The sequence below is a fragment of the Aquarana catesbeiana genome, linkage group LG03 (assembly GCF_042186555.1).
Source record: "Aquarana catesbeiana isolate 2022-GZ linkage group LG03, ASM4218655v1, whole genome shotgun sequence".
NCBI lineage: Eukaryota > Metazoa > Chordata > Amphibia > Anura > Ranidae > Aquarana > Aquarana catesbeiana.
In genome coordinates, this window is record NC_133326.1 from 319,393,705 (window position 1) to 319,682,062 (window position 288,358).

The 288,358-nt window shown below is 43.1% G+C and overlaps 2 protein-coding genes and 1 non-coding gene across 5 annotated transcripts in view; 2 read left to right on the top strand and 1 right to left on the bottom strand.

Annotated features, from left to right (window-relative positions):
- Positions 1-13,156, top strand: part of CCDC87 (coiled-coil domain containing 87) — a 111,502-nt gene extending 98,346 nt beyond the window's left edge. The window contains exon 21 of the mRNA XM_073620397.1: positions 12,623-13,156. Within this exon, the coding sequence (XP_073476498.1) occupies positions 12,623-12,760 (138 nt within the window). The 3' untranslated portion in view covers positions 12,761-13,156. The remainder of the gene's footprint in view (positions 1-12,622) is intronic.
- A 19,880-nt stretch (positions 13,157-33,036) lies between these two features.
- Positions 33,037-202,654, top strand: APAF1 (apoptotic peptidase activating factor 1). Of its 3 annotated transcripts, none has more exons than XM_073620399.1 (27): positions 33,037-33,178; positions 74,208-74,425; positions 75,862-76,051; positions 85,041-85,238; positions 86,278-86,461; positions 87,114-87,226; positions 87,490-87,621; positions 91,468-91,706; positions 99,737-99,904; positions 102,676-102,807; positions 103,371-103,484; positions 111,589-111,773; positions 112,159-112,285; positions 117,019-117,144; positions 141,383-141,514; positions 150,639-150,764; positions 162,413-162,562; positions 162,751-162,882; positions 163,719-163,844; positions 167,446-167,574; positions 170,419-170,544; positions 174,440-174,565; positions 175,972-176,091; positions 177,755-177,880; positions 179,860-179,985; positions 181,283-181,408; positions 200,167-202,654. In XM_073620399.1, the coding sequence occupies exons 2-27, from the start codon at positions 74,288-74,290 to the stop codon at positions 200,311-200,313; spliced, it is 3,738 nt and encodes a 1,245-aa protein (XP_073476500.1). In that variant the 5' UTR covers positions 33,037-33,178; positions 74,208-74,287; the 3' UTR covers positions 200,314-202,654. The 3 variants fall into 3 exon arrangements, 2 of the variants coding, with proteins under 2 accessions (XP_073476500.1, XP_073476499.1); XM_073620398.1 differs by lacking the exon at positions 33,037-33,178 and adding an exon at positions 33,339-33,462; XR_012242871.1 differs by lacking the exons at positions 33,037-33,178; positions 112,159-112,285; positions 117,019-117,144; ... (11 more) ...; positions 181,283-181,408; positions 200,167-202,654 and adding an exon at positions 33,339-33,462 and having other exon boundaries at positions 102,676-102,811.
- Positions 143,826-144,022, bottom strand: LOC141135974 (U2 spliceosomal RNA). The gene has a single exon (XR_012243657.1). It is a non-coding gene; the product is annotated as a U2 spliceosomal RNA (small nuclear RNA).
- Positions 202,655-288,358: the final 85,704 nt, after the last annotated feature.

Genomic DNA, 288,358 nt, shown 5'->3' on the forward strand with positions numbered 1-288,358 from the left:
TTGGTGGATGGCAACACAGGTCTGTACTTCAGGTTGGTGGATGTCAACACAGGTCTGTACTTCAGGTTAGTGGATGGCAAAACAGGTCTGTACTTCAGGTTAGTGGATGGCAACACAGGTCTGTACTTCAGGTTAGTGAATGGCAACACAGGTCTGTACTTCAGGTTAGTGGATGGCAACACAGGTCTGTACTTCAGGTTAGTGGATGGCAACACAGGTCTGTACATCAGGTTGGTGGATGTCAACACAGGTCTGTACTTCAGGTTAGTGGATGGCAAAACAGGTCTGTACTTCAGGTTAGTGGATGGCAACACAGGTCTGTACTTCAGGTTGGTGGATGGCAACACAGGTCTGTACTTCAGGTTAGTGGATGGCAACACAGGTCTGTACTTCAGGTTAGGGGATGGGAAAACAGGTCTGTACTTCAGGTTAGTGGATGGCAACACAGGTCTGTACTTCAGGTTAGTGGATGGCAACACAGGTCTGTACTTCAGGTTGGTGGATGGCAACACAGGTCTGTACTTCAGGTTGGTGGATGGCAACACAGGTCTGTACTTCAGGTTAGTGGATGGGAAAACAGGTCTGTACTTCAGGTTAGTGGATGTCAACACAGGTCTGTACATCAGGTTAGTGGATGGCAACACAGGTCTGTACTTCAGGTTGGTGAATGGCAACACAGGTCTGTACTTCAGGTTAGTGAATGGCAACACAGGTCTGTACTTCAGGTTGGTGGATGGCAACACAGGTCTGTACATCAGGTTGGTGGATGGCAACACAGGTCTGTACTTCAGGTTGGTGGATGTCAACACAGGTCTGTACTTCAGGTTAGTGGATGGCAACACAGGTCTGTACATCAGGTTGGTGGATGTCAACACAGGTCTGTACTTCAGGTTGGTGGATGTCAACACAGGTCTGTACTTCAGGTTAGTGGATGGCAACACAGGTCTGTACTTCAGGTTAGTGGATGGCAACACAGGTCTGTACTTCAGGTTGGTGGATGGCAACACAGGTCTGTACTTCAGGTTAGTGGATGGCAACACAGGTCTGTACATCAGGTTGGTGGATGGCAACACAGGTCTGTACTTCAGGTTGGTAGATGTCAACACAGGTCTGTACTTCAGGTTAGTGGATGGCAACACAGGTCTGTACTTCAGGTTGGTGGATGTCAACACAGGTCTGTACATCAGGTTGGTGGATGGCAACACAGGTCTGTACTTCAGGTTGGTGGATGTCAACACAGGTCTGTACTTCAGGTTAGTGGATGGCAACACAGGTCTGTACATCAGGTTGGTGGATGTCAACACAGGTCTGTACTTCAGGTTGGTGGATGTCAACACAGGTCTGTACTTCAGGTTAGTGGATGGCAACACAGGTCTGTACTTCAGGTTGGTGGATGGCAACACAGGTCTGTACTTCAGGTTAGTGTATGGCAACACAGGTCTGTACTTCAGGTTGGTGGATGTCAACACAGGTCTGTACTTCAGGTTGGTGGATGTCAACACAGGTCTGTACTTCAGGTTGGTGGATGGCAGCACAGGTCTGTACTTCAGGTTAGTGGATGGGAAAACAGGTCTGTACTTCAGGTTAGTGGATGGCAACACAGGTCTGTACATCAGGTTAGTGGATGTCAACACAGGTCTGTACATCAGGTTAGTGGATGGCAACACAGGTCTGTACTTCAGGTTGGTGAATGGCAACACAGGTCTGTACTTCAGGTTAGTGAATGGCAACACAGGTCTGTACTTCAGGTTGGTGGATGGCAACACAGGTCTCTACATCAGGTTGGTGGATGGCAACACAGGTCTGTACTTCAGGTTGGTGGATGTCAACACAGGTCTGTACTTCAGGTTAGTGGATGGCAACACAGGTCTGTACATCAGGTTGGTGGATGTCAACACAGGTCTGTACTTCAGGTTGGTGGATGTCAACACAGGTCTGTACTTCAGGTTAGTGGATGGCAACACAGGTCTGTACTTCAGGTTAGTGGATGGCAACACAGGTCTGTACTTCAGGTTGGTGGATGGCAACACAGGTCTGTACTTCAGGTTAGTGGATGGCAACACAGGTCTGTACATCAGGTTGGTGGATGGCAACACAGGTCTGTACTTCAGGTTGGTGGATGTCAACACAGGTCTGTACTTCAGGTTAGTGGGTGGCAACACAGGTCTGTACTTCAGGTTGGTGGATGGCAACACAGGTCTGTACTTCAGGTTAGTGAATGGCAACACAGGTCTGTACTTCAGGTTGGTGGATGGCAACACAGGTCTGTACATCAGGTTGGTGGATGGCAACACAGGTCTGTACTTCAGGTTGGTGGATGGCAACACATGTCTGTACATCAGGTTGGTGGATGGCAACACAGGTCTGTACTTCAGGTTGGTGGATGTCAACACAGGTCTGTACTTCAGGTTAGTGGATGGCAACACAGGTCTGTACATCAGGTTGGTGGATGTCAACACAGGTCTGTACTTCAGGTTGGTGGATGTCAACACAGGTCTGTACTTCAGGTTAGTGGATGGCAACACAGGTCTGTACTTCAGGTTAGTGGATGGCAACACAGGTCTGTACTTCAGGTTGGTGGATGGCAACACAGGTCTGTACTTCAGGTTAGTGGATGGCAACACAGGTCTGTACATCAGGTTGGTGGATGGCAACACAGGTCTGTACTTCAGGTTGGTAGATGTCAACACAGGTCTGTACTTCAGGTTAGTGGATGTCAACACAGGTCTGTACTTCAGGTTGGTGGATGGCAGCACAGGTCTGTACTTCAGGTTAGTGGATGGGAAAACAGGTCTGTACTTCAGGTTAGTGGATGGCAACACAGGTCTGTACATCAGGTTAGTGGATGTCAACACAGGTCTGTACATCAGGTTAGTGGATGGCAACACAGGTCTGTACTTCAGGTTGGTGAATGGCAACACAGGTCTGTACTTCAGGTTAGTGAATGGCAACACAGGTCTGTACTTCAGGTTGGTGGATGGCAACACAGGTCTGTACATCAGGTTGGTGGATGGCAACACAGGTCTGTACTTCAGGTTGGTGGATGTCAACACAGGTCTGTACTTCAGGTTAGTGGATGGCAACACAGGTCTGTACATCAGGTTGGTGGATGTCAACACAGGTCTGTACTTCAGGTTGGTGGATGTCAACACAGGTCTGTACTTCAGGTTAGTGGATGGCAACACAGGTCTGTACTTCAGGTTAGTGGATGGCAACACAGGTCTGTACTTCAGGTTGGTGGATGGCAACACAGGTCTGTACTTCAGGTTAGTGGATGGCAACACAGGTCTGTACATCAGGTTGGTGGATGGCAACACAGCTCTGTACTTCAGGTTGGTGGATGTCAACACAGGTCTGTACTTCAGGTTAGTGGGTGGCAACACAGGTCTGTACTTCAGGTTAGTGGATGGCAACACAGGTCTGTACTTCAGGTTAGTGAATGGCAACACAGGTCTGTACTTCAGGTTGGTGGATGGCAACACAGGTCTGTACTTCAGGTTGGTGGATGGCAACACAGGTCTGTACATCAGGTTGGTGGATGGCAACACAGGTCTGTACTTCAGGTTGGTGGATGGCAACACAGGTCTGTACATCAGGTTGGTGGATGGCAACACAGGTCTGTACTTCAGGTTGGTGGATGTCAACACAGGTCTGTACTTCAGGTTAGTGGATGGCAACACAGGTCTGTACATCAGGTTGGTGGATGTCAACACAGGTCTGTACTTCAGGTTGGTGGATGTCAACACAGGTCTGTACTTCAGGTTAGTGGATGGCAACACAGGTCTGTACTTCAGGTTAGTGGATGGCAAGACAGGTCTGTACTTCAGGTTGGTGGATGGCAACACAGGTCTGTACTTCAGGTTAGTGGATGGCAACACAGGTCTGTACATCAGGTTGGTGGATGGCAACACAGGTCTGTACTTCAGGTTGGTAGATGTCAACACAGGTCTGTACTTCAGGTTAGTGGATGGCAACACAGGTCTGTACTTCAGGTTGGTGGATGGCAACACAGGTCTGTACATCAGGTTGGTGGATGGCAACACAGGTCTGTACTTCAGGTTGGTGGATGTCAACACAGGTCTGTACTTCAGGTTAGTGGATGGCAACACAGGTCTGTACATCAGGTTGGTGGATGTCAACACAGGTCTGTACTTCAGGTTGGTGGATGTCAACACAGGTCTGTACTTCAGGTTAGTGGATGGCAACACAGGTCTGTACTTCAGGTTGGTGGATGGCAACACAGGTCTGTACTTCAGGTTAGTGTATGGCAACACAGGTCTGTACTTCAGGTTGGTGGATGTCAACACAGGTCTGTACTTCAGGTTGGTGGATGTCAACACAGGTCTGTACTTCAGGTTGGTGGATGGCAGCACAGGTCTGTACTTCAGGTTAGTGGATGGGAAAACAGGTCTGTACTTCAGGTTAGTGGATGGCAACACAGGTCTGTACATCAGGTTAGTGGATGTCAACACAGGTCTGTACATCAGGTTAGTGGATGGCAACACAGGTCTGTACTTCAGGTTGGTGAATGGCAACACAGGTCTGTACTTCAGGTTAGTGAATGGCAACACAGGTCTGTACTTCAGGTTGGTGGATGGCAAAACAGGTCTGTACATCAGGTTGGTGGATGGCAACACAGGTCTGTACTTCAGGTTGGTGGATGTCAACACAGGTCTGTACTTCAGGTTAGTGGATGGCAACACAGGTCTGTACATCAGGTTGGTGGATGGCAACACAGGTCTGTACTTCAGGTTGGTAGATGTCAACACAGGTCTGTACTTCAGGTTAGTGGATGGCAACACAGGTCTGTACTTCAGGTTGGTGGATGGCAACACAGGTCTGTACATCAGGTTGGTGGATGGCAACACAGGTCTGTACTTCAGGTTGGTGGATGTCAACACAGGTCTGTACTTCAGGTTAGTGGATGGCAACACAGGTCTGTACATCAGGTTGGTGGATGTCAACACAGGTCTGTACTTCAGGTTGGTGGATGTCAACACAGGTCTGTACTTCAGGTTAGTGGATGGCAACACAGGTCTGTACTTCAGGTTGGTGGATGGCAACACAGGTCTGTACTTCAGGTTAGTGTATGGCAACACAGGTCTGTACTTCAGGTTGGTGGATGTCAACACAGGTCTGTACTTCAGGTTGGTGGATGTCAACACAGGTCTGTACTTCAGGTTGGTGGATGGCAGCACAGGTCTGTACTTCAGGTTAGTGGATGGGAAAACAGGTCTGTACTTCAGGTTAGTGGATGGCAACACAGGTCTGTACATCAGGTTAGTGGATGTCAACACAGGTCTGTACATCAGGTTAGTGGATGGCAACACAGGTCTGTACTTCAGGTTGGTGAATGGCAACACAGGTCTGTACTTCAGGTTAGTGAATGGCAACACAGGTCTGTACTTCAGGTTGGTGGATGGCAACACAGGTCTGTACATCAGGTTGGTGGATGGCAACACAGGTCTGTACTTCAGGTTGGTGGATGTCAACACAGGTCTGTACTTCAGGTTAGTGGATGGCAACACAGGTCTGTACATCAGGTTGGTGGATGTCAACACAGGTCTGTACTTCAGGTTGGTGGATGTCAACACAGGTCTGTACTTCAGGTTAGTGGATGGCAACACAGGTCTGTACTTCAGGTTAGTGGATGGCAACACAGGTCTGTACTTCAGGTTGGTGGATGGCAACACAGGTCTGTACATCAGGTTAGTGGATGGCAACACAGGTCTGTACATCAGGTTGGTGGATGGCAACACAGGTCTGTACTTCAGGTTGGTGGATGGCAACACAGGTCTGTACATCAGGTTGGTGGATGGCAACACAGGTCTGTACTTCAGGTTGGTAGATGTCAGCACAGGTCTGTACTTCAGGTTGGTGGATGTCAACACAGGTCTGTACTTCAGGTTGGTGGATGTCAACACAGGTCTGTACTTCAGGTTGGTGGATGGCAACACAGGTCTGTACTTCAGGTTGGTGGATGTCAAAACAGGTCTGTACTTCAGGTTAGTGGATGGCAACACAGGTCTGTACTTCAGGTTAGTGGATGGCAACACAGGTCTGTACTTCAGGTTGGTGGATGGCAACACAGGTCTGTACTTCAGGTTGGTGGATGGCAACACAGGTCTGTACATCAGGTTGGTGGATGGCAACACAGGTCTGTACTTCAGGTTGGTGGATGTCAACACAGGTCTGTACTTCAGGTTAGTGGATGGCAACACAGGTCTGCACTTCAGGTTAGTGGATGGCAACACAGGTCTGTACTTCAGGTTGGTGGATGGCAACACAGGTCTGTACATCAGGTTGGTGGATGGCAACACAGGTCTGTACTTCAGGTTAGTGGATGGCAACACAGGTCTGTACATCAGGTTGGTGGATGGCAACACAGGTCTGTACCTCAGGTTGGTGGATGTCAACACAGGTCTGTACTTCAAGTTAGTGGATGGCAACGCAGGTCTGTACTTCAGGTTAGTGGATGACAACACAGGTCTGTACTTCAGGTTGGTGGATGGCAACACAGGTCTGTACTTCAGGTTGGTGGATGGCAACACAGGTCTGTACTTCAGGTTAGTGAATGGCAACACAGGTCTGTACATCAGGTTAGTGGATGGCAACACAGGTCTGTACTTCAGGTTAGTGGATGGCAACACAGGTCTGTACTTCAGGTTAGTGGATGGCAACACAGGTCTGTACATCAGGTTAGTGGATGGCAACACAGGTCTGTACTTCAGGTTAGTGGATGGCAACACAGGTCTGTACTTCAGGTTAGTGGATGGCAACACAGGTCTGTACTTCAGGTTAGTGGATGGCAACACAGGTCTGTACATCAGGTTAGTGGATGGCAACACAGGTCTGTACATCAGGTTAGTGGATGTCAACACAGGTCTGTACATCAGGTTAGTGGATGTCAACACAGGTCTGTACATCAGGTTAGTGGATGGCAACACAGGTCTGTACATCAGGTTAGTGGATGGCAACACAGGTCTGTACTTCAGGTTAGTGGATGGCAACACAGGTCTGTACTTCAGGTTAGTGGATGGCAACACAGGTCTGTACATCAGGTTAGTGGATGGCAACACAGGTCTGTACATCAGGTTAGTGGATGTCAACACAGGTCTGTACATCAGGTTAGTGGATGTCAACACAGGTCTGTACATCAGGTTAGTGGATGTCAACACAGGTCTGTACTTCAGGTTAGTGGATGGCAACACAGGTCTGTACTTCAGGTTGGTGGATGTCAACACAGGTCTGTACTTCAGGTTGGTGGATGTCAACACAGGTCTGTACATAAGGTTGATGGATGACAACACAGGTCTGTACTTCAGGTTGGTGGATGGCAACACAGGTCTGTACTTCAGGTTGGTGGATGTCAACACAGGTCTGTACATAAGGTTGATGGATGACAACACAGGTCTGTACTTCAGGTTGGTGGATGACAACACAGGTCTGTACATAAGGTTGATGGATGACAACACAGGTCTGTACTTCAGGTTGGTGGATGGCAACACATGTCTGTACATCAGGTTGGTGGATGGCAACACAGGTCTGTACTTCAGGTTGGTGGATGTCAACACAGGTCTGTACTTCAGGTTAGTGGATGGCAACACAGGTCTGTACATCAGGTTGGTGGATGTCAACACAGGTCTGTACTTCAGGTTGGTGGATGTCAACACAGGTCTGTACTTCAGGTTAGTGGATGGCAACACAGGTCTGTACTTCAGGTTGGTGGATGGCAACACAGGTCTGTACTTCAGGTTAGTGGATGGCAACACAGGTCTGTACATCAGGTTGGTGGATGGCAACACAGGTCTGTACTTCAGGTTGGTAGATGTCAACACAGGTCTGTACTTCAGGTTAGTGGATGTCAACACAGGTCTGTACTTCAGGTTGGTGGATGGCAGCACAGGTCTGTACTTCAGGTTAGTGGATGGGAAAACAGGTCTGTACTTCAGGTTAGTGGATGGCAACACAGGTCTGTACATCAGGTTAGTGGATGTCAACACAGGTCTGTACATCAGGTTAGTGGATGGCAACACAGGTCTGTACTTCAGGTTGGTGAATGGCAACACAGGTCTGTACTTCAGGTTAGTGAATGGCAACACAGGTCTGTACTTCAGGTTGGTGGATGGCAACACAGGTCTGTACATCAGGTTGGTGGATGGCAACACAGGTCTGTACTTCAGGTTGGTGGATGTCAACACAGGTCTGTACTTCAGGTTAGTGGATGGCAACACAGGTCTGTACATCAGGTTGGTGGATGTCAACACAGGTCTGTACTTCAGGTTGGTGGATGTCAACACAGGTCTGTACTTCAGGTTAGTGGATGGCAACACAGGTCTGTACTTCAGGTTAGTGGATGGCAACACAGGTCTGTACTTCAGGTTGGTGGATGGCAACACAGGTCTGTACTTCAGGTTAGTGGATGGCAACACAGGTCTGTACATCAGGTTGGTGGATGGCAACACAGGTCTGTACTTCAGGTTGGTGGATGTCAACACAGGTCTGTACTTCAGGTTAGTGGGTGGCAACACAGGTCTGTACTTCAGGTTAGTGGATGGCAACACAGGTCTGTACTTCAGGTTAGTGAATGGCAACACAGGTCTGTACTTCAGGTTGGTGGATGGCAACACAGGTCTGTACTTCAGGTTGGTGGATGGCAACACAGGTCTGTACATCAGGTTGGTGGATGGCAACACAGGTCTGTACTTCAGGTTGGTGGATGGCAACACAGGTCTGTACATCAGGTTGGTGGATGGCAACACAGGTCTGTACTTCAGGTTGGTGGATGTCAACACAGGTCTGTACTTCAGGTTAGTGGATGGCAACACAGGTCTGTACATCAGGTTGGTGGATGTCAACACAGGTCTGTACTTCAGGTTGGTGGATGTCAACACAGGTCTGTACTTCAGGTTAGTGGATGGCAACACAGGTCTGTACTTCAGGTTAGTGGATGGCAACACAGGTCTGTACTTCAGGTTGGTGGATGGCAACACAGGTCTGTACTTCAGGTTAGTGGATGGCAACACAGGTCTGTACATCAGGTTGGTGGATGGCAACACAGGTCTGTACTTCAGGTTGGTAGATGTCAACACAGGTCTGTACTTCAGGTTAGTGGATGGCAACACAGGTCTGTACTTCAGGTTGGTGGATGGCAACACAGGTCTGTACATCAGGTTGGTGGATGGCAACACAGGTCTGTACTTCAGGTTGGTGGATGTCAACACAGGTCTGTACTTCAGGTTAGTGGATGGCAACACAGGTCTGTACATCAGGTTGGTGGATGTCAACACAGGTCTGTACTTCAGGTTGGTGGATGTCAACACAGGTCTGTACTTCAGGTTAGTGGATGGCAACACAGGTCTGTACTTCAGGTTGGTGGATGGCAACACAGGTCTGTACTTCAGGTTAGTGTATGGCAACACAGGTCTGTACTTCAGGTTGGTGGATGTCAACACAGGTCTGTACTTCAGGTTGGTGGATGTCAACACAGGTCTGTACTTCAGGTTGGTGGATGGCAGCACAGGTCTGTACTTCAGGTTAGTGGATGGGAAAACAGGTCTGTACTTCAGGTTAGTGGATGGCAACACAGGTCTGTACATCAGGTTAGTGGATGTCAACACAGGTCTGTACATCAGGTTAGTGGATGGCAACACAGGTCTGTACTTCAGGTTAGTGAATGGCAACACAGGTCTGTACTTCAGGTTAGTGAATGGCAACACAGGTCTGTACTTCAGGTTGGTGGATGGCAACACAGGTCTGTACATCAGGTTGGTGGATGGCAACACAGGTCTGTACTTCAGGTTGGTGGATGTCAACACAGGTCTGTACTTCAGGTTAGTGGATGGCAACACAGGTCTGTACATCAGGTTGGTGGATGTCAACACAGGTCTGTACTTCAGGTTGGTGGATGTCAACACAGGTCTGTACTTCAGGTTAGTGGATGGCAACACAGGTCTGTACTTCAGGTTGGTGGATGGCAACACAGGTCTGTACTTCAGGTTAGTGTATGGCAACACAGGTCTGTACTTCAGGTTGGTGGATGTCAACACAGGTCTGTACTTCAGGTTGGTGGATGTCAACACAGGTCTGTACTTCAGGTTGGTGGATGGCAGCACAGGTCTGTACTTCAGGTTAGTGGATGGGAAAACAGGTCTGTACTTCAGGTTAGTGGATGGCAACACAGGTCTGTACATCAGGTTAGTGGATGTCAACACAGGTCTGTACATCAGGTTAGTGGATGGCAACACAGGTCTGTACTTCAGGTTGGTGAATGGCAACACAGGTCTGTACTTCAGGTTAGTGAATGGCAACACAGGTCTGTACTTCAGGTTGGTGGATGGCAACACAGGTCTGTACATCAGGTTGGTGGATGGCAACACAGGTCTGTACTTCAGGTTGGTGGATGTCAACACAGGTCTGTACTTCAGGTTAGTGGATGGCAACACAGGTCTGTACATCAGGTTGGTGGATGTCAACACAGGTCTGTACTTCAGGTTGGTGGATGTCAACACAGGTCTGTACTTCAGGTTAGTGGATGGCAACACAGGTCTGTACTTCAGGTTAGTGGATGGCAACACAGGTCTGTACTTCAGGTTGGTGGATGTCAACACAGGTCTGTACTTCAGGTTAGTGGGTGGCAACACAGGTCTGTACTTCAGGTTGGTGGATGGCAACACAGGTCTGTACTTCAGGTTAGTGAATGGCAACACAGGTCTGTACTTCAGGTTGGTGGATGGCAACACAGGTCTGTACTTCAGGTTGGTGGATGGCAACACAGGTCTGTACATCAGGTTGGTGGATGGCAACACAGGTCTGTACTTCAGGTTGGTAGATGTCAGCACAGGTCTGTACTTCAGGTTGGTGGATGTCAACACAGGTCTGTACTTCAGGTTGGTGGATGTCAACACAGGTCTGTACTTCAGGTTGGTGGATGGCAACACAGGTCTGTACTTCAGGTTGGTGGATGTCAAAACAGGTCTGTACTTCAGGTTAGTGGATGGCAACACAGGTCTGTACTTCAGGTTAGTGGATGGCAACACAGGTCTGTACTTCAGGTTGGTGGATGGCAACACAGGTCTGTACTTCAGGTTGGTGGATGGCAACACAGGTCTGTACATCAGGTTGGTGGATGGCAACACAGGTCTGTACTTCAGGTTGGTGGATGTCAACACAGGTCTGTACTTCAGGTTAGTGGATGGCAACACAGGTCTGCACTTCAGGTTAGTGGATGGCAACACAGGTCTGTACTTCAGGTTGGTGGATGGCAACACAGGTCTGTACATCAGGTTGGTGGATGGCAACACAGGTCTGTACTTCAGGTTAGTGGATGGCAACACAGGTCTGTACATCAGGTTGGTGGATGGCAACACAGGTCTGTACCTCAGGTTGGTGGATGTCAACACAGGTCTGTACTTCAAGTTAGTGGATGGCAACGCAGGTCTGTACTTCAGGTTAGTGGATGACAACACAGGTCTGTACTTCAGGTTGGTGGATGGCAACACAGGTCTGTACTTCAGGTTGGTGGATGGCAACACAGGTCTGTACTTCAGGTTAGTGAATGGCAACACAGGTCTGTACATCAGGTTAGTGGATGGCAACACAGGTCTGTACTTCAGGTTAGTGGATGGCAACACAGGTCTGTACTTCAGGTTAGTGGATGGCAACACAGGTCTGTACATCAGGTTAGTGGATGGCAACACAGGTCTGTACTTCAGGTTAGTGGATGGCAACACAGGTCTGTACTTCAGGTTAGTGGATGGCAACACAGGTCTGTACTTCAGGTTAGTGGATGGCAACACAGGTCTGTACATCAGGTTAGTGGATGGCAACACAGGTCTGTACATCAGGTTAGTGGATGTCAACACAGGTCTGTACATCAGGTTAGTGGATGTCAACACAGGTCTGTACATCAGGTTAGTGGATGGCAACACAGGTCTGTACATCAGGTTAGTGGATGGCAACACAGGTCTGTACTTCAGGTTAGTGGATGGCAACACAGGTCTGTACTTCAGGTTAGTGGATGGCAACACAGGTCTGTACATCAGGTTAGTGGATGTCAACACAGGTCTGTACATCAGGTTAGTGGATGTCAACACAGGTCTGTACATCAGGTTAGTGGATGTCAACACAGGTCTGTACTTCAGGTTAGTGGATGGCAACACAGGTCTGTACTTCAGGTTGGTGGATGTCAACACAGGTCTGTACTTCAGGTTGGTGGATGTCAACACAGGTCTGTACATAAGGTTGATGGATGACAACACAGGTCTGTACATAAGGTTGATGGATGACAACACAGGTCTGTACTTCAGGTTGGTGGATGGCAACACAGGTCTGTACTTCAGGTTGGTGGATGTCAACACAGGTCTGTACATAAGGTTGATGGATGACAACACAGGTCTGTACTTCAGGTTGGTGGATGACAACACAGGTCTGTACATCAGGTTACATTTTAATGTGAGACCTTGTGCTGGCGAACAGAGGTCCACAGACAGCTGCTTACTGCCCTCAAACTCCACACAGAAGTGCAATCTTCATGCCCATATAAGAACAGCCTCAAATCCACCAGCCCTAATTACAAATACTGGAGCTAATTGCTAACAATCAATATTCTTACCTATTGCAGGGCAGGCCGTACACTGAAAAAATGAAGTGGGACAAAACAGAGATGCTTTACTGGCTGCAGCAAGATCGTCGCAAATCTTTAATAGAAATGGATACTAAAAAAGAAAGTATGCTTGTACAGCTTGATCCTCTAAATTAAGTTAATACAGAATTTTGTAATTATAAACATTTCAGCTGCAATTATTTTCCTAAATAAAGAGAATGATACGCAAAACAACTGTCACTAATATGAACCGTATTTCTCAATACATACAGTTTATTATGGGTCATGCTTGTCACCTCATGGAACCCCGTCTCTGTCTCAGAGATGGTATTCAAAACATCTTGGTCAGCTGAAGTCATTGGAAAAATCCATGAACAGAAGTATTTCACTGCATGTTTACATGTTACATGACACAGTTATAGACATGTGCGGAACGAAAACATTTGTTTAGTTTTTTTTCGTTTCGATTCCTTCATTTTCGTAAATTAGTTTAGTTAAATTTGTTTAATTTGTTTTCAGGATTCGTATTGTTTATTAGTTTTCGAATCGATTCAAAGTTTTCAAATCAATTTCAAATAGTTTTCGAATTCGAATAGTTTTCCATTTTCCAAAAATAGAATAGAAAATAAAGGAATAGAATAGAAAAAAATTATTTATTTTTTACTATTTTATTCCTTTATTTTCTATTCTATTTTATTCTCTTTGGAAATCGAAAAGTTTTCGAATTTGAAAACTATTCGAATAGTTTTTGAATTTGAATATGAAAACTATTCGAATTCGAAAACGATTTGAATTTCATCTGAATTCGAATTTCCTTATTTCGGATTCATTTAAATTCAGTACTATTTTAATTCAAAAATTCGGATACATCCGAATTTCCGAAAAACGAAAATTCGTCTGAAACGAACTGCACATGTCTAAACAGTTATGATTCCCAAATATATCACAAGTAATAATAATGTAAAGTGTACCCATATACGTTTTAAAAATTCATACATATCATAGCTTAGAGTGAGTGTAAAGTTTTATTTATTTTTTTAAATAACAAACATAACAACAACATATTATACTTATCTGCTCTGTGCAATGGTTTTGAACAGAGCAGCCTGGGTTCCTCCTCTCATAGGTCCCTCGCCAGTGATGTGGACTCCTTCTCTACTGCATGTGCTACCATAGGAAGCCATCGTTTTTCAGCAGGTACCTGCTCCCACTTCCGCTCTAACGGCCTAGGCGATCAGGGAAGAAGCCACCCCCCCCGGCCGCAAAACCTTTCGACATGTCACAGGTCCCAAAAGGCAGAGGGACCGTTCACAAAGCGCAGTGCTGCTTGTGCATGCACAGTGGGAATCCAGATGTGAAGCCGTAGGGAATCACAGCCAGCTTCCCTTAGTAAACATGCCGGCACAGAGGACACGAAGACCAGTGAATAACCGGCCCAGGTGAGGAAGACGCTGGATCCATGGACAGGTGAGGGACCTTGTTTTTCATAAGTCAGCGGCTACAGTATTTGTAATTGCTGACTTTTGTTTTTGTTTTTTTGTTTTTTAAGACTGAAGATTCTCTTGAAGGATTATAAGGGGTAATATAATTTTCTATTTTTTCACAATAAAACACATTCATTTTTTTAAAGATGATATTTATTGGATTTTGCATAAAGTATTCAATAATAAACAGTTCTTGTACAGCCAAGATGCCTTCATTTGTTCATTGGTACATTGTTATTTTACAGCAAGAAGCAGTAATATAAAATACTCATGGCTTGTACAGTATATAGTACTTTTGGTAAGGGACATAAGAGGTTTACAAAGGGTTAGGATTGATTCATGAAAAGCCTTCATCCCTTATACTCAAGTCAGGAACAGTATGGGTTGAGTGAAGCCAGGGGGCCCATATTTTTTCAAAATGATGAGGTTTATTTAAAACACAAGAATCTTAATGTATAAAAGTGTGTATAAATGTGTATTTCAAGTACAAATCCCAATTTTCTATGTGACTGATTCTCATCTATGCATTGCAGTTTAGTGTGTTTTTAAAGAAGGCTATAAGGGCCCATTTGCATCTAAATATGTCGGTTACCACTTGCGTTGTAAAGCACACATAGGTATGAAATTGCTCTTAAACTTACATCTGCGAGTGGTCAAGAAACTAGTTTAGGTTAACTACCTCTTGACTCCACATTATAAATCTGCATTTGTAACTACTGTACATTATTATTATACAGGATTTATATAGCGCCAACAGTTTACGTAACAGTTTATGTATCATGGAGAAACATCCTGTTTCTCCTTGATAAATCTGCAATATGCAGATATTAAAGGGGTTGTAAAGGTTTGTGTTTTTTCACCTTAATGCATCCTATGCATTAAGGTGAAAAAACACCTGTCAGTGACCAGCCCCGCAGTTTTACTTACCTGAACCCTAAAACTTATCCCATGGGGACGTGCCGTCTCTCTGTTAGGGGGTTCTCGGCTGTTGATTGGATAGATTGATAGCAGCGGAGCCATTGGCTCCCGCTGCTGTCAATCAAATCCAATGACGCGGCCGCAGGGGGGCGGGGTCGAGTCCTGCATTCGGCGTCAATGGGCGCCAAATGCTGGACTCGGGAGCACGCCCACAAAGTAACCCCCCGGGAGAGCGCCTCTCCCAGGGGGTTATCTGATGTGGGGAGGAGCCGGGAGAGCCGCCGAGGGACCCCAGAAGAGCAGGCTCGGGGCCACTCTGTGGGCAAAACAAGCTGAACAGTGGAGGTAGGTATGATATGTTTGTTATTTAAAAAAAAAAAATGAACCTTTAGTGTCACTTTAAGATGAGAAAATAGACTTTGAAGCTTCCCTATGGGGAGTCAGAAACCGGGTTATTGAAGTGTATAATGCTTGAGAGTTCCAATAGGGTTCATGATCTAGTTTTAGGACAATTATACTGTTGCGAGTAATAAAATAGTAGCCAACTGTGCCATATGCTTTGGAATTTTTCATCTTGGTCATAACAGGATTTATTTAGGTCCTCCAAGTCACATGTTTTTAGTTCTAGACACCAATAAGGGTATTTGGCTGCTTCCAGAATTTCAGGATTGGCAATGATCTGTATGAGTACAGATTTTCTATATGGGGATGGGTCCGTGTTATTTGGATGTAGAAGGAAGTAGATAGGGTTGTCCGAAGATTGTATATCAGTTATGTACTGCTAGGGAAGAGAGATTGTCAAATGAGGCTAATGTTCAGGCCTTAGTAGTGTCCCTTCAGACCTGGATCATCTCCAGTATGAGCTGGTGTCTGGGGAAATTTTGTGGAGTTTTCCTGGGATATGATACAAAAGAGATAAAAATTTGCATCTGGATTCTTGATCTAGTGGAGATCAAAGTCTTATGTGTGAGAAATAACATTTTGTCTCATTGCTAATCTCTAAATTGGAGTTTGTTCTCCTAAACGTGGTAAAAGAGGGGGTCAGACAGTTATTTGTGTGGAGCCATTTTTAAATTTGAGAGAGTAGGCAATGGGGAACAGCGACGTACAGAAAAAAAAACTGCTCCAGCAGTTGAATGAGCTTAAAGTCAGGTTCCCATTTAAAAAAAAAAAAAAATTAAAAGTCAGCAGCTACAAATACTGCAGCTGCTGACTTTTAATTGGACACTTACCTGTCCCAGGGTCCAGCGATGCGGGGGATCGAAGCCCCGCTCGTTCCCCCCTCCACTCAGCGGCACCGGCATTTTAACTGTGGGTGCCTGGCTGTGGCTTCACAGCCGGGCACCCACTGTGCATGCGCGAGCTGCCTTGCGCGCCGTCACTGCCCCATAATCATTTGGGACCGGTCACATGTCCCAGATGATTGGCAAGAGGGAGGGGGGAGAGGCGATCTCCCTTCCTGCGCCGAGGAAAGTGATGTCACCAGCCCAGGCACAGAAGGAGGCAGACTACGAGGGACCCCCTAGCAACAGCCATTCAGAGGTGAGTAAAAAAAAAAATTTTCTCCAAATGTTTTTTTTTTATTTTTTTTAAGCACATTACTAATTTTTTTGGGGGGGGGGGGGTTGGAACTCCACTTTAACAATCAGTCTTTTATGGTTGAATATTATTTTTTCAGAGAATGCATAGAATATTACAAAATGCACAGTGGGTATAGGTTAAAACAATAACCAACAAACCCCTACAAACAGAATAAGGTGGGGGGAACGACACATACATCAGGTCAGAATAATGCACGGGGAAAAAAAATAGATAAAGAAAGAATATTGCAACGTATAACAATGAGAAAAATCCATAGAATGTCAAAGACATAATTTAAGACACATAAAACCCCCGACATAAAGATCAAGCTGAGTTATGCGATCAAAAGAGTCCCACATGCGGGGCAGCTAGAGAGAAATGGGACCATCATATACCATTCATATTTTAAATATGAGCCTGCTACATTACAAATAAAGAAGGAGAAAAGATAGAAAGGAAAAGCAGAAAAGAGTGGAGAAGAGAAATAAGCAAGAAAAATAAGGAAGATAAATGGGTGTGTCTAGAGCAATCCCGAGAGTGCAATCAACAGGCATAACGAATCCAACTGGAAGGGGGGCTAAAAAGGTATGCCCCGCCTGGTGTCATGCATCTCGCATTCATCCCCTAAATGAGTCAGCATAATCAGTCTTTTAGAGGTATTGGGGTTTATTTACTAAAACTGAAGAATGAAAAATCTGGTGCAACTCTGCATAGAAACCAATCAGCTTCCAGCTTTTATTGTTAACGCTTAATTGAACAAGCTGAAGTTAGAAGCTTGATTGGCTACCATGCATAGATGCACCATGCATAGATGCACCAGATTTTGCACTCTCAAATTTTAGTAGATCAACTTCATTTGATTGATAAAGTGCGTGGTCTGGAGGTAGCCATATGGATCAAGTTCTTGGCATCCAGAGGATTTGGAAATGTGAAGGGAAAGTCTTATTGCATTAATGTGATAGGTGACCTCATTGATCAATAGGGTGTTGAGAAGGCAACATCCCGTTTTCTTACATAAACTCTTGTTAATGTTTTTTTTTATCATATTCCCAAGATTTACTTTAATACTGCCAACCACTTACTAATTATGTTTTATTGTTTTGACTACTTTAAATTGATAAAAGTTCAGATGTGACTTACACTTTGTACTTTTGTCTCATGAAATAAGACAGTAGCAGAGTTAGGACACACACTTACATGTATGACCTATTTCCTTTTGTGGCACAAATGATCTTGGGTAATTTAGCCTTCAACTGCGATTATGATTCACACATCCACAGGTTTTTCCTTCTTACTTGACATAAATCATGTGCAACTGTTCATATCCAATAGAAATTTCATGAGGGCTTAGAACAATGTATAATGGCAAAAGCAGCTTATTTGTCCAAGATATTGTCAACTTGAATGAATAGTTATATTTTTAGGTACATTCATTCATACTTTTAATTTTCCCTATTCTTTTGAAAGTATGGACATTTATAAGCCCCTCAAGGACTAAACCAATTAAGCGGTGGAAATTTAACAGGTAAAATGTTAGGAATGACATCTTAAAATAGCTTAAAATAGTATCTATATGTTTTTCGACTTTAGTTCCCATGGTAACATAGTGCCTTGCAGGGATTAAGCCATATTTACTGTTAGCTCTTCTGAAAACAGTTCAGGAGGTTGCATTCAACCTGTCAGCTGGTGTTTGTCAGAGACCCTGGGGGTTTAACTCCATCATAAACAAATGTTAATGGATAAAATCTACATTAATTGCTGCTGAGTGAAATTCTTTGGGGAATGGTAACATTCGGAAGAGATATTGAACATGCTGCTATCCTACCCAGTTTATCGACCCAGATAAAATATATGTACTCTGAAAAAGTATTAGTGTTTGACACATACAACTGTTTATTGGTCACACAATAGATGCATGTTTTTTTTTTTTATTTTGCTACCTAACATTGATAGGCTGGTTTAACTTTAAACTGAGCTTTTTGCAAAATAGCATAGAGGTAAGTGCACAGATGCCTGAGTTACATAGTTACATAATTACATAGTAGGTGAGGTCGAAAAAAGACACAAGTCCAACATATGTGTGTGACTATATGTCAGTATTACATTGTATATCCCTGTATGTTGTGATCGTTCAAGTGCTTATCCAATAGTTTCTTGAAAGTATCGATGCTCCCCGCTGAGACCACCGCCTGTGGAAGGGAATTCCACATCCTTGCCGCTCTTACAGTAAAGAACACTCTACGTAGTTTAAGGTTAAACCTCTTTTCTTCTAATTTTAATGAGTGGCCACGTGTCTTGTTAAACTCCCTTCCGCAAAAAAGTTTTATCCCTATTGTGGGGTCACCAGTACGGTATTTGTAAATTGAAATCATATCACCTCTCAAGCGTCTCTCCTCCAGAGAGAATAAATTCAGTGCTCGCAACCTTTCCTCATAACTAATATGCTCCAGACCCTTTATTAGCTTTGTTGCCCTTCTTTGTACATCCTTCCTGAGGACTGGTGCCCAGAACTGGACAGCATACTGTAGGTGCGGCCGTACCAGTCTTGTAGAGTGGGAGAATTATCATTTTATCACTGGAATTAATCCCCTTTTTAATGCATGTCAATTATATGTTTGCTTTGTTAGCAGCAGCTTGGCATTGCATGCCATTGCTGAGCCTATCATCTACTAAGACCCCCAGGTCCTTTTCCAACCTAGATTCCCCCACAGCTTCTCCCCCCAGTGTATAGGTTGCATTCATATTTTTGCCACCCAAATGCATTATTTTACATTTTTCTGCATTGAACCTCATTTGCCATGTAGTTGCCCACCCCATTAATTTGTTCAGATCTTTTTGCGAGGTTTCTACATCCTGCGGAGAAGTTATTGCCATGCTTAGCTTAGTATTATCCGCAAATACAGAGATTGAACTGTTTACCCCATCCTCCAGGTCGTTTATGAACAAATTAAACAGGATTGGTCCCAGCACAGAACCCTGGGGGACCCCACTACCCACCTCTGACCATTCCGAGTACTTCCCATTTACCACCACCCTCTGAACTCATCCTTGTAGCCTGTTTTCAATCCATGTATTCACCCTATGGTCCATGCCAACAGACCTTATTTTGTACAGTAAACATTTATGGGGAACTGTGTCAAATGCTTTTGCAAAATCCAGATACACCACGTCTACGGGTCTTCCTTTATCTAGATGGTAACTCACCTCCGCATAGAAGGTTAATAATGGTTTGGCAAGAACGATTCTTCATGAATCCACGCTGATTACTGCTAATGATACTGTTCTCATTACTAAAATCTTGTATATAGTCCCTTATCATCCCCTCCAAGATTTTACATACTATTGATGTTAGGCTAGCTGGTCTGTAATTCCCAGGGATGCATTTTGGGCCCTTTTTAAATATTGGTGCTACATTGGCTTTTCTCCAATCAGCTGGTACCATTCCAGTGAGTAGACTGTCAGTAAAAATTAGGAACAATGGTCTGGCAATTCCTTGACTGAGTTTCCTAAGTACTCTCGGGTGCAAGCCATCTGGTCCCGGTGATTTATTAATGTTAAGTTTCCCAAGTCTAATTTTAATTCTATCCTCTGTTAACCATGGAGGTGCTTCCTTTCCTGTGAAGTGTCATGAGGATAAACACTGCAGTTTTGGTTACTGAAGCTCTCCGATTCCCTCGTGAAGACCAAGGAGAAGAAAAAAATTCAATACCTTTGCCATCTCCCCATCCTTTGTAACCAGATGTCCTTTCTCATTCTTTATGGGGCCATTATGGTCTGTCCTCCCTTTTTTACTGTTTATGTACTGTGACAGTACAGATCCCTGTCCTAGTGATTGTCGCCCAGGATTCTCAAATAGGCAGGTTGAGAAGCTCCAGGAGGATTATTTATTTTGGAGGAAACTGTTTTATCAGTTTCCTCTGTGGTTTGTAAAATCCAGTTTGGGACCTGGAGCCTGGAGATTTCATAGCGATCTGGGTGGGATGGAATCTCCAATCCTGGGACCGGGTTTTGGGAACAGCCAGGAGTCTGGCTTGTTGATTGTACAGGTGGGTCCTGGGCTTATAGCAGAGCCAGGACCAGAGTTCTGGGCTCCACCCTCTGGGAACAGCCAGGAGTCTGGCTTGTTGATTGTACAGGTGGGTCCTGGGCTTATAGCAGAGCCAGGACCAGAGTTCTGGGCTCCACCCTCCCAAGGAGTCCAGGTGTGCAAGGGAGAAGTGTGCATGCCTGCATAGTTCTGTCTGTCAGCAGACAGAGGGTCCAAGCCTGTGGGCTGGAACAGCAAGGAAGCTGGAAAAGAGCGCTGAGGTACAGGAACTCTGTTATAAAACCAAGAGGCCTGAAGCAAAGCCTGAGCAGCAGAGCTGACCAGAGAGCCAGGTGGCTTGGTATTTTTGTTTATTACTACATTACTGCTGTGAAGTTGAAACCCCTGCGTGGGAATTCTGGATGGACATTTTCTTTCTTTAATAAAAGTGGGCCTACAAGCCCTTAAACGGCATATCTGACGTGGACTCTGCTCACTGGTAAGCTCTACACTGAGCTAGACATTCCCCAATGTCACAGTACTTAAAGAATTTATTGGGATTTTTTTTGCTCTCCTCCGCTATGTGTCTTTCATGTTCTATAAGGCTACAATCACATCAAGTTTCATGTTCTATCTTGGCCGTCCTTATTGCACCCTTACATTTCTTGTTGCATTCTTTATAAAGTCTGAATGCTGATGAGTTGCATTCACTATGTGTGTAACATGCATTTTCGATACATTCACATAGACAAAAGCGACTTGGAAACATCTTTTAAGGGCAAGAGTAGAGGCAGATTTCAGATTAGATCACTCTGTGCTTTCCTTTTCTTGTCACAAATACGGTAAACAGAATGTACAGTCTTTTCGGTTTCCTTGCTGTTTGTCTTTTTTATTTTGTGGGCCCAGCCCCTTAACATCTACAGTGCATTGAAAAAGTATTCATACCCCGTGAAATTTTCCACATTTTGTCATGTTACAACCAAAAACGTAAATGTATTTTATTGGAATTTTATGTGATAGACCAACACAAAGTGGCACCTAATTGTGAAGTGAAAGGAAAATGATAAATGGGTTTCAACATTTTTTACAAATAAATTTGTGAAAAGTGTGACATGCATTTATATTCAGCCCCCCTGAGTCAATACTTTGTAAAACCACCATTCATTGCAATTACAGCTGCAAATATTTTTGGGGATGTCTCTACCAGCTTTGCACATCTAGAGTGAAATTTTTGTCCATTCTTCTTTGCAAAATAGCTCAAGCTCTGTCAGATTGGATGGAGATCTGTGAACAGCAATTCTCAATTGGATTTAGGTCTGGGCTTTGACTGGGCCATTTTAACACATGAATATGCTTTGATCTAAACCATTCCATTGTAGCTCTAGCGTCCAGCTGGAAGGTGATCCTCCACCCCAGTCTCAAGCCTTTGCAGACTCTAACAAGTTTTCTTCTAAGATTGCTCTGTATTTGGCTCCATCCATCTTCCCATCAACTCTGACCAGCTTCCCTGTCCCTGCTGAAGAAAAGCATCCCTACAACATGATGCTGCCACCTCCATGTTTCACGGTGGGGATGGTGTGTTCAGGGTGATGTGCAGTGTTAGTTTTCCGCCACACATAGCGTTTTGCTTTTAAGTCATAAAGTTCCATTTTGGTTTCATCTGACCAGAGCACCTTCTTCCACATGTTTGCTGTGCCCCCACATGGCTTCTCACAAACTGCAAAATGGGACTTCTTATAGCTTTCCTCTTGCCACTCTTCCATAAAGACCAGATTTGTTGAGTGCATGGCTAATAGTTGTCTTGTAGACAGACCCGAGCTGTGGATCTCTGCAGCTCCTCCAGAGTTACCATGGGCCTTGTGGCTGCTTCTCTGATTAATGCTCTCCTTGCCCAGCCTGTCAGTTTAGGTGGACAGCCATGTCTTGGTAGGCTATCAGTTGTGCCATACTCTTTCCATTTTCGGATGAAGGATTGAACAGTGCTCCGTGAGATGTTCAAAACGTGGGATATTTTTTTATTGCCTAACCCTGCTTTAAACTTCTCCACAACTCTGGCCTTCATGATGATGTTTGTTCACTAAGGTTCTCTAATAAACCTCTGAGCTCTTCACAGAACAGCTGTATTTATACTGAGATTAAATTACACACAGGTGGATTCTATTCACTATTTAGGTGACTTCTGAAGGCAATTGGTTCCACTAGATTTTAGTTAGGGGTATCAGAGTAAAGGGGGCTGAATACAAATGCACGCCACACTTTCAGATATTTATTTGTAAAAAAATTTTGAAAACCATTGATCCTTTTCCTTCCACTTCACAATTATGTGTGTTGGTCTATCACATAAAATCCCAATAAAGTACATTTATGTTTTTGGTTGTGACATGACAAAATGTGAAAAAAATTCAAGGAGTATAAATAATTTTCAAGGCACTGTATACCAGACTCTCATCCAGGATATGGTCTGGTATACAGTAGATGAAGGAAGTTCCCAGCCGCATAGTTTACAAACAGAACGAAATGGCTAAATGTCAAATAGCAGCTATTTAACCACTTCAATACCGGGCCAATTCTGACACTTTGCTCCTACATGTAAAAATCATCATTTTTTTGCTAGAAAATTACATAGAACCCCCAAACATTATATATGTTTTTTTAGCAAAGACCCTAGAGAATACAATGGCGGTTGTTGCAACTTTTTATCTCACACAGTATTTGCGCAGGAATTTTTCGAACGCGTTTTTTTGGGGAAAAAAACTGTTTTGTGTTTAAAAAAAAAAAACAAAACAGTAAAGTTAGCCCAATGTTTTTGCATTTTGTGAAAGATGAAGTTACGCCGAGTAAAAACCTAACATGTCACGCTTCAAAATTGCACACGCTCGTGGAATGGCGCCAATGTTCGGTACTTAAAAATCCCCATAGGCGACGCTTGAAATTTTTTACTGGTTACATGTTTTGAGTTACAGAGGAGGTCTGGGGCCAAAATGATTGCTCTCGCTCCAACGTTCGCGGCGATACCTCACATGTATGGTTTGAACACCGTTTTCATATGTAGGCGGGACTTACGTATGCGTTCGCTTCTGCGTGCGAGCACACGGGGACAGCGGCGCTTTAAAAATTTTTTTTTTTTTATTGTTAATTATATTTTATTTTTTTTATTTTGACACTTTTTTGAAAAAAAAAAAAATTGATCACTTTTATTCCTATTACAAGGAATGTAAACATCCCTTGTAATAGCAATATGACATGTCAGGTGTTCTTAATAGTGAGATATGGGGTCAATAAGTCCCCATATCTCACCACTAGGCTGGGAAGCCTGAAATAAAAAAAAAAAATAAAACGATCGCCGCTTCCTAGCCGAAGCGGCGCCGTTTTTTTGAATGGAGAGGCCGGGCGTGACGTCATAACATCGCGCCCGGCCTCCGACGATCATAGAGACTCCGGGGACCATCTGGTCCGCCGGAAATCTCTATGATCTACATCCGGCGCCGGCGGATCCACTCTCCGCCTCACCGATCGTAACGGTGAGTCGGAGCAAGCACCGGAGAGCCGCGGGAGGGGGGGGGACGTCCCCTCTCGCCTCCCATAGGAACGATCAAGCGGTGGAACGGCCGCTATGATGGTTCCTATGGTGTAGAGATTCGCCGGCTGAAACCGGCAATATCTGAATGATGTCTGTAACTACAGGCATCATTCAGATATACCCGCCCAAAGCCCAGGACGTCATATGACGTCCGTGGGCTGGAAGTGGTTAAACTGCATTTTCTTCTTTGTAAATGTCAGTTTTACTGTAGTACATTGTATACACTGTACAGGTGCGCCACTTCACAGGACGGTAAGGGACAACCCCCAAGCATGTGATTTAAAGGAATCTTGTATTTTTACTGTTTGACCTTAAACATTTGTACATATCTCCCAGGGCAGAGCCCAGCTCCCCATGCCCATTATTAAGTTGGGGAGTCCTGTGCATTATTTGCAACAATAAAACAACCCAATATGGGTCAATTTGTATTTTTTTTTTTTTCTTCGAAAATGTCACAGTACAGCCTAAAGATGTGCAACATTTTTTTTTTTATTTCCCTAGATCAGTGCCCAGCCCACTGTTCCCTTTGTTTGTCCTTGCCTATTAGCCTTTTAAGTGGCTAGAATTGATAATAATATTTCTGCTCCCATTGATTTCAGTGGGGTTTACATTCATGTGTATCCTTAGTGAGGAGGCTGAGCAGTTAATGTTTACCATAAATAACCCTGTCTGTGCTGTGCTGGCAGATCTCTTTATCAGTTGTCGATTTCAAAACTGTCTGCTTTAATAAAGGGTGGAAGATCTCAGGGCTTGGGTTCTGTATTGTATGGTAATGAGAGTAAACTCAGCCTGTCCCCACTTTGTCCCTCCATTTTCACTTATAAACTGCTCAGTAGCTTGCAGTTTGTTCAAAGTCCAGCCAAAGAAAAAAAAAACACTAAAAAGATAAGAAATATTTAAAAATATGTTTTTAGGTATGTTATGAGATTAGGAAAACGTAACAAACATTTAGTGAAGTTTTCCCCAAACTGACAGCAAAAGTTGAACTGTACATAAATGCACATGTGTCAAACACAAGGCCCGCAGGTCGAATCCGGTCAGCCAGGCCATTTCATGCCCTCCTACCTCTCCTTCAGACCCCCTTCGTCTCTGCACGCACCTTGTTTCAGCAGTTGGCGGCAGAGAGGAGGAAAAAAACTCCTTCTCTAGACCCTTCACTTTTTGCTACCCAGCTCCAACCCCAGCTTATTCCCAGCAGCAACATGAGCTAAGGGGTGCACTGTGATGTAAGGGAGGGTGGGGACTCTTGACTTCTGATGGTGGTGGGGGATTTTGACATTTGATGTAAGGGGGGGGGGAATCTAGTCTTACAGACACAACTGGCCCTTTGAGGGCAACCACAGTGCTGATGCAACCCGCAATGAAATGGAGTTTGAGGCTCCGTTCACATATGCTGCAGCTGCGATTCGCAGCAGGGGGGTCCCTGTTCACCAATTCTGATGTGAATCAGATCTGAATTTTTGCCTGAATTCGCACCTAAATCAGACCAGAAGACACACAAGACCCTTTTTAAATGCAGACCGTGGCCACCCCAGAGCTGTGTAAACCGGCATCATTGAGAGTCAGTCATAATCTCCTGTCATGCAAATTGGATGCGGAGAAACTCACAGCCAATTTGCATATGTGTGAACCTGACCTGATACCCCTGCTTTAAAGCCTCTTGCACATGGGCATCTGAGCCCGTGCAAAGTACATTTTGGCAAATTTGCACCGCCCGAAAAGCCCAGGTGCTCTGTACATCTGCCCATAGACATAAAAGGCTGTGCATGGCTGTACTTGGGTATATAACAGTGCTTGCATAAACACAAGTATGGCATAAGGGCATATACAAAAATTTAAATATTTTCTATATTTTTTTTGCTTCCACCTGTAGGCTATACCTGTAGGCTATACACAAGCACCAGCATATACCCGAGAACAGTACCGCACAGTCATTCACGTACAATGTATATGGGCAGCTGTACGCAGCACCTGGGCTATCCAGGCAAGGGAAATACAACAGAATTTACATTGCTCAGGCTCAGATGACTTCCGTGCAAGAGATCTTAAGCTAGCTACATAATCTCCAATTTTAGTAGATAGTAACATTATCCAGTGTGACTGCTGGTGACCATTGCACACCATCATTTGTAGCTGCACAGGAAAAAAGTTTACCCAGCTACAGAAGCACTTTTCTAGACAGCCACAAATCACCAGGGATATTTGAAGCTGATACACATCTCCGCTACAAAGTTGCTGGTGTGACACATCTTTTTAAAGAACAACTATACCTTCAGTACAAGTTGTCCTTTAGGGCCTGTTCACACCATAGAAACACAAACCAGGGGGCTGTATTCATTAAGACCCCTTTCACACTGGGGCAGGGGCGGCGTCAGCGGGAAAATGGCATTATTTTTAGTGTCGATTTACCGTCATTTTTCAGCCGCTAGCGGGGCGGTTTTACCCCCTTGCTAGCGGCCGAGAAAGGGTTAAAACCACCGCAAAGCACTGCTGCAGCAGCACTATACCAGCGGTATAGCCGCGCTGCCCCATTGATTCCAAAGGGCAGGAGCGGTGAAGGAGCAGTGTATACACTGCTCCTTTACCGCTCCAAAGATGCTGCTAGCAGGATTTTTTTTACCGTCCTGCCAGCGTACCGCTCCAGTGTGAAAGTCCTCTGGACTTTCACATTGGAAACACAGCAACGGCTCTTTCAGGGCGCTTTGCAGGCGCTATTTTTAGCACTGTAGCACCTGCAAAGCGCCCCAGTGTGAAAGGGGTCTAAAGGATAACTTGTACCAAAGGTACAGTTCTCCATTAGGCTCAAAGCACTAAGCTGTAATGCATGTTTCATTGGTCATAATGCTCATTATTGTTACCCACATGACTGTTTTTTTTCGCTCTAGCTTATAAAAAGAACAGTCATTATGGCAAATAACAATCATTACAGGTTAGTGAACTAAGGTTTGTTAAGCAGTGGGAAAGGTTAAATATACGTCATACCTATAGAGCAGCATTAAAGTGAATCTGTGCCTAGATCATGTACACCACATATGTCAAACACAAGGCCCTTAGGTCGGTTCATGTGGACCTCCACCTCTCCTGCAGCTGCAGCACCCTCCTCATCTTCACCCCCACCTTGTCTCAGCAACAGTGGCAGCCGGTCCACAAAGGGCGCAGGGGTGCAGCACCCCCATCCCGCACAATCTGCCCATGTGTGTGGCGTGCACTGTGCGGGGCACCAGACCAACAGGTCTCTACAAGATCCGTTACCCCCTCACAGGCACGTGACCAGAGCCTGAGGCCCTAATTGGCCTGTTTCATGTTGTCCACGAAGCGCAGAGCACTGTGCCCTGAACCTTCCCACCCTGAGATACTAGCGAATCAACACTCGCCATCTGCTTCTGGTTTCCCGCCCCGGCCAATCAGGACAGGAGGCCGAAGACCCAGAACCGAGAAAGAAAACCGGGTCAACGCATAAGCTGCACCAGGGGAGCCGTGACCACTGGAGGGTTCCACCCATAGGGTGAGTGCGGACCTGGAGGGGCCCGCCCATGCCCCCCAAAATTCCTCTAGAACAAGCTGCCACTGCTCAGCAAGCAGCAGCGAAGAGGAGGACAAAATTCCTCCATATTTCAGTGCAGCCTCAGAAAGGCTTGTCTGTTTGCCCCTATCTCAAAGTCAGCAGCAGAGAGGAGGACAGAACTTCTCCTACAGATCCTATGCCTCTCTGTGCAGCAGCACCCCCTCGTCTCCGCCTCCCCTGGTCTCAGTATTCAGTAGACTCCGGTCCTGCAGACCCTGCACTTTCTGCTACCCAGCTCTGCCCCAGTTTCTTCCTGGCAGCTTTACTAGGTAAGGGGGGGGGGGCAGTTGAAAAAAAGGGTCGCACACCCCTGGTATCATCCACAAGCAACTTTATTGGAGACTGCTTAGACAGATTACAATTTCAGAACCATCAGAATGCTATACTGATAGTACAGCTTTTGCTATATTTCCACGCTCTGACAGCAGACCTGTGGTTCTCCTACACACAAGCTGCACTGCTTGCCCCTTCTCTTCCCTGTCTATTCACAGAATGCTTTGTATATTCTGAATGGGGTCAAAGAATACAAAGTCTTCTGTGATCAGACATGAGAAAAGGAGGGGCAGACAAAACTCAGGATGGCTACTGTGTAGAAGTCAACTATTGGAGTGCTAGAAATATAGCTGAATATGGTCACAATCCCCAGCCTCAAACTGCCCCCTCCACCTGCCTGAATCAGGGTTTTTTCTCCACACAACATTATGTTTTTTTTTTTCAGTTGGGCATGGCTGCACTTGTACTTGTACTGCACTTGTACAGCCACGTCATCCATTTCCACTTATTTGTAAATTGAAAACTACCATGGCAGAGGAACTTGTAGCAGGGACATGTGGTGAGGTCAGTGGCTGGTGAGGCACTGGCTAGTATCAGAGCCAGATACACAAAGGTTACATACGCCGCGATTGTTAGAGTGAGAGCAATAATTCTAGCACTAGACCTCCTCTGTAACTCTAAACATGTATTCTGTGAAAAAAAAAATGTAAAGCTTCGCCTATGGAGATTTCTAAGTACTGAAGTGTGGCACCATTCCACGAGTGTGCACAATTTTAAAGCGTGACATGTTAGGTATCTATTTACTTAGCATAACATCATCTTTCACATTATCTAAAAAAAAAAATCGGGTTATCTTTAGTCTTTTTTTTTATATTATATTAGAAAAAAGCGTTTGAAAAATTGCTGTGCAAATACCATGTAACATAAAAAGTTGCAACGACCACCATTTTATTCCCTAGGTTGTCTGCTACAACAATATATATAATGTTTGGGGTTTCTGAGTAATTTTCTAGCAAAAAAATGATGATTATTACATGTAGGAGAGAAGTGTCAGAATTGGCCTGGGGGGCAAGGGGTTAATTACCATAAGTAATATACAAGTAATTATTATATATTGTTTTTAAGGTAATTTACTATATTTTAAAAAACGGTACTCAAGCAGGTGGATTAACGGACAAATTACTGAAGTTTGAAGTTATAACTTCCAACCAGTAATTTCACAGTAAATAGATAAATAATAAATTATGTTATAACATATGACATAATAATATATAATTTAGCTTGACTATAACAGTACCTTTTCAACAGCAGCAGATTCTCATTCTCCCTTTAACTATGTGAGAAAAACATGGCATTGTGGATAAATCTTATACCCATAAACCCATGTATTTCCATCTAGTTAAGAGGGCGGGGCTGGAAGGGAGCATTTGTCTTTTAGACGCATGCCCCCTCTATGACACTGCAGTGAGAGGCGGGCCTCCAACGCAGCATTTTTATTGCACAGCTGGGGCTAGTGGTACTTTATCATTGGTCCAAGACTCCAAGCTGTCCATTGAGCTCAGTGCCTCTGACAAGAGGTGAGGAGTTAATGTTCATGGCAGAGCCTCACCTGCCTCCCCTGCCTGCACGTCCCTGACCTATCAGGTATCAGTGGAGCATAGGTGTGGTGATGTCACTGCACTCGTAGTCCACTGATTACTTCCTCCAGCCTTTCTAACTGCAGTTCCGTTCCTCCGTATAAACCTGGGGCTGGAGGAATAGTCTGCACATTGCTCAAATGCAACAAAATTATTAAATGCACATTTTTTTTTTTCTTTTTTCAGTATGGTTGCATGTATTTTTTTTTTGCAAAATGGTGAAATATGCCTTAAAAATAAGCCCTTATTCTTCTTTGTATCTAATGTGCAATAGAGTTCACCTTTCATAGCTTCAGCATTGTTATATACATTTATCTAAAATGAGGTTCACTTCATAGGGACTTAAAGCGGGGGTCCACCTATCTATCGTTTTTTTTTTTTTTTTTTTAGTTCATTCACAATCTTTTCTTCTCAGCATTACATACTCACATATTGTGTGTAATATGTCCGCCTGTGTCAGATTTCGTCGGAAAGAATAACTTATATTATTCACTGCAGGCGGTTTCCATCTTCATTGTGGGCATTTGAAGCCCACAAGCATTTATTTCCTGGATGTGGTGAATGCTGTGCTCCCAGCATTCACCGCTCGTTCCCGCACATGCTCAGTGGCATCCTGGGAAGCCTGAGACTAGCTCCCAGGAGTCTGGGAGAGGCTAGAAACACGCCTACTCCCACGGGAGGAGAACCAGGAAGTGCAAAGAAGAATAGAAGAATAAAAGGTAATTACGGCGATTTAAATTTTTTTAAACGGCATGTCAGCATCTAGGCAAGGAAGAGAATACATACAGATATTGTTCAAAATTTGGGTGGAACCCCGCTTTAACTCCATTTGAGTCTCTTTGTATTGGGTATGCAGAGCGCTCTCACACGATCTCTAAAATAAACTGGGGGATATTTACGAATGGCAAATCCACTTTGCACTACAAGTGTAAAGTGCACTTGAAATTGCACTTGGAAGTGCAGTCGCTGTAAATCTGAGGGGTAGATCTGAAATGATGGGAAGCTCTGCTGATTTTATTATCCAATCATGTGCAAGCTAAAATGCAGTTCTTTTATATTCCTTGCATGTCCCCTTCAGATCTACACTAACTGCACTTCCAAGTGCACTTTGCACTTGTAGTGCAAAGTGGATTTACCTTTAGTAAATAACCCCCATTGCATACTATTACCTATGCATTTCCTTATTGCCCGTACTACACCAGAAATTGGGAGAGAGAACTGAGCCATATGATTACCGCGGAAGACTGGAAGAAATACCGTATTTATCGGCGTATAACACGCGCCGGCGTATAACACGCACCCCAAGTTTAGGAGGGAATTTTAAGGAAAAAAACTTTTAGGAGGGAAGTTTAAGGAAAAAAAACTTACTTTTAAATGCCCATCAATGCAGCCTCATCAGTGTTCATCTGCAGCCTTTCCCCAGTGTCCAGTGCAGCCTTGTCAGTGCAGCTTTGCCCCAGTGCAGCCTTGTCAGTGCAGCCTTGTCCCCAGTGCAGCCTTGTCCCCAGTGCAGCCTTGTCCCCAGTGCAGCCTTGTCCCCAGTGCAGCCTTGTCCCCAGTGCAGCCTTGCCCCAGTGCAGCCTTGTCCCCAGTGCAGCTTTGCCCCAGTGCAGCCTTGTCAGTGCAGCTTTGCCCCAGTGCAGCCTTGTCCCCAGTGCAGCCTTGTCCCCAGTGCAGCCTTGTCCCCAGTGCAGCTTTGCCCCAGTGCAGCTTTGCCCCAGTGCAGCCTTGTCCCCAGTGCAGCTTTGCCCCAGTTCAGCTTTGCCCCAGTGCAGCCTTGTCCCCAGTGCAGCTTTGCCCCAGTTCAGCTTTGCCCCAGTGCAGCCTTGTCCCCAGTGGTCCGTGCAGCCTTGTCGCCGCCGACATACAAACGTTTAGTTTGTATTTTTAAACATGGCGCCGCGGAGTTCGGAGGGACTCGGGGGCGCTCGTTCAGCTGAACGAGCGCCGCCGAGGACATAGTGACTGGGCGGAGCCGAGATACACATATCCGAGGGTTCTCGGCTATTCTCGGCGCCGTTCACAGTCACGCCCAGTCCCTATGATTGACATAACACAGGTCCAATGGCGGGACTGGGCGTGACTGTGAACGGCGCCGAGAAAAGCCGAGAACCCTCGGCTATGTGTATCTCGGCTCCGCCCAGTCACTGTGTCCTCGGCGGCGCTCGTTCAGCTGAACGAGCGCCCCCGAGTCCCTCCGAACTCCGCGGCGCCATCTTTAAAAATACAAGCTATGTGAATGTCGGCGGCGATCGCTCCGACACATCACAAAATAGCGGGGATCGGCGTATAACACGCACCCACGATTTTCCCCTTATTTTAAGGGGAAAAAAGTGCGTGTTATACGCCGATAAATACGGTAATTCTTTCTAACTTTTTAATCAACTCTCTAAACATACAGGTGCATCTTTAAAAAAATAGGATATAATCAAAAAGTTAATTTATTTCACTCATTGAATTCAAAAAGTGAAACTCATATATAGATTCATTACACACAGAGTGATATATTTCAAACATTTCTTTCTTTTAATTCGAATGATTCTAGCTTACGGCTAGTGAAAACTTGTGAATCCTGGCATGTCTATTATTATTATACAGGATTCATATAGCGCCAACAGTTTGTGCAGCGCTTTACAACATGAGGGCAGACATTATAATTTAGTACAAGAGGAATCAGAGGACCCTGCTCTTTAGAGCTTACAATCTAAAAAGGAAGGGTCAATTGATACAAAAGGTAACACCTGTGGGGGGATGAGCTGATGGAGGAAGTAAAACAGAGTGTTAGTTAGAAGCTGGATAGGCTTCTTTGAAGAGAAGGTTTTTCAGGGATCAATTAGGGGACAGTCGGACAGATTGGGGAAGGGAGTTCCAAAGGATGGGAGAAGCTCTGGAGAAATCCTGGAGGCGAGCATGGGAGGAGGTGACAAGGGAGTTAGAGAGCAGGAGGTCTTGGGATGACAGCGGCTTGGTTGGTATTTTGGGACTAGGTTAGTGATGTAGCTGGGGGGCAGAGTTATGGATGGCTTTGCACGTTAAAACCTGTATAATAATAATGTCTAGCAATAGCTTAGCAAGTCATTTTCAAACTTGCAGCACACTTGCTTGCTTTCTGCGTACAGGGGCGCCTGGGGCCCTAAAATCCAGGCGTACTACCCAATAACTACAGGTACTGGAGGAAATACGCACATCTGTATAGACGTACGATTGCAGCGTGTATCGCGTGCTTTTATCACTCCCCAATCAATCTCTCGGTCATTACTGTGGCAGCCTGTGTCATTCCCGGCCATACTACTGATGGGCCGGGAATGAATGGAGGAGGCAGCAGTGTTGTTTACGTGTCACCTCGGTGGCCCCATGTCCCAGACTTGCTTTGTCACGGTGTTGTAAGTCCAGACAGAAGGGCGGGGCGCTGACCTCAGTCTGGGATATATCATAGACAATCCTGCACCCCATCCCGCACAACACATCGGCCTTCCTCCCAGCACCTCGCTCCGCCCCTCTACAGCCAGGTGAGTGACCAAGAGCCCCCAGCAGCACACAAGCTCCCGTGCACGTCCCTCATACACTGGGCTGCGGAGCATAGAGCAAACAGGGAGAGCAGGAAGTGCTGCACATTAACCCTTCTGTTGTCACACAGCAGAGCGACGTGCAGCAGGGCGGTGCTTCCTCAGATTTGGCGACCCGTCAGACGGGCAGCTTCAGGGGTTAACAGGAAGTGAGGTGCGTCAGGGGCCGCGGAGCACGCTGGGGGATGTAGTTGTTGCTATCGCGGCGGGATATGAATAGAGCTCAGGTAGGGCTCGGCTCTGTCAGAGGGGTTTCTTCTATTTGGGGCGGGGAGTGTATGAAGCATGAGGGCTGTGTGGTGGGGGTACGGAGAAGTGCTATAGGATAGACCCTGCCTGTATATAGGCCTGTGTGGCAGGAACATCTATAGGGCAATGGTGCTATAGAGAGGACCTATTGTGGCCAATTCTTTACCTGATACATGCAACTTCCTGAAAGGGAACCTGTCTTTATTGCTGACCTCCTCCTGGAGACAACGACCACTCATGTAATGGGGAGCTGGGCTCTAAACACTCCCCAGTGAGAGCTGGAAATCACTTCAGCCCCGGAAGGATTTACCCCCTTCCTGACCAGGCCATTTTTTTTTGCAGTACGGCACTGCGTCGCTTTAACCGCTTCAGCCCCGGACCATTTGGCTGGCCAAAGACCAGAGCACTTTTTGCGATTCGGCACTGCGTCCCTTTAACTGACAATTGCGCAGTCGTGCGATGTGGCTCCCAAACAAAACTGACGTCCTTTTTTTTTCCTGCAAATAGAGCTTTCTTTTGGTGGTATTTGATCACCTCTGCGGTTTTTATTTTTTGCGCTATAAACAAAAAACGTGACAATTTTGAGAAAAAAAAACACATTATTTTTTACTTTTTGCTATAATATCCCCAAAATATATATATATATATATATATATATATATATATATATAACATTTTTTTTCCCTCACTTTAGGCCGATATGTATTCTACATATTTTTGGTAAGAAAAAATTGCAGTAAGTGTATATTGATTGGTTTGAGCAAAAGCTATAGCATCTACAATATGGGATAGTTATATGGCATTTTTATTAACTTAATTTTTTTTTCTTTTTACTAGTAATGGCGGCGATCAGCGTGTGGTGTGTTTTTTTTTTTTTTTTTTTTTTTTTTTCTTTTCTTTTTTCGTGACTGCAACATTATGGCGGACACATTGGACAATTTTGACACATTTTTGGGACCATTGGCATTAATACAGTGATCAGTGCGATTAACCTCCCTGGCGGTATTCCCGAGTGTGGCTCGGGGTTAAAATTCAGTACCATTAGCGGTAACCCCGAGCCACACTCGGGATCGCATTGCAGGATCCTGGGGCGGCGTTACTTACCTTGTCCCCGGGATCCTGCGATGTCACCCGCAGTGTCCGAGGGCTCCGTCCTCCTCCGAAGCCTCTCTGTGCCAGGCTCCGTTCCCTGCGAGCGGCACGATGCACGGGGGCGGAGCCTGGCGGCAAATTCAAAAAACTGTCAAAATCATAACACATACAGTACTGTAATCTTACAGATTACAGTACTGTATGAAATGATTTCACATCCCTTTTGTCCCCAGTGCTCTGGCCCATGCCCTGCATGCAGTTTTACATGATATACACTGTTCTTTCTGCCTGGAAACTGGAGATTGTCCATAGCAACCAAAAAGTGTCCCTTTACGTCAAAAGTGGCTTTAGACCAGCTAGAAAACAGCGATAGTAAATTAGAACACTTGCAGAATTGAGCGATAGTGAATTGTGGGGAAATTTATTTTATTACTATTTTTTAAAATTTTTTTAATTATTTATTTTTATTTATTATATTATAATTTATGTTTTTGTGTTTCAAACTTTATCATACCCGGGATATCTACTAGACTCTGGTTTGGACAGGTTTAAGTGTGTTATTGTTAAGATTTACAGACCTACAATATAAAACGCCAAATTTCCATGCAAAATAATGGTACCGCTTTCAGCACCTAAAATCCGAAATAATCATACCGCCAGGGAGGTTAAAAATGCAATGATTACTGTAAAAATTTCACTGGCAGTGAAGGGGTTAAAACTAGGGGGCAGTGAAGGGGGATGTGGGCTGCACAGGGAAACTAACAGATCGCTGTTCGTACTCTGTATTAAGGATGAGCTCCGGTGTGTTTGCATGCTGAACGCTAATCACAATCAGTGAGACATTTCCCGATGTGCGGCTGCAGAGATCGGGAAATGTCTTACTGCCTGTGATTAGCACTGCGCCGTGCCGACTTCCTGGCGGGTTCAGCATGCGAACACTCCAGAGCTCATCCTTACTCTGTATGAACAGACGATCTGTCTCTTCTCCCCTCAGAGAACCCGAAACTGTGTGTTTCCACACAGTTCTGGGTTCACCGTGTGCCCCGAGCGATTGCGGGAGCCTGGCGGTGATTGAGACCGCCTGGCACTCGCAACGGCTCGGGGAGCGAGCGCACACGCCCCCCTAGTGGCCGTTTATGTTACCGTCGTAACATAACGTCGATTCGCGCAGCCGAGCCATGTTGCTGCAGTAGAACTGCGGCGGCTGGTCGGCAAGCGGTTAAGCATAGCATACAAGCTCATTGTGTAATACTTACCTGAGATTGAAGCCCTCGCTGCGGCCAGCGACATCACTCCCGGGGGTTACTTCAGGGTATCGCGGCTCCGGTGCTGTGATTGGCTGGAGCAGCGATGACGCCATGCACGCGGGAGTTTAACTGAAGCAACGGCACGTACATGCCATTGCTTCAGTGCGCATGTGCAAATACGGGGGATATCTCTTAAACCGTGCAGGTTTAGGAGATATCCTGGGTAGCTACAGGTAAGCCTTATTATAGGCTAACCTGTAGCAAAAAAGTGGTCTGTAAGGGTTTACAACCACTTTAACTGACAATTGCGCGGTCATGCAACGCTGTACCCAAACAAAATTGACTGATGTCGCCCCCCCACAAATAGAGCTTTCTTTTGGTGGTATTTGATCACTTTCGCTTTCCTTGCTGCTATATGTACACTTCCTATACACGAAGGGGACATGTCTCTGGTTAGGTGCAAGTGATTGAAAGGGTTAAAGTTCCTCCAAGAGGAAGAGATGTGTTTTGCCTCCTCTGCAAGAGAGAAGTATTTTGGATCTTTAAGTTGCGGAGTAGGATATTGGGGGAGGTTGAACTATGAGTGGGATGTCACACATTATTATGAAGGTTGAGGTGACGGGATACCCCTCCCACTTTTTTATTCTATTATACCTAGGTCCTCATGCACTTGCATATCCTCCTTTTGTTTTTTGTCATTTTGATATATTTCAGTAAGCTACATACACAGTAACTTATCCATGGTTAATATTAATTTATATAAATATTTATGTGTTATTGATTTAAAACATTTTAAGCCCAGGCTCACACTGAGGTGCGGGAATGAAGCCATGAGAGTTCAGCTGAACTCTCAGGATTTCACTCCCACATGTCAGTCCCGATTTCAGCTGCTATTTCAGAGACATCTGTGCAGGTTTCTGCTCAGATGTCAATGTAAATCGCAGCCTGAAATCGCAAAAAGTAGTACAGAAACTACTTTTTGAAGTCGGTGCAGCGCCGCACCGATTAGGACGGTGCCATTGACGGCAATTGCTGCCGATTTGACATGTCAAAATGCTCCAATGTGAACCAGGGCTTACATGAATTTTCCTTGTACGACTGTTATACCTGTTTGCCACTGATCCATGCCCATATTTGTATATCGTTTTATTATGATTTATTGGTTGTTATATATTTGTTTCAATTAATGTATGATCCATATACCAGTGGCAAATCTACAGAAATGGAAAGAGTTTTTCTTCTTCTTTTTTTCTATTTGTATACTTTTTTAAATATATGTACTGTATGCCTTCTTTCTTTTTTTGCACGGCTTATTGCAGGAACTCTAGAGGAGGGTTAATCAGCATAATCAAGCATTCACTGGGTTTAGTTGAGTATATACTATTAAGGATGAGCTCCGGCGTGTTCGCACAGCCCACGCGCAGAGCCCGCCAGAAAGTCGGCACTGCGCTAATCACAGCCAGTGAGACATTGTCCTGATGCGCGGCTGCAGAGATCGGGAAATGTCTCACTGCCTATGATCAGCCCAGCGCGGTGCCGACTTCCTGGCGGGCTCTGCACGTGGGCTGTGCGAACACCCTGGAGCTCATCCTTATATACTATTTTAGGCTGACCATACAATTTTCTTATTCAATTTCCTTTTAGATTTACCTTCAACTGTGTAGTACAAGGGCCTACCTGATTGCCACAAATTGAAAGTGTTTAGATTTGACCTCATTATGTTTTTAGTAAATCTAAAGACGATCTATAGAAGAAAATTGTATAATGTATGGCTAGCCTTATGCTGGCCATACACTATACAAAAAATCGTCCGAAATTCAGTCATTTGGCCAGTTAGCTTGTTTTTTGGCCAGTTATCGGGAACAAAATCAAAAATCGTTGGCACGTTTTTGAGCTGAAAAAACAAAGGACAAGTTTGGAAATTTTCTGCAGAACGAACGAACGATAAATTGAAAGGTTAATGTGCTTCCCGTCCGAACTGTCTGCACTAGGTATATGTAAAAAAAAAAAAAAAAAAACCTGAACAAAAAATTGATTCGTTTATGTCCACTGAATGATTTATCGGTCATTACATGATGGCACTATCATTGGCTCTCATGGCCGAATGTTCGTTTTTCGGAAATGAATTTGGCCGATTTTTCGTATAGTGTATGGCCAGCATAAGTGTTGCATTCAGTGGTGCAATTTGGATTATGATTAACCGCTTCCCGACCAGCCACAGTCAATATACTGGGGCAGGTTGGCACAGCTGTGCGAATCACCGTAGGTGTACGGCGGCCACTTTAAAGTGGTTGTAAACCCTGTACAACCACTTTTACCTACAGGTAAGCCTATATTAGGGCTTACCTGTAGGTACTGAAAATATCTCTTAAACTTGTACGGTTTAAGAGATATTTACCATATACGCTTGTGCCGATGTCATCAGCGCATGCGCACTAAAGAAAGGGCACAATCGTGCCGTTTCTATAGGGCCCTGCCGTGACCGTCGGCTCCCGCGCCGCTGGTCAGAGCTGGAATCCTTGGAGGATGGGTAAAGATGGACACTTCCACACAGTGGGGACAGCGGTCACATCGCTAGCTTCCTTTGCAGGTAAGTGCAACATAATGGGCTAGTATGCGATGCATACTAGCCCATTATGCTTTTACTTTGCAAGGGAAAAAGAGGAAGTAAAACCCATTAGGGTTTACTTTCTTTATAAGAGCGATGGGGGGCTGCGACGCCGATGCACATGGCCGGCGGACACGATGGCCACCTGCGATCGCTCCACAAAGAGCTCAGAACGGGGATCTGTATGTGGATTCTGTCAGGGGAGTAGAGAGAGATCTGCTGTTCCTAGTGATCAGGAATCGCTCTCTTGCTCTTTTTTTTTTTTTTTTTTTTTTTTTTTTTTTTTCGCTCCTTTTTTTTTTTTTTCTCCCTTCGCCTTTCAGGACAGCACCTTGGAAAGAGCGCAGCTCCACCTCCTAGACAGGAAACGCTGCGTGACAACGCCCCTTTAAAAAGCAGCTGCTTCCACCATGCCGTCAGTTTTAGTGTTTCCTCCGCCATGGTGGAAGCACTGCTTGGGGAACCAGAGGGGCTGCGCTCTCTCCAAGGAGAGGGTTTTGGCAGGACCTCCACGTTTGGGTACTCAGACCAGCCCAGCTCCCTCCCGCACGTGAGGGGGGTGCTCCGGTGTCCCTTCCTTCTCCGGCTCACAGGAGTAATGGTCTGCCGGAAGTTTTCCACCCGGAGTGTTCGGGGGGCGCGATTGTGCTCAGTAAGAACGTCCATGCCAGGCCTCTGCATGGCGGCGCCGAATCCCGGACAGCGGATGACGCCAGTTCTGGTGGGCGGAGACTTCCGGTGGGGCGTAGCAGCGATTGGTTCCTGCTGCTGGAACGCAGGAGGAAGGGGCGGGTCCTCTGGCCGGGACTTCCTTTTGTTTGGCACATGGAGCTTAGTACACAGTGCAGCAGCTGCGGATTGCACTATGGAGACAGCGGAATCGTCAGCAGCAATGGCGGATGCAGGCGCCCAGGTTCCCGGCCAGGCCCAGGTAGGAGAGGTGCGGTGACACCTCTTTCCTTTTATATCACTGGGTGTTTTATCTTTTATGTGGTTATTTCAAAACCTGCTGCTGTCTGCTATAGGGTAACAGTTTCCATTAGCAGTTCAGCAAAGGAGTGAGACTCTGGGCACTTAGGGTGTTGGCTGGAGGTACTACTTTTCTCTGAAGCCTTAGTTCTAAAGGACCTGGCTTTTTCTTGTTTCTCTGTTTCAGAAAGCTACTGCCAAATCAGAGAACAGGGAGAAAGTGCCCCTCATGCAAAAATCCTTTAAGGGACTCTTGGCCCAAACCACTGTGCAAATCCTGCATTGTGGATTTAGTAAAAGAAGAATCCTCACAAGAGTGCAAAGAGCTATTATCTTCTATGAGGAAGGAATTAGCAGAGGCCCTAGGGACAGTGCGTTCCCTTGTAAAGCGCGGCCAGAGTCGGAGGAGGAAAGGGAAAGCATTCCACCCTCAACCATTGATTCAGAGGAGGAGGAGGTGGAAGAAGAGTTAAGATCATCTAGATGTAAGCTTTCACTTGAGGAGGTGGATGAATTACTCAAGGCAATTTATACTACCCTGGAAATCCAGGAAGAAAAAGTTCAGCTGTCTGTGCATGACAAGATGTACCTGGGGCTGGAGGAAATTAAACACAGGGTGTTCCCTGTGCATAAAGTGTTAACAGACACTATCAAAAAGGAATGGAAGGATCCAGAGAAAGGACAGTTTTTTCTAAAGCCCTCAAAAGGAGGTTTCCTTTTGAGGAGAATGAGGAACTGTTGTGGAATAAAAAACCAAAGATAGACGCTGCTTTTTCTCAAGTGTCTAGAAAAACTGACTTAGCTTTTGAGGACATGGGTATTCTCAAAGATGCTATGGATAAGAGGGCAGATGGGCTACTGAAGAAAGCCTGGGACTCATCTCTAGCTAATCTTAAGCCTGCAATGGTGGCTACAGTTGTGGCTAGGAATCTGGAGTGTTGGTTAGATCAACTTAAAAATCATATTGTTGCAGGTACCTCCAGAAAAGACTTATTGGAGTCCTTCCCTACCCTGCTTAAGGCAGTAAAATATATGGCAGATGCCTCTGCAGAATCTATCAGGATGTCAGCCAGGTCCTCTGCGCTTGTTAACTCGGCAAGAAGAGCACTCTGGTTGAAGACCTGGACAGGAGTTTCAGCTTCTAAAGTAAAACTGCGGAATTCCCTTTTCAGGAGACCTGATGTTTGGGCCAGAACTGGAGACTGTCCTTGACAGGACAGCAGATAAGAAGAAAGCTTTCCCACAGAAGAAGAAAACAGTACAGCAGAGGAAAAATTTTTGTCCTTTTCGACAAGCCGATAAGGAAAAGGACCACACACAGAAGAGACCCTGGTCTTCTCAGAGAGGAAGAGGTAGAGGTGAGGTACTCTTTAGAACCCCAGAACAAACCCCTAAAAAAAAATGACCATCTAGTAGGGGGGAGACTGCAGGACTTCTTACCAATTTGGGAAAAAACAACAAAGAGCAAAGAGTCCTTTTTGTCCTGGGGTTAATCAAAAAGAGTTATCAATTGGAATTCTCACAAAGCCCCCCAAATTGGTTTTACATCACAAACCTGCCAAAGGATCGGGAAAAGGCTCTGGCCATGAAGTCTCTGTTACAGGAACTGATGCAACAGAAGGTCATTTCCCAGGTTCCGAAAGATCAAGAGGGGAAGGGGTTTTACTCCCACATTTTTCTGGTAAAAAAGCCATCAGGAAAGTTCCGCCTGATTCTCAATTTGAAGGTTCTAAATCGATCCATAAAATACAAAAAATTCAGGATGGATACGATTTTCTCAGTGAGGAACTTGCTAACCCCCAAATGTCATATGGCTTCCATCGATTTGAGAGATGCCTATCTCCATATACCAATAGCGCCCCCATCGCAAAGGTTCCTGCGTCTTGCAGTCAATCTGGGGGGGGGGGTGGGATTTGGCACCTACAGTTTTGGGCTCTGTCTTTCGGTCTTTCCTCTTCTCCCAGGGTATTCACAAAAGTGATGGCGGAATCTTTGGAGCCCCTGAGACTGAAGGGGATTTCAATAGTACCCTATTTGGACGACCTGCTACTGTTTGCAGACTCAAAGGGTCAAGTAGAGGTCAACCTACAGACAGTTCAAACACATCTAAGAGGTTTGGGATGGCTTCTCAATCTTCAGAAGTCAAACTTAATTCCATCTCAAAGGGTAAGGTTTCTGGGGTACAAAATAGACTCAATAGAACAGAGAATTTTTCTACCCCAGGAGAAAATAGAGAAGATGCAGTTGACCCTGAAAACACTTCAATCCAACGCAGAGATCTCTGTAAGACAAGCCATGTCCGCTCTGGGACTGTTGACAGCAGCAATTCCTTCGGTACAGTGGGCCAGGTTGCATGCCCGTCCTCTGCAATCGGATATTCTGATGAATTGGTCATACCAGGAACCTCTGGAGAAGAAATTCAACATGGAGGCAAGAGCAAAAAGATCACTCTGGTGGTGGAGGAACCTAGGAAACATTTCAAAAGGGCTTCCTTGGGTCTTTCCGGTAACCAGAAGGCTGATTACAGATGCCAGCGCATGGGGATGGGGAGCTCATCTGGAAGAAAAAACGATTCGGGGAGTTTGGACCAAACCAGAAGCGAGAAGATCTTCAAATTGGAGAGAGTTAAAGGCTGTTCACTTAAGCCTCCTCTCCCTCCGGGAATTTCTAGTGAATCAACATGTCCAAATATTGTCAGACAATATGACGACAGTATTATATTTAACAAAGCAAGGGGGCACAAAAAGCAAAACCCTAATGGGTCTAGCGCATCAGATCCTAAGATGGGCAGAGAACAATGTGCCCTCTCTATCAGTAGTCCATGTGAAGGGGACGGAAAACACCTTAGCAGATCTCCTCAGCAGGAAAGAAATAAGGGAAGCAGAGTGGTCTCTCAATCGGAAATTGTTTCGAATAATTCCCAAGAGTTGGGGTTATCCCCAAGTGGACCTCTTTGCAAAACAAGAAAATGCAAAAATACCAGTCTTCTTCTCTCTTCAGAGACAGGATCAAGCTCTCGGAGTAGATGCGTTAGCACACAAGTGGGACTTCCATCTGTCCTACGCTTTTCCCCTGTTTCAACTGATACCAAGGGTGTTGGCCAAATTCAGATTGGAGTCCACGGAGCTAATATTAATAGCTCCTTATTGGCCAAAAAGACCCTGGTTTTCAACCTTGATGAACCTCTCAGTGAAACCTGCTTGGAGATTACCAATCAGGACAGACCTGTTGAGTCAGGGCCAAATTCTCCATCCAGATCCAGCTTACCTCAAACTAACAGCTTGGTTTCTGAAGAACAAATCTTAAGATAGAAGGGTTTATCAGAGAAGCTTATTTCTACCCTTCTTGCAAGTAGAAAAAAAGTGACGAGAGACATTTAAAGTCTGGAAGATCTATAATTCTTGGTGTTCCAGTAAAAACTTTGATTTTCGTACCACGTTTTCAGTTTTGGAATTTCTTCAAGAGGGATTGGAGAAGGGGTTAGCAGCAAGTACACTCAAGACGCAGGTAGCTGCTTTATCAGTTTTTTTGGAAAGAACCCCGTCAGGGAAACCTTTTTAATAATCAGATTTTTTAGGGCAATGGCAAAAGTAAGGCCTAGACCTGTTGTTTTCCCAAATGGGATTTATCTTTAGTTCTTCAGGGACTAACTAAGGCACCGTTTGAACCCATAGAAGAAGCATCGTTAAGTTTCTTGACGTTAAAGACTATTTTACTGGTAGCAGTAACTTCCACACGTAGAATTAGTGAGTTACAAGCCCTTTCAATTAAGGAGCCCTTTATGAGATGTCTACAGGATAGGGTAGTCTTAAGGACGGATCCAGCTTTTCTACCAAAGGTGGCTTCAGTTTTTCACCGTACACAGGAAATCATTCTCCCTACTTTTTGTCCTTTACCTTCGGGAGCAGGAGAAGAAGCTTTCCATACCCTTGATGTCAGGAGGTGTCTGCTTAAATATCTGGAAAGAACAAAGAAAATCAGAAAGTCATCTTTGTTTTAATGGAAGGTACTCACAAAGGAGGTAAAGCTTCCAAGAGCACCCTTGGAAGATGGTTAAAGCAGGCCATTAAAGAGGCTTACAAATCTTTGTGTCTGGAACCTCCGGAAGGGGTATTACCTCATTCTACTTGAGCAGTGGCGGCATCATGGGCAGAAAGGGCCGGGGCATCTCCTGAGCAAATCTGCAAGGCTGCCACATGGTCCAGTTTTTCGACCTTCATAAGGCATTACCGCTTGGATCTACTATCAGCCTCGGACCAATCATTTGGTAGGAAGGTTTTGCAGGCAGTAGTCCCACCCTGAAGTAAGTTTCTCGGTTATCCTCTCCAAGGTGCTGTCCTGAAAGGCAAAGGGAGAAAACCTTAGTTAGACTTACCGGTGACGGTATTTCTACGAGCCTTTCAGGACAGCAGCCTACTTCCCTCCCTTGGTTATCATATGTAAAGTATAATTATAGGACCTGGTAATTGTCTGATTATATTTTCCAGCATGTCGGAGGATTTCTCGGTAACAACTGACGGCATGGTGGAAGCAGCTGCTTTTTAAAGGGGCGTTGTCACGCAGTGTTTCCTGTCTAGGAGATGTCCTGAAAGGCTCGTAGAAATACCGTCACCGGTAAGTCTAACCTAAGGTGTGTGTGTTTTTTTTTTTTTTTTTTTTTTCGCTCTCTCTCTCATATTTAACCCCTTGATCACCTCCTAGTGTTAACCTTTTCCCTGCCAGTGACATTTATACAGTAATCGGTCGGCTATTTTTAGCTCTGATCGCTGTATAAATGTCAATGGTCCCAGCAAAGTGTCCGATCTGTCTTCCGCAATGTCGCACTCCTGCTAAAAATTGCTGATCGCTGCCATTACTAGTAAAACAATAAATAAATAATAAAAATGTCATACATCTATCCCCTATTTTGTAGTTGCTATAACTTTTGAGCAAACCTATCAATATGCTCTTATTGAGATCTCTATATCTATCCATCTTGTAATATACATTTTTATTTTTTTTCCAAATATGTAGAAGAGTACATATTGGCCTAAACTGATTAAGACATTTTTTTTTTTTTTTTTTTTTTTTTTTTTTTTTTTAGATATTTATTATAGTAAAAAAAAAAAAATTTTTTGTTTTATAGTGCAAAAAATAAAAACTGCAGAGGTGATCAAATGCCACCAAAAGACAGCTCTATTTGTGGGGGGAAAAAAGGACATAAATTTTGTTTGGGTAAAGCATCGCAAGACGGCACAATTGTCAGTTAAAACGACGCAGTGCCGTATCGCAAAAAATGGCCTGGTCATTAAGGGGGGCAAAAAATCCTTCTGGTCAGAGACGTAACTAGAACCTTCAGGGCTCTGGTGCAAGAAATCATGCAGGGCCCTACGACCTGAGCCATTCCCTCCGAGCCCAAAGCCCTTCCCACTGATCCCATGAACCTTTACGGCCCACAGGGGATCCCTTTCACATGTTGTACAGTCCTTCTGTCTTGGGCTGCGCCATGGTGGCGGAAGGCCAGGGCCCAGTCTCAAGTGCGACCTTTGCAACCCTAGTTTGGCCAGTGGTGTCAGTGTGGACTGGGAATGATGTTGGTCAGTAGGGTAGTGGACATGGTCAGTAGAGCAATGGACGTTTTTTAAAATTATTTTATCGTTTTATTTTTATAGTGTTGTGTGTGTTTTTTGTTTTTGTTTTTTAATAATTTTTTACCATGTTTTTTATTTTATAATTTTTTTACAGTTTTTGATGAGTGGGAGGCAGTGGAGGGTAGTGTGGGGGGACAGCATGACCGGAGGGGGGACAGTATGGGAGGGAGCAGAGTGACAGTCAGCAGCACACTTGGAACACTACTCGCTGGGCAGTGTATTCTTTTTCACTCTGCTGTGACAGAGTTTGTGGCTTACCAGGAGCGACCTCGGGCAGGGAGCTTTTCTCCTACCATTCCGGCGGCAGGAAGCGGGAGCCAGGGCCGGGTGGGGGGGTGTGGAGTTGGGAGGCGGAGCTAGTGGTCTTGGGTACGGATAACTGCTTGCCTCTTGGCTCGATAGGAGGCCAGGGGTGGCATATAGGAGAAACAATCCTGCTCCTACAGCCGTTGAAAGACCTACAGGAGACAGGAGGAGAACAGAGGAGATCGATTCTCCTATATGCCGCCTCACCGGCCCTCCTATCCAGCCTGGTGCTAGCTGCATCCAGAGTGTAAAGACAAGAGGCAAGCAGTCTTCCGTACCTCGGACCGCTAGCTCCCGCTCCCAGCTCTGCTACCCGGACTCCGGCTCTGGCTCACACAAGTGTAGACACTCCTGACAGGGGAGCCACATGGGCCCCCTGGGGCTGGGTCGCGATTGCGACTTTTGTACCCCCTGTAGCTACGCCCCTGCTTCCGGTCCTTAAGTGGTTAAGCGAAATTGATTCGAGAAACACGTCAGTCTCATGTCTGTATCGTTGTTACCTTGATGTTTTACTTGGAATAAAGTAGAGGTCGACCGATATGGGTTTTTCTCTGGCCGATGCCGATGCCGATATTTAGAAATCGCGGTGGCCGATGGCCGATATGTGATGCCGATTTTTTTGGGCCGATATATTTGGCCGATTTTTTTTTTTCCTTTCTTTTTTCCCTTCATCTCATAAAATCTAACAGTTAGACCCCTTTCACACTGGGGCGTTTTTCAGGCGCTTTTGGGCTAAAAATAGCACCTGTAAAGTGCCTGTAAAACGGCTCCCCTGCAGTCTCAGTGTGAGATCCCGAGTGCTTTCACACTGAGGCTATGCGCTGGCAGGATGTAAAAAAAAGTCCTGCAAACGGCATCTTTGGAGCGGTGTATACTGCTGCTCCACCACTCCTGCCCATTGAAATAAATGCGCACCGCTACCGAAGCGCCTGCAAAGCGTTTTGGCAGCGGCGCTTCAGGGGCGCATTTAACCCCTTCCTCGGCCGCTAGCTGGGTTATAAGCGCCCCGCTAGCAGCCGAATAGCGCCTCTAAAATGACGGTAAAGCGCCGCTAAAACTAGCAGCGTTTTACCATCAACGCCTGCCCGCTCCAGTGTGAAAGCAGCCTTAAGTAATACAGAAATTTTTTTTCATTTAAACATTAAACAAAACAAACCTCCAATCAGTTCACTTGTATGTATAATTTAGAAAAAAAAAAAAAAAAACCCTATCTTAAATAATAAATACACAAAAACAGGTAATCAAAACTTTTGGACGAAAAAAAATGGGCTAACTTTACTGCTTATTTTTTTTTTTTAATTCATTACTGTATTTTTTTTTTTTTAAATTGCGTTTGAAAGACCGCTGCGCAAATACCGTGTGACATAAAATATTGCAACAATCACCATTTTATTCCCTAGGGTCTCTGCTAAAAAAATATATATAATGTTTGGGGGTTCTAAGTGATTTTCTAGCAGAAAATACAGGATTTTTACTTGTAAGCAACAAGTGTCAGAAAAGATTTAGTCTTTAAATGGTTAAACTGAAAACTTCTACACACGGAGTTCAGTCTATTGATAAAAAGAACCTGAAAGATACAATGTATCTTCTTATCAGACTTGGCAGGCTGCCCAGAGGAGGGGAGAATCCTCTCCACAGATAACTTCAGAAAACTTGCATTAACTTCTATTACAGAAGTCATTTGCAAGTCACGGCTGAAGTTATAATCGGCCTTTTTTATCAGCACAATCGGCCGATGCCGATTAAGTAAAAAACGCCAAATATCGGCCGATATATCGGCCGGCCGATATATCGGTCGACCTCTAGAATAAAGCTACAATATCATCTTCTACACTTTGGAGTGTGGTCAATATGTTCTCTTGGCTATCTATCCAGACCGTGGACTGGACCTGCACCTAATCAGTAGAGGAGGGATTGCTCTCACCTGGAGTGGCACAACTTTGTTTTCCTGCTAGACAGAGGTGACCCACAGTCACTCAGGGAGCACTGAGAACCAAACAATAGACAATGTTTGATCGCTCGGTTCTCAGTCTTCCACCCAGGTTCACATTAAGGACATGTTTGAAATCGTGCGAGCTCAGCTGAGCTTGCACGATTTCAAGCTGGCAATGCAGTCCGACTTTGATTTGACAAACCTCTGTGCGGGCTCATGCACAGATGTCTACTCAAATCGCCCCCGAAGTCGCCAAAAGTAGTACACAGACTACTTTTGGGAATCGGGAAAGCGCCGCGCTGATTCGGACAGTGCCATTGCCGGTAATAGCTGCCGATTTGACATGTCAAATCAGCCCAATGTGAACATGGGCTTAGAGTCGGGGGGGGGGCGCGCTGTGAACAGAAGCCATATCGGATCGATGCTGCATCCACCTAGATAAGTATAAGTCCCAAAACAACCTATTCCTGTACTTCTCTTTTAATGCATTCTCTGCATTAAGGCAAAAAACTTTCTGATTGCAGCCCCCCCCCCCCCCCCCCCCCCAGCCCTATCTTATACTTGCCTGGGCCCAATTCAAGATTGCAGCAGCTCTCTTGGCTCCCTCCCTCCTCATAGCAATTGGCTCCCGCGGCCGTCAATCATAGGGAGGGGGAGTGGAAGGATCAAGCCGAGCTGAGCTCTGTCGGTGGACACACTGGGGTTGATTTACTAAAGACAAATAGACTGTGCACTTTGCAAGAGCAATTGCACCAGAGCTTACTAAATGAGCAAAAATGCTGTTTTTTAAATTTGCCTTGCACGTGATTGGATATTCTTTGCAAAGTGAAGCTTTACCTCATTTACTAAGCTCTAGAGCGACTGCACTTTGCAAAGTGCACAGTCTATTTGCCTTTAGTAAATCAACCCCACAGAGTATGGCTTCGGATAGGTTCTGCACAAGTGCCCCCATGGCAAATGGCTTACTATGGTACTACTGCTGAACCAAATCATTTGGTAGAGGGGAGGCTTATGGTATGGGCTTGTTTTTCAGGGGATGGGCATGGACCCATAGTTCCTGTGAAGGGAACTCTTAAGCCCCATACACACTATTAGATTTTCTGCAGATTTTTGTCTTCAGATTTATCAAAACCATATAATATGAGATCAAACCTTAAGAGTTTCAATTTGTATGCAATCAGGCAGGCCCTTGCACTACATGGTGTTGGTAAATCTGAAGACAAAAATATGCAGAAAATCTAATAGTGTGTATAGGGTCTTAAGGCGTCAGCATACCAAGACATTTTAGACAATTTCATACTCCCAACCTTGTGGGAACAGTTTGGGGATGGCCTCTTCCTGTTCCAACATGACTGCGCACCAGGGCACAAAGCAAGGTCCATAAAGACATGAATGAGGGAGTTTGGAGTGGAGGAACTTGACTGGTCTGCAGGGTCCTGACCTCAACCCAATAGAACACTTTTGGGATGAATTAGAGCGGAGACTGTGAGCCAGGCCTTCTCATCCAACATCAGTGCCTGACCTCACAAATGCGCTTGTGGAAGAATGGCCAAAGATTCCCATAGACACACTCCTAAGACCCCTTTCACACTGAGGCACTTAAGCGTTAAAAAAAGCCCCTTGTAAAGCTCATGAAAACCTATTTCTATTAAAATCAACAAATGCTTTCACACTTGGGCGGTGCGCTGGTGGGGTGATGAAAAACTCCTGCAGCATCTTTTTGAAGTGCTAAAAAAAACCTTTTAAAAAGGCCCTCCCCATTGAAATGAATGGGAAGCACCTGAAAAGCGCTTCAAAATTGCTGCAAAATGATTCTTTTGAGTCATGTGACCTTCAAAAAGCCGCACTGCTAATGCCTCAAAAGCACTTAAAGCGCTTGAAAAGTGCTGCAAAAGCGTTGAAGCTGTTATAGCTGCAAAGGGTGGGCCAACTCAATATTGAACCCTACGGACTAAGACTGGGATGCCATTAAAGTTCATGTAAAGGCAGGTGTCCCAATACTTTTGGCAATATAGTGTATATATGGCTTTAAAAAGCCTTTTGTAAACAAACATCTACTAGAAGAAAAAAATACTTACCTTGGCACTGGGTTCTGAGACTTGTAGGTGGCATCAGTGATGTCACTGCACCTCCCACCTACCTCCTGAGCTAGCTGAAATCCCTCAAGACTTCATTTTCACAGGATTTTGAGCTCTCTGCTGTACAGGAAGGATGGTGATGTCCCCTGCATCTCCCAGAAGTGTCAGAGGCCAAGGCCAAGATAAGTCATTTGTACAGGTGATCTGTGGTGGTGTGTTTTTTTTTTTTTTTTTTTTTTTTTTACAGATGGCTTTTTAACTTCTTAAGGATCGGAAGGATTTTCCCCCTAATGACCAGGCCATTTTTTGCGATACGCACTATTACTTTAACTGACAATTGCACGGTCGTGCGACGCTGTACCCAAACAAAATCAACGTCTTTTCTTTTTTCCCCACAAATAGATCTTTCTTTTGGTGGCATTTGATCACCTCTGCGGTTTTTATTTTTTGCACTATAAACAAATAGCGAACATTTTTTTTACTTTTTGCTATAATACATATCCATAAAAAAATAAAACACATTTATTCATCAGTTTAGGCCGATATATGTGTTCTTTTCATATTGTTGGTAAAAAAAAAAAAAAAAAATCACAATAGGTGTATATTGATTGGTTTGCGCAACAGTTATCGTCTACAAATTATGGGATAGATTTAGGGACTTTTATATATTTTTTTTATTGTTGTTACTAGTAATGGCGGCGATCTGCGATTTTTTTTTTTTTTTAGGGACTGCAACATTGCGGCGGACAAATCTGACCCCAAATGACACTTTTTTTGGGACCAGTGACATTATTACATTGATCATTGCTATAAAAATGCAGTGATCAATGTAAAAATGACACTGGCAGGGAAGGGGTTAAAACTAAGGGGCGATCAAGGGGTTAAGTTTGTTCCCTCAGCGTGTTCTAACTGTAGGGGGATGGGATACCAGGGACATGACAGAGATTGCTGTTCTCGTTCACTGGGAACAGTAGGTCTCTGACATGTCCCCTGTCAGAACTGGGATCTGCTTGTTTACACTGACAGATCCCCGTCCTCCCTCTGTACTAGGCGATCGCAGGTCGCCGGCAGACATTGAGCGTGCCGCCGCGAGCCACAGTACAGCTACGCCGATTCATGCAGGAGAGCTGACCTGCCGCCATATAATGTCAGCGGCTGGTCGGCAAGTGGTTAAAGTGTTAGTAAAACGCACCAAAAAAAATTGGGCCTGGGTACTTTAAGTCATAATGTGCTAATATGCATCGCATACTAGCACATAGTGACACTTACCTTAAAACATAACCCTCCAGCGGCGTGCTGTCACCACTGAAGGCGCTTCCATCTTCACCCGGTCTTCCTTCGGGGTTCGCTGCTTCTGTGATATGAATGGCTGAGCCGGCGCTGATGTCCTTCCCGCCGTTTCTTCAGAGCACATGCACTGGTGACGTCACCAGCTGCATCTTAAGTTAATATCTCCTAAACAGTGCATGTTTAGGAGATATTTACTGTACCTATAGGTAAGCCTTTATTATAGGCTTTCCTATAGGTAAAAATCATCAAAGGGAGTTTACTCCAACTTTAATGCAAAACAATGGGGTTTATTTACTAAACCTGGAGAGAGCAAAATCTTACTTTTGCATAGAAACTTCCAGGTTTTATTGCCAAAGCTTAATTGAATAAGCTGATTGGCTTCTCTGCAGAAGCGAGACTGATTTCGCACTTTCCAGCTTTAGTAAATAAATCCAAAAGTGTTCTAAGAAGCAGCGTTATACGAGGCTATTAAAGTGGAACTTTAGTCAGAAAATTTAAGTCCTGCTAGATCAGTCCAGGCAGGCCCCTTTTGCAGGTATAGCTTTGTAAAACATTAAACATGAGAGCCAATATTGTTTAAAATCCAGCCATTTTTGCCACTGTGCCAAAAATCAGAGCCAGATTAGAGTCCGATCTGCTGACAGCCTAAAGATTTACTGCTGCTCGGAGGCTATGGGCTCCAGCAAGAAGAAACAGGAAAAATGTTGCAGGCAATTTACAGCATCCACACGTTTTTTGTAGCATAATTATTGTGGAATGGATGTTCCTTGCTAAAGAACATTATTTTTTTTATCAAGTTGTTATGGGTAAAGTTCTGCTCTAAGATCTCTGTTATGTGCGGAGCTGAGCTTGGGCATCCTCCAAACTCATCTCTATCCAAACATTGCAATCAAACTTTTTTACTTCAATCATCTGTGATCTGGTTATTTTCTGTAAACAAGGGGCTGTGTGGTGATGACATCAGTGCCCTCATATGGACACATACCCACATTTGGGCCTTATTCACACTTATGCATTTTTAGTGCTTTTTGCAGATTTGCACCACAGAACGTGTTTCATAGGAAACCATGTTAAATGGCCTGTAGTGCAAATCTGCAAAATGGGGGAAAAAACACCAAAAATGCATAGGGGGGAATCGGGCCTTAGTCAATGTTATTGGCATACAGCTGTCAATCAAATCCAGTAACGCAGGAATGTGGGACGGGGCCGAGTCCCGCTGTCTGTGTCAGTGGACACAGCAACGGAACTTGGAAGTAAGCCTGCATCGGTGCCCCCATGAAAAGTGGCTTTCCATTGGGGCACCCGATGAGGCGGAGCCAGGTGAGTATAACATGTTTGTTATTTTTATTGAAAAAAAAACCCTTTACACTATATATCTCTCTATAATCTATCTCTCTGTCTCTATCTCTCTATCTCTCTATCTATATATAATCTCTCTATATCTATATCTATATCTATATCGAGATAGAATATATATATATATAATCTATCTCTCTATATCTATATCTTCATTTATAGAAGTTTTAGGGAACGATGGTTTATTTCTCTATTTGCCGCTTAAGGAATCTATACTGTTAGCATTGGCCATACTGGCAGAAGGCAGGGGTGCCTATCTAACTGTTCATGTCTTATTGTTTTTTTTTCAATTCTTTTCAATTGAAAAACAATAAAAACTAAAATTTAATAATCCATTTTTTTCTCATTGCAGCCACATAACCTGTAATAACGTACAGTCAGGTCCATAAATATTGGGACATCGACACAATTCTAATCTTTTTGGCTCTATACACCACCACAATGTATTTGAAATAAAACAAACAAGATGTGCTTTAATTGCAAACTTTCAGCTTTAATTTGAGGGTATTTACATCCAAATCAGGTGAACGGTGTAGGAATCACAACAGTTTGTATATGTGCCTCCCACTTTTTAAGGGACCAAAAGTAATGGGACAATTGGCTGCTTAGCTGTTCCATGGCCAGGTGTGTGTTATACCCTCATTATTCCATTTACAAGGAGCAGATAAAAGGTCCAGAGTTAATTTCAAGTGTGCTATTGGCATTTGAAATCTGTTGCTGTCAACTCTCAATATGAGATCCAAAGAGCTGTCACTATCAGTGAAGCAAGCCATCATTAGGCTGAAAAAAACAAAACAAACCCATCAGAGAGATTGCAAAAACATTAGGTGTGGCCAAATCAACTGTTTTGGAACATCCTTAAAAAGAAAGAATGCACCGGTGAGCTCAGCAACACCAAAAGACCCGGAAGACCACAGAAAGCAACTGTGGTGGATGACCGAAGAATTCTTTCCCTGGTAAAGAAAACACCCTTCGCAACAGTTGGCCAGATCAAGCACACTCTCCAGGAGGTAGGTGTATGTGTGTCAAAGTCAACAATCAAGAGAATACTTCACCAGAGTGAATACAGGAAGGCCAGATTAGAGTTTGCCAAACAACATCTAAAAAAGCCTTCACAGTTCTGGAACAACATCCTATGGACAGATGAGACCAAGATCAACTTGTACCAGAGTGATGGGAAGAGAAGAGTATGGAGAAGGAAAGGAACTGCTCATGATCCAAAGCATACCACCTCATCAGTGAAGCATGGTGGTGGTAGTGTCATGGCATGGGCATGTATGGCTGCCAATGGAACTGGTTCTCTTGTATTTATTGATGACGTGACTGCTGACAAAAGCAGCAGGATGAATTCTGAAGTGTTTTGGGCAATATTATCTGCTCATATTCAGCAAAATGCTTCAGAACTCATTGGACGGCGCTTCACAGTGCAGATGGACAATGACCCAAAGCATACTGCGAAAGCAACCAAAGAGTTTTTTAAGGGAAAGAAATGGAATGTTATGCAATGGCCAAGTCAATCACCTGACCTGAATCCAATTTGAGCATGCATTTCACTTGCTGAAGACAAAACTGAAGGGAAAATGCCCCAAGAACAAGCAGGAACTGAACGCAGTTGCAGTAGAGGCCTGGCAGAGCATCACCAGGGATGAAACCCAGCGTCTGGTGATGTCTATGCGTTCCAGACTTCAGGCTGTAATTAACTGCAAAGGATTTGAAACCAAAAATTTAAAAGTGAAAGTTTGATGGATGATTGTTAATCTGTCCCGTTACTTTTGGTCCCTTTAAAAAGTGGGAGGCACATATACAAACTGTTGTAATTCCTACACCGTTCACCTGATTTGGATGTAAATACCCTCAAATTAAAGCTGAAAGTCTGCAGTTAAAGCACATCTTGATCATTTCATTTCAAATCCATTGTGGTGTATAGAGCCAAAAAGATTAGAATTGTGTCGATGTCTCAATATTTATGGACCTGACTGTATGTCCCATATCCTGCAGGCTGATGGTTTCTGTAGAAATAATCTGTGCAGTTATGTCTGGTCCTCTTCACAGCTTTGAACTTTTGGTTCTGTGAGGGTAATAGATTCAGGTCTGACAATGAAGTGCATTTAAGAAGGTCCTGATAGGTGCTTGCCCCTTTCTGGCTTCTCCATTAGATAAAAGTCCCTCTGTTTTCACAGAATGTATCCCATTCTTTGAATGGGAAGGAGGCAGATGAATGACAGAATCCTCTTCCTTTCTGTGTTACTGCATAGTTTTCACAGCATGTAACTTTTAGGCCTCATGCACACTGGACATTGAAATAACGTTATAAAAATGCCAGTAGCTTTGCAGTGAGTTTTTCAACGTTTCTTCAATAGCGTTTTTAGGGTTTTTCTGCGTCTTAGTGTTTTAGCTTTCTTTTTTTTGTTTTGTTTGTTTTTAATGGATCAAAAACCCTGGTTAGCGGCATTTTGGAGCGTTTATTAGAGTTTTTTGTTGTTGGAGCTTTGTTACAGCTGTAAACAGCTGAAAAACTCTTCTCGGAACCCACTAGTGTTTTTTTTTTTTTTTTGTTTTTTTTTTTTTTTTTTTTAAAGCCAAAAAATGTCTCAGCCAAAAACTGCTGATAACATGCTATGTGTGCATGGACACATAGAATAACATGATGGGGAGTTTATTGACTGTAGAAAAACGCCAAAAAAAGCTGCTGTAAAAACTTCCAAAATGTCCAGTGTGCATGAGGCCTCATCAGTGGAGAAGGGGACGGGACCTTCTTCAATAATTGATTAGCAGGTATGTCGCCAGCACACCAAGGATCTCCAAAATAAAGTCCAAATGGTTTATTAACCACTTCAGCCCTGGAAGAATTTACCCCCCTTCCTGACCAGAGCACTTTTTGCGATTTGGCACTGCGTCGCTTTCACACTGGAGCGGGCAGGTGTTGATGGTAAAATTCCCCACAAATAGAGCTTTCTTTTGGTGGTATTTGATCGCCTCTGGTTTTTATTTTTTGCGCTATAAACAAAAAAATAGCGACAATTTTGAAAAAAAACTAATTATTTTTTACTTTTTGCTATAATATCCCCAAAAATATTTTAAAAAAAGTTTTTTTCTTCAGTTTAGGCCGATACGTATTATTCTACATATTTTTGGTAAAAAAAACAAGACGCAATAAGCGTTTATTGATTGATTTGTGCAAAAGTTATAGCGTTTACAAAATAGGGGATAGTTTATTTGGCATTATGGCATTTGTTTTTTTTTTTTGTTTTTTTTTGTTTTTTGTGACTGCGAAATTATGGCGGACACATCGGACATTTTTGACACATTTTTGGTACCATTGTCATTTATACAGCAATCAGTGCTATACAAATGCACTGATTCCTGTGTAAATTACACTGGCAGTGAAGGGGTTAACCACTAGGGGGCTAGGGAGGGGTTAAGTATGTCCTGGGGAGTGTTTCTACTAGGCAGAACGGGGAGATGCTTGTTTACTTTAGCATCTCCCCGTTTGTCCTCTCTGTGAGGCAATCGGGGAGGCAAGCTATCGAGTCCGCGGGACACGCAACCCGACTCACGGAGCTCCCGGCGCACGCACAATGGCAAATTTTAAAGGGACGTACGGGTACGCCCATTTGCCCAGCCGTGCCATTCTGCTGACATACATCGGTGTGCACCGGTTGTGAAGTTTTGGAGCCATGCAGGACCCCTTGTTCAGACGTGACGACACATGCCTGAAGAATCAACCAGTATGGCTGTGATACGTTGTTGTTTTATGCTGTGATGTGATCATTTAGTAAACCCTTTGGATGTTATTTTGGAGATCCTTGGTGTGCTGGTGACCGATCTGCTAATCTGTGCTGTTTTCCGGTCTCCAGCCAGTGGTCACTGCAGCGCACATTTACCTTGCACCAATTTCCAGGAATATGTGTATTGGGAATATTTTTCTTGACTTCTTCATTGATAGACCCCCCCAAGATATTGATCCCTACAGTGACAGACGTTTAGTGATGCCTTGTCCTCTTCACAGCACTGGAGAGATGATTTCTACAGGAGTCATCAGCCAACAGGATGTAAGCCGGGGGTTAGCAACCTGTAGATCGTGATCTACCTGTAGATCACGGTCTGGGCTTGCTGACCCACCATTCTAGAGCATCCAGTGCAATGCAGAGGGGCTACTTGTAAAGTTGGAGCTATAGTAGGGAGCAAGAGCTGCATAAGTCTCCCCTGTAGCGCCGGATCCTGTCCCATGTGGAGTGATACCAACTGCACTTCATCTCTTATCCTGGCTAGTGGTGCCAGCAACAGGAAAGAAGAGATCTTCAGGTCAGTGTGGAGCAATACACTGGACATAATAGTATAGGGCTGCTTTCACACTGATGTGCTGTGGTTTAAACCCATGATTTCCGCGCAATGCATGCAATGGCAATTAGAGACAACACTGTGCCTGGTGATCTTTGACTTCTCTTATGTCGTTCAAGTAGATCTCCACCTCTTGCCTACCCCTGATGTAAGCCATACTTCATTACAGGTTAGTTATGTGCCTGTAGCAGTTGCAAAATAAAATTCAAAAAATGTTTTTGCAAAGGTAAGCAGAGTATCGGAGCAAAGGGAAAGCATAATTAAACAGATACGTTATTGTGATGCCTTTCCTTCTACTTGATTTTCAATGCAGCCAAATAAAAAATCAAAATCATATAAAAGAGCTGATTTACTTGTATTTCCTTGTATGCAGTTTTGAGATTTCCACAGCACAACCCTGTCTCTCTGCTAGGGCAGGAAATGTTACTTTTTTCTGCTGCTGTTCAAGAATTCAAGGCATGGATATTTTATTATAATTGTAAAAAACAGTATTGTAAAAAAAATTGTATAAAACAGTTAGACCCCTTTCACACTGGAGGCATTTTTCAGGCGCTTTTGGGCTAAAAATAGCGCCTGTAAAGTGCCTGCAAAACGGCTCCCCTGCAGTCTCAGTGTGAAAGCCAGAGTGCTTTCACATTGAGGCGATGCGCAGGCAGGATGTTAAAAAAAAGTCCTGCAAGCAGCATCTTTGGAACGGTGTACATCGCTCCTCCACCACTCCTGTCCATTGAAATTAATGGGCACCGCTGCCGAAGCACCTGCAAAGCGCTTCAGCAGTGGCGCTACACGGGCGCATTTAAACTCTTCAACGGCCGCTTGCTGGGTTATAAGCGCCCCGCTAGCAGCCGAATAGCGCCGCTAAAATTAGCATTTTACCGTCAACGCCTGCCCGCTCCAGTGTAAGAGCAGCCTTCAGTAATACAGACAATTTCTTACATTTAAACATTTATTAAACAAAAGAAAACTCCAATCAGTTCACTCGTATGTGTAATTTAGATTAAAAAAAAAAAAATTATATCTTAAATATTAAATACACAAAAACAGGTAATCAAAACTTTTGGACGAAAAAAATGGGCTAACTTTACTGTTTTTTAGTGTTGTGTTTTTTTTTTTTTTTTTTTTTTTAATTCATTTAGTGTATTTTTTTCCCAAAAAAACTGCGTTTGAAAGACTGCTGCGCAAATGCCACGTGACATAAAATATTGCAACAGCTGATATTTTATTCCCCAGGGTCTCTGCTAAAAAATATATATATAATGTTTTGGGGGTTCTATGTGATTTTTCTAGCAGAAAATACTGGATTTTTACTTGTAAGCAATAAGTGTCAGAAAAGATTTAGTCTTTAACTGAGACCTCCTACACATGGAGTTCAGTCCATTGATAAGTATAAACATTGTATCTCTTTGATTCTTTTATCAGCAGGCTGCCCAGATAGGTAGTCGCTCCACGGGAAGACTTAAAGTGGATGTAAACCCAATGTCATCCTTTCTAAACTACTGCCATAGGGGTTATCTATAAAGATATACATGCCTCCTGCATGTATCTTTTACCTGTCAAATGTCTCCCCTCTGTCTGTTATTAGACCTGAAAAACTGCAGATTCTGTGGGTGGGTCTGTTGTCTGGAGCTCGGTGGGTGGAGTCGTGATGTCAGTAGACTCCCCGCCCACCTCTACACTCCCCTTGTCAACATGCATTTTTTTCTCCTGTGTATTTCTTGCACTGAACTTCTGCTATGATCTCTAACATCCAGTGAAAAGACAGGAAAGTAACCACATGACTTCAGCATGCCCAATTATGCGGAGGTGTGGAACATCCAATCCTGGCAGATCAGCAGAAGAAAGGAGTGGGAGGGAATTAAAAAATAATGCATGTCTTAGGCTAGTGCAAGAGATATGTAAATCACCTGTCACTCACAGCAAGGGGGAGGATTTGACAAAGGTTTTTCTCAATTTATCAAGATTTATCTCACTGAACAATAAAAGAGGATTGCCCAGAGCTGGATTAACTCTTTGTGGCAAGACTGGGCTAAAATGATAGGAAATCTTATAATCTATATTATATATATATATATATATATATATATATATATATATATATATAAAATGTCAGGTTTACATCCACTTTAAGGCAACTTGCATTGACTTCTATTACAGAAGTCATTTGCAAGTAGCAAATCGGCCTTTTTTTATCAGCACAATCGGCCGATGCCGATTAATTAAAAAATGCCAAATATCGGCCGTCCTCTGTTTATAACAAAGTACAAAATATATGTTACTGGTACAGATGTCATATCAAGTCCAATAAATCAGTTGTACAGAATAGTTAAGTAGAGCAAGTCTTAATAAATTGTTAGAGAGTAATCTTAGAGATCTGTGAAGTATATAAAATGAACTACTCAAGTGGAAAAGTGGAAATTTGAAGAGGAAGCTCAAAACAAAATGAAAAGAAATCTACATTTCCAGCTGTTGCAGAGAGTGGCTATAGACTGGTGTGGACTACCACTCCAGCCTTTCAACAGCATATAATACGATTGTTAAAAAAAACATGCACACCATTATAGCTTAGTAACTTTTCAGCCTGTGGGATTAATACAACTAAACAAGAAGAGTAGATCAGGGAGAGATTGTGAGTGATGGCACTGTACCAAAAGAGGATACGCCCCAGGAATCCCATATTTTATTAAACATATCTGACATGGAAATGTATAGATAGGTAACTCCTAACCTCATATTGATTAGTGGTTCCAAATTAATAATAACTACTGCAGTAGGGAACAGACACAATAGATACGTTAAGCATCCTTCCAAATAACTGTTCTGCTTTATTATGACACAATTGAAGGTTTTTACACACATGATTACGTAGGTATCACATTAATATTACAATTGTACGTTTATGGTAACAAGGGGCGTTACATAGGCAGACTAATTCTAATCAGGACTCAAAAGAATGCAAACATATAATGAAAACATTATTAGTGCCGTGTGCACAGTGAGGGCAGTGTGCAATACATATAAAATACAATTATATACAGAACTTACAAATAAATGTCTCTTTACAATCCACAAGTTACCTGGCTTTAGTTTTAGATCCTTCCAAACTTTTAGGATCTGGAATTGGGGAGAAAACCCATAAATGAGTGTCAAAAACCTTAAAAGATCAGCAACGTTCTCTGTGAGATCCAAATGGAGGACTTCAGCTGCTGAGACAACATATAAGCAAGTGATCAACACGCTCCCAAACCAAATCCCATAGGGAGAGTCCAACATCCCCTTAGGGGTTTAATAAAATATAAGAAAACATTCAGGCAAGTTTTCTAGTTTCTTACTCTACTTTTTCCGCTACATTGTAGACAGTAGGGGGTGTAAAAATAAAACCTCAAAACTTCTAGTAAGGACTCTCCTATAAAAATGATTTCCTCCTGTTAATCTCTGTAGATTCTGCACTCTGTACTTACAAACTACTTCTGATTACACCTTTTTACTGTGGCCTTTGCGGTAGCATCTGCCACTGGACGATCAGAAAACATGTCCATACGGACAAAATGCATACTGGTAAGATCCTGACTTGGGCATCTGGATATCTTTTTGTAATCTCTGGAAGGGATGTTCAGCTTTTTGTAACACTTTTGGTAACAGGTAAAACAAGAAGTGGTATGTTATAAAAAACAACAGTGGAGAACCCTGGCTCTATCCCACGCTCATTTACTAAGGCAGCCATAACTTCTTGTGACTGATGACACGGTCTATGTGTCAAGCTCGAGGGAAAAGAGTGACTGGCAGACATAAATGATCACCTTTTCCAAAGTTCTGTTTCATAAGAAATTGCCCCCTGTGGACCACTTGTTCTTCTCGTTCTGGGGTCCTTAAAGTTGAATTCTTTAATCCCAGCTATACTGGTTCAGAACTAGGGTGGAATCTGTGAGTTGCACAGACCCAGCAAGTGTCCTGGGCTGTAATGCAGCATCCTCAGTCGCCTGGTCTGCTTCCATGTGTGAATTTTAATGTTAGTATGGCTACCTCAGAATCTGAAAGGCTGAAGACAGCCAAACAAATTAACTTAGCATGCGTGATTGGTTTACCTGCCAAAGTAAAAACAAACTTCTGGCCCTTCAAATGGAACCAAAAGCTCTCTATATTTCGACTATCTGTATAAATATATACACTTTTTTTTTTTATTATTATTTTTTTTTTATAGCTCACAGGCTTGCTAAAACATGGAGCTCTGCTTCTTGAGCTGGGGAAAAAGGATCCAATGACTGAATACAGAGTATCCTTCTGGGTGATAAACTGCATACTCAGTATGGGTATTGCCAACCTCAGTATAAAACCAAGATGAAATCTACAAAAAATGTAATATCTGGGTCTTCAGGGAGTGTGTCCTGCACTGGGCTCACAACAGCTGATTCCTACATCATCAATTTAACACATGTGGCTTCCTTTGTCTCCAGCCTAGGGCTGGGGAAAAAATTGATTTGAATCTTGAATCGAGTTGAGAGGTCAAATCGATTCAAATTTTCAGCAAATCGATTTTTATTTTTTTTTCACCAGGACCGGCGATGACATTGCGCCAGTCCTGAGGAGCTGCGGGCAGGCGTTTTTAGGCGAGGCCGCGGCTTCGGCCTAGTCCGCGAGGCCAGACGCCGCAGACTAGGCTGAAGCCGCGGCCTCGCCTAAAAACTCCTGCCTGCAGCTCCCCAGGACCGGCACTGGCACCTTGCCGGTCCTGAGGAGCTGCGGGTAGGAGTTTTTAGGTGAGGCCGCGGCTTCGGCCTAGTCTGCGAGGCTGGACACCGCGGCCTCGCCTAAAAACTCCTGCCCGCAGCTCCTCAGGACCGGCTCAGTGTCATCAAAAAAACAAACAAAAAAAACTCGATTTGAATCGTGAATCACTTTTTTTTTTTTTTTTTTTTTATTGGGAGAAAATCGCCCAGCTCTACTTCAGCCTCCTCCAATCGAGGCAATAAGTTGGCTGGATTCAAATGTACGCATTTTTCATTGTTAGATTTGTACATAAACAAAACAAATTCATATTTTGAACCTTTCGTTAGACATTTAGTTAGCCGTATATTTGCTTTGCAGAATGTCGGACCATTAAAAATTAAATATTTGACCAAAATAATGTCTGTAATTTTGTCTAATAGTACATTTGCATAAAGCTACAGCTCATATATATTGGGGTGAACTCTTCATTACTGGGCCCAGCTTGCATAAATGTATTACAATGGCTTGTTTTCTATCATACTGTTTGTGTCAGAACTTCAGTTTCACGTTTCAGAAAGACAACTTTTTCCTGGCAATATTATAATTTCTCATTGCTTGCTCTGTTGTTAGTTTTAGCTAGATAACACAAGTCTTTAGTTTCCATATCCGTTTTTTCCCATTTGTACACAACACATGCATATCATTCTCTCACCTTCTTTTAACTCTCTTTAATATTTCCCTGCTTTAAATTCTGCTTTCCTTATTTTGTTCTTGTATCCTTTGCATCCCCTGTATTGTAATTCCCTACTTCACATACTCTAGCTTCTATGATCAGACGGGCAGCCATAGTGCTCATCCCATCTTCCCCCTCTGACAACATATAAGTATTCTGTTTTTTAACTCTCATTTCTCTGTTTTGACTTTGCTAGTTGTAGTGCCTGACCCCAAGTTCATCCAACAACTTAACATTAAAATGTCCCTGTCTCTCTAGTGTTAATTGTCACCCTTGATCCATCCTGCTCACATAGCTGTTTTTCTAGCTGTTTACTCTGCATGATTCTTAGTCCCTGTGGACTTTGGTGGCAACCCAGTTACCCATTGTGGATCCCTGTCCACTCTAACCATTAATCTCGGGGCTCAGTATAGGCGGAACCCCACCTTCGGTTCATATACTTTATAGCGCTCCTCTTGCACTCTGCATTTTTGAGGGTCTCTTACCCTTCATTCCCTTACTTAATTTAATGCCCATAATGACTGGCCAGTCTTCTCTCTTCTCTACTTGTGCCTATACCCTCTTGCCTCTAAACTACTTTATCTAGCAGATGTGTACTACATATACCTGTGAACAGTGCTATTATTTCCCTTTCTTATATATAACACTCCGATGGACAGTAGACAATGACAACATAACATATTACCACCAATCAATACAGTTTGATTAAGGGAAGTAAAATAGGTACCCTTTGTCCTGAAAATGCCTTACCGATCAAGGAAGTCTGATAACTCAAATGTAAGCAAAAGGCTTACCTCAGCCTTGCTGATTATCAGAAATTCCCTAATCGTCTCAAGCTCCTCGTTTCGAATTCTCAGGGTCACCCATAAATCCCCTCCTAGGCAAAGCTTGCCACCTGACATGGAAATTTATAGATGGGCAACTCCTATCCTCATACTGATTAGTGGTTCCAAACTAATAACTACTGCAGTAGGGAACAGACACAAAAGATACACTCTGCATCTTTCCAAATAACTGTTCTGCTTTGTTATGACGCAATTGAAGGTTTTTATACACATGATTACGTAGGTATCACATTAATATTACAATTGTACGTTTATGGTAAAAAGGGGCGTAACATAGGCAGACTAATTCTAATCAGGACTCGAAAGAATGCAAACATGTACTGAAAACATTATTAGTGCCATGTGCACAGTGAGGGCAGTATGCAACTCATATAAAATAGGATACAATTTTATATACAGAACTTGCAAAGTACCTCTAGCTGTTGCTGTGAGGTATTCCATTTTTCTAATATTTACAATGGGGTTGAGGAATAGGGACGGGGAAGGAATCTCTGTTGCCCTCCACGCCACACGAGCTGAATTTCCGACAGAGTCCGATGGGAGCTTTTCATCGTATATTCCGACCGTGTGTATGCCCCATCGTACTTTTTCTGTTGAAAATTCAGATGGACTTAGAACCGCTCGTCTGTATGCTGTTCCGACGCACCAAAAATGACGCATGCTCTGAAGCAAGTACGAGACGTAAGCTATTGGCTACTGGCTATTGAACTTCCGTTTTCTAGTACCGTTGTACGTCACCGCGTCCTGGACGGTCGGAATTTGGTGTGACCGTGTGTATGCAAGACAGCTTGAGCAGAACTCCGTCGGAAAAACCTTCAGAGTTTATTCTGATGGCAAAACCGGTCATGTGTACAGGGCATTAGACATTTTCCTTTTACATTACACATAAGGATGTTTGAGGCCACGCCCCAAATGTTGTCCCAGACCAGTAAAGGAATAGAACACTGGAGAGCAGATTCCCATTATTTTCATGTATGAATAATAATATGTTAAGGGAGTGTCTTCAAGCAGTGTTTTGTGTATCAATGAGATCAAATGTGCTTGACTCTGGGTATAGATATATTCAACTTTTGTAGGTTTCTTTCAAAGTCAGAGAGGGCTGCATGACCGAAAATTGGAGATAGGACTAAATGGATTGTCTGCAATGTTGTAGGTATAAACAGCACCTCTGTCTGTAGCTCCTTGAAGGTGCGACATTTAGGTACCACTGGATTTACAAGATGTCGTAATTGGAAGATACGTGCTTGAACCCAGGGTTGCATGTGTACATTGGGCAGACTAGCTGGTACTTCAGGATTGAACAGCACGTTCGTTAAAGAGGAACAGGGCTATGTTAGGTTGTATTTTTCTTTGCAGATTTTCCAAACCTGAATGATAAATAACATTGAGGCAAGAAGGGCTTAGTTCAATGATCGCTGATCTTTATCCGAAAAAGCCTAAATCAAAGAACATGGGCGCAATATGGTTCCAACTCGCCCAGCACCCCTTTGCCCAAACTCCTCCAACACTTGTTTTCGTGGCTGCTTCCTCCCAGGGGACAGACTTCATACATGATGGCAGTGCTCCATCTTTTCCAGATTTTAGACAAAGTTCCCTTACCTGCCCCTTTCCTAGGGATCCTTGGTATATCCTATTGCATCTGAAGCCTCCAGGTCTCACGTGATCCCAATTGAAACTGGCTACATATGTTTTACTAGTGGCAAAACAAACCATCATGAAAGCTTGGAAACAGTTTGTTTCCTTTGCAAAAGTCTATCGCCGCATAGACACTTCTATTTTATCAATATAGCGCTTACTAGCATTTTCCTAAATACACATAAGAAGTTCCATGTCCCCAGCTAGCTATACACTGCTATAGGCATTGAAGCCCTAGATTTCTGGTCTGGGTCTTCCCTTCCCTTCCCTTCCCTTTCCTTCCTTCCTTCCTTCCTTCCTTCCTTCCTTCCTTCCTTCCTTCCTTCCTTCCTTCCTTCCTTCCTTCCTCCCCCCCTCCCTTCCTTCCTTCCTTCCTTCCTTCCTTCCTTCCTCCCCCCCCTCCCTTCCTTCCTTCCTTCCTCCCCCCCCTCCCTTCCTTCCTCCCCTCCCTCCCTTCCTTCCTCCCCTCCCTTCCTTCCTTCCTTCCTTCCTCCCCTCCCTTCCTTCCTTCCTTCCTCCCCTCCCTTCCTTCCTTCCTTCCTTCCTCCCCTCCCTTCCTTCCTTCCTTCCTCCCCTCCCTTCCTTCCTTCCTTCCTCCCCTCCCTTCCTTCCTTCCTTCCTCCCCTCCCTTCCTTCCTTCCTTCCTCCCCTCCCTTCCTTCCTTCCTCCCCTTTTTTTTCTGTTCTACTTCCCCTGACCTGGGGAGGTCCTTGTTAATATGTTTCCTGACCATCCTCTGTATGGTGGACCTGATTCTCATATTCAATCCAAGTGTGTCTCCCAGTATATAGTTAACACACAACTTGTGCCCCCCCCCCCTTTCTATTATTTTTTTTATTTGTATGGTACGTACATACATAGTTACGTTGCTCTAAGCTGGACTAATGTAACTGTGTGTAAAATACTCATGCCTTGAATTATTAACACTTACAGGTCCTGTTCCTCCCCCAGCCTGCAGCTAGATATTAAAAAAGCATAAGCAACAGACATATGATAAACACTTCTCTCTGTCACTCTGTTCTCTATTCCTATCAACATATGCCATGTTAGCACATGAACTGCCTTGGTTTCTTGTGCTGCTTCTCCCTATCCCAGCCTGGGCTCTGTTGTATAGGGGTTGCAAGAGGCTGATCCTGAGTCAAATTCAGATACACTGGTACCATTTATAGAATGCAAAACGTATTGACGTATTAACAAATGTACCAGGTCAGGTACTTATAGAATTTAAACTAGAGGATTTGTATTGCAGCCCAACTAAGCAAGTATTTTAAGTGAGAGATATCAGCCTCTATATTTTTCTCAATACAGTCAGTTTCCTTCAGTTGTATAAGGCAACCAGTGAGACCTTTAACATTTTTTTAAGCTGCATTGCAATATTAAATGCATAATTCAGTTGCTTTGAGCAGACTTTCTGTGCTGTGGGAGCATTCATATTTTCCCTTTTTATTATAATTTAACACAACAGGCATGTAGGGGCAAAAGAACAGACTAGCTTAAAAGTAACAATTATTTAGATGTATATTATTGAGTAATGCTTATTCGATTGTACAGAAGAGTTAAAGTGATTCTAAAGTTTAACCACTTCATGCTGGTTCTAAGCATTTATGTGGCCTCTCGGCGGGTGGGCCTTAACGCGAGCGTCCCCGTGTAAACAACTTGCCATGCTGAGAGCACGCTTCCTGCACGCTCCTAGTACAGTAGCCAGTGGGGATCGATAAGCTTCTAATGCATACTTTGCTATCATGCGCTTTCCGATCATGTGACCACTGTGATAGACAATAACAGCGACCACATGACTCGAATGTCCACCTCCTGGCTTTTAGAACTCTAAAGGGGCCGGGAGGCGGTCGGCATGAAGGGGTTTAATATTTTTTACCTTAATGCATTCCTTGCATTAAGGTAAAAAAGTTTAGGCATCAGTATTTCCCCCTCGCCTCCCCTTTTAACTTACCTGAGCCTTTATTTGATCCAGCGCTGTACTTGTTTGCAGCTTCTTCTTCCCTTTTTTTTTTTTTTTTTTCTTTCCCCTCACTTCCAGGTCTGACAGGCTTTGCTGAGGCCACGGGAGCCCTTGGCTCCCATTGCTGTCAATCAAAGTCAGTAATGAGGGAGCAGACGGCAGGGCTGAGTCCCACTGTCTGTGTCAATAGACGCAGACCAGTGTGGCTTGGGAGCAAGCCCATACAAGTGCCCTCATAGACAACGGTTTGCTATGGGGTCACTTGGAGGTGGGGAGGAGCCAGAAGTGCCAGTGGGGAACCCAAGAAAAGGTTTACCTGCAGCATATGACCATGTTACTAAGAAGCTGCCACTAAGTACTACAGTGCATCCGGAAAGTATTCATAGTGCTTCACTTTTTCCACATTTTGTTATGTTGCATCCTTATTCCAAAATGGATTAAATTCATTATTTTCCTCACAATTCTACAGACAATACCCCATAATGACAATGTGAAAAAAGTTTGTTTAAAATTCTTTGCTAATTTTTATAAAAAAACTAAAAAATCACATGTACATAATTATTCACAGCCTTTGCCATGGCACTTCAAAATTGAGCTCAGGTGCATCCTGTTTCCACTGATCATCTTTTTTTTTTTTTTTTTGTTTTGTTTTGTTTTTGTTTTTTTGTTTAACAAATCAGTATTACAATACAGTTAAAATCCGACATCAAATATTCCTTATTACAGTATCAGTTTGAGAAATCCATTGCGGGGGGGGGGGGGGGGGGAGGTGTCAGCTGCCCAGCAATTGCATGTAAAATATTCTTTACTTGATATGGTCAGGTGACACTCGGTGTGAGGGGGGGGTAAACCCCGGCCAAGACGGGGGGAATCCATCAGTTGGTCCCCCTCCTCTCCGGCCCCTCACTCGCTCGCATCCACCCATGCTGACCATACCTTTTCAAATTTAGCCGGGCACTGTCTACTCTCATAGGTGAGTTTGGACAGGGGCAGTACTGAATTAACCGCCTTTTGCCAGGATTTCAGTGTGGGAGGTTCGGCTGACTTCCAGTGTATCATTATCTCTCTCCTAGTGTAATAGTGAGAAGGTGATGCAGAGTTTTGCATATCTGTCCCCTTCAACCTCCCCAAAGTAGCTCAGCAGAAGCTCCATTGGTTCCTTTGGTACAAGGGTCCCCAGCAAGTCACTCAGTGTCCCTGCAACCTGTTCCCAATAGGCCTGGATTTTGGGGCAGGCCCACACCATATGCCAGAACATGCCTACTTCTGTGTGGCATCTGGGGCAAGAGGGATCTAAGTTCGGGTATATGTTAGCCATTCTATGCGGGGTGTAGTATGCCCTATGGATGAACTTCAACTGGATAAATCTATCTTTGGCTGCTATCATGGATGGGGATAAAGGTTGATATACAGTCCTCCCATCGTCTTCTCCCAGGGCTGGGATGTCCTCCCTCCATTTGTCCAGTGTGCGCGTGGGTTTGGTGCCATATGCTACCGTCAGGTATAGGTAGAGGGTGGAAAGGGGTTTTCCCATTACGATGGATATGAGCAGGCGCTCGATGGAGTCAGACTCGAGTGTCAGTGTCTCTGGGAATTGGGCCTTCATGGCATGTCTTAGTTGCCAGAATCTGAATTCTGCGGTATTGGGGAGTGAGTATGTGCGTGAAATCCGTGAAGGGCATAAGTTTCACGTCTTTCATGACATGTTTTAGGGTAGTTATCCCCCGCCCAGCCCAGTATGATGGATCCGGAATGTCATTTAAATGGAGAAGTGCGGGGTTGCCCCATAGTGAAGTGTGCAGGGACTCAGTTTGGTTTGCGATATACTGCTCTGGCCTCTTTCCATGCCCTAAGCGTCATTTTCATGGGTATTGTCAGGTCGTGTGGAGCTTTAGCTCCCCTAAATGCGAGGTTGCTCAATGCCGCATAGAACCCTAGTATAGCCGCCTCTAGTCTAACTGCCGAATTCTGTCTGGGCTGGGAGAACCACCATCTGACTGTGACCAGGACTGCCGCCCAGTAGTATATGAGGAAGTTGGGCATCGCTAAGCCTTCTGCAGAAAGAGGGGAGGTACAGTATGCAATTTGCCACTCTGGGTGGCCTCCCAGCCCATACAAACGAAGTCATTATGCCCTCGAGACGTCTGAAAAAGGGCCTAGGAATATGTGAAGGGATATTTTGGAAAAAGTATAAGAATTTTGAGACATTCTGGACATTCTGTTCTATAAATGCTCTTGTTGTGCTAGAGATTTTAATGCCCAATTATGTGAATCCATTCACCCATTTGAGAGGGGTACCCGTGTCTGATCTAGGGACGGAGGGGTGCAGCGGGAACAGAACCGACTTGTCCCAGTTTATGCGGATTCCCGAGAACCTCCCAAACTGGTCAAATAGTTCCAGAGCCCTCACCAGTGAACTGGAAGCGCCTGCAAGGTAGAGCGGGGTGTTGCCACATAGAGGGACACCTTCTCCTCTATCTCTCCCACTGTTATGCCTCTTACCCTCCCCTACGCTCGTAAGGTTTTGGCCAAGGGTTCTACTGCCAACGCAAAAAGCCCTGGTGATATAGGACACCACTGACGCGTAGCCCGTCCCAGAGGAAAACTGTCTGAAAGGCAGCCATTTGTGTGGACTTTGGCCGACGGATTAGCATACAGCATCCGCAGCCACGTCATGAACCTGGGTCCAAATCCAAACCTGGAAAGGACCCCCCCCCCCCAGAGGTAGCCCCACTCGACCGAGTCAAAGGCCTTCTCCGCATCGAGTGAGGCCACCACACCTGCCGATTCTGGACTGGCCCTGGCCATATGTGTGAAAAGTATCCTAATATTAATGTTCGTGCCCCTCCCTGGCATGAACCCCGTTTGATCCCGGTGCACCAGAGCTAGTATAACCGTGCTCAATCTGTTGGCCAGGAATTTGGCCAGCAGTTTTGCATCGACATTGATCAGTGAGATTGGGCGGTACGAGGAGCATAGAGAGGGGTCATTCCCAGGCTTAAGAATCACAACCACCACCGCCTCACTCAAGGAGCTTGGGAGTTCCTCTGTCTTATGCGCCTCCTGTAACATGGCATGTAATCTGACCACCAAATCCTCAGCGTGTTTATAAATTCAACTGGTGTACCATCAGGGCCGGGAGTCTTGCCCGATTGGAGAGTTTTTAGAGCCTTCAACAGTTCTTCTACTGAAATAGGTGCGTTGAGTGCATCGCGGTACTTTGTGGTCAGGACCGGGATGTCGATGGGGTCTAGATAGGTCAGTTCGTTCTGTGTGTATGTCGCCTTGGAGCTATAAAGGAGGTGGTAGAAGGAGACAAAGCCCTCATTAATTTTGTCAGGTGTGTAAAGAGGTGCACCATTTTAGTCCTGTATGTAAGACACACATGTCCCTCCCGCTTGTTCCCGTGACAGCCAAGCCAGCAGTTTCCCGAATCTTTCACCTTGCTCAAAGATTCGCTGGGATTGGGCTAGCATTAGTTTCTGAGTGAGGGAAATGCGCACTCGTACCACCTTGCCAGTCAGAACCTATAGTCTAACATAGTCCTGAGGGTCCCCAGTTCTAACAAACCTAGCTTCCTGCAGGCCTGCCTCTCGTTCTGCGCTAGTCAGTTCTGCACGTCTCTCTCTACGGACCTTGTCTATAATAAGCTGATATTGTCCCCTGGTGTAGGCTTTAAAGGCATCCCACACCACCAGCCGGGATGCCGAGCCGGGGTTAGTTGCCCAGTACTCCCGGAAAGATCCTTGAAACTGACCATCCACCGCCTCGTCCGACACCCAGAACCTGGAAAGCCACCATAACGTGGACTCTGGGGCTGTGGATAAGTCCATGGTCAGCAGCAGCGGTGCATGGTCAGATATGCCCCTGGGAAGTATCTTGATGTAATTTGCCCTAGGGAGGGCAGCCCTCCCCACGTAGGCCAAGTCTATCCTAGAGATGGTGCGGTGGGACGCGGAGTGACAGGTGTAGGCCCGGGTCTGAGGGTGCCTCCAACGCCACACATATGTCAGTCTGTACGTCTCCACCAATTTAGGATGCAGGTTGCTACTTGTGGACAATCTGTCCATGGTGGGGTTCGGAACCAGGTTAAAATCCACCCAAGATAAGAATATTGTCGTTGGCAAAATCAGCAATCTTTGAGGTAATCTGAGTTAGTAGAGTAAATGATGCGGGTGGAGGTAAATAGAGGCCTGCTATGACCCACCTCATTGAACCTACCTGAGCATGTATTAATACATACCTGCCCTCCGAGTCCAGCACCAGGTCCAGAAGCCGGAAGGGGATAGACTTGTGCATTAGAATGCAGACACCCCTCGCAAAATTAGAATACGTGGAATGGTAGTGATGACCAATCCAGGGCTTTTTAAGGGACATGGTTCTACTGCCCACTAAGTGGGTCTTTTGTAGAATACATATGTGTGGTTTGTGGGCCTTGATGAACTGGAATACCAGGGACCTCTTAACCGGTTCAACCCCCTGGTGTTCCAGGACAGAACGTTAAGGGACGGCATCATCAAATCATAGTGTCTGAATATTCGGAGTAAATATGTGAGACCCTATGGTGATCTTTAGCTGGACTCGGAGGAGGCATTGTAGGCAGAGATTCAGCGCTGACACCTGTAATATGTTAGTAGGAATTAGCAATTTGACTGTTACACATAACCAAACATTAAGAAGTAAAAAACAAATAACTTCCCCTATGGGGTAACTATCCCAACCCCCCAAAACTGAGGCGGGTATCCAACCCTATGCAAGTGGCAAACCCCACCCCCCCGGATTTAACTAGGGGGTCGGGGATAAGTCTGAGCGGCTCTTTCACTGCCGAGGCATACGCCATTGTATGAAATTTGTTGCTGTGACCCTGGGGTCTGAAGAAGGGAAAAGGAAAAAAGAAGAAGAAATTCTTTCAGTACAACCAATAGTCTCAGCTTCAGGAGAAATATAAAGATCCGTTGGCGCAAGTCTGATCAATATGTTCCCCGCAGACCTGAGCGGAAGGAAGTGTCCATTAATGGTTGCATAGGATAAGCAGGTCTTAGAGGGTCTCCTGGCGTAATAACATGCCAGGGGCATTAGCTTGTTCCCCCGTAGAGGGGAGGAGAACATCTCCCAGTCCTCCAGTATGCGATCCCGGTATCATGAACTTGGCACAACAGGTGCAACTGCAATCTACCTCCATGTAAGGATCACTGCCACTGGGGCCATGCTGGGAAAGGGGTGCCTGGTCTGGGCCCAGACAGGCATTATTTCCAGGGTTATGTCAAGTATGCAAGTGCAATGCCCTGGTCATCCATCTCTGGGTAGGGAGTTGAGCTAAGCAGAGGCCTCCCTGGGAGAGGTTAAGAAGCGAGTTGTCTCCCCATCTTGGACTCTCAGTCGGGAGGGGAAAAGGACATCTATAGCGGATATTGCGCGCCCTCATGGCTGCTTTGACATGGTCACACGACTTTCTGAGTTTTTGAGACCCACCGAATAATCAGGGAAAATCATCAACTTGTTGATTTGGTATTGCAGGTCTCCCAGCACCCTGGTCACCCTGAGGATCTCATCTCGGTCTCTGAAGTTTAGGAGATTTAGTATAAATGTTCGCGGGGGGCTCCTGGAGGTCCCGGTTTGGGGGGAATTCTGTTGCGCCCTTTCCACCACATAGTGGGGGGACAACCGCGCATCCGGGAGCAAGTTGCGCAACATGTTTTCCACACAGCACGTGGGATTTGCACCCTCAGAGCCCTCTGCCAGGCCCACTATGCAGAGATTATTACGTCTATTCCTATTCTCGGCGTCTTCTCGATACTCCATTGCCTTCACGTTGGTCTGTAACGTGTGCAGAGCCACGCCATGGTCACTGTATCCTCAGTATTGCTAACTCTCTGCTCCGTTTCTGTCACTCTGGTTCTAAGTTTGTCCATGTCCTGCCTCAGGAGCCCTACATCCATCTGTACTGCTTCAATCTTGGCTGTGAGGGTGGAGTGGCATGTCGCTATAGCAGCCATCACCTCTACTAACCAAGGGAGTCTGGCCTCAACCGACAACATGGGGCTTGTCTGTGAGGCTCTGTGGAGGCTGCGGGTGTCCCTGTATCCCTCCTCTGGGCCTGTGTGTGGCAGGGGACTCTCCTGTGATGATGGGAATTTTAGTTTTTTTTTTTTTTTTTTCCCTTACCAGCTGCCAATCCAGTCGTCCTGTGCCTCATTCAGCTGTCCCTGTCCCCCTGCAGGGCCTCGTGCAGTCAGGGAGCACCACGGGACTCCACATGGGGATGGCGGAGTGGGCTGAACGGCTCTATTCGCGGCGAATTTCGGACAGGTCTGGTATCGGCATGTTCTGCCTCAGATTGCCCATCGTTTGTGCTCGGGTGGCTGAAAAGGCCCCTGGGATCTGGATTACTGCCGATGGATGCCGGAGCTCTGTAAAAGGCAGCCAGCCGCTCACGTCGCCATCTGGGACACGCCCCCCACTGATAATCCTTGATGTTTCTACAACTTGATTGGAGTCCACCTGTGGTTAATTCAGTTGATTGGACATGATTTGAAAAGGCACACACCTGTCTATATAAGGTCCCACAGTTAGCAGTGCATGTCAGAGCACAAACCAAGCCATGAAGTCCAAGGAATTGTCTGTAGACCTCCGAGACCGGATCGTATTGAGTCACAGATCTGGGGAAGGGTACAGAAACCTTTCTGCAGCATTGAAGGTCCCAATGAGCACAGTGGCCTTCATCATCCATTAATGGAAGAAGTTTGGAACCACCAGGACTCTTCTTAGCGTGGGCTTCGTGGCCAGACTGAATGATTGGGGGAGAAGGGCCTTAGTCAGAGAGTTGATGAAGTACCTGATGGTCACTCTAATAAAGCTCCAGCATTATTCTATGGAGATATGGTTGTTCTTCTGGAAGATTCTCCTATCTGCAGCACTCCACCAATCAGGCCTGTATGGTAGAGTGGTCAGACGGAAGCCACTCCTCAGTAAAAGGCACATGACAACCCACCTGGAGTTTGCCAAAAGGCACCTGAAAGACTCTCAGACCATGAGAAACACAATTCTCTGGTCTGATCAAACAAAGATTGAGATCTTTGGCCTGAAGGGCAAGCGTCGTGTCTGGAGGAAACCAGGCACCGCTCATCACCTGGCTAATACCATCCTTACAGTGAAACATGGTGGTGGCAGCATCAGGCTGTGGGGATGTTTTTCAGTGGCAGGAACTGGGAGACTAGTCAGGATTGAGTTACACATGAATGCAGCAATGTACAGAGACATACATGATGAAAACCTGCTCCAGAGCACTCTTGACGTCCAGACTGGGGTGAAGGTTCATCTTCCAACAGGACAATGACCCTAAGCACACAGCCAAGATGACAAAGGCGTGGCTACCGGGCAACTCAGTGAATGTACTTGAGTGGCCCAGCCAGAGCCCAAACTTGAACCCTATTGAACACCTCTGAAGAGATCTGAAAATGGCTGTGCACCGACGCTCCCTATCCAACCTGATGGATCTTGAGAGGTCCCGCAAAGAAAAATGGGAGCAACTGCCCCAAAATAGGAGTGCCATGCTTGTATTATCATACTCTATAAAAAGATTTGAGGCTGTAATTGGTGCCAAAAGTGCTTCAACAAAGTATTGAGCAAAGACTGTGATTACGTATGTACATGTGATATATTTTTTATTTATTTATTTTTTTTATTTTATAAATTTGGAAAAATTTCAAACAAACTTCTTTCACTTTGTCATTATGGGGTATTCTTTGTAGAATATTGAGGAAAATAATTTAATCCATTTTGGAATAAGGCTGTAAAAAAATTGAAGCGCTGTGAATATTTTGCAGATGCACTGTACATTACCATGTACTGTCTGATTTTCTATCATTTTTAGCTACAACTATGTGCACTTTAGCATCTTATGGTTCTTTCATTGTGTTTTGTTTTTATTATTCCCTGTCTCAAGTAAACATATATTTGCTTTTTATGTATTTTTACAAATTTTTATTTTCCACAGGTGACTACAGTTATGGTTTACACTTGACAAGTTGATACTGATATCCTGTCACCTAAAAGCACTTAGAAATAAATGAGAAAATGGATGAAAGAGCCCGCAGCTTGCTGCTTCAAAACCGAGCAGCACTGGCAAAGGACATCAGGACTGCCTACATCATGGATCACATGATTGGTGATGAAGTCATTACACCGCAAGAGGAAGAAAAAGTGAAAAGTCAGGTAGCGTTTCATAATATTTTTTTTTTAACATTTTTACCCCAAATATCTATGTGTGGAGAATGCTTATCAATAAATCCTAAAGGAAGAGTCAAGCTGGCACGATCATCAGAGAGCGGGGATTGCCCGCTGTAACAGCTTTCATTTGAATTGCTGGGTTCCCAGCGCCTCTCACGTCACACAGTCCCGCCTTCTCGCTCTGCGCCACTCACGTCACACAGTCCCAGGCGAGGAGGAGGGACTGTGTGACGTGAGAGGTGCTGGGAACCCAGCAATTCAAATGAAAACTGTTACGGCTGGCAATCCCCTCTCTCTGATGATCGCGCCAGCTTGACTCTTCCTCTGCACAGTATGGAGAGGGATTTCTCATGAGGTTCTAGGACATTCCGGGTTCCAATTGCGGAGGGTCCCCAAGGTTCCATCCTGGTTGTCGGCGGACAACATAAGCCTGTTTGACTCACAGAACGTACGTTCTTCTGAGTTCAAACCATTTGGTAAGCCTACACCTACCTCAGTGGTGGCCTAATCACACTGGTGTTTTTAGTTTTCATCCACCATATTGGATACTTATGCGGTGATCAAGACCTGCAATCTATTCACTATATATTGTGGACTTTCAATCACTCATTGCACATTGTGGATTTTTAAGAACTTCACGGGCTTATTCATTTATTTATTTTGCACCAATTTTTAATTTTTTATTTATTATTTTTTTCTAGTTTTCAGCCACTTATATGGTATATATCACATGTGGTATTTCTATAATTTATGTATATTTGTTTAGTCACTATGGTTTGTTGATTTACCTAATTTGATTTACTAACTTTTTTTTAATTTATTTTTCTATGTCCTTGGTAGGGTTGTGTTAATCAACCCAAACACTTTAGCGCTACACGTATACACCTCTGTGATTTTAAACAAAAATATCTGTTTGTTGTGTTAGCTGCTATCATTAATCTAGGCAGCGCGGGGTACCTCTTTACATTATCAATAAATCCTAAAGGCAGAACCATGGGATGGACAGTGAAAGGAACCAATGCTTCCTTTTGTCTGTTCAAAAAAAAATCAGGATCTATAAGAAATCTAAAAGTTTCAAAACTAACTAAATGCTCTAGTAAATGTTACCTCTCCAAAGATATACAACATGCAGCACCTGGAGCTCCCAGGCGGGGAAATATGCCCAAACCTTCAAACTTATGTTGTATGGCCCCAGGCTGCTATATGCAAAACCTTTATCCTTTCTTATAATTTCCTGTGTTCCATAAACTTTCTATGTTGTGTAGTGTTGGTTACAATTTTTTTATAATAATTGTAGGAAATATCACAATTAGTATATCAGTTGTTTGTTTATTTAAAATATACCAGGTTATCAGCCCATTCCCTTTGTGTAAATACTGTTGTGTTTTTTTTTTTTGTGTGTTCTATCCTTTATCTGGTAGGTTACTCACGTTGACCGAGCCCACCGGCTGATTGATCTACTTCTCGGCAAAGACAGTCGTGCGTTTGTTTCCTTTTACAATGCTCTGCTACATGAAGGGTACAAAGACCTGGCTGCCCTTCTTAAAGGAGCTACTTCTATTGATGTGACTGGTAGTATCAAAGCTGCAGTGAGTGGTATTACATCATTTGGTGAGTGTTTTACAGCAGAAACTGGTGCTTAGTGGTGCACTATGAGGCCTCCTATGTGGCAGTCATAAGCAACTAGTATGCCAAAATTGGGGAGGATGTTTTGACATAAAAAGTTGGGGTAGTCTTTTTGTGACAATGTTTGTCTCTTCCTTTTGAGAGTTGTATGCAGAAGAAAAAGATTCATATAACAAACTAATCCACATTTTCATGTAGCAGCTGTAACTTCCTGTTAACTATCATGCACCAACAGATCATTCTTTTTCACAGTCTTATACAGGCTCTCCTGACTTAACCAGGTTCTGTTCCAGCAACCAGGTTGTTAAACGAATTGGTCGCTAAACGAGGAGCCATAAGCAATTAATATTTTAAGCATTCTGTTCTGTATTCTGAAAAAAAAGTCTAAACCCAAAACTCCAACTCGATAACATTGTTTTAATGTACAGAACACAAAAAATATAAACAACAAAAATCCTGTACTGTACAATACAATGGTGTACAGTGCCCAAAGAGCTGGTCATAAGTTCCGAGCGGTCGTTAAACGAGGAGAGTCTGTATATGGAACAGAAATTATTCAGCATGCCGGAATGGTTTTTTTTTTTTTTTTCCAGCGCTTCCACACACTGTCATTTTTGCAGGCTTGCTGACATTTATTTATAACCTCCGTGGGTGCTACCCAGCGCCACCCAGTAATGCTGGCAATCAGTGGCGGCTGGTGCTCAAAATTTTTGGAGGGGTGCAAACAAACTGAAAAAAAATACTGACCCCCCCCCCAATCAATTGCAGCCCCACTGTGCCCATCAATTGCAGCCTCACTGTGCCCATCAATTGCAGCCTCACTGTGCCCATCATATGCAGCCACTTGTGCCCATCAAATGCAGCCACTTGTGTCCATCATATGCAGCCACTGTGCACACAGACCCATACCCCCCCCCCCCGCATGTGGCTCTGACAGATGGACCCCCTGGCACTTACCGCCAGGCAGCAGCTCCTCTCAATGCACCAGAGTGGCGGCGACCTCCGCTCCAGCGTGTGTCTCCTCCGCTCCTCCTTCCTAAGCGCCAGGCATCCAATAGGGTGGCCTGGCGCTTTGGCCAATCAGGAAACAGGTCTGATGCCCTGCCTCCTGATTGGCGGGGAGGAAGGTTAGTGTGAAAATTAATTTGCTATCATCACACAATTGGGTGGGATCAGGGTGCACTCTCTGTACCCCGGGCCCACCCTATTTTGAGGCATATTAGAGCCTCCGGCTCTAATCGGGTGCTTCAAAAAGTACCACTCCCTCCCGCCCCCGCCATAGGAATCCATGCGTCCGGCATCCTGAAAGGGGCCAGGCGCATAGGTGGAGGGGCAGCACCCGTGCGCCCACAGTGCACGGGCCGCCACTGCTGGCACTTCTGAAATCTTTCTGCTTACCAAAAGTTGGTTAGCATATCGGTACCTTTTTTATGCACTCCTAATTTATCATGTATCTAACATTACAGCAATGTTCGTACAGTGTTGGTTACAAGCCATAAAACGGTCACACTGCTGTATCAAGGGTGGTGGTTTGGTATGGAAGGGTGGTGAAAATATAGTAAAACATTCTCAGAGATCTTTATATTTCAAAAAACAAGGGGAACCAATTTATGAGCTCTGTCACTTTATAGTTCTCTCATTTTTTTTTTAATTGAGTTTTTTTTTATTTTTGTAATCCTCTGTATAGAGAATTCACAGAGCACCTCAAAGGGACAGTGGAAGTGTGGTTCGTGAAACCTGTCCTGTATTATTATTATTATTATTATTATTATTATTATTATTATTATTATTATACAGGATTTATATAGCCCCAACAGTTTGAGTAGCACTTTACAACTTGAGGGTAGACCGTACAAATACAATACACTTTAATACAGTAGGAATCAGAGGGCGCTGCTCCTTAGAGCTTACAATCTAAGAGGGAAGGTCAAGAGATACAAGAGGTAATAACTGTGGGCGATGTGCTGATTGAGAAGATAAATGTACAGTTGTTAGGTGGGGGCCAGATAGGCTTCTCTGAAGAGATGAGTTTTCAGGGATCGTCTGAAAGTGGATAAAGTAGGAGAAAATCGGACAGATTGGGGTAGAGCATTCCAGAGGATGGGAAAGGCTCTGGAGAAGTCCTGAAAGGCGAGCATGGGATGAGGTGACAAGGGAGTTTGAGAGCAGGAGGTCTTTGGAGGAGCGAAGAGCATGATTAGTTTGGTATTTTGAGACTAGGTTAGAGATGTAGCTGGGGGCCAGGTTGTGGATGGCTTTGTAAGTTTTATAGTTAGCATCTTGAACTTAATTTGGTGACTGAGTGGCAGCCAATGGAGGGATTGGCAGAGGGGTATAGCAGACGCTGAGCGGTTTGTGAGGAGGATGAGCCTGGCAGCAGCGTTCATGATGGACTGAAGTGGGGATAGCCTATTTAGAGGTAAGCCAATGAGGAGGGAGTTGCAGTAGTCGAGGCAGGAGATGACCAGGGAATGGATTAGAAGCTTTTTGGTGACATTGGTTAGGAAGGGGTGTATCTTAGAGATGTTGCAGAGGTTGAGGCGGCAAATTTTGGATAGTGATAGTATGTGGGGCCGAAAGGTTAGTTCAGAGTCCAGGATTACACCTAGGACCTTGGCGTGGGGGACAAGTTGATAGTTGTTGATATTGACAGAGAAATCAGGGGCAGCGGCACCTGAGGGAGGAAATATCATGAGCTTGGTTTTGGATAAGTTGAGTTTGAGGAAGTGATGTGACAGCCAGGCTGATATGTCTGCTAGTAAGTTGGTAATGCGTGAGGAGACAGATGAAGAGAGCTGGGGGGTGGAGAGATAAATTTGGGTGTCATCAGCGTAGAGATGATATTTAAAGCCGTGGGAGGCAATCAACTGACCCAGGGAGGTGGTATAGATTGAGAAAAAGGAGAGGTCCAAGAACAGAACCTTGGGGGCCCCCAACGGAGAAGGAAGAGGAGAGGAGGAAGTAGAGTTGTACAGTAAGTGACACTGAAGGAACAGTGGGCTAGGTAGGATGAGAACCAGCGAAGAGTACAGTCACGGAGACCAAAGGAGTGGAGTTTATTGAGGAGGAGGGGGTGGTCCACTGTGTCAAAGGCAGCAGAGAGATGTAGGAGAAGTAGTACAGAATAGTGTCCACTGGTTTCAGCCGTTAGTAGGTCATTTGAGAGTTTAAGGAGAGCAGTTTCTGTGGAGTGTTGAGGGCCAAATCTGGACTGAAGGTGATCAAGAAGTTTATTCATGGTCAGATGGTCGCTTAATCAGTTGTAGACCAGTCTTTCAAGAAGTTTGGAGGAGAAGGCGAGTAAAGAGATTTGACGTAGGTAGTTAAGATTGGTGGGGTCCAGTGAGGGCTTTTTAAGTATGGGGGTGACTAGCGAATGTTTTAGAGAGTTTGGGAAGATGCCACAAGAGAGGGAGAGGTTGAAAATGTGGGTGAGCGTAGCATTTGCGAGGGAGCAGGATCCAGGGGTTCAGGTGGTTAGATGAGTGTTAGATGAAAGTTTAGAAACCTCATTAATAGTAGTAGGGTTGATTGAGGGAAGTAATGATTTTATCTGTGGACATGGGGTGTTGCATGGGGGAGGTTTTTGCGCATTGGAGATCTCCTCATGAATTGTATCAATCTTAGTTTTGAAGTGATTGCCAATCTCCTGGGCAGTGAGTGAGTTGGTGGGTGGAGGCAGTGGAGGACAGAGTAGAGTGTTGAAGGTAGAGAAGAGTTGATGTGGACTGGATGAGAAGGTGTTAATGAGTGTGATAAAGTAGGTCTGTTTGGCAGTGTGAAGGCAGGAATAGTATTTTAGGAGGGCAGATTTATATTGTGTGAAGTCTTTCTGGAACTTAGTCTTATGCCACAGACGCTCAAGAGCGCAGCTACATTTTCTGAGACTTCTTCTGTCATCTGTTTGCCAGGGTTGTAGCAGTCGGCCTAATTCTGCGTGTAGTGAGGAGGGCAAGCATGTCTAGGGAGGAAGACAGTGAGCTGTTGTATATGAAAGTGGCTAGGTTGGGGCAGGACAGGGGTGAGATTTTGTCATAGAGGTGATCAGTAGCAGAGTAGAGAAGAGAAGGGTTGAGGTGACGAAGGTTTCTACGTGTAACTGTTAGGCGGTTGGAGGGAGAGGAAGTGGAAGACAGGAAGAGAGTAAAACTAATAAGGTGGTGATCAGAGAGTGGGAGAGGACTGTTGGAAAGGTTGCACGGAGTGCACAGATAGAAGACAAGGTCAAGGGTGTTGCCGTTCTAGTGAGTAGGAGCCTGTATCCATTGCTTCAGGTCAATCGATGAGGTTAGACTGAGAAGTTTAGAAGTAATAGTAGTGTTAGTGTTAACAGGGATGTTGAAGTCACCAAGAATAATTGTGGGGATTTCAGAAAAGAGAAAGTAAGGTAGCCAGGCACAGAAGTTTTGCTACCTCTCCCTATATCTTTTATGATTCTTGCAACACAAATGTGCCAAATCATAGGGTATCTCCAAACATGACTATTTCTTCTGACAAAACCAGAGGAAGCCACAGCTCTGGGAAAGGTGTTAGTGCAGTTTTAGGGTGGGTAGATTTAGTGAAGTTAGTATAAATCTTCCAAAGGCAAGCTGAACTTCTGAGTCATGTGCTTAGAAGACATAATGTACACCCTGGCTGCTCCCTCACACTCATCTTCAAGTTCTGTAGTTAATGCTCCATCTCACCAGGCAACTCTCCAGACCACTTATTGAAACCAGTGCTCTGTGAAGCTGATGTTCAATCACAAATTTAGCATGATATAAAATCATGTAAGTGTAACACATATATTACCTCCACAGACAAATCTTGGTACACTGCTTTTCTCTCCAGAGAGACAGCACCATCTTTGCTCAGGAATAATGTAGCGATCAGCACTTACTTTAGGCCCCTTCAACATGGGGCGGATAATCTAAAAAAACAAACAGTCTTGCGAGCTACCATGTGAAAATCCAGATAATTAGAGATGATTAAAGGACAGCTGCTAGCATTGATCACGTCCCATATGGTCGTGCCAAAAAAATTTATACCAATATAATACTGTGCTATCCAAATGTAATTGTACTAAATCATATTACTGACTGCAGTTAAATAATGGTGGTGAGATATTCCATTCCTATGTAAAAAAATCTAGTGAACATAATACTGCAATCTTGTGCGATTTATAAGTTGTGATCATAAACAATTAAAAATTGCAATCTTATGCAATACCACCAATGACAACCTGTGTAGTATACACACCTCCTATATACACATGTAGCATTCATATACAATAGAGAAATATGCAACCCAGTGCGATAATTGCAGTGGCAACCTGTAATTTATATAAATCTATATAAAAGTGCATCAATATACAATAATCCAATATAGAAATAAAGTGAACCGTGTTTAAAGTGCTTTTGTGCCAAACTAATTCATGCATTAATCTGTGTCCACAGAATCGCAACATAAAGTCCATTCATAACTGTTCCATTCTTCTGGTGCTCATTGCAGATGATAAAACAGATGATATAACAGTAAAGTGCTCATGTCCACTCTTGTACTCCCCCTTTGGTGTATGCGCTCACCTTCGAGCGTGTGATCTTGCACCTAAGCTCGGTCAAAACACACTTTTAAACCACCTCTGGGTTTATGGTCAGCATTCAGATCCTTGGGTGATTGCTTGCAACAATATTCATATGGAAAACAGAGGAAACTGGATAGTGTATTACCTTTTTTAAAAATTTTATTTAAAATGACAATATTCGCTATATTAGGGTACTCACATTTAATAGGAATTCTTTCTGAGGAAGATGCAACATTTCCCCGGTATCGACACCTGTTGGGGAGGGGACAGGACGGTTTGTGAGACAGTGGAGTATTCTCAGAGCGGGAGAGAACACATCGGTACAGCGCCTTTATATTTGTCTGTCTTGTTACAGAGTGGTGCACTCATAGCACCTATTAAATGTGAGTCTCTGTCAGTACACAATCGAACAGCAGTGAAGATCGCTGTACTAACATTGGATTGTTAGTACAGCAGCTTCGACCTGAGCTGTTACTTTTTTGGGTTGAATGAAAAAAAAAAAATAGTGGTGTGTACGAAGTCTGACACTGATCAGCTCTCTGCTGCAGCCTATCAGCTTGTTACCTGCTACAAAGTTGCAATGTTGCAGTCTGATTACTGGTGGAAGAAGACTGCAGAAATGCTCCTCTCTGCCTTGACAAGTGAATTTGAATGATTTGGGTTCAAAGACTGCTTTTTAATTATTAAAAATACAGCTTTGTATATTGTGACGTTTAAGAATCCAAATACCAAAAGCCAGCAGAACTCCAGTGATGTGGTTTTAACATTTTTTTTTTAATTGTGAAATAATCAACACAAGCTGGTTATCTAGCTGACAATTTGGGACCTAGCAAGGCAACATAGTAACAATGTGCAATCTTACAAACATTTATGGGTAAACACTGCAATAATAACCAAAATATGTACTTACTAAAAATACTATTTTTAAAATCGATCTGCTGTTAGGAAATATTGCCCAAAGATTTGTATGGACTTTTCTTAATCATCGCGTATATAATAATACAATACCAAAAAACGCGCAGGGAGTAGGGAATTTTATAAAATTACAAATTTATTACAAGTCACTATTGTATCAACAAGATTAATACAATTGAAACACATGATAATGATGAGGACAGACATGAGAAACAAACAATTAGGAAGAGAAGCCCAAATCAACTGTCGGAAAGACAGAAGAAATCCAATGCTTTTCAACTAATGAGGTAGAGGTCTTCTTCAGGGAAAATGGGCTGAAGCTTTCCAGATAAATACATACTATCTCATGTGTCATATATGTTAATCGGAAAAAAATCATAGCTCAACAGATAAAAGGAAACTAGAACTCCAATACAGCGCCAGGAATATAGCAGTTCCTGGTGTCTCCAAAGAGCTCTTTAGCTCTTTGGAGACACCAGGAACTGCTATACTTATGACATTTACAATGTTTGGCTTTTGAGTGTTCAACCTCCCCCTGGATACGTGTTAAATAATCTCTGAGCACTCTTTGCTCTCAGACTTCATATGCGGCACAGCTTTGTTTGAATTTTAACGCCCATTTGCAGTGGGATCTGTTTCTGCAAAAACTTTTATGGACTAACTCCCATATAGATGGATTCATTTTACACATCTTCAAGTGATAGACTACTGTTGGGTCTCCCCTTATGATGCTCCGGCCCCTCTTTGGGAGGCAGGCTCAGATGCGCGGCGGGGGGGAGGGGGGGTTCTGATGTGGACACGGCTTAGTCTCTTTGTGCTTTGGCTATATGTCGCTGTATTGGCGTTCTAGTTTCCTTGAGCTATGATTTTTTTTTCGATTCACATATATGACACATGAGATAGTATGTATTTATCTGGAAAGCTTCAGCCCATTTTCCCTGAAGAAGACCTCTACCTCATTCGTTGAAACACATTGGATTTCTTCTGTCTTTCCGACAGTTGATTTGGGCTTCTCTTCCTAATTTATTTGTTTCTCATGTCTGTCCTCATCATTATCATGTGTTTCAATTGCATTAATCTTGTTGATACGATAGTGACTTGTAATAAATTTGTAATTTTTATAAAATACCCTACTCCCTGCGCGTTTTTGGTCCATTAAAGTCCCACTTTTTGAGGAACTTAGTTTTTACATGTTGTACTAGGGATGTGGACCTGAACTAGGTCTTTTCCAATTAGTTGACAATAACCCCTTTTTTGCAGTGTTCTCATAACATGCACAAGCTGGATTTACGCAAGGTCACAAATTTGTACAGGAAGTGCCAGACGACAGTGTACTGAACCAGAGCAGCAATTCCACAAAGTTGTGACTTTTTAATAGTGTACTGATTAGCAGGGGTATCCCCCAAAAAATACCATATTGTAACCTTGCTAAGTATACAGGTAGTACATTAAATGTCAGTGTGTTTATTTGGATAAAAGCATTTTGGGGGAGTGGAACTTGCATGCAAGGCTTGTATTCCGGGTGTCTTAATTTCAGATTTCTTGCCCTGGGATTTCTTGAGAGGTTAAAAAAGGAGAGAAATTGTTTATTATTTCTATCAAAAACAAAAAATAACAGTGTTTGGGTGGTTTGAACCATGAAAGTATGAAGAACAGTGTTGGATGAGTAAGACAGTGCAGTATGAGGTTAGAGAATTGGTACCTCCACTAAAAGCCTTTGGGTGAAAGAGAAAATAATTCTTCTAACGTTATGATTCAGTAAGGTTTTGCTTATTGAACTTAGCTTTTGGGTTAATACGAAAATTGCATTCATGTCATATATCATCATCAATATACATGGTTTCCCTTAAACAACCCTTTGCTGCATTGCATGTTCCACACTCAAAAGGGAACATTTGAATTATTCAGGATATGGACATGCTGATTTTATTTGATTTGGCACAAGATTTTATCAGTACCTATTGGCAAATTGTTTTGGACAGAGTAGAGTTAGTGCCACTTCTTCCCCTTTTTTTTTTTTTTCTCTTTTTTAACCACTTTGTTCCTCTTATGGGGAGATTTCCCTTTGCTTCCCACTTCATTGACCACTCCAACCAAGAGAGGAAGCAAAGGGAAATATAGATGCTGATAGAAACCTAACAGGTTGTAACCATTGTCCAATTGTGTGTGGGTGGGGTATATATATATATATATATATATATATATATATATATATATATATATATATATATATATATATATATATATATATATATATATATATATATATATATATATATATATATATATATATATATATATATATATATATATGTATGTTCATGTTGTAGTGACAGATTGTCACCAGGACAGAAAGCAATTTAAAATCTTCCCAGCAGGACACAGCATTAAAAAGCTTTGGCTAGAATCATATTATGACATCACTGACTTTTTAATTCATAGTGTATATACATTTTATTAAATACATATAGGTCATTGTATATTTTTTGTCTCTAGTAAAAACAGCTATGTGTGAAGGTGGAGTGCCACAGAGACCTGTCGTGTTTGTCACTCGGAAGCATCTTTTACAGAATATCCAGGACTGCTTGTACAGTTTGAGCAACGATCCTGGCTGGGTTACAGTGTATGGGATGGCAGGCTGCGGCAAGTCAGTGTTAGCGGCTGAAGCACTCCGGGACCACCAGATCCTAAATGGTAATACTGACAAATCACTTCATCAGGTTTAATTATTTTTGCTTTGTAAAGTGTATTTCTAGGCAAAACCTAGACTCCTAAAACCTGTTGGGGAAATTCACCCCTCTGCTTGTATGGATGACCAAGGTCACTGAAAAAAGTGAGAGGAGATCCAAAATTTTAGGATTATCCCTAAAAGAGAGGAGGCTAGCTGTCTTCCAATCAATGATCAGAGCTGAGAGATGCAATGGCTGTACGGATCTTCCTGCGCATCCCAGTGTTAACATCCATACAGGGACGGATGCACTGCTTTGGATAGACTAGCTTTGAAATATGGAAAAGATCCCTTCAGCCCACCCTTTTGGAATGGAAACAGCTGATTTATGCTGCCTTTCTATTGTATAACCTATACCACTAGGGGTACACCAACAATGTTTTGATAAAATATGCAGCCCTTGGATCAATTCTGCTCTTACTGCCTGACCCTGCTGGGTTTCCTGTAAACCACGATTTTCTTTTGTCCAATATATTCCTATAACTTTGACTGTGTAACAGGGTATATTATGTAATAATTGTACGATTTGTATCTTACATTTGGGACATAGACACTTAATGGTTACAAGGTGTTTGTTGTAATTGTATTGTACTTCTTCCTTCCCTTTTTGTTTTCATAAAAAAAAAAATACCAGCTTTAAAAAAAACACAGGCTGTTTGCATGCGGCTGCAGAGAACACCTGTCGCTCGCCAGCCACATAAACACAGCTCTCTACACAGATGAAGGCATCTATGTGCCTGTGTGAATGAACCTGTATAGATGATGCATACTATTTTATGTTTGAGAGCTACAGGGATTCTTTACCCATATAGAATCATTATGTTTTGTCATTAGACAATACAAATTTTCTGACAAACCCACATTTCAAAATCATTTCAGGGCAGTGAATGGTTTTAAAATTTCCAACTGATCTTCCTAGCTGAGAGAGCTGCATAATTTTTCTTTTTAGTACAGTAATTGGTTGGTTTTACTAGTAACTAGTTTCTTCCATATTCTCTTGTGCAGACTGTTTCCCAGGGGGAGTACATTGGGTTTCTATTGGGAAACAGGACAAAGCTGGACTGCTGATGAAACTGCAGAATCTCTGTACACGTCTGGATCAGGACTGCAAGTATTCACAGAGACCCCCTCTCAACATTGAGGAGGCAAGAGACCGCCTGCGATTACTCTTGAACCGCCTTTTTCCGAGGTAAATGGGGCACTTAGAATAAACAGTAACTTTTATGAAGAAGTATGAACTGTTTATAATGTTTTTGGTCTCTTCCAATATTAAAGCATATCTAAACCTACGAAAAAACTTAATATAATGCAGCTTACTAATCCTTAGAAAATGAATGCAGTCACCATATCTTTTTCTGGCATATATTTTCACCGGGTGATCCTACCGGTAACACACTGGGTGACCCTGCCAGTAAAACATTAGGTTTCTAATGCTCATTCACCATACTGTATCTATGGAGGAGCAATTCTCGCATTCAAGGACTAAAGAACACCTCTTAGGTTTTCTTCTTTATAGCAGCAGGGAGGTGTTTTTTCTTAGTCCACAGAAATAGCTGGGAGCAATGTAACTGAAAAGAGTGCACAGGAAGTCAGTTTAGAAAATTTCTGGCAGGGTCAAGTATTTTTTGCACTTATTAAATAGGTATAAGAACAGTTAACATTGTTATGTTACAGTAAGCTTTTTGATTATTTTTCCCCTTTAAACACTAAAAATAATGTCACACAACTTGGGCATTCCTTCTAGCTAAGATTTTCCAAAAGGATTAATAAAAACATATTAAAAAATATTGTCTGTTAATGGTCCTGGAAAGATGGTTAACACTTACACGTTCTTTTCGTAGAAGCCTTTTAATATTGGATGATGTTTGGGATCCCTGGGTGTTGAAGGCATTTGACATCCAAGGCCGGGTCCTCATTACAAGCAGAGACAAAAGTGTAACAGATGCTGTGTCTGGTACGTACTACGTGGACAGCCACCATTCACCTCAGGTGTTCATTGTCCTAATGATCACATTATGTAAAATGTAATAAATTGCTGTAATCTTGGGTTTTAGTGGTGGTATGATTTCTTCCACTACCACCATGCATCCACCATTGAGTGACAGTGTTGGCTTTCTTCTGCCTTTTTATAGTTTTTTCTTTATTTTATCTTTTACTAGAACATTTTATCCAGTTAAAGTCATCTTGCTTCACTGATAGAAATGTTCTCTCCCAAAGGAATAAAACGCTTTGTTCATGTGGACAGTAAACTAGAGCACAAGAAAGGCCTGGAAATCCTGTCTTGTTATGTTGATAAGCCTGTGGAAGAACTGCCAGAAGAGGCGCACCAAATCATAGAGGAATCAAAAGGTAAAACATGCTGGTTACCTGTTTCAGAATGCTGTATCTAGTGCTAGGGAAAGTCAGATCTCCAGTCAATTACATCTTTGCCATGCGCACAGCTGTCTTGAGTGCTAAAGCCCACTATACACTAACAGTTTTTTTCATTCAACCCAGCGGGTTGAACGGAAAAAAACTGAAGCTCAGGTTGGAGCTGTTGTACTAACAATCTGATGTTAGTACAACGATCTCCCCCACTGAGCTATTGTGTTCTGACAGAGGGACGACACCCCCCCCCCCCCCCGCCAGAACACTCTGGTCATTGCTCTTAGCCATTGGCTGAAAGTGCTGATCGGGAGCTGGTCGACCGCTGGTTCTCCAGCATGCTCGTCCGACAGAAGCCAGCCAAACTTCCGGCTTCTGTCGGACCAGCTCCCATACACATGGGCTGAATGTCAAAGTTTTTTTTTTTTTTCATATTGAACCGGCCAATGTCGCCACAAAGAACTTGCTTACTGATGTGTATCTCCCATCTGTGGACAGTTCATTGATTTATTTATTTATTTTTTTCATGGTTATGTATTTTCACACTTCAAAGATCTATTCACCAAGCCAGTGCCAATAACTATGGTGCTGACCTAAATTGTTGTAACCATTAGGATCTTGTCATGTTTTAATTTATTCTGTAGTCGGACTAGTAAAACTTCTAAATGGTCACCATCAGTTAATAAAACTTTGCACATCAATATTTGCCTTCTAAAATAAACCCTTTACTGAAAAACAGTCAAATTTCCCATTTTTATTTATCAAACTTTTATTCATTTAGCCATATTTAAGGGATAGAAGTGTCCTTTACCATGTGTGATAACATCGGGAGGCTTCTGCGGACAAGTATGCATGTCCTGAAAAGTTTGTAGGAGAGATTGATGCAGTGTATATATGAGAATTTTGTGGCATTCAAGGTTAAAACAAACACGGTAAGGGAGTATGAGGTGTGTCCAGAAAGTAATGCGAAAGATATTTAAAAAAAAAAGAAAATGTTATTAAAAATTTTTACAATTAAACATTGTCTTCTTCAAAGTATTCACCTTGTAAGTGTACACAACGCTCACAATTTTTCCATTCTTCATGGCATCCCTGGAAGTCTTCAAGTGGGATGGCATTCAGAGCCCTCATAGTGGCTCTCTGGACGTTATCCACACTATCAAAATGGTGCCTTTTCAAATCCTGAGTCCCGATTTCTTGAACCATTGACTTAGTAATTCTGTTTCCTCTGAAGTCATTCTAATAGTGAGCCGCCTGTCAGAAACAGAACAGGATGTGAATGCAGTGAGGTCTGTTCTCAACAGTGACCAATGGCTCACTATCAGATGGATTGCAGAGGAAACGGGAATTGCCAAGTCAATTGTTCATGAAATCGTGACTCAGGATTTGAACATGAGAGAGGACACCATTTTAGTAGTTTGGATAACGTCCAAAGAGCCACTAAACGCCATCACATTTGAAGACTTCCAGGGATGCTATGAAGAATGGAAAAATCGCTGGGAGAGTAGTGTACCCTCACAAAGTGCCTACTTTTGAAATTTTTCAAAGAAGGAATTTTTAAAATATCACATATTACTTTCTGGACACACCTCGTATAGCAATTTATACTAACCAGTAACAAGGTTTTTTTTTTTTCTTTTTTTTTTTTTTTGTCAGGTTAATTATGTAGTATTCTTTGAGACTTACATAGTCTTCTATTTAGCCATCAGGTGGAGCTTTAGCCCCCTTTCACACGGGGCTGTCCGTTTTTACTACTCTGCTTGCTCAGCGGCGATCGCTCCGTTGATCCCCGCTGAGCCGGCGGATGACAAGTCCGTCTCTGCACTCTGTGCAGGGATGAACCTGTCAGAGAGACCACTCTCCCCTGTGAGGGGGATCGGATGATTACGGACTGCCTGTCCGTTTTCATCCGATCTGCCAGACGGATGGAAAATAGGACATCAATCCGTCTGGATTTTTCCGGACATGTCACCGCTGACATCTGATGCTCCATTGAGCTGTATGGAGCGACCGTTCAGGTCCACATGTGTGAAAGGGGACTTCTTTTAACAGAAAAGATTGAAATAAAAATGTTTTTGAACCCAGAGCTCAGTAGCTGAAGCTGAAATTTTACACACAAAAGTGCATCATCCAAGGCTTCAGACAGGGAGCTATTGCTTTGATGTCTCTTTAGGAAACTCCCTAGTACTCTGGGTATCATTTAATAAGTATTTAAATATGTTTTTTTCAAAGATTTACTGTATATAGGTGGAAAACAATTATAATACATCAATTTAAAAGCTTAGACTCTTTAAAAATGAAAATGATCACAGAATCGTTGTGATTTCCCCATGCTTAATATGATAGTTACATATAGCAAACGCAATATGCGTATATAGAGAGATATGGTGGCTGCTCACCCCGGATGATATAATAAAGGAAGGTTCCCCCAAAGGGTGGGGTTTTCATGCAGCAAAATAATATAAGCAAAAATTCTGTATTATATTATATTAATAAAATGTATTCGCCTACAAAAATGTATCATTGATGTTAAAATATGAGTTCAGCAAAGGGGGTGTATACCCTAAATAAAAATTATATACATGGCATTACATGGCAAACATGTCTAAAAAGACAGCAGAAACTGATGCGTTTTGACCCATTTTGGTTGGGGTCTTCTTCAGAGGCTGAGTTTGCTGCAAGAAAAATACATTTAGCATCTCAAATGGAAGAAATGCACCCCAAAGCAGAGAATGAGGTCCCTCCCGGTGCGGCTTACAAGGAGTCACCTCATTTGGTACTCCCAGGGCCAGCCAGGAATGAGGGGAGAAAGCCAAACACCTGCGGCAGAATTTCCAGAGCATGAGTACAGGGTATATAAATCCAAGTATTACTCTTAGATTATAAGTAGTTTTATATAAAATGTTGCCTGTCAGACACCTCCACCAGAGTACGTAAAATCGTTTTAATAAAGTAGATAAATGTATGTAGCAAGGAGGAACCGTGAGGTGTAGTGAAGGAGAGAGAAACATTGGTGAGTGAGCACAATGTGAGATGTGTGGGTGCATGGGGCAAAAAGGAGTGGTGGGGGAAAGGGAAGTGGTGAGAGCGTGAAGAGAGAAAGTGAAAAGAGATGACAAAGAAAAAGGGGGGGGGTGCGAAAAGGAGGAGAGCGGGGGGGGGGGGGGAGACCTAAAAAGGAAGGAGTGTACAAAGGAAATGGATGGTGACCAAGATCCATGGGAACACAACAGATGATGGGGTGCAAGAGAAGGACAAAACCACAAAGGAAGGTGAGTGAGTCCTTGTAAGCCGCACTGGGAGGGACCTCGTTCTCTGCTTTGGGGTGCCCTGTTCTGTCGGCCCATGGGTTTGCCTGATAGTGTTCATGTAATCTTTCATCTGGGAGATCCCTTTCTGTATACCCATAGGTAAATGTATTGAGACGGCCATATTTTCTTGCGCTTGTATTGCAGCAAACTCAGCCTCTGAAGAAGACCCCAACCAAAATGGGTCGAAATGTGTCAGTTCTGTCTTTTTAGACATGTTTGCCATGTAATGCCATGTATATATTTTCATGTTGTACAATTTGCATTTAGGGTATACACCCCCTTTGCTGAACTCCATATTTTAACTTCAATGATAAATTTTTGTACGCTAATAAATTTTATTAATACAATATAATACTGAATTTTTGCTTATATTATTTTGCTGCCTGAAAACCCCACCCTTTGGGAGAACCTTCCTTTATTATGATAGTTACATATTTTATCTTAGATTATGTTCATATATGTTAGACTGGCACGTTAGAGAGGGCAACCTAGTTTTCATTGTCCTCTTGTCTTTTCACAGGCTCGCCTCTTGTTGTTTCTTTGATTGGTGCTTTGTTGCGAGAATTCCCCAATCGCTGGGCCTTCTACCTCAAACAGCTTCAAAGGAAGCAGTTTAAAAGAATTAGGAAATCTTCCTCTTATGATTATGAAGCACTAGATGAAGCCATGTCTATGAGTGTGGATAGGCTGAAAGATGATCTCAAGGAGTTCTACAATGATTTATCTGTTATAGAGAAAGATGTGAAGGTACCGACTCAGGTAAATTTGCATTTTCAACCATTGGAGTTACTGCGTATCCTTCGCAGTAAATATACTACTTAATTTCAACCTTGCAATGGAAACCTTTGTTGGATTACATTAGAAAGATTGGCAGGTCTTGGTGCTGCAGAAGACTAGAAGATGCTGTCCGTCACTTCTAAAAAGACTTCTGTCTGTTAGTGGTCACCCTTAACCTACCTAGATAACATTCAAGTGCTAAAGGAGCCTGCTAACGAAAGATTTATGTACAGTACAAACTTACACATTTGCATTGGGTCTGTCTGGGCTCTTGCCAATGCAGAATGACACCATTCCTAATGGTCCCCGTAAGGTTGAACCAGCTCCCTGTTCCACTAATTCTCTGTGGCTCAGACAGACCATTACACAAGTTATATAGTCTCAAGAATCAAATGTCACCCTTTCCTGTGAAGGCACTCCCCACTAGATCTGTAAGTCTCTCTTGGGCTCTTCGGCATCAGACTACTGTTTCTCAGATTTTCAAGGCTGCTACCTGGTCTTCTGTTTACACGTTCTGAATGTTTTACCAGTTAGAGGTTCAGGCCACATCTGCTGGATGTAAAGTCCTTCAAGTGGCTCTTTAGCTTCATGGCAGTATCTTGTTGTTTGTGGCCTGTTAGCACTTTGTTTGCTGTTGGATTGATTTAGTACTCCCTGACAGTATAAGACCTAAGTGTCCTTCAATGGATGAGGAAAAAAAAAAAAAAGATTTTTATGCTCTCCATAAAATATTTTTCTAGAAATCTTTTGAACACCAGTTTCACTTTCCTGTGTTTATGATCATCTTGGGTACTACTTTGCCACAAAACTGAGGCATGCTGGGAGTAGGACGGGTTATCCTGTGCTGGACTTTTTTGTTTGCCAGTATCCAATCCTGTAGGCAGCAGTATAACCAAAGGTGATGGACTTCCTTAATGACCCTCAGTGGACTCTAGGGAAAAGTATTTTTTGCTAAATATTATTTTCATATATGGTTTTTACTGAAGATTACTAAAATTATTTTACTTAAAGGCATTGTTCCCCTTTACCAAATAGCTGCCTGTGCAGATAAGGGACATCTGTAGATAAAAACAAGCTGTGCAGCTTTGGCATCTATTACTGCTCACCTTCACAGTAGAGAGTACTTACTCTGATTTTAAACCCCTTACGTGCACATTCTCTCCCCTGATACAGTAGCTCTGAGCGAATCGGAGGGCTCACTCCTGTGATTGAACAATGCCCTAATATAGGTGTAGGCCATTTATATACCTCATGAAGCCTGACCTGAAAACACCTAGGACATTGCTATGTGAGGCCCAGCTATTACTGTTCACCTTCACCGTCACAGGAGTGAACCCTCAGCCTCTGAGCTCAGAGCTACTGCATCAGGGGAGAGAGTGCATGTAATGGGGTTCGAATCTGAGTAAGTGCTCTCTACTGTGAAGGTGAAAAGTAATAGCTGTCAAAGCTACACAGTTTGTTTTTATCCATAGATGTTCCCTATCTGCATAAGCAGTTTTTTTGGTAAAGGTGAACTTGCCCTTTAAGAATTAAACTTGCCCAGGTTTTTGACAAGTGTTTCCTTCCTTAAACCTTGAGAATGCGCTTCTTGCCCTGTTTCTTCAGCACTCTGCTCTTCAGCAGTGGAGAATCATTTCATCGTCTTTACCTCACTGCTTGTGATGTACTGTAGTGACATTAAACTACAGTACCCTTGATTCTTTGCTCCCCACTGCCTGATGTAGGTGTTTAGGGTTGTAAGCAGGAGCAACAGGGCTGTGGAGTCTGCTCATGTCATTAACTCTGGATCGCTGTTCCTGGATGTGGGATCGCCACAGCACTCCCTCAGTGAGCGTTCATGCTGGAGTGTAAAAGCCCTGCCTCTGGCATGTTGTGCATAGTGTAAGCATTGCTGGGCTGAAAATACTGACATTGATGAGTAATGGTCTCATCAAAAGCATCCTCATTCATGCTGAGAAAGTATGGGCTTGTGCCATACCAGGTTTGTTGGGTTTACAAACTGCAATAAATAACATAGTCAAAATCCTACCGATCTATGCTTTTATTTTTAACCACCCTACACATCTGCTGTAACAGGAGTGTGGAAATAAGACTGAAAATGGAGGTTACAATGAGAATTTTTTTTATAAAACTGTGAATGTGACATTGACCAAATGCTTACTGCAGTAAATCTTCCTGTTTTTCATGTATTTTAAATTTATAATGGATGAATAACAACCTGTGAATGATTGCTTGGTAATGTATCACATTTGCTGATTTATAAATAATCCCCAATGTCTATCTGACTGCAATCTATTTGTGGGACTCAAATTGGACTTTGACCTCTCCTAGTGTAGGTGCTGTGGTGTTCACTTTGTACGTTATCTAGTAGTTTTATTTAAATGCATTATGTTTCTTGTATTTTATTGTTGGTATCAAGCTGTTGCTTAGAGGTGGTTTTTGAGTTATAGTAAATATAGTATTGATTTTTGGCAATTCATTTTTGCCTTTTAGTGGTTTATTCTACAGGGTATTCTAAGGGCGGCTTCACACTGCCCCGTTGCTCTTTTTCTAAAGCGCAGCTTACCCTGCGGTTTTTGTGTGGTCTTGCTAAGCTTTCCCATAGATTTCTACGAGGTCTTGCAGTTTTGGCGCAGTTTCAGAAAGTGCACCAAAACTTCTGCATTCTGCATGTTTGTACAGTGCCCTGAACGTGACCCATTCAAATGAATGGGGCTGCACCTCAACTGTAAGCAATGAAAGTGGTGCCATCATTTATTTTTTTTAATTTTTTTTTAGGGGTTAAAATCAAAGGCATATGACACCTCCTTGCCTTTTGTCAAACGCCCTCTAAAAAGTGATCTACAGCTGATTGATTTTCAGAGGACACTGCTAAGGGAGTTCAAAAAAGTTCCTTTTTTTTTAGCTTTTCTGCCTCCTGCAAATGTGCTTCTACCTCCCCTGGTTTTTATTTTTTCACCCTAGAGGTCAACTGCAGGTGTTGGGAGGCATCCCTCTTGCCAGGCCAGCATGTCTTGCAGATCTGAGGTTCAGGGCCCTGTGGAAAGGGTGTATGGTATTAGGTCATGATAATCTACACCCCTCCTTCCTACTTCTGTGACCCATGGCTATGTCCTCACCAGTCTCTCACGTAGGTAGGGGTTGTCTGGTATGTTCCCTTAGCTCTTAGCAGTTGAAGTCTCAGGTTCATTGGCAACGACCCCAGGAGATACTTTGGGAGAACATGGATGGGACATTACGTATTTTCCCGATGACTATTAGAGGAAAGGTTTATTTTCAGTTATCAGTCTCCTTCCCCAGGGTACCTTCATAGCAACTTTAGACATCAAAGATGCCTATCTGCATGTTCCCGTGCACCACGAGCAGCAGCCATTTTTAAGCATCACCCTAGAAGACCTGAAAGACATATTTCCAATTTCTGGAATTCTGCTTCAAGCCCAGGGGAAACTCCAAGTTCCTTTCAGGTTGATGGCAGTTCCCCTGCTCCGGAGCAAAGTCGTCCACTGATAAATCCCCATCCCCTTGATTTGGGCTCCTTCAGAGATGTGCAACATGTGGCCTGTCTGACTAAAGCAACATTTTCTGCCTCTTTGACTGATCTACACCTTAGGCAAGCACCACTTCTGGAAATGGTGGATGCCAATAGCCTTAAAAACTTTTTGGCCACTCCTCCTTCTAACTTTAGCCCTGGGCTACATCCTGAATTGCTTTGCATACTTGCACCTTCTTGCCTATATTGCCACGTGTTGGCTATGGTGGACACATTGAGACAGTGCCTTCTAATCATTGGTTAGTGTACAGAACACCAGGGATGGGTCCTGGAAGGCAGTATGTTTACCCATTTTTTTGGGTTATAGTCCCTTTAAGGGGGGTGACTTGAATACAACTTTTGAAGTATCCAGGGGCTCTCACCTATGCAGGGTAGTCCAGTTGGAGAGGACTGGATGGCAGGTCTCTCAGGATTGGCAAATCCTCATTTGTGGAACTTGGAATTCGGAGGCTTGGAAAGACTTTGGGTGGGAAAGAACCTCAAAACCTTATTACAGGGACTGTGGTACTGAAAGGTTTAACCCATCTACAGAAGAGTGCAGAAAATTTACAGGAAAGCAGGCAATTCCTATAAAGCCTTTCCCTATCCTTAATCAAGCCGATTGAACTGTATACAATGGAAAAGAAAAGGGGGGAAAAAAAAGAAAAGCGCATCTAAATGTAATATTTAATGTAAAGGACAATTGCACAAGCAAATGGTAACTCACAGAAGGAGTATATGTATAGGCTCATCGATATTATAATAATAAGGAGAATAATAATATTCGATTGATGAGCCTATACTTATACCCCGTCTGTGACTTACCATTTGTCTGTGCAGTTGTCTTTTACATTAAATAGTACACTTAGAGGCGCTTTTCTGTTTTTTCCTTTTCTCCTCCATGCATACAGAATCGGCTTCACTCTCAGAAGAGACTTGCCTTAATAAAGTGGATGTAAACCCAATTCATGAAATTTGAGCTGGGCACATATATCTGCAGTGTTTTCTTATCTCTCTTCAAAGCTCTATGTCCCGTGGCCTTCTCCTGCTCCGTTCTTCTGTTATCAGCCTGATAACTCCTGACAAGTTCTCTGATGCATGTGATCAAACCAGCCTGAATTTTGTGTCAGCATGGGTGCTATATATAGATTAGCAGACAGCTGGTCAATTCACAGCACAGCTCTGCAAGTCTCTGCCCATGAGGAGAGGGTAGTGTGCCTTTCCTCCAATCAGCTGTCTCACAGTCTATGGCAAGACTCCCCTCCCCCTGCTGGAACAGAAAGGGAACATTTTAACAGGATGTGCACTTTCTAAACAGTATATAAAGCTGAAGGCAGCAGATATACATGTAAAACTTATGTAGGGAGATTTGTTTCATCTCTTTTTGTATCATCTGAAGCTGTTCACTTCACTGGGTATATGTGAGGGTTTACAACCACTTGTTTGTTTTCCCTTCTCCCGTTTGAGTGCCTGTAGCCTGACAGGCTTTAAACTTTTATGCACTGACATTATGTGGACTGTTTATGAACATTACTGGTACTTATTGTCTATCACATCCTAATCCCGTGTGCATACATCTGTTCCCCTTGGGCTGTATATAATGACTGGCCCTACTCTGAGAGGTTATTCACTTCTACTGGCATTTTTACTACCTTGTACTCTATGGAAGAAAAATTTAAAAAGAAATGAGCTGTTCCCACCGTGGACCCAGCCATTTTTTAATCTTAATTCTATTTTTTCTATTGAGGGCATTGCAACCTTTCAGGATTCAGTTGATAGGTGTTTGGAGAGTAATTTGAAGTCCTCCCTTGCTCTGGCAGGCCCAGCTTTCTACTGTAGACCTTTCACCGTATGTCTCATATAAGATTTTTATGCTTATGAGTGGGGTCAGGACTGTCATCTGTTGCTACCTGTCATGTCTTCCCTTAAGAACTGACCTCTCTTCTGTTTCCTCACAGAACAATACCTCTATGGGACCCTGTTCCCATACAGGGGGTTCCATCTGTCTCCTCTTCCACTCAGCTGGTTGTATAATTTTTTTTCTAGAGCTTCTGCCCTTGGAAGGAGTCCCTTCTTTCCTACCTATGCCCATTTCTCCAGAGATGTCAGGGTTCTTGAGCATTCTACATCATCTAGCATCTCTTTCTCACAGAATTTTCACATTTAAAAAAAAAAAGTTATTTTTGCCAGGTGGCTGTTTTGATGCATGCTTCAGCTGCAAGGTGCTTGTGCTGTATGTTTGTGCCCATTAACTTTTTTTGTTGTTTTTCCTGTGTACCTTTTTGCTGCTGCTTTGGATATTTTTGTTGCCTTTCCCTGGAATTATTGCTTGGGGACATCCCATGGTCTCAGAATCCATTCCTCTGTCCTGTACAATTAAGGTAATCGGAATAGCTTGGAGTACAGAATAAGACCTAGGTCGTTCCCATCCTTTTTTCAGTCCTATATGCTCAAAAACTGGAGCCTAGTGGAATTGGCAAGGCTATATGGAAACATTCAGGGATGTACCCAGCAAAGCCTTTGCCAGTGTCCAATCCATCTGAAAGTTCGACATATAGCTCATGGTCTAAGAACCAATCCCCCTTTTCTGTAATCTACTCCAAGATATGACATTTACAGGTGTGTCAGAATTCTCTCCTTTTTTATTTTTTTTGGTACCTTTTTTAAAGCTCAACCTAGCTGAAGACCTTTGGACAGAAGAGAAGATGCTTTTCTCTCTGAACATGCAATGAAACCTGAGAAAGTTAGATGCACTGGCTCACGACTGAGACTTTAACCTTGCATATGTTTTCCCGCAAACCAGCCTTCAATGGAAAGTAAACAGGAATATCCGTTCTGAACAGTGCAGAGTGATCCTTGTGGAACCCCTATGGCCAAGAAGAAAATGTTTTTTCTATTTAAGCAACTGGTAGAGGAGCCATCAATAACCCTGCAGAAAGGACTGGGCCAGATCAAATGAATACAACTCTAACAAAGTGCCTTCAAAACTGGATTTATTCCAGAAAAGAGCAGATAAAAGGCTGGCTATCAGCCCCCTCCAAAGTTCAAGTGGCTGCACTATCCATATTTCTAGACAATAAATTATTCAATACATTTCTAGTCAAATGCTTCTTCAGAGCATTACTCAAACTAAAGCTCAATGCCTGATTACCTCCATGGGACACTGTCTTGGAATGACTTATAAGGCCACCCTTTAAACCTATCCAGAACATTGCAATGCTCTGGTATTGGCGCATAAATACTGTGCTGGTCCAGCCAGACCGCACTGCACACCAGTAGCAGCAGTGCAGTGGCTGGTGTGAACAAGCCTTTAATGTATGCAAAAGCATATTTTGTTACATAGATCACAATAGCGACTTCAGAAAATTATGTGCCCTATATTTTATTTCCATTGGTCCCAAAAAAGGAAGAAAAGCTTTAAAATTCGCCATGGCCCAGTGGATACATACAGATCTCAGCTTTAACTATGCATATGCAAACAAGCTTTGTTCTCTATGCATTACTGCTCACCCCACAAGAACGCTGTCAACATCCTGAGCAGAAAAAGATGGTGCTTCAGCAAACCAGATATGGAAGGCAGGCATATGATCAAACCTAAACACTTATTCATGAAACCCTATCATTCTGACTTGCTCTCCAGTCAAAATCAGGCTTTTTGGGAGGAAAGTGTTTTCAACAGTGATCACACCCTTGGTAACCTATTACATAATATCTCTAGTAAACCATCCTGGAGGGTGATTAGGGAAAACCTGACTTTTATTATCTGATAACTGTTTCCAAGAATCTTCCAGGATGGGGAGCTCCCTAGTATTGATATTACATTTTTTTCAACTTTTTTTTTTCTTGTAAATTACTGAGGCTGCTGGCTACTTATAGTCATTTTAAATACTTTCAGGCTGTATTCACGCTTCGCGTTGTGGAAACCACTTTTTTTTTTTTTTTTTTTGCGCGTTTTCTTATGCGTTTCTCAATATTTCACATAGGGCAGCCCCTTTGCACAGCAAATGTGCCAAAGAAGCTCCCTCATATTTTTAGGTGTGAAGTGTTGCACATTTTTTCAACATGCATTTGGCTCGTTTGTAGCGCATTTGCCACACAACAAAACGTGCACCTGCTAACAGCGTTTGGGGTGCCATTAACAGGCATTGCAAGTGTGATATGCGTTTCCAAAATGTGCAGCAAAATGTATGTTTCCTGTGTGTTCAGAAACAAGCTGTGTGAATGAGACCTAAGCCATGTGTTTCATGAAGGTGGGCAAAATCATCTCTCTAGTGAACAGTCCTGAAAAAGGAGTTAAATATTTTTAGTAAATCCTTTTTTCCCTGGGACTACAAATGTTTATCCCTCTATCCTCCCTTTTATACGTTATACTTTTTACATGCTTATCATAGTTGGAATTATGGGGGAATTTCGGATGGATTGTCATTATTCTGATGGAATCTCTTTCTGCACTAAATAGCTAACCACCTGACTTTACTTACAGGTTCTGTGTATCTTGTGGGACATGGAAAGTGAGGATGTAGAGGACATGCTACAGGAGTTTGTCAACAAATCATTACTATATTGTGATCGCAATGGAAGATCGTTCCTGTATTACTTGCATGATTTACAACTGGATTTTCTTACAGAGAGGAACCGGGTTCAGTTGCCTGTATGAATATGCTGCAGTAATCTTATTATCAATATTAAATAGCATTGAAAAAACACAACTATTTCTTTCTGTGTGAAGTAGTGCTTGTCATTTAAAGCTGACTCCTGGGCATTTAGGAGATCCACTATATGTACAAAGGTTTGTGGACATCTGACATTCACAGCTATATGAGCTTGTTGGCCATCCTGAAAGCACTTTTCTGGGAGTGTTGTATACATTTTTGTATGTCTGTGGGAGTTAGTGCCCATTCAGATAAAAGAGCATTTGTGTGGTCAGGTACTGGCCAGCAATCTGCATTTCAATATATTATTGCATCTCATATGTGTGTAAACAAAACTGTAAACAAATACAAAAGTGCTTAATTGCTAGTAGTGCAGTGAAAACAATATGTGCACGTATTATTTTCACAGCGCAACTAGTAATTAAGCACTTATGTATTTGTGTACTGTTTTTTACATATAGAAGGTATTTTTTGTAGCCGCAGTGACTTTTCTGTTTTATTTTTTTTAAATATATTATTAGTATTTATATGCTGGCTATTTATTTATGAGATCACTTTGTTAGGCTTGGTTCACACCTATGCAGTTTGCTTTTGATCCGTTTCTGCAGTGCTTTTTGCAGTGCACTTTGCGTTTTTTGCATACAAATTTTGCACTTTGCATTTTTGTTTTGGCCAATTTTGTTGTTGAGCTGATTAAAGAAACACAAATTGTAGTAAAATCGTGGCAAAAATGTACTACATGATTTTCTATAGCTTCTCCATTGAAGTCTTTTGAACCAAAAAAGCACCGTTTTGCTTTTAAAAAAGTCCCTGATCCTTTTCAAAAATGCAGCATCTGAAAAAAGCATAGATGTAAACGTTTCCTATAGGAAACCATGTTAAATGGACTGTAGTACGTTTCTGCAAAAAGCACTAAAGGCATAGGTGTGAACCGAGCCTTAGTGCGGAGAGGAGTCATACAAATATTGCATCTCATAGGTGCTCAATAGGGTTGGGATCATGGTGGAGAGGCTAATGAAACTGGTCAAGCCATACCTTTTTATAGACCTGACTTTGTACACATGAACACAGTCCTGCAAAAAGGCCTTTCCCAAACTGGTGCCACAGGTTTGCAAGCATCAGTTGTTTGAAATTTTTGTATGTCTGTAGCATTATCAATGCCTTTCATTGAAGACACCTGAACTCGATAATTTTGAGGTGTATGCACCAACCTTTGATCATATAGTGTATAACAGGAGATAGCTTAAGTAGCACTATTCCTAAATGTGAATTCATTTTTATTCAAATGTAAATACTCCAATACCTGTTTTTAGTGGTTTAAAATGGACTTCTGAGATTTGTGCATCAGCATATCTTGAAAAATGCAGCAGTTGATGCAGTCTACAGACTGCAGCTGCTACATCACCACTTAGGGCCTGAACATGCAGTAATCATTGTGATTGTGCCAGCTATATGGAGGATGTGGATGAGGAGATTGAGGCAAGCCAAACTGTGCTTTTGAGTGCGTCCATTGCCCACACAACGTGAGAGTAAAAGGAAGTTTTGGACCTTATACCAGGTTTACAATGTCACTCACCTATTTCTATAAACCCTGCCATTGAGACACATCACTAGCCAGCTTTCCACTGCACACTCTCTACTTCCCCTCAAAGATGGCTGCCACATGGGTCCTTTTTGTACAAAATAATATGTTTTTTTTTTTTTTTCCCTCAATAAACTTGCGTTGCATTGATGTGCATTTACATGAATTGCGTTAAAATGTATACATTTTAATGCACTGCACCAGCCTTGGTGGACACATAGAAAACATGTTTTTTTTTCTGTGTGTCCTTGTTATGAACTTCAAGTGATTGTAAAGTCTCCTCTCTCCTCCCCCCCCCCCTATAAAAATGACAAACATGTTATACTTGCCTGCCTTGTTTCAGTGGATTTGCACAGAGCAGCCCAGATCCTCCTCTTCTGTGGTCCTGGCCCCTCCCTTCTGTTCAGTGCACCCACAGCAAGCAGCTTGCTATGGGGGGCACCCGAGCTGAGTCACAGCTCCGTGTGTCCATTCAGACATGGAGCCCGGCCCCGCCCCCTCTCCCCTCTGATTGACTAGCTGACTCTGACAGCAACGGCAGCTAATGGTGCCGCTGCTGTGTCTTAGCCAATCAGGAGGGAGAATCTTGGATGGCAGAGACACTTGTGGACATCGCTGGACAGAGAGGGACCTCAGGTAAGTGATAGGGGGGCTGCTACACACAGAAGAAGATAAAAAAATCTTCTGCCTTTACAACTACTTTCATTCTTCAAGTGCAGTAAAATGCAGGTCACTACAATATATGTGAACATTGCCTTACTGACCACATGACTGCTTTTAAGACCCTCAACTTCCTAAATGGACTATTGTCATGTTGGTCAAAAATTCCGGGTGAGGGGGGGGGGTCATAAACACATGCTTCTTTGTTATTACTGTTGAGTCAGTCACCATCGAGTGTTTCTCTCAGCCATCCCGTAGCTCTGATACTAAAGGGACCATGCTTAAGGCTGGGCCTAATGTGCGGAGGAGAAATAAACATAAAAAAATCTCCCAGCTAGAGCATCTGCAAAATATTGTCTGTTGTATACAAACTTAATAGGATTTTTGTGCACCTAGGCCACTGTTTACAATATACATTGGACAAATATTGCCGACAATATATTTAGGTTGTGCATACAGTTCTGCTTTAATATTCTTTTGACTGTTCCTGAATTTCCTCCCTTTTTATTTTTTTTTTCCATTTTTCAGGCTCTCCATGCCAAACTTGTAAATCAGTATCAAAAATACTATTCTCGTAAACTTCCTACTATGGAACAAGAAGATTGTGCATACTGGTACCATTACCTAGCATACCACATGGCCCAGGCTAATATGCCTAAAGTAGGTAAATTTACAAATACATTTTAGCAGGTATACAAGGAGTCTTATTAATGGCATTAAACAATATTTTATTTCTAATGCTGAAGATGTGATAATAACTTTGGGTATTCTAGCTATTCAGTGGTCCAAATGCTAAAGAAGCCCTCTAAATTGTGTTATTTTATAAAAGACCTCCACCTACAGTATGTATTTTGATGAAAGTTCAATAAGTACTAGGGTTGTCTTGTTTTTTACACCGTACCAGTAATACCTACTTTTTATGTTTTAAGTATTGCATTAAATAGAAATACCATGAGCTCTAATAAAGTTGTGGTCTACTCCAAATTTTATTGTAAAGCTTTGTTAACAATCTTGTCCTGTCTGACATCGCAGCTAGTGTTAAAGCTAGTTAGGAATTGAATACTGTAAAAAAATAAAAAGTGATACTTCCATATTACCTAGCTACACTGTAACAAACTTTAGGTTCACATTTAAGTATCTCTGCTTTAATACTTGTCTTTATTTTTGTTGTATAATGTTAAAAGGTAAATAGTTTGTTTCAGATTGTTTTCCAATTTTTCCAGGACCTCTGTTCTCTTCTGTTTTCTCTGGACTGGTTAAAATCTAAGATGGGTTTATATGGGCCAGCACATCTCATTCATGAGTTTGTACGTTACCGGGACATTCTTGATAAGCAGGTAAAGCATTTCCAGCAAAGCCGATGATCGTAGAAGAGATCCAGACAATGCAGTAGACTGAAGAAAGTGTAGGGAATATTAACTGAATATGAAACGGCTGCAAAAGTATGTTTGTGTTTAGGCATACAGTAAATTAAGTACAGGTACATAACATTGTTATTACAAAAGGGGCATTAATGGGGTTCTGCTAATAAACTCAACCTAAAAGCTGCTCCTTTTTTACTTTTACTGGCACAACAAGCATTTATTTTGACCTAGTGTACCTAAAATATAGTTACAGTGGGGACGGAAAGTATTCAGACCCCCTTAAATTTTTCACTCTTTGTTATATTGCAGCCATTTTCTAAAATCATTTAAGTTCATTTTTTTTCTCCTCATTAATGTACACACAGCACCCCATATTGACAGAAAAACACAGAATTGTTGACATTTTTGCAGATTTATTAAAAAAACAAAACTGAAATGTCACATGGTCCTAAGTATTCAGACCCTTTGCTGTGACACTCATATATTTAACTCAGGTGCTGTCCATTTCTTCTGATCATCCTTGAGATTGTTCTACGCCTTCATTTGAGTCCAGCTGTGTTTGATTATACTGATTGGACTTGATTAGGTAAGCCACACACCTGTCTATATAAGACCTTACAGCTCACAGTATATATCAGAGCAAATGAGAATCATGAGGTCAAAGGAACTGCCTGAAGAGCTGAGAGACAGAATTGTGGCAAGGCACAGATCTGGCCAAGGTTACAAAAAAATTCTGCTACACTTAAGGTTCCTAAGAGCACAGTGGCCTCCATAAGCCTTGAATGGAAGACGTTTAGGATGACCAGAACCCTTCCTAGAGCTGGCCATCCGGCCAAACTGAGCTATCGGGGGGAGAAGAGCCTTGGTGAGAGAGGTAAAGAAGAACCCAAAGATCACTGTGGCTGAGCTCCAGAGATGCAGTCGGGAGATGGGAGGAAGTTATAGAAAGTCAACCATCACTGCAGCCCTCACCAGTCGGGGCTTTATGGCAGAGTGGCCCGACGGAAGCCTCTCCTCAGTGCAAGACACATGAAAGCCCGCATGGAGTTTGCTAAAAAAACACCTGAAGGACTCCAAGATGGTGAGAAATAAGATTCTTTGGTCTGATGAGACCAAGATAGAACTTTTTGGCCTTAATTCTAAGCGGTATGTGTGGAGAAAACCAGGCACTGCTCATCACCTATCCAATACAGTCCCAACAGTGAAGCATGGTGGTGGCAGCATCATGCTGTTGGGGTGTTTTTCAGCTGCAGGGACAGGACGCCTGGTTGCAATCGAGGGAAAGATGAATGCAGCCAAATACAGGGATATCCTGGACGAAAGCCTTCTCCAGAGTGTTCAGGACCTCAGACTGGGCCGACGGTTTACCTTCCAACAAGACAATGACCCTAAGCACACAGCTAAAATAATGGAGTGGCTTCACAACAACTCAGTGACTGTTCTTGAATGGCCCAGCCAGAGCCCTGACTTAAACCCAATTGAGCATCTCTGGAGAGACCTAAAAATGGCTGTCCACCAACGTTTACCATCCAACCTGACAGAACTGGAGAGGATCTGCAAGGAGGAATGGCAGAGGATCCCCAAATACAGGTGTGAAAAACTTGTTGCATCTTTCCCAAAAAGACTCATGGCTGTATTAGATCAAAAGGGTGCTTCTACTAAATACTGAGCAAAGGGTCTGAATACTTAGGACCATGTGATATTTCAGTTTTTCTTTTTTAATAAATCTGCAAAAATGTCAACAATTCTGTATTTTTCTGTCAATATGGGGTGCTGTGTGTACAGTAATGAAGAAAAAAATTAACTTAAATGATTTCAGCAAATGGCTGCAATATAACAGAGTGAAAAATCTAAGGGGGTCTGAATACTTTCCGTCCCCACTGTATGTTGAGAAGCTGATGCGAGCTAAATGGCAACTAAAATACTGTGAATTACAGCATTGCCTTTTAAAACAGAAGATATTTTTTTTGTTTTGTTATTGCTTTCATCACAAGTCCAAAAAACAAGTGATTTATCCCCCATTTATGACTATTGCCCAGAGTCCTGCAAACCATTTCTTGATGCTCCAGTGCCAACTCTTTCCCCAGTATACAGAGCGTTTTTTCTCAATTCGGTAAGGCTGTTTCATCACTAATTAGCTGGTTTAGTGGTTTGCTTAGCTCCACTCACTAACCAGTTCCCTTGTTTTTTTCATTTGTAGTTGAAGTTGAGCACAATTTCAGCCACTTAAGGGACTTCTATAAGAAAGAAATACTGAATTTTGATAAGTGTGTGGTTAATACATGTAATGATTGTGTTTAGTGTTTTACTGTTTTCATGGAGAAGATGCAGAGCTTACCCGTAATGTTACTTTGGGCACTAGATCCTGCTTGGCCACTCACCCTGACACGTAATGCATTGTGTTATGTTGGACGCAAGGTGCTATACAGGTCCAGGGCCGTGGTCTGCCAGCAGTGGAGCCCAATCCCAGAAGACTGCTTCAGGAGTATGCCCATCCTATGGCATGAAACTGGGATAATGCCTGGCTTGTTAAATCCTGCCAAAAGTGTGATGTCTACCATGCTAAGTACATGGTTTTGCCTTTCAAATCTGTCTGAAGGTGCTTGTTCTCCTATGCGTCACAGCCAAGGAGCGGAAGTGCTGATAGTTTAGAATTGGCACCATTTTCCCAGTGGCCTGTCACAGAGTTGCTGTGCCACATCCTCCGTGGCTTCACTGCATGTGTGTGTGCTATTTTGCTGCACTTCTCTTGGTTGGAACCTAATTTCCCTGGCTCCCACAGTACAGCGATCTCTGAACACCTCCAGGGTTCCAGGGGCGCAAGGTGGTTTGAGTGGGTAGTCTCTCGCCACAGGACTCTAGTACCCTCTGTTCAGAAAGTTGCCTCCAGTCTGACTGCCTGCCTTTGTCTGGGCACTCCGATGGCCCTTCAGCTGCGCCATCTTCCTCCTATCTAGGGTGGAGTTTTCTGCCAACATGTCTGATTTCATGGGCATGATCTGCCTCAGGAGGGGATGATCATGGGTATCCTTTTTTAGGCCGTAGATAGCAGGGGTCAAACGAGCCCCCTTCAGTCTCCCCTCCCGAGTCAGTCTCTGAATTTTGCTTCTGATACTTTGCGTGCAGAGGGGGTAGGCGAGGAGGTTCCCCATTTTATCCTAAGAAATCAGATCGGAATGAGACACCTTTGTCAGAGATGTCATCCAAGCTTAAAGGGGTTCTAAAGGCAGAAGGTTTTTTTTTTTATCTGAATGCATTCTACGCGTTCAGATAAAAAACCTTCTGTGTGCAGCCGCCCCCCTCAGCTCCCCTAATACTTATCTGAGCCCTATCGTGATCCAACGATGTTGCACAAGAGACTCTGCTGTCTGGGACTGAGACACAGTAGTGGGCCCCTTTGGCCCGCTGCTGTCAAAGTCAGTTAGCCAATTAGAAGAGAGAGGGGGAGGGGTGGAGCCACGGCTCCATGTCTGAAAGGACACACAAAGCAGCGGTTCAGCTCGGGTGCCCCCAGAGCAAACTGCTTGCTCTGGGAGCACTCGGCAGAAGGGAGGGGCCAGGAACGCCAGCGTGGGACCAGAGAAAAGGAAGATCGGGGTTTGCTTTGCGCAAAACCACTGCACAGAGCAGGTAAGTTTAACCACTTCCCGACCGGCACACGCCGATGTACGTCGGCAGAATGGCACGGCTGGGCAAATGGACTTACAGGTACGTCCATTTGAATTCCCCGGCGTGCCATTGCGTGCGCGCCGGCCGGGAGCTCCGTGAGTCAGGTCGCGCGGACTCGATCGCCGCGGGGATACCCGCGATCGCCTCATGGAGAGGACGAACGGGGAGATGCTGATGTAAACAGCATCTCCCCATTCTGCCTAGTGACAAGTGTCACTGATCACAGCTCCCTGTCATCGGTAGCTGTGATCAGCATAGTGACACACACACCCCATCCCCCTGACAGTTAGAATCACTCCCCTAGGACATACTTAACCCCTCCCCGCCCCCTAGTGGTTAACCCCTTCACTGCCAGCGTCATTTACACAGTAATCAGTGCATTTTTAATCGCACTGATCACTGTATAAATGACAATGGTTCTAAAAATGTCCGACATGTCCGCCATAACGTCGCAGTCACAATAAAAATCGCCACCATTACTAGTAAAAAAAATAAAAAAATAAAAATGCCATAAAACTATCCCCTATTTTGTAAACGCTATAACTTTTGAGCAAACCAATCAAATGCTTATTGCGATTTTTTTTTTATTTTTTTTTTTTTTTTTTTTTTTTTACCAAAAATATGTAGAAGAATACGTATCGGCCTAAACTGAGGAAAAAAAATGTGTTTTTATATATTTTGGGGGGATATTTATTATAGAAAAATGTAAAAAATAATGCGTTTTTTTTTTCAAAATTGTCACTCTTATCTTGTTTATAGCGCAAAAAATAAAAATCGCAGAGGTAATCAAATACCACCAAAGAAAGTTCTATTTGAAAAAAAGGACGTCAATTTTGTTTGTCCATGTCGCACGATTGCGCAATTGTCAGTTAAAGCGACGCAGTGCCGAATCCCAAAAAGTGCTCTGGTCAGGAAGGGGGTAAAATCTTCCGGAGCTGAAGCGGTTAACATGTTAGGTTTTTTTTTTTCTGTTAAAAAAAATAACATTTTTGGATCACTTTCAGTATATCAATGCTATGCTTTTTGACACTATTTGCCCTTGTTTATATGCCACATGGGTTCCCTAAAATTGACCAATCTTGGTAAGACCTTCCCAACTTAAGCCCTCTTGGGGACTGACTCAACCCTCTGCTCTTTGCTCCTCGGTATCCTATTGAGGAAGGTTTTCTACAGAAATGGATGGTCCTTTTTGTGGTGAATTCTTGTCTTGACAGGATATTAATGGGCCCTGTAGAGTATATTCCTATGTCAAGGAATACCAGTGGACAAAGGGTTAGGGGATCTCCTTAAAGTCATATTTTTCCTTGTGCATTAAGCCAAAAAGAAACTGTGCTTAATGCCAGACCCTGATCTTAGACTGCCACTCCCACGATATTCCAGTATGGAATAAATGCAAACTAGAAAGCAAAAAATGGTGCGCTGTCTCTTTTTAAATTAATAGGTAAATAAATCTTATCACAAAATGCTTATGTGTACTACTTTGCCAATAATTCATGTTTAAATAAATTCATATCTTATAGGAAACATTGTGTTCAGCATTCTGTATAGCTAATACAAAAATTCATAATTCACCAAAGTGCTGTAGTGCGTACACTCAAAGTTCATGTAGTCTAGCATTCATAATGTCAGAGATAGTGAAAAACATGTATAAATGTCCATGCATAGTATGGAATAAAAGTTCACCCACTCCTGTCCCACCGATGCTATGTTACCAGGACCACACCTCTGAGTGAAAGACCACCACCATCGGAGAAAACTGCTTGCCAAAGGGTTAACCTCCACATTAGAGGTTAGGACAGCATAGTTCACCACTTGTCCCAAAGACAACAGGTCAACATCAGATGGATCTCAGATGGACAACACTCATGATCGCCCATCTTCAGAGCCTCCGCTCCAGGGAAAAGCACTGCCGTCACTCAAAATAAAACACGTAACAAACCATGGCCCAATATCTCCCATAACATATATTTATTATCTAGTGTGGTACTCAAAAGCAACAACCAAATACAGGCATATGACATGGCAACACCCACCTGTTCGCCTTATGCTTTCATGGCAAGCGCACCTTCAGGGGATCGGATACTGCACTGGGGACCTATATTCGCTTGTTGCTATTTTGTTTCGGAGACAATTAGCATCTCATTCCTTAGTTAAGGCTTTTGTAGAGGGTGTCCTACACATTTCTCCTCTTGTGACACTGTGTGAGCTTAACCTAGTTCTTTCTGCCCCTCCCTCCTCAGAGGCTGCCCTTTTGAATCAATTAGTGACATTCCTCTATCTAACCTCACTCTCAAGGTGGACTTTGTGTTTGCTTCCACCTCTGTCCAGAAGAGTTAGAGGCCATAACCTGTATAGAGCCTTTCCTAATATTACACAAAGATAAGGTTGTCCTGTGACCAAAAGCCTCTTTCTTTCTTTTTCCCTAAGGTGGTTTCCTCCCTCTATCGCAACCAGGACATTGTCCTTCCCTCCTTTCTTGTCCTTCTCAAAACACCCTAAGGAAATTCCTTTCCATTGTCATGACATGGAAAAGGTGTGAAAGTCTACCTCTCAGCTACATCATCTTTGAGACAATCTGATCCCCTCTCTGTTATTCCTGAGGGTTCCCACAGGGGGCTTCCTGCTCCATGCTATATCATTGCTAGTTAGATTAGACAAGTCATCATTTGAGGCTCTGATCTAAAGGATAGGGTCCCCCCTTCTCTGTATCAGATCTTTTAGTGCTTTATGGGCTTTTTTTTTTTTTTGTAGTATCTAATTTGTGTGGTGTTTATAATTTTGTTAAATACATTTTTGATCTGTTTTTTCAGATAGTGTTTGGGTGTTTTTTTTTTTTTTTTGCTCTCTTAAGAGATCCTTATTCTCTTAGTTTTCTTTATGGGCTTTTCAGCATCAGGCCTCTGTTTCTCAGATTTGCAACACTACCACCTGGTTTTCGGTTTGCACATTTAAGTTTTTACCAGGTGGATGTTTTGGGGAGTTCGATGCCAGTTTCAGGCATAAGGTGCTATAAGATGCTCTCTGAATTCTGTTGAGCGCCTCTTGACCCATTTGTTACATGGGTCTGTTAACGTTTTTTTGCTCTGTTGTCACCCTTTGGTTTGACTTCTCTTGGAAATCCTTTGAATAAAGACTAAAGGTCCTTTGTCCTGTACTGTATTAATAATAAAATAGGATTTTTGACATGCTGATAAAATCCATTTCTTGGAGTGCATATGTATGAGATGTCCCTGAAGCTTGTTTTTTTGCCAGTGTCAAATGCCCTGAAGGTAGTTGGTCAAAGACTATAAGGATAAAACACATGGTCAAAGACTATAAGGATCCTAGAAGAAAATAATTGAACCCCGCTAGAAATATTGGTTTACACATTAATGAACAAAATACATTATGGACTAATATTAGACAGTCCCAGTACAAGTGATGTTCACAAGTGCTTGTGCTCAAATATACATCCGTGCTCAGACTGGGAGCCCCACATAGATGTGCACTCACCCCTAGGTGTTGACCAACTATCACTAGTGTGCTCAAACAAGCATGTGGGGAGACCCCTGGATATATCCATTTCTGGCAACTTCTTGAATTGGATATACCTCATAGAGATGAATAGGAGTAAAAAGGAAACCTCGTTGTATTGGGAATGTCTAATATTAGTCCATAATGTCATTTTGTTCATTAATGTGTAAACCAATATTTCTAGCGTGGTTCAATCATTTTCTTATTCACGCTTGCTATTCTGCAAGTTTTTCACTGCAGCTGGTTTATATTTCATTTATAATTTATTAATATTCATTGTCGCTTTAGTATTTTTTGTTTGTATAAGGATCCTATGTCATATACTAGAAAGTCATAAATCCTATTTAATGGTTCCATGCCCTGGTCGACCTATTGTTTTAGGTGTTCTTGGGGAACTATGTGTGAGCTTAAAACCTGGTACATACTACTAGTTTTTCGTTTTGCTGACAGCACAGTTTGGAGCCGCTGTACTAACAATCCAGTGTTAGTACATTGATGTCCCCTGCTGTTCTATTGTGTTCTGACGGGGGCAGCCCCCCCGCCAGAACACTCTGGTCAGCGCACTCAGCCAATCGGGAGCCGGTCGGCTGCTGGTTTTCCAGCATGCTTGTCCAACAGAAGCCGGCTGAACCGACTGCCATACACACCGGCCGAATGTCAGCTGGTTTTTATTGATCCGGCCGATGTCCCGACATTCGGCCCTTGTGTACTAGGCTTAAGTCTTGTGTTCAATCACCAGGTACATTCTCTTGGCCCCCCCCCTTTTCTTTTCTTTTTTTTTTTTTTTTTTTTTAAACAGCGAGTTATAATGCGATTTTAAAACATATTTTTGTCTTGCCATTTCATAGAAATGTATGTTTGTTTGATTATTTAAGTTTTCGTTTGAATTTTACAGGACAGCAAAACACGGGAAGATTTTCAGGAGTTTCTGTCTGTGAATGGCCATCTCCTGGGACAGAATTCTCACATAAACCTCATTCAGTTGGGTCTTTCTCAGCCTGATGACTCCATGGTATACAAGCAATCTATTTGCCAAGCCAAGAATGAGCTCCAGCATGGAGCACTCTATGTGAACTGGATGTAAGTATTGAAAACAAGATGACCTATTGAACATGGATATAGAATTCCCATTTATGCAGCCATGTGTTAGTACATATAGATCACAGGTAGGATCTAAAAAAAGCTTCAACTTGGTTTGACTGGCAAATCCTACCTGTACAGCTAAGCAGTAAAAGCTCCATTTTACAACACACTGTAACAATGCCACATTCATTTTCAACAGAGATGAATGGGAGAAATGACTGCGGGGAAGTGTTTCAGATGAAGTGTAAATACTTGTTTGACATATAGTAGATAATTGTAAAAGCTGCAGAAAAAATGTGTACCAAAAGACTGAAATGTACATTTCCAATTCATCTGTGGTTTTGGTTGCTAAATTCATCTAAATGACCCTTTTGATTTTCAGAAACAAACAAAGTATGAAGAACTTGGCCAGCCTGGCAGTGCGTCCTCACACAGAGACAGTGTATAATGCGTGCTTTTCCCATGACAGACATAAAATTGCATCCTGTGGAGCTGATAAAACCTTACAGGTAACTAACTGGTCATGACGATGGGTGGGTGTCATTTCTTATAATCAAATACACAGCGGGTTTCTACTTTTCGGGAGATATACTGCCTTTTAGAAATGAAAAGGTCTGTTAAGGCAGACCTTCACCTTTTAAACTATGTCTCGTATTGCCCTGCCCCTTTCCAATTTCCCTCTCACAATTGGATATACAGTGCATCCGGAAAGTATTCACAGCGTTTCACTTTTTCCACATTTTGTTGTGTTACAGCCTTATTCCAAAATGGATTCAATTTATTATTTTCCTCCAAAATTCTACAAACAATACCCCATAATGACAACGTGAAAGAAGTTTGTTTGAAATCTGTGCAAATGTATTAAAAATAAAAAAACAAAAAAAGCACATGTACATAAGTATTCACAGTCTTTGCCATGACACTCAAAATTGAGCTCAGGTGCATCCTGTATCCACTGATCATCCTTGAGATGTTTCTACAACTTAATTGGAGTCCACCTGTGGTAAATTCAGTTGATTGGACATGATTTGGAAAGGCACACACCTGTCTATATAAGGTCCCACAGTTAACAGTGCACGTCAGAACACAAACCAAGCCATGAAGTCCAAGGAATTGTCTGTAGACCTCCAAGACAGAATTATATTGAGCCACAGATCTGGTGAAGGGTACAGAAAACTTTCTGCAGCATTGAAGGTCCCAATGAGCACAGTGGCCTCCAGCATCCATAAATGGAGGAAGTTTGGAACCACCAGGACTCTTCCTAGATGGGACTGGCTGAGCAATCGGGAGAGAAGGGCCTTAGGAAGGTGGCCAAAAACCTGATGGTCACTCTGACAGAGCTCCAGTGTTTCTCTATGGAGAGAGGAGAACCTTCCAGAAGAACAACCATCTCTGCAGCACTACACCAATCAGGCCTGTATTAGAGTGGCCAGACGGAAGCCACTCCTCAGTAAAAGGCACATGACAGGAACAAATGGGAAATGGAGCGCTGACAGATGATACTATTGAAATAAAAAATGGGACAGTGGTGTGGATCAGGAAGTGTGGTGTTTGCAAGAGGCAAACCGTTGAAGTGGTCATTAGACCTACAGTACTGGGTTCAGATGGATGGGGTAGGCGGCAGCCGGCTTCTCAGAGCAGAAGGGACTCCGTGGGGAAGACCAGCAGAAAAAAGGAGCAGCACCGCTCTAAGTGTAGTAGTGTGTATAAAATACTTTAATAATGTTTAAAATATGCACTCACATTTAGGCTGATAAAAACAGGCATGTAGTGTTACTCTTTAACATCATGAGATCACATCCGGTGGACCGCTGGGCTGTGGAGGAGTCATCCCCTGGCAAAGCGGTCGGGGAATGACTCCTCCACAGCCCAGCGGTCCACCGGATGTGATCTCATGATGTTAAAGAGTAACACTACATGCCTGTTTTTATCAGCCTAAATGTGAGTGCATATTTTAAGCATTATTAAAGTCTTTTATACACACTACTACCCTTAGAGCGGCGCTGCTCTTTTTTTCTGCAAAGGCACATGACAGCCCGCCTGGAGTTTGCAAAAGGCACTTGAAGGTCTCTGACCATGAGAAACAAAATTCTCTGGTCTGATGAATCAAAGATTGAATTCTTTGGCCTGAATGGCAAGTGTCATGTCTGGAGGAAACCAGGCACCTCTCATCATCTGGCCAATACCGTCCCTACAGTGAAGCATGGTGGTGGCAGCATGGTGCTGTGGAGAGGTTTTTCAGTGGCAGGAAGTGGGAGACTAGTCAGGATCAAGGTACAGATGAATGCAGCAATGTACAGAGACATCCTTGATGAAAACCTGTTCCAGAGCGTTCTGGACCTTAGACTGGGGCAAAGGTTCATCTTTCAACAGGACAACGACCCTAAGCACACAGCCAAGATAACAAAGGACTGGCTACGTGACAACTCTTTGAATGTCCTTGAGTGGCCCAGACTTGACCCCGATTGAACATCTCTGGAAAGATCTGAAAATGGCTATGCACTGACGCTCCCTATCCAGGGAGCTTGAGAGGTCCTGCAAAGAAGAGTGGTGTGCCAAGCGTGTAGCATCATACTCAAAAAGATTTGAGACTGTAATTGGTGCCAAAGGTGCTTCAACAAAGTATTGAGCAAAGGCTGTGAATAATTACCGTATGTACATGGGATTTTTTACATTTATTTTATAAATTTGTAAAGATTTTAAACAAACTTTTTTTCACGTTTGTCATTTATAGGGCATTGTTTGTAGAATTTTGAAGAAAATTACTTTAATCCATTTTGGAATAAGGCTGTAACATAACAAAATGTGAAAAAAGTGAAGAGCTGTGAATACTTTTGGCATGCACTGTAATTAGGTTTTTTTTCTCATGCAAAGCAACACTTCCTCCTCCCCACCATTTTGAACATGCACAGATGTACTGCAGGGCTCTGTGTCCTATTGAGCCCTGCAGGATATATGCACAGGCATGGGATGTCCCCAGCACATTTGTGCATGCACAGCTCTCCCTACTCGTGCACAAAGACAGCTGTTATGAGAGGCTTGAAACGTTCTTTCCACATGCACAGGAAATCTGCTGGCCTCCCCTCCCTCAGATTAACAATGCTGCTGTCTAAAGGTGTCCCTGTGCTCCTTCATCCAGAATGGAGACACTGTAACACATGGGGAAAAAGCCTACAAAATTAAAACTAATGCAGCTACCACATCTAATGACTGGTAGGCTGCAATATATTACATTTTTGGCTTTGGGTTTAGTACCAATTTAAATTTAGAATAATTTTTTAGGTTTTGATGTTTTGGTGCAATGTTTTACAGGCTAGCACTTTACCAGAGAGAGATTTTTCTGTGTATGAAGACGCAAAGAAATCTTGTGAAACTATGAAAACATTTAGCCTTGCCCTCTGAAGAACAATGTGGCAAATTGCTTTTCAGAAAGCATTTGACAGGCAGCGAAAAGGCATTATGTTGCCTTCTCACCACCTCTTTTAACTTCTAAAACCCTGTACACCACAGGGCAGTTACACCACAGCCCTATTTAGTTGAATAGGTCACGTCTAGCGGGCAGAACTGCCCACCAAACATGACGGGGAGAACATCTTTGCCACACCGCAGTGCACAGCATCATGGCTTTGGCTTGGGTACACCCACATCCATTGCAGCTTAACCACTTTCCAATTGTCAGATTTCAGTGATGTCAATTTGAATGACAATTGCGTGGTCATGCAACACTGTAACCAAACATAATTTTTATCATTTTTTTTTTTTTAGACAGAGCATTCTTTTGGTGGTATTTAATCACCACTGGGTTTTTTATTTTTTGCTAAACAAACAAAAAAGACCGAAAATGTTGAAAAAAGTTTTCTTTGTTTCTGTTATAAAATGAATTAAAATTTTCAGCGTGAGGAGAGGACTGCTGATAACTGGCAAATACTGTTTATACTGTGATTGGAAATAACTGGTCAGATGGTAAAGAGCCGCTGTGATTGGCTCTTTACCACGATCTGTGATCAGCTGTGTCCAAAGGACACAGCGATCACAGATCCCTGCCGATGCGTGCCGCAGGGGCTGCGCGGGATGCGTGCCCCCTCCCAGCAATGTGAGCCCACATTGTAGCCGTCATTTTGGCTATATCGTGGGCGGGAGGTAGTTAGAGTATGTAAACCCAACATTTCATTTTCCAGATATGTGCCTGCTGTACCATGTACTTTTATGAAAAAGTATCCCGTTCTCTTTGTATTGCTTCCTTTGTGTGAAGTCCCCGGTGTTCCTGCCAGTACCTCTGCTTTCCTATTAAAAACTGAACATGATCAGTTCTCTAGCTGTGCTAGGAACTCTGCCTTCTCTCCTCCAATGATCAGACTTGACCTGACACGGCCCCCTTACTGCACAGCCTTCTACTGGGAAGGTCAGTGTGCTGCTGCTGCTTCTCCTCCCCAGCTCTTATGCAGCTGAGAGCGGAGGGAATGTGATCACTTATAAATAAAGGGGAAAAAAAAGTGGTTACGTGTGTGATGGGGTTTTTTTATATCTATACACACGTTTTGCCTTTTTTTTTTATTATAAATGAAATAGGTTTGTTTTACAAAGGGAGGGTTCACATACACTTTAAAGGGAGCAATTGGGGGCGGTAAAAACACAGAATCATGTGTCACCAGACGAAAATCGAAGAAATAAAACCTAAAAAGAAAATGAAAATGCACCTATAACATCTAAGAAATGGCAAGCTGCAATATAATGTTTGCTTTTGGGTTCAATAGCATCACTTTAAACCACATATAACATTCTATTCTTAGATGTGCACATCTATCAACAAAACATAAGAATGAGCACTACACTGAATCTTTTTGCTGACAAGATTTCACAATATCACTTTCAGCACTGTCAATACATTTAATGGATATAAGATAATAATCTCAGCATATGATTGGAAGATATTATTAAAGCAATCCCAGAAAAATAAGATGCCTACAACACAAAATCGTATAAGCTGAGCCTTGCTTTATTTATAAGCCTCTTAATAGATGTCCGCCTGGTGTGAAAGATGGTGATATTCATGTATAATCTGATCTCCGAGCTAATTTGGTGGGTAAACATAACCCCTCTGCATGTGAAATCCAAGCTTTTTCCTCACATGTACTAGTAGAATAGCGTGCAGGGTCGGAGCCAACGTTATGAGATGCCTAGAGGAGATGTTGCCAGCTGGCAGGAAAGCTAAACAAGGCTTCTGTTCTCTGTTCGCTGCCAGGTCTTTAAAAGTGAAACCGGGGAGAACCTGCTGCATATAGAGGCTCATGAGGATGAAGTGCTGTGCTGTGCATTTTCTGCTGATGACAGATTCATCGCAACCTGCTCAGGAGACAAGAAAGTGAAGGTGAGTTCTTGCTCCATATATAAAGTATATGATCAATAAACACACAGAACTCTGTGTACATAGGAATAGTGATCTGGTCCTTTCTTGTCCCTGAAGAGCAGGGAGAAAAAACAGCCAGACTAGTAAGTAAAAGCAGCGCACTTTTTCGCATTGTTGGACTCACAGTTATCCCCTTGATGTTAACCCTTTCCCAGCCAGTGTCATTAGTACAGTGTATCCTATTCATTCATTCATTCATTCACTGTATCACTGCACTAGTGACATCAGTGTCAGTTCGTGACCCCGCCAGCCAGTGTCAGTTAGTACCAGATTGCCCGCAGAGGGGCACAGTGCCCCCTGACATCAGAGAATGGCACAGTAGTGCCCCCTTACACCAGAGCATGGCACAGTGCCCCTCGACATCACATCAGAGCATGGCACAATAGTGCCCCCTGACGTGAGAGCATGGCACAGTAGTGCCCCCTGACGTGAGAGCATGGCACAGTAGTGCCCCCTGACGTGAGAGCATGGCACAGTAGTGCCCCCTGACGTGAGAGCATGGCACAGTAGTGCCCCCTGACGTGAGAGCATGGCACAGTGCCCTCTGACTTAACAGTTAAGTCATCCCTACTTGCTAGCTGGACAAGAAATCAACTTGGCAACTCCTGGAGGAGGGGGGGAGGCAGATAGGGGAGGGAGATGAGGGACTGCTCACTCACCTGGCTGGTATCTGTAGGATCACACAGGAGAATCAGTGGAGCAGCCCCCGCAGATCTGCCAGCTGCTGTACATAAACTCTCCCACCCACACATCTCCTTTCTCAGACACAGGCTGCACACAAGGATTGCAGTGTGGGCAGGGCAGACACAGGGAGTGGGGGCTGGAGGAGCCAGAGAGGTTTGAGCCCTTTCTCCTGTTCAGGCAGTGTGGAGGGGGGGGAAGAAGGGTGATTTCTGCTGGCAAGAGCATTGTAAATTAAGTGAAATCTACCCTCCTAGATTCGCCCATGCTCCCCACTAGATGCTGCCTACCTCCTATCCTATAGCAGCAGAAGAGGCACTGGAGGGTAGACGGAGTGCAGCTGTATCACTCCGCCGCCTACAGTAAGAGATCACTTGTCGGAACTATAAAGGCAGCATCGGGAAATGCGGCCAGCTGTCAGCTTACTCCGCGGCTGCAGTTCTCATAAGGGGAGTCTAGGGTTATACATACCAATCAAAATTGTCTCACTGGCAGCACTGTCACTACCAGTGGGTGTCCATTAGCAAACCCAGCATTTTCCCTAGAAAAAAGCCCTGGCTGGCACAGGGGGGCTTAGGGTGTGCCCAGGCACACCCGGCACACCCTGTGTGCACACCTATGATTTGTATACATATCTATCTTCTTTAATTAAACAGTGCAACTTTCCTAATCATATGTGTATTGTTTGGAAAAAAATATGCATTCTACCTCAGAGGTATTTCCAGGTTCATCATTAAATCAAAGCCATGGATTTTTTCATTTTGTTAGCACTCGTTTCCACTTGCATTTTGTGTGTATGTATACTGTATCACTGAAACTAGCTGTTTTTGCTTTCCTGTTGGCCAGAATATATGATGGATGGAATCACTGGCTAATAGGAAGGCACAGGGGTGGACTTTCCTGACAGCTACGCAAACTTTTAGAGCCCTTTCACACTTGAAGCGCCCGGGCATCAGCGGTAAAGCGCCGCTATTTTTAGCGGCGCTTTACCGTCGTTTTAGCGGTGCTATTCGGCCGATAGTGTGGCGGTTTTAACCCCCACTAGCGGCCGAAAAAAGGTTAAAACTGCACGCAAAACGGCGCTGCAGCAGCGCATTGCCGTTGGTACAGCGACGCTGCCCATTGATTTCAATGGGCAGGGGTGCTTTAGGAGCGGTGCACTCACCGCTGCAAAGAAGCTGCTTGCAGGACTTTTTGTGACGCCCTGCCAGCACAGCGCCCCAGTGTGAAAGCACTTGGACTTTCACATTGGGTTTGCAGCTAAAGCTTTTTTCAGGTGCTTTACAGGCGCTAATTTTAGCGCGAAAGCGCCTGAAAAACGCCTCCAGTGTGAAAGGGGTCTTAGTAGATTGGGGCTGAATATGTGTATAGTCCTTGCTGTCTATCACAGAGCCAAGTTTAAAATCCTTTGGTACACTTAAAGTTAAAACCATTACAAATCTGGAAAATTCAAACTGATTGTATGATGAAAAAAGCTGACACTACAGACAAAGCATTTTGGTATATGGTAAATGTGTTCATAAACACTCATTGACTTAGAAGTAGTTGCTATTATAATTTGACTTGATTTAAAGTGAACCTGCCGTTACCCTAAGACGGCTTTCACACCGAGCTGCCCATAGCGTCGGCGGTAAAGCGTCGCTATTTTTAGCGGCGTTTTACCGTCGGATTTGCGGCGCATTTCGGCCGCTAGCGGGGTGCTTTTTACCCCCCGCTAGCGGCCGAGAAAGGGTTAAAGCCGCCCGCAATGCTCCGCAATAGCGGCATTTTGCTGGCGGTATCACAGCACTGCCCCATTGATTTCAATGGGGATCAGCGGTGGAGGTGCAGTAAACACATCATTCTTTCACAGCTCCAAAGAAGCTGCTGGCAGGACTTTTCCTGATGTCCTGCCAGCGCACCGCTCCAGTGTGAAAGCCCTCAGGCTTTCACACTGGAGACAATGGAGCAGCTGTTTGAGGGCGGATTGCAGACACTATTTTTAACGCTATAGCGCCTGCAAAACGCCCTTGGTGTGAAAGGGGTCTAAAAGTGTTTAACCACTTGACCACTGGGCACTTAAACCCCCTTTCCTAACCAGACCAATTTTCAGCTTTCAGGTGCTCCCACACTTTGACAATTACTCAGTCATGCAACACTGTACCCATATGGAATTTTTGTCCTTTTTTCACACAAATAGAGCTTTCTTTTGGTGGTATTTAATCACCGCTGGGTTTTTTATTTTTTGCACTTTAAATCAAAAAAGACTGAAAATTCGATTAAAAAAAAAAAATTCTTTGTTTCTGTTAAAATTTATTGTAGAGTATTGGTAGAGTATTGGTAGAGTATTGCCGTGTTGCAGAGTATTGCCGAGTATTGCAGATTATTGACACTGACACTGAGCAGCACTGTGGGCACTAAACATCCAGCCCACAGCGCTGCTGCAATCTCTCCCCCTCTCCCCTCGCACTTTACCCAGTACAGAGAGGGGAGGGAGGAACCAGCGTCATGACATGACGCCGGTTTGTTTACAAGTGATCGCTCTGTCATTTGACGGAACGATCACGTGGTAAACGGCTGCGATCAGCGGCTATTTACCGTGATCTGTGATGTGCCGGGTCCGGATGTTCCCGAGTGCACGCCCCAGGGGGCGCGGGGGAGCAACATTCTGCAATGACGTCCACACAGAATAAGCCGACCGCGCTGTAGCTGTCTTTCAGCTATGGCCCGGTCGGCAAGTGGTTATAAGCCTCAGACATTAAACATGAACAAAGCATATCCCTCTATAGTGTGTGCTTGTCTCAATTAGGAGCACTAAGTGTCATTTCTGTCTGCTGCTTTGTTCCTCTATTGGCATGTATCACTTCTTACAAGTTTTTCGGACACCAAGAGAAAAATGGCGTTGAGAAGGGACCTCCAGTTGATTGACAGCCTCAGCTTTGTTCCTGTCTGCTCTGTGAAGGGGGATGTGTTTCTTCCCTCCAATCAGCTTTCAGAGCTCTCCTCGCACTCACTGTAATTTCGGCTCTCCGTCCCCTTTTTCTGAACTCTGTCAAGATTTATAATTCTTCACTTTGAATAGATGTAGAGAAAAGAAGACTGCAGTTAAACATGTACAACTTATGTAGGAGAAAGTGTTTCATCTGTGTATCACCTGAGGCCAGTCACTTCACTCGGTATATTTAAGGGTTTACAACCACATCAAAGTGCTGCTGAAGTATCTGGTAGGGAAATATTTCTGCGTTCCAGGCCAGGTTGTAAAAAAAAAAGGCCTGCAGTTCTGCCCAAACAGTCCAATACCATATTCTGTTTTGGCCACTGACACTTTGCAGTCAGACTGTCTTTCACTTATTTAACCACTTGCTTACTGGGCACTTAAACCCCTATCCAGACCAATTTTCAGCTTTCAGCGCTGACGCACTTTGAATGACAATTGCGCGGTCATACAACACTGTACCCAAATGAAACTTTTATCATTTTTTCCCCACAAATAGAGCTTTCTTTTGGTGATATTTGATCACCTCTGTGGCTTTTATTTTTTGTTAAAAAAAATGTAAAAAGACTGAATTTAAAAAATAATTTTTTTTTTTTTTTTTTTTATATATTGTTATAAAAAATTTAAAACAGGTAATTTTTCTCCTTCATTGATGTACACTGATGAGGCGGCAGTGATGGGCACTGATGGGTGGCAAAAATGGGCACTGATCAGTTACACTGATAGGCAGCACTGCTAGGTGGCACTGATTGGCATGACTTGTGGGCATTGATAGATGGCACTGTGGGCACTGTTAGGTGGCACTGTTAGGTGGCACAGATGAGGCAGATGTGCCTCTTCCACTTCGGGACCTTTGTCCCTCGCATCTGAGCCAGTGATCGGCTTTTTATTCTACTCACGCTATCAGCTGATCACATGGTAAGGGGCCGGGAGCGGCCCCTTACTCGGAGTGGTGATCACCCGAGTCTCAGTGACTCGGTGATCACAGCGCGCTCGGCGCGCGCCCTGTAGGGCGCGTACACAGGGGAGGCCGTCTGGCCTCCCGGGAATTCAGGTCCGTGCTGTGGCCGACATTCGGCCATAGCGCGGATATCAAGTGGTTAATATTTGTCAATGTTTTCTCTACTAAAGTAAAGTGAAGTGTTTGTATTTTTTACTATTCTACATGTGTAGACAAGTTGATTTGTTGTCAGGTAAGATAGGCCATTCTCAGGTGTTGCTGAGCTAACCATTTTCTGCCCAGGTATGAGAAAGGGGTTTGTGCGGCAAGATGAGGGCAAAATGGAAGTTCCCAGTTTAGAATGTAGACTTTAAATTATAAACCCAGCAAAAGCACTGTTAATCACTTAAGGACCGAGCCTCTTTCTGAGATTTGTTGTTTACAAGTTAAAAACAGCTTTTTTTGCTAGAAAATTACTGTGGGAAAAACCCCCAAACGTTATACAGTTTTTTTTTTTTTTCGAACACCCTAGAGAATAAAATGGCGGTCATTGCAATACTTTCTGTCACACCGTATTTGCGCAGCGGTCTTACAAGCGCACTTCTTTTTTTTGGGAAAAAAAAATACACTTTTTTTAATTAAAAAATAAGACAACAGTAAAGTTAGCCCAAGTTTTTTTATATCGTGAAAGATAATGTTACACCAAGTAAATTGATACCCAACATGTCACGCTTCAAAATTGTACCTACTCGTGGAATGGCGACAAACTTTTACCCTTAAAAATCTCCATAGGCGACGTTTAAAAAATTCTACAGGTTGCATGTTTTGAGTTAGAGGATGTCTAGGGCTAGAATTATTGCTCTTGCTCTACCGATCGCGGCGATACCTCACATGTGTGGTTTGAACACCGTTTTCATATGCGGGAGCTACTCATGTATGTGTTCGCTTCTGCACACAAGCTCGTCGGGATGGGGCGTGTTTAAATTTTTTTTTTTTCTTATTTATTTTACCTTTTTTACTTTTACACTTTTTAAAAAAAAATATATATATATTTTTGTCACTTTTATTCCTATTACAAGGAATGTAAACATCCCTTGTAATAGAAAAAAAGCATGACAGGACCTCGTAAATATGAGATCTGGGGACAAAAAGACCTCAGATCTCATATTTAGACTAAAATGCAATAAACAATTAAATAAATGGCCCTCTTAAGAGCTGTGGGCGGAAGTGAAGTTTTGACATCGCTTCCGCCCTGCATTGTTATGGAGATGGGTGGGGGCCATCTTCCCCTCACTCGTCTCCATGCCCAGCAAGGGTGAAGATCCGATCACCTCCGCCGCTGCCGAAGGATCTGATAAGCGGTGGTGGGCACCGGAGCCTCTCCAGAACAAATGGAGAGGGTGAATCTATCTAATTAGAGCACCGACAGCAATGAAAATGAAAAGGTGTTCAAATCCCTCTGCACTCCAAAACAACAACAAAAAAAATTGCTGTTTGTTATACTTTAACCAGTAGCTGACCAGCCGCCATCAGTATACTGCGGCAGGTTGGCTCTCCTAGGCAAATGGCTGTAGGTATACATCGGGCGCGCACACCCGTGGCATTCGGATTCGCTTCAGAACGATCAGTTTCCAGGCCCAGGCCAATGATTTCTGGCCTGGGCTTGGTGATCGGTTCTGGTGAATGAGAGACTGTCCTCTGCCTGTAAGTGTAAACACAGGCATCTCCCCTCGTGGAACTCTTTTCCGTTCCAGAGAGAGGAGAGAGAACATCTAACCGTGAGTTGCACAACACTACACTAACACCAGTACACTTTTCACCCCCCGATTGATCCCCGCCCCCTCCAGTTAACTTTTTCACTCCCTGTCAGTGTCACTAAGTGCAGTTTTCACTGACCACTGCATTGGTGTCATTTGTGACTAATAAGTGTTAGGGCAGTTAGTAGTAGGCCTAGGGTACCCCCCTAATAAAGGTTTAACCCTTTCACCCCCTGTCACCAGTGTCACTAATACAGTGTATAGATCTATATTCTGATTGCCGTATTAGTGTCACGGGTTAGCCAGTTAGTTGATTAGTTTCACTGTCAGTCTTTTAAAGCGTCAGGGTACCCCATATATTAACAAATAAATTCGATTAAAAAAAAAAAAAAAAATTCTTTGTTTCTGTTCAAATTTATTGGTAGAGTATTGGTAGAGTTGCAGAGTATTGCACAGTGTTGCAGAGTATTGCAGATTATTGACACTGACACCGAGCAGCACTGTGGGTTTTAACCCCTTGATCACCCCCAGTTAACCCTTTCACCCCTTATCACCAGTGATCACCGTATTAGTGTCACGGGTGACGCTGGTTAGTTCGTTTTTTTTATAGCGTCAGGGCACCGGCCATATATTACCTAATAAAAGTTTAACCCCCTGATCACCTGGCGCGTCAGTTAGGGTCCGCGTCGCCCCAGGCAGCGTCAGATTAGTGCCAGTAGCGCTAACACCCATGCACGCACCATGCACCTCCCTTAGTAGTATAGTGTCTCAACAAATCAATATCTTTGATCTGATCAGAACTATATTAGCGTCCCAGCTAGTTGAGTAATTTTAAGAATCAACCTAAGTAGACCCAAGGTTGCCAACATCCTAATATATAGGATTATGTAAAAAGAGTGTAGCACCCTCTACCTTTTTAGGTAGGTGCTAGAATAGGATTTTTATGGTTCTAGGATGTCAGTGTAGGCAAATTTAGACAGACCTGTGCTTTGTGTTTAGGCCTGTTTGTTTTGATTTGAGATTGGGAGTATTTAGTGTAGTGGTGGGTGTGACTCAGAAGCGCCTCCCCTGCTTTCAGGAAGATTATTCTGGAACAGAGGTTGGACCTGAGGTTTGAGTGGCAGGCAGCTCATGTGAGGAGCTCTGACCAATTACCATTCAGTATTGGCAGGGGGCAGGCCTCCCATATAAGCTGGGGTCACATGCTGCCCGGGAGCTCTGACGGTGCAAGAGAAAAAGAGAATGGAGTTTCAGGTAGCTGCCGCAGGGCGTCCCCATGTGGGGGGGGGTGCCGAGCGTGGAGAAGGGATGGAGGAGCCACTAGGATGTAATCCTGGATAAAGATCTTCATGGAGTTGGTGTCAAGCTGCTGTGACCGGGGAACACAGGACTTGTACACAGGAGAAGATCGGTGAAGAAGAGGCAACAGTAGGACTGAGGAGAATAGACCAAAGTTCCAACAGTAGGACTGAGGAGAATAGACCAAAGTTCTGTAACCGAGGAACACAGAACTTGTCCTTTGGAGGTCAGTGGTGAGTGTGGTCAGTGTGAAAGAAGCAAAAGAAGAATTGTTGAGAGTAGTGCAAAATGCTGTGGCCGGGGAACGCAGCGTTTGCAGTTATGGACTGGCTGGGAACAGTAGTCCGCTTATTACCGTGTGCTAGTCCGTCGGGGAGAAGTACCAAGTATCTCTGGCCTCGTAAAGCACTCCGGTTAAACCTCCCAAGATACTGTGTAGCTACCAATTCACTGAGCCACCGGGAAGAGGTATTGCATGCCTCTGGCTTATTGATTTGCTGAAGCAACACCATTCAAGTACAGCCAGTAAACTGGGGTTATTCGGAGTGATCCCTTTTTGTATTACTGGAAGTGAAGCAACAGGAATCTAACAGTTTTGCAGTAGAGGATTTGTACAAGAAGAGAGGAATCTAGAGGAGTGATAATCTGCAGGAGTGAGTGCAGTGGAGATATGCAGAGGAAATAGACTGTGAATGTTAGAAGTGCATCATTTTCAGGACTAAAGCTTCTAATTTATGTTCTACAAATGTGATGACAATTCAATAAGTGCTATGGGCATCCCATATGTTCCTTTACCCCAACCAAGTTGTATTCTGCAATAAACGCAACAAAACTACGCAAATGACTGCTCATTGTCTCAGAGGTGATAGATGGGGGTCTGGCAGCAGGGTGATTTGGTGGATGTTAGTAACTAGTGGTAACCAACCGCTACAAGAGTATCCCCCAAGGAATTACTATGGGACTTTAACCACTTGCCGACGGCCTAATGACGATATACGTCGGCAGAATGGCACGGGCAGGCAAAATCATGTACCTGGTATGGACCCCCCCCCCCCCCCCCCCCGGTGCCAGAAGCGGTCGGCTTTGGTCTGGGAGCGTTCAGTGATGAGGGGGAGGTCGTCCATTCGTGGCCCCCCCCTCGCGATCGCTCCCAGCCAATCAGAATCTTCCCCTGCCTCTGTATAGTACACAGAGGCAGGGGATCTGACGTCATCTCTCCTCGGCTCGGTATTTTCCTTTCCATAGCTGAGGAGAGAAGACTGAAATGTGAGTATAAAACACAACACATCCCAGTAGAACATGCCAGGCACACAATACACCCCCCTTTACCCCCCGATCACCCCCCCCCCCCCCGTCACACTGACACCAAGCAGTTGTTTTTTTTTTTTTCCTGATTACTGCATGGTGTCAGTTTGTGACAGTTACTGTGGTAGGGCAGTTAGGGTTAGCCCCCTTTAGGTCTAAGGTACCTCCCTAACCCCCCCTAATAAAGCTTTAACCCCTTGACCACCCCCCGTCGCCAGTGTCACTAAGCGATCATTTTTCTGATCGCTGTATTAGTGTCACTGGTGACGCTAGTTAGGGAGGTAAATATTTAGGTTCGCCGTCAGCGTTTTATAGCGACAGGGACCCCCATATACTACCGAATAAATGTTTTAACCCCTTGATTGCCCCCTAGTTAACCCTTTCACCACTGATCACCGTATAATTGTTACGGGTGACGCTGGTTAGTTCGTTTATTTTTTATAGTGTCAGGGCACCCGCCGTTTATTACTGAATAAAGGTTTAGCCCCCTGATCGCCCGGCGGTGATATGCGTCGCCCCAGGCAGCGTCTGATTAGCGCCAGTACCGCTAACACCCACGCACACAGCATACTCCTCCCTTAGTGGTATAGTATCTGAACGGATCAATATCTGATCCGATCAGATCTATACTAGCGTCCCCAGCAGTTTAGGGTTCCCAAAAACGCAGTGTTAGCGGGATTAGCCCAGATACCTGCTAGCACCTGCGTTTTGCCCCTCCGCCTGGCCCAGCCCACTCAAGTGCAGTATCGATCGATCACTGTCACTTACAAAACACTAACCGCATAACTACAGCGTTCGCAGAGTCAGGCCTGATCCCTGCGATCGCTAACAGTTTTTTTGGTAGCATTTTGGTGAACTGGCAAGCACCAGCCCCAGGCAGCGTCAGGTTAGCGCCAGTACCTCTAACACCCACGCACGCACCGTATACCTCCCTTAGTGGTATAGTATCTGAACGGATCAATATCTGATCCGATCAGATTTATACTAGTGTCCCCAGCAGTTTAGGGTTTCCAAAAACGCAGTGTTAGCAGGATCAGCCCAGATACCTGCTAGCACCTGCGTTTTGCCCCTCCGCCCGGCCCAGCCCAGCCAAGTGCAGTATTGATCGATCACTGATACTTATAAAACACTAAACTGCAGCATTCGCAGAGTCAGGCCTGATCCCTGCGATCGCTAACAGTTTTTTTTGGTAGCGTTTTGGTGAACTGGCAAGCACCAGCGGCCTAGTACACCCCGGTCGTAGTCAAACCAGCACTACAGTAACACTTGGTGACGTGGCGAGTCCCATAAGTGCAGTTCAAGCTGATGAGGTGGCAAGCACAAGTAGTGACCCGCTGCCACCAAGAAGACAAACAGGCCCGTCGTGCCATTCCTGCTGCATTCGCCAATCCTAATTGGGAACCCACCACTTCTGCAGCACCCGTACTTCCCCCATTCACATCCCCAACCAAATGCAGTCGGCTGCATGAGAGGCATTTTTATGTCCTCCCGAGTACCCCTACCCAACGAACCCCCCCCCAAAAAGATGTTGTGTCTGCAACAAGCGCGGATATAGGCGTGACACCCGCTATTATTGACCCTCCTGTCCTGACAATCCTGGTCTTTGCATTGGTGAATGTTTTGAACGCTACCATTCACTAGTTGAGTATTAGCTTAGGGTACAGCATTGCACAGACTAGGCACACTTTCACAGGGTCTCCCAAGAAGATGCCATCGCATTTTGAGAGACCCAAACCTGGAACCGGTTACAGTTATAAAAGTTAGTTACAAAAAAAAGTGTAAAAAAAAAAAAAAAAAAAAAACGCAAACAAAAATATATAAAAAAAAAAAAAATGTTGTTTTATTGTTTTCTCTCTCTAATCTCTCTCTATTGTTCTACTCTTTTTTACTGTATTCTATTCTGCAATGTTTTATTGTTTTTATGTTTTATCTAGTTTGCTTTTCAGGTATGCAATTTTTTATACTTTACCGTTTACTGTGTTTTATTGTTAACCATTTTTTTTGTCTTCAGGTACGCCATTCACGACTTTGAGTGGTTATACCAGAATGATGCCTGCAGGTTTAGGTATCATCTTGGTATCATTCTTTTCAGCCAGCGGTCGGCTTTCATGTAAAAGCAATCCCGGCGGCTAATTAGCCTCTAGACTGCTTTTACAAGCAGTGGGAGGGAATGCCCCCCCCCCCACCGTCTTCCGTGTTTTTCTCTGGCTCTCCTGTCTCAACAGGGAACCTGAGAATGCAGCCGGTGATTCAGCCAGCTGACCATAGAGCTGATCAGAGACCAGAGTGGCTCCAAACATGGCCTAAGAAACCGGAAGCTACGAGGATTTTAAGACTTAGATTTCGCCAGATGTAAACAGCGCCATTGGGAAATTGGGGAAGCATTTTATCACACCGATCTTGGTGTGGTCAGATGCTTTGAGGGCAGAGGAGAAATCTAGGGTCTAATAGACCCCAATTTTTTCAAAAAAGAGTACCTGTCACTACCTATTGCTATCATAGGGGATATTTACATTCCCTGAGATAAAAATAAAAATGATTTAAAAAAAAAAAAATGAAAGGAACAGTTTAAAAATAAGATAAAAAAATAATAAAGAAAAAAAAAAAAAACCCCTGTCCCCCCCTGCTCTTGCGCTAAGGCGAACGCAAGCATCGGTCTGGTGTCAAATGTAAACAGCAATTGCACCATGCATGTGAGGTATCACCGCGAGGGTCAGATCGAGGGTAGTAATTTTAGCAGTAGACCTCTGTAAATCTAAAGTGGTAACCTGTAAAGGCTTTTAAAGGCTTTTAAAAATGTATTTATTTTGTTGCCACTGCACGTTTGTGCGCAATTTTAAAGCATGTCATGTTTGGTATCCATGTACTCGGCCTAAGATCATCTTTTTTATTTCATCAAACATTTGGGCAATATAGTGTGTTTTAGTGCATTAAAATTTTAAAAAGTGTGTTTTTTCCCCCAAAAATGCGTTTGAAAAATCACTGCGCAAATACTGTGTGAAAAAAAAAAAAAAGAAACACCCACCATTTTAATCTGTAGGGCATTTGCGTTAAAAAAATATATAATGTTTGGGGGTTCAAAGTAATTTTCTTGCAAAAAAAAAATAATTTTTTCATGTAAACAAAAAGTGTCAGAAAGGGCTTTGTCTTCAAGTGGTTAGAAGAGTGGGTGATGTGTGACATAAGCTTCTAAGAGCCCTTGCACACTGGGGCGGTTTGCAGGCGCTATTGCGCTAATAATAGCGCCTGCAAACCGCCCCGAAAGTGCCTCTGCTTTCATTCCAGTGTGAAAGCCCCGAGGGCTTGCACACTGGAGCGATGCACTGGCAGGACGGTAAAAAAAGTCCTGCCAGCAGCATCTTCGGAGTGGTGAAGGAGCGGTGTGTATACCGCTCCTTTACCGCTCCTGCCCATTGAAATCAATGGGACGGCGCGGCTATACTGCCGGCAAAGCGCCTCTGCAGAGGCGCTTTGCGGTGGTATTTAACCCTTTCTCGGCCGCTAGCGGGGGGTAAAACCGCCCCGCTAGCGGCCGCATACCGACAGTAAAACGCCGCTAATAATAGCGGCGTTTTACCGCCGACGCCGCCCCCCGCCCCAGTGTGCAAGGGCTCTTAATGTTGTGCATAAAATGCCAGGACAGTTCAAAACCCCCCCAAATGACCCCATTTTGGAAAGTAGACACCCCAAGCTATTTGCTGAGAGGCATGTCGAGTCCATGAAATATTTTATATTGTGACACAAGTTGCCGGAAAGACAAATTTTTTTTTTTTTGCACAAAGTTGTCACTAAATGATATATTGCTCAAACATGCCATGGGAATATGTGAAATTACACCCCAACATACATTTTGTTGCTTCTCCTGAGTATGGGGATACCACATGTGTGAGACTTTTTTGGAGCCTAGCCTCGTACGGGACCCCGAAAACCAAGCACCGCCTTCAGGCTTTCTAAGGGCGTAAATTTTTGATTTCACTCTTCACTGCCTATCACAGTTTCGGAGGCCATGGAATGCCCAGGTGGCACAAACCCCCCCCCCCCCCCAAATGACCCCATTTTGGAAAGTAGACACTCCAAGCTATTTGCTGAGAGGTATAGTGAGTATTTTCCAGACCTCACTTTTTGTCACAAAGTTTTGAAAATAGAAAAAATATATATTTTTTTCTTGTCTTTCTTCATTTTCAAAAACAAATGAGAGCTGCAAAATACTCACCATGCCTCTCAGCAAATAGCTTGGGGTGTCTACTTTCCAAAATGGGGTCATTTGGGGGGGTTTTGTGCCACCTGGGCATTCCATGGCCTCCGAAACTGATAGGCAGTGAAGAGTGAAATCAAAAATTTACACCTGAAGGCGGTGATTGGTTTTCGGGGCCCCTTACGCGGCTAGACTCCCAAAAAGTCCCACACATGTGGTATCCCCATACTCAGGAGAAGCAGCTAAATGTATTTTGGGGTGCAATTCCACATATGCCCATGGCCTGTGTGAGCAATATATCATTTAGTGACAACTTTGTGCAAAAAAAAAAAATTTGTCACTTTCCCGCATTTTGTGTCAAAATATAAAATATTCCATTGACTCAACATGCCTCTCAGCAAATAGCTTGGGGTGTCTACTTTCCAAAATGGGGTCATTTGGGGGGGTTTTATGCCATCTGGGCATTTTATGGCCTTCAAAACTGTGAAAGGTAGTGAGGAGTAAAATAAAAAATTTACGCCCTTAGAAATCCTGAAGGCAGTGATTGGTTTTCGGGGTCCCGTACGCGGCTAGGCTCCCAAAAAGTCCCACACATGTGGTATCCCCGTACTCGGGAGAAGCAGCTGAATATATTTTGGGGTGCAATTCCACATATGCCCATGGCCTGTGTGAGCAATATATCATTTAGTGACAACTTTTTGTAATTTTTTTTTTTTTTTTTTTTTTAGTCATTATTCAATCACTTGGGACAAAACAATTAATATTCAATGGGCTCAACATGCCTCTCAGCTATTTCCTTGGGGTGTCTACTTTCCAAAATGTGGTCATTTGTGGGGGTTTTGTACTGCCCTGCCATTTTAGCACCTCAAGAAATGACATAGGCAGTCATAAATTAAAGGCTGTGTAAATTCCAGAAAATGTACCCTAGTTTGTAGGCGCTATAACTTTTGCGCAAACCAATAAATATACACTTATTGATATTTTTTTTACCAAAGACATGTGGCCGAATACATTTTGGCCTAAATGTATGACTAAAATTGAGTTTATTGGATTTTTTTTATAACAAAAAGTAGAAAATATCATTTTTTTTTTTTTCAAAATTTTCGGTCTTTTTCCGTTTTATAGCGCAAAAAATAAAAACGGCAGAGGTGATCAAATACCATCAAAAGAAAGCTCTATTTGTGGGAAGAAAAGGACGCAAATTTCGTTTGGGTACAGCATTGCATGACCGCGCAATTAGCAGTTAAAGCGACGCAGTGCCGAATTGTAAAAAGTGCTCTGGTCATTAAGGGGGTAAATCCTTCCGGGGCTGAAGTGGTTAAGGGCAACTAAACAGCAACACAGTATCAGAAAGAAAATTAATTAGTATAAAAAAAATGGTGCATACATCACCATCGCAATAGTACATAAAAAACAAAGAAGCAGAACAAAATATGTAAATGCAGTTGAACCCGCTGTGTTTCGGGACCAATAAAGAGTCCTTTCCTCAGGGGCATTACGTGTAGGGTATTACTGCTATACAATATTCTACAATGAAACATAATTGCAGATTAACAACAGAATCAGGGATACAGGAATATACAGAAGCATCATTGAAGCAGAGTCTGGAAAAGACACATACCAGTCCAAGATGAAGTCTGCGTTTTATGGATACCACCTAATGATGAAGTCACATAGGGCTCAAGGGTTGTAGGGGGAAGCTGGCTAAGTATGGGAACCGGCAAAGTTGTCATGAGTTACGGGTTAAGAACATCAGATCAATTGAAGTGAGTAAATAACTTAACCAGGCTGAGGTGGTATGGCTGGTTTAGTGAGTAGTGTTGACCACAACCCAGCTAAACTCGAATGATTCTGTAAATAGAGTACATTAGTTCTTTTTAGACGAGACTATAGGGTAGCAAATGTAGTATTTAGCAACAAAATCATTAACAGGATGGAATAGGTTAAGTATTTTCATCTACTATGTCTACGTAGGAAGTATGCAACTCAAATGAGATGTATAGGCCTAACTAAGAAACTTGTCCTATTCACTGTCTAACTAATACAAGAGACATGGAGGTGTACACCGCGGTCGTCACTTCAATTGATCTGATGTTCTTATCCCGTAACTCATGACGACTTTGCTAGTTCCCTTACTAGCCAGCATCCCCCTACAACCCTTTGAGCCCTATGTGGCTTCAGGTTCATTATTAGGTGGTATCCATAAACGCAGACTTCATCTTTGACTGGTATGTGTCTTTTCCAGACTCTGCTTCAGCGATGCTCCTGTATATTCTTGTATCCCTGATTCTGTTTTTAATCTGCAATTATGTTTCATTGTAGAATATTGTATAGCAGTAATACCCTACATGGAATGCCACTGAGGAAAGGACTCTTTATTGGTCCTGAAAAGCGTCGGGCTCAATCTAAAGGTAAAGGGGTAAAGGAAGATATGGGATGCCCATAGCACTTATTGAATTGTCATGACATTTGTAGAACATTGATTAGCAGCTTTAGCCCTGAAAATGATGCACTTCTAACATTCACAGTCTATTTCCTCTGCATATCTCCACTGCAGACTATTGCTCCTCTTCCTCTGCACTCATTCCTGCAGATTATCACTCCTCTAGATTCCTCCCTTGTACAAATCCTCTACTGCAAAACTGTATATTCCTGTATCCCTGATTTTGTTTTTAATCTGCAATTATGTTTCATTGTAGAATATTGTATAGCAGTAATACCCTACACCAGTGATTGCGAACCTTGGCACGCCAGATGTTTTGGAACTACATTTGCCTTGATGCTCAGCTACAGTGCAGAGTGCATGAGCATCATGGGAAACGTATTTCCAAAACATCTGCCAAGTGCCAACGCGTGCCAAGGTTCACCATCACTGCCCTACATGGAATGCCCCTGAGGAAAGGACTCTTTATTGGTCCTGAAACGCGTCGGGCTCAATCTACAAGAAACTGCATTTACATATTTTGTTCTGCTTCTTTGTTTTTATGTAATATCGCAATGGTGATATATGCACCATATTTTTTATACTAATAAACTATTTTCCATCTTTCTAATACTGTGTTGCTGTTTAGTTACCCTTTAAAGTTCCATAGTAATTCCTTGGGGGATACTCTTTTTACATAATCCAGTAGTTTAGGGTTCCCAAAAAATGCAGCGGGATCAGCCCAGATATCTGCTAGCACCTGCGTTTAGCCCCTCCGCCCAGCCCACCCAAGTGCAGTATCAATCGATCACTGTCATTTACAAAACACTAAACACATAACTGCAGCGTTCGCAGAGTCAGGCCTTATTCCTGCGAACGCTAACAGTTTTTTTTTGTAGCGTTTGAAGCAGTTGCTGACTATCGGATGCTCTTTTTGCCTGCGAGTCTCACTAATTGTACCAGTAAATTTAGAGGCCACAATGTCCAATCGAAGGTACACTAGTGAAGAGGCCTACACGTTTCTGAGCATGACAGATGAGAGTGAAGAGAAAGTTACTCATCTGTCAGATTCAGGCTCAGAACATGATCTGTAAACCGCAGCGGCACCCTGACAGATAGCTCTGACGATGGAGTAGTGGTCCCTGCCAAGGTCAGGCGTACCAGACCCCGTTCTTCTGTTGTTGAGGTGCAAGAACCGCAGGGCTCTCGTATGGAGCAGAGAGCCAGTACTAGTGCCGCTCATCATTCTGGTGAACTGGCAAGCACCCGTGGCCTAGTACACCCTAGTCGTAGTCAAACCAGCACTGCAGTATCACGTGGTGACGTGGCGAGTCCCATAAGTGCAGTTCAAGCTGGTGTGGTGACTAGCACAAGTAGTGTCCCGCTGCCACCAAGAAGACAAACACAGGCCCGTCGAGCCCATAGTGCCCTTCCTGCTGCATTTGCCAATCCTAATTGGGAGTCCACCACTTCTGCAGCACCCATACTTCCCCCATTCACTGTCCAACCCGGAATTCAGGGGGAAACAGTTGATTTTATGTCACTTGATTTTGATTTGCTTTTTTTCACGGAAGATCTTTATAGATCTATTGTGGACCAAAGCAATTTGTATGCTGGTCAATTCATCGCCGCTAATCCCCAGTTGACCATTGCCAGAGATTGGAAACCTATTACGGTTTCCGAATTTAAAACCTTCCTGGGCCTATCCCTCCTCATGGGCATAACTATAAAGAGGTCAGTTGCAGTCATATTGGTCCACTGACCCAATTCATCATATGCCACCCCCATCAAATCATTCTCTGCAGCTATTACCTTTTGTACCACCACCCCCTCCCTTTAGCATGTAAGCTCTACGAGCAGGGTCCTCCTGTACCTTTTGTATTGAACTGTACTGTAATTGTGTTGTCCCCCTTATACATTGTAAAGCGCTGCGTAAACTGTTGGCGCTATATAAATCTCGTATAATAATACTAATATGCCCGTGTTCTCTCTGCATCCATGACTAGGGCATGATACGAGCAGATCTTGCGATTTATGCACTTCAACGACAATGATCTGTCGTCCTCAGGGTTTCCCCACCAAGTGGTGTTATTCCCCTGAGCTAATTCCAGAATTAACCACTTGACCTCCGGAAGGTTTTACCTCCTTCATGACCAGGCCATTTTTTGCTATTCATCACTGCTACTTTTACTGGCAATTGCGCAGTCATGCAGCACTGTACACAAATGAATTATTTCTATTTCTCACACAAATTAAAGCTTTTTTTGGTGGTATTTGATCACCACTGGGTTTTTTATTTTTTTGCGATTTATAAGAAAAAAAAATATTTTCTACCGTCTGTTATAAAACATATCCAATACAATCAAATTTCTTCATAGATTTAGGCCAATTCTGGTTTGTATTATGGTTTGTCTTTTGTAAAACAAAATCCCAATAAGTATATATATTGTTAATGTGAAAGTTATAGCATCTGCAAACTATGGTGTGTGTGTGTCTGTGTGTATGAAAATGAATCAATCCTGATGTACTGACAGCCTATCTAATTTCTTGAGTGCATTTACAATGCCATGACAGTACAAATTACCCCCAAAGGATCCTTTTGGGAAAGTAGACAGTATTTAGTAAGCAGCATGTCAAGTTTCTTGAAGTTGCCGTTTTTTGTCAGTTTTTAGAGGGGGGGGGGATTTTTTTTTTTTTCTCCTACATACTGTTTTATTATATATATATATATATATATATATATATATATATATATATATATATATATATATATATATATATATATATAAAAATTTTACATGCATTGATCACAGTAGCTCAGTGTCACCATAGTAACACTGTACTACTCGGTTTGCTTTTTCTTTTTTTAATACACTTTGCTGTTACAATGATGATCAGTGTTTTGAGCTGTCATGAATGGGTTATATTCATAACAGCTGCAATTTACTAGTGATCTGTGGCTACAGCCAATAACATGGTTTCACTTTTGTTTGGTTCAAAAAGCAATATTTGTTTGTTTACTTGGTGGAAACTTGGTTTTATTTATAAAGACGCTGTATATCATGTCTAAATCTGTGTCTGTAGTGCATGTTCAAACCTTAATACGATTAATAATAACATGTTAGATTTTTACCCCAGAGTTATATAATACATTTGGTTATTCTAGAGAAATGCGTTAAATAATGCGTTACAATTTAACTAAACCCATTTGATTTTAGTCGACTAAAATGTACTGAAGATTTTAATTGACTAAAATACGACTAAACTTAAAACCATTCAGATGACTAAAATATGGCTAAAACTAAAAAGTAACACTGTCCCCCAGAAAAGTAAAAAAGCAAATCTTCCAGTGGGGACACTAGTTTTGGTGACCTGGGAGTCCCTAAGAAATTCCCTTTTAATTTGCAGGGATTTCCTCACACTTCCTGTTTGATTTTGGACAGGAAGCGAAGAGAAATCTTCACAATGGGACACAGATGACGGGAAAAAAAAAAATCTAACAGGGAATATAACCTTCCCATGCTCTATCCAAAATGAAAAAAAGTTTTGCTTTTAGTTCTACTTTAAGGGTATCTGGTTTGTATATAAACATACACTGCGACAGTTTTTAACCACTTAAGCCCTGGACCATTTGGCTGGCCAAAGACCACAGCACATTCGCACTGCGTCGCTTGGGACGTGCGACGTGGCTCCCAAACAAAAGTGACGTCCTTTTTTTTCCCCACAAATAGAGCTTTCTTTTGGTGGTATTTGATCACGTCTGCGGTTTTTTAATTTTTTGCGCTATAAACAAAAATAAAACGAAATTTTAAAAAAAACGCATTATTTTTTACTTTTTGTTATAATAAATATCCCCAAAAAATATATAAAAAAAACCTATTTTTTTTCCTCATTTTAGGCCGATACATATTCTTCTACATATTTTTGGTAAAAAAAAATCTCAATAAGCGTTTTTGATTGGTTTGCACAAAAGTTATAGCGTCTACAAAATAGGGGTTAGTTTTATGGCGTTTTTATTAATAATTTTTTTTTTTTTACTAGTAATGGCGATCTGCGATTTTTATCATGACTGCGACATTATGGCGGACAGATTGGACAATTTTGACACATTTTTGGGACCATTGTCATTTTTACAGCGATCGATCGGTGCTCTAAAATTGCACTGATTACTGTAAAAATGACACTGCCAGTGAAGGGGTTAACCACTAGCTGGCTAGGAAGGGGTTAAGTGTGTCCTAGGGAGTGTTTCTAACTGTGGGGGGGGCTGTGTGTGACACATCACTGATCATAGCTCCCGATCACAGGGAGCTATGATCAGTGACAGTGTCACTAGGCAGAATGGGGAGATGCTTGTTTACATTAGCATCTCCCCATTCTTCAGCTCCGTGAGACGATCGCAGGTATCCCTGCACGCGACCACACGGCGGCAAATTCAAAGGGACGTACCTGTACGCCCATTTGCCCAGCCGTGTCATTCTGCCGACGTAAGTGTACATGTGGCGGTCGGCAAGTGGTTAAGTCTGTACGTCTGTGATCCACTATCCTCATGAACTGTATATGTGTATATCATCCTAAACCCAGATCACTCTATAGATGAGTCCAGATTTGTTTTTGGGTGTGGGTTTCTGCCCACATGGTTGCCTGCCCAGTCTTCATGTCTTTTGCCTTTGCAAATACATAAAAATATTTTTATAATTTTAGGGAAGAAGGCTTGGGAAATCCCACATGAGACCCAATGCATATAGCACTATCTCTGTTTAAAATCTACAGTATATTGTGGTTTAGAAATAAAATTTCTTTATCGTACATCAGGGGACACAGAGTTAGGCTATTATTCATTACTTACTGGGTTATACTCCATCTTCAGGTGAATGGACACTGGTAGACAAAGTCTTAGACAGGAAGTCCACCCCTATATAACCCCTCCCATGCAGGAAGTACTTCAGTTTTTTTACCAGTATCTGAAAGGGGGATGGGCACCTTTGTTGAGCTTTCTAAAGCTTCAGGTCTTGAGTCCCAAAACGGTTCTTATAATGAATCGAGGGATTAACAGATCAGATCCTTTTGAAGAAAAGTTTATATGCTTAAATAAATGGTACCCGAGCCTCGCAAAGAAGACGCAAGTACCCTGCCAGGTTTTTTGCCTGTAACGCGACCTTCGGACCTTCCTGGACACCATAGAGCTAAGGGATTCCTGCAGGGTGCTGTACAGGTCCAAGGGAGTGGACCCTAAAACATGAAAAGGGTATCCGTACCCAGTCTTTGAAGGTCCCCAAGTGACGGAACCCGCTGTGAAGGGTGAAGATTGGGCTATTAGTTTCTAAGGCTGCCCTGCGCCTGGACGGGTAAGTGAAACCCTCTCATTTACTTATGGGGTGCCCCAGGGATTGTAACAAGCTATCAAACTAGCTAGAGGCTGGACACCTGTGTGCGGTGACCATGGGGGGTGGGGTTTGAGCTAGCTGTGGGTGTTTGCAGGAGTACCTTTTTTTTTCCTTGTTGTCTTGGCTGTTTTTCTTATGGATGGTCTGCGCACGAGGGTGTGCCATTGCGCATCTTGGTTTGCCTTTGCATTTGCCAGAGTGCATGATTGTTCGCGGCTGTTTGGTGGCCATGGCGCATGTGGCTTTGCCACAGACGTTGTGCGTATTGGGAGCCGCGCATGCACCTTAGCCTGATAATGGCTCGCGAATATTTGCATCTTGTGCACACATATGCGCATGGCCATCTTATTTAACCACTTAACAACCGCGCTATAGCTGAAAGACGGCTACAGCACGGCTCAATAACTCTGGGAGGGCGTACTATGACGTCCTCTCAGAATTGCGCCCCCTGGGGGCCCCCTCGCGCACACAGGAGTATCTGTGATCTTTGGGTCCCGAGGACCCGGCGCTTCATGGATCACGGTAAATGGCTGCTGACAGTGGCCGTTTTACCACGTGATCGCTCCGTCATGTCCGGTTCCGAGATTCGGGATGCAGCAGTGCTGTGGGCTGGATCTGTAGTGAACACAGCGCTGCTCTGTGCCCATTGCAGCCTCATCCATCCATGCTCAGCCATGCCATCCATACTCAGCCATGCCATACAAACTCAGCCATGCCATCCACTCCCTTCCATACCCAGCAATACTCAGCCATAACCGACCATGCTTGGCCATACTCAGCCATACTCGGCCATTCCCATTCATGCTCATCCATGCCTCATCTATGCAACATCCATGCCATTACAGTGCCCATCAATGTCTCACAAAAGTGTAATGGGTAGTCAAGGAGGAGATAAGGGCCAGGAGCTCCAGCTAGGAAATCGAGAAGAGGAGGATCTGGGCTGCTCTGTGCAAAACCACTGCACAGAGCAGGTAAGTATAACCTGGTTTGTTATTTTTAAACAAAAAACAGGACTTTGGTGCCACTTTAATATGCAATCTTTAACCACTTCCAGCCCACGGACGTCATATGACGTCCTGGGCTTTGGGCGGGTATATCTGAATGATGCCTGTAGTTACAGACATCATTCAGATTTTGCCGGTTTCAGCCGGCGAATCTCTACACCATAGGAACAATCATAGCGGCCGTTCCACCGCTTGATCGTTCCTATGGGAGGCGAGAGGAGACGTCCCCCCCCCCTCCCGCCGCCCTCCGGTGCTTGCTCCGACTCCGGCGGACCAGATGGTCCCCGGAGTCTCTATGATCGTCGGAGGCCGGGCGCGATGTTATGACGTCACGCCCGGCCTCTCCATTAAAAAAAACGGCGCCGATTCCGCTGGGAAGCGGCGATCGTTTTATTTATTTATTTATTTTTTATTTCAGGCTTCCCAGCCTAGTTGTGAGATATGGGGTCTTATTGACCCCATATCTCACTATTAAGAGCATCTGACATGTCATATTGCTATTACAAGGGATGTTTACATTCCTTGTAATAGGAATAAAAGTGATAATTTTTTTTTTTTTTTTCAAAAAAGTGTCAAAATAAAAAAAATAAAATATAATTAACAATAAAAAAAAAAAAATTTTTTTAAAGCACCGCTGTCCCCGTGTGCTCGCACGCAGAAGCGAACGCATACGTAAGTCCCGCCAACATATGAAAACGGTGTTCAAACCATACATGTGAGGTATCGCCGCGAACGTTGGAGCGAGAGCAATAATTTTGTCCCTAGACCTCCTCTGTAACTCAAAACATGTAACCAGTAAAAAAAATTTCAAGCGTCGCCTATGGGGATTTTTAAGTACCGAACATTGGCGCCATTCCACGAGCGTGTGCAATTTTGAAGCGTGACATGTTAGGTATCTATTTACTCAGCGTAACTTCATCTTTCACAAAATGCAAAAACATTGGGCTAACTTTACTGTTTTGTTTTTTTTAAAACACAAAACAGTTTTTTTCCCCAAAAAACGCGTTCGAAAAATTCCTGCGCAAATACTGTGTGAGATAAAAAGTTGCAACAACCGCCATTGTATTCTCTAGGGTCTTTGCTAAAAAAAACATATATAATGTTTGGGGGTTCCATGTAATTTTCTAGCAAAAAAATGATGATTTTTACATGTAGGAGCAAAGTGTCAGAATTGGCCCGGTATTGAAGTGGTTAACTTTTACCAATTTTTTTTTTTTTTTTTGAGTTATGACCATAATAAAGAGAGAGCATACTCTAATGCACAGGTGTCAAACACAAGGCCCGTGGGCCGAATCCAGCCCTCCAGGCCATTTCATGTGGCCCTCGCACCTCTCCTGCAGCTGCAGGAGAGCTCCAGCCCTCCTCTGGTCCTCCTCCAGAACCCTACTTTCTGCTTTTAAGCAATGCATCCAGCTTCTTCCCAGCAGCAGCATAAGGGAAGGGGGTGCACTGTGATGTTAGGGAGAGTAGGGGACTCAACTTCTGATGGCTCTTGACATCTAATGTAGGGGGAGGGGATGCGCTGGACATCTAATCTTATGCCCCGTACACACGGTCGGATTCTCCGACGAAAAATGTGCGATCGGAGCGTGTTTGAAATTCCGACCGTGTGTAGGCTCCATCGGACTTTTTCCATCGGATTTTCCGACACACAAAGTTTGAGAGCAGGCTATAAAATTTTCCGACAACAAAATCCGTTGTCGGAATTTCCGATCGTGTGTACACAAATCCGACGCACAAAGTGCCACGCATGCTCAGAATAAAGAGATGAAAGCTATTGGCTACTGCCCCGTTTATAGTCCCGACGTACGCATTTTACGTCGCCGCGTTCAGAATGATCGGATTTTCCAACAACTTTGTGTGACCGTGTGTATGCAAGACAAGTTTGAGCCAACATCCGTCTGAAAAAAATCCTAGGATTTTGTTGTCGGAATGTCCGATCAATGTCTGACCGTGTGTACGGGGCATTACAGATACAACGGGCCCTTTTGAGGACAATCATAATGCTGATGTGGCCCACGATGAAATGGAGTTTGACACCCCTGCTTTAATGCATATAATGAATTATTCTAATACTATGTCACGTTGCTTTATGGTTAATAATGTATATGTGAACACTATTCTATCATCTGGAGCACATAGCTGCATAAAATTTGCTTGCATTAGCTAGACCTTTGATATTATTCAAGTGCCTGAAGTCAACACAATTAGTCATATAGTTTTTCCTATTTCATTTAGATTTGGAATGCATTGACCGGGAAGCTCATAAGGGAGTATGCGGAGCACTCGGAGCAGGTCACATGCTGCCAATTCACCAATGGAAACTCCCCTTCCCTGCTGGCCACCTGTTCCTATGACTGCACACTCAAAGTATGTAAATCTGCTCACAGACAAAGCTCAAATGCTACACTTCACATTGTCATTATTTTTACTACAGTTTGTGTTGATATTATTTTTAGCTAGGCAGAAAAAAAGAGTGGTGTAGTTTGGACAGCAGCATTTTCTGCTTGTTTCCCTAGTAATTACTATGCATGCTCACTGGGGTAGAAAGCAGCAGTGCTGTAATTACCATGCACTTAAGTTGTCTGTAAAGCAAAGTCGAAATAATTATTATTAGGCTGCTTGTTCTTGAAATATTAAAAGAATATTCCACAGTGAATCTGCTCAGTTAACTCCATACAAGCCTAGTGCAATAAAGTGTCTTGTTTTTGCACTTCCAGCTTAAAATTGACATAAACAATAGGGTAACAGGGATGAAAAACTTATCATGTTAATAACACATTTACAAAGGTAAATGCTAATAACAACAGTAATGTGATCAAAATAAATTGGACATATAATGTTCTATTTTACACTGGAATCTCTGCTTTCTGACTAAATTCATGTACAATTTATTTTTTCTAGATATTTCTTTGGTATAAGAAAATTGGACCCGTCCATGTACAGTATTGCTTGTGTTTTCCCAATTTCACTGTGAACGAGAGATGTCATTTGACATTTTACTGGCTCTGACACCTGCAGGTGTAACCTGGTACCACAGGCTGAACTAAAAAATATGACACTCTAAAGCAGGGATATGCAATTAGCGGACCTCCAGCTGTTGCAGAACTACAAGTACCATGAGGCATAGCAAGACTCTGACAGCCACAAGCATGACACCTAGAGGCAGAGGCATGATGGGTTTTGTAGTTTTGCAACAGCTGGAGGTCTGCTAATTGCATATCTCTGCTCTAAAGCCTTAGGCCCCTTTCACACGGACAGATAGAATGGTGCTTTTAGCTGCGGATTTTCTAATTTTCTACCGCAGCTAAAAGCACACCATGCTTTCCTATGGCCCCATTCACACACTGCGTTTAGCTGCGAATTAGATACATGCGGTTCTGTGCGGATAGAAAAAATAGAATTGACTGTGTCCAGGAGCGATTTAGCGCAGCTATCCGCACATAACCGCAGGTAATCGCAGTGCACTGTGTCAGCTGCGGATAACAGCGCCGAGCAGCTCATCAGGAAAGGAAAAATTATTTTTCCTTTCCCAATGAGCGACAAGCACGGGGATCCGACTCGGATCCCCGCCAATGCCCGCAACTGTTTGGTATGACTCTTGAGGGGGAACTCCACGCCAAATTTTAAATAAAAAACCAGCGTGGGTTCCCCCCCAGGGGCATACCAGGCCCTTCGGTCTGGTATGGATTTTAAGAGGAACCCCTACGCCGAAAAAACGGCGTGGGGTCCCCCCCCAAAATCCATACCAGACCCTTATCCGAGCACACAGCCCGGTCGGTCAGGAAAGGGGGTGGGTACGGGCGAGCGCCCCCCTCCTGAGCCGTACCAGGCCGCATGCCCTCAACATGGGGGGTGAGTGCTTTGGGGGAGTGGGGGCCCTGCGGCCCCCCCACCCCAAAGCACCTTGTCCCCATGTTGATGAGGACAAGGGCCTCTTCCTGACAACCTTGGCCGTTGATTGTCGGGGTCTGCGGGCGGGGGCTTATCGGAATCCCCCAGATCCCGACCCCCCACCCTGTGTGAATGAGTATGGGGTACATGGTACCCCTACCCATTCACCTAGGGAAATAGTGTCAATAAAAAAAACACTACACAGATTTTTAAAGTAATTTATTAGACAGCTCCGGGGGTCTTCTTCCGGCTCTGGGGGTCTTCTTCCGGCTCTGGGGGTCTTCTTCCGGCTCTGGGGGTCTTCTTCCGGCTCTGGGGGTCTTCTTCCGGCTCCGGGGGTCTTCTTCCGACTTCGGGGGTCTCTCCGGTTCTTCTCCGCGCTCTCCTGGGTCTTCTGCCGGGCTCCTCCGCTATCTTCTGCTCTTTTGCCGCTCTTTTGCTATAGCGGAGGAGCCCGGTCTGCTGCCTTCTGCCTTCTTCCCTCTTCTCTTCTTCTGATGTTGACACAACGCTCTCTCTGGCTGGAATGCACTCTGAGTGCTCCGCTCTGACTTATATAGGCGGTGACCTTGCCCCTTATGCCGTCACAGTCCCTGGGCATGCTGGGACTGTGACGTTTTAGGGGGCATGGTCATACAAGTGAATAACGGCACATGCATCTATCCCTGAGGAGTAACTCTGCAGTGTTATAACAATTAAAGATTGGAGGTTTAGATTTTTACACATGCCCATTGCTTCAAGCATGAAGGCAGTTAGACAAGAAATGGGCAATAAGCAATACATCGTAGTAATTATTTTTTTTCGAGCAAGTGGTGCGATGCGCACAAATAAAACACCAAAGTGTAACAAGAAAGTATATGTGAACACACACAAAATCGTGCATTAGAGTGTGTCATATGGTCCCCTCCCGAAGAGTAAGGACCCAGATTCTTACAAGTACTACAAGTACTACACTTGATCTTGGCCAAAAGGCTGAGAAGTGATAAGTCATAGCAATTTTAAAGTATATCTAAAGGCACTGTTTTCCACCAGAACAGGAATAGAAGGGATATCTTCCAGTGGGGAGACTTGTTCCTGTGGGAACTGTTTTTTAGGAGATTTTTTTTTTTTTCCCCTCATCCATTAAAAGGGAAACAGGAATTCTTTAATCTATGAGTTATACTGACACCTACAGGAAGATTGGGCACTGGTAAAAAAAAAATACTGTAGGCCAGCTCAGGATACATCTTCCTTATATAACCCATACTAATGAGTTCTATAAGGGAGTAAGCTGTCACCCAGGAAGTCACGTGATTGGTGAATATGTTGGGCTGAGCTTGGGTGATGTCATCAAGTGGAGAGACGTGCTAGGAAGTGGCCTTTTGTAAAGGTGTATGTACAGTGCATCCGGAAAGTATTCACAGAGCTTCACTTTTTCCACATTTTTGTTATGTTACAGCTTTATTCCAAATTGGATTAAATTATATTCCTCAAAATTCTTCTTGTTCATAATGACATTGTGAAAGAAGTTTTTTTGAAATCTTTAGCAAATTTATTAAAAAAGAAATAAGGAAAAAAAATCACATGTACAGAAGTATTCACAGCCTTTACCTTTGTTGACGCACCAAAGGCACCAAAATGATGCTACAAGCTTGGCACACCTATTATTGGGCAGTTTCTCCCATTCTTCTTTGCAGGACCTCTCAAGCTCCATCAGTATGGATGGGGAACATCTGTGCACAGCCATTTTCAGATCTCTCCAGAGATGTTCATTCGGGTTCAAGTGTGGGGTCTGGCTGGGTCACTCAGGGACATTCACAGAATTGTCCCCTAGCCATTCCTTTGTGATATTGGCTGTATGCATTGTCCTGTTGGAAGATGAACCTTCACCCCAGTCTGAGGTCCAGAGCGCTCTGGAGGAGGTTTTCATCAAGGATGTCATTGTACATTGCTACATTTATCATTCCCTTAAACCTGACTAGTCTCCCAGTTCCTACCACTAAAAAATATCCCCACAGCATGATGCTGCCACCACCATGCTTCACTATAGGGATGGTATTGGCCAGGTGATGAGTGGTGCATGGTTCCTCCAGACATGACGCTTGCCATTCGGGCCAAAGTATTCAATATTTTTTTCTATAGACCAGAGAATTTTGTTTTATATGGTCTGAGAGTACTTCAGGCACCTTTTGGCAAACTCTAGGCAGGCTGTGATGTGCCTTTCACTGAGGAGTGGCTTCCGCCTGGCCATTCTACCATACAGGCCTGATTGCTGGAGTTCTGCAGAGATGGATGTTCTTGCGTAAGGTTCTCCTCTCTCCACAGAGAAATGCTGGAGCTCTGTCAGTGACCATCGGGTTCTTGGTCACCTCCCTGACTAAGGCACTTTTCTCCTGATTGCTCAGTTTGGCTCAGTGGCTCGCTCTAGGAAGAGTCTCCTGGTGGCTCCAAATTTCTTCCATTTATGGATGATGGAGGCCACTGCGTTTATTGCAGAAATTTTTCTGTACTCTTCCCCAGATCTGTGCCTCGATACAATCCTGTCTCGGAGGTCTACAGACAATTCCTTGGACTTCATGGCTTGGTTTGTGCTCTGACATGCACTGTTAACTGTGGGACCTTATATAGACAGGTGTGTGCTTTTCCAAATCATGTCCAATCAACTGAATTTACCACAGGTGGACTCCAATTGTACAAACATCTCAAGGACGATCAGTGGAAACAGGATTCACCTGAGCTGAATTTTGAGTGTCATGGCAACTGTGAATACTTATGTACATGTGATTATTTTTTTTTTAGTTTTTTTTATTTTTAATACATTTGCAAAGATTTCAAACAAACTTCATCCATGTTGTCATTATGGGGTATTGTTTGTAGAATTTTGAGGAAAACTCATGAATTTAATTGGGATGCCTGCCTTTACACGCACATGAACTAATGGCATCCCAGTCTTAAAATTTAAAGAAGTGTGTCACCAGTGCAAACATTTTTTTTTTTTTTTTATATATATATAATACGTAACTGTATCTTTTAAATATGAGATCTGCAGCACTTATAAATACCCCACCAATGCTGTGAGGTAGGTAGTATTGTGATGAAGGGTGTAACTGCGCTGACCCTAAGGCTCCATTCACACTAGCGCGTTTTTTGATGCATTTTGCATTTTGCAGAAATGCACGGGAATTTTTTAACATGGGTTCCTATGGAACATGTTCACATCAATGCCTTTTTGTTTCTCTGCATTTTTGGAAAGGGTCAGGGACTTTTTTTCATGCAAAATGCAGCGTTTTGCATGTAATAGAATTCAATGGACAAGCATCAAAAACGCAAGTGCACCGTTTTTGCAGCGTTTTTGGTGCGTTTTTGATGCGTTTTTGCCGGGTTTTTTTTGTTTTTTTTCTAACATTTTTTTTTTAGACTGTAAAAAAAAACTGTAAAAAAAAAAAAAAAAAAACGCAAATCGCGGCAAAAACGCCGCAAAAACGCTGCTCAAAAACGTGGCAAGCATGAAAAAAAAACCTCCAAAAACGCCCAAAAGCAACATGCATAGGTGTGAATCGAGCCTAAATCATGATATATACCTTACCACGTGAACAATTTTATCTGTGATTCATGAAGAAAAAAAATTGCTAATAAATTCATTCATCAAAACTCAAAATAATGAAAAATTGTGTGTTAACAATAGTAGGTATATCTGCATACAAATTGAAACTCTTAAGGTTTGACCTCCATATTACATGGTTTTGGTAAATCTGAAGGAAAAAATCTACAGAAAATTGTATAGTGTGTATCCAGCTTTAGTCCATAGAGTTATATTGAGTTGGCCCACCCTTTGCAGCTATGACGGCAACTTCTCTGGGAAGGCTGTCCAAAGGGTTTAGGAGTATGTCAATGGGAATGTTTGACTATTCTTCCAGAAGCGCATTTGTGAGGTCAGGCACTGATGTTGGACGAAAAGGCCTGGCTCAGTCTCCACTCTAATTCATCTCAAAGGTGTTCTATTTGGTCAATGTCTGATTTGTGCACTTGTTGCGCAATCATGTTGGAGCAGGAAGAGGCCATCCCCAAACTGTTCCCACAAAGTTGGGAGCATGAAATTGTCCAAAATGTCTTGGTATGCTGACACCTTAAGAGTTCCCTTCACTGGAAGTAAGGGGCCAAGCCTAACCGCTGAAAAACAGCCCCACACCATAATCTCTCTTCCACCAAATGATTTGGACCAGTGCACAAAGCAAGGTCCATAAAGACATGGATGAGCGAGTTTGGTGTGGAGAAACTTGACTGGCCTGCAGGGTCCTGACCTCGACCCGATAGAACACCTTTAGGATGAATTAGAGCGGAGACTACGAGCCCGGCCTTCTTCTCCACATCAGTGTCTGACCTCACAAATGCGCTTTTGGAAGAATTGTCAAACATTCCCATAGACACACTCCTAATCCTTGTGGAGAGCCTTCCTAGAAGAGTTGAAGCTGTTATAGCTGCAAAGGGTGGGCCAACGCAATATTGGACTGGGATGCCATTAAAGGTCATGTGCGTTTTAAAGGCAGGTGTCTCAATATGTTTGATAATATTGTGTGTGTATGTGTGTATAATCTCTATCTCTCACTCATAGTTAAGGGTGTAGCTACAGTGGCGTCACTAAGGTGGGGCCAGAGGGGGCCATCGCCCCACCAACATTATACTGTGCCCCTCCATGTGCCCCCCAATTGAAATTTTTTTTCTACATGTGTAGCGGGTGCTAATGCCGACAACCCCCACCCCCCCCCTCGCACATTCCATCAGCAGGACACAGGGTGGTGGAGCTGAAACTGACAAGCTCTGTGAAAGGAGTGACACAGGCAGAGCTGCAGCTGAGGGGGATTTTCACCCCTCCTTCTCCTTGAGCCTGAATTGTGGCTCCTCAATTACCTGATGTGCCCCCAGCATTGCTGCCTAATGTGGAGGAGAGAACGCGGCACCCTCTAGCAGAGAGCAGAGGCAGGGCTGCCTGGTGTCTCTGACATGATGGATTCCTGGGCTTCGAAGTGAGGACAGTGCCTGATAACGGAGGACAACCCAGCTAGCTCAGATTACACTTTGCTTTGCTTCCTGTGACACAGGCAGTCTGGAGCATGGCTAGAATGGCAGCAAAGAGGTCAGCAAGTTTCACTGATGATATGATCTAATCTAAATATACATGTGCATAGAGTCTGGCTTTGTTTCTGACAGGGATGGTGTGTAGTATTCCTGGGGTGGAGGATGGACTTCATATTACTTCAGATTCTTCAGGTGTTAGGAATAGTGTGAACATATGCAGGGGAGGGGGCCTTTGGGCTGGCTTCTGTTGTCAATTCCCAGGTTTCCTCAACTGACATGTCGTTGGGATGGTCTGAGCTGTGACCTGTCATATGGGGTGCTGTGCACAGGACACTATATTGCCACTTTCACACTAAGGCAATTTACAGGCGTTGTAGCGCTATAAATAGCGCCTTTCCTGTCACTCCAGCGTGAGAGCTAGAGGGCTATCACTTTGGCCGCTAGCGGGGGTTAAAAGCACCCCGCTAGCAGCTGAAAAGCGTTGCTAAAGCGACAGTAAAATTAGCAGTGCTTTACCACCAACCCTCTCACCACCCCAGTGTGAAAGTGGCCTATGAGTTCGTATATGGTTATTCTATGAAGTTTCCTCAGCTTCTTCCTCTTAACACAAGTTCTCTATGACCACTTTCACAGAGGCGATCCAATCAGGCCAGGGTTCTATCAGTTTTCTAGGCAGACCTGATTGGACACAGCAGTCTCTCCTATAGAGCGACGGATGTCCACTGACACCCAGCACCATCCAATCTAATCCTGTCTGCCAAAAACAGACAGATGGAGGTCCTATTTTCCATCCGTCTGGTCGATCGGATGGCACCAGATGAAAACAGAGAGGCGGTCCATTTCCATCCAATTGCCCTATAGATTAAAGCAGGACTGTGTTCGTGTCCACTTTAAATAGCGGAGCAGACATGGATCTGTCATCCACCAGTTTAGAGGGGATTAGCAGGCAGATCGCCCACTGAGCAAGTAGATTCCCCTTTCATGGAGGCACCCCTGTTAAAGGGGCCTAAAGGAGTTCACAAGTCATGTGCACAGCTGTGTGTGGCAGGGTAAGTGTTTTCCTGCATTCAGGCACTCCATACATTGCAAGTGGGCCTCCAATGCACTTCAGCACATCTATACATGTCTGTGAGACTCTTACTTGTGGCACAGCAATCTAAGCTTATTTTATGGATACAAGAAAGCTTTTGGTTTATTTAACCATGCCCCTTTAAGCCCCTCCCATTTTTAGTACAATCTGGCCTTACCAACTGTATACTGTGGCATGCATAGCATGCCGCATTGCTGCTCTCCTTGGGGTACCAAACGTCTTTTACAATCCTATAATTTATACCACAAAAAAAGCTGTGCACCGCTCAAGTGTTCGAGTTTGGCTTGAAGAAAAGATGGCAACCCTAAGCCCAGTGGCTCTCATTCACCCAGCCCAGCAAGCAATTCAGGGCCAATGGGAAACAGCCAGAGGATTATGGGACTTGTAGTCCCAGATACCAGTGGGCCCAGGACGATTCCCTGGGAGTGGACTGCAGCCCCCAGCATGCCGATCAGAAGGGGGAAGGAGAGGGGAGAGAGGACCGGGAGAGGAGAAGAGGGATCCCAAGGCTGTCCAGCTGTCCACAGGTTATGAGTAATTTTTCAATGAGCTGTGTGTGTGTGTGTGTGTGTGTGGCAATGTGGGAGTGTTTGATCAAAAAAGGGTTTGATCAAAAAAACTGAAGAGTTTTTTTGCCTTTTTGGATATATTTTTATTGTTCTTATTACTCTTAATTGATCAAATGTAGTTGCTTGGTATATTGTCATGTAATTAATGATGGTTTCCTTCTAAAGGCTAGTACACACAGGCTGGATGTCAGAGGACATCAGCCAGTTCAATGAAAACCGGCTGACATTCAGCCTGTGTGTATGGCAGCTGGTCCAGCAGAAGCTGGCCATTTTGCTGTCTTCTGTCAGTAGAGAGTGCTGGAAACCAGCAGCCGACCGGCTCCCGATCAGACCTCTCAGCCAATGGCTTGGAGCGCTGACCGGAGTGTTCTGGCGTTGGGGCCGTCCCCCTGTCAGAACACAATAGCTCAGTGGGGGAGATCACTGTACAAACATGGTAGTGTGTACCAGGCTTAACTATGGTATCTACAGACACAGTTGTGATATTTTGTGTAGTGTGTGCACAGAGCTCCCCTAGAAATTATGTTTCCTTGTCATGTGCCTTATTGCTTTCATTGGCAGTTACTGTGTTTACATATACAGACCCTGTCACCCATCTATACATCTGTATATACAAACAGCAGCAGGGAGAAATCTGCATTGATTTTAACATATTTACAATGATTATATTTGACCAGCAGAGTATTTATTTTTCTAAATTAAAGTTATATTTTGAAGAAAAGTGTGCTTTCAAAGTACATCTATCCTGCCTGCCTAGTGCACCTGTTAAAATGCATCCTATCTTCCCACAACGGGAAGCTAGAGACACACTGGAGAAATTAAAAATGTGAGAAATAAAATATTCTTGTAAAGTACACTCTAACGCTTATTTGTTTTGGTTCTGCAGCTGTGGGACATTGATAGGAAGTATTGTCTGAACACCCTTTTTGGTCATTCAGATTGCGTGAACCATTGCAGATTTTCACCTGATGATAAGTATTTGGCCAGTTGTTCTATGGATGGCATTTTACTGGTACGTTAACTATTGGTAATTGGATGCATATGTATTGAATTGTTAAAGTAAACCTGTCTTGATGGAAATATGGGTGCTGTTATTGCTAATCTTTGGAAAATGCTAGTTGCCTGGCTGTTTTGGTGATTCAATGACTTCACCAGCCACCAAGTATGAAGAACTCTAAAGTTAAAGTGAATGTAAACTTTTAATTTTTATTTAAATAAACGTATACTTACCTGATCTGTGCAATGGTTTTGCGTAGAGCAGCTCCAATCCTCCTCTTCTCAGGCACCCTGCCAATGCTCCTGGACCCCCCACTTCTTGCCAAGTGCCCAGCATAGCTAGCTGCTCGCTATGGGGGCACTCATGCGGGCTCGTTCCTGAGCTGGCTTTCTGTGTCCATTAGACACTCAGAGCTGGCTCGACCCCGCCCCCCACTCCCTCCGCACTGGCTGTGATTGACAGCAGCTGGAGCTAATGACTCCCATGGCTGTCTCTGAGCCAATGGGGAGGGAGAGAGCCACTGCTCTTGTCACTGAATTTGGCTCAGGTAAGTATAGAGGGTGGGGAGGGGGGGAGTTGCAAACAGAAGCCTTCTGCCTTCACAACCACTTTAAAGTGGTTGTAAAATCTGTTTTTTTTTTTATCCTAATGCATTCTATGTATTAAGATAAAAAACCTTCTGTGTGCAGCAGCCCCCTTAATACTTACCTGAGCCCCATCTCTGTCCAGCAATGTCCAAACGTGTCTGGGCCATCCGGGACTCTCCCTCCTGATTGGCTGAGACACAGCAGGGGCACCATTGGCTCCCGCTGTTGTCAATCAGTCAGTCAATCAGGAGAGAGAGGCGGCGGGGCTGAACCGCAGCTCCGTGTCAGAATGGACACACAGAGCTGCAGCTTGGCTTGGGTAACCCCCATAGCAAGCTACTTGCTGTGGGGGTACTCCATAGGAGAGAGGGGCCAGGAGCACAGAAGAGGCACCCGAAAAGGAGGATCTGGGCTGCTCTGTGCAAATACACTGCACAGAGCAGGTAAGTATAACATGTTTTTTATCTTTAAAGAAAAAGGAGACTTTACAATCACTTTAAGTCTAAAACTGCATTCTTGTTTCAAGTCTGTGTCTTGAAGCCTCAGAATTATCAACTAGTATTTTGAAAATTGGAACTTAACAATGGCAGTGTCCATGTTTCTTCATAAAAGATTTCTTAAGGCTCCAGGCTGCCTTTGAAGAAGAGTACATACATCTGAAGCTGCCTGAAAATTTGATTCCTTTGGGCAGCATGCTTGCAGGATTAATGGGCACTGTCAGTCCTATAATTCCAATGTGCTAGGTAGTTATGCATCCTATATAGGGTTTAGTTACTCTTTAGGCAGAATCAGAGGCTCATGTTCTGTTGGCCTTAATTTGGAGCCATATGGGTTTACTATTAGTTATTATGCAGATATGAGTATGTTAATTTGTTAATTTTGTTGCACAGGTTTTATTCATAGTATTTAAAATTCAAGGAAAAAACAGACCACATCCAGTTTGTTTAATTGCTTTCTTAAAAATGTGTATTGTTTAACATAGAGATCTGTTTAAAGAGTATATAAACCCAACATGTCATATTTCTGATATGTGCCTGTTGCACCATGTACTTGAATGGGAAAGTATCCTGTTCTCTTTGTATTGCTTCCTTGGTGTGAAATCCCTGGTGTTCACAAATGTTTAGCCCTTCTATTTTAAACTGAATGGGTTGTTTTACAAGGTGAGGGTTTGCATATACTTTGTTTTTGGCTGAAGTATATTTGGTTAAGTGGATTTGGTAACTCACCCTTGTACCCCATTGTAACAGATTTGCAAAGTTTTTTTTTTTGTACACTAGTTCCATCTTTCCTTCAGATCCTACTACCTAGAATACTTGTGAAGTAAGATCAATTGCCATCTATAGTACAGCTACCATCTCCTTGAGAGATGCAAAGTGAGCAGAAATGAATGTATAAAGTACTCAAGGATTCAAAGTATTTGCTCCACTTTATTAAAAAGAACAAACATTATAGTACACATAGGTGAGGATCAGGTGGACAAGCGTTAGTAAGTGGATGTTTAGAAAACGCAAAATTGTATACTCGCCTTTCCGTAATTTTCCTTTCCTGTCGCATCTTCATGGGAGCATACATTTGGGCTGTGACTCCACCCCTCACAACCTGATAGGACTGAATAGCTATAAATTGTAAGATAGGACCCACCTCAGTATTCTCTGTATCTATCACCTCAGAACTTAGAAGGATGGGCATCTGTATGCTGCCATGAAGATGCGACAGGAAAGGTGAGTATACAATTTTCCTGTCGCATCATGGCAGCATTTGGGAAATAACTCGCCAGATGGGTGGGCTCAAGAAGAAATTACATTTAACAAGCAATTGATGCATTGGCTTGCATGATTGACCTCCCAAAATCTACAGTCGACAACTGTGCTGAATCTACTTTATAGTGGGTCATAAAGGTGTTTTTGGAAGACCAAGTTGCGGCTTTGTATATTGTCTCCGCGGACACTCTGCAGTACACTGCCCATGAAGTCGCCACTGCCCTAGTGGAGTGAGCTTTTAGGCCCTCGGGTATTTGAATCTGCTTTAGCGAATATGTTTTTTTGATGATCCTCACCAACCATGAAGCGATGGTCCGAGAGGAGGCTGCCTGTCCCCTTTTGAAGCCGTGAGGAATGACTAAAAGGTTATCTGTCTTCTTAAAAGTACTAGTTACCGTAAGGTATGCCGAGATGTTGCCTTTAACATCCAATGGATGCGGATAACCTTGAACTGTAAGAAGTGCTTGGTTAAAATGAAACAAAGAGGTGACTTTTGTGATGAATCGGTCTAAAGGTCTTAGGACCACCCTGTCTGGATAAGACTAAATAAGGTTCCTTCGCAAGTACGCTTGCATCGCTGAGACCCTCTTTGCTGAGCTTATGGCAATGAGGAATTTGACCTTAAGCGTTAAGTCTCATAAGGAGATGGCTTCAGAATGGAAGAAAGGCTCGTGAGATAGTGCTTCCAACACATTTGATGGAACCCATGCCAGAAAAGTAGGTCTTCTGGGAGGTCTTATTTTTAGCATGACGAGAGGGTCTTGGGCCCACTTTACGCCTGTCATGGCTGACAGTGCTGAGACCTGAACTTTTAAGGTATTTGAGCCTAGGCCTTTTTCCAGACCAGACTGGAGGAATTCGAGGATTTGTGCCACCCCTAGTCATGATGTGTCCCAACATTGTTGTTGTGAGAATAAAATAACATTTTCACAGATTCTCTTATTTATAGGTGTTGTTGGTAGTGGCTTTTCTGGCTTGAATGAGAGTTTCTGGCACTCTCTGGGAACAACCCTGATCTAGAAACCTAGACCTTTCAGCCTCCATGCCATCAGATGTAGTTTCTCAGGCGACGGGTGAAGAAATTGGCCCTGGAAGAGTAAATCTGGTGTGACTGGAAGAGGCAGAGGATTCTTTGTGTTCATCTACATGAGCATTGTGAACCATGGCCTCCTCGGTTAGAAGGTAATCACAGCCATCACTGTTGATGTTGATCTCTTGAGTCAGAACAGGAACCTCGCTTCGCTATCAGAGGATTTGGAGGGAAAATGTAGCCTAGCTGGAAGTTCCATGGATGTTGTAGGCAATCTATCCCTTCTGCCGATGGGCAAGCAGCCCTCGAAAGGTATTTCTGGCATTTCATGTTCTCTAGGGTTGCTGCCAGGTCTATGTCTGGAATACCCCAGGTTTTGGTTATGAGAGAGAAGGCCTGATGATCACTCATTGGATAAGATTTTTCTGCTTAGGTTGTCGACTAGATGATTCTGTGCCCTAGGAACGTACACCGCCTTTAGATCTGTCAGGTTCATTTGAGCCCATTGGAGGATGGGGCGAACGTCTTCCATAAGAGAGCAACTCCTGGTACCCCCTTGTCTGTTGACATAGGTTACTGCCACTTTGTTGTCCATACGTAGTAACACCCCTTTGCCTTTCAAGAGGAGACCGAATGCTAAGAGGGCTTGAAAGGCAGCTCTCAATTCCAGTATGTTTGAAACAATCTCCTGGGTTTGGAACTGCCAGAGACCCTGGGCTGCCTGGTCCCAAAAGTGGGCTACCCAGCCCTCCATACTGGCGTCGGAAGTGACCACTTGTTGAGGGGGAACTATGTTCCTGAACCTCTTAAGGTTGTGTATGTGGGTCCACCACCATATGGACTGTTTGACTTGGTTGGGAATAAGGATTGGTTGAGACATCGACACTCCATTCCACTGCCTCAGAAATGAATTCTGAAATGTCCTTGTGTGCCACTGGGCCCATTGAACCATTGGTATGGTTGCTGACATTGAGCCTAGAGTACTGAGGCATGCTCTGGCTGGAATCAATACTGCTGCCAGTAATCTTTTCATTTTCTGGACTAGGAGAGTTGTCTTCTATTGGGGAAGTTGTACTCTGTTTAGTCGAGTGTCTAGTCCTGCTCCCTGGAAGATCATCTGCGTAGGTTGAAGGTTGCTCTTTTCCCAATTTATCAACCATCAGAAACTTTGTAGTGTGGCAGTCAGTATTTCCCGATGGAAAATAAGAGATTCCCAACTGTCTGTCTGATAGGAGGATGTTGTCCAGGTAGTGATGGACTCTTAGACCCCTCTCTCTCAGGAGGGCTATCACTGGTAACAGGACCTTTGTGAAAGTCCTAGGGGTGGTGGAAATTCCGAATGGTAGACTCTGAAAGTGTTGATATTTTACTGAGAATTGAAAGAATCTTTGGAATGTATCGTGTATGGGGATGTGAAGATAAGCGTCGGATAAATCTATGGATAGCATCCAGTCTTCCAGATTTATTGTGCAAAGGATTGTTTGAAGACTTTCCATCTTGAAAGACTCGACCATGATTTTCTTAAGTTTCTTTAGGTCTAATACTGGGCGCAGGTCTCCTGTCTTTTTCTTCACTAGATATAGTGGAGAGTGGGGGGGCGTGTCCAAGATGGCCGCATGTTCGGGAGCTCTGCTGGCACTGTGTTTAATCCTGCTCCTCCTGGGCACTGCAGACGGTGAAGGAGAGGAGATTGTACCCGGATGAGGTATCCAGGACATCCACGGGCAAGGGGAAAAAGGTCAGTTTCCCACAGACAGAGGAGGTACGCAACCTGTCCCCCCGCACGTGTGGAGTGCCGAGCCATGAGGCGATCCAGCATGGCGTCGCAGACCGAGCAGCCGGAGCCTCGGGAGCCAGATGCCTCCCCCCATCCCAGCTACGTGGTTGATATTTTGTCCGTGATCGCCATGTGTCAGGCCACACTCACGGCCAAAATAGAAGCAGTGCAGCTCGACATGGGGATGATGAGGCAGATATGTTGACAAGCTCCGGTCCCTGGTCACAGAGCCTGAGCAGTGGATAGGTCTCCAAGAGAATGTAGTTACAGAGCACTCCTCTGCACTCCGCATCCTACAAACTAAGATGAAGGCCCTGGAGTACAAGGCGGACAACGTGGAGAACCGCAACAGGAGGAATAATCTCCGTATAGTGGGACTGGCAGAGGGAGCGGAGGGTACTAATCCTGCGGTGTTTGTGGAGGAACTACTGCGCAATCTGCTGCCTAATGCGCAATTCTCTCCCTACTTTACGGTCGAGAGAGCACACAGTGTCCCGCCTAAGCCGAATATCCCGGGGGCCCCACCGAGCACCTTCATTTTGCAGTTCCTGAACTTCCGGGACAGGGATAAGGTACTTCGAGCTGCCAGGGTGCAGGGACAAGTTCGGTTTCAGAATGGCAAGCTATTAATATTCCCTGACTATGCCATTGAAACACAGAAGCTAAGGAAGTCCTTTGGCCAGGTGAAAGCAGCCTTGCGGGCCCGCAATATACAGTACAGTGTCCTGTTTCCCACTCATCTGAGGGTCCAGGATGGCGAATCGGTTCGTTTCTTCACCTCTCCACGTGAGCCCTCGGCCTGGATTGATACATTACCACCGCAACACTGATCGGCATGGAGGTGAGGTGTTCTGCCTCCAACTCCTCTTACCTGACACTTGCCCATCCAACTCTGAGGTGCTCTCTCCCCCTTTCTCATTTTCCTCTGCCGAGGAGGAGAGCAGCTGTTGGGGAACCCTCACTTTGCTGCCACCGCTGTACCGGTACTTTACCAAGTTCTCTTAAGCCCCGTACACACGGTCGGACTTTGTTCGGACATTCCGACAACAAAATCCTAGGATTTTTTCCGACGGATGTTGGCTCAAACTTGTCTTGCATACACACAGTCACACAAAGTTGTCGGAAAATCCGATCGTTCTAAACGCTGTGACGTAAAATACATATGTCGGGACTATAAACAGGGCAGTGGCCAATAGCTTTCATCTCTTTATTTATTCTGAGCATGTGTGGCACTTTGTCCGTCAGATTTGTGTACACACGATCGGAATTTCCGACAATGGATTTTGTTGTCGGAAAATTTTATATCCTGCTCTCAAACTTTGTGTGTCGGAAAATCCGATGGAAAATGTGTGATGGAGCCTACACACGGTCGGAATTTCCGACAACAAGGTCCTATCACACATTTTCCGTCGGAAAATCCGACCGTGTGTACGGGGCAATAATGTTTAAGGTTTGTGCCCCTGCTTCCTTGCAGGTGTTTATCAGTGCACTATGCAGATCACTTCTCTACATGAAAGATTATATTTCTGGGTCATGTTGACTCCGTGACCCCCTGTTGTTTGGGCATCCTGACTTAGACTTTCACAGGATCCTGCTCAGGAGGAATATAACGATGTATACATTTTTAGCAGATTTTTGTCTTGCCTATCCCGGTTTATGCATAACTACATGCTGATAGAGTGCCAGCATCTCTCAGGCACTGAAGCTGTTCTCTTCGGTGGGCCAACACATCTGGTTCACGTCCCCTCTAGGGTTGTCCTACTTGACTGGGTCTTTGGGGTTTCATGCTCTCCATGATTGGGATGGGGGTGCAGGGAGGGGAGTGGATTTGGTTCCTCCCTAAGGACTGGGGTGAATTGGGAATGTTCTGTTGTTCTGCTTTTGTTATTTTATTTATACTTCTGGTGGCCCCCGCTTGGTATGCAGAAATAGTAAGGATGACGGTAGGTTCCCCGTGGACACTACCGGAACGCCCAGACCTGTTATCTCAAGGTCCAGTGTTCCATCCTGCCTTACAAAAGCTAAATTTGACGGTTTGGCTATTGAGACCCACGTTCTGAAGATTCGTGGGCTCTCAGGTCCTGTCATATCTACCTTGATTAATGCAAGGAAGCCAGCTTCCAGGATGATTTATCATAGAGTCTGGAAGGCTTATATAACCTGGTGTGAATCCAGAGGTTGGCATCCCAGGAAATATGTCATAGGTAGAATCCTTGATTTTCTACAGATGGGATTAGAGATGAAGCTGGCCTTGAGTACCATCAAGGGCCAGGTCTCTGCTTTATCAGTATTATTTCAGCGGCCACTTGCTTCGCATTCTTTGGTCCGAAACTTTATGCAGGGGGTGATGCGTCTTAATCCTCCGGTTAAAGCGCCCCTAAACCCCTGGGACTTGAATTTGGTCCTGGCTGTGTTACAGAAACGGCCTTTTGAACCAATAAGTCAGATTCCTTTGGTCTTGTTGACAAGGAAATTAATTTTTCTGGTGGCCATCTCTTCTGCTAGAAGAGTATCAGAATTAGCAGCTCTTTCCTGTAAGGAGCCTTGATTATACACAAGGATAGAGTGGTACTACGCCCTCATCCTAGTTTTTTACCGAAGGTGGTTTCTGATTTTCATTTAAACCAAGACATTGTTCTACCTTCCTTTTTTCCAGATCCCTGTTCCCCGGAAGAGAGATCTCTACATTCGTTGGATGTAGTAAGAGCAGTTAAGGCCTATCTAGGGGCAACTGCTCAGATCCGCAAGACGGATGTTTTGTTTGTGCTGCCAGAGGGTCCCAATAGAGGACAGGCAGCGTCAAAAGCTACCATTTCTAAATGGATTCGACAGTTGATCATTCAAGCTTACGGTTTGAAACAGAAGATTCCTCCGTTTCAGATCAGGGCACATTCCACAAGGGCTATTGGTGCTTCTTGGGCAGTGCATCACCAGGCCTCTATGGCTCAAATCTGCAAGGCCGCAACCTGGTCTTCAGTTCATACATTCACCAGATTCTATCAGGTGGATGTGAGAAGGCATGAGGATATCGCCTTTGGGCGTAGTGTGCTGCAGGCAGCGGTACAGGGTCCTCAGGTCTGATTGCACCCTACTTGGTCGTGGTTCCCCCCCCTCAGGTAGCATTGCTCTGGGACATCCCATCAGTAATTACTGTGGCTCTGTGTCCCGTGATGTTCGAGAAAGAAAATAGGATTTTTTAAAACAGCTTACCTGTAAAATCCTTTTCTTTCGAAGGACATCACGGGACACAGAGGTCCCGCCCCTCTTCTAATACACTATATTGCTTGGCTACAAAACTGAGGTATCCCTGCAAGGGGGGAGGGATTATATAGGGGGTTGAACTTCCTGATAGGGTGTGCCAGTGTCCAATCACCAGTGATACCTATATAACCCATCAGTAATTACTGTGGCTCTGTGTCCCGTGATGTCCTTCGAAAGAAAAGGATTTTACAGGTAAGCTGTTTTAAAAAATCCTATTATTATAGACCATGTCTTGCACCTGTATAATAATGATATTGGTGGGCAGCGAGTCCTTCGGGACTCTGTACACTCTAGCTGTGTGTAGCTCAGTATATTTCTTGAGGCATTTGACACTGTTGTTACTCTGTTTTCTAGTCTTGGCTAATTTGTACTATGTACTATCTTCAATAAAGCACCACTGTTTGTTAAAAAAAAAAAAGAAATCTTGGAGAGTAGAATCCTACCCCTCGCTGGTGCAATGGAACTTCTACTATCGCCCGTTTATGAAGGAAGTCCTGAATGTACTTGACTAAGAACATTCTCTTTTTCTCTTGATGCTGGAAGTCTGGTTGCATAAAACTGGTCCTTGGGAATTCAATTTTTGCATTTCCACCTGTCACCAAATTGAATGATGGCCACCGTCCAGGGATCTCTTATGTTCTCCACCCAAGCCTTGGTGAATTTCCTGAGCGTGGCTCCTACCACCACAGGCTAGATGGATGCACCATCAAAAAGACTTTTGCTGTTCTCCTGTAGAGGAGGATTTTGTTTTTTTAAATTTTAAGAAGGACGTCTGGGGATTCCTCTAATTTCTCCTAAACTGTTTTCCAGGTCTAGATGACTTGGCCTCTCTGTACCTTTCTGGGAGATTACGCCTGAATTGTGGTGGTTTCTGTTGTTTTGGTCTCCTGTCTGAGGGAATGAGGCCCGATTTTTTTTTTCCTCTGGTAACTTTGGATATGGCTGTGTCTAGCTTTTCTCCATAAAGGTTTGTTCCGTCGTATGGGATCTTACACCAGTTAGTTTTTGAAGCAGCATCAGCTGTCCAGGGTTTAAGCCATAGGGCCCTTCTGGCGATCACAGAGGCAGCATTGCACTTGAGGAGGACCTGACTGTGTCCACCGAGGCCTCTGCCACGAAGTCCCCTGCGAGACTTAGTTCCTGAAGAGCTGTGATCACGCTTTCCTGTTCTGCTCCCTCCAGGATCAGTTTTTCATCATTAGACGTCCAGCTGGAGATGGCTCTTCCTATGGCTGCTAAAGTGATAGCAGGCCTACAAGCTCTGCCTGCTGCCGCGTAGGCTCTTTTTAATTTTCCGATCTAACACATCCCTGACTGTCACTGCATCCTCGAGAGGTAGTGTTACATGCCTGGCCAAACTCATTAGTGATGCGTTTACCACTGGGGCTGACACTAACGGATTTACGTTAGGCTCTTTTAATGGTTAGAGTTTTGTCAGTCTGTTTGTTTTTTTCTCTGGCTTCTGCCACTCATCTTTGATCAGTTCCCCCAATTCATCAATGAATGGGAATGATTCCGGATCGTTCTTCAGGTTTGGAAAATATTTTTTTGTTTTCCGTGGGGCTTCTTTAGGTTCCTCCCATCCAATTTGCTTCTTTCACGGACTTAACGAACGGCTCTATCGCGGTAAAGTCAAATCCGTTTGAGGCCTCTAATTCTTCGGTGTCAGATGAGCTATCTGCTGTTTTGATGTGCTGGGTGTAACTGTTGAGGCAGTCTGAGCAGGCTTATCTGCTTCAGGTGTTGATATTGAATTGATTCTCTAATGATGTCAGTCACCTCTCTGGCATCTGTCTCTTTTTCTGTAGTAGCTTCATTGAAGCACGAACGACAGGCCAATTTGTCTGGAAGGGCTATGGCGCCACAGACCCGGCAAGCATTTGCGATCGGGAGGAAGCGAGGGTTAGTCGAAGATGTTCTGTGAGGAGGAGACCTTCTGTGGTATGAGTGACGAGAGGGTGACCTAGAGCGACTTCATCTGCAATCTGAGCGGCTTCTTTGAGTTGAGTGACTTCTTTGGTGCCCTGAGTGGCTCCTTCGGTTATCTGAGCGACTTGTTCAGTGACCTGAGCTGTTTCTGTGTCTTGAGTCTGATGATCTTATGGACCTGATAGGGCTGTCCAATAAGGCAGCATTAGTGGCAAGGCTCTCTTTTTCTCAATCTTCACTACTTACCAAATTGTCCCCTTACCTATTAAGCTGTGGATGGTCTGCTTGGGCAGTGGCTCCATGAGGGGTGAACAGAGGCTTCCACCTAGAGTATGCAGGAGGAGTTAGAGAAAATGTAGAGAAGCAGACCAGTCACCCATAGTAGAGACTAAGTCAGTCTTACCTTTTAGTGGAGGAGCAAGGATAGAGAGATTAGCAGGCAGTGTTTGCGTCTAGTGAAATCCTGATGGGAATCCCTGGTGTCTTGCAGTGACAGGAGATAGAGGAAGTGTAGGAGGTTTAAATTTACCCCTGTCACGGCAGAATGACGTCACAATCGCGCATGCGTGCAGAGGAGTCCATCGCCATGATAGATGCTGGCAAAACAAGCTCCTGGCAGCATCACTCCCGCTTGCTCAGGCGCCATCTTAGGGATGTCAGGATGGCTGTGTGGGACTACAAACCCACAAGTGTTTAGAAAGAAAAAATTGAGACCACTGCAAATAATCTAAGCCTTGTAAAGTATCAGGCAACATACCCTTGAGACCATCAGAGTGGGGTTCCTTCTATCTAGCTCTATATAGCTCTAGTTCTATAAGCAAGGACTTCCACCCAGGAGAGGCTTGAACCTGGCTGGGGCGTGAGCGGTAAGGGGTGCTGAGTGATCCATCCAGTCCCGGACAGGTGAGGGAAAAAAAAGAATACTGAGGTGAGTCCTATCAAGTTGTGAGGGACGGTGTCACAACCCAAATGTATGCTGCCATGATGCGACAGGAAAGATTGGTGATTGCAGAGACATGGGTTGGTCTTGCTGGGCCCTAATGCTGAAAAAGAGATGGATCCAGTGACATTTGTTGTAGTACATATTTTTAATTGACACAGTTCCTTAAAAGATATGGTGGGTTTCCCAATTGTTCAATCAGGTTAGTATCCCCACCATTATTAGGCTTTAGCATGAGAAGCAAGTTAATATTTTGGACATACTTTATCAACATGTGATCTTTGTTTAAATTATCAAATAGTTGGGATAGAGTAGTCATGTGTACATCTTTTAGGCAATTGCTGACCTGAAAAATACCAATGTATTTGGTTATTTTCAGATCTGGGAAGTATCATCTGCTAATGAGTATAAGTCTATTGATGTAGCAGAGTCTTTCCAAAGCGAGGATGAATCACAGTTTCTACTCAAATGCTGTTCTTGGGCCAATGATTGTTCCAGAATTATGGTGACTGCCCGGAATTACCTATATGTAAGTGTGATTTTTATTTTATATTGCATAATGTAAAAAGAATGTATTATTTGAAAATCCATTGGGAAAATGTGTATTTGTAAAGGGACAGATGTGTTTATGTTGAATACTATGTCTTTGTGTCATTTATGTTTGCAAAAGACTTGATTATTTGGTACCAGAACTAATAACACTTTCATGTACTACAGATATTTGATGTTGAAAGCGGTGACCTTGTGTCTGAACTTGAGGCATGCCACCAGAGCATAACTATTTTGTACTGTGATTTCTGCACATCCAATCAGATTGTAGCAATGGCCCTGTCACACTATGTTGTTCAGGTAAAGTGATTAGAGTGTAAAGTTAGAGCATTGATTGGATTACCAAGAAATGTTTTCAGTTAAAGCACCAGAATGCAAACCTGGGAATTCTAAAGGCCTGTAGCAGATTGGACACATTCCCACCACAGGAAGGAGTATTTCAAACCTCTCAGAGCCGGATTGTATTTTTTGGCACATGCGATGATTTTTTGTTTTAGATTGGCAGATTAAAATTTTTACTAACAACTGTGTAGTGTGGGGTTTACCTCAAGGGTAATGATTGACTGGATTGTTTAGGCAGGCCCTAACACTATACAGCAGTACATTTTATTATTGTATCAGATCTGTCTATCAAAATGTTATTGCTAATCCTTTAAAGTATTTTTTATGTGAAAACAATCACTTCCAGTGCTAAAAAAGGTCTTTTGTGATTAAAACAGCAACATAGACATCAGTGTTCCAAAACCAGGCAGATGCTGCCCTCCTCAGATGGGGTAATCAAGTAGAAACTAGAAACAGAAAAAATGGAAGGCGCGCACACCTAGTGTGTTTGGTAATGCATTTAATAGGTGTTAAAAGTGGATGCTCACAAATGTAGCAACCCACAATGGGCCATACAACTGCACAATGAGTCACATTAACCACTTGCCAACCAGCCGCCGCAGATATATGTATAAATCGACAAGCTGGAAACGCACATTATTGTAGCTTTTTTTTGACATTGTAGTTAAGTTTTACTTTTTCAGATGTCATTTACTAAAATATTTGCCATGTACTTTGTGTCTGGTGTAACCCAGAAAATCATAAATTGCAATATTTGACGCATTTGTAAACCAACATTTACTTTTTCTTTTCAGCTTTGGAATATAGACTCCAACACGAAAATAGCAGAATTCAATGCACATTTAAGTTGGGTTCATTGTGTTAAATTTTCCAGTGAAGGGTCCTCTTTCTTGACCTGTTCAGATGACCAGACTGTAAAGGTAAGTCATTGTGTACAAGCAGATTAGTGTTGGTCTTGGCTCCCAATATATGGCTGATATAAAAGATGTACTTGATAGAGGAAGTAAAGCTGGCCAAAAAGAGAGCGAACTTTGACTGGCTCCTGATGAACCAGCTGACATTCACTCTGTGGGTGACCATGTCTGCACTGTCATGCCAGACATCCTTCTGCTGAAAACTGAAAAAACCTGGTGGAATCTGTTAATCGAATCTGATGCAGACACTGCTCAGGTAATTTGACAGCTGGTACTGCTGGCTGTCAGAATACAGTAGCCCGACATTGGTTACATTTATTTGCCAATTCCTTCTTGCATTCTTTAGAATTGTTAAATCATATCTGTTGCCACAAAGACATATGTATTGCCTGTGCTCCTCACCTCCATCTAGTGGCCATATGCAGTTTTTCCTCTACTGCCCATAATAAAAGAACATTTCTTCAGAAAAGAAAATGGCCTAAAGAACATTTATTTTTGCGCAGTTTAGCACAGAACAAATGTACGTGCAGATTCGCTGGATAAATTACTATGCAATTTATTTATTTATTTATTTATTTAAAGTAGACCTTAGTGTGTATTGAAGCCGGCCATAAATAGTTCAAAATTCAGCTGGTCCCTGCTGCACCAGCCAAGTTTCAATACATGTATGGGGCAGGCTGGTTGTACAGAGATCGATCTACCTGCCTCTCAGGGGAAGAAGGTGCAGGAGCTGGAACATGTTACATGTTCCACCCTAAAAATGGGTTGGTTATTGCATAGCCATACATTTTTGGCAGAGATGGTTTCTTAGATAAAATTTGAGCAGTGAAGAGGATGTGATGGAGCGCTAGCAGGAATCACTTTAAAATTAAATAAATAAAAAGGTGGATAGATAAACAATATTAGTGATAATTGCCAGTACTTTTCAAGTTACAGTAAGAAGGGTTTTGGATCCATTTTTCCTTTTTAATGTCCAGGCATGTAATTAAAATTTCTGGCAGAAGCAACTCTGAGGCAATGAGAAAAAATAGAGAGAGAGCAGCGCCGCTCTAAGCATATTAACTTAATAAACAACAGCTTTTAATTTGCTTTACAATGCACTCATATTATGTCAGTGAAAGTCAGGCGTAGAGTTGTGGTGTGGTGAGGGGGTTTCTTCAGCTGTGCTGCTGTGTCATCCTTCTGTCCTTACAAGCTGGGCGGCGGTGTTGCTTCAGTCCCTCCACTCTCCTTATATATGCATATTTCTCTTTGTCATAATATTTTTTTTTTAATTTGTCTGTAATAAAAACCAATGATTTTTTTGTCCAAAAATATAATTTTTATTTTTTCACATTTTTTTTCTTCTTTTTTTTTCTATTTTTATTCTTTTAGCTGTAATTTTAGCATGTGTTTGTGAAAAAGTAGGCATTAAACTGTTGCTTAGACCTGCATAATACTGTAACATGAAATATGATTTAACATGAAAAGATGGACAACCTTTTAGAATGAATCCTTCTGTAAAGAGAAATATAACATGACAAAGTACTCTCTCCTAGAGTTTTTTTTCCTTAGAATTACTGCACTACTTTGATGCAACTTGAGTGTCCAAGAGCATAGAAGCCACTTCAAAGTCACACTCAAAATTTCAATGTTTGCTGGAATGTAGCTCACTGATTGGGTCACTTGTTGCATGTAATTGCTATAACTTCTATATCTCTGCAAAATTTCAAATTAGAAGTGTTTAGATATCTTGTTGCGATCCACTGGTTTATTTGCACTTCCTCACTCAGCAGCTTAGAGAAGACCATGGCTGCTTGGTCTAACTGCTAACAAACTTCATCTTACAAATAAAAAAAAATACACTAGGTAATAAAGTTGAAGAGAAAAAATGTCAAATTAACTGCGCAACAAAAGAAAATCGTAACCATCTATGCTGCAGAGTCCTATGTATGACACAAACATACAAAAAATCGAATGGGAAAATTTTTTTTTTGACTCGCGCTTGAAACAAAAAAAGGGGGGGGGCTAAGGCTGAAATACCCAGCCTATTGAATATATGTGTCAGATTGAGAGATGAGTCCCACCTCCCCTTAAAAATTGTGTGACCAATAGCAACTCAAATTAATACATAAAAACAAAGAAAGAACACTTAAAATTGCAAAATAAGTAAGCTAATTTGAAGAAAAATGTAATATAAAAATATATAAAAAAAAGGGGAAAAAAAGTCCATGTACAGAAAACACCAAAATGTGCTGTGATTAAACCAAAAAGTGTCCAATTTTATATAGTCCTAGATGTGTGGGTCCACCACCATGAATGAAGTGCCTGGCCGCTTACCGGAACCCCATGACCCCCCGTTACAGAGGGTCTAAATGGGCATTGATGTCCTGCTGCTACCGACAACCTGGGGACCCGAAGGGAGACTGGATTGGAACCTCTGGAGTTGGTGGTACTGTAAAAGCTGTGTCACAGGCAAAGCTCAGCCCTCAGTGGAGTATAAACCTCATATAGGGGGAAAACAGAAGAAGGCTCCCATAGTGTAAAATCACTCATGTTTATTTAAAAAAAATATAGTAAACACTCACATTAAAAAAGCACTTGTCCTCTGATGAGAGGCAGTCTGTGACACCGGCCGGAGTGTACACAGGCCGCCCGTCCTACTGGAGTACCAACGACAGAGGGAGGTGACGCGAAGACACCGCTCAGCCCTACGCTGCGTTTCGCAAGAAATTGCGTCTTCCAGGGGCAGATGATTGCCTAGAGGGAGGGGGCAGAGCTGATTTCCCAGCGCCAAGGGAAGTGACGTAAGGAGGCAGATTACAAGGGACTCCCTCATTCACTGTGAATCCATGAATAACTTGGCCAGGTTTATAATTCAGTGCTCTCTCGGTTGCAGAGCTTGCTTTCCACCTCCATGAATTTGCAACTAAAGCTCTGCTCACGAACAGCCCGGCTGTAACGGGGGGTCATGGGGTTCCGGTAAGCGGCCAGGCACTTCATTCATGGTGGTGGACCCACACATCTAGGACTATATAAAATTGGACACTTTTTGGTTTAATCACAGCACATTTTGGTGTTTTCTGTACATGGACTTTTTTCCCCCTTTTTTTTATATATTTTTATATTACATTTTTCTTCAAATTAGCTTACTTATTTTGCAATTTTAAGTGTTCTTTCTTTGTTTTTATGTATTAATTTGAGTTGCTATTGGTCACACAATTTTTAAGGGGAGGTGGGACTCATCTCTCAATCTGACACATATATTCAATAGGCTGGGTATTTCAGCCTTAGCCCCCCCCTTTTTTTGTTTCAAGCGCGAGTCAAAAAAATTTTTTTCCCAATAAAGTTGAAGGATACATTTTATTTTTTACATTCTGATAAATGAAAAAAACAATTCATAGTTGTGGTTTAAAATGTGCAATACAAACTTCTCTCTGAGTGGAAGAAATTTAAGGCGTCCAAACATTTGTACAAACTCTCTGCATTGAAAATTCCTTGATAAATGTTTGTCCTACTGGTTTCTATACCCATAGGTATAAACTGCACAGAATACAGCAAGTAATAAGGATATATTTTTATAAGCATCCATTATTAACTATTTTATTTTTATACCTAAATAAAATAGCTTTGGGAGACGAGTAAAGTGTGCAAGCCCTCAGGTATTGTCCTAAAGCATGAATTTTGTAATTTTGATGTGGCATTCACTGGAGATAAAGTGACCGTTCTGGCATCTGACAAGGAAAATTGCTTACTGGTGAGTATTTTCTTCATAGCAATAATGTATATGGTTTCACAGTAGCCAATTTTACCTGTGATTATAGAGAATACAGTTAAGATCCCTCACATGATCACTGATTTAAAAGGAGGATCAACCTCAGAAATGTTCCAATACAACCAGATTACCTCTTACCTTGGGGATAAACTTTAAAAGGACCACCCATCCTTTTATTTTTAACGCCATTTGAAAACTCAGGGGTCTGGTGAATGGTCTATTTCCATACTATATAGTCACTTAATAATTTAAGATCATAAGCTCCCCTATATGGAACACTGGCAAAGAGACCTTAATATTTCACGGGAACTACTAGAATGGTAAGATGTAGCAAACATTCTTTCTATGATTTCTATAAACATCGCTGGCAGAATCTAATTCTAAAACTACTGGGATGGTATATGGTCCTAATTAGGATAGCAAAGATGAGCTTGGAGGCCTCCTCCCGTTTTTTCAGAAATTGCAGCCAGATAGGCACAGTGGCTCATATTTTGTGGCAATGCCAGAAGTGACTAGGTTTTTGATTAGAACTCCTAATTTATTTCGCTCGGTGACAGTTGTGAACATTACCAGAACCAGAGGTCCCAGTGATCGCTCTTTTTCAGAAACTGGATAATGGTTTCCCCAAACTGAACTGTTCCATGTTGTTTTCCATTATGTTACTCCTTTCTCTACACAAGAAAAAGGAAGGCAGAAAAGGTTTATACCCCTTCTGCCCCCAAACACAAATGGACTTTTTTGGCCCAAGATACACAATTAAAAATTTAACAAGTTTATTACGATTCACATAAAACCACAGATTCACAGCATAAAATACCGGGAACAAGAATATTCCCCAAAACATTCAAATATTCATCAATTCCCCAAAAATGGAATTGGAAAGCAAAACACCCAAAATCTTTAGCATATATAGTGAGTCAATGGTACCACAAGGCTTGTCCAGAGCGTTTCATGGTGGGATTGCTTCATCAGTACCAATGGTATGAATATATAACTGGATATACAAATGAAAAGCATCATAATTAATCAACACACCTTACAAACTTAACACATGTATTCCTCTTCATTGTGAGTAATACTCATGTTCACATCATGTTCTGGCCAGCAAGGAGCACCACATAAGTAGAATCTGGCAGGCGGACATGGGGCTAAAAGAATATCCGATCCCCAAGGGCGCATAATAATCACTGACGATAGTAAATAACCCTTGAAGCAAAATTAAATTATACATGACAAACCATATCCATCCATTACAGTACTACATCAAATAGGTGGACGTTCTAAATCAAAAGATGTTGTAAAAAAAAATATATATATAATTAGTTTGCCCTGACATACACTCTTGAGGAGTATGTTGGGGCATTATTTAAAATGTTTTCACACAAATTTTAACTTGGAGTCAGATTTTTCAAATTGAATTTAATTGCTAAAATATGTGTATCTTGGGTAAAAATTGTGTGAAGCTTTTCTATAAACATTTATAGATGGGCCTCTTTAAAGGATGAGTTCACCTTTGGTAACATGTTACATGTTCCACTCGATTTCCAATGCTGCAGCCGCCGCCCACACGGCCACGTCGTTCATACACACAGCTCTGTGTGTATGAATGAATTACAAGTCCTGACAGCCATGGCAGCTTTCGGCTTGTAGTTCTCAATGAAGTACCACGGCACTGTGGTAGTCGGCTTACCTGTACAGGATGTATAGGTAAGCCGATACATGGACAGTGGGCAGGAGACCAGTGATCTGGTGATCGCTGGTGCAATGCTTTTCCAGGCTCCTGCTACAAAAAATAATAAATGCACATTTTTTTTTTTACCTGCAAATTGACACGGGGCCTTGCTTGGAAGAGACTATGATTGAATATTGGCAGCAAGGACAAACAATGACATACAGTTTATCTCTGTGTGAACTACTGTTTGTTATCATACTCATAATAACTGTCTAGGGAAATTTTCTTTTAATATACCTATACCTATATCTATACCTGTGCTAAATAGTATTATAGCAGATAAGGGATCACTGGCACACTTTTGCTTTTGTTGTCTATAACCGGCTTAGCTGCTCTGTTACAAGGACTTTTATCCTCTTAGAATTTAAAATTCAAATGTATAATTCATTCTATAAATTCCTGGAATGTGGAAGGTTGCAAACAGACAATCATATTGTTACAGCTCATTGATAAGTGAGAGGTGTGTAAAGGGATGATGGGTGGGAGGATAATTTTCCACTTTAACTATACCTTACAGCCTATATTCATATGTATGCTTGCAATATGTATTTTCTAAATATACTTTTACTGTAAATATTCCTGCACTGTTGTGTTTATTTGCCTTTTATGTACAGTGGTATTTTAGGAGTTTTTAAATATGAAAAGATGTTATCGGATGTATTTTTATTTCCCTCTTAAACTATATATAAGCTAAAACTTTTTTTATTATTATTTATTTATTTTTTGATTTGGTTTTGGTTAGAGTAGTAGTAGGGAATAGTCAGACCTCCATCAGGCTTTTATTGCTATGTACATGTTGAGAAGATTTACCCTGTTTTGTCATTGGAACAGAAAGTCATGGGAAATCCAAAATGTTATGATTGTTACTGGAACAGGGATAGAGGGGATTACCTGACACTTACTGTTGTGTTTTTGGGATGCAGATAACCAAAAAAAATGTTCTAACTATTCTCTACTCTACCTAGAACTAAAAGTACATTTGGCTATATATGGACATTATTATGATGATTATTATGTTTTTTTTTTTTTAAGTTGCAAGTATATGTATTTTGTTTTTGCCCATTCTAGTTCCAGCTCACAATCTTTTTTTACAGCTAATTAATGGAAATACTGGAGATGTTGTTCAACAGAGCAATAGCCAGCAATCTCCTATAACTTGCTGCTGTTTGAGCTGTGATGGCCTTCTGGCAGCTGTAGGTGGTGATGACGGATCTGTCCAGGTATGTTTTGTTGTATAAAATTGTCCATAGCATTGGGTATGTTCACTCTTTAAAGCTTATTCCTTAAAGAACAGTGTGTAAACGCACTGACCCACCATAACCAAAATAGCGTCCTCTTAAAGTCAATTTAAACACTGTGCTAAATTACTGGATATCCTAAAAGATTGCCTTTTTAAATAAAATAATGTGTTCACTTTTTTGCAGTATTTTTATGAGCACTACTGACCTCCTACTGAAGCTAAATGCATGCACTCCACAAACTGCTGCGCATCATTTCTCATGGTGTGTTTTTTGGTGAACATTCCTGTGCATTGTGTGTCAGCATGGCCCCTTGTACTCTCCTGTCACCCTATAACAGGATGTGCTTGCACAAGTACCTTCATGGCAGGATCACTGGCTATTATTTCCATGAAAGCTGACATTTTTAAAAGATTCAAAATTATTGTAAATAATTAAAATTACAGTGACATTAAAGGAAAATATAGGGTTTTTAATTGGCACATATTTAGTTTTGTTTTACATGCTTGCTTCTCAATATTTTAGTCATCGTGATCAATAAAGGTATTTGCAGACTCACATCTTAGGGGGAGCTCTGTATATACCTCAGGCTATTTCAGAAATGAGATATCAGCCATATAGGGAGTTGTTTTCAGCGAGGTCACCAAAAGGGGGCTATTTATACAAGAAAAGTGAATAAAAAATGTAAACAAGGAAGTCAATGTTATCAATACAATTTCCAGAGAGTGAAAAAGGAATTTGATCATTATTGGACAATTTCCCTTCTTTTTATATAGATATATATTTTTTTTTATCACTTTTGTTTTTAATTAAACCCTTGTGCCTTGCATTGTGAAGCAGGAAGCACAGATAGAATAATTAACGTATCAATATGTAGTTCCAAACTATACCTAGAGACCACCTAGAGTACAGTGGCTCCAACCCGAGCTGGGTTGAAGGAAAAAAATTATTGGTGTGTACCAGGCTTTAGTTGAACTGCTTTTTTCTAAAAAAAAAAAATGTTTTTATTGCCAAATGCTACTGAAAACCACTTCCTCGGGAGAAAAAAAAAAAAAGAAATGCACCACTTGTGAGCAATATTGCCCCAGGCAATACTACTTCAAGCTACATAACAGCAGAGAAGCATAATAGAAGGCTGCAATCTGTAAAATGAAGTAAAACGCACAGAAATCCACAATGAACTACTCTGGCTTCACCTAACATTTAGCTTGTTTAAATATTGACCAGTCTTTTTAGCAATATGATTTACATGCTAACAAGAAAAGCCAGTTAAAAATTGTTCCTGTTTTACCAGGACACTTTCTGTATTCCCCATTCACTCCTGGCTTTATAAGTTAAAGTGTGTATTCCACCTGTCATTACCCTTCTTCATGGTAATTTGTACAATGAAAAGCAGATGAGGAATAGAATTCATGCTACTACTGCTGAACAGTGTTTATCAAGAGGTACACCTAGGTGTGTTGTTAGCTGACCCTAACAAAGTGATATGTGCTGAAAGCTGGCAGTTATTAGGCTATAAATACAGTGAGCCGCTTTATCTGTGACACCACTTCGCAGGCGTGCTGCTGAAAAGGTCTGCTGCCACCAGACTGCCACTGTGTTCTAAGTTCATCCCAATTAGAAGACAAAGCCTTTACAGAACTGTACAAAATCAATTCTAGCGGAATAAATTCTCTCCTCCACGCAGGTGTCAGAGCGTCACACAGCTTCATTTTATTCGGAAACATCTGGTAAAATTTAAATAATGTCAGTGGAATGGAAACTCAAGGCAGGACAATAGCCACCTGCTTTGAAAATAAACGGTCTTTTTCTTGCAGCAGTTTTTAATTCCCTTTTAAAGCGCAGGTTTTAAAACTCGGCATGGGGGCATTTCTCCTGCCATAATCTTCCATTTTCAATAACCAATTTGTTCTTTCTGCTTGAATAATAGAATGTGTATTTAAAGGATAATGCTAGCGAAATAGGTGCAAAGCTATTTCGAGGAAACGTGAAAACAAGGCAAATGATTGTGAATATGACGTTCATATTCTGATGAAAGCTCTTTATAAGATTTTTTTATTTTTTTTCCCCAATATTATTTGACTTCATTGACTTCTGAGCCCGAGACGACTTGCCAGAATGCTTTTACAGTTCTTTAGATAATAATGTCATAATTTTGTAGTTAAGTGCACTTCACAGAGCCGATTAACAAATTCATTATGAGAAATGACTGCGTTAAAGACAAAAGGATGATAAAAAAACTATTAGACTACAAAATTCCTGTTCTCCCGCTGTCACATGGTACTCATTCCAGTGGAACTGAGATTCATATAGTTTAGTGCAGTAACCCATAGCAATCTAGTACCAATTTTTTTTTTTTTTAACTGCTTCTTGTAGGCAGGCTAATGTAACGTGCTTTCTCTATGCTTTATCTGTTTCATTGAACTATGCACATTGCTCTTATTAATCTTTTGAAGATTTAATGCCTAAGACGCACTGTGCAACAAGTGTATTCACCCCTGTTTGCCTGCTGCTTCTCCCCTGCTGATATCATTGATGTCTACCTTGAGCACAGGTAGTTCTGCAAACTGCTTGTGGTACGTTCAAGAAACATGTCCCCTACAGCTCATACAACATCCAGGATGTATTCTCTAAACATACAGCCAGCTTCTTTTAGTATAGAAATCCATAATTCCGTAATAAATATTATGCAAGGGTAGAAACTAACAGACAGATATCCCGCTGAGATTTGCCAAGAGGGTACATATCTCCTGACCTTGACTGGCTCATTTCAGCATCCAGATTTTCTGTGCTACTTGCCTAGTGCCCAGCAGTTCTTTTGATCCTGTCATTCTTCTTCATAGGGAGGAGGGAGAGAAAGATCTGCTCTGCATTTAGAGAAAAACTTTAAATGCAGAGCTATCTGAGACACTTGTTGTTCTCCTTTGCTAGGTATATTGGGATAATTGCTTGCTATAATCCTAGTTTTAGTTGTCCAAGAGTAATACATGTACACCGATCAGCCATAAGTTTATGACCACCGACAGGCTAAGTGAATAATTGATTATCTTATTACAATGGCATCTGAAACTCCGTAGGATATATTTGGTAGTCCATAAACCTGTTGTCGCAGAAATTGATTTGTTGAAAGTAGACAACATGGCTGTCGCAGTTTGTTGTTTATGAGGCTGCTTAGCCAGAGACCAGTCGGTACCCATGCTGACCTTTGTCCAAAGCCAAAAGCACTTGCAATTGAAAAAGGGGCTTGACCCGGCATTGCCATATTTACCCGGTCTTTCTTGCGGGTTCGCGGACTTTGGCTGTATGAATGGCCAGGGCCACAGTGACGTCACTCTCGCACATGTGCATGGGAGCCCTTGCCTTCAGCATCTAGCTCGGAAGGTATGGCACACGGATGTCGTCCCTACAGAGCCCATGCGCTGGTGACATCACCTGCAGCATCCCTTGTGAGCATCTCCTAAAGTTATTCACTGTACCTACAGGTAAGCCTTATTATAGGCTTACCTGTAGGTATACGTTCAAAAGTGGAGTTTACCACCAATTTAAAGCATCTGCTACAGCTTGGTGCCAGGCACCACAGCATTCCTTCAGAGGTCTAGTGGCGTCCATGCCTCGACAGGTCAGAGCTGTTTTGGCAGCAAAAGGGAACCTATTCAATATTGGTTGGGTGGTCATAAAGTTATGGCTGATTGATGTATAATGGGGCATTACTCCCAATATATACAGTACCAGGGGGTGGGAAGAAGAATTGAGAAAAGGAAATGTTGAAGGCTTTAGTTTTCTAATTTCCTCCCAAATAAAAATGAGATATAATTATATTTTTTGATATCCTCATTAGAATGTGTATACACAACAGTATGTATTTACTTTTTAATAGGTTTTTGATTTAGCAACTGGCAAATTTCTTAAGCGCCTTCATGGTCACGGGAAGACTGTACAACACTGTCAGTTCACATCAGATGGAAAAATACTTATTTCAAGCTCAGACGATTCCTCTATTAGGGTGAGTTCTGTCATGGAAGTGTTGCCTAGATTAACCAATCAGATGTTTGCTGTAATTTTTAGCACAGGTTTGAGAATAAAAGGATCAGACTTGTAGTAAACGGCTTCATCTTTTCTTTTCTTTCCATAAAATGGCCTTTATAAAACTGCACTCGGAGAACAGCTTTCTTTTTTTTTTTTATTTGCTTCTGTGGACAGATCAACAGCTTTCTGCCTTGTGGATGTACATGTGCTATATGTCCAAAAGTATGTGGACACCCTTCCGAGTTATTGAGTTCATGTGTGGCCAGGGTGGCGTACTGTTGGTGCTGCTGCAATAAAAGAAATCATAGCCAAGTCCTCCATTTTATGTAGCGGCAATATAGAGAAGGCCCTTTTCTGTTTCACTATGCCCCTGTGAACAAAGTCAGGTCCATAAAGACATGGTTTGATTAGTTTGGGTGGAGGAATTCAAGTGTCTTGCAGGGAGGCCTGATTTCAACCCTACTGAACACCTTTGGGATGAATTGGAACACTGACTGCAAGCCAGTCTTCCTATCAAACATCATTACCCAACCTCACAAACATTCTTTTGGTTAACTGGGCACAAGTTGGCATGGGCACACTCAATCATGTGGTAAGCCTTCTGAAAGGAGTGAAACTGCTAAAGCTGCATTGGTGGGTATGATGATTCTAAATTAATGTCCAAAAACTCATATAGGTGTGATGGACATATAGGGGGAGATTTACTAAAACTGGAGCACTCAGAATCTGGTGCAGCTTTGCACGGCAGACAGTCGGCTTCTAACTTCAGCTTGTTAAATTAAGATTTTGCAATAAATTCTGGAAGCTGATTGGTTTCTATGTAGAGTTTCACAAGATTTCCAGTTTTAGTAAATGACTGCCACTTTGTATGAGTAATGTCTTTGCCTTTTATAAATGCAGTATAGTCAGGCCTCCACCCCCCCCCCCCACACACACACACACACACACACTTCCCGTAGTGCTGCATAGCACTATCACTTTGCTCCTTTAGAATTATCTATTGTATGGCGATATGCCTTACTATTGCTTTATGTAGTATGTCTACTTGAATTGAACAAAAAATATACCACCAGTCGCTATTGGTAGACTATCATATTTTGCAATATTCTTCAGATTGTTTTTAGACTGGAATATTCTTTTCTACAATCGAGAATGTGTTTTTTTTTTCGTTTTTTTTTTGTGCTTTTGCCATTTGAAAGCTATGCATTCAATGCTGAAAACACCACATATGTACATATGTTCCCTTTTTATTGCTTTTTCTCTAAATCTGAACTAGGTTTTCATGTGCAAGCTCTACACAGTGAACAGTTTTAAAAGGAATAAATCTTTATTGTGGATGTTTTGGTATTAGATCCATGCATTTAGCAATGTGTTCCTTTTTAGGTTTGGGACTGGATGGCTGAACGTAGCATTTTATTACAAGGGCACAAAGAAGCTGTGAAGTGTTTTAGAATTTTGCAAGATTCCAAACTTTTGTCCTGGTCATTTGATGGGACAGTGAGGGTAAGGGAACAGTTTTATATTTATCAATAGTTAAGTTTCATCCACTCAGCAGTGCTATTACAGTTTTACCTCCATTATCACAGTTTTTAATTCTCCACACCAAGTTTCTCCCACCCATTGCCGCTATCACAAAAGGTCCCATTCTTGCTGAAAGCAGAATATTCTACAGGAGGATTTGGGCTTCCTTATTTACTAGAAGAGGCATTGCTAGGAGCCCTGATCGAGTTAAAGAGTAACTACGCTTTTGTTGAGAGAGAAAAAAAACAGTCCCCTCTAGGTAATCAAAATACGTAGCAGGGATTTTAACACACTTTGTAGCAGATTCCTTTATTTTGTTGCCCAGAAGAAATAGCTGTTTGTTGAAAATCTTATTACAGGGGATGCCTAAAATCTGACTTGTATCTTAGTGCAGACTTCTGGGAAAATTAGTCAATCACACAAGCAGGAAATTACATTTCTAGGGGTGTTCTGTACACTTGATGCAGTATGGTTGTCGTATTGCATTGAATGCTAAAGAAAATTACAGCAGCTGCATATTAAAAAGGAAAGGTAATTTACAGTAAATAACATGAAATTATGACATGGCTTGTATAGCAGTTGTATATGCTATATTCCTCTTTTTTTTTTTTTTTTTTTTTTTTTTTTTTTCTTTTCATGAAAGTGAAGTTACCCTTTTAATGATTTGATTAGTTGGGGTATTGACCATACCAATCATCTTCAGAATTTTTATCCGTTTAGGCTTCTATAATTCAGAAACAGCATCTTGTTTACATGTATGTTGTGGAAAATTAAACAAACATTTAATTTCTGGATACTGGGGGGAGAGGGGAGTGCAATGCTGTTAAATACATAGAACTGGGGAACTGAAACTGTGTTGGGAATGGGGAAAAAAGCTCTGATGTAATACATTTAAGGCTTCATGTACACGGGACGTTTTTTACAACCTCTCCTGAACTATTTAACTTGACAGATGGTAACCCATGTTTAAAATGTGTGTTTTGCCGCTTTTGCGTTTAAAAGTGTTAAAAATAAAAATGATTTCCATATTTTTGGCCATTTCAAAAAAAAAATAATAATTTGGCATTTAAACTGACTCCATCTCCTGCTAAAGGACAGCCCTGGATGCACACAGCTGTAGCAACAAACGCCTGTCCCTATCTGCAGGATGTGCGGATTCATGCAATCAGTAGCTGCTCCTGTCAACCTGTCATTGTTTTGTACAGGCTGAGTGGCTGTAGCTGTTCTCACACACCGGTCAGCCCAGCCACGGGAATACGCGGTCCCCTGACGCTTTTAGTGCCTGTTTGTCTTTGTGAATATGACCTTAACCTCTTCTTCTTTTTTTTTTTTTTGTTTTGTTTTTTTGTTTTGAAGTGAAAGTATTTAGAAGCCCTCTCCAGATTTTATTTCAGACCTAGTCTCTTGGGAAGATTCTTCTCGATTCCTGACCTAGAGATAGTTGTCACCCATACAAAATGCGAGGGGACGTCTCTCCAACACCAATCAAAACCTGAGAAAAGCCCTACATTTAAAGCTAAAAATGTTTTCACTAGATTTCCTCTGTACTGCTGCACCTATGGTTGTTAAAATTAAAGTATTTACTTAAAGCTTTGATGTTTTTAAACCAGATTTTTTTTTCTTAGTATAGTAATCTTTCTTTCAGATATGGGACCTTTTTAATGAAACTAAAGAGGAAGAGTTCCTTTGTCACACTGGTGCAGTTTTGTCTTGTGATGTTTCACCTGACTACTCAAAGTTTTCATCCACTTCTGCAGACAAAAGTGCCAAGGTACAGTAGAGACAGAGTACAGAACTAAGACCCAAAATATAAAAAAAGGTACAGGAAACCGTGTAGTAGATGCATGCACTTTACAGGATTACAGAGGGTCACAGAACAGTACTCAGAACCTGTGTCTAGAACTGAGAGCCATTTGATGATACCAAAGGACAAAGACATAGAGCAGTAGATGGGTCTCCAAAAGCAAGAGGAGATTACTATATCGGGTGGGTCTCTGTAGCCATGTGAGATGGTTCTTGCCTGACAGTGATCATGGGCTGCCTGCCACTAAGAGGAATCTGCACTCTTCCCCGAGTGTCCAGGACCTTCCATTGGAGAATGGTTGGTTGAATGTGTATTCCGAGTTGTTCTAAACTTGTCACATAACCTCATCTAATTGCACCTTGCTTTTGGAAAGCGCACACAAAGCCCAGGTGTTCAAGCCCCCGTGTGACGCAGCCAGGAGTGCCATTGTATAGATTGTGGCTAGGTGAGAAGCTGAGGCTGTGATTCTCTTTTTGCTTCTCTGATGCAGTGATATGTTTTGCCCCACCAAGGGTAAACAACTGTTCTCTTTGTATAAAGCCTTTTTAGTTCTTATTGTGTTAACAAATTTATTTAAGCAATGCATGCTAAGAAATAACAAAGCAAGCTCGCTGTAATAAGTAATCGCTTGTACACAGTTTGCCCAAGAAGGATAGTACAATTTGTTCAGGTATAAATTGTGTTGTCACTTTTTTCAATTTTTGTATGTGCAGTAGCCACTAGGGGGAGCATAATATCAAATGAGCCAGATGAAAGCACAGTTTGCCTGCATTAGCTCAGCTGTTTTTAATAATACACAGTAATGCATATATATACTGTAGCATAAGCATCACTTAGGGTAAAGTGCATAAAAAAAGTGATATCATCATTTTTGTTTTCTTTTATTTCAAAGTAAGTGGTGGCATTAAACATTAAAGTTTAAACTTTACCTAGCATTGCGGGTTTCCCACTATTTATCCAAGTGAGAAAGCGCTGCTCAAGGTAGCTCCACCATGATGCACCTCATACACACCCAACCATGATGTGGAGGCCCAGTTCACACACCTGTGCACATGAAGCAAGAAAAGTCCAGATGGCCGCACTAAGCTCTGTATCCCATCTTTTATGAAGCAAAAGTATGAAGGCATAAAAGCACAACGTAAGCACAGTGGGGGACGAAAAAAGGTTCACTCATTTTGCGCTTAATCATAACCATGGTTATGAATAAGTGCTAGGCAAATCCGAAACACTGGAAAAATGTTCCCTCCCCCACTGTGCAAACATCGAGTTTTTATGCTGTCATACTTTTGCTTCAATAAAGATGGGATACAGGGTTTAATGTGGCTGTCCAGACTTTTCCTGCTTCACATTCCCACTACCTATTTTTAACATAATTATATTTACTTGTGTGAATTGTATTTTTACATTTCAACAGTGGTAGAAAGAAACGCAGTAGAACCAGAAAGGCTGTAAACTAATTTGACATCTTGAAATTGGCCCTCCTTTGGGCAAATGCGTACAGTTATCGGCTCAGTATTAACTACCAATGCCCCTTGGTTCTTAATTTCTCTTGGGTTAAGATAATGCAGAGTACAGTAACCCATATCAATAACCTAGTTTTCATCATATGATTTAGTAACCTGTGGGTTACTGCACTGTGCACTTATGACATATATCAGTTTGATGTTACATATGACATGAGCATATTTATGTACTGTACCAGCTATCAGATGTCCCTAATCGGCAATGTGTCCCAAAGTGCTGTAATGTCCAGGCAGTCCCGTTACAGCCTACTCAAAAAAAGAAAAAAAAGTGGTAGAATCTGCTGAATTGCTTTGGAATGACCTAGGCAGTTCTTATGCATTGATGATGAGGGCCATTGTATACTGATGATTACATGCTGATATTCTGGAAAAACAAAAATGAAACAAATTGAAACAGTTGATATTGTCTTTTTTTTGTCTAAGATTTGGAGTTTTGTTGGATCATCTCTCCTGCATGAGCTGACAGGTCACCAGAGCTGTGTGCGCTGCTCCAACTTTTCTTCAGACAACAATCATCTAGCCACTGGCGATGACAATGGAGAAATCATGGTATGTCTGAGGACTGGTGTATGTAAACTACACTGTTAAAATGTTTCTGATGGAGAAAGAAGTTTAAGGGTAGGCAAGAAAAAAAGTATTCTGCACATAGTGTCTGGATTCACAATACGTTGTAAAAACTTTTAGTGAAATATATGCATTTTTCTTCTGTTAGTCTGGTGAGAGCACAACCAGACATAATTGTTATAATTACTAATACCTGCCAAGATTTAGCAAAAATGTGTGCAGTGTTAAAGTGGTATTAAAGTCCGCTTTTGTACTTGTACCTGCAGGTAAGCCTATAATAAGGCTTACCTTTAGTTACAATGGATGTCTCCTATACAGCGCACAGTTTCACATTTGTAGCAGGTGTGAAGCTGTCGTCACCAGCACATGGGCACCGCAGTCTGAATCAAGGGCATACCAAGTGTGCCGTCCATTCAAAGTGCTGTACTGCGATCGTGACTCCTGTGCGCATGCACAGGAGTGACGTCCGTGCAGCCCGACCAAACGGCCAGAGCATGTGAACTCGGAAAGAAGACCGAGTGAAGATGGAAACCCTGACAGAGGAGAAAACGCTCCACTGGACGAATTAGGTCTGTCATAATGTGCTAGTGTACAGTGTGGGGACTTTTTTTTTTTTTTTTTTTTTTTAAAGCAAACTTTACTACCAATTTAATATGGCCAATAGTCATTTGATAACACTCATGCTCTCTGCTGATTGCAGAAAAGTCGTTTTGACAAGGCAGGGGGCAGGTCAGATCACTAGAGAGAGTTTGTTGCTCTCATACAGAGCGTGCAGCGGTCTTTAGCCGAAACTTCCTTATGAGCATAGGAGGTTTCTGATGGTACTGGTGCTGTTTTGCAAAAAATTGCGAACAATCAGATTAGTATTTTGAGCCAACCTGTCTTGATTTGTTTAATTTGTGGATACACTGCAATTGGACTTTCAGCCAGGTTTTGCTGTATCATGTGTTTGCTTTATCAGATTTATTGGGTCCCTTTTGGCCTTAAAAATATTAATTTCTTCATACAAATTCTAAATTGTAATTGTAGATGTTAGGAAATTTTACTATTCTTAAACTCTTTTACAGTAGTTTTAATTCAAGCCCAATATGCCCATATTTTATTCTCGATTGCCTTCTTGTATTTGCTGTCTTAATTCTCCTTTTTACTAGTTGCCTTGCAATTCAGCGGTTACTTTTTAGGCATACAGAATAAAACCAGTTACTCAGCTGGAATGCATGGTCGGTATGCTTCAGAAGTTCATATACAAATGCATATTTTTCTTGTGTCCTCAAATTGGCAGATTTGGAACGTGGACACTGGGGAGCTGCTCAGACAGTGTCATGTAAATAAAGGTGATGACTGGGTGAAGGATATACACTTCTCTCCTGACAATAAACTAATAGTATCCTGTGGAGCTGATGTCAAAGTAAGTTATATTATATTATACTCAGTGTTGTTTTTTTTTTTTTAACATTTTCATAAAAATAAAACCCATTTCCATAATAAAAAAGAAACCTATAATTAGGGGCACTCTTTGATTTCAAAACTGCCCTTTCCTTTTGTGATTTGCAGGACACAAAGTCCTGCTAGACAAGTTAACTTTCCAGTATTTTGTTGAATGGATGGTTTCAGAAAATTTCCAGGCTGAAATACTGTATATTTTAAATACATAAACAATGCTACAAATTTTATTCATCTCTGAAATATTATTCTCCTTGGTAACCATTAGCATATGGTTCACTTATGTCAAGTTTCGAGGCAAAGTGCAGTGTATTTTCTGTTAGCATTATCTAAGAGTAGAATTATAGTATTATTGAAAGGAGCATCACGGAACAGGTGATACAGGCTTATGGGGAAGCCTGGACAGGTTAGAATTAATCCTTATACTGGATATATTTTTTAATTCATGCAATAATAATTAGGATCACCTTAAAGCGATAAACCACATGAACCCTTGCAAATAATTTAAATGTTAACTTACACGTAATGCTTAAGCTAGAGCGGAGTTCCAGGCACATGAGTCAAAGGCAGCAGTGAATGCGGTAATATATTTCTTAATAAGTGTATTTTAAATACAAAAAAAATACAAAAAAGTACCTGAATTTGTCTTTATATTCGCTTTCCACAGTCCCCTGCACTTCAGAACTCACACAGTGAAAGGCTGGGCCATCGCCAGTAGCCAGGCTTTGTTATAGTACTGACACTGGAAATATGGTTACTGGAGGAGAGCACAGTTATGACATCAGTAGGTTGTTGGTCCTTCATTATCCAGTCAGGAAACTGGAGGGTGTTCATGATGACTAGGCAATGCTGCTGTAGTGGAGGTCGAGGATTTGGCCATAATCTTTGGCTGGGGTGCCTGGATCACAAAAATGTCTGCAAAGTAATAAAAATCATTTGAGAGCTAAATGAGTTCACAAATACGTATGTTTGTGTTTTTAGCTGATTACCTGGCATATTTTTTTTTTTTTTTTTAGGATATTTTTTATTTAAAATGTTTCAATTTTACAAAAACAAAACATAAGCAGATAACAAATGTACAGTGCCTTGCAAAAGTATTCACCCCCTTGGCTTTTTACCTATTTTGTTACATTACAGCCTTTTGTTCAATGTTTTTTTTAATCTGAATTATATGTGATGGATCAGAACACAATAGTCTAAGTTGGTATAGTAAAATTAGAAAAATATATACATAAAACTATTTTTCAGAAATAAAAAACTGATAATTGGCATGTGCATATGTATTTACCCCCTTTGTTATGAAGCCCATAAAAAGCTCTGGTGCAACCAATTACCTTCAGAAGTCACATAATTAGTGAAATGATGTCCACCTGTGTGCAATCTAAGTGTCACATGATCTGTCATTACATATACACACCTTTTTTGAAAGGCCCCAGAGGCTGCAACACCTAAGCAAGAAGCACACTAACCAAAAACTGCCATGAAGACCAAGGAACTCTCCAAACAAGTAAGGGACAATGTTGTTGAGAAGTACAAGTCTGGGTTAGGTTATAAAAAAATATCCAAATCTTTGATGATCCCTAGGAGCACCAGCAAATCTATCATAACCAAATGAAAAGAACATGGCACAGCAGCAAACCTGCCAAGAGACGGGCGCACACCAAAACTCACGGACCGTGCAAGGAGGGCATTAATCAGAGAGGCAGCACAGAGACCTAAAGTAACCCTGGAGGAGCTGCAGAGTTCCACGGCAGAAACTGGAGTATCTCTCTGTACATAGGATGACAATAAGCCGTACGCTCCATAGAGTTAAGCTTTATGGAAGAGTGGCCAGCAGAAAGCCATTACTTTCAGCAAAAAACAAAATGGCACGTTTTGAGTTTGCGAAAAGGCACGTGGGAGACTCCCAAAATGTATGGAGGAAGGTGCTCTGGTTTGATGAGACTAAAATTTAACTTTTTGGCCATCATAGAAAACGCTATGTCTGGCGCAAACCCAACACATCACATCACCCAAAGAACGCCATCCCTACAGTGAAACATGGTGGTGGCAGCATCATGCTGTGGGGATGTTTTTCAGCAGTCGGGACTGGAAAACTGGTCAGAGTTGACGGAAAGATGGATGGTGCTAAATACAGGGATGTTCTTGAGCAAAACCTGTATCACTGTGTGTGATGTGAGGCTAGGACGGAGGTTCACCTTCCAGCAGGACAATGACCCCAACCACACTGCTAAAGCAACACTTGAGTGGTTTAAGAGGAAACATGTAAATGTGTTGGAATGGCCTAGTCAAAGCCCAGACCTCAATCCAACAGAAAATCTGTGGTCAGACTTAAAGATTGCCGTTCACAAGTGCAAACCATCCAACTTGAAGGAGCTGGAGCAGTTTTGCTAGGAGGAATGGGCAAATTTCCCAGTGGTAAGATATGGCAAGTTTATCCAAAGCGACTTGGAGCTGTGATAGCCGCAAAAGGTGGCTCTACAAAGTATTAACTTTAGGAGGGTGAATAGTTATGCACATTGACTTTTTCTGTTATTTTGTCCTATTTGTTGTTTGCTTCACAATAAAAAAAAAAAATCTTCAAAGTTGTGGGCATGTTCTGTAAATTAAATGATGCAAATCCTTAAACAATCCATGTTAATTCCAGGTTGTGAGGCAACAGAACACGAAAAATGCCAAGGGGGTGAATACTTTTGCAAGGCACTGTATAAGATTGTCATCAGTTGTACATTATACAGTAGACAAATAGCAGATTTCATAATGTTGCATTATGTGTATCTGACAATAAAAATGAAAACATTAATAAGTCTTGCGCAAAAATAATGTATATGTGCATTGCTTGTTTCTTAAGACCAATGTAGAAATGTAGATAGACGGCTGGGCGGATGCTTTCTAGTTCCAGGAGGACATGCCCAGAAGTCCTCTAAGATATGCGCCTTGTGCTCGTCCCCTGTGGTGGTGGACGGCAACATGATTGGCGACATGATTTGTGAGTTACCCTGGTAACATATGATCGCTGTGACCAATCACATTGATCAGTTACAATAGTAAGCCAGTCTGTCTTTTATGATGCCCTGCTAACTACTGTGTGATCTCTGATTGGTCACAGTGATCACATGGTTCCAGGGCCAATCACAGCAGCCCTGTACCATGTGATAGCTGTGACCAATCACAGCATCACAGTAGTAAACAAGGTTTCAAAAATGAAAACTTTGAACAGCGTTACAGATTGCTTATTATAGTGATCATCAATGTAATAAGCAATCAGAGTATAAAAAGAAAACAGAATTCCTTATCACCCCCTCTGGTGACCAGATGTAAAAAAACAAATATATTTTTTGTATATACTGTCACCGGAGCAAGTGCAGTGTCACTATGGTGACATTGTACCACTGTGGTGGTGATTATTTGCAATGGCTGGCTGTGCTGATATTACTATATGTCTGTGCCGACATCCACTTTCTCTGTTCACCACCACAGCAATACAATGTCACCAGACCAGGGCTGTTGGTCAGTGTCCCTAATCACCGGCATCCACACAGTGTCCCTAATTACCGCCTTCCATGCCATATTGTCCCCAATCACCGCCTCCCACGCCATATTGTCCCCAATCACCGCCTCCCACGCCATATTGTCCATAATCACCCCCACACCAGTCTTATTGTCCTTAATTGCCACCACCCTCTCAGTGTCCCTAATCACCACCACCCACTCAGACTGCTACATTTCTTTAGTAAGAAATAACCCAAATCAGTATATTTTATTTAGTCTGGGTGAAAGTTATAGAATACAATTTGGCCTAAATTTATGAAGAAAGATTATTTATTTCCAAAATTTAAAAACCGCAACTAAGGAAAACCTTTTTTTTTTTTTTTTTTTTTTTTTTTTACTTTTGGTATTTTTTTTTCCTTTAGCAAAAAGAAAAAACCAGTGGTGGTTAAATGCCACTAAAAAAAAGTCTGCCTGTCTGTCTCAAAATGATGAAAATGTTATTTGGGTACAGTGTTGCAGGACTGAGTGAGTAATTGTTATTCAAATGTGACAGCGTTGAAATCTGAAAATTGGCCTGAGCAGAGGGGGTGAAATCATCCAGTATTGAGGTGGTTAAAGGTATTCTATAGTGGTTTTGTTTAGATGCTCTTTATTATTTCCTGTGCAAAGCTGAGAGAGACCCTATTAACACTTTTGTGTTACATATTTCAATAACAATGATTGAACAAAAAAATAAACTCTTACCTGAACATTTAACCACTTGCCGACCGCCTCACGCATATATACGTGAGCAGAGCGGCACGGGCAGGCAAAATCACGTACCTGGTACGTGATTGCCTTCCCGCGGGCGGGGGGTCCGATCGGACCCCCCCCCGGTGCCATCGGCGTTTGGCTGGGAGAGTTGAGAGACGAGGGGGAGACCATCCGATCGTGGCCCCCCCCTCGCGATCGCTCCCAGCCAATGAGAAACATCCCCTGCCTCTGTATAGTACACAGAGGCAGAGGATGTGATGTCATCTCTCCTCGGCTGGCCAGTTTCCGTTCCAGCACCGAGGAGAGAAGACATGTAAGTGCACCAACACACACACAACACAGTAGAACATGCCAGGCACACTAAACACCCCCGATCCCCCCCCCGATCGCCCCCCGATCCCCCCCCAATCACCCCCCCCCCCCTGTCACAAACTGACAGCAAGCAGGTTTTTTTGTTTTGTTTTGTTTTTTTCCTGATTACTGCATGGTGTCAGTTTGTGACAGTTAGCAGTGGTAGGACAGTGAGTATTACCCCCCTGTAGGTCTAGGGTACCCCCCTAACCCCCCCTAATAAAGTTTTAACCCCTTGATCACCCCCTGTCACCAGTGTCGCTAAGCGATCATTTTTCTGATCGCTGTATTAGTGTCGCTGGTGACGCTAGTTAGGAACGTAAATATTTAGGTTCGCTGTCAGCGTTTTATAGCGACAGGGACCCCCATATACTACCTAATAAATGTTTTAACCCCTTGATTGCCCCCTAGTTAACCCTTTCACCACTGATCACCGTATAACTGTTATGGGTGACGCTGGTTAGTTCGTTTATTTTTTTTAGTGTCAGGGCACCCGCCGTTTATTACCGAATAAAGGTTTAGCCCCCTGATCGCCCGGCGGTGATATGCGTCGCCCCAGGCAGCGTCAGATTAGCGCCAGTACCGCGAACACCTACGCACGCACCGTACACGCACCGTACACCTCCCTTAGTGGTATAGTATCTGAACACATCAATATCTGATCCGATCAGATCTATACTAGCGTCCCCAGCAGTTTAGGGTTCCCAAAAACGCAGTGTTAGCGGGATCAGCCCAGATACCTGCTAGCACCTGCGTTTTGCCCCTCCGCCCAGCCCACCCAAGTGCAGTATCGATCGATCACTGTCACTTACAAAACACTAAACGCATAACTGCAGCGTTCGCAGAGTCAGGCCTGATCCCTGCGATCGCTAACAGTTTTTTTGGTAGCATTTTGGTGAACTGGCAAGCACCAGCCCCAAGCAGCGTCAGATTAGCGCCAGTACCACTAACACCCACGCACGCACCGTACACCTCCCTTAGTGGTATAGTATCTGATCGGATCAATATCTGATCCGATCAGATCTATACTAGTGTCCCCAGCAGTTTAGGGTTCCCAAAAACGCAGTGTTAGTGGGATCAGCCCAGATACCTGCTAGCACCTGCGTTTTGCCCCTCCGCCCGGCCCAGCCCAGCCCACCCAAGTGCAGTATCGATCGATCACTGTCACTTTTTTTTGTAGCGTTTTGGTGAACTGGCAAGCGCCAGCGGCCTAGTACACCCCAGTCGTAGTCATACCAGCACTGCAGTAACACTTGGTGACGTGGCGATTCCCATAAGTGCAGTTCAAGCTGGTGAGGTGGCAAGCACAAGTAGTGTCCCGCTGCCACCAAGAAGACAAACACAGGCCCGTCGTGCCCATAGTGCCCTTCCTGCTGCATTCGCCAATCCTAATTGGGAACCCACCACTTCTGCAGCGCCCGTATTTCCCCCATTCACATCCCCAACCAAATGCAGTCGGCTGCATGAGAGGCATTTATATGTCCTCCCGAGTACCCCTACCCAACGAACCCCCCCAAAAAAGATGTGTCTGCAGCAAGCGCGTATATAGACGTGACACCCGCTATTATTGTCCCTCCTGTCCTGACAATCCTGGTCTTTGCATTGGTGAATGTTTTGAACGCTACCATTCACTAGTTGAGTATTAGCGTAGGGTACAGCATTGCACAGACTAGGACACACTTTCACAGGGTCTCCCAAGATGCCATCGCATTTTGAGAGACCCGAACCTGGAACCGGTTACAGTTATAAAAGTTACAGTTACAAAAAAAAAGTGTAAAAAAAAAAAAAAAAACACAAACAAAAATAAAAAAAAATAGTTGTCGTTTTATTGTTCTCTCTCTCTCTATTCTCTCTCTGGTGTTCTGCTCTTTTTTACTGTATTCTATTCTGCAATGTTTTATTGTTATTATGTTTTATCATGTTTGCTTTTCAGGTATGCAATTTTTTATACTTTACCGTTTACTGTGCTTTATTGTTAACCATTTTTTTGTCTTCAGGTACGCCATTCACGACTTTGAGTGGTTATACCAGAATGATGCCTGCAGGTTTAGGTATCATCTTGGTATCATTCTTTTCAGCCAGCGGTCGGCTTTCATGTAAAAGCAATCCTAGTGGCTAATTAGCCTCTAGACTGCTTTTACAAGCCGTGGGAGGGAATGCCCCCCCCCCCACCGTCTTCCGTGTTTTTCTCTGGCTCTCCTGTCTCAACAGGGAACCTGAGAATGCAGCCGGTGATTCAGCCAGCTGACCATAGAGCTGATCAGAGACCAGAGTGGCTCCAAACATCTCTATGGCCTAAGAAACCGGAAGCTACGAGCATTTTAGGACTTAGATTTCGCCGGATGTAAACAGCGCCATTGGGAAATTGGGAAAGCATTTTATCACACCGATCTTGGTGTGGTCAGATGCTTTGAGGGCAGAGGAGAAATCTAGGGTCTAATAGACCCCAATTTTTTCAAAAAAGAGTACCTGTCACTACCTATTGCTATCATAGGGGATATTTACATTCCCTGAGATAACAATAAAAATGATTTAAAAAAAAATATGAAAGGAACAGTTTAAAAATAAGATAAAAAAGCAAAAAAATAATAAAGAAAAAAAAAAAAAAAAAAAAAAAAGCACCCCTGTCCCCCCTGCTCTCGCGCTTAGGCGAACGCAAGCGTCGGTCTGGCGTCAAATGTAAACAGCAATTGCACCATGCATGTGAGGTATCACCGCGAAGGTCAGATCAAGGGCAGTAATTTTAGCAGTAGACCTCCTCTGTAAATCTAAAGTGGTAACCTGTAAAGGCTTTTAAAGGCTTTTAAAAATGTATTAATTTTGTTGCCACTGCACGTTTGTGCGCAATTGTAAAGCATGTCATGTTTGGTATCCATGTACTCGGCCTAAGATCATCTTTTTTATTTCATCAAACATTTGGGCAATATAGTGTGTTTTAGTGCATTAAAATTTAAAAAAGTGTGTTTTTTCCACAAAAAATGCGTTTGAAAAATCGCTGCGCAATTACTGTGTGAAAAAAAAAAATGAAACACCCACCATTTTAATCTGTAGGGCATTTGCTTTAAAATAATATATAATGTTTGGGGGTTCAAAGTAATTTTCTTGCAAAAAAAAATAATTTTTTCATGTAATCAAAAAGTGTCAGAAAGGGCTTTGTCTTCAAGTGGTTAGAAGAGTGGGTGATGTGTGACGTAAGCTTCTAAATGTTGTGCATAAAATGCCAGGACAGTTCAAACCCCCCCAAATGACCCCATTTTGGAAAGTAGACACCCCAAGCTATTTGCTGAGAGGCATGTCGAGTCCATGGAATATTTTATATTGTGACACAAGTTGCGGGAAAGAGACAAATTTTTTTTTTTTTTTTTTTTTTTGCACAAAGTTGTCACTAAATGTTATATTGCTCAAACACGCCATGGGGATTTGTGAAATTACACCCCAAAATAAATTCTGTTGCTTCTCCTGAGTACGGGGATACCACATGTGTGGGACTTTTTGGGAGCCTAGCCGCGTACGGGACCCCGAAAACCAAGAACCGCCTTCAGGCTTTCTAAGGCCGTAAATTTTTGATTTCACTCTTCACTGCCTATCACAGTTTCGGAGGCCATGGAAAGCCCAGGTGGCACAAAACCCCCCCAAATGACCCCATTTTGGAAAGTAGACACCCCAAGCTATTTGCTGAGAGGTATAGTGAGTATTTTGCAGACCTCACTTTTTGTCACAAGGTTTTGAAAATTGAAAAAAGAAAAAAAAAAATTTTTTTTCTGGTCTTTCTTCATTTTCAAAAACAAATGAGAGCTGCAAAATACTCACCATGCCTCTCAGCAAATAGCTTGGGGTGTCTACTTTCCAAAATGGGGTCATTTGGGGGGGTTTTGTGCCATCTGGGCATTTTATGGCCTTCAAAACTGTGATAGGTAGTGAGGAGTGAAATCAAAAATGTATGCCCTTAGAAATCCTGAAGGTGGTGCTGGGTTTTCAGGGGGCCCCGTACGCGGCTAGGCTCCCAAAAAGTGCCACACATGTGGTATCCCCGTACTCAGGAGAAGCAGCTGAATGTATTTTGGGGTGCAATTCCACATATGCCCATGGCCTATGTGAGCAATATATCATTTAGTGACAACTTTTTGTAAATTTTTTTTTTTTTTTTTTTTTTTTTGTCATTATTCAATCACTTGGGACAAAAAAAATAAATATTCAATGGGTTCAACATGCCTCTCAGCAATTTCCTTGGGGTGTCTACTTTCCAAAATGGGGTCATTTGGGGGGGGTTTGTACTGCCCTGCCATTTTAGCACCTCAAGAAATGACATAGGCAGTCATAAACTAAAAGCTGTGTAAATTCCAGAAAATGTACCCTAGTTTGTAGACGCTATAACTTTTGCGCAAACCAATAAATATACGCTTATTGACATTTTTTTTACCAAAGACATGTGGCCGAATACATTTTGGCCTAAATGTATGACTAAAATTTAGTTTATTGGATTTTTTTTATAACAAAAAGTAGAAAATATCATTTTTTTTCAAAATTTTCAGTCTTTTTCCGTTTATAGCGCAAAAAATAAAAACGGCAGAGGTGATCAAATACCATCAAAAGAAAGCTCTATTTGTGGGAAGAAAAGGACGCAAATTTCGTTTGGGTAGAGCATTGCATGACCGCGCAATTAGCAGTTAAAGCGACGCAGTGCCGAATTGTAAAAAGTGCTCTGGTCAGGAAGGGGGTAAATCCTTCCGGGGCTGAAGTGGTTAAAGTGACACTAAACTCCTGGTTTAAAACAAGAAAATTATATTCAAGTATGTTTTTAACTCAGAAAAGTACCTTCTATTGCACTCAGCCTCCTCCAAATCGCCAAATTCCTTTTTTTTTTTTTTTTTCCCTGTTGCTGTGATCTGACTTTCTGTTAGAGGGTGGCTTCATTCGTTCTCAATAGTCCAGCTGTACAGTGCCTTGAAAAAGTATTTATACCCCTAATTTTTCCACATTTTGTCATGTTACAACCAAAAACGTAAATAGATTTTATGTGATAGACCAACACAAAGTGGCACAGAATTGTACAGTGGAAGGAAAATGATAAATGGTTTTTAAAATCTTTTACAAATAAATCTGGGAAAAGTGTGATGTGCATGCATTTGTATTCAGCCCCCCGAGTCAATACTTTGTATAACCACCTTTTGCTGCAATTACAGCTTCAAATCTTTTTGGGTATGTCTCTACTAGCTTTGCACATCTAGAGAGTGACATTTTTGCCAATTCTTATTTGCAAAATAGCTCAAGTTCTGTCAGATTGGATGGAGAGCATCTGTGAACAGCAATTTTCAAATCTTGCCACAGATTCTCAATTGGATTTAGGTCTGGACTTTGACTGGGCCATTCTAACACATGAATATGCTTTTGATCTAAACCAAACTGTGGCCCAGGTGCCAGATGTGCCTTTTTCTGGCCCTTGGCGCACTATTCCTCCCACTGATATGAGCTACTATTCTACCATCTAACGCCAACAATGGAGTACCATTTCTCCCACTGACACCAATAATGGGGAACTACTCCTCCCTATGATCTCAAGGATAGAGCACTATTCCTCCGCCTAATACCAAATGTGGCGATGTTTACTCTCAATGATGCCAGGAAAATTTCCACTCCCGCTGGACACACTCCAGCCCCCCTAAAGTCTGAAGGACAATAAACCGGCCCTTTTGTTTTGGAGACCCCTGATCTAAACTATTCCATTGTAGCTCTGGCTGTATGTTTAGGGTCATTGTCCTGCTGGAAGGTGAACTTCCATCCCAGTCTCAAGTCTTTTGCAAACCGGTTTTCTTCTAAGATTGCCTTTTTATTTGGCTCCATCAATTTTCCCATCAACTTTGATCAACTTCCCTGTCCCTGCTGAAGAAAAGCATGGTGTGTTCCGGGTTCAGGGTGATGTGCAGTGTTAGTTTTCCGCCACAAATAGCGTTTTGCTTTTAGGCTAAAGGGTTACATTTTGATCTCATCTGACTGGAGCACCTTCTTCCAGATGTCTGCTGTGTCCCCCACATGGCTTCTCGCAAACTTCAAACTGGACTTCTTATGACTTTTTTTCAACAATGGCTTTCTTCTTGCCACTCTTCCATAAAGGCCAGATTTGTGGAGTGCATGACTAATGTCCCGTGGACTGATTCTCCCACCTGAGCTGTGGATCTCTGCAGCTCCTCCAGAGTTACCATGGGCCTCTTGGCTGCTTCTCTGATTAATGCTCTTCTTGCCTGGCCTCTCAGTTTAGGTCAGTGTTTCTCAAGGCGCCCCAACAGGTCATGTTTTTCAGGCTTTCCGTTTTTTTGCACAGGTGATTTGACCAGTTTTACTGCCTTAGTAATTACCACAGCCATTTCATCTGGGGGAAATCCTGGAAACATGATGACCTGTTGGGGCCCCTTGAGGACTGGAGTTGAGAAACACACTGGTTTAAGTGAACGGCCATGTCTTAGTAGGCTTGCAGTTGTGTCATACTCTTTCCATTTTTGGATGGTGGATTGAACAGTGCTCTGTGAGATGTTCAAAGCTTGGGATATTTTTTTTTATAACCTAACCCTGCTTTAAATGTCTCCAAAAACTTTATCCCTGACCTGTCTGGTGTGTTCCTTGGCCTTCATGATGCTGTTTGTTCACTAAGGTCCTCTAACAAACCTATGAGGGCTTCGCAGAACAGCTGTATTTATATACTGAGATTAAATTGCACACAGGTGGACTCTGTTTACTAAAAAAAGGTGACTACTGAAGGCATTTTGTTACAGATTCTAGATTTTAGTTAGAGGTATCAGAGAAAAGGGGGCTGAAAACAAATGCACGCCACGCTTTTCAGATATTTACTTGTAAAAAAATTGAAAACCATTTATCGTTTTCCTTTTACTTCTCAATTATGTGCCACTTTGTGTTGGTCTATCACATAAAATCCCAATAAAATACATGTACGTTTTTTTGGTTGTAACATCACTGTGAACACAAAAAATGCAAGGTAAAGCTCTATCATGCAAGGAAGAAACCACATCTGAACATGATCCAGAAACCCCACCATCCTCTCTGGGCCAACGCTCATTTGATGGTCTGTTGCAAAGTGGAAAACTGTTCTGTGGTCAGACAAATTGAAATTTTACATTCTTTTTGGCAACCATCCTCCGGTCTAAAGAGGAAAGGGGCCTTTCAGCTTGTTATCAGTGCTCAGTTCAAAAATCTGCATCTCTGATGGTATGGGGATGCATTAGTACCTATGGAATGGGCAGCTTGCATATCTAGAAGGGCAGTATCCGTGCTGATGGTGCCTTTCCAGGGAAGGCCTTGCATATTTCAGCAGGACAATGCCAAACTACATACTGCATCTATGACAACAGCATGGCTTCGTAGTAGATGAGTCTGGGTGCTTAACTGGCCTGCCTGCAGTCCAGACCCTTTCACCACTTAAAAATATATAGCGCATCTTGAAATGAAACCTACAACAAAGATGGCCCAGGACTGTTGAGCAGTTAGAATACTATATCAGGCAAGAATAGGACAACGTTCTTTCCTCAACCCCAACTGGTCTCCCCAATTTGTTTGAGACGTGTTGCTGCAATCAATTTCAGAACAATCTTCTTTTTTTTTTTTCTTAAAATTTGTACATTTTCTCTGTTGTAAACATTTGCCATCTTTTCTATTTTCTATTGTAAATAAAATATGGGTTTATGAGATTTTTAAATCATTGCATTCTGTTTTTTTTATGTAGATTTTATAGTCCCAACCTTTTTAGAATTGGGATTGTACATCCTCATTATAAGCAGACATATATTTTCACTTTTTGGATTACTGAATCCGTATTAAAGTTTATGTAGAGCTTTCAAATAGTGTGCTGGATTAAGCCTGTAAAACAAATAGTAAAGTAGATGATTTAGTACTGTTACTATAGTTCATGAATGGACAGGTAAATATGGATTTATATGAAGCACCTGGTTAGAAATATAGGTAAGCAAGCGAAAAAATTGAAAGTAATAAAATAACATTTACTATGTCGCCTAAGGGCGCAGTCAGTCTATGGTGGCGGCGTTTTGAGTATAATGATTTACATTGCATAGAAGGACTGTTCCTATTGCAGAATTACGAAATTGGTATGGGGATCTTTGTTTCAGAGTACCAACAAATCAAAGTAATTTTGTCATAACCCTAAACGATTCAAAATGTTCATATTATGAAGAGAAGCAGAGGTTATTTTTAGTGAGTGGAACATCAGTCAGTAATTTTATAGCTATAGACAGCTAAAATTGTATACAAATCTGAGATTTTCCTGCAAAACTTAACCTTGGCCCTGCGTCCTTTCATCTTCTGAGCTTCCTTGTTGGCTAGAGAGGCACCCATTAGAGGAGCAATAGTGAAAATAGAGAGGCAAGGGGTAAAAAGGGCCAAGTGTGGCTAGCAGTAAAAGTTAAAATTTGCAGTTAGCTAACTATATTTTGGAATCTACTAGTCCTTTTCCTGTAGTTTTTATTGGAGGGTTCTTGAGTTTGTGGGTTCCTTTTTGGTTTGTGACAGATTGACTATTTCAGTTGAAGTCTCCAAGTTTTTTTTATGTGGATGGATCATTTTCCTAAGGAATATACTCCATAATTTTTTAAGCAATTTTTTTTTCCTCTTTGACCTCACTAAAACTACTTTTTTGCCCTTTCCAAGTTGCTCCTCTGCAGTGTTGTTGGCATGTACTCATCACTGCCTAATGCCCCGTACATACGATTGGATTTTCCGACAACAAAACCGTGGATTTTTTTCCGAAGGATGTTGGCTCAAACTTGTCTTGCATACACACGGTCACACAAATGTTGGCCAAAAAGTCCGAACGTGAGAACACGGTGACTTACAACACGTACGACGACCCGAGAAAAAGGAAGTTCAATAGCCAGTGCGGCTCCTTCTGCTTGATTCAGGGCATGCGTGAACTTTTGTGCGATGGACTTGTGTACACACGATCGGACTTTCCGACAACAAGTTTTGTTGTCGTAAAATTTGAGAACCAGCTCTCAAACATTTGTGTGCGGAAATTCCAACAGCAAATGTTCGATGGAGCAGTTATAAATTTAAGATAAGATTATGTAAAGTAAGATTTAATTGTAGCCTCTATCAAACCACATAGTAGTTGTATTAGAGATTGCAATTGGGTTTTAAGTGATACAGAGTACTGTCAAGACTAGTGTAGAGTCGCAATGTACAAAGTGCCGACAAGCCTCTTATGGTAGTTTACGCCATGACCAGCTCTCAGTGATGATTATGGTCCTTTACACTTCTGATAGCTTAAAAGTTAAGTGCATATGTGTCTACTACAAACGTATTAGTGATAACTACAAAGTGCCTGCAAATGGCTTCCGTTTTTACACCATGAGGTCCTTAGCTGTCCTGTGATGTGTCTCATTGTGCTGATAACTGACATGCTGTGATTTCAAGTACAGAGTCCTGTCTAGATGGATGTTGATTTTTGATGCATCTCAGTATTGTACCTTCTGGTTCGATCCATATCATGTACTGTAACAGTACAATCAAAAATGTGGGAACACTATTTTTTTTTTATTATTGTTTGTGTTTATTTATGGTGTAGCCACCTCTGTCCCATCCATTGATCTGACATCCCATTAGGATTTGTAACCTACGTGTTTACATGGTCTTTGAGGAGGGGAGAAAGTATGTATTAACAGTCTGTTTTTATAGCTGAGTGACATATCTAATTCAGCTAAGTAAACAGCAATTTGATCTTTGTGTTTATGTCTGTGAGGTTGTATCCTAGGGGAACAAATTGCTAGAAATTAGTGAGTTAGGTAGGCAGCTGCATCTGAACCCATTTATATGATAAATATGCAGGGAAACACAAGCATTCATTAAAAATGCAGATGTAATGGTACGACAAAGTGTATGTAAACCCTAACAATTAACTTATTTGCTACTATTGAAAGCTTTTTAAATCTGTTCTTTAAGTGGAAAAAATACCTGTTCATCCTGCCAGTAGTCCCGTGGGCTCATAACTTCATATTCACATCTCAAGCAGTGTTATCAGCCCTGCCCAGTTAACTACAGCATACTTCCTCCTTTTGTTATGAAGATGTTCTGAAGTCCAAATCAGAAGTGAATAACCTAGTGACAACACTGACGGTCCATAGATATGGTCACTCTAAGCCATTCCTTTGTTAATGGTAAGATCACCAGATTCTATTTTTCTTTTAGTGCCAGGAAAACAGAAGAAAAAATAGAACCATTTCAGATTTTACAGTTATCGAGGGAACTATTAGAGTTTTACCAGACAGAGTTATGGAAAATCTGCAATTAGGAGACTTTAAAAAGCTGTCATGGGCTCTAGCCCTCCTCTACTGTAGGGGTCGTCAGACTTTCTAAACAAAAGGCCAGTTTACTGCTTTTTTTTTTTTTTTTTTTTTTTTTTTTTATATTTTTGGAGGGCCAGACTGTGGTCAGTGGGAGTAGAAAATGCCCCAGTGTCAGTAAACATTGTCTATGGTTTGTAGGAGGAGGAATACTGCCCCATCATTGGTGTCTATGAGAGAAATAGAGCCCTATCATTGGTGTCAGTGGGAGGAAAAGTGCCCCATCATTGGTGTCAGTGGGAAGGACTGATGCCTTTATAGGTGTTGTCCGTGAGACGATTAGTGCCTCATTAGAGTGGGGGGAATAGAACCCCAAGGGCCGGATAAAGGCAAGCAAAGGGCCGCACTTTGGATACCACTGCTCTACTGTAATAAGACAAAAATTCTTTGTGCTGCTGTTGAAGATTTTTTTTTATCATTGTCGCCTTAACAAAAAGTGAGAGGTAAAATCTTTAATGGAGCCTCAGATGTAAAAACTAAATGGGGGGGGGGGGGGGGGGGACTTTTTTTGGCTGGACATACACTTTCACCTTTACGTTTATGCTACATTTTATATATTTTCATTACTTTCATGATAATGCCCCTCTAAAACTGTAAAATCACATACAAATGTGAAAAGTTAATAGAAATTTTTTACTTTTTTTTTTTTTTTTTAATATAATCGAACAAGCAAACACTGGATCTCTATTCAAACAGTGCCTACAAATAAAAGTGATATATTTGAGCAAGTGACCCATAAAAATGACTTGGTGTATTCTCATCAAATGACCAAAATGCAAATTTGTCTTGTGCAAAACTAAGTACACCCCTAAATTTACCACCACTTCAAATCCATGATATCAGAATCAGGTCTTCCAGATTAGGTGCCAGTGATTTGAACCTCCTTAGCAAGTATGGAGGTGGAACATGTCTTAACGGGGGTACACACTAGGAGAAAATCGGAAGAAAAATTCCATATGAGACACGATCGTTCAATTTTTGTATCATATGTACACAACTTCGGCATCCAATTCAGACTTTGCAAACAAAAATTTCCGAAAGGAGACGCTCCAAAATTGTTCTCGTACGTGAACAGAACTTACAATAATCGTTTAATGTGTACCAATTTCGGATGATTTTCGTACAAAATCAGAAATGAGACTGCACAAGATCAGAAAGCATAAACAACAAAAGCCTTTGTCATACGAGAATTTTTGTACATTATTTCCTTACTCTGTTCTGACTTGATGTGAAACATTGAGGAAAATCAAACAATTGTTCGCCCGATTTTCTCATAGTGTGTACCAGCCTTTAGTTATCAAGGGCCTCGTGGTTTATTTGCTATTGATCAGTGTGGTGTCATAATGTCAAGATCCAACAAGGTTTTTGGGCCCTGAAAGAGAAGGTTGTGGATGCCTATTAATCTGGTAAGGGATTTAAAGATCGCTGATCTATTTAAAATTAATTATTCTGCTGTAAGGAAAAAAATGTATAGGTGGCATCGATTTCATAGACTGCCAATGTGTCTAGCCCTGCAAATTAAAGCAGAGTTCCACCAAATTTTTTTTTTTTTAAAGTCAGCAGCTGCTGACTTTTAAAATATGGACACTCACCTGTCCAAGGCGCCCACGATGTCCTCACCCGAAGCCAATCTATCCCTCAGCTCTCAGGTGGAGGCGCCGCCATCTTCGGTAAGGGAATCAGGAAGTGAAGCCTTGTGGCTTCACACCCTGGTTCCCTACTGCGCATGCGCTAGTCGCGCTGCGCATCCTCACTGGTCCCTGCTGTCTTCTGGGACCTGTGTGTGCCCGCGGAGGAGGGGCCGGGCATGGCGTAGATCATCGCAGAGCCTGCGGTGATCTATGCCCGGAAGTAGGAGCAAATACCTGGATTATACAGATATCTGCTTTCCCCTGAAAGGTACCAAATGTGACACCGAAGGGGGGAGGAATCCGATCAGCGGAAGTTCCATTTTTGGGTGGAAATCCGCTTTTAAGAAAAGAGTTGATGAGTGATTTCAAAGGAAGTCTCCAAAAGAACCCAAATTTTATTGTGGGATCTGCAGGTTACTCGTACAACATTTGGTGTTAAATTGCATGCATTAACATAAAAATGCATCAATTTAACCAGCATGTGTATCAAAGTGTGCTTTATGAGAATAAGAGGTCATCTATCCAGAAATCATACTTTAACCAGAAATTGTTCTTTCAATGTGCTAATGATATGAAGCACACTAGAAATTTCACTAAATAGAAGCTCAAAAGAAAGCACTGGTGGGTTATGAACTGGTCCAGTCAAAGCCCTGATTTGAACATTGAAATGTTGTTGGGGAGTTGAAACAGGCAGTTCATGCAAGGAAACCTACAAACATCGTACAGCTTAATACATTTTTATCAGGAGTCAAAAGTTCACTAAGATGTCTGAGGTTGGCAGGCAGTTATGCAAATGTCTAAAAAGTAGTTTCTGCTATGAGGGGCAATACCAACTTCTGATGCCAAGGGTGTGTTTACTTTTTCAAAAGTACATGATTGCATCTGTTGATATTTTTGTTGAATAAATAATTGAAAATGTGAAATTTCCTGTTTATGCTAACCATCTCAATACAGTGCATTTTCACCCCCTTCCTGCCCAAGCCAATTTACAGCGCTGTCACACTTTGAATGACAATTGCGTGGTCATGCAACACTGTACCCAGATGAAATTATCATTTTTTTCCCACAAATAGAGCTTTCTTTTGGTGGTATTTGATCACCTCTGCAGTTTTTATTTTTTGCGCTATAAACAAAAGAGTGACAAGTTTGAAAAAAACGCAATATTTTTTACTTTTTGCTATAATAAATATCCATTTTTTTTTTTAAAACAAATTTTTTCCTTTATTCTTCTAGATATTTTTGGTAAAAAAATTGCAATAAGCTATTGATTGGTTTACGCAAAAGTTATAGCGTCTACAAAATAGAGGATAGATTTATAGCATTTTTATTTTTTTTTAAATTTTTTAAATTTTTTTTTTTTACTAGTAATGGCTTCGTTCTGCGTTCTGCGATTTTTATCATGACTGCGATATTGCGGCAGACATATCGGACACTTTTGACACATTTTTGGGACCATTCACATTTATACAGCGATCAGTACTATAAAAATGCATTGATTACTGTATAAATGTGACTGGCAGGGAAGGGGTTAACACTAGGGGGTGATCGAGGGGCTAATTATGTTCCTAGGTAGTGATTCTAACTGTAGGGGGAGGGGATTCACAAGGGGAGGAGACCGATCGGTGTTCCTCTGTACTGGGAACACACCATCGGTCTCCTCTCCTCTGACAGGACCGTGGATCTGTGTGTTTACACACACAGATCCACGGTCCTGCTGTGTTACCGGGCAATTGTGGGTGCGATGTCTGCCGGGCATGCGCATCGAGTCCCCAGTGACACGGCGGGTGCGCTCAATCAAGGAGAAGGCGAGGGCGTCCATAGGGCGTCATATGACGTCCTCCCAGAACGAGAGCCGCGCCACCTGGCCATCATATGACGGCCGGCGGGCGGCAAGCGGTTAAAGTATATCATCCCTGTTTACATGAAGATGAGTATTTGCCTGTTGAAATATGTGGAGAAAGTCAACAATTTCCATTGTATGTTTTTACTTTTTCATATGACTGTGTGTGTGTGTGTGTGTATGTGTGTGAATATGTGTGTGTATGTGTATATGTGTATATATATATATATATATATATATATTTATATATTATTATAATAATTGCTAATTGTATTTTTTTTCTTTTTTCTAACAGTGGTGGGATGTGGACTCTGGAGCCTGCAAACAAACGTTCTACACAAATGGCACGAACTTAAAGTCAATTCACCCATGTTCTTCTTTTAGAACTTTTGTAACCATTGACAATCTTGGAATTCTGTATGTGCTTCAGTTAGTGGAGTGACAATGACGCCGCATGTATTAAATATGCTGTTCCATTATGCTCTTTTGATAATCTACCTGGTAGAGCAGAAAGCAAACTGAGAGCAAACCTCCAGGGATCCTGTACAGAGCTCAGCTTAGCACAGCTCTCAAGTACATTTTTTTTTTTTTTAATTGCCACTCCGTGGTAGGCAGAACAGAATAACACAGAATGTTAATTGTACCATTTTCCTTGTGTTGTCCTTAGCCTACTGTACTTTATGTTATATGGAAACAGCAAAAAAAACACAATACAAATTTGGTAACTTGGGCTGCATCTGATATCTTGAGCTATGTTTACCATTAAACATGTCTTTATTTACTTTTATTTATGTAAGCTGTGAATTACATCTGGGAACAGTATTCTGATCCTTGATATTTTTCCTGGACAGGCATACATGTTCACAGGTCTTAAATGAATATTATTTTTTTGCATGTTTTTGCTTTCCTGACAAAACCTGTGTGGGTATCTCCAAAATCATTCCGAAATGATTGATTGTAATTGTCATAATGTGACTAAGGATCTCTTGGCGCAAACCCCCTGTGCATCAGATGTACCTTGCCCCAATAATTCTGATTTATTTCAGAAATGTAGATCTCGGCAATAACTGTACCAACTACAATAATATGTATTGTTCAAATTTGCAGCACTTTATTTTGTAAAATAGTTTTGCTCTTCCAAATGTGCAGTAGACCTTGTCCTATCAAAAAGTGGTTTCTTAATTTAAAGAGTCAGTCGACCTAAAACTGATAGTTCAGCTGGGACAGGTTTTTTCATGGACATGATTGGTCAGATCTCTGCACTTGAATTCCTGGGTCTTAGCTCCTTTTTTTGGCCCTTTTTATATTGGGATTTCTTTTTTATTTTTAAAATGTATTTAATATTGAGAAAAATTCAACAGAAGAGCTGGAAGAAATGTAGGTGATAGGAACACTGAAAGCTCATAGTTTGACAGGAAGAAGCAAGAAATTATGGTAAGAAGAGCTTGCTGTAAGGCTTATGTCACACAGGCAACTTTACTGTTAACACATTGTCAGTGGCAGGGTACCTGTACCCCAAAGTCAGGCTTAGGACTGGAGCTGCTGACAGGTTCAGTCCATCAGAAGATTTTCATCCGCTGCCAGGATATAGTTTGCAATGTGAGAGTTTACATCAAAACCATTGCTTCCTTCAGAAGGGTTGACTTTCCCTGGCCATTCTTGAAAGTCCCTGTAAGTGTGAACCAGTTTCTTGTTTAACCACTTCTGGGTGGCTCATGTAGAACATCATTCAGATTTATGGTCTAAAGGATCGAGTGCCATCCTTTCCTTTCAGCACACATTCTACTAGATCAGTAAGTGTCACTTGGGTTCTTCAGCATCAGGTAATTTTTTCTCAGATTTTCAATCCGCCACCTTATCTTTTGTTCACAAGCTCTTTGTGCTTTACCAGATGGATGTTCGGACCTCGTCTGATGCTAGCTTCAGGTGTAAGATCCTTCAAGCGGCTCTTTGAGCTGTAAGCAGTCCCCAGTTCTGTCCTTTTTTTTTTTTTTTTTTTTTTTTTTTTTTTTGCGGGCCTAATAATGTTTGCTGTGTTACCCACCCCTTATTTTTTTGGACAAACTTCTTTTGCACATGTGGGGATCATTAACTTTAGGGAGGGCTTCCCACTTCAGTAAAATATAATTTTTATACTAACCTTAACACCCATTTGTAAAGTGCATTGGGGGACACAGGTCCCACCTCTCTGTGTCTATGATCATGTTCTTTGTGCTGATTTACCACAAAACCAAAGCATGCTGGGAGTAGGAGGGATTATCCTGGGCTGGCCTACAATTTTATTTTTTTTTATTTAATATTGTTTAGTCTTCCAGTAGGCCACATTATAACCCAATAGTATCTGAATTCCTGTGTCCCTTGATGGACTCAAAAAAAAAGGATTTTAAGGTGAGCACTAACATCCTAATTCATGATATAGCTCAAAGATCCCTATGGAAAAACATTTATATGCTTGTATTTACTTTTTTGCAACACCTGGTGTCCATAGGAGACTTGATGAGTGATCACTGTTTACATGGGTTCTGTTCTAAATAAACGATTCTATAGTTGCTAAAGGCATCCACTATTCTTTAGGTCTTTAATATAATATTGACAAATGTGTCTAGGCGTCTAAATAGAGGACCGTTGCTAATATACAGACTAGCTTACCTCCTAAACCAAACACCTGGAATTTGTTGGCCACCTCAATGCTGTTTTAAGATCATTAGGGGCCATGACATGCGGGTGATATGCTTAGGAGGAGTGGCCACACACAGCTCCTGATTTTTTTTTTTTTTTTTTTTTTTTTTTAATTCTTCCACATTGTTTTGATGTTTTGCTATTGACTATTGGATTTTCTTTCACAGAAGGCATTGTCCCTTTGCTCTGAAATCATGCTGGGATTTACTGTGGTGCCTCTCTTGCCTGAACCTTCCAGAGCTCCTAGTACATAAAACATGTTACAGTAGCAACACTGTACAATGTTATGGAGAAGGCAACAAGGGTCCTTCATGTTTTCCTGTCTATTCTTAGATGGTCCCTTGAACAAAGTCCTCATGTATACCGTGCTCAATAGCTCAAGCTGAAATGTATATACACAAGTGACCAATTTAGAGCAGATATCTCATCTCTTGTTGGAGCTTCTAAATTGGAGACCGCGTCTCAATGGAAACCACTTTTGCTATTTTCTTTCTTTAGAAAACCCATGATCATATGTGATCAAAGGTGCCTACAGCATTGAATGTTTATTTCTAAAACAAAAGTTTTATATGAAAAAAGAGGAAACCGCATTACACTGTTTTTTTTGCTAGGCTGAGTCAGTATTCAAGGTTATGTCACACAGGGGCCTTTTAGATGTACTTTTAAGCCCGGCTCCAACCAAAACTTTTTATTTAATTTTGGATAGATTGGGAAGGGTTAGAGAGTCTGTCTGGATTTTATTGCTGTCCTCATCCTAACGGAGGAGAGTCAGAACATGGAAGTGTTTATAAAATCTTTGCAGTCAAAGAAAAACACATTTGTAATAGAATAAGAAAGGATTAGAACTTCTAATGGTGATTATTGTTCCTGTCCATTTCTTGTCCTGTCTCAAGGACAGGAAGCAAGGGTAAATCTCCCCACCAGTGTATTTATTTATCTTTTTTAAAATCAAGGAAGGCACAGACGCCAAATCATTTTTTGTTTTGGTTTAAGAGATCAGATCATTTGAATAGGTACAGCCCTGAAGGTTCAGAAACCAAGATATAATAAATGAGTTATGTGAGACCTAACCAGTTCTAATAAATATATAGAAAATGTCTTTTGCGACAACTTTTTTAATAACTGATGTCCACAATCCGCATACTGTACTTTTCAAGACACGCGACTTCTGTAAGTAATACAGTTCTCTGTTAAAAGCACAAGGCGCCACCAGCCAGAACCATCACTTCATGCATGGTAAAACAGTGTTTTACTGTGCAGGTAGTGTGAACTGGCCCTAAATATTTTCAGCAGCAGGTTCTTGGTCAGGTGATGGCTATATATAACACTGATGTTGTGATGTAAAACAGTGACAACATGCTATGTAATTGAACCTGGACTAGTCTAATACATTTATTTGTCAATGCATAGGATACAGGTTTCAATGAGAAGGGGACTGACAATAATGGCATTATACAACAGTCTCCGTATGCTTGTACAACACATTTTCCAGTCTATGGTTTCCAGCTTTGATGCACTCTGTAGTTGCATGAAATCTAGCTCTCAAGTCTGAGGCATCCCAGCTGTCAGAAAGCTATTATCTCTTATTGAGCTGAAAAATATTTTTTGCCTTATCTCTATTAGTCTGTATTGATCATACAGTTGACCTGGGTACATCATTGCTTCCAGGGTAGCAGTGCTTCCCAGCCCTATAATATAACATACCCCTGTCTAGTACAGTTTTGTATTTGTCAGAGCAGCTAATGGATGGCAGAGCTCTGTGATTGTATGAGCAGCACCCACTAAACGTAGAGGGGAAACTCTGATGGTTTTTTATATGAGACAGCCTGCAAGTGTTACCCTGTGCAGAGCAGGATGAACACACCCCATCAGCCCCCGGGCTACGGCTGCCCTGCTAAGGACACTGCGTATTACACAGCGCTGCTGCCCGGCTACCACAATAAGCCAAACCGTGCACTGGGGGGGCAGCGCGGAGCTCACAAACAATGCCATATGGATGCATTGCTGGGGGTAGCAGATGTGCCTGGAGCTTTGCTGATTAGGGGACAGACTTGGATCCAATTGAAGAAGAGACTACAGTAGTAGCCTGCTCTCTGAGTTTGTGTGGCTGCCCTCTGTAGTTATTGCAAGTATATGCCAGTTCTTGATATTAAAAGTTTCAGTTCTAGCTGCCCCACCAGCTTTATCTGTCCTCGCCTAAGACTAGGGAGAAGAAACATCAGTGGTAAAAGAACTGACTCCCAATCCTTCCTAATTGACAAATGAATATAGTTTCTAGGCCTGCTTTGCATCTGTGCTTTTTGTAACTTCCCCGAAACCAAATTGGTATTAGAATGTACACCCCCTATTGAGCCTATGCATGCTTGAGAGTCTCTTTATTGGGCTTAGTTAGTTCAGCCATGGTCACTGGTAAATGCATACTTGTAGCTGTGTATTTGATATTGCTGGCACATGTTCAGAGGGAATTATAAGATATTCCTAAAGTTTATCAGCAGAAAAAAAACATGGCTTCCATACATACCTCTACTAAACTATGATAGCATTACCAGGTGTCTCTCTGTGATAACAGAATTGTGGGTCAATAGTTACCAATTTTCCAACTATTCTAATAAACATCTTTTGGATAGTGTCATGAATTTTGAACTGTATTATCCACCAATCGTGCCAAATTCACAAAGCCTTTGATTTGGAAAGGTTGCTCTATGGTATTTAATGTGAAAAGTGAAAGAGCTACAATTGAAGGTGCAATACCAAATACCAAATAATGTTTATAATAAAGTTAGTTCTTAAGGTGTTTGTTTCTTATGAATTAGATCAGATGAAATAGATTCTTTTGTTGTTGTATTTGTCTTCATTTCTTATTTTCAGACTACTTGAGAAAAGGTGATTTTCTTTGGTAATACTTTCTCTGCCCAATCTCCAAGTGTCATCAGGGAAAGCATTCATTGTCATTCTAAGCACTGTTTTTCAGTACATTCTGTACAGGGTGTGTACATTATGCTTGTTTATTGTAAATCATTGGCTATTGCAAATCATCACAGACAATTCTGGTGCTTTGATACATTTTAAATGATATTTTCAGAAAGTTACTTTCTGGAAACGAGAAAATTATCACATCATCATTGTGATAAGTCATACGTTTTCTATGCAAGTCTTAGGGTCTCTTTTTTTAATACTGTAATATCTTGAATTAATAAAAATATTAAAAAAGAACATCTGTGCTTGTTTTTATTCAAAATTTTTTTGCTTTCTCTTTTTCAGGACAGCTGCACCCAATATAAATAAATAAATAAATACATATAAATATTTGACTGTTACTTTAAGGCCTGGTTCACACTGATGTGACAATCGCTTCAACTTTGGAGCACTTGTCTCATCAGAAGTGGGACCTCGTTCTGTGCAATAGGAGTGTTCTAATCGGTGCGACTTGAGTCGCTCCGACTTAGAAATAGGTTCCTGCACTACTTTTGGTCTGACTTTGGTACGACTTGCATTGACTTTTGTTTAAGAAGTCGCGTGCAAGTTGTGCCAAGTCCCGCTGGGGTCCGACTTCAAAGTCGTGGGCAGTGTGAACTTGGGCTAAGGACCTGTGTTGACTTTGGGCTTGTTTTGTGTCCGAGTGAGAGGCTTCAAAATTCACTGACAGGTGCAATCTGCCGTTAACCTGCATTTGACCTGCTTCAAGCAGATTTTCCCTTCCCATAAAATTGTAAAGAAATGCAAAATCTGCTTTAAGCAAACAAGCCCTAAGAATATCGAACATTGCTATAAATTAGAGGCATTCAGAGGTGCTTACACATATCCACAACAGTTTGTGTATTGGCAATTTTGCCTATATGGTGGGCTGCTCTGATTGATTAAAGCCCTGACACTTGCGGGTAGTGAAAAGCCTGGTACACACTGTTTTTTTTTTTTGTTTTTTTTTATGTTCAACCCAGCAGGCTGAGCCAAAGAAACTGGGAGGCTCAAAAGGAGCTTGCTGTACTAACTATGTGATGTTAGCACCTCAATCCCCCCGTTTTTGGTCATGGCCCTTTGAAAGAAGCTGGATGTTTGACCGGCTTCTGTCAGACAGGCTCCTGTTCCCATGGGCCAATTGCCGGCCAGTTTCTTTTGAGCCAGACGATATTCGGCCTATGTGTATGGGGCTTTAGAGCTTGCTGCTATACTCCATCCACACACATTCCTATTAGCCCATCACTGTAAAAGTGTGGTTTCCCTGGCCAAAAGCACAGAATAGGAGGATGGGGGTGGACAAGTTTCAGCACTATGAGAATGGCCCTGCCTCTGGGTAACTTAATTTCATACTTTTCAGCATCTTTCAGTATTCTTAGTTACAAAGTCTATTTTCATTCTCTGCTGAAACACAATCCAAATATGACTGTATCTCCATTGCAGCCTTGTTTGGTTTTATGCATCATACACTGCTTTACACTAACATGTCCATCAGGGGGAGGGTGATACCAGCTCAAACATACGCCACTCCCAAGGAGCATCAATATAATCAATATAGGGCTGATCTTCATGCCTGCACAGCTTCACTTTAACAACACGCCACTGTGTTCATATTTATGAAAAGATACTGCTGGGCCAATGCATGGGATGAGTAGGGTTGTGTGAAAGCCATTAGCATCGAGAGTAAGCCCAGCTTTACAGGCAAAGAAATCATTTCAGCTTCTGCTCATGTTTAGGTATCAGGCTATTTGAAGTGTTGATGGTGAATGGCATTTGGCTTTGCACTCCCATATTGCTGCATGCAGCAGTTTGAATGTGAGTCCAGTGGGATGCATTGGTAAAGATTTTCCTAGGAAACTTACCATTAAGCAGCATTATGAAAATCGTAGACCTTTGTGACTCACAGCTTTCCATGCAAGGTCTGAAAAAATCTTTAAGTAAAACAGAAACTGCAGTACAATGCAGGTCTTCACATCTGTCCATGTAAATGCTAATACTAAAGTTTTTTTCATTTTTGGTTTCCTTCCTTCTTAAATAAAAGTGTTGCAGTTGTTTTCCTGTTGGCGTCTGCCTTTTTACATTGTAGTCAGTGGGAAGCAGATAAAAAACTGCAGGGTTTGTGATTCTTTATTATTTCCATTTTCAATTCAGCATAGACTGGATTAAACTGCAGGCATCCTTTTAAAAGATGTATTAAACCCAGGGTAAAGTACACTCCTTTTCTTTTAATCTTCATTTCTGATTTTTGTGAAGGAATATACTGTATATCTGTATGTTCATACCGTCCATGTAGTAATAAATATATTTTTTATATTATACTTTTTAAAATCATCTATTCATATTTTCTGAGATTTTAGAGTTAATCAAATAGACCGAGAAATGCTGGAACCAGCAGGCAGCCAAATCCTATTCCCATTGTTGGGTCATCCATGTCCTGACAACATAGCAATTTAGTTAACAGAACAGTGAGGTGCATGAAATGAAAATTATATTCAGCAGGTATGTAACAAAGACATTGATGTCTTATTTTAATCCCTTTATGCTGGCTGGAACCAGGGCTTTAAATAGGCTGTGATGCCCAGAGCTGGTAGGCAGGGTTCCTGATCTTGCCGCACTGTGATTAAATGTACAGTGCTGATGTCATTGGGAGCCGTGCCTACCAGCTCCCGATTGTCAGTAGTTGAGGATGAGCTGTCAGTGATAGCTCAGTCATGGTTCTGGGGGCATGATGGAACACACCCCAGAACAAGCGAGTGACACATATATGTGTAACATCCTAAAGGGGTTAAGAAGAATTTTGACCTCCCATTAAAAATGTCTTGCAGCACATTGAAAGTGGTTGTACCTCAGACATAAAATATAAACAAAGAATCCCTCTATAGAAGTGTTTCTCAACTCCAGTCCTCAGGGCGCACCAACAGGTCATGTTTTCAGGATTTCCCTCAGATAAAATGGCTGTGGTAATTACTGAGGCAGTGAAACAGATCAAATCACCTGTGCACAATAATGGGTAACCTGAAAACATGGCCTTGAGGACTGGAGTTGAGAAACACTGCTCTATAGTGTGTGCTTGTCTCAGTTAAGAGCACGAAGTGTCATTTCTGTCTACTGTTTCCTTCCTCTGCCATCAGCAGGAGTCACTTCTGTAAAGTTTCCGAACACCTAGAGAGAAAAGGTGACAGGGGAGGGATCTCCAGCAGATTGACAGTCTCAGCTTTGTTCCGATGTGTAATTTCAGCTCTCTGCCCCCTTTTTCTAACCGCTCAGACAAATTTTATAAATTCTGCACTTTGAACATATGTAGAGAAGACTGCAGATAAACAGGTGCAACTTATGAAGGAGGATTGGTTTCATTTCTGTATCACTTGATAATCACTTCACTGGGTATATTAGGGTTTGCAACCACTAATTGTAAGTGTATCAGCACTTAAAACTTTGTCACCATGCAAAGCTGCTCTGCTCCTGAGCTCAGAGGGGAGGGGGCTAACGGCATTATCACTGCTAAATCACAAGTCTATAGCTTGTCAATCAGTGCCTAGCTACACCTAGCCCTGACAACTGCTGTCTGGATTGACAGTACTTTCTCTATTAGTGAAACCTCGCAACTGTGAGCTGGGTGGGGCAAATGAATGAAGATTTGGCTTAGTCAATGAATGTAAAGTAATTTATTTTTTTACTTTTTTATGGGGGTTGTAAATCACATAACTTGATTTTTAACGGTCATACAAGAGCCTTTAAATGAGCTTTAAAACCCAACTCTGGGTTCCACACTGCCATACCCCCCTCTCTCTCTCTCTCCCCTGAAGGTTCCTTCAGCTGTATTTTATGCTATTTTCTTTCTGCTTACTTTTCCTGAAGTCTTCAAGCCAGTCATGTTTTTTGCCTTTTCATTGAGCTAGGAGGTCCTTCCTGATGTACAGAGTAGCCCTGGCGTAATGATGTTGGTGCTGCTCTCTGCACCAGTACACTATGAGTGAAGGGCAGTGTGCTGACAACTGCTGGGCGTCATTCAACCCTGAAGACATCATGTAGTCATAAAAATACACCAGGGGACAGTTCTGGAATGAAGGTGAGTATTTCCCCAGCTTTCTCCAGGTTTTTTTTTTTAACTATTCCTAAAGCACTTTATCATCAAATTAAAATGTATGCCGTCATAAAGGTTTAAAGTCCCCAGCATCTATTTTTTTTTTAAATCCCTTTTTATACATCCATCAGCCATCCAGCCACTAACTTGTCATCATGGGCCCAGTGCCAGCAGTGGTTGGTCCTTACTCTGAGAGAGAGCAGCGATTTGATAATAACATATAAGCAACATTCTATGCAATGGTACTTTGAACCATGGCCAGTGTAACGGTGCACCCCACAGGTGGGGTGTCCATGAAGCCTGGGGTCACAGGAAATTGGTTAGATGACACTGGGCATCATTCAACCTGGAAAAATAGGATTTTTTTTAAAACAGCTTACCTGTAAAATCCTTTTCTTTCGAAGGACATCATGGGACACAGAGCCACAGTAATTACTGATGGGTTATATAGGGTATCACTGGTGATAGGGTGTGCCAGTGTCCAATCAGGAAGTTCAACCCCCTATATAATCCCTCCCCTTGCAGGGATACCTCAGTTTTGTAGCCAAGCAATATAGTGTATTAGAAGAGGGGCGGGACCTCTGTGTCCCGTGATGTCCTTCGAAAGAAAAGGATTTTACAGGTAAGCTGTTTTAAAAAATCCTATTTTCTTTCTCGAACATCACGGGACACAGAGCCACAGTAATTACTGATGGGATGTCCCAGAGCAATGCTACCTGAGGGGGGGGAACCACGACCAAGTAGGGTGCAATCAGACCTGAGGACCCTGTACCGCTGCCTGCAGCACACTACGCCCAAAGGCGATATCCTCATGCCTTCTCACATCCACCTGATAGAATCTGGTGAATGTATGGACTGAAGACCAGGTTGCGGCCTTGCAGATTTGAGCCATAGAGGCCCAGTGATGCACTGCCCAATAAGCACCAATAGCCCTTGTGGAATGTGCCCTGATCTGAAATGGAGGAATCTTCTGTTTCAAACCGTAAGCTTGAATGATCAATTGTTGAATCCATTTAGAAATGGTAGCTTTTGACGCTGCCTGTCCTCTATTGGGACCCTCTGGCAGCACAAACAAAACATCCGTCTAGCGGATCTGAGCAGTTCCCCCGAGATAGGCCTTAACTGCTCTTACTACATCCAACGAATGTAGAGATCTCTCTTCCGGAGAACAGGGATCTGGGAAAAAAGGAAGGCAGAACAATGTCTTGGTTTAAATGAAAATCAGAAACCACCTTCGGTAAAAAACTAGGATGAGGGCGCAGTACCACTCTATCCTTGTGTATAATCAAATAAGGCTCCTTACAGGAAAGGGCTGCTAATTCTGAAACTCTTCTAGCAGAAGAGATGGCCACCAGAAAAATTAACTTCCTTGTCAACAAGACCAAAGGAATCTGACTTATTGGTTCAAAAGGCTGTTTCTGTAACACAGCCAGGACCAAGTTCAAGTCCCAGGGGCTTAGGGGGCGCTTTAACCGGAGGATTAAGACGCATCACCCCCTGCATAAAGCTTCGGACCAAAGAATGCGAAGCAAGTGGCTGCTGAAATAATACTGATAAAGCAGAGACCTGGCCCTTGATGGTACTCAAGGCCAGCTTCATCTCTAATCCTAATTGTAGAAAATCAAGAATTCTACCTATGACATATTTCCTGGGATGCCAACCTCTGGATTCACACCAGGGTACATAAGCTTTCCAGACTCTATGATAAATCATCCTGGAAGCTGGCTTCCTTGCATTAATCAAGGTAGATGTGACAGGACCTGAGAGCCCACGACTCTTCAGAACGTGGGTCTGAATAGCCAAACCGTCAAATTTAGCGTTTGTAAGGCAGGATGGAACACTGGACCTTGAGATAACAGGTCTGGGCGTACCGGTAGGGTCCACGAGGAACCCACCGTCATCCTTACTATTTCTGCATACCAAGTCCTTCTGGGCCAAGCGGGGGCCACCAGAAGTACAGACTTCCTTTCCTGCTTGATCCTGCGAAGGAGTCGTGGCAGTAGCAGAATAGGCGGGAATGCGTAAATCAGTGAGAACTGATGCCACAGAATCACCAACGCATCCGTCCCGCATGCAAGAGGATCTTTTGTCCTTGCCACAAATCTGTCTATCTTTTTGTTGAATCGGATGCAAAGAGATCTACATCTGGAACCCCCCCATCTTTGGCATATGGCCCAAATGACATAGGGATGCAGAGACCATTCCCCTGGAAGTAACTGCTGGCAACTTAGGTAGTCCGCCTGCCAGTTCTCTATTCCCGGGATGAAAACTGCCGATATGCATGGCACATGCATCTCTGCCCAGACTAAGATCTGGTTCACCTCCTTTTGAGCAGCTCGACTCCGGATGCCTCCCTGATGATTGACATAAGCCACTGCTGTGGCATTGTCGGACTGGATCCTGACCGGACAACCCTGTAGCCTGATAGTTCAGGCTTTTAGGGCTAGATATATCGCCTGGATCTCCAGAATGTTGATGGGTAAGGTCCTCTCGGTCTTGGACCATATCCCCTGAACCGCAGACTGTTCCAGAACTGCTCCCCAACCTGACAGACTGGCATCTGTTGTTACCACCGTCCAGGTAACCGGTAAGAAGGATTTCCCCTTCTGTAGGTTTTCGGGTATGAGCCATCAATTGAGGCTCTGACACTCCGCATGTGACAGGTGCATCGGAAAGTCTAATGCCTGAACCTTCTTGTTCCAGGTCAACAGAATACTGTGTTGCAGCATTCTTGAATGAAACTGAGCATAGGGAACTGCTTCGAATGAAGACACCATCTTCCCTAGTAGCCTCATACAAAGGCGGACAGAGGGACCCTTCTTGGTCCTGACTGCCAGAATCAGCTCCCTTAAAGCAGCGATCTTTGCCTGGGGTAGAAATATTTTCTCCTGGCTTGTATCTATAGTCAGACCTAAATACTCCAGTCTTCTTACTGGTTTTAGGAAAGACTTTTCTAGGTTGAGGATCCAACCCAGGTGTTCTAGATACCTGGCTGTGGTCCTCAAGTTTCCATTCAAAGAGGCTACCGACCGGTCTATCAAGAGCAGGTCGTCTAGGTATGCTATGACAGCTATACCCTGAGCCCTTAATCTGGCCAGAGGAGGAGCCAAGATCTTTGTGAACAATCGAGGTGCAGTGGCTATCCCAAAAGGCAGAGCCGCAAACTGGAAATGGCGCCCTCCTACCTCGAAGCGCAGAAACTTCTGATGAGCAGGAAGAATGGGCACATGCAGATATGCATCTCTGATGTCTATCGATGCTAGAAATTCTCCTCCCTGCAGGGTGGGAACTACTGTCCGAATTGATTCCATGCGGAAGGATTGAATCTTTAAGAATCGGTTCAGATCCCTTAAATCCAGAATGGGTCTGACATCCCCATTTGGCTTTTGGACCGTAAAAAGGTTGGAATAGAAACCCAATCCCTGGTCCTTTGCGGGAACCATCATAATGACCTCCTGCGACAAAAGTCGCTCTAACGCTAGAAGGAGCGACTGCTTCTTCTCTGGATCTCTGGGGACACTTGATCTGAGGAACCGAGGAGAGGGAAATTCCTGAAACTCCAGCTTGTACCCTAAGGTTATCGTGGAGATTACTCATCTGTTCTGGAAATCCTCCTGCCAGAGCCCTGAGAACTGTCGCAGTCTTCCCCCCACTCGAGTGAGCGGGGGCGCCCCCTCATGCAGAGGTCTTAGTGTTTTGCCTAGTAGGCTTCTTCCCCCAGGACTTATTTTGTCCCTGGGGTTGACTCTTGTCTCTGGACCCAGATGGAGGCGGCCATCATGACTGCCTGGAGGCTGAAGCCCCCGGCGCTGGGGAAAGAGTCCGTTTGAAAGAGGGACGCTTACTCTTCTTCTTAACAGGTAAGAGAGTGCTTTTCCCACAAGAGATTCTCTTGATATAGTTATCCAAGTCCTCTCCAAACAACCTTTCACCACGAAATGGAAACCCCGCCAGGAGCTTCTTACATGGTGCTTCGGCTGACCAATTTTTCAACCATAGGATTCTACGTATATGCACCAACCCCAGTGAAAGACGGGAGGTTTGCACGATAGAATCTCTAATGGCGTCAACCACAAAGCATAAGGCCGCTGGAAGGTTAGCAAACCCCTGGGCCTGCTGTTCAGGTAATACTTTGATGACCTGCTTAACATGGTCTCTTAAGTATTGACAGACTCCAATCGCTGCTACTGCAGGTTGAGCCACTGAACCTGCTAAGGAAAAAACATCCTTCAATAGGGATTCCATCGTTTTATCTACAGGATCCCTGAGCATCTGAGCATTGTCTACAGGACAAGTCAGACTATTATATACGGAGGAAATGGCGGCATCAATGGCCGGTATTCCCCACATTTTAATAAACTTTTCTTCCATCGGATAAAGTGTTGAAAACTTTCTCGGCGGAAAAAAAACGTTTGTCTGGGTGATCCCACTCAGAATAAATGAGCTTTTCAAGTAAATTATGAACAGGAAAAGCCTAGCCTGTGCTGCTTGGAAAGGTTTCAGTGACCCCAAAGCAGAAGAGGATTCTTTAGCAGTTTCAGGTACGGGCAACTTAAATGTGGAGCGGACCAATCCAGTAAGGATCTGCACTAAGACTTTCTCCTCTTGGGAAGTCGCAGAGGGTCCCTCTCCACCTGATTCCTCCGAAGAGGAATTATCCGTCCCATCCTAATCCTCTGAAAGGGATTCATCTCCTTTATCCCAGAACTCCTCTTCCTGAGGGTCTTGGTGAACAGAGGAAGGCCTAGTGCGTTTTCTTCTACTGAGTGAAGACGTAATCACAGCCATTAATCTTTCCTCTAGACCATTAATGGTTGAGGAAAAAACCTCTTGAGTAATGTATACAGGGGCTGAAGTGCCAGAAGCAGGTGTAGCCCATGACCCCAACAGCTCTCCCTGGTTAGCCGTCCCTGGCCCTTCAGGGGGGGAGGATGCTGCTGACAGGGGGCCCTCAGAACCTGAACGAGATCCCCTAGTGTCTCTGGTTCTTGGGGTGCCTGAACCTCTTCTACCCATAGTGCAAAGCAACAAGGTGTGAGGTATACAAATGAACACTGCCCGCTGAGCAATGTAGTCTGGCTAAAAGCCTTGCTACCCAATGCTCAGTCTGGTGTTACTTCAGTAAATGCTGCCTAGGAGAATGCCTGTGTCCCACCTTACATGCGACTGTCAGCTCTGTGTCTCTTCAAAGGCTGTGTGCACCTGTACAGAGTGCCTTAATAGCCTGCAGCTGGCCTGAGTGGGAGTCTAAGCACCTGTGCTGACGTCCCGCCCCTCTACCCCCACCCCCTTCGAATTTTGAAAAAAACTAGCGCTTCCCGCGCTGGCCGACTCTCCTGAAATACTATGGAGGAAGGCTGGGGGAGGGGGAGGAGTGAGAGAAGCTGGTAGTGAAGACCTGCCTAAAAACGGCAATGGTCGGAAATGGCGGCCGAGGCAGCGGTGCCTGAGCGGTATAACCGCTTTCTAGACCCATGTGACCTCTCTCTAGCCTTAGGGGGAACATTCAAACATGAGAAATCCCCCCATCCATCCTACCGTGAGCCGGCCTGGGACGCTGAAACATGTGCAGCATGAACACTGAGACAGACAATCCAGCATGACAAGGTTTGTGCTCTTGGCAGCCCCCGGTGGTCAATAGGCATAGCATGCATTTACCGTAAAGGAGAAACCTAATAGAATTAGAAAATTCTGTGGAATCTCCTCTTACCTTATCCAGCCGCAGGGTTCAGTTTACACAGACCCAATCTTCACCTCTCACGGTGGGCTCTGTTTGAAAAAACCGTCAGAGACTGGAGCCCCCTACGAATAGGGGGATCCTGCAGTTCTGGGCCCGTAAAGCACCCGGCTAGAAATTAGGCTAGAAAACCATTTTCTAATATGCGGGGTCCAGCTCTCTAACAAGAGAAGCATTACAGGTAAAACCTTGTTTCTTCGGACACAAGGCCCAGGTACCATCCAATTCGGCCTAGAAAGGACACTTTGAATGGATCCGGTCTGCCTGGCTTGCCCCAGTATAGGATATCAGGATATTCCCTTTTGAACTCAGCACAGCACATCTTTACATGTCCATCACCTAAGACACTGGCGTAAAAACTGAGGTATCCCTGCAAGGGGAGGGATTATATAGGGGGTTGAACTTCCTGATAGGGTGTGCCAGTGTCCAATCACCAGTGATACCCTATATAACCCATCAGTAATTACTGTGGCTCTGTGTCCCGTGATGTTCGAGAAAGAAAAGACCATTGCTACATCGTAGAGGGGAAAATCTGTGGAAAACAGAGCTGGAGAGTTGAGTAGCAGAAGCTGTTTTTTAGAACATGCTGGGGTACTTTTTAAATTTATTTTTTTTTTAAAGTGAAGTTGGGTTTTAATGAATCTTTAAGTTCATTACATACAATATGCTATTGGTTGCTTTATATGCCCTGAATTTGTAGCTTATTCTTGCTAACTTGTATATTAAAATTATGGTAATTAGCTGGATTGGTTCCTGGCCTTACATTTCAGAAACTATATATAGAAATAAAAACATTTGTTGATATCCAGTGTTTTGATTAGTATGTTCTGTATCCAGTGGGAAAATAACTATGGATTTTAAATCTGCTTGAATAATGACAGCAGAGGAACATATTGTTATGAAACTGCATCACCAATACTACAAGCAGAAACCATGAAATATAGAACTAGGTCACTCTGCAGTATAATGTGCCGTTCAGACTAGCAATGCAAAAACTGGTTCTCTCTCTGGCTTTCCCAGCAAATCCCTAATGAACCTGTTTCTTTTTTACTGCTACTACTTCTTTTATTTCTACACATTTAATAGAGGTTTACTCAGAGCTTGTTAGCGTAAAATGCAGTACGGCTAAGAAAACCATATTCTATTTTCTAAGTTAATTAGCGTTTTGGATTTTTATAACTGAAATAAGTCTTTACATTAGGAACATGCAAGCTGTATTTCTTTCACTTTCTTGCTCCATTATCTGCACCTTAACCACTTCAATACAGGACATTTATACACCCTTCCTGCCCAGACCAATTTTTAGCTTTTAGCTCTCTCACAGTTTGAATGCCAATTACTCAGTCATACAACACTGTACCCAAACAAAATTTTTATCATTTTTTTCATACAAATACAGCTTTCTTTTTGTGGTATTTTATCAACATCGGGTTTTTTATTTTTTGCGACATAAGTGAAAAAATCACAAAAATTTTGAAAAAAAACAAAAAAAAAAAAACAAAACACTTTTTTTTTAGTTTGATAAAATTTTGCAAATATGGTAAGTCATTTTTGTTCATAAATTTGGGCCAGAATTTATACTGCTACATCTCTTTGGTAAAAATAACCCAAATTAGTGGGTATTATTTGGTCTCTGTGAAAGTTAGAGTCTACAAGCTATGGTGCTATCTAATTTCTTGAGGCCCTGAAATGTCAGGAAAGTAAAAATACCCCACAAATGACCCCTTTTTGAAAAGTAGACAGTCAAAGGTATTTTGTAAGAGGCATGGTGAGTTTTTTGAAGCTGTAATTTTTTACCACAATTCTCGGGAAAATTAAGAATTTTTTTTTTCACAAAATTGTCATAATAACAAGTTATTTCTCACACACAGCATATGCATACTTCCAATCACACCCCAAAATACATTCTGCTACTCCTCCCGAGTATGGCGATACCACATGTGTGTGACTTTTACACAGCCTGGCCACACAGAGCGGTCCAACATGCAGGGAGCACCATCAGGGGTTCTAGGAGCATAAATTACACATCTAATTTCCTAACGACCTATTACATTTGTGAAGGCCCTGGAGCACCAGGACGGTGGAATTACCCACAAAATGACCTCATTTTGGAAAACAAACACCCCAATGTATATTCTATGAGGCATTATGAGTCTTTTGAACAGTTTTTTTTTTTTTTACACAAGTCTTCAGAAAAGGTGGAAAGAAAATGAAAATCTTTTTTTTTTTTTTTTTTTACACAAAGTTGTCGATTTATAAGATATTTCTAACACATAGCATGTATATAGCAAAAATTACACCCCAAAACACATTTTGCTACTCATCCTGAGTATGGCGATACCACATGTGTAAGACTTTTACACAGCCTGGCCACATACAGAGGTCCAACATTGAAGTAGTACCTTCAGGCCTGCATAAATTACACATCTCATTTCATTCCTTCCTATCACACTTTTGAAGGTCCTTGAGCACCAGGACAGTGGAATTACCCACAAAATGACCCCATTTTGGAAAGCAAACACCCCAACGTATATTCTATGAGGAATGGGCTGCAGATAGGTACTTGGGTACTCTGATGGGCTAGTGACAGGTACTCGGTTACTCTGATGGGCTGGTGACAGGTACTCGGGTACTCTGATGGGCTGGAGATAGATACTCGGGTACTCTGATGGCCTGGTGACAGGTACTTGGGTACTCTGATGGGCTACAGATAGGTACTCTGATGGGCTGGTGACTGGTACTCAGGTACTCTGATGGGTGGTGACAGGTACTTAGATGGTCTGTGACAGGTACTCAGATGGGCTATGACAGGTACTCAGGTACTCAGATGGGCTGTGACAAGTACTCAGATGAACTGTGACAGGTAATCAGATGGACTGTGACAGGTACTCAGATGGACTGTGACGGGTACTTGGGTACTCGGATGAACTGTGACAGGTACTCAGATGAACTGTGACAGGTACTCGGGTACTCAGATGGGCTGTGACAGGTACTCGGGTACTCAGATGGACTTTTGCAGGTACTTGGGTACTCAGATGAACTGTGACAGGTACTAGGGTACTCAGATGGGCTGTGACAGGTACTCGGGTACTCAGATGAACTGTGACAGGTACTCGGGCACTCAGATGGGCTGTGACAGGTACTCAGGTAGGCTGTGACAGGTACTCAGATGGACTGTGACAGGTACTCGGGTACTCAGATGGGCTGTGACAGGTACTCGGGTACTCAGATGGGCTGTGACAGGTACTCGGGTACTCAGATGGGCTGTGACAGGTACTTTGATGGGCTGTGACAGGTACTTTGATGGGCGGTGACAGGTACTTTGATGGATGATGACAGGTACTTTGTTGGCTGGTGACAGGTCCTCGCAATTCGGGGGGGCAATCAGTGTGGTTGGTGTACACTGTGAGCGGTAACGAGATGTTACCGCAATCTCCTTCTCACATCTCGTTACCGTGGTTTGTTGACATTCTGTGACCGGCTGTGATTGGACACAGCCGGTCACATGGTAAAGAGCCAATTTCTTGAGGCCCTGAAATGTCAGGAAAGTAAAAATACCCCACAAATGACCCCTTTTTGAAAAGTAGACAGTCAAAGGTATTTCGTAAGAGGCATGGTGAGTTTTTTGAAGCTGTAATTTTTTACCACAATTCTCGGGAAAATTAAGAATTTTTTTTTTCACAAAATTGTCATAATAACAAGTTATTTCTCACACACAGAATATGCATACTTCCAATCACACCCCAAAATACATTCTGCTACTCCTCCCGAGTATGGCGATACCACATGTGTGTGACTTTTACACAGCCTGGCCACACAGAGCGGTCCAACATGCAGGGAGCACCATCAGGGGTTCTAGGAGCATAAATTACACATCTAATTTCCTAACGACCTATTACATTTGTGAAGGCCCTGGAGCACCAGGGCGGTGGAATTACCCACAAAATGACCTCATTTTGGAAAACAAACACCCCAATGTATATTCTATGAGGCATTATGAGTCTTTTGAACAGTTTTTTTTTTTTACACAAGTCTTCAGAAAAGGTGGAAAGAAAATGAAAATCTTTTTTTTTTTTTTTTTTTTTACACAAAGTTGTCGATTTATAAGATATTTCTAACACATAGCATGTATATAGCAAAAATTACACCCCAAAACACATTCTGCTACTCATCCTGAGTATGGCGATACCACATGTGTAAGACTTTTACACAGCCTGGCCACATACAGAGGTCCAACATTGAAGTAGTACCTTCAGGCCTGCATAAATTACACATCTCATTTCATTCCTTCCTATCACACTTTTGAAGGTTCTTGAGCACCAGGACAGTGGAATTACCCACAAAATGACCCCATTTTGGAAAACAAACACCCCAACGTATATTCTATGAGGAATGGGCTGCAGATAGGTACTTGGGTACTCTGATGGGCTAGTGACAGGTACTCGGTTACTCTGATGGGCTGGTGACAGGTACTCGGGTACTCTGATGGGCTGGAGATAGATACTCGGGTACTCTGATGGCCTGGTGACAGGTACTTGGGTACTCTGATGGGCTACAGATAGGTACTCTGATGGGCTGGTGACTGGTACTCGGGTACTCTGATGGGTGGTGACAGGTACTTAGATGGTCTGTGACAGGTACTCAGATGGGCTGTGACAGGTACTCAGGTACTCAGATGGGCTGTGACAAGTACTCAGATGAACTGTGACAGGTAATCAGATGGACTGTGACAGGTACTCAGATGGACTGTGACAGGTACTTGGGTACTCGGATGAACTGTGACAGGTACTCAGATGAACTGTGACAGGTACTCGGGTACTCAGATGGGCTGTGACAGGTACTCGGGTACTCAGATGGACTTTTGCAGGTACTTGGGTACTCAGATGAACTGTGACAGGTACTAGGGTACTCAGATGGGCTGTGACAGGTACTCGGGTACTCAGATGAACTGTGACAGGTACTCGGGCACTCAGATGGGCTGTGACAGGTACTCAGGTAGGCTGTGACAGGTACTCAGATGGACTGTGACAGGTACTCGGGTACTCAGATGGGCTGTGACAGGTACTCAGGTACTCAGATGGGCTGTGACAGGTACACGGGTACTCAGATGGGCTGTGACAGGTACTTTGATGGGCGGTGACAGGTACTTTGATGGATGATGACAGGTACTTTGTTGGCTGGTGACAGGTCCTTGCAATTCGGGGGGGCAATCAGTGTGGTTGGTGTACACTGTGAGCGGTAACGAGATGTTACCGCAATCTCCTTCTCACATCTCGTTACCGTGGTTTGTTGACATTCTGTGACCGGCTGTGATTGGACACAGCCGGTCACATGGTAAAGAGCCAATTTCATTGGCTCTTTACTACGATCGTGGTTGGGCTGTGTTAGGGTGTCAAGCCTCATCCCTGATCGCCGCTCTTTGCACGTCCTAGGGGCGTGCGCGAGCGCTGTGCACTTGGGCAGTACATGTGACCGGCTGTGATTGGACACAGCCGGTCATGTGGTAAAGAGCCATTTTTTTATTGGCTCTTTACACAGATCTGGGATGGGCTGTGTCCGAGGGACATGCCTCATCCCCGATCACCGCGCTGGAAACTGAGGATGTCATATGATGCCCGCCCAGGATGGGAGACCCCATCTGTGGACGTCATATGACTAGAGCCCGGTATTGAAGTGGTTAATGCTGTAGGCAGATATAAAAGACACAAATTAATGCATCTGTGTATTTATTATTACGTCATTGAATGTATTTTTAATGCAAGTACCTGAATTTGACCTGGTATGAGCCTTTTGCAGTCCCTGCACTGCAGGGCTGAATTATGAGAGGTAGAAGTAGTACAAGGGGCTAATTAGTTCATGTGCTAACAACAAACATGCTTATAGAAAGAGAGACAGTAGAATGACAGTGATGAGCGCATCACTGTGCTACTTCTATTTTATCTACTTCTATTTCACTGTCCAGTCATAGGTTGGAGTCCAGAATGACCTTGACTAAGTGGGTAAAATGATAGTGGCCATCAGGCTGAGGATATCTAGTGATAGGAGAAAAAAGTTCAGTGGGTGCAGCAATCTTTTAACCACTTGCCGACTCCTGTCAGCATATATAAGTCGGCAGAATGGCACGGCTGGGCAAAGTAACGTGCGCGCACCTGCCGCGAGATCTGTTACCGTGCCCGCGGGACCCGTGAACACGATCGCCACTGGGATACCCGCGATCGTGTCACGGAGCTAAAGAACGGGGATGCCGATGCCGATGTAAACAGCATCTCGCCATTCTGCGTAGTGACAGGACACCGATCGTCTGCTCCCTGTCATCGGGAGCAGCGATCTGTGTCATGTCACTTCTAGCCCATCCCCCCCACAGTTACAATCACTGCCCAGGGCACACTTAACCCCTCCCCGCCCCCCAGTGGTTAACCCCTTCACTGCCAGTGACATTTTTACAGTAATCAATGCAATTTTATAGCATTGATCACTGTATTAATGCCAATAGTCCCAAAAATGTGTCAAAATTGTCCGATGTGTCCACAATAATGTTGCAGTCACGATAAAAATAGCTGATCGCCCCCATTACTAGTAAAAAAAAAAAATATTAAAAAAAAAATGCCATAAAACTATCCCCTATTTTGCAGACGCTATAACTTTTGCGCAAACCAATCAATAAACGCTTATTGCGATTTTTTTTTTTTTTTTTACCAAAAATATGTCAAAAAATACGTATCGGCCTAAACTGAGGAAAAAAAATGTTTTTTTATATATTTTTGGGGGATATTTATTATAGCAAAAAGTAAAAAATAATGTGTTTTTTTCAAAATAGTCGCTATTTTTTTGTTAATAGCGCAAAAAATAAAAACCTGCAGAGGTGATCAAATATCACCAAAAGAAAGCTCTATTTGTGGGAAAAAAGGACATCAACATTGTTTGGGAGCCACGTCGCACGACCGCGCAATTGACAGTTAAAGCGACGCAGTGCCGAATCGCAAAAAGTGCTCTGGTCAGGAAGGGGGTAAATTCTTCCGGGGCTGAAGTGGTTAATATAGCCAAGTGAGGTCTCTCGATAAGTGAAATTACAGGAACTTAGCTTGCACGCACACCAAAGCTAAGCTCTGCCTTCCTCCCGTGGCTCCTTCATGTGTAGGGAGTTTTTTTTTCAGCTCTCTCTTTTTCAGCTCTCTCCATGCATGATGCCAAAAGAGAGGGCTATATGCAAAGCTGAGTTCGGCACAGGAAAAGATCATACAACCTGTGCTCCTACAGACTCTTATCAGAGCCAACTGGGGTGGTGGCCATTTCTGGGTTTTTCCTCTTTTAACTGATGCAACTCATTGCCATTTTTAAAAATGCCCTCCATCCTCTTCCTTCTGACGCTGACATGCCAACTATAAATGGATCTAAAGGAAAAACTCTGGAAGATTCACTGTTGGATGCTGAATCCCTTTCTGTGCTGGAAAATGACCCTACTTTATTCATTTCCAATCCTCACTGCTTTTGCTATTGTCGATAGAACCTGTTTTTTTTTTTTTTTTGACTGTGGTGATTTGTTCCATCTTGAATTTGGAAGACACCGCCAATCCAGCTTCCAGTTTTTTGCAAACTGAAATGCTCTACAAAAATAGCTTCCTCTTCATCCTTTATTTGATGATTTGATTTAGAACGAACGGAAACATCAAGGCAAGCACTATGAGGGTTATTTACGAAAGGCAAATCCACTTTGCACTACAAGTGCAAAGTGCACTTGGAAGTGCAGTCGCTGTAGATCTGAGGGGAACATGCAAGGAAAATAAAAAACAGCATTTTAGCTTGCACATGATTGGATGATAAAATCAGCAGCGCTTCTCCTCATTTAAGATCTACTCCTCAGATTTACAGCGACTGCACTTCCAAGTGCACTTTCAGTGCAATTTCAAGTGCACTTTGCACTTGTAGTTTGCACTTGTAGTGCAAAGTGGATTTGCCTTTTCGTAAATAACCCCGTCTATCTCTTTGTAGATGATATTGTCAAAAAATGGTCTACTCCACCTGTAGTCCTTATTAGAACTCTGACCACCCCTGCAGAGTACTCTCCTTTAAGGACACTACTACTAAAAATATCAATTCAATTTCTCAGTCCATTTTTACCTTGTTGGGTTCTGTCTTACAACCCATGCTGACTTTACACTTAATTCCCAGAATTTAACTGACTGGGCAAAATCTAGCAGTAGAGATTTGTGCTGGCTTTGAAAGTCAGCTTGTAGATTATACAAACCAGATGATCATTGCGTTGAATTTCCTGTGTGACACTGCATGCTAGCAAGTTATGTCTTACAGTAGGTCTTTCTTCTGTCCTGATCCGAAGGACTCTAGCTACAATGCTGTTCAGCAGAACGAACGTTTAAAATTTTTTTATTACACTTGCTCTTCTTTTTGCTGTTTGAAATAATCAAGGATGCAATGAGGATAAGAGTACTCCTTTATATCAGAAGTACATAGGTAACGAGCAGCATCACAGCTCTACACTTTCTTTTTCTGCCTTCCATTCATTTTTCCAATTCAGGATCTAGCTCCTGCACTCACAAGAGTTCCTGAAGAGGACAACTAAGGCAAACAAATGTCTCATAACCCACGGACAAGTCCACTACTGCCTCAAGGTTTGCCACCACCAGTTTTATCAAAGGTAGGGATGATGCCTATTGGCCTTCTTCCACATTTTGAGAGGTTCATATAGCTGGTGCTTGAGTGGGAACATTAAGTCCAGAGGTTATAAAATAGAGTTTGCCTGCTTTCTCCTTGGTTTTTCACTTTGTGCCTTTCAAGGTATCTACTCAAATCGACTTACAGAACCAAAACAAATACCGCTAACGCTAACTTTTGATCTTAAGGCCCTTAACGCCTTTGTCTGCCCTCAGAAGTTCTGAAAGGAATCTCTTTTGTTAGTTATTACCTCCCTTCATCAGAGACCTCTTGTCATCCATCAAAATAAGGGATTCACATCTACACATTCCTATCTTTACAGGTTGTCAGTGATACCTTTGTGTCCAGTAGGCAACAACCACTTTCAGTTTTTCATCCTTCCTTTTGGACTTGCTTTGGCCCCTATAAAAGTTCTCACTGTAGTCCTGGGCTTTCTCCACCTTGGTGTATCCCAGTTATTGAGTACTTAGATGACAACCTCCTGCAAGATCAGACCTCTCTGGCTCCCCTGAAGAAGAATGTGCCAATCGCATTGCAGACCCTGCAGGACTTTGGGTGGATTCTCAACCGCAACAAGTTATCTCTGATTCTATCATATCGCTTGGAGTACTTGGGTCTTTTTCTAGATACTCCTCAGATTAAGGTTTTCCTTGACAGGTATATTTCGTAAGCGAATAACTTTGAGAATGGTCTCCTCACCCTGAATTGTTCCAGGACACGTCTGTTAGGGGATGCCAGACATGGATCTACTGCCATCTTGGTTCAACAAAAAGGTGAACAGATTTGTCTCCAGGACCCAGGATCCAACAGTGGAGCCAGCAGATGCTCTAGTAGGGTTGTGGGATCAGTATGCCCTAATTTATGCCTATCATCCACTGAAATAATTGCTGCCACTGCTGAAGTTTGAGGTCAAGGGCATCCCTGTCATTTTCAAAGCTCCAGATTGGCCTTGGAGAATGTGGTATGCCAACCACATTTGTCTCTATTGTCTCAAGGGTTGTTAAATAAACTGTGTCTCTCAATGAAAGATAGAGAGTGGTTCAAAGTATAATTCTAGTTTGCTTAATAAACCCCCCCCAATGGATTTTGAGGAAAGGATTTTAGGTTAAGTACAAAAATCTTATTTTAGCTAGGCAAATTTCACAGAATTATTGTGAGGTTGTCCAATGCATATTGGCACTGCTACATTTGGTCTGGGCATGAAGGTGTTTACTGTTGATGAGTTCACTATATGGTGCAGCCTTCAGACGGTGATTGCAGGAACAAATGCAATTCATTTTGGGGGGCCATATATACACATACATGAAAATATGAATTCTGATTACGTATCATGAACAGCTTATCAATACCACAGGAATGTGTGCACATCATGAAATCCCATGGAAAGAATTAGTACCCATTTGTACATGCACCTTTGATATAGTCACTGTAAAGCAAAAGCACCACATGGTAGCCCTATCTGTACATAATACTATAACTTCCCTTTTTCCTCTCATTCTGCAGGCTTCCTTCTGATGCGCCAGTGTGCTCACATGTGTCTACTAGTGCCTTACAAAAGTATTCACCCTCCTTGGCTTTTTACCTATTTTGTTACATTACAGCCTTTAGTTCAATGTTTTTTTAATCCAAATTATATGTGATGGATCAGAACACAATAGTCTAAGTTGGTGAAGTAAAATTAGAAAAATATATATATAAAACTATTTTTCAGAAATAAAAAAACTGATAATTGGATTGGGCGTATGTATTCACCCCCTTTGTTATGAAGCCCATAAAAAGCTCTGGTGCAACCAATTATCTTCAGAAGTCACATAATTAGTGAAATGATGTCCACCTGTGTGCAATCGAAGTGTCACATGATCTATCATTACATATACACACCTTTTTGAAAGGCCCCAGAGGCTGCAACACCTAAGTAAGAGGCACCACTAACCAAACACTGCCATAAAGACCAAAGAACTCTCCAAACAAGTAAGGGACAATGTTGTTGAGAAGTAAAAGTCAGGGTTAGGTTATAAAAAAATATCCATATCTTTGATAATCCCTAGGAGCACCATCAAATCTATCATAACCAAATAGAAAGAACATGGCACAACAGCAAACCTGCCAAGAGACGGCTGCACACCAAAACTCACGGACCAGGCAAGGAGGGCATTAATCAGAGAGGCAGCGCAGAGACCTAAGGTAACCTTGGAGGAGCTGCAGAGTTCCACAGCAGAGTATCTGTACATAGGACGACAATAAGCCGTACGCTCCATAGAGTTGGGCTTTATGGCAGAGTGGCCAGAAGAAAGATATTACTTTCAGCAAAAGACAAAATGGCACGTTTGGAGTTTGCAAAAAGGCATGGGGGAGACCCCCAAAATGTATGGAGGAAGGTGCTGTTGAGACTAATATTGAACTTTTTGGCCATCAAAGAAAGCTCTGTCTGGCACAAACCCAACACATCTCATCACCCAAAGAACACCATCCCCACAGTGAGACATGGTGGTGGCAGCATCATGCTGTGGGGATGTTTTTCAGCAGTCGGGACTGGGAAACTGGTCAGAGTTGAGGGAAAGATGGATGGTGCTAAATACAGGGATGTTCTTGAGCAAAAACCTGTACTCTGTGTGCGATTTGAGGCTAGGACGGAGGTTCACCTTCCAGCAGGACAATGACCCCAGACACACTGCTGAAGCAACACTTGAGTGGTTTAAGAGGAAACATGTAAACATGTTGGAATGGTCTAGTCAAGTCCCAGACCTCAATCCAATAGAAAATCTGTTGTCAGACTAAAAGATTTCCGTTCACAAGCACAAACCATCCAACTTGAAGGAGCTGGAGCAGTTTTGCAAGGAGGAATGGGCAAAAATCCCAGTGGTAAGATGTGGCAAGCTCATAGAGACTTATCCAAAGGGACTTGGAGCTGTAATAGCCACAAAAGGTGGCTCTACAAAGTATTGACTTTAGGGGGGTGAATAGTTATGCACATTGACTTTTTCTGTTATTTTGTCCTATTTGTTGTTTGCTTCACAATAAAAAAAAAAAAAAAACATCTTCAAAGTTGTGGGCATGTTCTGTAAATTAAATGATGCAAATCCTCAAACAATCCATGTTAATTCCAGGTTGCGAGGCAACAAAATACAAAAAATGCCAAGGGGGGTGAATACTTTTGCAAGGCACTGTATGTGATTCTAGCAGGGATATTGAACTACACACTATATATACCTATTTACAGCTGATTCAAAGATTTCATTAAAAACGCATTCTTAAAACATAAAATGTACCATCCATGCGTTTTCAACAGAACTCTCTCTGATTACGAGAAGGGCCTCTTATCTTGGTCCTTGGAAGATTACAACTGATTTAGAAGAACTTTTCCTGAAAAATGTATAACTGTTTTCACATTTCCATTTTCTAAACCACTCTAGACAGGAAAGTGTTTGGAATTTCTTTATGTTCTGAAAAAAGGACCTGCTAAAGTATTAAAGAAAGACTAATCACAAGAACAATATATAGTCTAACTAAACTGTACTTGCTGTAAGCTGATTGGAGAGGCAACAGTTTCCAGCATCATTTGTTATATTAGAAAGGATTAACCAGACATCTGTTTATCTATGGGCAAACTTAAAGTGTTACTAAACCCAGGACCCTGCATTCACTATATCTGGTCTCCCACAGTACACAGAACATGGAACTGTGTGAAGGAATGTGATGTAAATAATAATAATAATAATCTGAAAATGTCTATTTTCTTATGTGCATACATATTTTTCTCCTTACTCATTATATAAGTATACAGATTAGCTCTGTTCCTATATTTTTCTAAAAATGGCGGGTACCCCCTACATCCCACACATCAGAAGAACGCGGAACTGAAGATAAAACCAAGGACAGCCAAACCTCGTTATGAAGATTCTCCATCTTCTTTTCTATCCTAACCAATGAGATGTACCTATTAGACTAACATAGCAATGACGTATTTGTGTGTATAAAACATTAGCACCGCCTTGAATAAATCAGAAGTGTAAAAAGTAACGGAGCTGAGCGTGTCTCAGAGTGTTTACTTTTATATGTATGCATGCATATCCACACTTTCCAATTAGAGACAGCAGCAGATAACCTTGGGCTCGATTGGAGCTCTTAATCATTCCCATAACAGATGGTGCCGAAACCCGGGACCTCAGGCTACAGTCGAAGTCATACCGCGATAAGCATTCGGGCGTTAATTGAAAGATGAGAGGGGGTTTGCGCAGCCCTAACAGTACGGTAAGTCTTCTTTATATTCTTACCACTGTACGACTTTCTTATCTTTCGGTTGACCGCTGGATTCTGTCGGTATGCTGAGACTGTCTTAGAGGCAGGTATTTCCTCGCCTGAGGTTGTTTTAACGAACCTGCCAATGGGTTTCTGCTGTCTGTATTTGTTCACTGTCTGCCATTCTTTGGGCTACGAAACTCAGCAGTCTAAAAGTGCTACATGTGTGTTCTCATCTCCAGACGAGCTGTCGGCCTCTGGAGTGAGATGGGTTATTGTGGCAGTCGGTTATGGGACAGGTTACTCATTGGTTTGTCGGACCTTTGAGGGAAATCTCAGCTGCTGGAGCCCCCCGCAGTCTGAAAGCGTTACAGATGTCTCACCCCCAGATGAGCTGTCGGCCTCTGGGAGTAACTGTAATGACGGCCTTTAACTGGGTTTAAGGGGAGTTGTCTGCCCCTGAGGTTATCTTAGCCTGCTGAAATTTTGCAGTTCGAAGAGTGGCAGGTGTAATGTCCTGTCGTGAGTGTATTTGTGGTTTACTGTTTGCTATACACGAGAGGGGTTGGGGACTGGTTAAGGTCGGAGGGGGGGCTGCCCGGGGGATCTGTTGGGTAGCGGGCCGTTGCTCCTCACTACCCCAGATGTGTTTGTTCTTGTTCTGAGATTAACCGTACATTACAGGGTTATAGCAGACAGTAGCAGCTAGGAGCGCAGTCTTATGTGCCCACACCCAAGGAATTTGTTGATAAAGAACACTGAGAAAGAATATTAACCCCTTGGTTGTACGTATTCTCCTCTCAAGCCGTTAGCCGAGAAACAGAGAGAGAAAAGAATGTGATATTGTAAAGAAGGAGAGAAGAAGATGTTGAAATAGTTAACAAAGTTGAACGAAGTGGCAAAAGTTATGTTGCTAAAGAAACAGGGAGAAAAATCCTGTGTGATAAAGAAAATTGGATAAAGGAAGTTAAGAAAGATGGCAATTGTATTATGTATGTGTATCACAGAGCTGATGATATGTTGGAACTTGAAACAAAAGGAGGGGAGGGACAGCACTGCCCTCCGTCTAACGACCACTCCTTTCTCACCACCCAAGCACAACCCACGGTGACAACTCAGCTCGGCGGCCATCTTAGTGCATCCATGCCTTCACTTTCTACCCAGCCCAGTGCACTTCCTGCCGGCGGCCATCTTGGTACACCCAGTAAGCTTAAACAGCCTGTACCCAGCCCTCCCTGTTTTAAACCAGGATGGTTCGTACCACACATCTGTCTTCCCCAATACGGAAGCATCACATTCCCAGGCCAGATATGTTAATGATGAAGAAGCGTCTGAGTGGGAAGCCCAACAGCAAGCAGCAAGGCCACCCACTGATTTAACCCCCAATCCGGCTCCGGGACTCACAGTTCCGAGAGGATCTCAAACACAAGCTGGCAACCGTAAAGAACAGTGCCCTTTGCCAGCCCCCGCCCCAACAACAGTCTCGGTTACCAGAAGGGACACCAGTGATGTATGTCGCTTTTACTCCATCACAAGCAGAGGCCTTAGTGACAAGTCTGCCTGACCCAGAGAAGCAGCCAATTCCCTTCTACCACAGGATAGTGCAGATACAAGAAACTTACTCAGCTGCCTGGAGAGACTTGATCAGCCTATGCCAAATCAAAGCAGGACATGTCTTTTGGCCAGTCATGCAGCCGGCCTTCAATGATGCCTGCCTGACAAGTGCCACTTCCTACGCCTCAGGAGTGGAGTTCTGTGCACAACTCCACGACTGGGCAAAGGAGAAGTTGACGGATCAGACCACCACAATCCAAGATATTACCCAAGATAAAGGGGAGTCTGTGAAGAAGTATCATGCTAAACTCGTACAGGCCTTTGATGATCTGAGTTTCTCCCACTATGAAAAGAGACACACACGTTTCCTGCGTGGGAATGGATGGGGTGCCCCGCTCCAGTCCACTTCCTGATTTGCTTGCCAGATTTGTGGTGTCCTCTACATGTCCCTTGAATCTACTAGGAGCTGATGTGTTGTCCAGACTACAGGCCTCAATCAGGACACGCCTGAAGGGGGGATGAAGTTACATACTCCCCTATGTTTGGAAGACTCATCTGCTTTGTTTTTTTTTTTGCCTCTCCTGATGACACTTAATGAAGCAAAAACTTCAAGTTCAATACTGCAGGAAGTACTTGACAGAATCCCTGCGTGCCTATGGTCCACAGGACCGGAAGACAACGGTCATTTAAATGTGCCACCAGTTTCAGTCAAGCTAAAAGAGGGCGCATCATTGCCCTGGAAACCACAATAACCCCAAGAAGAGAATCCTAAAAAGAGAACCAGGTACCTGCTGTGGATGCCTTTGACTGCAAAACACCTCACAGAGGTGGACCTTACAAACGTTTTCTTCAGTGTCCACCCTCACCCCTCCTGCTGGTACCTTTTTGCATTCATCCACGGAAAGAAACGGCAACATACCTAAATAGTTGTGCCGCAAGGGGCACAGAACTTTCCAAGCCAGTTTGCAAAAGCTATGGCTATCATCCTTGACACATGACAAGAGGAACACCCGGAAGTGATTCTCTTCCAACATGTTGATGACTTTCTCCTTTGTGTAGCTGACTTACCCCCTGTTGAAGTCACCTCAAAAAGTCTGTTGTGCTATCTTGCCAACCAGGGGTGCAAAGCCTCAAAGCCCAAATTGCAGTGGTGCTCAACACCTGTCATTTTCCTTGGACACTGTTTGTCCCATGGGACAAGACACCCCACTGAAGACAGGGTGCAAGTAATCTCTGATATCCCACTGCCACAAGGTCAGAAATCCCTTCATGCCTTCCTTGGACTAATTTCCTAGTGCAGAACATGGATTCCAGAAGCCTTCCTACTGATGCTCTGCAATCAGACCCTTCCAGATGTCTCCTGAAGAAATATCTAAGTTTGAGGCCCTTAAGTGCGCCACCTCCGGTGCTAGGGCTCCCAGCCTACGACAAAACGCTCAAGCTCTTTGTATCCGAACGTCTGGGACATGCTGCAGGTGTACTCACCCAATCACACGGCATCAGCCTACGCCCCATAGGATATTATTCCTGTCGGCTGGATGCGGTAGCAAGAGGAGGCCTATTGGGTCTGCGAGCTGGCTTTGCTATACAAGCCTTGCTTGACAAAACTTTGAACTTGGTCCTCGGACACTGCCTCGTTCTGCTTGCTCCCCATGACGTTGTTGCCATATTCAACCAAGATCCAGCCGAAACACTTGTCCGCTACCAGACACTTGAGACTCCTGTGTTCCCTCCTACTGGACAGCATTACTCTATTAAGTTGTCAAACACTGAACCCTACCACCCTTCTTCCACTTCTCGAGGGGGGAAAGGAGGAGGAGGAGTAGAGTCTTGACTTGTCACCCCATGACCACACAGGACACGCGGTCACCACTGAAAACACTGTTCTACAAGCTGAAGCCTTACCACCGGTGATGTCTGCACAGGAGGCAGAGCTGTAAGCACTTATTACAGCATGTAAATGGGCAGAGGGAAAAAGAGCCAACATTCATATGGACTCAAGATATGCTTTCAGCATTGCCCATGATTATGGTGTTATCTAGGACAGAGGATTCCTGACGGCTGCAGGAACACCTGTGAAAAATTGATGCCTTGCTTCTCCCAACCCAAGTGACTATTCTGAGTAAAAGCACACGACAAAATAAACTCAAAGGAAGCTCGAGGCAATCATATAGCCAATTCAGCTGCCAAACAGACAGCTGGTGGTCCACGGGAAGTGGACAGCAGGGTGGTAGAAGAAGACCACCCCGTGCTTACCTTACAGACTTTCCCAGTGGACAGAGTTTATCTAAAAGAACTACAGGAAACAACAAGTCCGGATAAGAAGGAAAGCTGGAAACGGAGAGGAGCAACTCTCAGAAATGGACTATTCGAGTGCAACAAGAAGCCTTGTCTACCCAGGAGTATGTACCCAGCCGTGGTGCAATGGGCACATGGAGCTGCCCACTTGACAAAGACTTTTATGAACTCTCTTATCAACAAGTGTTGCACCAAGAGTTACTCCACTGACCGACAACTTCTGCAGATAATGTATTATCTGCACCAAATGTAACCCAGGATGCACAGGAAAAACACAGAAGAAGCACCTGGCAAAAGCCCTATACCCCATTCCAGAGGATGCAAATTGATCATTCTCAAGTGCCAAGAAGTGGCAGATTCGAATACGCCCTAGAGGAAGTGGTCATGACTGCCAGGACCACAGCTAAGAAACTACTGAGTGAGATAGTATGTAGATTTGGAGTCCCAGAGGTGATATTGAGAGATCAGGGACCAGCCTTAACAGCAACCCTTACAAAAGAGATTTGGGCAGCACTGGGGGTTCAGTTGGCACTACACATCCCATACCACCCTCAAAGTAGCGGGAAGGTAGAAAGGATGAATGGGACACTAAAAACAGGATGTTAAAGCTGGCCCAAGAGACTAACATGAGTTGGCCAGACAGTTAGCCCATAGCCCTGTTCAGTGTCAGACACACCCCCAGGGGAAACATGCCCTATCCCCTTATGAAATTTTGTTTGGTTCAGTTCCCAGACTTGGTTGTTACTTTCCACAACAGTTACAGTTGCAGTCTGATGTGTTGACTAATTATGTAACCACATTATCACGAGAATTAACCTGAATGCATGTCCAGGTGTTTTCTTCCATTCCAGATCCTGAATTAGATACAGGAACACACCAACTACTGTCTGGAGATCCTTGAGCCAAGTTATGATGGTCCATTCCAAGTTTTGCTGACCACAGCTACCTCAGTCAAGTTGGCCAGGAAGAACACCTGAATGCACGCTTATCACTGCAGGAGAGCGTGTTTTCGGGTGCTGCATATCCTTTTTCTGTTTGATCTAGGGGGGAGGGGCCCAGGAGGTGGCCATCACAAAAATGATAACATAATTACGTTTTGGTGTAACTCTTCAGGTACACATGTGACCACCTTTACCTTAGATTACTGTGACATAGTACCTTGTCCGTTTGACCCTTCATGGTGATGCCATTGGTACAGTGATATCCCTGACGGTAAGGACATATATGTATGCCACACAGACAGTTACTGGGGACAGAGTTGTGGTTTCTGTGGGGGCCAGTGGGTTGGAACACAGGGCCAGACTAGGCGACCACAGAGTGCATTAGACAAAAAAGATGAAAATAGAAAGCCCCCATATCCTAACCAAAGATACCCCTGATACATACACTGACCCAGCACACAGTCAGAGGAGGAAGCGAGCAACCCTCATGTATACATAGATGTCATAAGGGTTACAAGGGGGGTCCCTGATGAATTTTAAGCCAGGGGCCAGGTAAAAGCTGGTTTTGAGTCTTTTTTTTTTTTAGTCAGAAAGGTTTTTATTTTGCATAAAGAAACAAATACAGGTAGCATACAGATACTCGTATATAACATGTACAAATTTCGGGATTCTCATAAAGCATGTCACAGGAGCAGTTATCAACTACCTTAGATTATTGTAGACTGTTCCAATGATATGTTACCAGGAGCATCACCTGTCTTACCCATGTCTTTTAATTATACTAGGTCTAACATATAATATATTTCGCAGGGAGTATGACTCCATACAAGGTACAGATTTAAGCAAATACCAGCTATAATAATAGTGCCCTTATATGCTGAACGCTCTAATGATTTCCAATCATATTAGAGTATAAAAATAATGAACCTGTTGTTCATTCAGCAGCAATATCAGAATCAACTCTTACTGTATTATAATTCCGACAACCTTAACTTGATTCGTTATGTTTAGTTCAATATTATATTCATTTTTAAAATAAGGGAATATAATAGAAGGGAAAAACAGAGAAAAAAAAAAAAAAAAGGGATAGAAACAAAACAGAGTAAAGCCCTGCCATGCAGTACCTCATCATACATACTGTTTCATATTCCCCAGGGGCTGTCTTTTTTTTTATTTTTTTTTTAAAAAATTTTCACGTTTCCTTGCATGCGCATAGTTACTATACAGTAGTCAAGTCTGCATCAACCCAAGAGTAACCTATCCCTAACTAGTTGATGCGGGGCCAAACCAGGGACGTCCAACCACGCCTGCCATATGGAGAGGAATTTTTGTGGAGCCTTTCTACGTTGGTAGGTTATTTTTTCTCTTATTAGGATCCTATTCACGCTGTCTATCCATTGCCCCCTGGTGGGAACTCGCGGGGTAATCCACCACTGGGCAATTAATTTCTTTGCTATGTATAGTAAACGAAGAAGTGCTATACGTGTAGGTGGGGGTGCAAATTCTTCGTCTATTCCCCCCAGTACACAAACCACCGGAGTTCTCTCAAGAGGTACCATATATACTTCTGAAATCGTGTCCAGCACTTCCTTCCAATATCTGAATAGCTTGGGGCATTTCCAGATCATGTGGAGTAGATTTCCATGATCCCGTTCACATTTTGGGCACAGGGGTGAGTCTCTAATTCCCCACTTATAGAGTTGAAGAGGGGTTCTGTACGCCCTATGTAAAAGGTAAAGATGTGAAAGTTTCTGTGAAGCAGAAAGTGACACCAAGGGGGCATTCATAAGGCATATCTCCCAGGTCTCTCCATCTATTGCTCCTATATCTTCCTCCCATCGCTGTCTGGCTGGTAGTCTAGAGGGGTCTTGTATTTGTGCTATAAGTGTATTATAACATCTAGATATCATGCCCTTTTTAACTTCATCCATAAATACATCTTGTATAATCGGATGTTCTGTCAGTTGGATTCTAGCATTTCTATTCTGGGTTTGTAAGGCATGACGCAATTGGAGGTATTTATAAAAATTATTGTGTGGGATTCCAAACTCTGTGTGGATCTGTTGGAATGATTTAAGAGTATTGCCCTGGTATAACTGTGAGATATATTTGATGCCTGCGTCCTCCCAGCCCTTGAAGTCTTTTAGTTTTTGTATTTCTTTTAGTTGTCTATTTCGCCAGAGAGGCGTGCTGGACAGAAAGCCCGTGATGCCCATTAGTTTTTTGACATAGGCCCAAAGTAAGTTTAGTAATTTAACTGTAGGAGCTTCCGGGTCTAAGTGTAAGAATCCCGCCTCCAAAGTTGTCAGTGCTGAATAATTATTGTCTTCCAGCACTACAAGTTTACGGATCGGGTCTTTCGGGTCCAGCAGGCCCCATCCTCCTAGTTGTTGTAGTTGGGAGGCGAGATAATACATCCTAGGATGAGGGACTGCAAGTCCTCCCTCCTCTTTGCCGTATTGTAACGTTGATAATTTTATCCTCGCTATATTTTTTCTCCATATGAGCTCTCTGAATTGGGTCTCTAATCTATCGAACCATTTTTTTGGTATCCAGACTGGGGAATTGTTAAAAATATAAAGCAGTTGTGGTGCCCAGACCATTTTAATAAGGTTAATTCTACCAACAACAGACAGGGGCAGTTTACACCAGGCCCTGCTTTTTTCGCGGAATTTGGTTAATAAGGGTGTTAGGTTCTGTTCAACATAAGTGGCTGGGTTAGGGGTCACCTGGATCCCTAGGTAGCGGAATGAGCCTACTTGTTGTATCATCTCTGCACCTAGTGGTAATGGAGTGTTCAGGGGGTCAAGCGGCATCAGCACTGACTTGTCCCAATTAATGGAGAAGCCCGATAGCTCCCCGAAGTCCTTGATGAGGGACATAACCGTTTCTAATGAGTCTTTTGTGTCTCCTAGGTAGAGCAGGGTATCATCTGCGTACATGGACACTACATCTTTGTTCATACCTCTTTGGAATCCCGCTATTCTAGAGTCTCCTCTGATTTTTGCTCCCAGAGGTTCCAGGGCCAAGGCAAACAGCAGGGGCGACAGTGGGCACCCCTGTCTGGTGCCTCTAAACAAAGGAAAGGGTTCTGAAAGTTCCCCATTAATCCGTATTCTGGCCGTGGGCGCAGCATACAAAAGCTGTATCCATCGAATAAAGGTATCTCCCAATCCCATATTTTGTAATGTTTTCCACAGATAAGGCCACTCGACACTGTCGAAAGCCTTAGCTGCGTCCAGCGAAAAAATTGCTCTATTGCCTGTGTTGTCCACTGGGAGCTGTAAGTTCAGGAATAGTCTTCTTATATTTTGGGCCGTGGATCTCGTGGGGATAAACCCGGATTGGTCTCTATGCACTATTTTATGAATTACCTTGGCCAATCTGTTTGCTAACATCCGGGCCAGCAACTTGATATCAGATGTGAGTAGTGAGATGGGTCTGTAAGATCCTGGGGAATTCACATCTTTACCCGGTTTTAATATAACAATAATGATTGCCTCATTCATTGAGCTTGGCAATGAGCCCTCCCTAAATGCCTCATTGTATACTTTCAGCAGTGTGGGGAGCATGGAGTCTGCATAGCGTTTGTATATCTCTGCAGGGAGGCCATCTATACCTGGTGCTTTATTGTTTTTAGTTTGAGATAGGGCAATATCCAGTTCTTCTGCAGTCAAAGGGGCATTGAGCATGACCCTATCCTCTAGTGAGAGACTGGGGAGTTCACAGCTATCTAAGAAGCGTGTTATTGCACTATCAGTGGGCGTAACTTTAGACGTATAGAGATCAGCATAGAAATCACCAAAGACTTTCAGGATATCAGGAGTAGAGCATTTCAGAGCACCCTGTGCGTCACATATGGCGGAGATGAGGGAGGTCGACTGTTGAGACCGCGCCAGTACTGCAAGCATATGACCAGTCGTCTCCCCCTCCTCAAAATGTGACTGTTGGAGAAAAAAACGTTTGTTCTCCGCCAGCTGCAACGCCAGTTGTCCAGACATTGTCTGTGCACTCAACCATGCCCTCTTGTTGTCTCCTGTGGGATTGTTAATATAATCGTTTTCAGTCTCGGTGACTCTATTTCTTATCAATAGTTCCCAAGCCTTGGTGTCAGTTTTAATCTGTGATATTGTTTTGATAATTTGTCCTCTCAAAAAGGCTTTCGCTGTATCCCAAACCAGCCCCAGCCCAGCCGTGCCAATATTATCTCTCAGAAACAGCGTGAGTGCTCTGGCCACAGGATCTGGCTCGGCAAACAACGAGAGCCAAAAGGGATTAAGTTTCCACATTGGCCGTTTGTACCTACTTGGTAATGAAATGGTTACACAAAGTGCCGAGTGATCAGATATGTGCCTGTCTGCATAGTCAGATTCCACTATTAAATGTAGCATCTTGTCATTCCCAAGGCCCAAATCTATTCTGGATAACCCGTCATGTGAAGCTGAGTAACAGGAGTATTTTTTATCATTTGGGTGTTTGGATCTCCAGACATCTATCAGCCCTGTTTCTTCAAGTAATCTGGCAAAGGGGGTACCACTTTTCATCTGAGATGTGCCAGCAGTAGGTACAGGAAATTTATCTTTGAGAGGATTTAAGAGATTATTGTAGTCCCCCATTGCCAGTAAGGGTACTTCTGGGTATTGGGCCATAAAACCTGTTAGGTGTCGGATAACCTCTGAGTTATACGGTGGGGGTATATAGATGCTAGCAAGGATACATTTGAGGCCTGTAATTGAGCATAAAAGAAAGACATATCTGCCAGCCGGGTCAATGCGTTTTCTAATGCAGTTGAACTGAATATCTTTTCTGAACAGTATACTTGCTCCCCTTGAGTAAGTGGAGTGGGTTGCATGAAACTGGTTAGTATACAGTCGTGGACAGAGGCTTGGAGGAGGGTCTGCAGAGAAATGGGTCTCCTGTAGGCAGACTACCCCCGCATTCAGCGACTTGAGATGTCTAAGGACCGCCCCTCTTTTAACTGGATTTCCCAGTCCTCTGACATTCCAAGTCACAATGGACAATTTAGTCATCCCCATTTTGTTTCAGGATCATTGACCAGGCCGGCATAATTCTCGACAAGACTCCCGGGTTATACCGTGACATGTTATCTGGAAGGGGGGATAGGCCCCTTTTCTCCAAATTATGTTTGTTTTCTCCTTTCAGAGAACATGTAGGCATTTGCAGACCTGGAATCATGTTGCAAGGCAGGGAGAAATACATCATTAGGTTAGTACATAGGTACAGAAGACAGTAAATTATTGGGTTAATGCATGTTACTCTGCATGGCAAGAATCTAAAGGTCAACAGTTTACACAGCCACTTGGCTGCAGCGTTAACTTTTCCCACACAACAGGTGTGGGGGGGGTAAAAGCCTTGAAAACTCCTAGATAACCAGTAGGCTAGTTTCCATAGGGGTTTCACAGCTACGGTAGGCATGTATTGTTTCATTATTTGCAGGCAAAAATGCGGACAGAAAAGGGATCAAAAGGATAAAAAATAGAAAAAAAAAAAAAGGGGGGGAAAAGAAAATCCTGTGGGGAGGAGGGTGATACAAACAAACAGTTCTCCTCGGCCGCCTGAACATCGAATGTGAGAGTAAAAACTGTCCTCCATAGACAACAATTATTTTGAACCTTAAGGCCTCTTCATGGCCCAGGGATTTATCCCAACAAAAATAGACCTGGACTTGCCAGGTCATTGCATATCCAGGACTTATCTCTTAAGCAGGGACATCTCTTTGCGGTCTAGCAGCTTTAAGGGCCCTATCCTCACGATCCAGCCATTGGGCCGCCATGTCCGGGCGTTCAAAGAAGCGGGTTTCTCCGAGAGCGACTACCCTAAGGCGGGCAGGATATAGCATCGCATATGGCAAGTTAAGATCCCTTAATCTTCGTTTGACATCCATAAACTTTGCTCGCTGCTTCTGGAGTTCAGCTGAAAAGTCCGGAAACAGGGAGATTTTGGAGTTTTCAATGGATAGCTTACTGCCCATGGTTCTGGCTTTAGCAAGAATGACATCTCTGTCTTTGTAGTTTAAAAGCTTAAACAGAAAAGCACGCGGGTGATTGCCAGGGGGTAGTGGACGAGATGGCACTCTATGCGCTCTCTCCACCGCAAATAGCGGAGAGAATGCTTCTTTTCCAAATGTAGTGAGGAGCCATTGTTCGATAAAAGCGACAGGGTCTTTACCCTCTATCCTTTCTGGGAATCCTAAGGCGCGGACATTGTTGCGGCGCATGCGATTTTCCAAATCATCTAAACGCGCAGCATGCTGATCAGCAAGATGGCAGTTATACTTTAAATCTCTCTGCATGGGTACTAAGTCATCTTCAATAACACTGACTCTACTCTCCACTGCAGCTGTGCGCTCTCTCAGCTTTTGCATGTCCTGTCTCACATAGGATATTTCAGCTTTAACACCTTTCACTTCATCAGTCAGGGTTGAGATGGATCTGTTGCATATAGTCACTGCAGAGAGGATATCTCTGAGAGTGGGTTCAGGGCCATCCAGGGGGATATTTGGTGTCTGAGTGCCTTGATAGGGATGTGAAACTGTACTCACTGTGGCCCAGTCAGATGGGGATCCAGCGCCATCCTCCAGTGGCATAGTATTATCCATCTCCAGCTGGTTTGCTTCTTCCTCACTGAGGTCAGATGTGGGTGATGGTATTTCTTTTGATGACTTATTACCAAACAGGAGTTTCTGGGCTGCTTCCTTATATTTTTCCTTTTGAGATCGCTGTGGCAGAGCGCCATCTTGGGCCTGTACTGCGGGCAGGCCGCCACCATTCTTGTCCCGTTTTGGCATGTTTTTCTGCTGCAGATCGGTCGGGTGGTTGGGTCTGCTGTGGCCCGGATAGCGTGCGGTTCCGATCGGAGGTATCAGCGGGTTGGATGAGTGATCTGGAGGATGATTACCAGGATTTTCGGCGGAGCTGAGGAGAAGTGTGTCCTGCTACATGCGCTGCCTGGCCACGCCCTGGTTTTGAGTCTTTGATCCCCATAACAACTGTCAGCAAGAATGTAGATTGGATTAACTACATGTCATGGTTATGCAATAGAGTTTGTCGATCAACATACCTGTCTCCATGTGTTCATCTCTAGAGACCAGCTGACCCTCACCTGACTGCTTTTGTAACCTCTCCTGTAAGCATGGCTCCACCCCAGGCCCTATCAGGGAACCCTATATTAACCTGTGCAATGCAAGCCAGCAGTGCTGATCAACCATTGTGTGTTAGCCTCTGTGTGTACTTGCTGTGTTTCATACATCTAAATCCTGTTACCGACTTTGGCGTGTTCCCGACCATCCCTGTTTGCCTGTGACCCTGAACCTTGGCTTGTCCTTTACTTTCCTTGTTGTTCCAGCCTGCTGCCTCCTTCCTCTTCTCCTGTAGTCTACCGTGAGCGTGAGCTGTGAGACCCTGGGGGCCGCGACCTGGAGCCAGACTGCAGCACAGTCCATTCTTACCATTAAAGGCTCTGGTGAACACCTGCTGGCTCTTCGACTCAGCGCCCTGGGGAATCTATGCTCTAGCTCCCAGTGGGATCTGTGTCAGTGATCCAGTAGACCTGCTTCCTGAACCTCCCAGGGTTCAATCCGCAGCAGTCAGCCGTAGGGTCCACTACCTTGCGGTGCACTCCTGATCCCAACGGTGTGCATCTGTCACCCAGCCTCTAGGTGACCTGACACTACACATATTATAACCAACAGAGATTTGTAAATTACACTAAAGATGCCCTCCAGGGAATTGCTGACCAGTTAGCCCCCACTTCCTACATGACATTCCAGGACCGGATGGCCTTAGACATGGTGCTAGCTGGGAAAGGAGGTGTTTTGTAAAATCATAGAAAAAAAAACGGGAACCTGTTGTACATACATTCCTGATAATACTGGCCCAAATGGTAAGGTTACTCTAGCTATAAAGAAATTAGAAGATCTGTCATTGGAGTTGAAGAAGAACTCAGGTATCACAGACCCATGGGACCAATATTTTAGCTGGATGAGTGGGTGGCAGAAGGTGCTCGCCCAGATACGGGTAAGGGTATTAATAATCCTGGTTCTTTTAGCCCTGATTGTATGCTGTATTCTACCTTTCGTAAAAAGTTAATGAGCAAGGCTGTAGACAATAGCACACCTACATTTCTCCACCAAGAAGAAGAGGACCTCCTTATGATGGAAGATGACAAACCCTTCACTCCTCTACAGTCACTCCCTGTCCATAATCTCACAATCCTATAGGGTTATAGGGATAGATAGCGCCTGACTGCACCTCTCCAGCTGTATCGAGGAGGGAAGTGAACAGTTGCTGCCCAATTCTATATACAGCCTAAAAGAGTTGCTGAGGAGAAGGGCCAGGCCAAAGTAGGACCTTTAGTATTAGGGACAGAAAAGAGAAAATATCTAAAAAAAAAAAATCATTTTAGGGGGGATTGTGAAGGAATGTGATGTAAATAATAATAATAATAATAATCTGAAAATGTCTATTTTCTTATGTGCATACATATTTTTCTCCTTACTCATTATATAAGTATACAGATTAGCTCTGTTCCTATATTTTTCTAAAAATGGCGGGTACCCCCTACATCCCACACATCAGAAGAACGCGGAACTGAAGATAAAACCAAGGACAGCCAAACCTCGTTATGAAGATTCTCCATCTTCTTTTCTATCCTAACAATTGAGTTGTACCTATTAGACTAACATAGCAATGACGTATTTGTGTGTATAAAACATTAGCACCGCCTTGAATAAATCAGAAGTGTAAAAAGTAACGGAGCTGAGCGTGTCTCAGAGTGTTTACTTTTATATGCATGCATATCCACACTTTCCAATTAGAGACAGCAGCAGATAACCTTGGGCTCGATTGGAGCTCTTAATCATTTCCATAACAACTGCAATTATTTTAGTAAGTATAAACTGCTAAATACCTTTTATCATCAGCAGTATATAGCAGTCTTGTGACTTCTATCAGTGTCCGGCTGAACACTGGTTAAAGCTTGTAGGAGGTAGGAGGAGTATTCATTCTCCTCTGAGTGTCCCTTGAGACTGCATGACCCCTGACATTCTGGACAGTGCTGATTGGCCTGATTGGACAGTGCTAAAACTCTCTAGCAATACACACCAAACTGAGCATGTGCATAATGCCTCCTAGGGCTCTGTGCTATCAGGAGATAGGATCAGAGAAGACAGTATCAAACAGCCTTTTTACACAATGCGATGGATTAACTCTTTAGGTTCCACGATGAGTATAACAAGCATGCCTTACTGTATATAAGGACTGATTTTATTGTTGTGGGTTTAGTAACACTTTAAGCAGGCCATAGATGATGTGATTTTCTTTCTTGCATTACTCCTATTCATACTGTTGTTAAAGCTGAACACCAGGCAACTATACAATCAAACCTGTTAATGTAGCCCTCTGTTACCTTAATGCATTTTAAATTAAACCAGTGGTAATACCTAAATTTTACTTGGTATTGGTAAGACTGCACCTATGTATGTACTTCACCTGTGGATTTAGATGCTTGCCTGTAGTTGAGCTTTAACCGCTTCCGGACCGCCCCACGTACATTTACTGCAGCAAGGCGGCCCGGGTGTGCGAAATCACTTACCTGTACATGATTCCCTGCATGCGGTTTAGGGGGCGCGCACACGCCCGCTGTGATTGGACACAGCAGGAGCCAATCAGCGGGTCTGGCGGCTGTGATGGCCGCCGCGATGCGGCGATCTTTCACAGGAGAGATGGAGCAGCGGTGTGCCAAAGTAAACAAAGCACACGGCTGCTCTGTCAGGGAGGAAAAGAGAGAGAGATTGTGTTTCAGCTAAGCTGAATCTCGATCTCTCTTTTCCTCCAGTGAATCCACTCCCCCCACAGTTAGAAACACCTCCCAGGGAACACATTTAACCCCTTGATCACCCCTGTAGTTAACCCCTTAACTGCCAGTGTCTTTTATATAGGGATCAGTGCATTTTTTTTAGCACTCATCACTATATTAGTGTCACTTAGGGTCAGATTCGTCCGCTGCAATTCCGCAGTCCTGCTAAAAATCGCAGATCGCCGCCATTACAAGTAAAAACAATAAAAAAAAAATTAAAAGTCCCTAAATCAATCCCCTATTTTGTAGACGTTATAACTTTTTGCACAAACCAATCAATATACGCTTATTGGGATTTTTTTTACCAAAAATATGTAGCAGAATACATATTGGCCTAAATTGATGAAGAAATTAGTTTTTTACTTTTTTTTTGGACTTGTATTATAGTAAAAAATAAAATTTGTTGTTTTTTTTTTTTTTTCAATAATGTCGGTCTTTTTTTGTTTATAGTGCAGAAAAAATGCAAAACTGATCAAATACCACCAAAAGAAAGCTCTATTTGTGGGAAAAAAGGGACATCAGTTTTATTTGGCTACAGCGTCACATGACCACGCAATTGTCAGTTAAAGTCACGCAGTGCCCTATCGCAAAAAATGGCCTGGTCAGGAAGTGGGTAAAACCTTCCGGGGCTGAAGTGGTTAAAAGACACATTTGGGTTTAAGATTATAAAAAAAAAAATGTATGCCCACCTAGGTGGATGTAGCATCAAAATCCAATGCTACATCTGTCCCCAGCCACCTCTACACTTCGCTCAGTTCTTAGCCTTCAGTAAGCAGAGAGCTGGTGACCGCCTCTGTGCTCTGCCCCTCCAGCGCTCACTGGGCTGTGGAGGGCGTGGGATTGGCTAGCTCAGCCAGTGAATCACTGAGTGGCTGAGCCAGCTGCCGGTCCAGGCATCTGTGTGGATCCCGACATTAAAGTGACATCAGCTGACAGAGGGCTTAAGTTCACTGCCGGCTAAATACAGGTCACAGGAGTGCAGAACAAAGTACGGTCAAAAGAGCTTTGGCTATACTTCTCCCAAACCTAAGTTCACCTTTCCCAGAAAACAGCCAGTGCAGTCAAGGGGCACTGCCAGGTATTAATGTAAAAAAAATTTGTTAATGTTCATTAATTTTATTGTCATACCTGTGGGCCATGTGTGCCCCCCTGGAAACCTGGCCTAAAAATTCCCAGTTAGCAATCACCACATGTTGCTTTGTTTCTAGGCCGCCAAAAACATTGGGTTTTCTCTTCTGTTATGGTGGGAGCGAGTGTCCAACAGTTTTTATGTCTTAATAACAAAGCAGGGTGTAGGGATTGCTAACTGGCAGTCTTTTGGCCAGGCTTCCAGGGAGACCCAAATGGCCTACAGGTATGACAATATAACAAATGAACATTTAAAAAAAAAACTACACTGTTTTTCAATATCTAAAGGGGCCCCTTGAATGCATAGGCTATTTTCTGGAAAAGGTGAAACCTACCCTTTTAAATTGAACAATAAGGTCACTAATCACAATTCACCCTTGTAGGGAAAAAAAACAACCCTCACATGGTCTGTTCTATACACTGCAAAAGAATTTAGCAATCTTTGTAGCAGATTCTTACCAGTTTTGTTCATTTGATACTGAAACAACCCTCACCAACAACTTCCTCCGATTTACTACTGCGCAGTAGGTCTCCTTGCTATCAGTAAGGAGAGAGGCTTTGTGTCCACTGCAATTGTATTCCCAAATGATATTGATGCTGACAAACTGTGTACAGAATGTCCTCAGAAATCTAAAACAAAATGTATATTTTTTATCAGAAGATCATGTCCGCTTCAGATTGATATGCAAAGGAAAATATTAAAAGCATTCAATTAAATTTTTTTATGGCAATCATATATGCTACTTCATCTTTTTCTTAATGCCAGTAGAATTTCCCTTTAACTATTTAACATTTGACATGCCGTAACTAGTATTTTGTATCTGTTACATCAAACATGCTGTGCGTGTAGATAATATTGTGCATAAAGTTATTTTATCGTTATACGATGTTAATAAGGGTGAAGGAGTCTATTTGGCACAGCTTTATGTACAGAGTCGGTGTTCAGTTGCTATGGTAACACATATAATCTCCACAATCACAAAGATCAGTAATAATAAAGACAAGCTAATTTTAGTTTGGTGATACAGTAAAGAGGATCCATGTGACACGGTAAGGGGAGAAGAAAAGCGGGTGACTCCCTTGATTTTAGGGTGTGTTGACATGGCAGATGTATTCTCACTTAAATATTTATGAAAACTGGAAACAGATATTTCTTTTTGATACATCATGGGACACAGAGTTAGGCTAATATTCATTACCTGCTTGGCTATACTTCATCTCCAGGTGAATGGACCCTGGTAGACCAAAGGTCTTTAGACAGGAAGTGATCCCCTATATAACCCCTCCCATACAGGAACTACTTTAGTTTTTTACCAGTGTCTGCATGGTGGATGGCATGGTTGTTTGAGCTCTCTCAGCTCCATGTCTCTAGTCCCACAAACGGTTCTTAAATGATTTAAGGGATTGACCGATCGGATCCATTTGAAACAGGCTTTATATGCTTAGATAAATGGTACCTGAGCCTTGCAAAGAAGACTCAAGATCTTGCAAGGTTTTGCCTGTAATGCAGCGCTGCACCCTGCAAAGTGGAATCCTGGACACCACAGCGCTAAGGCATTTCTGCAGGGTGCTGTACAGGTCCAAGGGAGTGGACCCTAAACATGAAAAGGGTACCCAGTCCTTAAAGGTCCTCAAGTGACAGGAACCCTCCGTGAAGGGTGAAGATTGGGCTCTTCATTTCTAAGCTGCCCTATGCCTGGACAGGTAAGTGAAACCCCTTTTATTATTTCTGTGGGGTGTCCCAGTGATTGTAGCAATCAGTGAAGCTAGCTAGAGGCTAGACACCTGTGTGCGGTGACCATACGGGGGAGTTTTGGGCTAGCTGTGGGTGTTTGCAAAGTGTACCTTTTTTGCTTGTGTCTGGCTGTTTTTACCTGTTTGATGTCGTACAACGGTGCGTCATTTCGCCTTGGTTTGCCATGGCGCACATGTGTTCACAAGAGCACCACTGGGCTCAGCAGTTTGTTTGGCGGCCATGGTGCATGCGGCTTCGCCGCACAGGCTCCATAGCCTTTATCTGGGCACACGAAGATTCGCATCATACGTGAATACAGCCACGCCTGTTCGCCGGGACCGCATACGTACGCATGCACAGAATGTTCCAGCGCACAGCCAGCTTATTTAAGCTGTGTATGCCAAGCATGCAGTGCTTCCAGAAGGCAGCTGTGGACACAGAGCAGGCTCTGAACCAGGCATTTGCAGTGGTTAATTTCTCCTTACCCGGGTCATGTGAGTCACCAGGTGTTGCCTGGCAGGCTAAAGGTGCTTATAGTAGTATTGTTGCATATGGGCTTGGTGAGCCCTATTAAAGGGTCTCCCTTCTGAGGTGTGTTAATCCTACACCCAAGTACTCCCTTTTTGTGGCTAGTAAATGTCTTCAAAAAAGAGGAGCAGGACTAACGCTACATGGAAGGGCACACCTATGTCATCAGTAGTTCCTGATGAACCTAGTTGTATCCCTAGTGTTGTATCCCCTGAAGGACCATAGGCTTCCAGGCAGTCTGAGCCACTGCGCCTATCTGGGATTGAGCCTACAGTCAACGCTGCTTCACCCTTTATTACTAAGGATGAACTGTCCTCAGCCCTAGCTGGGTTAGAGCACAGGATTGCTGGCATGATTGCCTCCATCCCGCAAGGTGGCAAGAAGCGTGACAGATCCCCCTCCCCAGAGCCTCCTAGTGTGGAGCAGCAATGGGTTGAGGATGGGGAAGAGCTAAAAGCTCAGGATTCTGTGGATGGCCCAGCGGATGAGTCTGCTTCCGAGCAATCTGGACAAGAAGATATCCAGTTGGTGTCTGCCTCTCAATCACAGAGGCTTTTGATCTTGACTCTTACCGAAATGGTTCATTCTGCCTTTAAGTTGCCTCTTGCTGAGGTTACTTAGCCTCCCTGGTCCTCTTTGGGATCCCTGAGGCCTCTTCAGGTCACACAGGCTTTCCCCTTACACCCCCTGTTGGAACGGGCGGTGTATGCTGATTGGGAACATCCTGACAGTATTTTTGTTCCTCCTAAGAGGTTTTCCCTTTTATATCCCATGGATGAAAAGTTTAAGTGGAGCATGCCAGCCATAGATGCAGCAGTCTCTACCTTAAACAAGAACTTGACTTGTCCGGTAGATAACGCACAAGGCTTGAAAGACCCTGTTGACAAGAAATTGGAGTCATTATTAAAGGCTTCCTTTTCTTTGGCTAGTTCAGCTATTCAGCCAGCTGTTGCAGCAATTGGTATCTGCCAGTCTGTAAAGGATCAGATCAGACGGCCTGACAGGCCTAACCAGGAGGATGATCTGCCTAAAAATAAGGCAGATATTCCTCGAGCGCTGTTTTGCTGCTGACGCCTTAAAGGAATCAATACAGCAGGTTTCTTGTTTGGCTCTCTTGTCTGTTCATATGCGCAGACTTTTGTGGCTTAAGAACTGGTCAGTCGAGCTTCCTTGTAAAAAGTTATTGTCAGGTTTCCCCTTTCATGGGGAAAGTTTATTTGGTGGTCATTTGGACAAATATATCCAAAAGCTTTCTGGAGGAAGAGTTCTCTACTTCCTGTGAAGAAAAGCACCAGGCGTCCCTTGTTTAAAACCTCAGGGACTGCTTCCTCAAATGTCTCAGTGCCAAGGCAGTTCCGCCGCCAACAGGGCGCTAGGGCCAGGGCCAAGCCACAAGGCCAGGGCCAGAAAAAGCCCTGGGTCCAAAATTCTTCTAAACCCAGCACCAAGCCCTCCTTTTGAGGGGATGCCCCCACTCCATCGGGTGGGGGGAAGGCTGCTGCACTTTGCAGACATTTGGAGAACAATAGTTCAGGACGAGTGGGTCACCTCAACTATATCCCGCAGTTACAAGCTGGAGCTGCGGGGGGTTCCCCCTCAGAGGTTTTTAAGATCCAGCGTTTCTTCGGATCCTCCAAAAAGAGACCTATTGCTTCAGACACTACATCATTTAGTGCATCAAGGAGTGATTGTAGAGGTTCCTGTACCCGAAAGGGGTGCGGGGTTTTACCCGAGCCTATTTACGGTTCAAAAACCAAATGGGGACACAAGGCCCATTTTGGACCAAAGATCCCTGAACCAGTATCTACTGATCCAGTCCTTTCGGATGGAGTCTGTCTGCTCAGTAGTAGCCTCACTCCAGGTGGTAGACTTTCTAGCCTCCCTCAATATAAAGGACGCATATTTACACGTACCTATCTTTCAGCCTCATCAGAGTTTCCCACGATTTGCAGTAGAGGAACGTCATTTTCAGTTTGTGGCTCTACCCTTTGGGCTTGCTACAGCTCCCCGGGTGTTCACAAAGGTCCTAGCACCAGTACTGGGTCTTTTAAGGGCCCAAGGGATCCTGGTGCTCGGGTATCCGGATGACGTCGTGCTCAGAGATCACTCACTACAGGCTCTAGAACAGAGCATAACATGCACAGTGCGGTATTTGGAAAGCTTAGGCTGGATCATAAATACCGAAAAGTCAACCTTGAGACCAGCTCAAAGTCTAAAGTATTTAGGTCTGATCCTAGATACGATCCAAGCAAGAGTATTCTTGCCACCCGCAAGGATCTGTGCCCTGAAGGATCAGGTGCATCAGATAAGGGGCACCAGACAACCCTCCATTCGGCTCTGTATGAGTCTTCTAGGGAGGATGGTATCCTCCTTCGAGGCGGTGCCCTATGCCCAGTTCCATTCCAGGCCTCTACAACAAAACATCTTATTGGCTTGGAACAGGAGAGGACAAGCCCCAGATTATCCAATGTTCTTATCTCCTCAGTCATGCTTAAGCCTAAACTATTGTGTGTGTCACCGGCGCAAAACAATATTACAATCAATTTAATAGTGATTCTTTGGCTGCTGCATTCAAAAAACCTTTCATAGAAAAGGACTAAAAAGTGTTGTTTTTTGTGTGTGAATGCGCTGCTCCCATCTAAGCACCCTTTTCAATAATCATATACCCTACCTATTAGTTATCAAATAAACTCAAATACAACATATGCATGTGAAATTTACCACATATGAACAAAAGTCCAATGTCATATATAACATAATTGACAAAAGTCCCCAAATATATGCTTGCAAATCTTCTATCAATTGCCGTGATTGGCGTGCTCCTGTGTTCCTTCAATATACATAAAGTGACTGTGTGCTCCACCACCACCTGTGAGATTGGCCACTCACCAGATATTTCTTTAATAATACACCTTTGGTTCATTCATGGGATAACCACTCCACTTACGGAAAACCTCTTCAATGGCTATATTGGATTTTAGTGTTCCTCATATAAAATATGGATAAAACGATCATCGCACAGTAACGTTTTAAAACTGTTTATTATGTAAAAACAAAAAGATGTGCACTCACATTTACAAGTGCCCTCGAGCCGGCACAAAGCTTATCCAGCAGTTAGGGACAGGTGTAGGAACTGTGGCCTGGTTCGCCTATGTGTAATGTGCGACCTCCGTGCTCCGTTTGCGTTCCACCCCTCGTCTCCGTTCGCGTCCTCACCATCCACAGCCTTTTCCGATCACGTGGGTCAAAAAAACTCCCAGCAGCCTCACTTTTTTTGACCCACGTGATCGGAAAAGGCTGTGGATGGTGAGGACGCGAACGGAGACGAGGGGTGGAACGCAAACGGAGCACGGAGGTCGCACATTACACATAGGCGAACCAGGCCACAGTTCCTACACCTGTCCCTAACTGCTGGATAAGCTTTATGCCGGCTCGAGGGCACTTGTAAATGTGAGTGCACATCTTTTTGTTTTTACATAATAAACAGTTTTAAAACGTTACTGTGCGATGATCGTTTTATCCATATTTTATATGAGGAACACTAAAATCCAATATAGCCATTGAAGAGGTTTTCCGTAAGTGGAGTGGTTATCCCATGAATGAACCAAAGGTGTATTATTAAAGAAATATCTGGTGAGTGGCCAATCTCACAGGTGGTGGTGGAGCACACAGTCACTTTATGTATATTGAAGGAACACAGGAGCACGCCAATCACGGCAATTGATAGAAGATTTGCAAGCATATATTTGGGGACTTTTGTCAATTATGTTATATATGACATTGGACTTTTGTTCATATGTGGTAAATTTCACATGCATATGTTGTATTTGAGTTTATTTGATAACTAATAGGTAGGGTATATGATGCTTAAGCCTAAGCTGGTGGTTGCAGGATCAGAACCTACAAAATAGAAGATCCTTCTTCCCGGAGGAGTGGCCTATATAAACCACCAAGGCAGTACCAGGAGTCATTCAGCTCTGAAGAAGGTGAACCACTTACTAGCCTGGGCAGAGGGACATGTGCCGATTCTATCGGCAGTCCATATTCCGGGAGTAGAGAACTGGAAGGCAGATTATCTCAGCCACCAGCAGATCTGCCTGGGGGAATGGTCCCTACACCCAGGGGTGTTCCAGGAAATTTGCCAACGTTGGGGATGGCCAGAGGTCGACCTACTGGCATCCAGGTTCAACAACAAACTACAGCAGTTTGTGTCCCGAACAAGAGATCCTCTGGCAATCGGAGCAGATGCTCTGGTAGTTCCATGGAGCCAGTACTGTCTGGTTTATGCTTTCCCTCCGATCCCTCTCCTTCCACATTTGTTGCGCAGGATTCGGAGAGAGGGAGTTCCAGTCATTCTGGTGGCACCAGCTTGGCCCAGAAGGCCCTGGTTCCCGGAGATTGTGACACTGACAATAGATGGGCCATGGACGCTTCCACGGCACTACGATCTACTGTCTCAAGGTCCTATATTCTACCCCAATTTACAGTCTCTAAATTTGACGGCATGGCTATTGAAGCCAGTGTGTTAAAGGTCTGTGGCATCTCGGGACCAGTGGTGTCTACCCTAGTGAATGCTAGAAAAGCTGTCACTAGGAAGATCTATCATAAGGTCTGGAAGACTTATATTGCTTGGTGTGAAGCCAAAAAATGGCATCCTCGGAAATATATGAATGGGAGAATTCTCTCTTTTCTACAGTCAGCTGTGGCTTTGAGTACAATCAGAGATCAAGTTTCGGACCTATCAGTATTCTTCCAAAGGCCTTTAGCCTCCCATTCACTGGTCCCAACCTTTATGCAGGGGGCAACTGGCTTGCTTCCCCCCATTAGGTCACCCATGTGTCCTTGGGACTTGAACTTAGTGCTGTCTGTGTTACAGAAACAACCATTTGAATCAGGGAAATTCCATTAGACTTGTTGTCATGCAAGCTAGCCTTCCTGATGGCTATCACCTCGGCTAGAAGGGTGTCGGAGTTGGGGGCCGTGCTTGATCCTCCACCACGACAGGGTCATGTTACGACCTGTTCCATCCTTTTTGCCAAAAGTGATGTCAGGCTTTCATTTAAATCAGGACATTATTTTGCCTTCTTTTTTCTCTGAGCCTCGTTCGGCTGCATTCTTTGGACGTTGTCTGGGCAGTTTAGGTTTATTTGTCTAGATCTGCGGAGATCCGAGGATCAGACTCCTTTTTTGTTTTACCAAAAGGACCCAAGAAGGGGCAGGCAGCTTCCAAAGCTTCCATTGCCAATTGGGTCCATGAATTGGTCATTCAGGCCTATGGTCTGAAATGTAAAGCTCCTCCCTTTAGGGTGAGAGCTCATTCTACCAGGGGTGTAGGAACCTAATGGGCTTTTCGCCATCAGATATCTGTGGCTCAGATTTGTAAGGCTGCAAAGACTGATTGGTCTAACAAAGGTATTAGTTGGTGTCTTGTCTAGGCAGGCTTTGCAGCCTGAAAGAGGGAGAGAGCTGCCTGTCACGTCTGCATTGACTTTTTCACCCTCCTCCTTCTCCCTGTTTCACTGACTCACTGTAATGCGAGCTGACTCACACAGAGCTGTTCACTCTGCAGCCTCCCCTGTGTCCCTATTGGCAGGAAGAAGAAAGCTAATTAAAGGATCAGTTACAGGAGCCAATCAGAGGGACTTTAACAAGCTGCAGGAAGTAGCTGCAAAGGACTCTGGAGTATGAAGTTCCAGCACAGAGCGGCCCCATAGCCTTGTGTAGTGACTGAAACTACCAAGACCAGCATTCTCTGTGGGAGGAAAGTAAAAGAGTCCATTTTAATTCCTGAAGAGATTTCAGTCACCATGAGGCAGTGAAAGAGATCAGACCTGAAGGAGAGATGCTGTCTCTCAGATAATCTCCCTGCACAATTCAGGCCTCCACCGCTAGTCCAGACATCCAGCCTGAGAGAGGGGGATTCCAAGTGCATATCGAGGCTTATCTGCACCAACGGTGAAGCGTTCCAGTGTGAGGTGACTAGCCGGTTTGCTTTTCCAGGACGTTCGTTTGGTCCTTGACCACTGGATTTGGTGAGAGAGAATTTTGCCCATCTGCAGGGAACAGAGACACTGCACCATAGGAGGAGTATGAACACTGTATACAGACATTGTTGCTGGTAGTCATCTTGCTGATGCTTGTAGTACCACAGGGATAAGGCTATCCATTTCTGGGACACTGTATACAGACATCATTGTCCTCTCACCTTGCTGAGGAGGATCCTGCCTGTTTCACTTGATAAGCTGGGGCCAGTTGTGGTGTTTGGGCCTGCTATACAGGAGTTCAAGTGCACTGAGAGTAGCTAGCTGAAGACACCAAATCTTATCTTTTTTTCAAAAGGACTGAAGCTATTAATGCCATACGGATCCACACACACATATTCAGGGCTCTGCATATTCATTGTGTGTTTGGGGCAGTTTATCTAGAAAGCCATTACTTGTTGACTTGAATAAGTGTTTAAAGTTGGGCCTGTGGTGTCAGGGGACAAAAAAGAGAAGCCTGACACAAAGGGAATCATTCATCTGTTCTCCTCCTGCCTGGACTCATAGAGTCAACCTGAGTAAAGGTACCAATCCAATTTAAAGTGTCATATTGTGCTGTACTTACCATTAAAGTGTGCCTCTGCTCTGGGGACATTCTCAGGTTTGGAATCCCCTGAAAGCAGCTTGAATATAGGATTGAGAGCTATATTGCTCTTAGATCTCAGTTATTGCTCTCTATTTGATTACTTGAATATATATTGTTACTGTCTGTTATAATTACACAGAAATATTGCAGTAAAGACAATTTCTGTGTTTTATCATAACGTGTGTGTTTTTCATTGGTCGTTGAACTTTTGCCAGGTGTGCCAGAGGGGGCTGAGGCTGTTATTAGGGTTGAAAGGCAGATTAACGGACTGAACTAACTTAAGCAGCTCCTGTGGGGGTATCGCTACATATATTTGCTAAAAGCATGTTAAAGTTGAACTAAAGGCAAACAAATATGAAGAGGCAGGCTCTTAAGGCTGGGTTCACACTAGTGCAAATTGGATGCTCAATGGAGCCAGTTCACACATCTCTGTGGCAGCCGCGAAGCAGGTTGCACAGGGGTCCAGTGCATCTTTGGCTCAGTTTCAGGTCCAAATTCAGGCAAAAATTTGGGCCTGATTCGTCCCTTAAACGGAGAACAGGGACGCACCGGACCCCCGCTGTTAGCCATGTCTGCCCCATTCACACCTGAGCATAGCGTTTTCAGGCAGAAAGTCGCGTGATTTTACATCGATTTTGCCTCGTTTTCTTACCTCAATTTTGCCGCGTTTTTGCCACAATTTTGTACAGGTCAAGAGGTCACCAATGTAAAAAGCAGAAAAACGCCCAAATCTGCCTAAAAAAAAGTTCCAGAACTTGTTTGAGCTTCAGGTGTTTTGGAGCTTCTGGCTTCAGGTGTTTTAGAGTGGAGATGTGAACCATCTTCATTGAGAATAATAGATTTTTTTCCCCTCCAGCGTTTTGTAGCTTCAGGCTTCAAGCTACAAAACGCTCAGGTGTGAATGGGGCCTGAGTGTGAACCCAGCCTTAATGCAGAAAAGACATGTAATGGGGTTGAAAACAAGAAAAAAATTTGCGCTGAACTGAAAGAAGCAAGCGGCCAGCAAAGTTCGTAGATAACAAACAAAAAGTCACATTCAAAAATTATTGCGGCGCTGAAAAGTTCAAAAAGGAGTCTGAAGAGTGGGAGGAATCCAATCACCAAATATATTGTGCAGATGTAGAAAGAGTCACTCGTCACCACGTGATAATGTAGTCTGCTTACCAGAAGGTGTTAAGGATTAGGCATGAATGATAAATTCTCAATAGCATCCAGCAAATAATTTTTGAATGTAATGGGGTTGATTTACTAAAACCGAGGAGTACAAAATCTGGTTCAGCTGTGCATGGTATCCAATCAGCTTTTTTAATTACACTTTGACAAAACAAAACCTGAAAGCTGAGTGGTTTCTATGTAGACCTGCACCAGATTTTGCACTCTCCAGTTTTAGTAAATCAACCACATTGCCTCTTCTACAAAAAGGGCAGGTTCACACTTCAGCTGAGAGCTGCGTTTTTCAGCATAAGAAAAACACATCCCTCCGCAAGGGCACTCAGAAAACAATTGTTTTTTATGCTCCCCGTTTGCACTTCCTCGCGGCTGTCAACTGTCAACACTTTTTCACACTGCTCCACAGCTCACTCTGCGCTGCACAGTTGAGCTGCCATGCATAGAAATGCATGGATTGTCACTTTGGGATTTATTTACTAAAGCTGGAGTGTGCAAAATTAGGCTCACTTCTTCACAGAAACCAATCGGCTTCCAGGTTTTATTGCCAAAGCTTAATTGAACAAGCTGAGGTTAAAAGCCGATTGGTTTGTATGCAGAAGTGAACCTGATTTTGCACTCTCTAGCTTTAATAAATAAACCACTTTGTGACATTCCACTAAATTTAGAAAAAGAAAGGGGGGAAACAGTGCCGGCAAGGGACCTCGCAAGCGTTGAACCGTTGGGGCAGAGATAAGTATCTCTGCCTTTAGATCTGCTTTAAATTGGGGTCTGAACCCTCTACAGGATGGAGCCAGTTATCTAATGAAGGGGAAATCAGGTTTAACAGTGGTTCTTCTGGATAGCATCTGGTGGCAGCCCTCAGTTCTCTGCGTCCTGTGCACAGACTGCTGTTATTATCCAGCACACCCTGGGAACTAGTACGGTTTTCATGATTACAAAAAAAAAAGTAAAAAAAAACAACTCAGTTGAATTAAGATTTGAAGGCTTCCTTGTAATTTGCTGTCACAATGTTCTGGCCCTGAAATCCTGCTGCCTTAGGCAAACTCTTCAGTCTGTTGAATTACTTGTCTCTGCTCTGCATACAAGATTTTGTTCTCCAAATGACTGTTTTTGTCTTAAAATGACACTGTCTTATTTGTTGTTTACATGAATGTCAACCAGTAGTCTCAAAATATAGCCCTATTTTTAAAGGGTAAGCTTTCATTTTAGCAGAATTAGGAAGTGATTTCTAGAGACAGACTTGTTGAACTAGGGATTAAAGCACTGTAGATGTAAACTCTACCTAAATAACATTTGGTTTGCTATAGGTGTGTGTATTACAGTGCCTTGAAAAAGTATTCACACCCCTTGAAATTTTCCACATTTTGTCTTGTTACAACCAAAAATGTAAATGTATTTTATTGGGATTTTATGTGATAGACCAACACAAAGTAGCACATAATTGTGAAGTGGAAGGAAAATGATAAATGGTTTTCAACATTTTTTACAAATAAATATGTGAAAAGTGTGGCGCACATTTGTATTCAGCCCCCCTAAGTTAATACTTTGTAGAACCACCTTTCACTGCAATTACAGCTGCAAGTCTTTTTAGGGATGTCTCTACCAGCTTTGCACATCTAGAGAGTGGAATTTTTGCCCATTCTTCTTTGCAAAATAGCTCAAGCTCTGTCAAATTGGATGGAGAGATCTGTGAACAGCAATTTTCAAGTCTTGCCGCAGATTCTCAATTGTATTTAGGTCTGGACTTTGACTGGGCCATTCTAACACACAAATATGCTTTGGTCTAAACCATTCCATTGTAGCTCTGACTGTATATTTTGGGTAGTTGTCCTGCTGGAAGGTGAACCTCTGCCCCAGTCTCAGGTCTTTTGCAGACTCTCACAGGTTTTTCTAAGGTTGCCCTGTATTTGGCTCCATCCATCTTCCCATCGTGACGAGTTTCCCTGTCCCTGCTGAAGAAAGGTATCCCCACAACATGATGTTTCCACCACCATGTTTTACGGTGGGGATTGTGTGTTCAGGGTGATGTGCAGTGTTAGTTTTCCACCACACATAGCTTTTGCTTTTAGGCCAAAAAGTTCATCTTTGGTCTCATCTGACCAGAGCATCTTCTTTCACATGTTTGCTGCCCCCCCCCACACACACACACACACACACACGACTTCTCGCAAACTGTAAATGGGACTTCTTATGGCTTTCTTCTTGCCGCTTTTCCATGAAAGCCAGATTTGTGGAGTTCATGACTAATAGTTGTCCTGTGGACAGATTCTCCCACCTGAGCTGTGGATCTTTGCAGCTCCTCCAGAGTTCCCATGGGCCTCTTGGCTGCTTCCAGTCTACATGCAAGCACTCCAGTGATGGCCATATGCCATCTCTTTGTAGCTTCCCTCAGCAGCCTGTGTTAGAAGGCGAAAAAACATTTGGAAGACAGGGACAGAGCATTGTTACCCTATAATAAGAAGTACCAGAACAAGGGCTTTCATGGCAGGATCACCAAGTATTAATTTAATGAGAGCTTCAGATTCAAATATATAGAAATATTTTGCCTAATTATTGAAATCCTCTATATGATAATTTAACATTTTATCTCATGACATTTTATCACCACTTCAAAACAGCCTCTTTTCTTCCCATGCTCTTTTTTTTAAATGTTTTATTTTAGTCAGACAAGTCATATCCGTTTACAGGCAGTGTTTGTACATTACAAGCATGAACAGTGGGTTTTATTTACTAAATATGGAAAGTGCAAAATCTGGCTCACTTCTGCATAGAAACCAATCAACTTCCAGGTTTTATTGACAACGCTTACTTGAAGAAGCTGAGCTTAGAAGGTGATTGGCTACCATGCACAGCTGCACCAGATTCTGAGTGCTCCAGTTTTAGTAAATCTACCATTGTGTCAACCAAGTACATAGACTCCTAAATACATCTGCAAATATAGTTACTGTATATGGATCCCCTTCTAACTAGCAGGGAGAAATCCCATGTGTAACCATCCTATGTCCATAGAGACAAAAGCATTAACGGGGACAGGCTGAGCACAGAAATATTGTATAAACAAAATCATATATGCACCCATAAAGGAATTGAATTAGGCGTAATCAAGAAAATACGTGTACGTATATCTTGGTTAAAAAGGAGTCAAGAGAGAGAGGTTAAAAGAGAATAAAGAAGTGGAGGGGAAAACGAAAAATAAAATCCAGGTCTAGAGGAGGACACACAGGACATGGCCTCCCAACCAGCACCAACTGGGGATTCTTACATAGACTCCGTGAGTGAAAAAGGTTGGGGTCCATCTATGTGCAGTCTGGAGCATTCTGGGAGGGGAGGTTGCAGAGTAGAGGGGAAAACATGTGTAATCTATCCAAGGAAACCATTTCTTGCGGCGAGTCTCCTTCTTATTATGAAGAGTAGCAGTCAGTTCCTCCATGTTGTAGATCTCAATGACTTTCGAAAAACCACATACAGGTCAGTGGAAAGGTAGTTGACTTCCACAATGTTGAAATACAAGCTCGTGCCACTTTGAGTAATTGAGCTGTAAGAGATATTTTATATCGTGTGGGACCACGTTGATATGCAATAGATAATTTACTTTTCTTGATCTGCTAAATTGACTTCTTGTAGAGACTCTTTGTAAATACCCACCTAGGCTTGCAGTATTTTCAGGGAAAAAATATAGCATAAACAGATAATGTAACATGCATGCAGTGTGCTCAGCAGATCTTTCAGATGTACATTTAAAAATTTTTTTAAATTAGCATAGAGTTCACAGCAGTTATACATATACTGTATGGTATATCCATGTGTGCAATTTGTGCATCTTTACTATGCAAGATAACCTGAGCACTTGACTTTGTCATTATATCATTAAAATACTATAATGCAGACATAAAACATAACTGGACAAAATAGCTCCAAAAAATGTTCTAAAGAAAATATATATATATATTTAAATCTCTTTCTTAGAATGAACACCATAGTTGTATCTAGGAACATTCAATACACAGGATCTTCTAATGTGTAGTATTTAGCAGCCAGTTAATGTGAACACACAGTGGGAGGTAGAGCTTATCACATTATAACTGCCAAGTGATGTCTGTTCTGATCCTATAATGTTATTTCCCTCATTGGCTTTCCCTATTTAAAGTAACTACAGATGGAGGAAGAGGTAGTGTGAAAAAATGCTTTTTTGCACCCTGGGCACAAATGTATCTATATTACTATAAGTCCCCCACACACAGCCCCCCAAAAAGGTTGATATGCATGCTATTTAACCTCTTTGTTTAGTTATCACAAGTCCACGCTTCCTTGGCCTATTATATTACAGTTCTGTCCTGTTTCATTTGTTTGCTCAAACCCATAGCATCTATCTCCTGTTTGGCCCATACACAGAACTCGACCCATACTGTTTAAACAATACGCAGAACCTGGCCCTTGTCATCTGAGCAAAGCACAAAACCAGGTTTACATTTCTTAATTTGTGCACAGAACCTGGCCTATGTTATTTGATCTATATGTAAAACTCGGCTCACATTGGCTAAACGCTGCACAGAACCCAACTCCTGTTGTCTGACCCATGCGCAGAACCCAGCTCATGTTGTCTAACCCATGCAGAGAGCTCCAACCTATGTTGTCTGACCCAGCTGCAGAACCCACCCCATGTTGCCTGATCCAAGCACAGAATCCAGCTCATGTTATCTGACCGAGGCATAGAACCCAACTCATGTTATCTGACTCACGCACAGAACCCAACCCATGTTGTCTAACCCATGCACAGAACTCAACCCATGTTGTCTGAGACATGCAGAGGAGAGCTCCAACCTATGTTGTCTGACCCAGGCGCAGAACCCATCCAATGTTGCCTAATCCAGGCACAGAACCCAGCCCATGTTCCCTAATCCAGGCACAGAACCCAGTCCATGTTGCCTAATCCAGGCACAGAACCCAGTCCATGTTGCCTAATCCAGGCACAGAACCCAGTCCATGTTGTCCGACCGAGGCATAGAACCCAACCCATGGTATCTGACCCACGCAAATTACTCAACCCATGTTATCTGACCCACACAAATTACTCAACCCATGTTGTCTGACCCAGGTACAGAGTCCAGCCCATGTATGTGAAGCTTGGAAATGTGGGGGACCCTTCTGTTTGGTGCCAAAACCCACATGCCAAGAGTCATATAGTGTATTTATCCAAAGGTGTAACCATCTGAAACCACCATTATTAAAACATTAAATACTTTATGTATCATGAGGGTTTTGCTCCCCAATGCGATCAGATTAAACCTGTAATGTTTTTACAGCATGCTAGAAAATTAAAGGAGGAATCTAATTTGTTGCCATAGTAACATAGACTTTCCCTTTATGCCCAGTAAAAAAAAACTGTAACTCACACTAATTGTTCATTTCTAACCCCAACTGTTTTTTGTGCGTATGTATTTTTAAAAGTTACACAGTGATAAAATATTTACATATGACAGGTAATACAGGTTATGCATTACACGTCCTGACTTTTCACAGGATATATGGTACATTATAAGTTCTTTGCTTGTTTCTCCTTTTTTCTTTTTCTACATATACCATATATGCCGGCGTATAAGGCGACTGGGCGTATAAGACGACCCCCTATTTTTCCAGTGAAAACATAGGTTTTGGGCTATACTCACCGTATAAGACTACCCCCCTTCCGAGGCAACACCATTTAAAAAAAAAACATCAGAAACATAAAAAAAACACAGCAAGAATGCCAACTACTCATCCGCCATGCTGTGATATGTTATACAGTATATCAAACAATAATAACACAGACAGAGATCTCTTGAATGCCACACCTCTGGAAAGTAGAATTTTCACCAACCAAAGCTATTTCACTTTTGGGTTACATTCTATGGGAATTGTCCACCAAAATGCATTTACTAAATGTATTAAATTCATATAAAATTGCACCTGTTATGCATTAACCCTTTTGTAACTGTTACTTCGGCAGCAGTGCTGGCGGTTACACAAACTTTCCAGCCGCTTTAACAGCTGCGAGTTAGTTTACATTTTTTACAGTAATCTGTTGGCTTTCACATAGAAGTGATTTGAGTGGCTATAAAGCTGCCTAACATTTTTATACACTAGTAATACAACCACCCCCTTGTCATATGCCCCAGATTCACCTGTGCCCCTTGGGTGCCTGGGACCTCAAAGGCAAACAGCAGGATGTAGAGTAGTGGGAGATTAGCAAATGGATTTACTCAGTGAAGTATGGCGAGCGATGTATTCTTTTAATGAATACAAAGCCTGCTCGGATTGGCAGAGGCTGTAACATCATCAGCCCGCGCCTCTCTAACTCTCAAAGCCAATCCGAGCAGGCTACTGTATGTAGTCTGCTCGGATTGGCAGAGGTTGTTACTCCAATCTGACCAGGCTCTGTATTTATTAATAGAATACATCGCTCGCCGTGATATTACCACATATCCAATACTTAGGGAATAATTGATAAATGCCCATGAAAGCGTTATTTTTCTAATGGGAAGTGCTTAACTTCTTGCCGCCCGCCCACAGAAGTTACACTCTTCTGGGAGGCGATTTTGTCAGCAGGTCCTGACCAATTATTCATGGCTGAGACCTGCTGATTGGCTGTGTCCAATCACAGCACAGAGCCCTATGTTTACAAATACACAGGACTCTGTACACTGATCAGCGATCTGGATGTTTCTTTTCCCTGCAAAGCAGGGAGGAAAAACAGCCAGATAGAAAAGTAAAAGCAGCACACATTACACATTGTTAGGCACATATTTAACTCCTTGATTACCCTAGATGTTAACCCCTTCCCAGCCAGTGTCATGAGTACAGTGCCAGTGTACAGTATCATCATCGTATTAGTGTCTCTAGCAGTGTTAGTTAGTGATGCTCCCAGATTCTGTCTGTTAGTGCCAGATTGTTCGCAACCCTATCACAGTCACACTATGGAGTTGAATTACTGAAAGCAAATAGACTGTGCACTTTGCAAAGTGTTGCTGCACTTTGTAAGTGCAGTTGCTCCAGAACTTAGTAAATGAGGTAAAGCTTCAGTTGGAAAGAATACCCAGTGACGTGCAATGAAAATAAAAGAAATAGTATTTTGCTTGCACATGACTGGATGATGGCAGTCAGCAGAACTTTTGCTCATTTACTAAGCTGTGGAGCAACTGCTCTTGCAGAGGGCAACTGCACTTTGCAAAGTGCACAGTTTATTTACCTTTAGTAAATCAACCCCTATAAGTCACTGATCACCGCCATTACAGTATATCTTCTATAGCTGCGTAAACTCCAGAATAAATATAATAATTTTTAGATGCTATACCTTTTGCTCAAACCGATTAATATACACTGCCTTGAAAAAGTATTCAAACCCCTTGAACATTTTCCACATTTTGTCATGTTACAACCAAAAATGTAAATGTATTTTATTGGGATTTTATGTGATAGACTTCGCGCAATATTAAAAGTAAAAACGTGTGAGTGAATATGCACAGTGCGTGTTAGAATTCAAGTGTGGGACACTGGTAATAGTACTGCTGCTATAAATGCTAGGATCACTGATCTCTGTTATGCATTTTGATGATCGCTACTATTTACCAATAAGTGATGGTATTCAAATAATATCAATTCAATACTAAAATAATATAAATGCCACCCTGTAATCAACGTGAATAAATACCGTGCATAAAAAATTAGCGTGATGAATAACAATTCCTTTTGGATAAAAAACAATGAAATGTTCTAAAATCAATAATCAAAATATATGCAGTCAATCATAAATAATGTCATAGAAAAATACACATGAAAATAGTGATCATAAAAATATGTGGTGATAATCCGTTTTGGTGCTATAATAAAGTGCAGGTGTTCAGATAGAAAGGTGCTTTAAACGAGGTAGGTGGGTGTTAATATATAAATAGTCTGTAAATAATTCTTCTATTTAATCTTGATAGATAAGATGTAATGAACATGTATCCTTCTGCTGCTTGTGTCTCCTAGTGTGGTCTCCCAGAACCCTCACCTTCAGTTAGTAGTAATCAGGCATTCAGTAGTATGTCTTTAAGGTGTGGGAGTGGTCTCTGGCAGCCTTTTCTTTCTTTGTTATTTTTTCTCCAGTGTTCCCTCTATGTAGCTCCGCTCTGGTATACTCAGTATTAGGGGAGATAAATAAAGAGGGAGGGGGGAGAAGAAAAAGAGGCTCCACTAGTGCATTAAAGTTTTAAAACCAAAGGGGGAATGTTTATTTAGGTAATGCCCTTACATTTCTAATGATAAAAACAGGCAGAGTAAATGTAAAAACGGTCTGGCGTTCTCAGCGCCCTCTCACTTGTGCTTCAGATAGTGTGTACCGCTCCAGCCAATCCTTATGCGTTACGACACCGTCACGTGTCTTCATCTGGTAGTTGAGTGCAGCGGGACTATAAGATCCTGGTGATGGCAAAGGCAGCCAAGCGATCGCCAGTTCTGATGGGGGACCACAGGGTGCGTCTATTAGCGCTACCTAAATAAACATTCCCCCTTTGGTTTTAAAACTTTAATGCACTAGTGGAACCTCTTTTTCTTCTCCCCCCTCCCTCTTTATTTATCTCCCCTAATACTGAGTATACCAGAGCGGAGCTACATAGAGGGAACACTGGAGAAAAAATAACAAAGAAAGAAAAGGCTGCCAGAGACCACTCCCACACCTTAAAGACATACTACTGAATGCCTGATTACTACTAACTGAAGGTGAGGGTTCTGTGAGACCACACTAGGAGACACAAGCAGCAGAAGGATACATGTTCATTACATCTTATCTATCAAGATTAAATAGAATTATTTACAGACTATTTATATATTAACACCCACCTACCTCGTTTAAAGCACCTTTCTATCTGAACACCTGCACTTTATTATAGCACCAAAACAGACTATCACCACATATTTTTATGATCACTATTTTCATGTGTATTTTTCTATGACATTATTTATGATTGACTGCATATTTTGATTATTGATTTTAGAACATTTCATTGTTTTTTATCCAAAAGGAATTGTTATTCATCACGCTAATTTTTTATGCACGGTATTTATTCACGTTGATTACAGGGTGGCATTTATATTATTTTAGTATTGAATTGCTATTATTTGAATACCATCACTTATTGGTAAATAGTAGCGATCATCAAAATGCATAACAGAGATCAGTGATCCTAGCATTTATAGCAGCAGTACTATTACCAGTGTCCCACACTTGAATTCTAACACGCACTGTGCATATTCACTCACACGTTTTTACTTTTAATATTGCGCGAAATTTATTTAATTATTGATATCATTAAGTGTTGGTGTGAACACCCTCATTTTGCTGCAATATTACCACTTGTTTACCTACCATCACCTATACACTTAATTATTTGGCGACTTCACTTTTTATTATCCATCAGCGCGAAGGACATTTTTTAATTTTATTATGTGATAGACTGACACAAAGTGGCACATAATTGTGAAGTGGAAGAAGGAAAATGATAAATGGTTTTCCAAATTTTTTACAAATAAATGTCTAAAAAGTGTGGCGTGCATTTGTATTCAGCCGCCTTTTCTCTGATACCTCTAACTAAAATCTAGTGGAACCAATTGCCTTCAGAAGTTACCTAATTAGTAAATAGAGTCCACCTGTGTGCAATTTAATCTCAGTATAAATACAGCTGTTCTGTGAAGCTCTCCGAAGGTTTGTTCGAGAACCTAAGTGAACAAACAGCATCATGAAGGCCAAGGAACACACCGGACAGGTCAGGAGTACAGTTATGGAGAAGTTTAAAGCAGGGTTAGGTTATAAAAAAATATCCCAAGCTTTGAACCTCTCACATAGCACTGCTCAATCCATCATCTGAAAATGGAAAAACTATGGCACAACTGCAAACCTACCAAGACATGGCCGTTCACCTAAACTGACATTAATCAGAGACACAGCCAAGAGGCCCATGGGAAAATCTGTCCACAGGACAACTATTAGTTATGCACTCCACAAATCTGGCCTTTATGGAAGAGTGTCAAGAAGAAGCATCATGTTGTGGGGATGCCTTTCTTCAGCAGGGACAAGGAAGCTGGTCAGAGTTAATGGGAAGATGGATGGAGCCAAATACAAGGTAATCGTAAACCTGTTAGAGTCCGCAAAAGACTTGAGACTGAGGCGGAGGTTCACCTTCCAGCAGGACAATGCCCCCAAACATATAGCCAGAGCTACAGTGGAATGGTTTAGATCACTGGTTCTCAACCTTTCTAGTGCTGTGACCCCTTCATAAAATTTCCCAAGTTGTGGGGACCCCAACAGTAAAATTATTTTTGTAGTGTGGGTTATCAGCACCCAAGGCAAGACAAATAATTTGCACCCCCAATCCACAGATATTTAGAGCTCCCTGAGTCCCCTCCACTCGTACACAATTAAAACCTCTTATGGTACATTTTAGGATGTACCACTCCTTTCTTTTTATTCTCCTTTCTTTCCCTTGTATCTTTCTCTATCCTAATTTCTTATTTTTTTCCCCCATCCCCCTCTCTAGCCGTCTTTCTTGCTCTTTCTCTTATTCTTTCTCTCCCTTTTTCTTTGTTCAGCCAACTTAGGTGCTCTTGATCAAGGTCATCTGCTGATCTGAGAACTGTAGTGGGGACCTTTAAAGGCAACTATAATGACAGTGTCTACGACGTTGTGGTGTCTCATAGCAGTGACACATATGCCAAAATCAGGAGATAGGGTCTCCTCCAGCCCCTCCCACTTCACATTCCTCACCAGTCAGCTGACCTCTAGTCTCTGCCACCCAGCCATGCCATGAACTGAATGGGCGGTTGCGAAGAGGTTGAGTGGGCGGCCGCAGACTCCAAGAACAGCCCAGCTGGGTGGCCACAGGCTCCAGGGACCGCCCTGATGGGTGACCCCAGGCTCCAGGAACAGCCCAGCTGGGCGGCCATAGGCTTCAGACACAGCCCTGCTGGGCGGCCACAAAAAAGGCTGGGAGAGCGGTACAGGCTTAAGGAACAACCCAGGATTCGGTGACCCCTGGCAAATCTTAATTCGACCCCGAGGGTATGTGGGACTCACCACTTGGTCCCTACAGCGGCTCTGTCCTGCCTTATGCTACTGCCAGACTTCCTTTCTTTGTTTCTCCTGCTCTGTAGTGTAGAGGTGCTGTCTCTGTAATTGCAGCCTATGTGATAGCTGTGGGCGCTCTACGTGCCTCTTCCTGCTTCCTTTTCTTCCTGGATGGAGCAGGTAACCGGAAGTTCAGGAGCAGCCATCTTGGTTGTTCCTCACAGCTGATTTTGCCCTCACTTTATTTAAACAGGTGGGGGAGCAGGGGAAAATGGCTCTGTTTTGCCTCCCACCTGCTCTGCTGCTTGCTTGCCATTCTACTGCCCAGAGGAGCCAGCATGGAGCGTACCCAAGGTAAGAATTGTTTGTTTATGAGTACATACTTTTTAAAGTGTGTCGCGTACTGTTCGATGGGGAAGATCTGTTTGGGGAAAAGCTTGATGCAGCAATTTCCAGAGTGACCGGTGGGAAGAGTGGGTTAATACCCCAAGACAAGACTAGGAGGAGGAAGTATTCCACAAAGAGTCCATTTCAGCAAAAACCGAGAGATACGAGAGGTTATCGTCCCGGTAGAGAATACAGGAGAGGCTGGAGGGGCTCCCAGTTGACCTTCCTGAAGTTGGCCAAGGCCAAGGCATCCGCCTCATCGCAGGAGAACCCAAAGTCCTTTTGACTTCCTGCCCACCCATGCCGGCCCAGTGGGTGCTCGTTTAAAAGTATTCTCTTAGGTGTTGGTGGAGAATTGTACAGATCAGTGGGCATCTCCACCATCCAGCTGGGTCATTTCTGGAAGTTCAAATGACAACTTCCTCAGGCATCCTTCCACCCCAGGCTTGAATGGAGGAGAAGATTCGGATGCCGCACACCGGATGTAGTCAAAAAATTTTCACTTTATTGAAAAAATGGGATCATCAAAATAACAAGACTGTCATGCAGAGAGTACAGATAAGCTGACGCGTTTCGCACTCAGGACTGAGTGCTTACTCAAAGCTATGAGTAAGCACTCAGTCCTGAGTGCGAAACGCGTCAGCTTATCTGTACTCTCTGCATGACAGTCTTGTTATTTTGATGATCCCATTTTTTCAATAAAGTGAAAATTTTTTGACTACATCCGGTGTGCGGCATCCGAATCTTCTCCTCCATTCAAGCCTGCTTTGCCTAGCATTCAGCCAGCACCTGGAGCTCTTCTGCTCTGAAACTTCTACTTACACCTGGGTCAGTGTCAGCCTGAGCGGTGAAAACACTTTCTTTGCTTGTCTGCATCTAAGGATACATCCTTCCACCCCACCAGGATTCCCAGGTCAATGGAGAAAGCAGGAATTTTGCGACAGTATTTGCAAACATTAATTCTCCAGAAAGTGGTAGTACCGTTCCAGAGTCCGAACGGTACTCAGGCTTTTATTCTCCAGTTTTTCGTGTGCGTAAAAAAAACAGGAGGATGGAGGCCAGTGCTGGATCTGAAGGGATTGAACAGATTCATTCTCCTGGAACATTTCAAGATGGAGTCACTAAATATGGTCATATTGGCAGTCCAGCCGGGCGACTGGATGGTCTCCATAGACCTTCAGGATGCATACTTACATGTACCCATTCACCACCAATTTCAGGCTTACCTATGATTCAAAGTGGAGGACATCCACCTTCAGTTCCAGTGTCTCCCATTCGGTATAGCTACAGCACTAAGAACCATTACAAAAGTCCTTATGGCACCACTAGCACCACTCAGAGAACAGGGGATCAGAGTCCTGCACTATCTGGACGACATCTTGATATTATCTCAGTGCAGAGTAATGTTATTGGCACACTTGCAGGAGGTAGTGGATGTCTTGAACAGGTTCGGTTAGATAATCCATTAATCCAAGAGCCAGCTCACTCCTACGCAAGAGATGAACCGATCAGTTTCCCTCTTGCCGACAAAATTCTCGGTCATCAGAGAGAAGGTGAAGCAGGCCTTGTCAAGCCAATCTTTGTCAGCATCGAGATGCCTTAGCCTCCTGGGGACATTTGCCTCATGTATTCCGATGGTCAAGTGAGCCTGCTGGCATCTCCGGACTTTTCAACAGGGATTTTTAGCCCAGTGAAGAAGGAAGTCACTGTCCTAGCAAATAGTGGTGACTGAGGATGTAGAACAGTCTCTGGCGGTGGACAAGGCGCCCTGAGATAATCTGCAAAGCAACAAGCTGGTCCTCGTTTTCCACTTTTATTGCTCACTACAGCCTAGATCCAGCTAGTCTCACCTCCCGGGATTTTGGGAGGAAGACCCTACAATTTTCTGTTTCATAATAGTCTTTAGTTTAAAAATTCTGTTTTCTTCAGCATTCCCTCCCTGGTAGCGAGTTATTTACCATGCCTATGCTGCCATGGAGGCACATGGAAAATGGAATACTTACCATTCATAGAGTTATAATGGTCCTGTGGTTTGGCCGGGGGTGGATCAACTAACCATATATATATATATATATATATATATATATATATATATATTCATATATGCTGCCATGGATAGGCCCCAGGAAAGGAAAATTATGGAAAGGTAAATATTCCATTTTTTATTTTCAAACACAGACTAGTCCCTGTGGAAAGGCCACAGATAGGTCCCCATCATAAAAAATATAGGATCAGCAGCATGCTGCTAGTCTTATTGTGCTAATAGATTTCATTCATCTGTAAGCATAGTAACTAGTAGACAAAGTATTCTGTTAATAATATACATACTACAAGTTTTTTTTTTTTTTTACTCTACAAAAGGTAAAAAAAAAGTTGCCTAGGGGTTATTCACTGGAATTTGTCTATTTTGAAACAAACTTTGGATTGCTGCGAAATATAGGCGGAAGTAAAAATGTAAGGGTAGTGTAGGTGGATGATCTTTAACCCTGCGCTCCTACCTGTGCTAGCTGTTATGTTATCTAATCTTCTTTGGACTCTCTCTGCATGCATGTGCAGGATCATGTGGCCAATTCTTATACCACTATATACATAATAATCACCTTTTCTATGAAGGGAATCCCATTCTCTCTACATGTTGCAATTGTGCATGTCTCTCTGATTGGCATGGCTGCTGCGTATTCCAAACAAGATGTTAGATTGTTTGAAATTTGCATAAGTTATATATATTCATTTTCAGTTCAACTCTGATTCATGTTTGAAACATCTTTGAAAAAATGTTAAAACCCACGTGAATTTTTGGTTGATATCAACTGAACACAATTCAGGAGCATAAAAACAAAACACAATTTTGTGTGCGATTCCAAATCGTGTGGCAATCATTGCAAAACACGACACCCCTCAATGGCACCCCTAACTTGATGTGATTCTGCTGCGATTGTTGCTTGGCAATCACGGCAAACAGCACCTTTAATAATTGCCTGAAGTGTGTCGCCCAAAAAGGAACAAAAAGGCCTTTTTTCGGGTGACAAGCGTGCATAGGGCAGCCTATTCCAGTGAATGGGCTGGCCCTATGCATCATAAAGAGTCATGTTTTGATAATCAAGTAGCAGGAACACTTGTTCCTGTTACAGGATATGTAAATGGGGCCTTACAGTTTTTTTCTTTTTTATATAAAGCAGCCACAGCCTAAATAGAAAACCTGACCTCTGCCAGGCAGACAGACCTATAGCTCTGCAAATAAAGCTCATGCTCCCTGCTAATTGGAGAGCTGTAGATCTGAATCACAGAAGGGGTGGCGGACCTCTGCAGAGGGGTCACTGCTTTACCATTAAAAGCAAGGGTCTTTCTCTGCCATATGCTTGCAGGTGATAGGCTTTTTTACTCAGGATGTGGCTATTTTCTAAAGAAAAACAAACTCTAATGCCGTGTACACACGACTTTACGGCATACTTGGTCCGGCGGACCGGAGTCCGTCAGACAATTCGATCGTGTGTGGGCTCCAGCAGACTTTTTTCCCCCAAAAGTTTGACGGACCTAGAACTGAAACATGTTTCAAATCTTTCCGACGGACTCGAGTCCGGTCGAAAAGTCCGCTTGTCTGTATGCTAGTCCGACGGACAAAAACCGACGCTAGGGCAGCTATTGGCTACCAACTTCCTTGTTTCAGTCCTGTCGTACGTCATCACGTACGAATCCGTCGGACTTTGGTTGAGCGTCTTTAGGCAAGTCCGTTCATTCGGAAAGTCCGTTGTAAAGTCCGTTGAAAAGTCCGCCGGACAAAGTCTGCCGTAAAGTTCGCTCGTGTGTAAGCGGCATTAGGATATTTTCAGATGTGCAGCTAACATTGCCGCACCTCCAAAAAGAGATTGTGGTGGATTTCTTTTCAGAGGTAGGTGGTGAGGGAGCTATATAATATAACAAATAGCATACGCAGTATTTCATTTTCAATTAAAGCTGAACTTTAGTTAAAGCGGAGCTCCACCCAAAAGGGGAAGCTCTGCCCCCCCCCCCCCCCCCCCCCCACTGTCACATTTGGCACTTTTTTTTTTTTTGTCTTCTGGGACACACACAGGTCCCAGAAGAGGGCGAGACTATTCAGAAAGCACAGCACAACTCACGCATGCACAGTAGGAAACCGGCTGTGAAGCCTGAAGGCTCCCTTTCCCTTACTTATAATGCTGGTGCCTGCACTCGAAGCCAATTGATAAATCGGCTCAGGGTTCTGACATCGTGGGATCCCTCCCTGGACAGGTAAGTGCCCTAATATTAAAAGTCAGCAGCTACAATATTTATAGCTGCTGACTTTTCATTTTGTTTTTTGTTTTTTTTACAGACTGGAGCTACTCTTTAACCTTCCTTTTTTCCCCCCACATGATCATTACATGCTTGCTGTTTAGAATCAGTATGTTTATTATGAGTGAGTGTATACATATATTTATATTTTAGGATGTATTTACATATTTTTTCAATAAGGATCATTTTGGATGGAATTTTGTTTTTAATAGATATACCCTTTTTTCCTTTTCATAAATTTGAACTTCTGTGGCCCTACAAAGTAGATATGTTCAAAAGTGGATGTGAACCCAATGTCATCCTTTCTAAACTACTGCCATAGGGGTTATCTATAAGGATATACATGTCTCCTGCATGTATCTTTACCTGTCAAATGTCTCCCCTCTGTCTGTTATGAGAGCTGAAAAACTGCAGATTCTGTGGGTGGGTCTGTTGTCTGGAGCTCGGTGGGTGGAGTCGTGATGTCAGTAGACTCCCCGCCCACCTCTACACTCCCCGCCCACCTCTACACTCCCCTTGTCAATATGCATTTCCTCCTGTGTATTTCGTACACTGAACTTCTGCTATGATCTCTAACATCCAGTGAAAAGACAGGAAAGTAACCACATGACTTCAGCATGCCAAATCATGCTGAGGTGTGGAACAGCCAATCCTTTCAGAGCTGCTGAAGAAAGGAGTGGGGGAGGGAATTAAAAAATAATGCATGTCTTAGGCTAGTACACGAGATATGTAAATCACCTGTCACTCACAACAAGGGGGAGGATTTGACAAAGTTTTTCTCTGTTTGTCAAGATTTATCTCACTAACCAAAAAAGAGGATTGCTCAGAGCTGGATTAACCCTTTGTGGCAAGACTGGGCTCAAATGATAGGAAATCTTATACTCTACATTATGACATCAAAAAGAAAAAAAACATTTTCGGGTTTACATCCTCTTTAAGGCCCGTTGTGTACGAATGATCCAATCATGTCCACCTGTATTTCAGGTGGACCTGATCAGAAGGTCTATTTATCCCCATGGACAGGCGGGTGTAAATGGACTTGTGTCCATTTACACCCCGCCTACCTCCAGGTCCAATCAAGTCCATCTACTCCCGGCCACCCATAGAGCATTGTGAGATCTGTCCATGTCCACTCTGCAGAAACTGATGTGCCATTCATCTGCACTCATCTGTGAGCTAATCCCCTGCCGATCAGAATGTAATCTGCCCAGTGTGAAAGGGACTTAAGAGAGTGAAAGTGAAAGTGTCCTTTGCGCTACTTCTGAGTAAATGCAGTAAATGTCTACAAAGTAAAAAATGTGTGATGATATCTATAAAGATAGCAGCAAAATCTAAAAGTGTTCACACAACACCAATAGGTAATATTATATAAGAGTGATCTTGCGCAGTCAAATCTATTCACACATAATAAAGTTGCTTAAATGTGTATAAAGTGCATAACAATAAATGACATCAAAATAGTATATAATAAAATTGAAAACAAGTGATAAATAATAAATAATAAATAAATAAATGTAAGGTGCTCTCTATCCGTGCAGTGAGAGTGAAAAATCGGAAATTGGATGAATGGAGAGCGCAGTTCAGGAGCAAGGGCTGTATAGAGTGACTAGGTGAAGACATAAATAAGCTGGCAAAAGTTCATAGATGTCCTCATAGAAGATCTCTTAATGACCTCAGTCTCTCAGAACTCTCACCTTAATAGGTATTCAAACAAGCATCGCTAATTGGCATCAGATTGTGGATCTGTGTACAGCGTCAGAATGAATCCCAGATAGTCCTCGTCCATTCACCACGACTTTGACAATATCCTCTCTGCTCCCAATATAACTCACATGCCTGTCACAATGTGTTCCACCGAGGCACAAATGACCAGGTGGTAAAGAGAGGAAAAAAGAAAGCCTCCAATAGTGTAGAATATTAAGGTGAATAATAATAAATTTATTGAGGGCTTCAGGGTGGACTCTTACATAAAAACGGTTTTAAAATAAGCAAAATACAGATAGAGCGGCGTCTAGAGCGCCTCCTCGCGTGACTTCCGGTTTACGTCTGCTCTCGGCCACTCCCTACGCGTTACATCACGGCTCGTGACTTCATCTGGGGAACTGGATTGGCTAGAGAGATATTCTTTTTATATGGTTAAACCGGAAGATATACGGCATCCATTTTCTTGTGGTCCGCTCGCATCTAACAGCGCGGCCATTTTTTTGGTGGTATATAAATGCCGCTAGCGGCCATTTATTTGTGGATAAACGGCTATTGTAATTGATGCTAATTTGTAGCAAGAATAGATAAATAATGTTCAATATCATTTAGAGATTAAAAACTGAATCCTATACTGGCCAAAGAGGAAGAAAGATAGTTAAAAAATAAGATAAAATATATAATAGAATATATGGGCCACATCAGTCGTATACCGTAGTACATACAAAAGTTACCCCCATAGAATAATGCTTCCTGGACAGAGTATATACACCAATGTATAAAATGTATGTTGTGGATAAAAACATAAATATAATGTATATAAATTAACTAAAAAAAGGGAAAATTTCTGTACATAGCAATAAAATATCAATAGAATAAAATACATTAAATAAAACCATACAAGCAAATAAAGATTGTACTAGTCAATCAGATCAGTTAAAGTGGTGGTTAAAAATTGCTAAGGAAGCAATTGAGGTTGAACTCCATGTTCATACCTCTGGGTGTTAATGTGCGCATAGTATGTATCCAATAAGACTCTCTCTGGCTTATAGTCCTTATCTTGTGACTGCCTCTCCATGACCCTTTGTATTTCTCTATACCCCAGAATTGGAGATGTGTGGGATCCTGATTATGTATTAATGCAAAATGTTTATATAGATTATGTTTAGGATTTCCTTTTTTAATATTTTGAATGTGTTCTTTTATTCTGACTTTGAGGGCTCTCTTTGTTCTTCCAACATATTGGAGATTACAGCTACACTGTAGTACATAAATTACTCCCTCAGTGTGGCACCCTATAAAGTCCCTGATTTTAAACGACTCTCTTGTAGTGGTAGCTGTGAAGTCTATTCTTTTGCCTTGAAATTTCTGGGCATGTCTACATGCATAACAATTTCTACAGGGAAAGAATCCTTTTCCAGTAAAAAATGGTATATGGTACTTTAGGGGGAGGTTCCACCACCGACTTCACAATCATATCTCTGATGGTAGGTGCTTTCTTATATATTATATTTGGTTGATCCGGGAGAATGTTCTATGGAAAGGTAGCTGTTGGTATCCACATTTTTAAAAAAAAGTTTTTGCAACCAATCTGTCTCCCTCTAGGCTAATCTTCAAATCAAGAAATTCAACTGATTTGTCATCTATATTCCATGACAGGTGTATATTTTTCTCATTGTTATTTAATTTGTTCAAGAAGTGTTCCAGTCCGTCTCTATTTCCATTCCAGACTATGATCACATCGTCAAAACACACCGCAGGTGTGTTTATGTAGATGGCTTGATCTTCCCACTGTGCCATAAAGGCATTAGCTACACTTGGTGCGAATTTCGCTCCCATCGCAATTCCGATGGCTTGTTTATAATATGTCTGATCATGCCAGAAATAGTTGCACTTCAAACAAACATCCAGGCATTTAATCAAGTATTTCCTCTGTTTACAGATTAAATTACTATGGTTTCTAAGGAGCCAATTGGTTGCTGAGCAAGCATCATGGTGTTGAACAATAGTATATAGCGAGCTTACATCTGCCATGGCTAATAATGTTCTCCCTTCTAGGACTGGTAGTGTATCCAGAAGCTGTAGCACATGTTTGGTGTCCTTGAGGTAGGCCGGTGTGTGTTGTACCGCTGGTTGTATGAATTGACCTATATACTGTCCCAACCTCGATGTAAGGGAATCAATCCCATTAACGATTGGCCTACCTGGTGGATTATCTAGAGATTTATGAATCTTGGGGACAGTATAGATAACTGGTATCCTACATGACTCTGGTATAAGATACTTGGATTCTTTTGTATTCAATATGTCCTTTTTGGTTCCCAAATTTATGAGGAGTTCCAACTCCTTCATATACTGTATTTATTTGTTGGGTTGCCCAATAATTTGATATACGTACTTTAATCTTGTAGTTGTCTTCGAAGTTCATTTTGATATTGTTCCTTTGATTGTACTACAATCGCAACCCCCTTATCTGCTGGACATACTACAATGTCATTTCTCTCCCTTAAAGATTTGATACCTTTTCTGATGTGTATGGGATCAGACACTTTTTTTGTTTCTAAAGATTCTAGATCTTGTAGTACTAATTTCTTAAACACTTCTATATGTTGGTTATCTGAAACTTGTGGATTGTACAAAGAGTTATTCCGTAACGTACTGTGTATAGACATTGTTGAAGTGTTCGTTGCCGTATTGGTAGTTCTATAGGGATTATTCAAAGGAAGGACACTTTCACTTTTATTCTAGTTATTCACATTTATTTACCATTGCCGCTACAATGGATGTATTTACATTCATGGAGAACAGGAATGTCAATTTAGATGACATCTTTAACTCACAGAATAAGGCACGTAACACAGATTTAGAAAGCCTAGTCAGGAAATTAGGACACCATATGGAGTAGTATGTCCAGCAGATAAGGGGGGAGCGATCGTAGTATAATCAAAGGAACAATATCAAAATGAACTTCGAAGACAATTACAAGATGAAAGTACGTATATCAAATTATTGGGCAACCCAACAAATAAATATAAGAAGGAGTTGGAACTCCTCATAAATTTGGGAACCAAAAAGGACATACTGAATACAAAAGAATCCAAGTATCTTATACCAGAGTCATGTAGAATACCAGTTATCTATACTGTCCCCAAGATTCATAAATCTCTAGATAATCCACCAGGTAGGCCAATCGTTAATGGGATTGATTCCCTTACATCGAGGTTGGGACAGTATATAGATCAATTCATACAACCAGCGGTACAACACACACCGGCCTACCTTAAGGACACCAAACATGTGCTACAGCTTCTGGATACACTACCAGTCCTAGAAGGGAGAACATTATTAGCCACGACAGATGTAAGCTCGCTATATACTATTGTTCAACACCATGATGCTTGCTCAGCAACCAAGTGGCTCCTTAGAAACCATAGTAATTTAATCTGTAAACAGAGGAAATACTTGATTAAATGCCTGGATGTTTGTTTGAAGTGCAACTATTTCTGGCATGATCAGACATATTATAAACAAGCCATCGGAATTGCGATGGGAGCGAAATTCGCACCAAGTGTAGCTAATGCCTTTATGGCACAGTGGGAAGATCAAGCCATCTACATAAACACACCTGCGGAACTCACTCTGTACAAATGGTACAATGACGATGTGATCATAGTCTGGAATGGAAATAGAGACGGACTGGAACACTTCTTGAACAAATTAAATAACAATGAGAAAAATATACACCTGTCATGGAATATAGATGATAAATCAGTTGAATTTCTTGATTTGAAGATTAGCCTAGAGGGAGACAGATTGGTTGCAAAAACTTTTTTTAAAAATGTGGATACCAACAGCTACCTTTCTATAGATAGCTGTCACCATAAACCTTGGCTGTATAACATCCCAAAAGGACAATTAATCAGAATTAAAAGGAATTGCACAAAAGAAGAAGACTACAAGGAGCAAGCTGGACTCATTTGAACAAGGTTTAAGAAAAAAGGATACGATGACTCATGGATAGAGAAACAAATCCAATATGTCAGCGAAATGGACAGAACAAAAATGTTGGAGAACAAACCTAAAAAGATATTCCAACAGGAGGCACCAAGCCTAATTTTAGACTATAATGCACAGTACAAAGAAGTATCTAAAATAATTCAACGCCACTGGCATATTCTCAAGAGTGACAGAGACTTAAAGAACATTCTCCCGGATCAACCAAATATAATATATAAGAAAGCACCTACCATCAGAGATATGATTGTGAAGTCGGTGGTGGAACCTCCCCCTAAAGTACCATATACCTTTTTTACTGGTAAAGGATTCTTTCCCTGTAGAAATTGTTATGCATGTAGACATGCCCAGAAATTTCAAGGCAAAAGAATAGACTTCACAGCTACCACTACAAGAGAGTCGTTTAAAATCAGGGACTTTATAGGGTGCCACACTGAGGGAGTAATTTATGTGCTACAGTGTAGCTGTAATCTCCAATATGTTGGAAGAACAAAGAGAGCCCTCAAAGTCAGAATAAAAGAACACATTCAAAATATTAAAAAAGGAAATCCTAAACATAATCTATATAAACATTTTGCATTAATACATAATCAGGATCCCACACATCTCCAATTCTGGGGTATAGAGAAATACAAAGGGTCATGGAGAGGCAGTCACAAGATAAGGACTATAAGCCAGAGAGAGTCCTATTGGATACATACTATGCGCACATTAACACCCAGAGGTATGAACATGGAGTTCAACCTCAGTTGCTTCCTTAGCAATTTTTAACCACCACTTTAACTGATCTGATTGACTAGTACAATCTTTATTTGCTTGTATGGTTTTATTTAATGTATTTTATTCTATTGACATTTTATTGCTATGTACAGAAATGTTCCCTTTTTTTAGTTGATTTATATACATTATATTTATATTTATGTTTTTATCCACAACATACATTTTATACATTGGTGTATATACTCTGTCCAGGAAGCATTATTCTATGGGGGTACCTTTTGTACGTACTACAGTATACGACTGATGTGGCCCATATATTCTATTATATATTTTATCTTATTTTTTAACTATCTTTCTTCCTCTTTGGCCAGTATAGGATTCGGTTTTTAATCTCTAAATGATATTGCACATTATTTATCTATTCATGCTACACATTAGCATCAATTACAATAGCTGTTTATCCACATATAAATGGCCGCTAGCGCATTTATATACCACCAAAAAAATGGCCGCGCTGTTAGATGCGAGCGGACCACAAGAAAATGGCCGCCGTATATCTTCCGGTTTAACCATATAAAATGAATATCTCTCTAGCCAATCCGGTTCCCCAGATGAAGTCACGAGCCGTGACGTAACGCGGAGGGAGTGGCCGAGAGCAGACGTTAACTCGGAAGTCACGTGAGGAGGCGCTCTAGACGCCGCTCTATCTGTATTTTGCTTATTTTAAAACTGTTTTTATGTAAGAGTCCACCCTGAAGCCCTCAATAAATTTATTATTATTCACCTTAATATACTACACTATTGGAGGCTTTCTTTTTTCCTCTCTTTACCACCGGGTCATTCGTGCCTCGGTGGAACACATTGTGACAGGCATGTGAGTTATATTGGGAGCAGAGAGAATATTGTCAAAGCCATGGTGAATGGATGAGGACTATCTGGGCTTCATTCTGACGATGTACACAGATCCACAATCTGATGCCAATTAGCGATGCTTGTTTGAATACCTATTAAGGTGAGAGTTCTGAGAGACTGAGGTCGTTAAGAGATCTTCTATGAGGACATCTATGAACTTTTGCCAGCTTATTTATTTTTTCACCTAGTCACTCTATACAGCCCTTGCTCCTTGAACTGTGCTCTCCATTCATCCAATTTCCGATTTTTCACTCACTGCACGGATAGAGAGCACCTTACATTTATTTATTTATTATTTATCACTTGTTTTCGATTTTATTATATACTATTTTGATGTCATTTATTGTTATGCACTTTATACACGTTTAAGCAACTTTATTATGTGTGAATAGATTTGACTGCGTGAGATCACTCTTATATAATATGACCTAAGGGAGTGGTTTCTAAAAATCTTCTCTCCACTGCGACTGATCTCCCAGCGCTGCAGGGGTTAACATCATTCACTGTGATTGAGCAAGAGTTGTGCTACCTGTCCACCCCTTTTGCCCTCCTTCCCCATTCATAGAACTTGTATTCTTTCTAATCATTATATGAATGGAGGAAGGGCAGATGCATGACAGGATGCGCCCCCTTCAAACACATCTCCAAACGCAATATTCCCCACACACATGTTCCTGATAATGGCTATTCGGTATTCCTGGATGCTGTAATGACCACAGGCTGGGAACCATAGACAATCAAAGTGAAGAAATGTCACCAGCACACCTAGGATTTCTCAAAATGGGTCCAAAGCTTTATTTTTGTGGTCACATGGTAAATACAAGGCAACGTTTCAGAGCCACACAGGATATTTTGTTAGGCCCCTTCATTTGCCTGACAAAAGGATCCTGCGTGGCTCCGAAACATTGCCTTGTTTTTATCATGTGACCACGAAAATAAAGCTTTGGACCCATTTTGAAGAAATCCTTGGTGTGCTGGTGACATTTCTTCCCTCCAATCACAGAACACTTTCCACTCTGGGAAATAATAGTACACGTTTTATGGAGGAGCTTGGCAAGCGATGCAACCCTTCTACAGTCACAGCAGCTAAATTTACCCCCAGCAAGCGCTGATTTCCTAGCACTCCTTTGATCTACTAGCAGTCCTGTGATCCTATGATCTCCTAGTACTCCTGCGATCCTATGATCTACTAGCACTCCTGCGATCCTATGATCTCCTAGCACTCCTGCGATCCTATGATCTCCTAGCACTCCTGCGATCCTATGATCTCCTAGCACTCCTGCGATCCTATGATCTCCTAGTACTTCTGCGATCCTATGATCTCCTAGCACTCCTGCGATCCTATGATCTCCTAGCACTCCTGCGATCCTATGATCTCCTAGCACTCCTGCGATCCTATGATCTCCTAGCACTCCTGCGATCCTATGATCTCCTAGCACTCCTGAGATCCTATGATCTCCTAGCACTCCTGTGATCCTATGATCTCCTAGCACTCCTGTGATCCTATGATCTCCTAGCACTCCTGCGATCCTATGATCTCCTAGCACTCCTTTGATCCTATGATCTCCTAGCACTCCTTTGATCCTATGATCTCCTAGCACTTCTTTGATCCTATGATCTCCTAGCACTTCTTTGATCCTATGATCTCCTAGCACTCCCATGATCTCCTTTGATCCTATGATCTCCTAGCACACCTTTGATCCTATGATCTCCTAGCACTCCTTTGATCCTATGATCTCCTAGCACACCTTTGATCCTATGATCTCCTAGCACTCCTTTGATCCTATGATCTCCTAGCACCTCTATGATCTCCTAGCACTCCTATGATTTCCTAGCACTGTTGAGATTAAATTTAGTTGCTGCGAGGACCCAGCTGCAGAGGGAAAAGGCAAAAGGGCATGGGACACACTTTATTCAAGGTAAGTGTTGTCTCTGGTTCCCCATAGCTAAAAAAAAAAGGAAAATATTAACTAAACTGCAGATTTAAACTCAGTACAGCCATAAAATAAATTATATGTACTTTATTACTGGTAAAACTCTGACTTCCAGGGATTATTTTCTTTAAAAATGGTACTAGCCTTTAAAATTGGAGACAGGAGTATATTTATAAACTAGTAAATATTTCATTTTATATTTCTTTGTTACATGTTTGCCACTGATTGCAACAAAATAGAGATTTTATGAAACATATTCACTCCATATACTCCAGAAGGATTCACCTATGTGCTCAACTGATTGCACTACATTCACTGCCATTTAGTGATCTGCATTTCCTGTTTTTCAAAGGAAAAGTCCAAGTTTCGTACTATTTACAATACAGCCAATAAGTTCACCATTTTCTATTGGCTAAATATTGATTTTATTAATGATTCACAATTAATTACGGTAAATGTTTTAGTGTAAAAAAAAAAAAAAAAAATTGCATAAAGTGATATTTACCTGTTGTCGAATGATTAGTGGTCTGGATGTTGGCATATAGTCAATAAATGGAAAAAGAAAAATTGTGTGCAGTGTTCTAAAAAATAAAAAAAGGCTTGTGAAGGCCATATTAACTATTCAAATAAATCAGATTCTCCTTCACTTTTCACATGAATAAGTGGGGCTTTAATGGTGCTTAATCCTTTTACCATCAGAAAAAGACAAACCTACGGTCTCTAAAAACACATCTTTTTTATTTCAAAAATATTTGCAAAAAGAGGGTCAGTCAGTCCATATAAAAACATATTGGATAAGTGTAATATATTTAAAGCATCAACTACCCCATACACCTTCCAATAATCATATTCAATCACAAATATAATAAATATAGAACCAATAAAAGATGAAATGATGACCATGAAGATGATAAAGGAAGGTGTAATATCCCAACGTGTTTCGCTTGTTGAGCTCCTTCAGGGGTTCAAGTGGTGCAGCTGATAGAAAGAAATTCAACATATATGAAAATACAAATTCGAAGAAACAGACACAAAAAACATGACAAGTATAAATATACTGCAGTTATAATCGTGTACAATGAATTACTAACACAATTCATCCAAAATATAGTCATCTTTTCAGTGTGAGTGAAAACCTGCAGGGAGCAAGCATCAGGGCAAAGACAAATAGTGCGACAAGACAGTACATCGAACCCCCAATAGGCCCAGCAAGAGAGCCAAGACACAAGAATAATGGAAAATAGTGCTTGAAAGCCGACTAAGGCTCCATTCACATTAGCCCGCTTCCAAAGTTGCACGATTTCCAGAGAAACCTACCTGCCTGCTTACTGTCATCTTTGGAATGTACAGAGAGCTTCACAAGAGCAGCTCATTTTACATTCTGGCACAGTGCCGTGAGCCAGGATAACTGCACTCCTGTGCATGAGTGACACCATCCTGAACCGGTCAATGAGAACAGCTACAGCCCAGCACTTAAAGATGCCAGCTCCGCTGAGCGACATCAGACTATTAGGCTACTTTCACACTGGGGCGGTTTTCAGGCACTTTAGCGCTAGAAATAGCCTCTGCAAAGTGCCTTAAAACTGCCTCCCATTCATTGCAGTGAGTCTTTTCACACTGGGGCAGCGCGCTTGTGGGACGTTAAGAAAAGTCCTGCAAGCAGCATCTTTCGGGCGGGTTGGGAGCACTGTATTTAGCGCTCCCAAAACGCCTTGCCCATTGCAATGAATTGGCAGCACTTCCAAAGCATCTTAAAAGCGCTTTGAAAGCGCTGCAAAACTGGACTTTTTACTGCACCCGCTAGCGGCCGAAAACCGCTAAAACAGCGCTAAAGCACCGCTAAAATGAGCAGTGCTTTAGCGCTGACGGCTGGAGCTGCCAGTGTGAAAGTACTCTAATGGGGCGTACACACGGTCGGACTTTTCGTCTACAAAAGTCCAACGGATGCCGACGGACTAAAGCTGGCTGGTAATCTGATCGTGTATGGGCTTCCCCGGACTTTCAGCGGACTTTTTCAGCCTCAAATCCGACGGACTTTAGATTTGAAACATGCTTCAAATCTTTACGTCGTAACTACGACGGACCCCGAAATCCGCTCATCTGTGTGCTAGTCTGACGGACAAAAACCCACGCTAGGGCAGCTATTGGCTACTGGCTATCAACTTCCTTATTTTAGTCCGGTGTACGTCATCACATACAAATCCGTCGGACTTTTGTGTGGTCGTGTGTAGGCAAGTCCGTTCGTTAGAAAGTCTGCCACAAGTCCGCCGCAAGTCCGCCGAAAGTCCGCTGGAAGTCTGTCGGACAGGCTGTCGGACTTTTGTAGACGAAAAGTTCCACCGTGTGTATGCCCCATAAGGGACGTAAGTACTGGGTAGTTTAGCTCAGCTTCAAAGCAGACCTTCACTCAAGGTAAAGTTCCACTCATTCTCTTTGCCAACCCTGCCCCGAACATTTGAGGCCTTTTTATTTTCCAGAGCGGGTACCTCCTCTTCTTCAATTGCCTAGATGACAATGACATTGCTCGTCCAGCCCCCTTCTCACCATGTCACATGCCCCAGGAGCCTGCAGGACCAGTCTTACTGCACTGCTCAATCTCCAACATGTGCAGTAGGGAGCTTCCCCTGGAAATCATAGCCAGCTCCCAAATCCAAGATGGCAATGCCAGGGACCTGTAGGAGAGAGAAGATGCAGCTGTGGGAAGACAGTGCTGGACTCCAGAGACTGATAAGTAACTGACTTTTAAAAGTCAGCTGCTACAGGAAGTGAGAGGAAATCCCTCCAAAATGAGGGAATCCCTGGTTATCGCCAGGGTCATCAAAACTAGTGTCCCCATTTGAAGAGTCCCCTATACACCTGTACTGAGGACAACCCAATATTTGGGGGTGTTCTTTCATTTTTCACGCTCAGTGATAGTGGTCACCAGGAAAAATAGAGAAGGTGAATCTCCTTAACAAGGACACAGACCGCTATAAAACCTGACAAGGTGTTCTAATCCCTCTGCACTCTATCCAAAACCAAAACAAAATGGTTTGCCTTTAGTTAAACTTTAAAGCTAATCTCTAGGAAAAGTAAAAATCTTTACTTGTAGTGTGGCTGCCTATGCACTGCAAGGTAACATGCTTGTTTAGATCTAGTGCAGGGATCTCCAAACTGCGGCCCAGGGGCCAGACGTGGCTCCTAGCTTGCTTTTATATGGCCCTCTGGGGCACCATTCCTTCAACTGATAAGAGGTATTATTCCTTCCATTGACACCAGTGATGTGGCACTCTTCCTCGCATTGACGCCAATTATGGGGCACTATTCCTCCCACTGAAACCAACGATGGGGCACCATTCCTCCCACTGACACCAACGATGGGGCACCATTCCTCCCACTGACACCAACGATGGGGCACTATACCTCCCACTGACACCAACAATGGGGCACTATACCTCCCACTGACACCAACGATGGGGCACTATACCTCCCACTGACATCAACGATGGAACACTAATCTTCCCATTGACACCAATGATGGGGCACCATTTCTCCCACTAACACTAATGATGGGGCACCATTCCTCCCACTGACACCAACGATGGGGCACTATACCTCCCACTGGCACCAATGATGGGGCACTATCATCAACGATGGAACACTAATCTTCCCACTGACACCAATGATGGGGCACCATTCCTCCCGCTGACACCAATGATGGGGCACCATTCCTCCCACTGACACCAACGATGGGGCACTATACCTCCCACTGACACCAACGATGGGGCACTATCATCAACGATGGAACACTAATCTTCCCACTGACACCAATGATGGGGCACCATTCCTCCCACTGACACCAATGATGGGGCACCATTCCTCCCACTGACACCAATAATGGAACACTATTATTCCCACTGACATTAACAATCTGGAACTATTCTTCAAATTGACACCAATGATGGAGTACTATTCCTCTTACTGACATCAATAATATCATGTTTTTACTCCCACTGACAACTAAGCATATGGCACTGACGCTAGGGTATTCTCTACTCCCACTGGCCACAGCCTTGCCCCCCTAATATTTTAAGGGCAGTAAACTGGCCCTTTGTTTTGAAAGTATGGAGACCCCTGCCCTAAGGAATGATCCCCTGCTTTCCCCAGCAGATGGCGCTCCCCTATGCTCCAGTGGTGGACTGTCCCTCAGTGTCACCATATCCAATGCAGGGTTATGAACTCTGCATCAGTCTTGATAATGTCAGAGGGCATCTGACCCCTTGAGCATAGGGGAGAAGGGGCTGCACAGATTGGCTGCATTCACACTATAGCATTTCATGAATGCGTTCAAAATTGTGCAAGCATATCATGCCGGCAGTGTCATTCGTTGCTAAGTTACCCCAAACACAGCAAGCAAACATGTATTTTTTCACTTGCAAAAAACACAACAAAGGTGGCAAAATGCACAAAGCTTGAAGCTCAAATAGGGGCATGGGCTACTTTGCCGTGTGTAGAGCAGCCCAGTGAAATGAATGTATGTAGTGTGACAATGTGTAAGAAAAAACTGCATATGCAGCTTTTTACTTTTTATGGAATTTAGCTTTAAAGCAGTATTAAACCCAAAAGCAAGCATTTCATTTATTGCAGCTTAGCAGTTCTTAGATGTAATGGCTGCATTCGTTTTCTTTTTTTTAGGCTTTCTTTCTCTTATTTTCACCTGGAGATCTGGCCAAGGAAAGGCGGCCATATATGGATCAAAATTCAGCTGTTTCAGCAGGGACCATCCGAATTTCGATCTATGTATGATCAGGCTGGTTGTACAGAAGGTGATCTACCCATCAACTTCAGTACAAGCAGCCTGTCAGGTTTTTCCTGAACAGTCTGTGCCGTTGGCTATAGCTGGCAAACACTGATCAGCGTGTTCTGATGGTGGGGAAGGCTCCCTACTCTCAGAACACAATAGCGCAGCAAGAGTGATTCCCGCACCCACATCGAGTGTGTGAATGGAGAAATCGGGTCATTTATTTTCCTTTTAACCCCATGATTGAACGAAAAACAAAATGATTAATGTATGGCAAGTAAGTCTGTTGTTTTTCAACAAAACAAGCTGTTCTGCAGATGTAGCAGTTAGAGGATTGAGAAAAAGTATTTAACACTATCAGGGGCGCTTACAATGGTCAGCCTTTATTCGTTTATGTGAAACCCTTTTTTCCCAAAAGGAAAACACTTTGCTGTAACTGCTTTTATTTATTTTTTTTTTACCACTTCAGCAGACAGTGATCAGGGACTTGAATCAGCCTTGCCAATCATCACACCCATCCCGTCACCTTAATTGTCACATCATCGTGGCATTTTTAGAAGAAACAAAGAAAAAGATTTTTTCACAACAGTTTACAACCAACTAAGAGTAACTCCTTACCCAATATACCCCCTTTACCCCTACCCCAAACCCCTAACCCACCGCTACTCTCCCACTGGCCGGAAGGTTACAGCCAAGACCAGTTGTCACCTTACCCTGGTTCTACCATCTCAATTCCTGGGCATAGCTCCATGTCTTTTTAAAAGCTATCCATCCCTCCCATTTTACCGTTGTGCTGTTGGTTTCCTCCTCCACCGTACTACCCCAGCAATCATTGATGTATGTTTCCTCAACCATATCTATCCATTCCCACAATAAGGGAGCTTCCTTTTTATGCCAATACTTGGGTATGAGTCTCTTTGCAGCATTTAAGAGGTGAGGGGTCAAGGACCTTTTATACTGTTTTATGTCGCCCGCCCCACCGTGGAACAATACCACCCAAGGATCTTCCACTACTTCTTTTTGAGTGGTCTCCTTAATCATTAGCAATATCTTTTTCCAGAATTCCCTGCATTGTTGCTGTGTTTTTGGTGCGTTTTGCCCCTGTGAAAAAGGGACGTGACTACTAAACAAAAAATGACTCTGTTGCAAAACCGTAGCAGGTGCTTAGCAGAGGCTATTTCCGTTGCTAAAAGCCTGAAAACCGCCCAGTGTGAAAGGGGTTTTAAGGTTAAAAACCTTCTGTGCTGCAGCTGCCCCCCAGAGCCCCCCTTTTCTTACCTCACTGAACACGTTCGTTCCAGCAACGAGCACGAGCCCAGCAGCTCCAGCCGCTGTCTCTGTCCTCACTGGATAGATTGATAGCAGCGGGAGCCTTTGGCTCCCGCTGCTGTCAATCAAATACAGTGACACAAGAGCGGGGGTGGCTGAGTTCTGCTGTCTGTGTCAATAGACGCAGTAGCGGGACTCGTGAGTGCACGCGCACCACTTCCGCGTGAACAAACCCAGGCTGAGCCCTCAATTACCTCCTCTCCTCAGGCTGAGCCCTCAATTGCCTCCTCTCCTCAGGCTAAGCCTTCATTTGCCTCCTCTCTTCAGGCTAAGCCCTCAATTGCCTCCTCTTCTCAGGCTGAGCCTTCATTTGCCTCCTCTCTTCAGGCTGAGCCCTCAATTGCCTCCTCTTCTCAGGCTGATACCTCAATTGCCTCCTCTCTTCAGGCTGAGCCCTCAATTGCCTCCTCTCCTCAGTCTGAGCCCTCAATTGCCTCCTCTCTTCAGGCTGAGCCCTCAATTGCCTCCTCTCCTCAGGCTGAGCCCTCAATTGCCTCCTCTCCTCAGGCTGAGACCTCAATTGCCTCCTCTCCTCAGTCTGAGCCCTCAATTGCCTCCTCTCTTAAGGCTGAGCCCTCAATTGCCTCCCCTCTACAGGCTGAGCCCTCAATTGCCTCCTCTCTTCAGGCTGAGCCCTCAATTGCCTCCTCTTCTCAGGCTGAGCCCTAAATTGTCTCCTCTTCTCAGGCTAAGCCCTCAATTGCCTCCTCTCCTCAGGCCGAGCCCTTTATTGCCTCCTCTCTTCAGGCTGAGCCCTCAATTGCCTCCTCCCCTCAGTATGAGCCCTCAATTGCCTCCTCTCTTCAGGTTGAACCCTCAATTGCCTCCTCTCTTCAGGCTGAGCCCTCAGTTGCCTTCTCTCCTCAGGCTGAGTCCTTAATTGCCTCCTCTTCTTAGGCTTGGCCCTCAGTTGCCTCCTCTGCTCAGGCTGAGCCCTCAAGTGCCTCCTCTCTTCAGGCTGAGCCCTCAATTTCCTCCTCTTCTCAGGCTGAGCCTTCATTTGCCTCCTCTCTTCAGGCTGAGCCCTCAATTGCCTCCTCTTCTCAGGCTGAGCCCTCAATTGCCTCCTCTTCTCAGGCTGATACCGCAATTGCCTCCTCTCTTCAGGCTGAGCCCTCAATTGCATCCTCTCCTCAGGCTGAGCCCTCAATTGCCTCCTCTTCTCAGGCTGAGCCTTCATTTGCCTCCTCTCTTCAGTCTGAGCCCTCAATTGCCTGCTCTCTTCAATCTGAGCCCTCAATTGCCGCCTCTCTTCAGACTGAGCCCTCAATTGCCTCCTCTCTTCAGGCTGAGCCCTCAATTGCCTCCTCTCCTCAGGCTGAGCCCTCAATTGCCTCCTCTCTTCAGGCTGAGCCCTAAATTGCCTCCTCTTCTCAGGCTGAGCCCTTAATTGCCTCCTTTCCTCAGGCTGAGCCCTCTATTGCCTCCTCTCTTCAGGCTGAGCCCTCAATTGCCTCCTCCCCTCAGTATGAGCCCTCAATTGCTTCCTCTCTTCAGGCTGAGCCCTCAATTGCCTCCTCTCTTCAGGCTGAGCCCTCAGGTGCCTTCTCTCCTCAGGCTGAGTCCTTAATTGCCTCCTCTTTTAAGGGCTCTTTCACACGGGGCGCCCCGTGAACACCCGCTTGCTCAGCGGGGAACGCTCCGCCGATCCCCGCTGAGCAGGAAAATTACAGGTCCGTCGCTGCACAGTGTGCAGCGACGGACCTGTTAGAGCGCCGCTCTCCCCTATGGGGGGATCGGATGAAGACGGACCGTAGAGTCTGTCGTCACCCGATCCGAAAACGGATGGAAAAGTAGGGTTTTCCTCCGTTACACTTTTCGGATCGGAGCGGGTCGGATGTCAGCGGACGTTCATCCGCTGACATCCGCTATTCCATAGGGATACATGTATGTCCGTTTTTCATCCGAAAACGGTAGGATGAAAAACGGACATACGGATCCTCCGTGTGAAAGAGCCCTTGGGCTTGGCCCTCAGTTGCCTCCTCTGCTCAGGCTGAGCCCTCAATTGTCTCCTCTCCTCAGGCTGAGCCTTCATTTGCCTCCTCTCTTCAGGCTGAGCCCTCAATTGCCTCCTCTCCTCAGTCTGAGCCCTCAATTGCCTCCTCTCTTCAGGCTGAGCCCTCAATTGCCTCCTCTCTTCAGGCTGAGCCCTCAATTGTCTCCTCTCCTCAGGCTGAGCCCTCAATTGCCTCCTCTCCTCGGGCTGAGCCCTCAATTGCCTCCTCTCCTCAGGCTGAGCCCTCAATTGCCTCCTCTCCTCAGGCTGAGCCCTCAATTGCCTCCTCTCCTCAGGCTGAGCCTTCAATTGCCTCCTCTCCTCAGTCTGAGCCCTCAATTGCCTCCTCTCTTCAGGCTGAGCCCTCAATTGCCTCCTCTCTTCAGGCTGAGCCCTCAATTGCCTCCTCTCTTCAGGCTGAGCCCTAAATTGCCTTCTCTTCTCAGGCTGAGCCCTTAATTGTCTCCTCTCTTCAGGCTGAGCCATCTATTGCCTCCTCTCTTCAGGCTAAGCCCTCAATTGCCTCCTCCCCTCAGTATGAGCCTTCAATTGCCTTCTCTCTTCAGGCTGAGCCCTCAATTGCCTCCTCTCTTCAGGCTGAGCCCTCAGGTGCCTTCTCTCCTCAGGCTGAGTCCTTAATTGCCTCCTCTTCTTAGGCTTGACCCTCAGTTGCCTCCTCTGCTCAGGCTGAGCCCTCAATTGTCTCCTCTCCTCAGGCTGAGCCTTCATTTGCCTCCTCTCTACAGGCTGAGCCCTCAATTGCCTCCTCTTCTCAGGCTGATACCTCAATTGCCTCCTCTCTTCAGGCTGAGCCCTCAATTGCATCCTCTCCTCAGACTAAGCCCTCAATTGCCTCCTCTCTTCAGGCTGAGCCCTCAATTGCCTCCTCTCTTCAGGCTGAGCCCTCAATTGCATCCTCTCCTCAGACTAAGCCCTCAATTGCCTCCTCTCTTCAGGCTGAGCCCTCAATTGCCTCCTCTCTTCAGGCTGAGCCCTCAATTGCTTCCTCTTCTCAGGCTGAGCCTTCATTTGCCTCCTCTCTTCAGGCTGAGCCCTCAATTGCCTCCTCTTCTCAGGCTGATACCTCAATTGCCTCCTCTCTTAAGGCTGAGCCCTCAATTGC

Bases quoted from the DNA above. Each gene is read 5' to 3' on its own strand.
- APAF1 (XM_073620399.1), top strand. From the start codon at position 74,288: ATGGATGAAAGAGCCCGCAGCTTGCTGCTTCAAAACCGAGCAGCACTG. The intron at 141,515-150,638 runs GTATGTAAATCT...TTGGTTCTGCAG, and splicing joins CCTATGACTGCACACTCAAA to CTGTGGGACATTGATAGGAA. The intron at 181,409-200,166 runs GTAAGTTATATT...TTTTTCTAACAG, and splicing joins CCTGTGGAGCTGATGTCAAA to TGGTGGGATGTGGACTCTGG.